This window comes from Lutjanus erythropterus, chromosome 19 (genome assembly GCF_056507025.1).
Source record: "Lutjanus erythropterus isolate fLutEry1 chromosome 19, fLutEry1.hap2, whole genome shotgun sequence".
Taxonomy (NCBI): domain Eukaryota; kingdom Metazoa; phylum Chordata; class Actinopteri; order Lutjaniformes; family Lutjanidae; genus Lutjanus; species Lutjanus erythropterus.
The window spans coordinates 8,455,349-8,743,706 of NC_139335.1; the positions used below are offsets into that span (position 1 = coordinate 8,455,349).

At 40.8% G+C, this 288,358-nt stretch overlaps 8 protein-coding genes across 19 annotated transcripts; 6 read left to right on the forward strand and 2 right to left on the reverse strand.

The window, feature by feature from the left end:
- Nucleotides 1-14,714: 14,714 nt before the first annotated feature.
- arhgap23a (Rho GTPase activating protein 23a) lies at nt 14,715-89,365 on the forward strand. Of its 7 annotated transcripts, XM_084745193.1 has the most exons (26): nt 39,876-40,942; nt 51,385-51,588; nt 55,586-55,610; nt 56,034-56,126; nt 57,551-57,629; nt 58,637-58,690; nt 59,690-59,834; nt 60,805-61,413; nt 62,903-63,926; nt 71,463-71,618; nt 72,753-72,864; nt 72,985-73,024; nt 74,512-74,649; nt 74,734-75,042; nt 75,918-75,979; nt 76,074-76,192; nt 76,508-76,626; nt 76,725-76,877; nt 77,211-77,289; nt 77,400-77,473; nt 77,642-77,731; nt 77,824-77,949; nt 78,438-78,479; nt 81,177-81,270; nt 85,191-85,222; nt 86,596-89,365. In XM_084745193.1, exons 1-26 carry the CDS (start codon nt 40,700-40,702, stop codon nt 88,036-88,038), a joined length of 5,664 nt encoding a protein of 1,887 aa, XP_084601319.1. In that variant the 5' UTR covers nt 39,876-40,699; the 3' UTR covers nt 88,039-89,365. The 7 variants fall into 7 exon arrangements, with proteins under 7 accessions (XP_084601321.1, XP_084601319.1, XP_084601320.1 ...); XM_084745195.1 differs by lacking the exons at nt 39,876-40,942; nt 59,690-59,834 and adding an exon at nt 14,715-14,962 and having other exon boundaries at nt 58,637-58,691; XM_084745194.1 differs by lacking the exon at nt 59,690-59,834 and having other exon boundaries at nt 39,881-40,942; nt 58,637-58,691.
- Nucleotides 89,366-94,025: 4,660 nt separating this feature from the next.
- Nucleotides 94,026-96,001, reverse strand: hexim1 (HEXIM P-TEFb complex subunit 1). The gene has a single exon (XM_084744583.1). It carries the CDS (start codon nt 95,632-95,634, stop codon nt 94,525-94,527), a length of 1,110 nt encoding a protein of 369 aa, XP_084600709.1. The 5' UTR covers nt 95,635-96,001; the 3' UTR covers nt 94,026-94,524.
- Nucleotides 96,002-101,771: 5,770 nt separating this feature from the next.
- Nucleotides 101,772-135,145, forward strand: LOC146309253 (1-phosphatidylinositol 4,5-bisphosphate phosphodiesterase delta-3-A-like). The gene is made up of 15 exons (XM_084743638.1): nt 101,772-102,047; nt 115,329-115,493; nt 121,234-121,462; nt 124,144-124,273; nt 124,764-124,989; nt 126,150-126,351; nt 126,437-126,581; nt 126,871-127,023; nt 127,115-127,267; nt 128,482-128,632; nt 128,783-128,899; nt 129,174-129,352; nt 132,066-132,201; nt 132,533-132,682; nt 134,415-135,145. Exons 1-15 carry the CDS (start codon nt 101,957-101,959, stop codon nt 134,555-134,557), a joined length of 2,370 nt encoding a protein of 789 aa, XP_084599764.1. The 5' UTR covers nt 101,772-101,956; the 3' UTR covers nt 134,558-135,145.
- Nucleotides 135,146-138,519: 3,374 nt separating this feature from the next.
- Nucleotides 138,520-151,199, forward strand: LOC146309254 (glycylpeptide N-tetradecanoyltransferase 1-like). Its single transcript, XM_084744066.1, has 12 exons — nt 138,520-138,658; nt 141,005-141,104; nt 142,159-142,303; nt 142,418-142,536; nt 143,210-143,301; nt 143,468-143,584; nt 145,584-145,754; nt 145,837-145,945; nt 146,364-146,534; nt 146,879-147,043; nt 147,143-147,280; nt 149,460-151,199. The coding sequence occupies exons 1-12, from the start codon at nt 138,555-138,557 to the stop codon at nt 149,478-149,480; spliced, it is 1,452 nt and encodes a 483-aa protein (XP_084600192.1). The 5' UTR covers nt 138,520-138,554; the 3' UTR covers nt 149,481-151,199.
- A 1,096-nt stretch (nt 151,200-152,295) lies between these two features.
- retsat.2 (retinol saturase, tandem duplicate 2) lies at nt 152,296-159,341 on the forward strand. The gene is made up of 11 exons (XM_084744042.1): nt 152,296-152,521; nt 153,544-153,726; nt 154,098-154,339; nt 155,207-155,408; nt 155,497-155,694; nt 155,791-155,910; nt 156,278-156,416; nt 156,578-156,687; nt 156,777-156,946; nt 158,419-158,578; nt 158,686-159,341. The coding sequence occupies exons 1-11, from the start codon at nt 152,362-152,364 to the stop codon at nt 158,832-158,834; spliced, it is 1,833 nt and encodes a 610-aa protein (XP_084600168.1). The 5' UTR covers nt 152,296-152,361; the 3' UTR covers nt 158,835-159,341.
- A 2,168-nt stretch (nt 159,342-161,509) lies between these two features.
- On the forward strand, nt 161,510-165,353 carry cdk21 (cyclin-dependent kinase 21). The gene is made up of 7 exons (XM_084744044.1): nt 161,510-161,829; nt 162,383-162,515; nt 163,444-163,611; nt 163,839-163,948; nt 164,068-164,118; nt 164,290-164,422; nt 164,914-165,353. The coding sequence occupies exons 1-7, from the start codon at nt 161,621-161,623 to the stop codon at nt 164,989-164,991; spliced, it is 882 nt and encodes a 293-aa protein (XP_084600170.1). The 5' UTR covers nt 161,510-161,620; the 3' UTR covers nt 164,992-165,353.
- Nucleotides 165,354-167,761: 2,408 nt separating this feature from the next.
- Nucleotides 167,762-200,270, forward strand: svilc (supervillin c). 6 transcript variants are annotated; one of them, XM_084744981.1, is made up of 32 exons: nt 167,762-168,107; nt 173,127-173,633; nt 176,693-176,848; nt 176,967-177,143; nt 177,612-177,646; nt 180,377-180,438; nt 183,001-183,146; nt 183,652-183,874; nt 184,410-184,996; nt 185,537-185,663; nt 187,393-187,440; nt 187,562-187,624; nt 189,379-189,453; nt 189,534-189,684; nt 189,794-189,992; nt 190,640-190,806; nt 190,897-191,010; nt 191,106-191,242; nt 192,065-192,212; nt 192,367-192,512; nt 192,856-193,031; nt 193,634-193,790; nt 193,885-194,206; nt 194,393-194,535; nt 195,089-195,188; nt 195,282-195,489; nt 195,833-195,966; nt 196,545-196,700; nt 197,587-197,730; nt 197,820-197,932; nt 199,411-199,566; nt 199,772-200,270. In XM_084744981.1, exons 2-32 carry the CDS (start codon nt 173,353-173,355, stop codon nt 199,859-199,861), a joined length of 4,941 nt encoding a protein of 1,646 aa, XP_084601107.1. In that variant the 5' UTR covers nt 167,762-168,107; nt 173,127-173,352; the 3' UTR covers nt 199,862-200,270. The 6 variants fall into 6 exon arrangements, with proteins under 6 accessions (XP_084601107.1, XP_084601109.1, XP_084601106.1 ...); XM_084744980.1 differs by having other exon boundaries at nt 167,764-168,107; nt 183,652-183,883; XM_084744982.1 differs by having other exon boundaries at nt 167,768-168,107; nt 183,652-183,883; nt 193,634-193,778.
- A 1,412-nt stretch (nt 200,271-201,682) lies between these two features.
- Nucleotides 201,683-207,985, reverse strand: tmem98 (transmembrane protein 98). Its single transcript, XM_084744986.1, has 7 exons — nt 207,840-207,985; nt 207,107-207,343; nt 205,991-206,122; nt 205,558-205,591; nt 205,357-205,472; nt 204,537-204,596; nt 201,683-203,221 (listed from the first exon to the last, which is right to left on the reverse strand). Exons 2-7 carry the CDS (start codon nt 207,235-207,237, stop codon nt 203,020-203,022), a joined length of 675 nt encoding a protein of 224 aa, XP_084601112.1. The 5' UTR covers nt 207,238-207,343; nt 207,840-207,985; the 3' UTR covers nt 201,683-203,019.
- Between the last annotated feature and the right edge of the window lie 80,373 nt (nt 207,986-288,358).

Consider the following 288,358-nt stretch of genomic DNA (forward strand, 5'->3'; position numbering starts at 1 on the left):
ATTGTGTTCGATCCATTTGTCCAAAATATAGAAAAAAGAATTTGTATTTGCACAGGACACAATAAAATCCTCCCCTCTGTTTAACGAGGGAAATAGAAAAAAAGTTACACCCTGCTTTACATAATGTCAAGAGCAAGATAAAGATTTTAAAGTGTGTGCCTGTGCATGTGAAGGATGTTAGCACAGGGTTCATGTTCTTGGTTCAGGCTCTGTTGGGTTGTCAGACGGGCGATAACCACTTGGTAGATGCCTGCAGGCAGACAATGGGCAGATTGTCCTGTGAAAGAAACTAGGACACCCATCTCCAGGAAGTAAACAGCTCCTGTTCAGCTCAGGACGACTACTCTGGACCTCAACCTCAATGCACTTGAGTGGCCAGCAATGAATGAATGACTGGAATGAATGCATGCAGATGGCAGGGGTGGTAGGCTGGGGAGTCGGGGGGGGGGGGGGCGTTCTCCCGCGGGGGTCAAAGGTTGTAGCCTGTGTGGTTAAAGCCCATCCTGTCAGCAGCACTTTGCATGAGTCCAGCCAATGACACAGGATGAGAGCAGCTGAGCAGGAGCTAATGGAACAAACCAGAGGGATGAGGTTTATCAGTAGCATGAGGAGGCCATCCAATTAGGAGGCTGTTTTCTACTGAGTTCGTCCAACTTAATCTAATGGGCTTGTTTGGCATGTTTTCTGCTTCACCCCATGACCCTGCAGTCTGTTTCTAACTCTTGGTATTAGTTAACTCCAACCTCCCGCTCCTTTTTTGTCCTCCAGTCTCGACGTCCAGTGGATTAGTGGTGTCTGAGTGGGTATACTCTTAATTTACTATTATATATAGAGTATATTTTTTAAAGCCACCCATCCAGCAAATAATTAACACCCTGCACTTGAAATATAAGCTATTGGATTTTTTAATTTAATGAGTTGCCTGAACTCATTTATTCAATTCCTCATTTTCAAGTTAAAAGACTTCAAGTTCAAGGAACTCATGTTTATGAGTTCTGAAGTGTTCTGTAAATAAATACTAGCAATTTGATCTTAAACTAACTTGAATAAAGAAAACATTTATTTATTTACTGAGCCCCTAAGGGAAACCATCTCGTGCTCAGAAGAAAGTTTCTCAAGTGTACCAGAGACAAAGGCACAGTTTAAAAACTGTTAGAAATAGTTAAGCTGCTGTAGATGTACAAAATTGCAAGAGGTAAAACAATATAATAGCTATAAGCTGTATGCATGTTCAGTAAGTGTGTCTACGTACAGAGGTTAGCACAGTGCAAATAGTGATTGACGGTGTTCGTGGTGGTTGTAGTCTGTTGGAAGTCCTTTTCTGGTCACAACAGCTCAGACTTTGCTGCTCTGTTGTATTTCACTCAGCCAGTCAGAGGTTTTTATTATCAGCCATATTTCACCCACTTCATTTTTCTCTTCATTTGACCACACTTATGTTTCTTTTCAGTGTGTCTCACAGAAAGGGCTTTTTGGTTCTGAAGGAGTTTAATATTCATATCTTTATTTGTTGCTAATGTTGCTAACTGCTACTGCTGGTTAGCTGTGTGCCCCCCCAGTGTTATGAGCTCCCGGTCTGAGCAGAGTCAGCTGCATGCAACTGAAATAACTAGCACTTAGCTAATAAAGTAGCTAACCATTAACAACAAAGTTTTGTCCTTCAAGAAAGTCAATAAATGGATGGAAATTGAGGCAAACAAGCCAAGAGGAGGTCAGAGGAAAAAGTCATAATAATGTCTTCCCATCTCGGGAAGCGGGACCATCCAAGGAGCACGTGAATGCACCATAAGTTGCTCCTAACCTCTGGACGTCAGTGTCCAGGTTTTGTGTGAGGATGTCGGTCTGGAATGAACAGCTGTGCAGCCGATGCCTGCTGTTTAATTACTCTGATCATTAAACAGGCCACAGAGCTGCCCTACTGTTCGTGGGCACCACAGCTGCATATCAATAATGAACTGCACGTTGAATGAGCCACTGACCTCTTGGCCTATTTTCCAAACTACTGAAGATAAAACACTTCAATGAGACAGTGCTGTCTATTTAAACTACATATGAGTTATTTTATCATTTCATCATTACTCCTCTCTGTACCGTCTCCCTCTTTTCCTTTTCATTCAGTGATATTTAACGAATCACATTTCATAGTAAAGGGATAGTTTGGATTATTTGAAGTGGCGCACATCCCCACTTTGAGGAAGCAGCAGGAGCACCAGCATGAAAGCTGAGCAGTTAAGTGCTGTGGATGGAGTCAGCAACAACAGGTAGTCTATTTTAGCCATTTTAAAAAAGGTCCACCTAAAAAAATCACCATCAGTTTAGTGTATGATATATTTAGAATATTTTCACAGCTTTGCCATCAGACAGCCTTTTCCAGCAGGAAACCGCTGTTATATGAGCTGAATATTGTTCTCTCCAAACAACCAAAGGTTGTAGGTGAAATAAGTAATTTTATCTTGTGGAACGAGGGAGTTGCTGGTCTGCTGCTGTCTTGATCTGCTAATTAGTTTGTGTTATTGTGTGACTTTGGTGTTTTACAAGGATAGTTTGGACTCAGCAAAGTCACACAGTAACACAGACTGACAGATTGAGGCAGCAGTAGACCAGCATCTCCTGTGTTCTGCAGGGTAAAATTACTGATTTCCTCTATGGAGTTTGGTTGGTTTGGAGAAAGCCATGCTTCCATGCTGGTACTCCTCTCTGCCTCTACAAACTGAGGGTGCACCTGATGCAGCCCTGGATCAAATAGTCCGAACTATCCCTTTAAGCTGTGGTTGATGAAGCATTGAGGTCCTTTACTTCATCACTTCACCTGATCTGAATCTGAAAAACTGACTGACAGAAGTAGAAATGTAAAGTTGCATGAAATGGAAATTACTCAAGTAAAGTACTTGAGTTCAGTTACTTTCCACCACTGATGTTAATGCAGCCTTGTTGTATTTTGTGGCTGAACAGAACAGACTGTTCCTTTACATGTTGCTCAGTCAGACACATTTTCTCTCCATATTTCATGCTCACGTGGCATCAGTATAATTTTCATTAATCCTGTTAAACCCCGCTGATGAGGATAAATTGAAAAACTCACTGCAGACCCACTGTATCTGAGGACAACTTCAGTTTGTCACGCTCCACCCTCCTCATCCCGCCTCGGCCTGCGAGCTCTGCACTGAGCTGAGCCCTCTTGTGGCCGTCACATGCAACTGTGGCTCATTTTTTTTTTTTTTCAGGGGGGGATTGAGGATTATCTGTTTAGGGAAATCTCTGCAAAGGAACAGATGGTGGTCGTTTTACAGAATTCATCCCAGAATAAGAAGATGTTTTGCTCCTGATGACAGTGCACATTTATGTTAAATCCATAAGGAAAGCGTATGTAATCTTCTCTGGTCTCTCATCCTCATGGATCACAGTAGGAAACATTTTGTGGTCTGTTAAAAATAAAAATCCTCACTCACAGATATATGTTTTTATACTGTCTTGAACTTTTATATAATCTGTATTGATTGAAATAATGTTTCTGAGTGATGAGATTCCTTTTAAATCCAGCATATATCACTAGAATTAAAGCTTTTAGGATGTATGAGCAGAGTGTTTTTGCACTGACGGCTGGCTTGATGAGACCAGGGGACGTCGCTGAAGGTTAAAAATCTGTCATTCCTCTTGTGCGGCCTTCCGTCCTCCATAAAGAGAACACCCTGCTTTAAGGCCATGTCTAGACAAACTTATCTCCGAGTTTTAAGGCCAGGGAAACGCTGGGATTAGGATATGATCCCCACGCACATCCAGGATTATTCAGTTTACTGTATATACTGTAAGAGGTGTGGCTAAAAGCTTTTGTTTTGCCACAAATGCTCAGGAGATCTGCTATTGGCCAGAGGATCCATAATTTAAATCACCAGAAGAAGTTCTTTTAGGATGAAAGAGAGGATGCATGGACATTCAATGACATTTGACTCGTAATACTGAAGCTAAAACTCAAGCCTTAAACTCATAAATTTAGTTGCATTGAAATTAAAAGTCTCCGCAACTTCTGATTGCACAATCTATCTGTTTTTTAAAAGAGGAGATTAATTTTTCATGGACTGTATTTCTTCTGCTGTTTGCCATGACAGGAAAGCACATTAATTACAACCAAAAAGTTGCTGAAGCTTTGAGTAGCTGCAGCATTAAAGCAAAATTCTCTGTTTAAAGGTCCAGTCCAAGATTTTGTGGACTTTCTACTGGCAGAAAATAATTAAATGGAATATAATATTCATATGTATGTTTTCATTAGTGTCCAATCATGTGAAAATATAAGCAAGAATCATTGTGTTTTGTTACTTTAAAGTCAAAAGACAGCATGAACGTGACATGTCACCTACGAGTGGGTGCACCGTTAGAATGAGCTGTTTTAAACTACAGAGGGCGCAGGTTCTCTTCAAAGGAGGCCGCCATGTTTAACTGGTCCTTTAATGGACTTAACGGGAAGTAGCCGCCTTGAAATATTCAGTCACTCGTCAAGTATTAGGATGTGTGATCAAATCATTGCAGAGTTTTCCCAAGAAATAATTCAATTGTCTCCTTCAGGGAACAATAATCCACTCCACTCCAATAATATAGTCGTTCTAATTTTACTTGTTTTATTTTAGGATGTTCCTGACTCAACAGTGACCAGCAGAAAACTCTGATGTAAACAATTTATCTGATATCAGATAAAGCGGTTCCCGAATGTGACTAGAATCAGGTCATTTCCATTGTGACCCCCACTGTGCCGCAGGAAGTCATGCTGGGGGCAGGAAGTGGAGCTGTGAAAGGTAAAGAGGCTGCGAACACATTCAGGCTTTATGAAGTGATGGGCAGCAGGAAGGAAACTCGCCGCGGTGCTACTGGAACTATGAGCGTCTGTTTATTTTCCCTCTCTGTCTCTCAGAAGAGGTGGACGGGAGGGGGGACACACCAGGGATGTCCTTTGAAGAATGTGTGCCAAGCATTTATAGTAACAGCTAACATTTATAGTAACAGCTAACATTTATAGTAACACTGGAATAGCCTGGAAGTGATGCAGTGGTTGTTGTTGTGTGTTTGTCTGGAGCTTTGAGGACTGGACTGATGGAGACAGACTGGAAACTTGTGGGAGTCGGATCAGTGGTCAGTTGTGCAAACTGCGACACCTGGACATCCACGACACTCTTCGCTGGACTCGGGGCATTTCCTTCTCTTTGTTCCTTTATCTCAAACACTCCCACATGGCCCCTCTAATCAGCTCTCGCCATGTTAAGGTGAAAAAGAAAACTGCATGAAGTGGAGACTCAGACGCTCATGTTTGGAGAAGAGATAGTCTATCAGCTTGTGCGGGAAGATAGGACATAAACCGCTTTGAAGCAGTTTTGACAATAGGCTTAGTCACATAAAATCCAGTAAAAGTTAACAATGAGTAGATGCTGATATGAATGCCAGTATCAGAGGTGAAGACCAGTGGAAAAAGGGATAAAATAAAAGTCGAGAAAATTCTGAAATCTCTGTTCTTGGCCTTAGTGAGTCCCTTATCCCACCAAGCCAGGGGCGTAAATATAGACAGCGCAGGCAGTGCTAGTAGGGCTGTGACAATAACTCCATTACAGCGGTCATATGATGCCGACTATGGGGTTGAGCTCATTACCGCCAAATTTAATTTCGAAGGGTCGCTCTCATGGTTTTACATTGAGCGATGTGTTTCAGACACAACAAGTTGACGCTCAGTCCAAGGCATCATGCGATTGCCAGTGAACACCTAACAACATGCTAAGGACAAGACTTTTGTTGGTCTTGAGAAGCTGCAGCGTTTATTAACTGACACACCGTCAACTCTCAGTCTACTGCTTGCTCTCTCTCTCCTTCACTTACATGCAACCCACACTTTATGCACTGCTCCATTCCTCAAAGGAGCTGTGCTCAGCTTATAACAGCATCCTTCGATAAACTCCAATAAAACATACTTATTTTGGCAGTTGCAATAAAACACCCTCCCGTGGGAATACGTTGCTTTTTCACTGCAGACATAAAAAATCCATACCGTCACAGCCCTAAGAATGAGTCCTCTAACACTGCATTGAGCGTTGAACCCTTGCAAGTTAATCAGAATTTCACCTTGGAATAAAGAGGAACTCGAGTTACATGAAAAATGGTGCCATTTGCTTTATATGCCCTCAAAAAGACAAACCTATCTCCATCACGGTTTCCTTTTTTCCTGAAAAATAATCACTACAAACTATAAATATGCACTATAAGAAATATAAAAAAATATATAAAGACAAATGGTACTTTTTAGCATATACAGATATGTCTTTAATGATAGGACAACTGACGATATGACAGAAAGAGAGTGGGGGAATGGCATGTAGCAAAGGACTGTAGGCTAGAGTCAAACCCGTGGCTGCTGCAGAGGACTCAGTGCACAAGGTGAACGCTCCACCAACTGAGCCACCAGTCTCAAGTCTGTATTTGACCATGTGACCACTTTGACCATCAGATCACCGTCCGTGATTCTGACAGCTTTCTCTTTGACCTCTCTACTTTTCAAGTGGAATAGCTTAAGTAACTGTAAAATCCAACATATCGTCTGTACCAAGCTTCTCCACCAGCCAGAGCTCCAACTTCGACCTGTGTGTGCAAACGTACAGCAGCTAGTCGCGTCCATGGGCTCGTGGTTGTTCTCTGTCTGAGTTACTGCAGACTGCAGGAGAATGAATGAGGCAGCTGCAACACAGGAGAGAGATTACAGTGTGGGGTGAGGTGGGGAAAGAAGCCAGGTCAGCAAGTCAGCACAGAAACAGAGATGACAGACAAGACTAAAATCTTTACATTTATTCAGGTGATGGAAACACCAGAATAGTATCTTTTATTGGATCAAACAGGAAAAGAAATTCATTCATTAGAATATGTAGGATCGGTTTGAGAAAAGGCTTAATTTCAGACTCAGTTCTTCACTAATTCATGTGAAAATCTAAACATTTCCACCAAGTTTCAGTTTGCCTGCGCAGTACAGTCACAAAGCCTGTCTGTGGCAGCCAGTCAGCTGTTTCCTCCCCTCGTGCCAGTTGTCCGGCCAGACAAAGAGGACTCCTCCTGTCACGAAGAGAGGGGGAATTTACGGCTCCGTGCGGGCCGGGGTCGCCGCACCCTCCTCCGTCCCCTCAACCTCAAAAGGAGTGCCACGGGAGCCTCTGTGTCAACAGGCAGCCAGCAGCAGATTCACTCACATGTCTGCATATCCAAAACTCTCCACGCTCGTCACTGACATCCATGTCTCAATCACACGCTTACAGTCATGTATGTGTTCATACATGCTTAGCAATAAGCAGCTGAACATTACTTCTTAAGCTTGAGCATATGCGAACATACGTGCAGATATCCCTATAAGCCAGGGGTGCCAAACATATGGAACTGGCCCGCCAAAGGAGCCAATCTGGCCCAGTGGATGACTTTGCAAAATGTACAAAATGCAGAGGAGTCATTAATTACAAATTTTCAGTAAAATGCACTCCTATTCTTGATCTGTTCACCAGAATATGATATGGATGATATTATCGATCCCATGTGCTGACACTACATGACACAACACACTCAAGGGGTGAAAAATGTCTTTGTCTTATAATTTACATGCATCAGAAAATTTGTCATCAACATTTATATTTTATTAATTAACATCTGTTACACGTCTGTCTGTCCTGGGAGAAGGATCCTCCCTCTGTGTCTGTTCCTGGGGTCTTTTTTTCCCACTTTTTCCCTGTTGAAAGAGTTTTTGGGGAGGTTTTCCTTACTTGAATCAGTGGCTTAAGGACACAGGATGTCATTCACTGTACAGATTATAAAGCCCCTCTGAGGAAAATTGTGATTTGCATTTTTTGGGCTATTTGACTGACTGAATGTGAAACAAACTGAGAAATATTGTTGGAATCGCATACGAGATCTCACCTGTTCTTGTCTGTTTTGAAAGTGAATGACTTAACTGTGAAGGTTTTCAGAGCTTAACTGTGTTTTCCGTCACTAATAAAGGATTTGGAAAATTATAGCTTATATACGGATGCACAATATTGGATTTTTGCAGATGCTAATACCGATACATGCTCATATCTTCAATATTAAGTCTGTTCTGGAATTAACATTTTATTCCACCTACTTTTATCATGATTGCCCACTGGCAGATGCAGACATAAAATATCATGCAAAATGAAATACAGTGCTTTTCAAAATAAAACACAGAAATTTTCTAAATAAAATACAATGCTTTTCAAAATAACACTGATTTATACATTGTCTGGGCAAAATAAGGAAACTATTTCTGACAGTTTTTTTGTTTGTTCTTCACAAATTTTTCGCAATGATCAGGATTAAGATGGTAAATTAAATTTGTAGTGTTGAAGGAATGTAATTTGGCTCTTCCTCACATGACCAAAAGTGAGCAATCATTAGAAACAGCAGCTTTTAGACACTTAAAAAAATCCTCCGCACCGCAGACATACTCACATGCAAGTAATTAAAGCTTCATCTTATTGTCAGAAATATAAGAATTTCGTGACAATACCAACATTTCATTTCAAAGCCTTTATCTGCCGATAACGATAGCATGTCAATAATATTGTGCATCCCTACTTGTTAAACAATGGTTGAACCACATTGACTTGAACACCCCTGCTATAAGCTCATAGTCCACATTTCTTTGGCTCCTGACTCGAGCTTAAAGCACTGAGCAGACTCACTTCACTTTATCAGGCCCAGACAGTGATAATCGGCTTCTTATTACATTTGAGATGTGGACAGAAAGAGAGTTCCTCTTTATATTAAATCAACAGAGAGAGAGAAAGCAGGGGATACCATGGCAGGACTTGTACATTGTGTCTTTTTGGCTCTCAGCAGTAGGAAAACCATCCAAGCACCTTCATTAAATGCAACTGTATCAAGCAGAGGGATAGTGGAGTGTTACACGCTCTGTAGAGGCTTAAAGTAAATGATGTTGAAAAGATCTGGCAACTACACCCCTCACACTGAAAGTATGTGTGTGCAGAGCGGGGTGACGGACTTTTACTGCGGGGGCAGACTCAATAACTGGAGGCGAGTGGAGTGAAACAGAGGAGATATGAAAGAATGAGGGGGAAGAAGTTGCCTCGCAGGGGGGTAAAAGTTGGAGTAAATGGAGTGACTGCAATTAAGTGTAGCATACCAGTGTTCACGCTCTGTGAAGTGGCCTAGAATGGTATGAAGGATGGCAGGGGATGCCCACCCACCACTCCCTCGTCTCAGCAGCAGAGTGGGAGTCTCGTTCAGCCCAGGCGGGAGTTGGCGAGCCGAGCCAGCAGAGAAAGGTGGGAGTCTGGGAGGTCAAGCGAGTAAATAGGATGATGGTTGTTTATGGGTTTGTCCTACAAGGCGGCAGGCTGTGTGTGTGATTATGTAATGACCGCGGGGGCAGTCTCTGGATGCTCCCTGCTCGTCCCCATCCGGCCCCGCAGGGAGAGAGATCAGGGTGTGTCACCCCACATCACCGTCAGATGGGGGTTACTCAACCAATCACGGGGATGTACCCAACGCCGGAGGCTGTGTGTCAGTGACTCAGGCTGACCCAGAGACACAGCAGGAGGACGGGGGAGTCCTCAGACATCAAGTGCAGCATGTGAGATAAAAGATGATTTAAACCAAAAAAAAAAAAAAAAAAAAAGACGTATCATCTTTTTCTCAAGGGGCAATATTTTTTGTATATATATGTATATATATATATGTATATATATATATATATATATATATATATATATATATATATATATATATATATATATATATATATATACATATATATATATATATATATATATATATATATATATATATATATATGTATATATATATGTATATATATATGTATATATATATATATATATATATATATGTATGTATATATATATATGTATATATATCAGTCATATATTTTGTACAGTATATCTGTGCAATTATCTTGCAATATATATGTTTACTCTGTAGTGCCATTATATTTACATTAATGTTTAATTATTCTGTGAAGGTCCTGCTAGTATCCTGTGCAATCAGGATAATTAAAGTTAATGCATTTAAAATAAATTGATACCAATGAAATTTCCACCTTATATCTTGATGGAGCCACCTGAGTGTATCTACATTGTGCAGTGGTGTGTAAAAAAAAATACAAGCTGGCATAAATCTGCAGTCTGTTATATAAAACATTGAAGGGGTGAAGATGGGCAAGATGTGGATACAATTACAGCTCCTTCCTGTATTTCAAAATTTTAAAATACCCACCTGCTAAGATGTGACACATGAGAACTCAAACAAATCCTTCTGCTTCTCTCTGCCCCCAGCAGCATCAATAATACAGTAGAAAGACTATTTTGCTCACTCGACAGGCAAATTGATGCGTAGCATGAGCGTGTATCTGCATGCAATCTGGGAAAAGATGTGGACAAACCTCAACACAGGAGGGGTTAACTAACATCGCATCATTCTTCCCACAGAGGAGTGTCAGGCCACAGACTGATTTATCCCCTCGCTCGTCTCCTGCAATAGAAAACACATGGACAGAGAGGCTGCAGAGATATATCCTGATGATTAGAGGTCAGGGAAGATAGAAAAAGTCCAGCTGTGACAGCCCCCCATGCTCCTTGACCCCCCAAAAAGCAAGTTCCACGATGAGCCCCGCTGTCTGCCTCGTCACCCTCCCTTTTCTCAGAGACCATCTGCCCCGCTCTCCCACCTTAAGACCAGGATACCGCTGCTAAGCCTCTCTGGGCTCTCACTCAGCCATGGTGGATTTCCAACTCACAGAAACTCCTTTGGCCGCACTATATGAGCAACCTGGAGGGGGATTTGGGTCACATATGGTAATTATCCGCCTCAAATGGGAGATGAGTGAAGGTCATGACTAGGACTTTGGGAGAGTGTCCTGTGTAAGCCGTTGGTGGGGGTATTGTGTGTCTCAGAGCGGGTCAGAGGCAGAGGTTGGAGAGTGAGCAGACACAGGAGACATGTTGAGATGAAGGCTGCAGTTGGCAGCTGCAGATCTTGGCGTGGGAAGGCTCCTGTAAGCTGCTTTTTCCCCCTATGACTGCAGTCTGTTACCCCATAGGCGGGCAGGCTTTTGAAGTGGCTCTCTGATACTTGCACTCCTCGGAGTAATAGTAGCCACATGGGCCCCCAGCTCAGAGCCAGCACCGTGTCTCCACATTTTTATCTTTATCACGCCTGGGGGAGATCATGCAATAGGTTGAGCGTGTGTTTGCGTGTGTGAGTGACCAGCAGGGTTGGGCACTGTACATATTTGAACCAATACCAAAACCTGGAACTTGTTACCCAGCATACCTTGTTTGGTACTTTACTCTCTCTGTAATTACAAAAATTTAACTACCGTTGTAAAAACGGTACTTAGTACAAGTCAAAACTTACTATTTCAAACATTTTGTTATTTATTTAGAGCAGGGAACCTCAACTTTTGCAAAATCACAGAAGGTCAGGGTCCACTTAACAAACAAACCTTAAGTATTAACATTATTTACAAGATAAAATTATTAGATTTTCTTATGGTTCTACTAAGCTGGGATCCCTGTACTTTGCATACAGCAATTATCATTTGGAAAATCAAACACAGTGGTTTAAGATTGGTATGAGGCGGCAAAATAATGGCAACATCATCCAAGATCGGGGTCCAGATTTGGCGTGTGGGCTGCAAGTTGAATATCTGCATGAAATAAAGTCACTCCTGACCTCCCTCTCTCTCCCAAACTCATCCCTGTAACCTTCAGGTGCCTGTCAGTCTATCATCAGGGCATGTAACACGATTGTTTGTGTCTGTGAGGAAGCAGCTCCTATGTTGTTGTTGTCGTTACCACCACAGTGCTTGCATACTCTAATATTTACCCATCAGTAGTTTGCAGATCACAAGTTTTGGTTACTAAGGTATCAGACATACTACTGTTGTATTATACTAAATTTCATGTTGGTGGCCGCAGCCAGTGGCAGTGAAAACACTTCTGTTATTTCCAACACGAAGATGCTGATGAAGTTTTGATGCCTCTAGTAACAAATGAGAGATGCAGTCATTTATTACTGAACCGATTTTCATTAAATCTAGTTTGTTATAAATGTAAGAAATTTTACTTACTTTTAACTTAAATGAACCCAAGACAATTGGTTACAATACCATGAAGCTACTCTATGCATCTTAAATAAAAGTGAGACTATACCATACATACTTTATTTAAAACTACTACAAATCTCTTTCCTTTGGGGTCACTTTCCTCTCCTACATCTGGGATAAAGCTAATGTTTACACACCTACCATACATAATAGAGAACATACTGTATATACAGTACAATGAAGTGTAACTTCTTGGCAGCAGTCTGAGGTTCCTGTTCTATTGATGAGTAAGCTTCCTCTGACTTTATTCTGGCATCTATTGATTCACATGGACGACATTCATCTGCAGCCAAAGTGGCTAAAAATACAAGTCTGTCAACACTTTTCCGAGAATGTATGTATTTATAGTCTGTTCTGTCTGTGGAAGGAATTCTGGAATTTTTTTCTCAATCAGTTTCAGTCTTTGTTTAGCATTTTTCTGATGTTTCCATCTTTTTATCATGAGTCACACAGTCGGACCTGTGTGCCCTTTGTTTGTAGCAATGATTTATGATTTGACAATGAGAGTTTTCTCTACACCTGAAATTTTATCTGATCTAATGCGTTCCATTTCACAAGGCTGTATTTTACCGCTTCGATGGAAATTCACTGGTTGTTTCTTGCCAAATGTGAATATTTGCTGGGTTTTTTTTAGTCTATAAAAGTAAAGTTGAGATTATTTTCTATTTTCTATTTAGTTGCATGCACATACAATTCAGATAGGCCCATTATGAAAATATGACGTGTCAGCAGAGGTCATAAAGCCACAGGAGACTTCCCCTCCCTAAACAAAAAATAAAAAAATAAATAAAAACTTAGCTAATGCAGTTTAGGAACGTGCAACCAAAAATGAAAACAGGAAACACAATGAGTAGAAAAACTAAGCAATAAGTGGTCAGCATCAGGCACCCCTCCCATCCTGCACACCAGTGTTTTGGCACAGCCAGAGGGAGCCCGCACGCTGTGGTTTGCAGGGAGGAGCTCACACATTTACCAAATGCACCCTTCTCTAATTTGACTCCCCTCAGTTCCCACAGTGTCAAGTTAACCACAATACAAATGTAGTGTTTCCTGCAGAAATGTCCACCATAAAAAGCCTGGATTCACTCTGCAAGAGGAACAGACTATTTGTGTTTATGTTTATTTATGATTTATATCATACAATAATGGAATATACAGACTGGTCCTTTAGCCTTTTATTTCTTCAATTATAAACAGTTACTAAAGCCAACGACGAACAAATTCTCCATTAACTGTTCATAGTTTACAGAAATTTTACAGCATCATGCACATTTAGTCATGAATAATAAAACAAAGCTGTAACACTTTTTTTTTTTTAAAAAAGCAACTTTATTGGTGTATGAAAAGTAAATCACAGAAATAAATGAATTTTATATTAAAAAAAGATAGATAAACAGAAATAAAATAGAAATAAATTTTAAAAAATTTGTAAAAATAAAAGTCCTAAGTATTGGCTGCAAATTTAGATTCTTGTATTAAGTGATATAGTTTCCACCAGTTCTTCTCGTATATTTAAGCAATAACTACTTTTTTTAAAAATTAATATCTTTATCATGTCAGATTATCTTGAACAGATCAGTCAGAATGACAGCTGGAGCAGCTGTAGTGTTTGTCTGTAGGTTTAGTGGGATCCAGACCAACAAAGATTTAAACAATTGAAATGATCTATAACATACAAAATGATCAAGACAGAAAAGAGCATGTGTACATCTGTGCACTTCAGTCTGCCTCAGGTGCATGGAGCAGTTGGATTGAGCTTCCTCTGGGTCGGCTCCCCTCTACTATAGACTGCAACGTCCTTCTCCCGCACTCCTCTCGCTCAGCCAGCGGAGCTGCAAAATAATGATGATTACAATGAGTTATAAAATACAACATAATTTCAAGGTGTTTCATTGTAAAACATATGTTAATGTAAAAAAAAACTCTTTCCACATGAAACTGCTTTGGAGACGTCCTGTTGTCTCCATATATTTCGCGCTCACCTGCTTTAACTTGGCTGTCATGCTGCCACCGCTTGAGCTGAGAGCTGAATTTCTAATTGTTTTTTTGCATGTTGGGCTTGAACTCTCCGGTGAATTAATGATGGCACTTGGGCACAGCTGATAGATGTATCCCACTGTGCACTGCTGGTGCAAGGGGTGGGACAGGGCAGGACACCACAGCACCCCCTGGTGCAAGATGGCAGAGGTGGATTTGGTCACACTTTAAATAAATTATATCCACTGCGCCTCATACTTTCAACAGGGACCACTGATTTAATTTTAAACAAAATGCATGTTATTTCATGAGTGAAATTTAGACAGCAGTGATAAGTACTGACACAATGAAGTATGTTGAAGTTGCTTTGTTGACATTTAGCCACCTTCCTTCATTGGACTTTTACTTTGAAGGTAGGGTCTCCTGACTTCCGGTGTTTCGACGCTGCAGTCAGTCAGTTTCCAGGCAGAGGCTCGCGCACGGAGGGATTTAGTTTTGTACAACTGATGCGGTCTGGCGGAAGAAGAAGAAGAAGACGAGGAGGAGGAGGAGGATGAGGAGGAGGGGGAACGCACTGAAACAACGGGAACAGAGTGGGGCTTTTTTTTTTAAAGGAAGGAAGGAAATAAGTGTCGAAGATATAAGTTTGAGTTTGAGCGGAGTTTTGTGACTCTCAGAGACCAACGTCTGCCTCCGTTGCCGCTCGTGCAGCAACAAATCTGCCTCTCCTGGTTGCAGCCGATCAGTTTCTGCTGTCCAATGAATGGAGTTGCTTTTTGCCTTGTTGGAATACCACCCTACTCTGAGAACCACGTAAGTACACGCGTATTGATCAGCATATTGATACCTGGACGCGGATTGTGTTTGGACAGGCTGAAGTGCAGCGCTGCGTTGGTCAGAGAGCGTGATTTCCTAAGAGGATTAACACTAGTTTACATAGCCACTGTGTACACACACACTCACCGACCTACTGTACAGAAACCAAGTGTTTGATCACTGTTTTTATGCTGCTTTTGTTCACTATTGTGGGCGACAAATGGTGCGCAGCCGAATGGATTCAGCCGCTGCTCCACAGAGTCGCATTTAACGCCCGGGTTGCTGCAGCCTTTTGTCCTCCTCTCGCTGCATCAGGAGGCTGTCAGTCGAGACGGGACGTCCCGAGAAGGGATGGAGCCTGGACACTGTCTTCATCAGGGCTCATTTAGATTATTAATCAGACAACTTCAGTCAATTAGCTTTAATGGAGATCCACAGCTTTTTGACAGGCTTTCACTTCTTTAACATTGAACTTTTCTAGTTTTGTTTTATAGGGGTGCACCATATAGATTTTTTCATACCGGTAACTGATAATTACCTGCTTGTCGTGTCCCATACCAATAACATAACCAATAATTTAGTCCTGACATTTTTGTATTTTAAAAAGAAGTTCATATGACCTGTGGTTTATGCACACATGAGAGTAAGAAAGGATGAGCGAACCCAATCTAACTGACAAGAACAGTTCTGACTCTTCAAATATTTATTCACTTTTTCTAGTGAAGTACATAAAAAAGCATTTTGTTTAAGAATTCAGATTAAATGCTTTGACATAATCTGTCAAGTCAGAAAGAAGTACAGCTGATTTTTTATTGGCTGATAAGGTTGATACTGATTAGGGCTGTTTATTGGCAAGAATCTGGCGATATTATGCGTATCACGATACAGGGTAAAGACTCGCTATATTGCGATACTGTAAAAAGGGATATTTTGCTATTTTTTATCTTATTTAAGGGAAACTGTGATAGTATAAAGAACACGCCACCATATGCATAAAACTTTGGTTACAAAAGTTTACTTCTTTATGTAATCAGAACAGGGAAGAATAGGAAAGAAAACACTGCTGTCTAGCATTTGGATGTTTAGACAGTGAAAATGAACCACTGCAACAAACCTCTGCATGTGTCACAAAATCGCAATAGTGTCTTTATCATGTGTCCATAGGGTTTCAAAGTATGATGCTCGTACAATCCATAGTAAACCACTGTGAAGCTTGTTAACTGGTGATTTAACAGGGAAAAGTGTCACTTTAAGTTTTCACAACCACCTGCAGAAATAACTTGGCTTCACTTTCCTTCATTACTGTGTCACATAACAACAGTTTGATGCATGCAGGTGATAAAGATGATTTCAATCCATAACAGCTGCTTATGTGGAGCTGCAACCAACAGTTGTTGTCATTATTCATTAATTTGCTGATTAGTTTGACGATGAATTGAAAAATCGTTAAAATGTCAAGAAATTTAAAAATGTTCACCACAATTTCCCAAAACCCAAAGCAACATTTTCAGAATGCTTCATTTGTCCTAAAAACAGTCTAAAACCCCAAAACCTCTGCAGTTACTGTCATAAATGACAAAGATGAGCAGCAAATCCTCACATTTAAGAAGATGGAAATTACTGAAACGATTAATCGACTATCACAATAGTTGGCAACTAATTTTCTAAATCATACGCATAAGGTTTCTTGTGTGGTGTTATGACAGTAAATGAAAAGATGGGAAATGTGTGACCTGAAGTCAGTTAGCATCACAAGACTTCACAACCATCAGTGACATCACTGTCCTCTGTAACTTATTAAAACTGCGACTATTTCATCACACAACGACAGTTTGATGCTCATAGATTACAAAGATTGATTCAATCATTAACAGCTGCTTATATTCTGCAAAAAAAGTTCTTCCCTCAACCGCACAAATCCTCCAAAGTGATCAGCTTGTGCAGTTCTTTTGTTGTTTTTCACTAAAATCCTTGTTGAACAGACAGTTGTACATCCAATCCTGCTGGTCTGCCTCCAGGAATGTGTTTATTGAAGCACTGATGTCTCATAGTGAAGTCATGAGGTTAGATATGTCACTCTTGGGCGGTGGTCTGCTGCTTGAAGGAGGCATATGGTTTAGTATCCTGACTTGGTTGTGTGTGTGTGTGTGTGTGTGTGTGTGTGTGTGTGTGTGTGTGTGTGTGTGGATCTGCTTTGATTTAACCTCAGAGGGTCTCTGGCTTCATGTGTGATGTGGTTCTGTCAGAAGAAAGAGAGATGCTGAGATATTTCCTTTGCTTCTTTACTACATAAATCTGAAGTAGCGTTTCTGTATGTGTGTGTGTGTGTGTGTGTGTGTGTGTGTGTGTGTGTGTGTGTGTGTGTGTGTGCGCGTGTGTGTGTGTGTTTTCCACCCTAACTTTGCTCATTTTTTTTTTCTCAGAGCATCTCTTTTTATCTGTTGTCGTGGTTGAGTTTATATCCTCCAGCAAAGAATAACGTTTCCTCCCCTGTGGTCATGCTTTAATTGAACCTCTCTGCTTGTGTAACAGAACTGCTCCTTCAAACAATCCACTTTTATCTTTCCAATTTGGCGCCTGTTATGTACGGTGTTGTAGTAAAACACTTTGTCCACAAACTGTTGCCTTAATGAACAAGAATTCATAAAACTAAAGGCTCTGATATCCTCCAATGTCTCTATGTCTAAAATGGAACAATTTGTCCCAGAATCAAAAATGTATGTTTTTCCTCTTACCTGTAGTGCTGTTTATCCATCTAGACTGTTTTGAAGTGAGTTTCCAAGTTTTGGAGATATCAGCCATGGGGATATCTACCTGCATTCGAATGTAATGCAAGTAGATGCACTTGAACAACTCAACAGTAAAGTCTCTTTAGAGAGATGATGACCTGGTTACTCAAAATAATTCTTGTGACAGTACAGGTGTAATTTGGTAGAATGAAAGTAGTTCCTACATGAAACTGCTCATAACAAGGTTTGTGGCTTATCTTGAATCACTGGGTGTTGATTTCTGTAAAGAGACCTCTGTGCGATTAGCACCAGAAGCCGAGTGCCATTTAGTTCCATTATATTTGACAGAAGGCAGACGTCTCTACAGCCAGTATCTCAAAAACACCAAAACAATCTGTGGATTAACAGCTTCAAACTGTATGTCTCTTTTTACATAAGCTTCCAGGCTGACTCCAACCCTGACCCTGTTTCATACCTGACCTTTGATCCTGCATGTCTCAGCCAACACCCAGCTCTTGTTTAGCTGGGCCTCTCTCTGCACGTTATCTCTGGAGAGGAATTTATCCTCATTTTATTGTGCATTAGCCTCCGTCTCTTTTCGCTGATCCATTTAGATGAAGCTGATAAAGACCAACGGAGAGACGCTAAATTACGCTGTTACCTGATTACATGTTTAATTTGTCAAAATGAGACGTAAAGTAAATCGGGTGCCTTTGTGCGTTGGCTCAGCATCAGGGCGCGGAGAGGAAGGGATGAAAGTGCCCGTTTGATGAGAGCGGTTTTGATGCTCTCCAGTGGGACTAGTTTAATGTTGTTAGCAGGGCTGCGCTAATGTAGCAGTGCAGGGGTTTGTGGGTGAAATCAATAGAGGCAGTGGAGGCAGGGCGGGGCGGGGCAGAGGGCAGGATGAGCACTGCTCTAATGCTGCATTGAGCCACGTGAGGCCGGAGTATACTGATGATGGGAAACATGAGAGCTCTTTTATGAAAATCTTGAGCTGACCTGGTCGATTTTAAAGTCCCTCTCTCTCCCTGCGGCACGTGTAGCAGTTTACCTCTGTTTGTTCTCTGATACACTGCAGATTATCCCGCAGCCTCTTGAGTGACTGTGTCCAGACTCGACTTGATGACAGACTGAGGATCATAAGTATTTTAATTATATAGATCTATATTTTTGGGGCTCACTTTTCTGACAACAACACTGCAGCCGTAGTGTCCTCCTTTGAAATTTCTATCACAGTAACTTGTGTTCTGTTGTTTGCCCGTTTCACTTCAGAGCTCAAATTGATGCTGATTGTTTTGCCAAATGATTAAGTGACTGTTTATGAGTTGTAACAAGTCATGAGTAATCTTTTAGGAGGAGCAGGCATTTGTAACGGTTAAATTAAGCAATATGTTAATGGAGTCTGGCAGGCAGAAGGCCAGCAGTCACTGAACTCAAACTCCAGAGTGTGTATTTTTAGAGCAGTGGGCTTTTGTTTTCTGGATAATGGGCTTAGCATTACACTGACAGACGACTGACAGTTATAAACAGCTGATCAACTTAGAGTGAAGTTCTCCTTATCGCTTGTTATTGTTAAAACCTGATGTTGTGCTTGTCTTGCCTTCCTGCAGTGCACCTCAAGTCGTGGGAGGAGGAGGGGGGGGGGGGGGGGGGGGGCAGTTTTCCCCAGCTATAGATGATATCTTAAATAGGATTTCAACCTATTTGATATACTGTCTCTGGCTCCAGCTTGCTGTTTGGACTGCAGTGCAGAGTTTTTGGTATTGTTACGTCCCTACACTCCCTATGAGTATTTTATTTTTACAGGTCCTTGGCCTTTTTTAGCTGCTCTTTCTCCTGACCTGAGAACCACCATTACACTGCTAATGGCTTCCTCAGGCTCATTTGTAAAAGTCAAGACCCTAACTTCAGACAGAGGCCTTGGCTGATCCACAAACTGTCTCTTTAGTCCTCTCTGAATGCTCGCTAAGCCCGCTGAACACCTCAGAAAGGTTGCAAGCCTCACACCACAGAGGCCCATCCAGTCAGCAGGTCCAAGATCAGCTCCCGGTCACGGCAACGTTAACTGAAAACAGCTGCATGATGCTGCAGAGGAAAGCATTTCTGTGATCATTAGCAGATGCTTTCACCACGTAGTAGGCACACATCACAGACAATATTGCAATGCTGGAAATTTATGTGATTTTTTTTTTTCTTTCATTCCCATCTGTCTCTGTACAGTTTGCAAGCCAGAGATGAAACAGTCTGAAAATATTGGGATTTAAGTGGCAAAAATTATTATTATTATGCTGAAAACCTCTCAACAATTGGGAATTGCATCATTGTGATGTCATTGTTTGTTGAGGAAAACAGCAACAACAACAAAACAATATGTTTTGTAACTTTGGTTGATTCTGGGCAGCATTTACTGTAATCAAACATTTTAACAATAATTACAAATTTAAATGGTAAAAAGGAATTTTATTGTGTAGCAGATAATCATTTCAATCCTATTACCTGCTGTAATTACTGATTTTAACCCATGAAAATTATTCAAGAAAACAAGTCTCTCTTGACATTAAGTGGTCACGTCTCAGAGACATATGCAGCCTGGGATGAGGGTTTGCATGCAGACGTTTGACCTTTTTGCACAGAGATCCTGCAATACTCGTGTAAAGAGGACCCATCATTAGGGCAGCGTCTCTTTTTAACACTATAAAGATGCAGAATTCTGACATTGAACATGCTGTACGAAGGGCTATTACATAATTTTGAATTGTCATAAAACAAAAACTTTAGGATGTATGCACTGCAGTATACTAATACTATAAAGACATAAACTGACCTTACTTCAGAGTACACCATGTAGCAGTTTGATTCTGATTCAGTAATATATTACTGGAAGAGAAAGTGAAGCAGTAGTTAGCATGTTTTCCAGATTTGAAGTTGGGAAACTTTTTTTTAAGTTGTCACCAAAGCTGTCTCACCACTGCCTGCCATTTTCTCACTTTTTTTCAGTGTTATTCCAGCCAGGTATAAGTAATTTCTGTGGAACAGGACTGAGTACTACCCTGGAAAACCAAACGGTGTTAGTACACGCAATGTTTTCATTTCTCCAGGCTAAATGTGCTACATACCTGAAACATGATTGGTATTTGGACCACATACTGTCTGTTACTGTGTCAGTTCAGTGGGTGGAGCTGCACAGAGAGTGTGACAGTAAAATGTGTGTTACAGAGTGCGCTGCATCGGTCCGTTAACGCCATTAAAACGTCTCTCACACCTTAACACCTCCTCCCTCCCACCTCGACACCGTCACCCCTGCTGCATTCCTCAACTGCGGGCCTGCAGACGACAGCTGCACCGCCGCTCACACCTCACATCCAGAATCATTAACCTGGAGAGTGTGTGTGTTGACACACTTTAATCACACACACACACACATATACACACATGGCTGAGCACAGGTGTTCACAAATGCAGACACTCCAGTGTGTTTACATCACACTTAAAGGGTTAGAGTTACACATGTTACACAACTCATAATCTGTGTGCAGGTGCATGAATCATGGTCACGCACTGTATTCAGATGCCTTTTGTTTTGAAGTTGAGGCAAAAAAAAAAACACCTCCATGGAGCATTCTGGTTTGGCCTTCTCCCCTTGTGTTTGCATGAGGAAGTCCTTGATGTTGTACAAATATCGTGCAGCGAGTGTTTAGGTGGGCGAAGGACATCAGTCATCATTGACCTTGTTTACTGTGGTGAGAGGGGAGTGGCTGCTGTAGTGCAGCTCTGCAAAGCAGGCGTGTTTCTGCTGCTAATGGCTCTTTATTGATCTCCTGTTAGTCAGTCAGTATGTTGGTCGTTTTCTCTGCAAGAGTCAAAACTGACGATAAATGATTTCATTAATTTTGTCTTTCCATGCAAATTATTGCATAGGTTTGTGAATTCAATTATTGTAAATCTGTTTATTGTAATTGGATAATTATTTATTTAAAGGAGCCGCGCGCCCAAAAAGTACTGCAGTCCAAATGGTGAGTTGGAGCCATAGATGGTATATTACATAGGTGGAAATCCTTTTTAATATACGGACTTTGGTTGAAGCGAGTTGTTTCCCCTCATCCCCAGACTCGAGGAAGCTCAGGCAGGCTGCAGGAGCGCAAGACGAGCTCAACATTATAGTTTGACAATAACAAGCAATGACATTTCCTACATTGTAAGTTGATTAGTTGTTTATAACTGTCAGTTGTTTATCAATGTAAAGCTAAGCCTGTTATCCTAAAAACAAAAGTCCACAGCTCAAAAAAGTCACTCTCTGGACTTATGAGTTCAGTGTCTGCCTGCCTTCTGCCTGCCCGACTCCATTAACATATTTCTTGATTTAACATTTCTAAACATCTTCTCCTTCTCAAAGATTATTGATGATTTCTTAGGACCCATAAACAGACACTCATTCGGCCAAAGTTTTGCATTCATTTGAACTCTAGTAAATATGAAACAGGCAAGCAAAATCAGTAATTCCAGTCTGGAATGGATAATTCAAAGGAGGACACCACAGCTGTAGCTTTGCTGCCAGAGAGGAAGTATTTCAGCTTGCATGTTTCCTTAATTTCTGATGATTACAGTAAATATTTTACAGATTCCAACTCTTTATTGAAGCTACAAGACTCCATGTTTTTATGGTTGTCCCACTCCAACAAGTAGAAATATTGTCGATGTATGTGCATCTTTTTTTTTTTTTTTTTTAAACACATTTTATGATTTTATTATCATTTTATTATTATTTTATTATCATTTCTGATAATCCAGTCTGGAATATTTTGTATCCAGAGTTCAGACTGATGTCTGTAGGTTTAAACAAAGCTCGGCTGCACATTATGAGTTGGTAATGACAGACCCACTGGTGAGTTGCTCGGTTGGAGAGGTTAATTAGTTTTGTTTGGGTTTGCTGGGAATGTGCACATGATAAGATTACATTGTGTTTCTGTAAGTGCACACAAATGTGGTTGTTGGAGAAGAATGGATGTCAGCTAAGAGTTGGAGTTGAAGGTATATTATATGTGTATGGAAGAGGATATTTTCTAATGCTCTTATCTGAGAAAGGCTCAGAAAGGTTGGTTTTATCTGATGAAAATTGCACGGATCCAACTTTTTCCCTACCGACATGTTAACTGAGATATCTTATCTGCTGATGTGAGCACTGATGCGATGCCATTTTTATGTAAAGTAACTTAAGGCCATAGATTGATGCAGCACTAAAAAAGTGTCCCACTGGGATTGAATCTTATGATTTTGCCCCTAAAGCAGTGTTCGAAATTAAGGATGTCCCGTTGTCCCGGGGACAATAGAAATAACACCCTGGATATAGTGTCTGGGACATTTCTTGGACAATAGAGAAACATATTTGGATAAACTCACCACATATTTGGAATCTCAATAGAATGAAAAAAAAAATTGGGACAAAAGTTGTATAGCCTGGGACAGCTGAAAGCTAGAATTAGAGACAGTTGTGGGGAAAAAAGCCTGCCTTCGAGCCCTGCTCTACACTTTCATTTGTTATTATTTCTCTCTTTTTCCTCTTTTCAGCACATTTACCTGCTAAAGAAAGTGTCAGATCTTTTACACAGTCATCGTCTCCTCATGCAGGGGGCACTTGTCCTCTCTTGCGTCCCAGCTGGATGTGTTTCATGTGGCGTCTGACTTGCAGGCTCTGGGAGGTTTGGTGTGAAACAAAGCCTCTCTCAGAAACAGATGAGACCTAATTAGATTCAGCCTGTTGATGGCCTGGCCTGTGTCAGTGCCTCTTTGTGTTTGTGCCTGCAAAGACGCCGCTGTGTGGATGTGTGTGTTGTTTCTGTGCAGGGAAATATGAGGCTGTCATACAGCACTGTACATGAGGGGCTTCGTGTTGATAAGAGGAATGGAGAACAGGTCGGGTCTTGTTCTGAAATGCAGACTTGACTCCGTCTGTATCTGTCTGCGGGATCGGCCTGAAGGCAGCGAGGTCGAGTTTGAATCAGGGTCAAGGTTCAGAGGTTAGGGGCCCCCCTGGTCACACACTTGGCCCCCCGTATAGAGCTTAAAGAGGCAGGAGGGAACTCCTGTCACACTGTGCAACAAGGGCCACAGGGGTTAAGCAGGGGCTGCTGTTTAGCTGATCTCCATTTATGATGGATCCTGCATCTTGTTTTGTCTTCCTCACGTCTATGCACTTTTTTTTTTGCTTTTTGTTCCCATCTTGTTTTCCTCTTTTTTTAAACTGACGATAAGAACCAGCGGGTTTGCAGAAAGCTGAATGCAGCTCTGTGTCTCGTTCCAATCAGCTGTGGAGGCTTTTTACGAACAGCAGGGATTGCACTGGAATGTGAGAGGGACGGAGAAGGGGGGGGGGGGGTAAGGAGGGGAAAGCGGGGCAGAAGATAACAAAATGGACTGAATCCTGATGAGTCACAGGGGGAGAATGATGCCAGTGTGACAGCCGAAACACAATGAAGCAATGGAGAGTGAAGGCAAGCAAACAGAAAGCAGGACGTCCCGTCATAACCTGCAGAAAAGATGCCAAATTTCACACTGCTCTCGTAAACTACAAGCACAAGGGAGTGCTTGTACGTACATGCTGGTCTTGGATGTTCTTGGTTGTACTGGAAGTGAGTGATAAGGCTAAAATCTTCTATCACAGTGTAAAAATATAAAACTACTACAACTTTCCTTATTACTTAATCAAAAGTAATTAGTTATGATACTCTTTCTATTAGACTGCAGTTACAACTGTGGATCCTGCAGTTAATATGCATAAAAATTAATGTTCTGATTAACAGTGAATGGATTGCAGGTGGGAAAGAGTGTGTGTCTCCCCGGACAGAGAGGCTGTGTGAGCCTTTATGCACAGCGACACAGCAGCACAACTTCTTGGATTATTTAATTCTGTGTCATCTGTAGAGTTTTCTCTGTCCTTTCAAGTTTATAATTAACAGTTTTTAGTTTTGCTGAGGATCCCACATATTTGCTGCAGTGATGTTGCTGCATGCATGGAAACGAAACTGAGGACAGGTTCTCTAATCAATAGTAAATAATTAAAGAGATACAAAAATACAATGCACAATAAAGAAATCACCTGGAAAGCTCACGCTACTTGACATAATTTAAAAGGTAATACAGTCTAAAGAGACAAGTAGAGGTGCAGGTCTCTAAACTGGAGAAAAGTGTTTTTAAAGCATAGTTTGAATTCAGACACAATAGTCACATAATTACACAAATAAACGAACACATCAAGGCAGTGGCAGACCAGCATACACCCTGTTCTGCAAGGTAGAAGGACTGTTTTTGCCTATGGAGTGTGGTTGGTTTGGAGAGAGCGATATTTCATTTTTATAAAGGCAGTATTCCTTCAGAAAAGACTGTCTGACTTACATACATTTTGTTGCTGTCTCTGTCCAGTTCATTGCTTAACTCTGTACTGGTACTCCTTTCAGCTTCTCCAAACCGGGGGCGTGCTGACCAGACTGTCTCTTTTAAGTATGTAATCAACTTGTTATAGCAGAATCACAGCATGTTCTGGTTTTGTGACTCGGCCAGAAAGTAACAAAGCAGAAGAGGAGCTCTGTCTGCTCAGCAGTGTGATGATGTTTGCTCACTGTTCGTAACTTTCTCGGTTCCTCTGGGGATGTCTATATTGTTGGTGGCAGTCAGCCAGTTTAGAGTTGATGAACTGTGAGCCGTACAGTGAATTACAGTCGTTTCATTGGGGTTAGTGAGCTGACTCACTGACCTCTATCTCCACTTCCTAAACAACCTGGGCAACAGGGCTGCAGCGTGAATGCATGTGCAGCAAACGTACACACACACACACACACACACACACAAAAACACACATACTCATACCAGTCATGTCTTTCTTACTATTTGTACACAGTCTCGGAGGGGAGAGGGAGCTTGTTTTGACAATCCGGCAAAATCACGGGGCAGAGATTATCAGGAAGCTAATGAAGAGCTGTGGATGCTGGGAAGAGATAGAGTGCTGTGGTTTTCCTGATGACTGCTGGTCCAGCACAACACCGCCTCTGTTTACATGCTCACTAAGATTCTCTCAGAGGATAATACTGGTGTGTGTTTTTGGTTTTTGTGTTTACTAGTGGTCCAAAATGTCACCCCTCTTCAGCATTGTACAGACATTGTAGTTTTTTTGACATTTACGATACGTTTATGCTATCTGCTTGCATTATATATGCACGTCTGTACACTAAATGTGGTGTTACAGCCAGTATGAGATGACCTTACCTAAGCATAAAGACTTGAAACAAGATGTTATAATTTATTTGTTTTACCGGTGCACAAACAGAAGCATAAAAATTGAATGTTGTGGTTGTACAGGGCATTACTTACTTTCTTGGTCATACACCCCCAACTTATTGGCCACCCTCCAGCCTCATTCAGTATAGAGTGCTGCAGGGAGGATGTACGTTTATAGGCCAACCCGGAAGTTAGCAAAGCTCTGGTTCTGTTGACAAAAAGCCAAATAAAATCTGTGGCAAACAAAAGTTTATGATATTTTTTGTTCAACAGGATAATCTTCACCAACCAACATTTATTTTAGATTATAGATGCATAAATGCAATCGCGAGCATCCAGCTCACAATAATGAACTTACCTGGATAGGGTAGTTTTGATACTCCAGTTTCAGTCAGGGCAACTATAATCCAGTATCGGTCGCTGTCATGGTCTGCTTCAGATCGGTTTGCATAGCGCAGCATCAGGCTCACCCTGTTTGATAAAAACATGCCAGTAAGTCTCACTTCACTCCAGATTATTCCAAATTGATGTGTTTGTGTATTTTGAATAATTGCTGTTGTGCCTAATTGCAGCTGAGCAGGTTTATTATGTGAGTTTACTTGTTCAAAAGTGAGCTATCGCAGATGTAGACTCACCGCTTATCCAGATAACACCTCAGCCAAAATACTACGTGCATGCAAATCCAGTCACTCTGCACACATCAGGCTGTGTTCTCACTCGTATCTCTTACAGCCTCCCTGTTAATGGGGTAGTTTTTTCTTTTTTTCATACCCTAACCTTTCTCAAATTCCAGCTTTCCTATTCTCTCATTTCTCCCGTGACTTTGAGCAATTGCTGTCTGCTCTCCGTTACCTTCTTTGGTCATCTCCTTCTAGGATGCTCCTGTTTTGAGCTGCTGTTGTTGTCGTGTCTGAATGTGTGCAGCCATTAGACATTTTCAATTTGATTCAGCTACGCTTTTTAACAACGCTTCTCCGAGCTGAATGTCCCCCTTAAAGCATTAGGTATTTGCATGTAAGTTTGTGCCATAAAAGGTTTGTTCCAGTGTGATTCTTGTACATCCACCCTCAACTTCTCCGTCTGCTTAGTTTACACAATGAAAACTAACAGGACGGTATGTTTCTATTAGCGTTCCTCTTTGCTCTAAGCAGTGCGAGTGTGAGTGAGAACATATGTGTGTGTCACAGTCCTTTGCTGTCTTCCCACTGGGCAGCCAAAACATGGAGACAAGTGAGACCCCTTGAGGTATGACCTTTTTTTTTCTGGAGTGAAACAAGTCATGACAACCACAGAGGACAGTTCATTTCTGCAGGGTCGACACTCTCAGACTCTTAGTCCCTGTATTAAAAGGCTGCTGCTAACACAGAGTGACAGAGGCTAAAGACACGGGAACATTAGCATCAGCTTGGCATATGGAGCCCATCTTTACGTACAACATACAAAGAGCAGAGCCCCAAGGATCAGCACCAGCAGCATCAGTCTCCTCTAGAGACGTCCCTGTCTGCAGCCTGGTTTTACAGTCTGCAGTGTGTCAACAGGAAGGAGCAGGCAGATCAAACGATAGCGTGTATTCAAAACATGGCACGCAGTATCTGTATACCATCTTTGTGCCACTGTGTAATGACGAAGAGAGGAGGAGGGGTGCAATGGTCTGGATTTGTATCAGTCCACAGGGTGTGAGAAACGAAGCTTGCCTTATACGTTTTGCTCGGCATCTGAATCACATGTGATCGTCTTTACTCTGGGCGTCAGAGTCTGATTGGGAAAAAAATTTGATTTTACAGAGGAGAAGCTTTGATTTGTCAGGCTGAGATTTCATTATGATGTTATGTGAATGTCTGTTGCAGAGTGACAGGTCAAGTCGTTGTCAGTGTGAGCTTGCAGAGAGTCATGAGGGATGGGAAACAGACTGGAATGTGGGACAAACGGTCTCAAAGAATTATTGGAAAATCTTAGTGGATCCTTTTAGATGTTGTGAATTTGTCCAGCTGTCCCTGACCCATGAGTTTGCTATGTTATGTGTGCTATTTGTATGCTACATTCAATAAATTAAAAAAATAAACTCACAGTGTCAAGAAAGGAAATATTCTTCACCAACTATGTCACTGATTTAGGTGAAACTGGATCATATTTTATGGGGAAAATAGTTTCTGGTTTTCCCTCTGATGTCCTCCAGCTGCTCTGCCTCAACTCTCAGTGAGTGTCCTGATGGACAGAAAGCTTGACTTGTTGCTGAAGTAAGCTAACCACTAGCATTAACAGCTGCTAACTGCCTTCAGCACGTTAGTTTAGCTTAGAGCACCAGGGGAGTGTTGGTATTTTTACCACAAGCATGCAAGCTTTGAACCACCGGGAAGGGGTGTTTTCCATTGTGGACATCGCGACAGAGGTGAAGACACTGAAGAGGACGTTGATGTAGGAAGCTAAGAAGAGAAAAAGACAGAGTTACTGAGCAAGTGGCCACCAGATGAGTAAATCTCAGGTTCAGGTCTTTTAGTCACTGGCGAGAGGTTCTTGTTGTTAAACTAGTCAGTCTTATTAGCTGGATTGTTATGTTTTCTGTTGTTGCATTTGAATAAAGTTTGGCTGGCCAGCAAAGTTGTAGACTTGCTAGTTTTTCGTTAAAAGTAATGTAATCATAAAAAAATACACCTCGACGGCAGTCCATATTCACAACAGTGAAGTGTGCTCTGAAACTGGGGAAGCAAAAGGGCAAAAAATAACAAATCTTGCATAATGTTGCTTTAAGCTCCCAGCTTTACGATGTGTTGTCTACTCAACCGATGACGTTTGACCATTTCTCCAATTTGCAAGGGACATTGAAATCTTCCAGGATTTGTGGAATATATACTGGTCGAACCCTAATTTAGGAGTATTTCTCATGAAATTAAACTGTCCCTCGCTGCTCTAAGGGCTCCCTAAATGGCTACTCCACACCCCCGGACTCCACTTTGAGAATCGCTGGACTGTGCGATCCTGTGCGATGGAGGACTTCCTCAGCGTGGTGTGAGCGGTGGTGCATGGCAGGAATGTAAAAACCAGATGACCTCAAATGGAAACTCCAGGGCTGTTGGAGGCAGGCAGGCCATCTCGCTTGCTCTAATAAACACTCAGACTTCACTCTGCAGAGTTCTGCTCTCTTTTATTCACCCCCTCTCCGGCTTAGTTAGCCTCACAACCTGGCTCAGCATCGCCTGCACCACGCCCCAGATGTTGGACCGCTGCCCGGTTTCGGGCCAGTTGGCTGAGATGCACGCTTGGGTCCAGCTCCATCTTTAGCCAAGGAGAACAATGACGTCATTCTCCAGTCCCAAAGTTATAATTTTCATCTGTTAATTACACAGAGGCAGAGATGAGCTAAATATATACATCTGGGCTTGTAGAGGGGGAGGGAAGCAGCCAAAAAGAGGGGGCTCCAAGTATGGCTGTCCTTCACCCAGACGTAGACAGAGAGGGGGGTGGAGAGAGTCGAGAGGCCTGCTGGAGCCCTGTGGTTTTCTGCTGCTCCTGAAAACAACCAGGAAAGAAAGAGAAGAGAGAAGAAGAGGCAGAAAAAAAAGGAAAGAGGGAGGTTGGCTCTTATTGCAACGGAGCTCAGACGTGACGCTCTGATTGCTCCCAGCAGTTGTGGTCAGTACAGAGGAGAGGAGAGGAGGGGAGGGGGGGTACAGTGCAAGAGGAGCAGGGTTAGCTCTTTGCCAGATGTCGTCATTGGCCCTGATGTTGTTACGACCTCATGGTATATCTGATACATACACACATCAGGAGACAGATGTGTCTACTCAAGAGGACGCACAGCTGGGAGTTTACCTGATAAAACACAGCCGCTGCCTCATAGTGGCACCCACAAACAGAAGAATGTGGCAGTTGGAGAGCTGTTTGTGCATGTTTTCAGTAAAGTGTGACTGAACGCAGTATGAAAAGATATCACACCGGAACAGATTTGTTTTGAGTAAAGCTGGATCTACAAGCTTGCACGCTGTTTCGTTTTTGTGGTGCTCACTGGTTGTTCCAGTTATCTATTTCTAATTAAATTCATAACACAGTTTGACTGATGAGCTACCAATTTTCAGGAAGAGTCAAATGTGTATCATCCCAAAGACACCAGTATAAGACGTTTGAGTCCTGAACCTTCGTTCACACTCTGACATAGCTGTGAAAACCAATTTGGAACCCATAATGAGCGTAAATGTCTCTGCCGTCAAACTTGTCTCCCTGCAGGGTTTTTTCTCATGCTCGAACACAGGCACCTTGTTGTTTCCCATGGCAACTGTCAACATGGAGGTGATGGTGATGGGTGACTGATTAGGTTGAAGACAGGTGTCAAAATGAAGTCTGACAACCTGAAAAAAATGGCTGCATTTGTTGTATGAACCCTGAATGACAGGAAAAGAGCCCAAAAAATACAAAAAACAGATTTTTTTTTTCACTCACCTCTAGTGGTATCTGTCCATGAAAAGAGTGTTAGAACTATTATTGTTGAATATTTTTAGTTTATTACAGATTACACAGGGGGGCTGGGTGTCAGTACTGAGTATCTTTAAAGTATCAACTCAAATAACGCAGTACCAACTAGCACCAAAACTTCTACAGTCAAATGATACCTCATTCAATCCTTTTTATACACAGACAGACAAAATGATTATTTGTATGTTTTTGCTTGCAAAAGCACGTTCATTTGATGTGTCAATGAACTGCAGTGTGCAGACCCGCTTTTATGTTTTTATTGCTGTCTTCCATTAGTCCGACTACTGTGCATTTTTCAATTAGTCTGAGCTTTACCTGTCGAGGTGTTTTCTACTGTTTTGCATCTGCATGTTTAATTAGAACCGTAATTCCCCCCTTAAAATCAAGAAAACCTGGGAACCCCAGGTTGGGAACCAGTGACTTAGATCTTGCTGCAAACAGTTGTTACAGGAACTTCCAAAGAACTTTCCAACATTATCTTTATTGGTTTTATAATATAACAGCCCTTGGGCTAAATAACATAGCAACGTACATAAATATAATTACAGAGGTGTAAGAGCAGCCCACCCTCCCTTTGCCCCCCATAACCCACCCCCAGGCTACAACCCACACACAGTCATCCCTATGTACTGTGTTATGTTGCTCATTTGGAATACATGCTGCTAATTCATGTGGGTGGTTGTGCATCTTCCCATTTCACGGCTATACACTTGTAGGCTGTGATAAGAGCAATTCTAATGTTTTTATTTACTTTTATCATAGATGTGCCACCAGTAGAGTTACTCTTGGTTCTGTGGGGATGGTAGTCCCTGTATAGTATGAATTTTAGACATGGGCGGGTCCAGAACATATGTATTACAGGGTTTCCCTCGGCAAAGTTGTTCAACATGGTGGCAAGTATTTTTTGAAGGGGGCCCGGTGTTTGCATGGGCTAGCGACAGACAGATGGCAGCAATAAGTCAGGGCCCTATAGCTTCTGTGATAATGTAATCACAGCCAGAAACGCAGGCTTGAGAATTTAAAAAAAGCAGTAACACAGATTTTATATCAGTTAGTGCTAAAGATTAAATGGAGATGTGAAAATATTCAAATGTACATCTCTTGAAAAGAGAATTCTTATGCTTAGGTCCAGTAGGGGCTCAACTTTGGCCCGGCGGGCCACCAGACTTGTAATACACTGGGTAAAACCCTGCAGGAGTGTTCCTATTCCAGTTTTACGTCTTGCGCACACAAAAGAACTTTCCTATGAAAACAGCAAGATAAAAATATCTATCTCTTATATTGCTTTTGAAAGATACACGTTACTGTTTTGTTCTCTTGAATGTTGTTTTTCAATACTTGGAGTCTCTTTACCTCCGTCAGTACTGAGGTAGCGCCAGATGTTTCAGAGACAGACTGTGTCTTAAAAGCCAAACACATAAAACTGCGACTGGGGGAAATGCAGGTAAAGAGTGAGTAAAACATGTAGCTTTCTCTTCTTTTGAGTCTCAATGTGACTTGAACATAAAGAAGGCTCTCCAACGATGGAGACACTCCCTGCTAATTAGTTTAAAGTGGAGCACCATCTCTCCACTTACTGTGCAGGGAAACATAATGGGTGTGTGTTCTCTATCAATACCACTGCCTCCGTCACACGCACACACATATTTACAGTTTTGATACGGCCTGCTGCGAGTCTCTCGTGACCGTGAAATGCTGCTCAGCTGAGGATAGAACTGCACTTTATGAAACAAGGTCAAAGGCTCATATGCAACGGATCCTCCCTCAACATAGATACACATCTTATAGCATTTAATAATTCATCAACATACCGAGACTCCACTGAACGTGAACTACATGCATGGTAGCAAATGTGTGTTAAATGTGTTCTCATTCAGCCTTCAGTCATGCAGTCTAGCCGCATATCAAAGAATGCCTGATGCTGAAGAGGAGATGTGTGGGAGGGGTCATTAGAGTGTATTTGTGAGTAAATATGTGTCATTGCTATCTCAGCTCTACCGTGTAAGACGTCCTCTCCTCCACCATCTGCTCCCATCAACTTCCTCAGTCTCGTTTCTGCTTTGGATCACTCTCTGCCCTCATTTTTTATTCTCACTAAGTTTTTTTTTTTTTTTTTACCCGGTGTTCACTTTCCAACATCTGTTAACCCCCCCCCCCCCCATTGTGTTCTCCTTCCCACTCTCTCTACTCTATCTGACTTTTTTTTTTTTTGCCTATGTAGATGCTTGGCTGGCTGGCTGGCTGACTCATGTATCCCACGTTCGCTTGTGGCAGATGTAGCATGATCCACACATCCACTCTCCTGAGTCAGCCAATCAGGATTTTGTGTTATAATAAATCCCAAACTTTTTTTTTTTGTCTTTTGGCTGGGTCTGCAGTTTGCTTGAGCCAACATATACTGTTTATGTAGTGACGCATAAAATATGGCTGATTATTTTCATCATCAATATATCTTTTTTTTTAGAGCTGAAACAGATCAGACTGAGGAGAAAGTTACTGAGCAACAATTCTGGAAATCAGTTGATTGTTTAAGTCATTTATCATTAAAAATGGCGCCTCCAGAGTGAGGATTTGCTACTTTGGTCTCTTTTATATGATTGTTAGAGATTAGAGCAGCAGATTATCACATTTATCAAACTGAATAATTTAGAGCTTAAACAAATCAACTTATTTTATTGTCATTGTTTCAGCAGCGGTATAAATTTCACTGATTAATGGCCTGTCATGTGTATCAACAAGTGACGTAAAGGTGAATTAAAAGTTGTTCCAGTGGTTCCACGCTGACGAGACTCACATGGCCTGACCTTACGTAGTTGCACATGTAAAAAATGCATGCATAATGGTCCTCCTGAGGAAGACCACATGGTCAGGTGGGCTGCTTTAACTGCTTTAATCCTCTGGTCTGCAGGAGTAATCTGTGCATTGTTGTTGTTGTTGTATCAGGGAGGGAGGGGGCAGACCACCCAACTCCCCTCAGCTGTGGGTCGATGGGATATCTGACCTTTGTACATTTCGTCTTTTGAGTCCACCTGCTCTCGCCCGCGGACTTCCCGAGACCGTTTCCACCTTAAAGCCCACAACAGGTGTGACCTCCCTGATCTCCAGTCCCCCTGACTCTCATGTTATCCATTAGTAACTGACATAAGAGCACATATAACTGCTCACAGGTCGACTTATTGCACTTAATCACCCTGCACGCACACATCCCTGTGCCAGCCACTGAAGCAAAACCAGTGCAGTTGTATGTTGCTGCATGTTGAGTCCCCACCCTTTGCTCTGTCCCCTGTGTCCCAGTGCCCACTGGGCTCTTCCCCTCCTATCTGCTGTCAGACTCTGTGTTGTAGCTGCCCTCTAGTGGCTGCTGGTTTGTAACTACACTCTGATTGCAGCCAAGCAGGCCTATAGGTTCTGTGGCACGGGGATTTACTGGAGATTAAAGTTAAAATTAACCTGCTTAAAACAGCTGCAGCCTTTTTTCACTTTTTTTTTGGTCCAGAATCCACTTTGACAGATTACTGATAATGTCCGTCTAGACGGAGAGATCGGTTCCATCGCTGTGCATCAGTGGGTATCTTTACTTTTTAAAGACTGAACAACATGTGTTTGTAGAATTGAGTATTGAATAATGTCATTATAATATCTGGTGTTTTTTAGGTTTGTTCACTTATTCTTTGATCAGATAATTCCTGATTTTAAACCAGGAAACTTTTTTTTAATTTTAGACCATATTTTTTGCTGACAGAGTCCTTTATACTGTTGCATTGAACAGTTTTTATATTCAGTAAACTAAGGCTACAACATGTACCAGAACTCAAATGAGTCACAGCCCTGCTCATAACCTTTTTTGGTGCGTGTCTGTGTAAAGGGGTAGTTCTTTTTTTTTTTTTTTTTTTTTTGAAGACAGTTAATACGTTATCCTGCCTGCAAATTGACAGCAACTTTTTTCTGTACCAGTACTGTGTGCAGATTGTTCATAAAGAAAACTCTGGTATTCTTGTGTCATATCAGGATACATGGGTTACAATTCAATATACTGTGAAGTATAGCGATACTGTAAACAATGTGTTGCTTTTTTTAATCGAATTTTAGGAAAACTGAAAAAAGTCTAAAAAAAAAGTTTAAAAAGTCAGTCAAATCAGAACAGTCAAGATAAATAACAACACTGCTGTCTAACAGTCGGGGGTTTAAACACAACACAAATTGAACCACAAATCTTTCCATGTAATGATATCATGATACAGTGTTTATGAGAAATAATACAGCCTTATACAGCAATAACGCTGCCTTCAAATGCAATTCGAATTTAAGACAAGGCAAGTGGTGTACATGATCTGTGAATCCTATAAGTCGTGAGCAGTTCAACACGTGTTTTCCCTTCACAGATTGTTTAATTTTAGTATTTCTACAGGCGTGAAAAGCTAAAACTGTCCACAAGAAAAAATACAGTTTTCAGATAGATAGAACTTTGTGTAGAAACAGTATGATTGTCTTTTGTCCTCTTACTCATCTTGTGACCTCTCAGATTAACCTTGTGAACCCTTTGGGAGGTTGAAAACCACTGCTGAACATCATGCATATTTGTGTGGTTCAGTTTGCATCACTCTTTTTATTTATAGCATCAGAGCGATGACAGATAAATTCATGTGGGCGCTGCTTCAGCACATGAAACCTCTCCTGCCACATGTTGAGTCAGTGCAGTGTTTCTCTCACCAGTAGGGGACAGGATTTACACTCTGAGCAAAGGCAGCGTCTCTTGGCTCCTCTATGGCTTTTAAACCCTCAGATTCTGGTATTACTCTGGAGTCCTTCATCTCTTTCTTGGCACTGCTGTGTCAGTTTTTAGGAGTTTCATGGTGAGCATCAACCTCAGCCTGTCCTTCACTGACCCTTTCTGTACTTTTCCTGAATTGCCACAGCCTGTGTTTAGAGAAAACACCCCATGGTTGTGTCTGCAGCTTGGTTTGTTTGCGACACGCCAACTAAAGGCTCACTCAGCAGTCTGAAACTCTCCAATCTTCTCTTTCCTGTGTATTTCCCATCAAACCTCAGTTTATTCCTCCCTCTCACACCTCTGTGTTTTAATGTGCAGGCGCAGCAGAGAGGAGAAAAACTTTGTTTTGTCTTGGGAGGCAGCCGCAGTGGAAAAAAATGAGGAGGGGGGCCTCTGTGTGTTAATCTTTTGGCCCACGGTCATGTTATGAGTGTTTGGGGGATTAAAACATATCACCAAACTAATCTGTCTGTTACACCAACAACCGTGCTCAGCTCCATCCTGCATTACCTCCCTCCTCCTCCTCCTTTTCACTTCCACACTGATGTGTTTGTTATCAGAAAGCGGAGGGGGCCGGAGCAGGAGGCAACGAGGCATCGCTCCTCTGAGATTAGTAGCGCGTGTCGGCCTTTGATTTCCTGACTTCAGGAGCTTTGTGCATCCAGGTTATGATGAAAAACCACATGAAGTCTGTGTCATCTCCGGCGTGCGGCGTGTTTGCTCAGCAATCAAACAGTTACAAGTCAGATAAGAGAGGTATGCTCCAGTGTTGTACATTAGGCCCACATACAGATATGATGGATGTGTGGCTCTCTGCCTGCTCGGGCATGCTTCAGCCAAACAGTAGACAGTGTGGGTCACTGGTGGGAGGGGTGCTATTGTCACAACTCCTCATGTGTGTCCTCCATGTAAACTGTAACTCAACGCCTTTGTGTCCATTTCTCTTGTTTTTTTCCAATCCTCTTCACACTCGTCCTCCTCTTTTTTTGTAAATGCCTCCATGGTTCATGAGATGGAGAAAAGGAGAAAGAAACAGAGGGAGCTGCACAGACAGAGACCTTTTGTTTCCAAATTAGGTGCTGCTCCCTCCTCGCCAAAACTAACTGTTATGTTGAAAACTGTGATATGAAATCCCCACTCAGCGGTGCCACTGTGAAATGGAGTGCTCGTGTATTTTCAGATCTCAAAGAAGAAATTGGAAATGTATTTTCTGTAAAAATGATATTTCATCAGAGATTAAAGAAACATTCATTCATAATCATCGTTTGCCTGTGTCAGTTCAAATTAATGCCGAATGCTTGCTGAATGAGTAAGTGTCTGTTTATGAGTCATAGGAAATTATTAATAATCTTATAGAAGGAGTAGTAGGAGTTTGTAATGGTTAAATTGAGCAATATGTCAGTGGAGTCTGGTGGGCCGTCACTGAACTCAAACTGAACTCATGTCATGTTGGAACAGTGGGATTTTGTTTTTGGGATAACGGGCTTAGCTTTACATTGATGGAGAACTGACAGTTATAAACAGCTGATCAAATTACAGTGGAGGACATTTTGTCGCCTATTATTCTCAAATTACAATGATGCGCTTGTCTTGAGCTTTTGCAGTGTTCGTGCAGCCTGCCTGAGCCTCCTCAATTCTAGGGAGGAGGGGGCCGGGAGAAACAACTCGCTTTAACTATAGATCTTATATTAAATAGCATTTCAACCTATTTAATATACAGTCTATGGCTCCAACTTGCTATGTAGACTGCTGTGCTCATTTTTGGACAGTCAGTCGCTGCATATTGCTCCTTAAAATCTGGCTTCTACCAGAGATATACGATGTTCTGAATGCTTATGTGGGTGTGGTCTTTTCTCACATCTCTTTCTCCTGGAGAAGAGTCGGACCTCCTCCTGCCGTCCGCCGGTGATCCACTCTCCTGCTCTCGCAGGGCGGTTCCGCCTGGCGGTGCGTCGAATCCAGAGCCCTGGTCTGAACCGCAGAAAGAGAAGAAGAGAAACCCCCCACAGCCACAGCCTTCTGACTTTACAAGGAACCCTAATTATATAGCCTAGTGTATTTATACTCTGCTGTGACTCAGTGGGACATGTGGCGTGTGTTTGCATGTGTGTGTGCGTGCGTGCACGGGAGAAGCAGCCTTTGTGTTCACACATAAATGCTGTGTGTGTGTGTGTGTGTGTGTGTGTGTGTGTGTGTGTGTGTGTCTGTGTGTTTGTGTGTGTTAGTGAAAGTGTGTGCCGACTGTATAAACTATTTAAACCAGGAATTAAGTGGAGTGTAGATCCACCGAAACCTAGTTTGTTATTTTTGCAGAAAATGTTCCTTAAAGTGACACTATGTGAGTTTTAAAAAGAGAAATAACACAATGTTCCTCTTGCAGATGAAAAGAGGAATTTATAAGCAGTAAAATGCAGCATTGCTCAATTCAGTATACTCAGGGGTTTTCCTGCTACAGCCTTACTTGGTCTGGTATGACCAGTAGCTTTAAATTGCTAGCTGATGTTAGCAAACCTGATGTGATATTGTTATGTAACCGACATTACTAAATCAGTATTCTTTTGTTTATCACACACACACAAAAAAAAAGTACTTCACACTTCACACCAGACGTTTTTGTTTTTTCCTGTTGGTGTTTTGCTCAGTCACGTCGGCAAGCGATAACGTCTTTAAAGTCGTGTTTTATAACCTCGAGTAATGTCATTAAGGTTGTTTTGAGTTGGTTTTGAGTGGAAAGTCTGTGTTGGAAAACTGGGGGCATGGAGTTTTAATGACATGGGCGTTTACCAGGCAGGGAGGTCCTCAAAGAAATAGAATATTGAGCTGCATTATGGGAAGTGTAGGATGCAGGTTTTTGACTCCAGGCTAGGGCTGGGAGTAAATTTATATCGGGTTTATTGCACATCAGATTTAATATGTTAAAATATTTATTACGATAATGATGACAGTATCACGAAATGTGCCACCAGCGACGGTGACAAAACCGGTTTACCACCCACCCCTACTTGAGGGCCCAGTGTTCTGCATAAGAACTGCTGTAACTTTTTAGAGACAATGTGACAGTAACACTCACTTTGCACCGCGACCGTCACAAAGTAGCCATGCAGAGGTGAGAACAGGGTTTGAACTTTTCTCTCAGCTCTCGTTCTTATTTCTACACAGCTGTTTCTGTCACTGTCGTACCTTCCAGGAGAGACTGTCTGAAAATGTGTGCTGTTATTCCTATATTTTTAAACAGTTATGCAGTCTCTCCCCTCACTGTCACGACCGGGTTTTCACCCCACCTTAGAGTGTGGCTGGTCAACTAACCATTGTTTTCATTATTGATTAATCTGTGCATTATTTTCACTATTAATCATTTAGTAAGATGTCAATAATTTTGAAAAATGCTCATCAGACCTTAAAGTGACGTCTTCAAATTGCGTCTTTTGTCCAACCAACAATCCAAAACCCATGGACTATTTCATCTACTGTCATAAATTACAAAACACTAACAAATTTGAATAAACTACTTGCATCTTTTCTTAATATTTTTTGTTTATTCCGTGTCTTCTACAACTGTATATGTTGGCAGGGCACAAAACATTTTTCTATAAAATCTCATCTACAAACAACTTTTGCATTGTGTGTTTCTATTCCTATATAAACAGAAGGAAAGGAAAGAAGAAGGACAAATCAAGGCTACTCATAAGATTAGATCCTTAGATCATCTTATAAATGGTCACTCTTTATAACGGTGGATATTTGCATTGTGATGCCTGATATTCTTGAGCCCTTAGATTACCTTTCTTTTCATGTATCGCCTCCTTATTCTGTCCAAACTATTCCAGCCTGCAGTGTGTTTTCTCAAAGGCAAAGCGCAGCATATCCAGAGGGTACAGTCTCTGTGTCTATGACGGCTGATCAAGTTGATACTTGCCCCACTGTGCGGCAGGTGAAACCTGTCTAACCTCATTGGTAACGGATGTGCAGCATGCTAACTCGAGCGTTGGAGGGGAAAGTCAGTCGTCTGCAACAACATGGTCACCTGTGTTCCGCTCTCGCTTGAATCCTGGAAGCCTGGCTGTTTGGTGAGAACTCTGCAGCGCCGGCCTTTCTGACTGATTTAGTGACATGGTGTATGAGTGTCACTGTGCTGTATGGGTGGATCTGGTGAAAAGAAGTGTGTGTGTGTGTGTGAGAGGGAGTAAAGGTTTGATAAAGAGGTCACGTTGACATCCAGGAGCAGCCGTTTTATTTTGAGAGCGCTCTCCTCTTCATCCTTCAGCTTTTTCCATTTTCTCCTCTCATTATCATCTTCCCTTCTCTATATTTTTCCCCCTCAAGCGAAAAAAGAAAGGGAGTGAAACAGTGAACACAGCAGCAAGGCAAATGTTTTCTTTTCTCTTTGTGCTGGAAATTGGCCTCTTTCTCTCTCTGTCTCTCTTTTTTTTGTTTGTCTCCCCTGTGGGTGGAGGGGAGGCGGCGCAGGCAGGGCTGTTGGCTTTTGTGGAGTTTAGCGCCGGGATCACAGCTTTGTCGCTGTGTTTGTGTCGCTCTCACACACACATGCAGCACACGTGCGGCCACCAGGCTTCCTCTGTATGCAGCACAGGAGAGATCTACAGTGGATTTAGCCTATCAGGAGATATCTCCATCTGGTGCAGGACTCCCTCGTCGCCTCCAACGTCAGGCCTCAGTGATGTCCAGTGTTTTTGGATTAAACTGCAGAGTTAACTGTACAGCAGCACAGTTGTTTGTTTGCTGATGATTGTCGGACCGGTTCGTGTGGAGGGAGTGATTGTTTGGATATGGATTGAGTAACAAAAGCAAGGAGGGAAAAGAAAGCAAAAGAGAGAAGGAGGGCCAGAGAGATGCTCGTTGAGATAGAGAGAGTTTGAGACTGAGAGATGAGAGTGAGATGAGGGGATTTGTTTGGCAGTCAAGATAAAGAGGGAAGAAAAAAGAAAGGACAGACAGAGAGGAGAGAGAGGGAGAGAGGGCAGTGGGAGGGAGGAGAGACAGAGGATCCAGCCCTCTGGGACAGCAGTGTGTGTTTTGGGGGTGGACAGAGTGGCTTTGTATGCAGAACATCACCGGACACCAGCGGGAGGGACGCTGTCAGTTGTTCTGTGTGTGTGTCTGTAGTGAAACCAGACCTACCTCTGATCCCTGCACCACACACACTCCTCCATCTGCTGCCCAGGAGTCCGCCTTCTGCCTCCTCTGGCCTGGACCCCTCCGAGAGTGCGTGAATGTGTGTGAGGGAGTCTCGGAGGGCCAATTCCCGGAGGTCAGGAGTGATAGGCTGTGATGTGGAACTTGTGGGATTAAACTTTCTGAAGGCGATGGATTGGAGCCAGGAGACGGGAGGTTCAGACTCTTGACGGACTGGAGGATCCCAGAGGAGCACCACTAAAAGAAAAAATAACACCCATCTTCTCTCCGCTCGATTATATCTTCTGTATTTCTGCATCTGGACCTCGTCCACGACCTCGTGTGTGAGTGTGTGAGCGGCCCATGTGGGCGGTGAGGGATGCGGATCTGAGCAAACTCCACGCCCCGATGCCCGCTGCTATGCTCCCGTGCCCTGCACCGGCCGGGTCTGACTGGAGCTTCCAGAACCCGGTGGGGGTGGACTGCAGCTCCCCCGAACCTCGTTGCATCTGGCTGGCGGTGCTCCGCGGTGCCACGGGTTCAGTGTCGCCACCCACGCCGCCCGCCATGCCCATTGGGCACAGCCAGGGCTCTCATCAGGCCAGGGTAAGGAGAGGACACCCGTCTCCCCGTAGTGGACAGAGTCATTGATTTAAAGCATTAGAAATGACTGGTTGATTCATTCTTATTGATTACAAAGGGGATGTTTTAGTTGGAAACTACAAAAATAATCAGATAAGGACAAAGTAGTGAATGATTGGTTAGTTTTTAGATTAACTGATTAATTGTTTAGCCTGTAAAATGTCAAAAATAAGGACAAATACTCAGTGAAAGTTCTAATTATTTATTTTAGCAGTGAAACGACCAATGTTTAGGATTTACTGACATCTAGTGGTGAGCTTGCAGATTGCAAACATCTGGCATCACCCTCCCCTTCCAAGCATGTAGGAAAACCTATGGTGGTCACAACACCGGTGAAAAACGAGAAAAGATTAATCTAGAGCCAGCGTTCGGTTTGCAAGTTCTGGACTAGCATAGAAACATAGTGATGTTACGTGCCCGTCCCTTCTTTAGATAGAAATGGCTTATTCAAAGATAATGAAAACATAAACTTTCTTATTTTCAGGTGATTTTACACTATGAATATTCAGCTTCTGCCATATTCTGCCAATAGAGTCACCTAAATCTTACATACTGGACCTTTTAATGATTAATTTAGCCCATAAAATGTCAGAAAAGAAGGACAAATCCCCAATGAAAGTTCTAATTATTTATTTTATGAGTTAAAAAACAGTTTAAAAGTGTTTCATGTTATATAAGACAGGAAAAAAAGCATCAAAGCAGCTTTGTTTGTATTTTACATACTGAGATGATGGTGCAAATGTGTAGTTTGGTGCCCATGGGGATTTCTGTGGCTCTCCAGAAATAAGATTACACACACACAGTGATATCAGCAAAATCCTCCCCAGAAACCGCTGTGTGGGATTGTTTCAGTCACACATGTCAACAGAGTATCCTTGTAAACTGTCAGCCCATTGTTTGAAGTCAGTTAACCACTCAGCTGCTGACAGATCTGAGTGTCTCTGGGCAGGTAGACGTGTTGCCTTCAGGCGTTTTATCTGGGGCTCTCGCTGCTTTTTTTAGACTTTCTTGGTATTGGTTTGTGTCGACATATTAAGATGCACAGTTAGATTATTACTGTATGTGCTCAAAATGAGGAATATTGTCTCTTTAAACATTTCCACCAGTCGTCACTTACCCCTGGGCTTCTCAGTTCTGTCCTCAGTGGCCTCACACGTGGCTTTTTTATTCAGATTATTTGAGGTCTGGCAGGTTTTCTGTGTGATGGGAGAGATTTGTGTCTGATTAGCATCTCTGGATTTCATTCAGTGATGTAATGGTAAACAAACGTGTGCAAACAATGTCTAAGTAATCTGTGGTGCCACCAGTACAAGAGGAAATCAGTCATATATTTTTAAATTCAAACACTGAATTATTCATCTTCATATCTATTTCCTCGTGTAGCTTACATTATGTTTAACACACTTACAATAATATATACTATGAATTATGCATTGAAGGTATGCATTACCCTAAAAAAAAAAGACCTCCGCGCCATTTCGATCTTAATTTTCTAGCACTGACGTGTTTTCATTCATGTGAATCTGTTGTGTGGCATAGTGACCCTCTCATTCCTTGGAGCGGTTTCTAATTAGTGGCTAAAAGACAGATGAAGGGGGGCTGCTAAGTGCCACTTTCAGCGAGGTGTTGTGGAAGTCGCTGTGCGATTGAGCGTCCCCAACCCCCCCAACAATGCCCCGAGAATTCAGGGCATCACTTCCGCTCATGGTCTAATTTCAGTGTGGGCATTTATGTGGAATATTACATCCCCCCTTTTCCCCTCGTTTTCCAGGTTGTTACCAACCCCCCTCCTCCTGACTCGGTGACACAGTTAAGAAATGCCAGAATCAGGAATGTGAGTGTCGGGGGAGGAGACACACAGAGAGACTGTAGGGACACAGCTGGGACAAACACACACTGTACACAGTTGTTTTAAAGGAGAGAGGTGTCAGATACAGGCAGGGTTTGTGTGAATATTTGAGATGCAGCAATCCCGTCGTCATATTTGTTTGTGTTTTGTATTTCTGTCTCGCATCAGATCTACACACCCGAGTTACACTGACTGACATGGGTGCTGAAATGATAAGAGGATGTTTGTCTGTTTTTTTCTGTAACACTTCACGATTTAGATGTGATGATAAAAGTCTGGAAATTTTCGGTTTAGATTCCTCGAAAGTACTTGAACTTAACGCTGTATGATTCCTGTACAGAAAGAGTTTGACTGGTAATGAAGAGGAGACACAGTTGCCCTTAGTTGTCACCATCTTGTAGTGATAAAGCCAAGTTGCTCTGTGTTATTGATGCTTTTTTATTTCCTGAGTCTTTTTATTACCTAAGACATTATGCTTGCTGTGCCATTTGTTTGTCATCTGTTAGTCAACAGGATTGCAGCATTTAGTGTCGCTGGAAGTCTGCGCTCTCCTCTAGTTTGGTGTGATCTTAATTTTTAATTTATTTACCAACAGCAGCTCTAACAACCAGGCAAATGTCCTCTCGTTTTAATCTCAAGACAATTAAAATCCATCATCAAGTCAGTTTTGATAAGAATTCACATTATATAGAAAAACATGCAAAAGCAAAACATTAACCATAGGACCATAGTCAGGATAGTTTTTTTCAGTATTATCTGACAAACGTCGTACACCTTAAATACATGTAAATCATAATTTAATGAACTCTTTCTGTGTGTACTTTCCCCTCTTTCAGACAGTAAGAGCAGTAGGGCTGAAAAGTCCCAGGCCACATTTAAACTCTCGTCATCATGGACTAACTACATGTGCCTCTGCCCACTGAGCTACCAAGTCATCCTGTAAAAGTTATTCTAAAACTGCAGCGCCTCCTCCTCTTCCTCCTAGAATCTAAAATGACCATCATGTTTATAAAGAAAACTCCACAGGCAGGCACCACCTGCAGAGATTCAATTTATTGCAATGTATTATTTGTCCCTGTAGGCACTTTGTGATGCGGTGAGTGTAAAAAAACACAAAACATTAAAAAAAACTTGCAGCATAACACAGAAACATACAGCTGTTGACATAAATACTCAGGGTGACTTACAGCTGTGCACGGTGACCGAGGCAGGTTTCAGTTAGACAAAAGGAAAGTACAATATGTTTTGCTGTTCAAGTAGAAAACCCTGTTTAACTGACATTGCATCATCACCCGTCGGCCTAGTTAAACTGACAATGAAGTTGAACTGGTTTTTGAACACACACACTACGTATATTTGTATTGACACACACATGCAGAGCTCATAAAACATCTTGTTATGTAAATGACACAGGGATGTACAGTATTTGAACCTGAGCTGCGTGTGCTGCTCTTTATTTTGGATCCTCGCTGGTTGGGCAGGTTTTGTTCTCTGGTTGGAGTTTAAAGAACACAGCGGGATATTCGCACACTCATCATGCATCTTCATCACCAGACGTAGGATGCATTTAGACCTGCAGAGCTGGTGCGGCGCTCCATCCGTGTGGCCGGTGAGTCCAGCAGGAGCGATCAGGACGGGTCGGACTTTTCGCCGTCCCCTCTCCTGTTCCCTCTTGGCAGGCCGGTGCAGGGCCGCGGCGGGCGCAGACAGCCGTCAGGATTAAAGGCTCGTCAGCATTTGTAACGTCCGTAAAGCTCCCACTTTTCAAACAGGTTGCAGCTCTCAGCTGTTTAAAAGAGCATTATTGTTCTGCCCTGCTGGGGTGTTAGCAGGAGCCGGGCTCCCCGACAGCCGCTGCATTCCTCCGTGCTGCTTTACCTCTGGATGGAGTGAGGAGATGAGTGTGTGTGTGTGTGTGTTTGTGTGTGTGTGTGTGTGTGTGTCATAGCCAACACATACACCATTACTGACGATTATGACAATATCATCATGTCCTAGAAAAGCCTCTTACAAACAGATTTTACCAGATTTTATGAAAGATTATCACTTGTCTCCTCCACCAAGGAGGATATGTAATCGGTTCGGATTGTTTGTTTGTTTGTCTGTTTGTCAGTAGGATTACGGAAAGACAATTGGCCCGATTTTCATGAAATTTGGTGGGAGGGTGTAGCATGGACCAAGAATTTTGGAGTGGTTTGAAATGACAAGGCTGATACACAAATTATTTTTTGCTTTTGTTAACATTGCGAGAGGTTTTGGCCTTGGTGGAATTGACACCATACATCTTAAAATCCAGTCGATGGTAGTTAAGTTCAACAGTGAAAAAACATACCCTATATATATATATATATATATATATATATATATATATATATATATATATACCGATCCAATTCACAGGTACCACTAATCCTTTGGGGTAGTCTATAAGTGCCATGTAGTCGCTCAAACTTAATATTGTTGTTTCAGGTTTCATAGGAGAACCGGTACAATTGCAAAAATGCTTTTTTCACATATTATTCTGTGGCTGTTAGGGGTGAAAATTAAAATGTTTGTTTTTTACACTGACAGTATTATATCTCCCCCTCATGCTCTGTTATACTGCAGGCGAAACATGATTCTATCTCTTTTTACTCTATTGGCAATGTATTTTGTGTTTATTGGCTCCAAATAGGAATGACGGTTATTTTGAAGAGTAGATTTCTCTAATGTAAATTAATTTGCAAATGTAAATTAATTTTGCAATTCTCAGAGGCTAGGATTGGGCATCCCAACAACATTTATATAGCAGAAAACTAAACATAGCCTATATAAATATAAGTACAACAGTTAGTGTGACACAGGTCTGTCAGTACATTTACATAACAGCAGCAACAGACACACACTGTGGTGGATCACACAGCAGAGAGGGCTTTCTGTAACAACAAAACCAGCCGAGCTTGTGTTGCACTATGAAGTTGCACAAAAAGCAACATGAAAAAATGTGAATTTTCCTGCATCGGCCTACTTCTCTGGTTATTTAACTGCCTTCAAATGAGGCTTGACGATCAAATAGTTTCCCTTGACTGTCCGTCAATATTACAACATTAGTACAACATTATCCCAACAGATACTAGTAGAGTTGTTTTAGTACCGATACCATTAGCAAGGTTTTGCACTCGAGTGCCCTTCTAGTTTTTTTTTTAGATTTTACCAAAGCTGATGGAGCTCTAAATTTTGGCACTTGCAGGTTAGAATCTGAGGATGCAGTAGTTTTGTGTTTCTTACGAAACAGAAAGTGTTGCAGCAGGACATCCTCTGGTCTCCTTGGACCATTTACAGTCTGGCTTTTCAGTCATGCATCTTAATGATGTGCTCTAATTGAAATCAGGAGGGGAAATATCCACAGGGAAGAGCTGCTTACTGCTGTGTGTGTGTGTGTGTGTGTGTGTGTGTGTGTGCGTGTGCGTGTGCGTGTGCGTGTGTGTGTGTGTGTGTGTGTGTGTGGCCACCACTTTACCCACTTAACACCTTCTCAAAGCTGTCGTGTGGCATTACAAGCTGCTCTACATATCCAAAAACAGTTGTTTCCAGGGCGGCTTTTTTGTGTCTGTTTTAATGACATCATCTTCAGGTTGTAATCAGATCCCTCAAGGCTCTGTATTATCTGACGTGCACTCAGAGATTATTTGTTATTGTAATTGGAGTCAACAGGTGTGGACATGTCCAGGTTTCAGGGAAACTAAAAGGACTAATTCCCTGTAGGAGAGAAGGAAATACTAAATGTCTTCTGTTCTCAGCATTAACACTAGCAAGGTTTTCCTTGTCTGTGCCCTCAGCCTGCATAGGAAGTCAAGTTTAGACTGAAAACCACAGAAAAAATTTTCCAAGTGCCTTGTTGGTTAAGTGTCCGACTGCCTGGAGGGGCCAGAGCATGTCAGCAAGTTTGGATCGAGTTTTTGCTTTTGGGTGAAAACTTAGCTGAAGAAGACAAAGCGATCAAGGTGACAGAGAGGTTTTATTTCTGGCTTCAGGGGTGAAAGAGGTCGACTGTTGGCTGGACAGAATAGCAACAGAGACACACGTCCCACACAGTCCAGAGCAGCTGAGTGGGAAACAGTGCTGGCTCAGAGACCCAGTCAGACCCTGTGTGTTTTGGGTAATCACAGGGTTTGGTATTCCCAGCGCCGGGAGGGGCCATGCGGTCGAAACCGGCGTGCTGGAGCCTGTCCCTCGATGGGGCCCGATACTCCTCCTCCTCTTCTTCTTCGTCCTCCTCGTCCTTCTCCTCCCGTTCATTCTCTCTCTCTCTTTCTCTGTGCTCCCTCACCTCCTCCTCCACCAGTTACAGTGTGTGTTTCAACATGTCTAAAGCCAAACCGCTCCCTCTGAGGAATTCACTCTGTCTCTTCCTCCGTTCAGCCTTTTGCTCTTTCATTTCCTCTTTTTTTTATCCCTCTCGGCTTTCTCGTTTTCTTTGTCATTTTTATTTGACACCCTGACACTCCTCCTTCCTCACGCACTTCTTTATGCTGCTCTCATGCCACATAATAGGCCTCAATGCTCGCCTTTTTGAGAAAATAGCAGGTGTTACTTTACATTGTTTAGACTGCCAGACTAAAGAGCAGCGCCCGGCTGTGTAAACTACCTGAAGTGTCAAACTTAACATTTGTCCCTTAAAGGTAGAATTACTAGGATTTGTCCAAGCTGTGTGTAAATGCGCCAGAAAGACAGTCAATTGTTGAGCCTCATTCCCAGGACGTCAAATACCAACATTTTGGTTTGGCAAAACCTCCTGAGCAGAATAATGAGAAAATAAGGAAATACAGGCAGAGTGTCTGCAGATACAGACACCACCACACATTTCCAGTCAGTCTTAACTGACGAGTGAAAGGGATTATGCTTATAAAAGTCTATACATTTTTTTAGGAAAAGTTGCACATTATGCCTTTAATCAAAATATTTCCTTAGGCTAAGGGGATCATTTAGGAGTGTAGCATAAAGCCTTGTGTGTTAAGGCTTTCATGCTAGTTACTATCATAATACAACACATGTCCACTTCAGTCACATCATCATCAGGGTTAGCTAGCTTCTCTAAAATGGACAACAAAGCAGGGCTGCATGATTATCAAAATATTTTCAAAATTGCAATATGGCCAAGGACAATATCCAAAGCTGCAGTGTTTTGATGATGTGACAAAACAGCATTATAGTGAAGCACTGTAGCGCTGCAGAGATGCCAGTCTACAAATATTGTTCTGCAGATATAAGAAAACATCCTTGTTTGGGACAGACCCCAGCAAATGTCAGATCCTCATGATTTTAATATTTTTTTCAGTGCAAATTCAAATTGTGATGCAAAAATGATCATTACCGCTAATTGTGATTCAATCGCAGTATCTGTACAAAAACAAAAAGAAAGGTAAATTGGACAGAAGAGGAGAACGTTGTTGTCTTCAAAGAATACAGGAAGCTCAAGCACATAATCCAAAGCCCTAACTTGTAGGGGTTCCTTAAAATTTCCTGAAGAAAATGGTTACTAAGGACTTTTTAGCAACACATAAGGGAATACTTAAGTAGCTAAGAACAAACTCTCAGAGATGAGAAGGTTTTTCTTTACAACATCCAAATTAAATCCTTATGGTGATTTTATGCAACTTCCTTAGATCAAGATTCAAGGGCAACCTTAGCCTAAGTGTTTTTTATGCAACTGAACACAAACTTTGAGTGTATCTCAATCTGTAAAATATAATCTTCAAACATACTTCAGACTAGGTTTTGTGATGCTTTGGAGGAGAAGAGAACATTCCAGTTTTCTTCAACATATGTCTGCAAACTCAGAACACATTCCAAAAAGAAACCTAAATGTCCAAACTTATTTTTGGTCTCTTTTTTTCCTTGGATGGAATGTAAAAGTAGAGAGAGAAAATGTGCGGTAATGTTTGGATTTCCATTACACGAAAGCATGCGGTGAGAGAGGAAGAAGAGGTGGAAGGGAGGAGAGGCGAGTGAAGGAAAATGGAAGGAAGGAGAAAGAGGAGTGAACGGGTGGGAAGAGCCTCCATGATGGAGAGTCAGTGAGATCTCAGAGCGGCTTTTATTTATAGGAGCATCTGGTTATCCCGCCCCGCAACGCTACCACACTTCCTGCTTCCAGCCTGCCACTTCCTGCTGTTGTGTGGCCTCCTAACGGGCCTGCTGGGTCAGTGTGTGTGTTTGTGTATATGTGTTTGGTATGTATCAGTGTGTGTTTGTGTGTAGAAGGGGGACAGGAAGTGAAATGTGGTGTGTGTGTTTAGAGGCGGTTGCAACTTACAGTCTAGACACGAAGTCTTGAGAGTTTGGTAAATGCTTAATGTTTAGCACCCGATCAACATATCCATCAACCAATATTATTGGCCCATGACCTTTATTACACAGTTTTATTAAGACCTCAACCCTGATTGGTCAATTCTAGCATTCTAACGTCTGTTTTTTCTCTAAATAAAAGACTACTGTTATGAAGAACAATAGTCTGATTAATATTTTGTCTCAGATTTTTGATTTTTTTTAGAGTAGGAACTGTGTAAAAAGCAGAATAAAGGATAGTGAGCATAACTGTCATTATCATTATTGCAAAATAAACCCATATATTCACATTTATGCATTTATCGTCATAATTTAGATGTGATGTTAAAAGCTTTGAGAGTCTTTGGTTTGGGTTCCTTGAAAGTGCCTGAAAAGTGCTTCAATTAAAACTGTATGAACAGTATGAATGAACACTGTATGAATTTTAAGGGCGTGTTCACACCCATCTCATGCACTCAGGTTGCTTTGTTTAATCATTACCCTGGAGGGTTCAGATTTACTTTGGATGAATGAAATTGGCAACCGCATCTGCAACGCTGTAAAAGTAGCTGTCTGTCAATATCATGATGGACTTTTGGTGGTTTGGTTAAAATTTACCAGATTTATCCACCGATCTTAGCAAAGTTTTCCTCCACTCCATCACTGTAGCAGTTCAAGGACGGGAGAAATCCAGTAACTGTGTTGACTCATATTAAACCTGTTCCATGTGAGCTGTTGGCAGATTAAACCAAAACAGACGGTACTCACTGTGTTGGAGCGGAGATGAGTGCAACGTGATGTGAGAACCTTGTGTTCTGTGTGACATTTGCAGCTGCTGGTTTGTTTGCAGTTGGGCTGCCTGAGTCCTAAACTTTCAGTGTTAAAAGTGGAACAATTGGTTAATTAAAGAAAATCAACTAAAGCTGGTTTTGAACCACTCATCTTTGAAGCAACTTAAACTGCAACTTAAACAGACTGATATTGTGTTGATAGCTTTTCAAGGTGTTTCAGGAGGATTCTCACCCTAAAATGTTCCAGTTGTCTATTTCCATTGTGCATTGCATTGTGGGACAGTAGAGTCTATTATAATGATAGCACATTTAATGCATGCTGTTAATCTATGACTATATTTTATTTAGGAAACGTCAACATATAGCACACTGCATGCTAAACTGTCAGCACAGTGCAGTGATTGATGGTTTGGGCGACACATTTATGATTATAGTGTCGAGCCGTCTTACAAATTTATGATCGGAGAGAGATGAGTGAGTTCACTTCTGCTGAGAAACGTTTGATTGTGAACATGCAGAACAACATAACTAAAAACCACAGCAGACTCAACTTCTGAGCTGACATGAGGACCCCCCCCCCTCGAGTCCTCCTCCTCCTCGAGTCCTCCTTCTCCTCCTCGCTCCCGCCTGTTTGGTCAGGTGATTGTGTTGACTGACAGATGTGGGTCGTCGGGGCAGCATGAGGGTGATAGTTCTCACGTGTGTCTGTCAGCTGAGCTAGCTGGGCTTATTGACTCGGCCTCAGGAATGAGATATTTAGAGAGCGGGTGGAAATCTGCCTTTATTCTCCGTTTGGAGTCCAGATTCCCCCCGGACCTTCTCTCCCTGTGATAAGACCAAGGTCAGTGCGCAGAACTGGGTGAAGCCCTACATTCCCCCGGTCTTCTGTCCTGTCTAGACGTGGTTCTTCCTGACTGTGGACCCCCCCAGATGACTTTATGGACTGTTGTTCTGAGACTGGGTGGCATGCAGGACTGAGCCAACTCCGAGCTGCATTCAGGACTTTATGAGGAAGCTGTTATTGTAATATTCAGCAGCCAGAGGGTTGATGTCACCGGTCTGTCCGTCTGCAGTCAGAGTAGAGAGTCGCCTTGTGCATCTCCAGGGAATCATAACATGCTCAAAAATTTTAGAAAGCCTTAAGTCAGATGACTGTGTCATGAAATAGCTTTGAATATATTGGACCTTTGTCCTGTTATATATTGACCTTGTTTTAACTTTTGTGCTCCTGACCAAAGAGTATCTTCATTTAGGCCTGGATGATAAAACAATAGTGGTGGTACCAATTATGGGAAAACAGTAGATTCTCATCAGGAGTTAAGGAAAAAAAGGATATTAGATTATTAATCTACAGCTGGGAATACATGTGCACACTCTGGTTTCTAATCTAATCAAATTATGAACACACGCACATAAACTGTCCTGAATCTCACTGAATCTCTATCCGTCTGTGTCCACAGGCTAAGGGGCGGAGGGATGGTCTCTCCTCAGCCGGTGACAACCCTCGGCCGCCGATGGCGACCCGGCCGGGAAGGGAGGGGATCGGCGTGGGCTGGAAGGGTCCCCGGACGCTGGTTCTCCATAAGAACTCCCAGGGTTTCGGCTTCACGTTACGCCACTTCATCGTCTACCCTCCAGAGTCCGCCCTGCACACCAACCTCAAGGTGAGACCACCGACATTTTATAAAGATGGACAACATGAAAGCTCCCAAAAGTGCAGCCAAAACATCTTGATCGCCCCCTGGTGGTTGGCTGCAGTATAGGTCATAAATCTCAAAATCAAATTGGTGCATAATGTTTATTGTGACTGGGATGTCTGTTGACTCAGTCATGCGTACGTGTCACAAAGTGTTGTGTTTGTATTATAATATTTACTCTGAACTTCTTAAATCATACCCATGACAAATACTCCCATAGTATAAAAAAAATAAAACTAATACTGAAACAAATAAAAACTAAACTAAGACGGGAAACTAACTGAAACTAAACTGAATTGAAAACAAAAACTCAAAATGAAATAAAAAGAAATGAAAAGTATGAATCTGTAATAACTGTGGTCCCTTTTACTCACTTCCATGTTTATTTTTACACCACACATGTTCTCCATTTCATCCTAGGTGGCATTTAAAAGGGTTTTTCAAAAGCCATAAGTTTGCTGAACCCAGGACTGAGCCAATTTGAGCTTGGCAGTAAAGCCAATCACACTGCAGTCGAGGGTCAGCGAGGTCGAGCTGAGCTAAATGAAGTCACAGACAAAAGGAGAAATCATGAGACAACAGACTAGGGCAGCAACTAATGATTATTTTCATTATCAATTAATCTGTTGATGATTTTCTGGATTAATCGATTTGTTGAAAATTTCATTATTGCTTCCCAAAATGACATTTGAGACACTTAAGTCAGATAATTTTTTTTTCTAAAAAGATTACTCAATACAATTAATTGATTGTCAAAATAGTTGCTCTACAACAGACTGAACAACAACAACAGGTTTTAGAGGTAACATAAAAACATTAATTGGCGAGAACAAGAAAATTTAACATTTTGAAGGATATAAAGAGCACCTCCACACCCTGCCAGACAGACTAATTGTTTTTCAGTATCACTTCACAGGCCTTGTTTTCAGTCCTTGGTGAATTCAAGATTGTTCTGGTGTTTTTGGAATGAGCCTCGATGTGAGCGAGTGGTTATTTAGCTCTTTGAGGTGTGGGGGCAAACGGCTCCAGATGTGAAATTGAGGGATATGGAGGCTGGGGTGGGGTGAGCCAGCTGAAACAAGGCCTCTATTATTATTCTACCACCCCACCATCCAGCAGCTGCAGATAGGAGCGCAGATTGAATGAGATCTGTTGTCTTATCCTGGTACCACTCTCTGGCAGTCAGGCCGTACCAGGCCGGCCCCGGACAATGGGCCCACTGCTGGCCTTTGGCCCCGGTTCTGTCCTCGTCTCCTCTGCCTCGAGGGTCACATGGTGTTTTGGGACAATCGGACACACAGAGTCACCCGTTCTTAACTGAAGAGCCTTCGTGGAAGTCTCCCAAATTACCCTCATAGTGTCCAATTATCAGAGGCCTACCGGGTGTGTGACCCAATTGTGCGCTCATTTCATGGTGTCTGCAGGTCCTGAAAGTCTTAAAGAGTCATCAGTTATATCATCTAAAACTCTTCTCCTGTGTGATCCCAGTAGAATTCCTCTCTGGCTTTGAAAAAAGCCTAAAGATGCTCATCTTCTGATATTTCCACATGTTTTATGCGCCTTTGTGTTGTCAAAAGTATTGATACTCTGTAACTTTTTCAAAAATATTACCCTGCTAATTAACTTTTCGCAAAGATTTCTATCCAACTGTGACATGTGCAATTCAATTTCTAAATAAAATCATTACTTCAGAATATTTTTTTAAGTTACAGGGATAGTTAAGAATATTTGAAGTGTATTATTTACAGTAGATGGCGGTCAGCATGTCCCCAGATCGGAGAAGCAGAGAGAGGCACTGGTACAGAGGGTCAGTAAACAAAGGTCTTTCAGCCTCTTAAAAAGCTCCACCAAAAATGGCTATACCTTCCTATCAGTCATACTTAAATAACGGGAAAATGCCATTTTACCTCACTGAAGACAGTAGTTGCTGGTTTACTGCTGCTTTTGATCTGTTTGTTTGTTTGTGTTATTGTGTAACTTTGGTGAATCCTACCTGTCCTTCTAAAACACCAGAGTTTGATTTTTTGGAAAGAGCGTCGTTTGGCTCATATAAGACTGGTTTCCTCTCAGAAAAGGCCGTCTGACAGCGAAGTAAAGCAGTGAAAATACAGCGTACACTTAAAATGATATAGCTTGGTTTAGGTGGCCTTTGGCTGCTGACCCTGTCCACAGCAACACATTGCTCAGCTTCAGCGATTGTACTTCTTTCTGCTTCTCCAAACTGGAGGCATGCCGACCGCCACCTGCTGTAGGCAATTGTAGATAATACACTGACTATGGATAAGTACCTCATACAACACCACTTCAAGTGTTCTGAATTATTCCTTCAATGCAGAACTGTCACTTGATAATTCACTGTTAGCGTGAGCTCATGTGCAATAAATTATTTTAGAGTTTATATTACCCTGGCTGAATTTAATGTCATATATACATGGTCACAATTACCATCTTGTATCTTGTACTGTATGTACTGTACTGTATCCTGTACATACTGTACAGGTGTTGACCTACTGTGCACAGTATTTGACCCAGATATACCCAGTCTTGTGCCCACCTCTCACTGTCTCCTCCTCAGTCCTGGATGTGTTCAGACTGGGGCTGGTCGGTTGTTGAGTGTCCCCAAGCTCGGAGCTCTATTCTGGGGTCGGCAGCTCTCCTTTCTCTGCCTCTAAACCCCCCACCATTGTCTGCAGAGCCTGGAATGAGCCCACTCAGCGTAGCATAAAGCCAGGCAGCAGTCAGCCCACCGTGCCCCTAACCCCAAACTGTCCACTCAGCTTAGTATGTGTGTGTGTGCGTGTGTGTGTGTGTGTGTGTGTGTGTGGACATGATCAGACAACCTGCAGCTATCAGATCTCACCAGCGCCATCCTCACTGCTGACAGCTCTGAGTGTGTTTGCTTCACATGACGTCATGAGTACCTGCCAGACTGCCTCACCTGAAAGTCATAAAAACTAACACGTCTGTCTCGGGAGGTTTGGCTTGAGATGCCGGGGAAGTCACCAGGCTTTTGAGGAAACCGGTAAACACTCCCTGCAGGCTAAAATGACACTTATAACTTCTCCTGTAGTCTGAAATTTATGGAGATGTCGTTATCAACTGGGGTAAAGTGTCAGTGTTACAAATTCTGCTGAAAGCGCTTTTTTTTGCCCCTGAAAAGACTCAGATTATTGTGTGTCTAACAACTTTAGGTAGACCTTTTTGTTAAAGAGTAAGATCCTTTTTGTCTAACCTGAGACAGACAATTTTTCGCTCTCGCCAAACCCACCAGACTTTTACCATCGTAAAACACACTTCATTAAAAGCGCTCATTAAAAACTCTGGTTTGGTTGAAATAAATCCTTAATTCACCGCGTTAGATGTGAAAATATCATATAATATTTTCACATCACAATTAGATGGGCTTCAAAGATGATAAATGTATTACCTCTGTCAGGTACTGAGTCTACCTCAGTCTTCCAGTGGAGAAGGATCATAAGATAAATATGTTTTTAATGTTTAAATATCACTGTTAGAGTCAGAACCAAACCAGACAACCAGACGGCGTGTTCGCTTGCTTGCACACAGGCGTCTGTTTTAGAGACAAAGGTGAAGCAAATTAAGTTGTTTGACTCTGGGGTGAAAAGTTCGACTAAACCGTCAACATTACAAACAAATGTGCAAACTGGTTCAACTGACACAGAACCAGATGAACCTGAAAGAAAAAAGGAAATTCGTGAAGTCTTGGGAGGTGAAGTATCTCAGCACCTTTGAGCTGGACAGAAAATTATTCTGCAAAACATCGAGTTGTGATCCAATTAGTTCCCTTAATTATTAATATGACAATAAAATTGTTTAAACTTTGTCTGTTGCAGGTATTTACCTGTTAAATGTCTCTGCAATCACTCTTAAACTTGTTTTCTCTAAATAAATATGACTCGTCTTGAATCTGAGAAGTAATTCTGTCTGTTTCTGTCTTTTGCAGGATGAGGAGAACGGTAACGGAAAGGGTAAGTGTCCATCTCTCTGCCTCTCTTTCTCATCAGGCAGCAACAAATGAAAACCTTGCACAGTACAGTGGGATAGCTGATGATGTAATGAGCTGGGACCTCCTGTACTCCCTCCTGGAACCTCTGCTCTGCAGCCTGCCTGCGCCCCCTACAGGACACTAAGCAGCATTGCAGCTAAAGTAGTCAACTGCACTTAGAGACTCGCATTAGAGAACAATAACAGTAAAGGGCTAGTATTAAGTATTTATTAATTCCTCAGAGCAGGAAAGACATGAACACAGGTGCTCAAAAGTGTTTATCAAAAAGGTCTCATCTTTAAATACACGTAAAGCTTTATTTGATTTGTTTTCATTGTATATTTTGTTTTATATTCCAGCATGTACAATCCCTATTCTTTGCATTTCTTTGTCTTTTGTGTCCCAGGGTATCAGAAAGGCCGGATGGAGCCGATGGACACCATATTTGTGAAGAGTGTGAGAGAAAAAGGTCCGGCCCACCAGGCGGGCTTGTGCACAGGTAAAGGGAACATATGGTGCAGGAGCATGAACATTTGCATTGGAAATCTGTTGGGGAGAGCTCCGGTCACATGATGCTGCAGACATGAGCACACGCACAGCGATATGAAAGATTTACTCTTTGGGTGATATAACACAAATACCAGTGTGACAAGTCAAATTCTCAAGTGCATTTAAAAGTGACAGAGCTATTGAAGGGTTCCTGTTGTGTCTTGCTGTTCTAGCAGGGCAGCGGTCCACTCCCAGCAGATCAGCTCAGACACACCAAACCAGTACTCCAGTTTAACCCCAAGCTGTCACATCCAGAGCGTCACATGAACATATGTAAAAACACACACACTCTGAGCCATTTGTGTGTGTTTCAGCTTGCATGAAGTCAACATGAAGCCATACAAACTGTGAGGGCGTAGTTATCTAACATCTTCCCTGGAGCCTCAGTTCGGTTGCACAGACACAACTTTACCATTAATGTGGGGACAAATTACTAATAACTTGAAAGATATTTTTATTTAATCGATGTTTTAACTTTTAGAAGATCACTGAAACATACTGCTTTTGAAACATGGAGACAATGAGCCAATGAGTCCCCAAACAAATTGTAAGATGAGAACTATGGCTGCAACTAACGATTTTCTCAAGTAATTGATTAGTTGTTTGGTGTATAAAATGTATGTATGTATAAAATTATGAAAATGTCACCGTTTCCCAAAGCCTAAGGTGTCTTATTTTGTTCACAAGCCAAAGATAATCATTTTACTGTCAAAGAGGGCTAAATAACCCATAAATATTCAAATTCAGGAAGCTGAAATTAGAGATTTAGAACTTTTTTCCTTAAGAAATGACTGCAAACAATTAATCCATTATCAGAATAGTTGGCAATTAATTCAGTAGTCGATTAATAATCGAGTAATCATTGTTGCTCTAATGACAACTGTTCTTTATAGAGGTTCTTCTGCCTGGAATATGCTCCCACCGTTTCTATTATAGATTGCTGCTATTTACTGTTTCATGTATAGAGACACTCCACTTATTTTCAGATTTTTGTATTTGGCTTTTATTACATTTTCTCGTGGTTTTATTCTCTTTTTTTTATTGTTTTGTTTTTGTGTTTTCCCCATGAAGATTACACTTTGTGGAAGCTAATGGGGATCCAAATACAGAATGAGCCTTGCTTTTTATAAAAATTATTAAATTTAAAAACTAAATTTCAACTGGCTCAGGCTGAAGTACTTTGCATGCACGGTTCAACAATAAGGATTGCCCGCTCGCCTTGGGCAAGTAAAATGCCAATTTTGGGCTAGTTGGTCAGGCTAAGGATGGCAGGAAATGCTGTTCAACTTACCATCTGCACCTGCTTGAGACATTAGAGGTCAGCTTACAGGGCTGTATGTTATATGTGATATGTCTGGTGTGGTTTTTTTGCAGGGGATCGGCTGGTGAAAGTGAACGGAGAGAGCGTTCTAGGGAAGACATACTCACAGGTGATAGCCCTCATTCAGAACAGGTAAGACCTCCTACCTGTCAGCGCTGTGAGCCTTCAGCGGTGTTGATTTAGTGAACCAACTGTTTACTTTTTCTTTGCAAGCTTGCCACGAAGATGACATACATTAAGTCTCTAGTATTAGTTTTTTATGCTTTAAAAAAATTAGCCCAAAGCAGTGAACTCTACACATTCGAATGCTTTACATGGTCCTAAAACCTGATTCTGTATTTCTACAGAGGAAACTAGGTGCTTGAAAAAGTGACACGTACCATACATGTTTTAAGACCAGTGAGTTTTTTTCTGGTCGCTGATTTTGAATTTTATGAAAGGAACTATTGTCTTTCCATCCAAATAAAGAGGTGAAGTCCCTCCCCCTCCAGTGAACCACAATGGGAGAAAGAAAATCATTTTTTGTCCCATGTGAATTGTGCCATGTATTGCACGTACGGTGTGTGTAAATTTAAAAGAAAAGTTTGCAAGTCAAGAAAATCGCAGTTTGTCATAAAACTGTTGAAATATAAAACTATAAAATTACATAATTAGAAAGACTACACACCAAAAAGTAATTTCAGTCAAAAGTCACTCCATTATTTTTCTTGTTTTCTTGATTGTATCTTGATTCTGTCTAGTTTAAGGTTGTAACTTTTTTATTTTGTTGTTTTTTTGCTGTTTAGTTTGTTGTTTGTTTGGTTGTTTGCTTGCTGTTGTTTTTGTCATTGTTGTGTTATATATCTTTATCTTTTACTATTCTGTTTTGCACTTTTGAGTGGGAACCCCTTGAAAAGTAGACGCTACATTTGAAGGGGTTTATCTTGCGATGATAACATTTCTGAGATAATCAGTGAGATTAATACAGAATTTCTTGATAGATCTTTTTCTATCTCTGTGTCTCACACTTTGTATCATGCACGAGGTCAGGATATTGAATCTGAACTCACTATCTTTTTGTGCAAGAGTTTGTTTTTCACATTTATCTCTTTATTCATCCTGTCCTCCCCTCATCCTCCCCTCTTGTTCGTGTCTTGCAGTGAGAGTGTGTTGGAGCTCTCCATTATGCCAAAAGACGAAGATGTGCTTCAGTTGGTAAGTGTGAGGATGGGACTCTTCACGCACCCTAACCTACCAAAACAACAAACTAACACTGCAGCCGTGTTGTCTGATGTCTATTCTGGGCTGATTTCATGTTCTTTTAGAGGTCAAATTAATGACAAATGTTCACTGAAATGTGCAAGTGTCTGTTTTTGAGTCATAAGAAGTCATTAATAAACTTTTAGAAGGTTAATTTTAGCAATATGTTAATGGAGTCTGGCAGGCAGAGACTGAACTCAAACTCCACAGTGTGTTTTCAGATCAGTGATGAGCTTCTCTTGCGCTCCTGCAGCCTGCCTGACCTTCCTTGAGTCTGGGAAGGAGAGGTCAGGGGGAAACAACTCGCTTCTACCATAGATGGTATATCAAATAGGATTTCAACCTATTTGGACTGCAGTTCTCATATTTGGACATGCAGCTGTTACATATTGCTCCTTTATATACATGTTTTTGCACATTATTTCAGGACCATGGAGGAAACTGAATATTCTGCAATTCTCCCTTGCAGAGTTCAACTTAGATTCACCCCGTCATTGTCGAAGAATGTAGAGATTTTCTTAGAATGGCTGCAGAGTGACTCAGAGGCTCTCTGCTCTGTGTTTAGATTACAACACGCATTCATTAAAAGCCACTGGTATCCTGACTGTTGAAGCTTACGTTGGGAGAAAAAAAAAATAGCCCCATGCTCATTCACACACCCATGTACTGTATAACACATATTTGTCGCTCCACAGGTTGCTCCATGCTCGCTCACATGATCAGACATGCATCATCCCTCGCCCCTCCCATTAACCTGGAGCAACTTGTCAACACACAGATCGCCAGATTTAACTGATCCTCCTCGTACATGCAGAAACTTCAGTGTTCCTGCCAAAAAAGCCCAAAACCAGCTTTTCTATTTAAGTATACTGCCATGCTTTAACATTATAAACCCACTCCTCTGTCCTCACACTCCTCCCCTCGCTGCTACGCCTGTATCTGCTGCATTCCTCGCATGACATCACCAGTGCTGCGCCTCCTTCCACACTCCCACAGGGTGGAGTGAGGCAGAGAATGAGAGGGAGGAGAGAGGGAGTTTGGAAGGACCCGACAGAGGAGACAACAAGGAGATCAACAGATAGAAAACTCACGAAAAAAGTAATAGAAAACAAGCAAAGTGTCTCTGGGAGAAGGAGGGTGTGAGATTCTGGAGGACGGCAGGTTTTAGCAGCAGGGGTGTTTTGTCAGAGGCGTTCTGCCTCGTCCTCTGTGTCTGTTTGTGGTGACTACAAGCTTAACATGCAGGCTGAGGAAAGGTTCGGGCTTCTGTGGGACGGTCTAGGTAAAGCCTGAAAAACTTGTCTAAAGGTCGGTGTGATTTAGCTTCATTTAATCATGAGAGTGGAAAAGTGATTGTTAGTGAGTGTGTTTTTGTTCCTCTGGTGTTTTGAAATGGAGTAAAAGTTGTTGGTTATGCTTCAAATGTGACTAATTGAACTAGTCAGTTAATTATACATGTATTACTTTAAGTGGCAACATTTCCTAAAAGGATATATAAACATAATCTCTTCCCAATTATGATCCACTAGAGGTGTGTTGTGGTGGCTGTATCTGCAGAGACCCTGCCCTCTGCCTTTATTTTACTTATTCTGTCATTGTTTTGCTTTGCTCAGGAAACTTATTCAACCCAAAACATTGGTATTTGACATCCTGGGAATGAGATTCAACAGTCATCTATATTTTTAGTGTGTTAAAGCAAACAGCTTGGACAAAACCTGCTGTTTCTACATTAAAAGCAGCACACTGTGTGTGTGTATATATATATGTACACAACATTGATGGGGGCACACTGTATGTATTTGCAGCTAGTGGCTGTGCAGTGAGTGTTGTGGCTTTTGCTTAAGGCAGTTCATACTAGTTAGCATGTGTTTGTGTCGAGAGTCGAGTCCCTGGGGACAAACTGTGGCTAAGAGGACATTGTGAAACGTAAAGAATGTAGGCATGGAGTTGTCTTATAGAGTTATGGTTCTGTTGTTGTCGGACTTGTTTACAGTAAGAGCACACTTTGATTTAAAGTCTGGACACACCTTTTCTTTTCTTATCTTCTTATCTTCCCTCCCTTTCCCAGGCGTACTCCCAGGATGCCTACCTGACAGGCAACGAACCCTACTCAGGGGGAGCTGAAAACCTCCCACCACCGCCTCCCCTCTGTTACCCACGCTCCAAGACCACGCCCCCTGCTGGAGTCCCCGCGCCTGCCCCTATGGGCCAGAACCAGCTGGATAACTGGAGTCGCTGGCCAGGGTCTTCCAGCCCCTCTTCACCCCTGGACAACCGCTCTGCCGTGGGCAGCCCCGCCAGCTGGCAGGAAGGGCGTTCAGGAGAGCCAGGCGGCGTGGGTCACAGCAGCCCGGCCCACCGCACAGAGGAGATCCAGTACGGTATGACCAGCCAGCAGCCTCAGGGACAGACCAGGGGGCGCTCCTACTCTTCGTCCTCCTCATCGGGAGGCCTTTTGTCCAGCCCGCTGCAAGTCCACTACCCCAACCACCACGCTGCCAGCTCCTCGCAGGCTCAGCCACGCAAGTCCAGCTCAGCCTGGACCAGTCCCCCCCTGCCTCAGCTCAGCCACGGCCGCAATGAGCGCTGCCAGCAGGCCCTCTCTGACTGGTACTACAACCAGATGCCTGAGCGCTCAGGACGCAGCATGCAGACCCGCCACCGCAGCTACTCTCAGGTAGGGACTCCCCACTAGCACCAGTACCACTTACACCTGGTCGTAAGCTAAGTCGGTACGGGAAGCCTGGCTTAATAGTTACAGTGGTTTCACAATCAAGACTTAAGCTTTCTTCTTGCTAAGACTGGTTGTAAATCTTCTGCCTGGTCAGGAGCAGAAGTCAAAATCTAGGCTGATAAGAACAGTTAACAGCCTGTCTGTTTGTGCCATTAATGCTGAAAAAAAGATGTGTTATTTAACAGAACCTTATGGAAAATTAAAGCAAACAGGTGGGAAATTAATGATATTCAGTCTGTGCAACAGTGTGCGCTGCACTCATGCACCAGGCTTATTGAAGAGCTGTCAGTGAAACCCACTCTTCATGATTAGTATTAGCATTTCAAATTTTAGTTATCATTAAAAGCATGTTTGATTTGGATTACTGTCAGCATCAACCAAATCAGCATCGGTCTCCCAGACGTAGGCCTAAGATGCAACCTGGGTTTGTTTTGCATCAATGAAAACAGTGACATGGCAAAGGACATGATGATACCAAATCATTGAGAGGCTTTCAATATAAAAATTTGTGAGATGATTTCAGTGTGTGTATCAGTACTTTGTGATCATTTTCAGCATATTTTAACAATACCATGATAAACACTGATAACCATGAAAATACAGATATGATACTATATATACATATATATATATATATAGTAAAACAGGTACAAACCAAGGCAGGACAGTTATTGATCATGGAATTGAATTTGCCTAAGAATACCAGAATATTTTTAGGGTGCTTTGTAAAGAGCTTCAGATGGAAGGAGAACATAAGCTAAAAACAGACCTTCCCTACTCATTAATAACTTTTTAGGTAGTTGTAGGGAAAGTAAGTCACTGGGTCTGAGTTTGATGCTGGAAGCTAACATACATGAAATGCGTGGTAGCATTTTCCCAATGATAGCTTTGTAAATAACCAAATACATATGTTTATCCTGAATCTGACACAGAGAGGACCATCCAACTTTATTTTACAGTAATACAGTACTAGTAATAAACCCCAGATCAAAATGATAAACAGCATCCAGGGATTCAAGAGGCCAAGCAGAGACATGCCTATAAATCACTTCACCATAATCCAAAACAGGAAGAAAATCTTCAATTTAGCTTTTTCCTACAAAACATTGGGAAGCTCTCTTTCTAAATAGATAAGCAATTTTTGTTTTACAAGTTTTTCATCAATCAAAACACCAAGGTATGTATATTCTGTGACTCTTGCAATGTTGGTTCCATGCATTGTGGAAATGCAGAAGTTACAAGGAACAAAGTACATGCACTTGATCTCAAATCAAGATGACTGAAAACATGTAAAAGCAAGAAATGATCAGCAGTATCAAATGCCAACGACAGCAGCATGTTTTTTCATGTCCAAGGCCTGAACAATGTCATTCACTCCCAAAGTATAGAATCATAATGTGAAATTTACTTACTTTGTCATCTGTACTCTCAGGACCGGCTCAGTGAAACCAGGAGGCAGCAGCAGCGGGCGGGCGGCTGGCCGCACAGCGCCTCCCAGGACACTTTGCTGTTACTACAGCAGTCAGGACCAGGACCACATGGAGAGCCCTACTGGTCCTACGGAGACTGGGAGGGGGGTCCAGGAAGGGGCCAGCCAGCCTCTAACTACACGCGAACACGCTCTGAAAACCTGCTGGCCCAGTACGATCGCCACGGCCGCTCGTTAGAGATGCTGGACCGAGCAGCAGCTGGACTGGTCTCGCCTCGGTTTGAGAGGCCCTCGTGGCTCCAGCAGGCTCCCCAGCCGCCCCCCAGGACTGACGCCTACTCGAGGCAGCAAGGGGGGCATTACGGTGCAGCACAAGCTCCTCCAATGACGAGACAGTCACATTCTAAACACCTCCCCCAGACCCACAACCAGGCCCACTCCCAGCCACAGCCCCAGCAGGCCGCCCCCCAGAGCAGGCGGCTTCCCCCAGGGCAGAGCATGGACGACCAGCCGGTGGGCTACCGCAGCTACAGCCCCTCTTTTTACCGCAAGACGGGCCGCATCATGCAGCAAGCCCACTCTTTCAGGGACCCGTCGTACTCTGGCCCCCACTTGAACTGGAACCCAACCCCTAAAAGCCCCCCGGAGGGCACAGCAGCACCCCTCACCGCCTCTACCGGGTCGCCCCTCGCCTCCGCCTCTCCCGACTCCCAGGACAGAGCGTACAGGCCGACAAACCACGAGAGGGAACAGGGGTCGGTGGAGGGGCAGGCAGAGGTGGTGGCGCAGACCCAGGAAGTGGTGCTGAGGCAGAAACCTCCCACCGGGCGGAGGAACGCCTACGGCATGCGTCACCCCCACTACGCGCTGCCCATTGAAGGGCTAGAACCCTCTTTGTTTTCTCCTGATCCCCAAGACTCAGCACCTGCCCCAGGTTCCACAGGAGATGTAGCCCGACGGAAACCAAACGGCAACCTCGCCCCCCTCCCCATAGAGGACGACTCCCTGGCCTCCATCCCCTTCATAGGTAAGCAAGTGAACTTCATCCTGTGTCTCTTCTTACACCTTAACCACCTCACAAAACCTCTAACTGACCCTGAGATTTCATCGCTTCCCTCTAAAATGTGATCCGCGCTGAGTGTTTATTGAATGTTAGTGAAAGCTTAACTGAGAGGAAATGCAAAGCTATAATTCAGACAAAATTATGAGTTTGGGGGAATGTGTGTGTTTCCTTAATTTCCTTCTTGTCTGTCTGTTCAGGCTCCAGGCTCAGTTTCCATTCTCTCATTGAGATTCTGCTGGTGTGTGTGTGTGTGTGTGTGTACGTGTGTGTGTGTGTGTGTGTGTCTGTGAATGTTTGCGTTGGGTAAGGCTGGCACTTCCCTTTGTCTTACAGACTATTACAGACAGTATTAGTAGTTTCATTGACTCATATCTGATGGGAGTTCAGTAATCCTGCCCCTGGTCTCTAAGGTCACCTCACTATGCTGAGAAAATGAGTCTCAGCTTCCTGAATGTGTGTGTGTGTGCTTTTGTTTGTGTGGTTTGTAGGTGCTGGATGTTTGTTATAATTCCTGTAGTATGAAGTGAGCCTGTCATCATTTTCCTTTTTTGAATTTCTTTTTGTCTTTTAATGAGTTATAGTGTTCATTTTTAGCCATGCAACCAGCATAATGGATTGGATGGATCCCCATAAACATTCATAGTCATTCGTGGTCCCCAGAGTATGAATTTAAAATTACTTTGATCATTCCTTAAAGGAGAAATCTGCAATATATTTATGGTAATAAATCATAAATTGACCATGATATCAGAAAATAAGGAAACATCCTAAGTTGAAATACAGTGTCCTCCTGTTAATAAAGTGGATAATATGGATTAAATTATTCTAATGAAATGAAATAATATGTTAAGCTTCTGTGTATGCAGAGTTTGGAAGTAATGAAGTACAAATATTTTGTTATTGTACTTAAAGGCCCAGGGTGTAAGATTTATTCCTCTTTATTTGCAGAATTTAGCAGAAATAAATCTAATATTCATATGTATGTTTTAATTAGTGTATAATGACCAGAAAATAAGAATTGTTGTGTTTTCGTTACCTTAGAACGAGCTGTTTATATCCACAGAGGGTGCAGGTTCTCTGTCACGGAGGCCACCATGTTGCACCGCCGTGTGTCACACTGGTCCTTTAAGCAGAGTTTTCAGGTATCTTGGTGTATTCATCAGTGCAAATCATGCATGACAGATGTAACAAGACAAAAACAGCGTAAAGACGTAACAAGATAAAACAGACAAGAGGGAGACTCAGTTGAGGCTCAGTTAGTTTGCACAGACTCAGTCAGTAAATATGTCCTTAAGACAGCTACTTTTTAATGTTATTCTTTAAGTGCATGTCAGAGCCTGTACTTTTACTTGAGAAAAGAAGCTGGATCAGTACTTATGTAGTAAAGAATCTGTGTACTTTCACTATCTCTGATGCAGGATATGCAGTTCTGTGTCTATATGAGGCTGTTTGCATGGATATATACTGTACAGTTATGGCGTACATATGTTGGTGTTAGTGGAGGAGGCGACTGTGGTCATGTCTCAGCTTGTTCTCTGCTCTGAAAAGACTCAAAGAAAAGGGGCTCCGCAGGCTTCATACTGGCTTGTATCACTTGACACGTACAGCAGCCATTAAATCAAACCATACGCAAATGAAGTTAGTCGGTCAGACCAGCCGTGCCTCCATCACCCTGTCACAGCCCGGAGAAAACAGCCGCTGCTTACCCTAATGCTGAAAAGATTCAAATCAGCTGACTTGGAAGCTTTGACCCAACGTGGAATGGCCGCTGATATTTGAGCCAAGCCACGGTCGGCCAGAGAAAGTCATTTAAAGGGAGAAAATCCAGTGGATCAGCAAAACCATGAGGCATCTCCTCTCTGCCTCAGTCTGTCAGAGCACATTCTTGCCTCGTACCTTCAGAAAGCAGCCAGTCGGAGCTGCAGGCCGGGACACGTTTAATGGCCATAAACTGAAACTAGGCTAGTTTCTCCCCGTAGACAAGGACTAGCTCTTCTCTTCTCTTTCTTTCTCCATGTCTTTATCTTTCTGACAGGGACGCTGATATGATCTGGGCCTGTTTGGGAACATGTGATTTAATTGGCTGTTATCGCTGTTGTCTGCAAAGCACAGATGTCTGTGAGGTAGCGAGCACAAAGGCAGGCTGTGTCTGACGGCAAATATGTTTTCATGACGTCTTGTGAAGAGATACGGAAGATCTCCAAACTTTGATGAAGTATTTAGTGTTTTTCTACATTTGCAGCTCCTACAGTGTGAATAAAACAGGAAGAGGCATGTCAACAGATGCAGCTTTTCACTCTGTACCCACTTGGAGTCTTTCAACATGAATCTAAGCTGTAAATTACGGGGAGGTTTTTGTGGCGGTCCTTGTGGGGAACAGTAGGGGCCCATACACTCAGCTCCCGCCCGCCCTCAATGCTGCTTTTGTGCTGCTCTGGAAGATGAAGGGGTTTGTGTGTCTGTGTGGGTATGTGGGGGTTCAGTCTATGACTATCTTTACTAGCTGGACACAACAGACCAGGACCAAAACCTTCTGTCCTGGCCTCCCACCCGTCTGTCTTGTCTTACAGGCACCAGCCTCCCTTTTTTCCTCTCTCTTTTAGTTTCTTAATCTCATTCTTTAACTTTTTTTCCCCCTAATTTTCTTCACTCTATTAAACTCAGTCTGGCCATTGAATCTTATGTGGTACCAACCAGGGTTGTCAAAATACCAGAATTTTTAACCTGTAGTCACTGAAAACTTTCTGGTTTTGCTGCTGCAACCCAAATTTCAGGCAGGATGATTAAGTCTTGATCAAGTGCTTTCAAAACTATCAAATGTTTGTATTGAATTTGTTTTAACAAGTGTGGTATTGAAAAGTAGCATAGCATCACATAGCATTGAGTATAGAAAGTTTCTAAGTACCACAGATTGCTGTCTAGTCCTTGGTCAGATTTATAGTCTTGTTTATGAAGCTGAAACATTTTGTTGGTTAATCAATAATCTGCAACAGGCATTACAACAGTCAGTAATCATTTTTCAAGCAAAACTGGCAAATATTAACTGATCTCAGTTGCTCAGTTATGAGGATTTGCAAAAACATGCAATTTAAAGTCGTCACCTTAGGCTTTTCAGGAAATTATCATTTGCATTTTCACTATTTTCTGACATTTTTTTGTCAATCGATTTATATAAAAATTAAACAACTTCTCTTAGAAGTAGCAGGAGCTGCAAGGAAACAGGCTAGGAACCACTGGGGTAGAGAGATATAGCAAACTAAGAATTTAATTGCATTGATAACTTGTTTATCTCTGCATAAGACAATAAAGCATTTGAATCCCTGAATAAGCCAACTCTAAAATATTGATTTTCAGCCTTGTTATATGTTTGGTAACAATGAATTTTCAAGAAATCCAGTGAGTTTTGAAGGAATTTTAAAAGGCAGGAGAATTTACTCAACTCTAATTTCCATAAAAACCTGCAGATGCAGTGTGGCTTGTACGTATGTGAGTTTTTAAAGGCTAAGCTCACCCAAAAATCAAAAATACATATTGTTCCTCTGGCCTTCAGTGCTGTGTATCCTTCTAGGTTGTTTTGGTGTGAGCTGCTGAGTTTTGTCTGCCCTCTCTCATATATGTGCAGTTTCATGTGGGAACTACCTTCTTGTTACCACAGAAAGAAACAAGTTTCTACATAAAACTGCTCACAACAAGGTCTGTGGATAAACTTGAGTATCTGGGTCACGATTTCTGGAAAGGGACAATCTAGATGGCTAAAAAGCACTGCAGGCAAGATTTTGATTTAGTGGATTTTGGGGTTTATTTTAGAGACTTTTCATCTCTTGACTCTTTTCTACTTCTACTCCTGCTCTCTCATTTTTCTTCACCTCTCCTCCTTCATGTAATCTCTCAGTGCTGAGCTCCATACATGTTGTGGGACCTACAGTGGAGTTGTGACAGAGTGTGTGAGCTGTAGTATGTTGCTCCCCTCTGCTGGTCTGTCTCTGTCTCGTGGCTCTGAGCTCACTCTCTGGCTGCCCGTTAATGACGGCCTTTGTTAAACCCACAGCCCGGCTATTTCTGGGCAGCGCTGTAAACAGGCAGATTCCTCATCCTAGATTGGAAATGTTTTCCGCCTTATGTCGGCCCCTTGTATGCACAGGAGTGAAGAACAGACTAGAAAGGGTGGGAGATGGAAGAGAGCCAGGATGAAGGGACGGACAGAAAAGAGAAGGTGAAAGACGAGAATGGTAGCGAAGGTGAGAGGCGTTTGCAGGGAGAGAGGCAAGAAAGAAGGAAATCATGGCTGCAATGAGAAAGAATTTCCAAAAAGACTATGTGGTGATCTGTGGGGTTGGACCTCAGACTGAGTCCTTCCAGTCTGCAGAGCTGTGTGAGGCTGTGCTGCCCCCTGTTGTCCCTACAGAGAACACACACCTGAAGCCTTACAGCAAGTCAATCCTGACAGGTTCAAACAGAGCCGCCCAATTTGGGGCCCGCAGGCCACGTTTGGCACAAACTCGCTTTGTTTTTGCCCATTATTTGACAAGCTCATGCTTTTATTTTACTTATTTTGAGAATGCTGTAATTTCCTAACTATAATGACAATGAAACATACATTTTAACAACTAATATTGCAAGTGAGAAATGATTATACAAGACATGTAGATCAAGGTCTGCAATATGCGATATTACTTAATATCCAATATAGTTTTGTTTGTCAGCGTCACTATGATGCTTAACTTTTAATTTTTCAAGCTGAAGTCAGATTTCTAGTCTTGATTACAAAGGTAGACAATACAATTTACTTAATTTAAAGCACCTTGAGTTGCATGCGCTTTCTGTCAGAAGTGTGTCTTTCCTTTTAATCTTATGTTCCCAAAACAAAACATATGGATGGATTTTTGACAAGTGTTTCTGCAGATGAATTAAGTTATTGTTAAGGTGATTAAAAATTAGTGTTTTAACAGTTTTGAAAGTTTATTTTAGATTTGGAGTGTACATTTTCTATAAAATATGAAATGTTTTTATTTGATGTAAAAGCTGCAACAGCTAATTATTTAATCAATTATTAAATTTATGAGCAACTATTTTAATAATCGATTAAGAGGTCTGAGTAATTTTTAAAGGAAAAATATTCAAAATTCTCTGGTTCCTGCTTCTTAAATGTGAATATTTTCTGATTTATATAGCTCCTTTGTGACAGTAAACTAAATATCTTTAAATTGTGGACAAGAGAAGACATCTGAGGACGTCATCCTGGGCTTTGGGAAACACTGACCAACATATTTTTCACCGTTTTCTGACATTTTATGGACCAAACAACTAATCGAATGATAGAGAAAATAATCAGCAGATAAATGACCAATAGAAATAATTGGTAGTTGCAACCCAGTGTAATTTTACATAACAAACGTCAGCATTTATTTTTGGCCATGGCCCTTCATAGGAAAGAGTTTTGACACCTCTGGTTCAAAATGTCACCAACAAACCCATCTTCTTTTCACTCAATGCAAATACAGGGCCGGTCTCTGATCCTCTCTGTCAGTCAGGAAGTGTGAGCTTCTGTCAGTGTGTTTTTGTGTGTGTGTTGTGGTTTCATATCCCTTTGCATCAGCCTGATTTGTAGCCTCTGTGACCCATAAAGCCCCTTTATGCCCTTGTCTCCTTGAACACTGAGGCGTTCATTCATGCCATAAAAACAACTACACATCTACACTCAGTCCTCCACAGTATTCTCTTATGTCCGTGTTGGACTGTGACACTTTGTCTTACATGTATTTTCACATATATCAGGCCATGCACTCCTGTAGATCTCATAATGAACTGAAACCTGTAGCCAGAGAGTCCCTGTACAAAACCCCCTTCTGTTAGCAGCAGAGTAGCTCTTCTTCCCATGGCAACAGGAGACACAGGTACTGCATTATCTGTAATCTGTTTTTCTTTTTAAATATGTGCCTGTATAATTTTTGGTCTCTTTCTTCAAGATGCATTTTGTGTGTGTTCAACCGCACAGGTTCCAGATGCTTTAGCTTCTTTTGTGGATTTATAAATAAATAAATCATGTTTGTAGTTTGTCTTTTGTGTTTCACTGGAATCTAGAAAATGCCTCACGTTCGAGTACAATTGTTGCATGTGTTGATTTTGCAGTTGAAAGGATGAAATTTAAAAGGACCGTTCACCCCCAAATCAAAACTACATATTTGTCTTTGGCTTGTAGTGCTGTTTAACGGCTTGAGGTGTTCAAAGCACCAAAAACTCAACAGCAGTGTCTCTTTCCAGAAATCCTGACCTGGTTAGTCAAGATAATCCAACTTAGATAAACAACTTTCTTTCTACGGCAGAATCTACAGGGACTACTTTCTTCCTGCAGGAGAAACGGCCGGAAGAAAATAGGTCCAACATCAGACTGCTCATCGCCTGCGAATTATCTTGAGTAATCAGTTCATGATTTCTGGAAAGACACACTGGTGTTGAATTTATCAAATGTATTTTTTGGCATTTTCTGCATCAGAAGCTGAGTGCTATTTAGTCCCATTACACAGATCCTCCAGGATTTCACTGGCTTTTTTGGGATTGTTGTGGCCTAAAATGATTTCACTGCAGCTTTTCTAAGAACTTGTGATGTGTGTTACAATGTTTTAGGCATTTTTTTTTTTTTTTTTGCAATGAAATTGTGGGAGCAAGTGAAAATTTCAAAGAAAAGTTGTGCCTTTTTTCTATAATTAATTAAAAATCAAAGGCAACTTGTTCCAGGGAGAATAATCTGTTTCATACCTCACTGAAAGGCTCAGGGTTACAAAATTCCACCAAAATGTGCTTCATTTGCACATTATGGAGTGCACCTGGGGGTATTCTTCAAAGAAGAAAAATCATTTTGGTGCTCAAACTCAGTCAAAACAGCAAGCATACATTTATAAAATATAAAAGTGCATTGATAAATGTCAATAACAACAACAAACTTTGCATCTTTTTTAGGACTTGTGACAAAATTATGTCTGTACGCTCAGAACACTGCTGTGATTGGTGGAACTTGCTGTAAGCTATGATGATTGGTCAAATCTTTGGAAAAGTTGCAGTGATTGGACAAAATTGCAAGGTTGTGCAGAATTCACAGAAATTGATTGCATTTGCTTTAATTGTTGTGATCACAACATCACAACTTCCTGGAGGGACTGATGATACTGGAGGCAGACATCTCTACTGCCGATATCTCAGGAACTCTGCCGCTCACAACAGGAAAAATATGTATTTTGATTGTGAGGTGAACTGTCCCTTTAAAGATAAAGTGAAAGAAATGGAAATGAACGATCTTGTTTCATATCTCCCTGTGGTTCCTCGCCATTCCTCTCCCTTTAAAACCTCTCCTCTTCCTTGCCTTCTGCTAATCTAACCCCTTTTACTTTCCTTCTTTTTCCCTTCTGACCTTCTTCTCTAACACCTAATCCTCCCCCCTCTTCCTTTCTCTTCCTTCTCCTCCTCTCCTCTTGCCTCCCCCTCCTTCCCTCCACCCTCCCACAGATGAGCCGACCAGCCCCGGTGCTGATTTGCGTGCCCGCCACGTGCCGGCGTCCTCCGTGGTGTCCAGCGGCATGAATTCGGCGCCCGCCGTGGTCACCAGCCCCGCCTCCCCCACCTTCACCTTCCCCCTCACTAGGCTCTTCTCACACGACTGCAGTGAGTGCCCCCTCCTGCCCCTTCTTGCCTTCCTTCCTCCCCACTGCATGCAGCAGAAAAGTATCTTATTTGTGGTGATACTTCATTTTTAAACTTCAGAGAGGGATTGATGATGCATGCATGAGATTGATTATCAGTCCTCTGTAATTTCCATCTTATCAAGCATTTTTTGCCTTTTATTGATTCTTAAAAGTCTTATTTTCTCACATCAGAGGGATAATTTGGGTATTTGAAGTGGGATTGTGTTTGGTGCATATACATAGTCAGTTTATTACTTGGCGGTCAACATGCCTACAGTTTGAAGAAGCAGCAGGAGTTGCTCGTCTGCTTCCAAATTGGGGTCTTGTCAACCACCATCTACTGTAGGCAATACACTGACTATGGATAAGTACATCATATGACCCCACTTCAAATAATTTGCACTGTCCCTTTAAGAGGAAAAATTGGCCAGTTTCTAATAAAATTTTTTTCAATTTTTTCCAAAATAAAGTATAATTTTATCATGTGTCCAGCAGAGCAGTTTGCGTAATAATGCTGTTGAACTGCACTTCAAAACAAGACTTTCAGAGCTCAATAATAGGACAAAAATACTTGCGAAGATGAGGTTTTTAGCAACGCTCTAGTATTTTTGCATGCTGAATTTGTGGATTGGATGTTTGGCATAAAACAAATGGTCCAAACATATTAATTTAGAATGTGTTTTGTTGTTTTTGTAGCTGTGCATGAAGCCCAGAAGTCAAATTCTTTTGACTCCCAGTTAATCTGGACCTGGATTTGACTTGCATGATTCAGTTTTGTAAGCAAGTGGCTCAGATGCATGTCAAAGTCTGTGTTTACAGAGAATACACCTGCATGCCAGTGGTGAGAATTTAATCTAACCCACTGTTCCAGCTCACCTCCCCACCGCTCATCCTCACCACGCCACCCGGTTCACTCAAACCCTGCACCTCCTCCACCACCTCCTGCTCCTCCCTCCTTCCCTCATTATCCCCATCTGCTAATCCAACACCGTCCACGCGGGTGATTGGTATTACATCAACACTCTGTCTTTCTCTCTGTCTCTTCCTCTTTGTTTCTCTTTTCTCCTCTCTCTCTCTCTCTGTCTCTCTGATCATTCATCCTCCCATCGAGCAGGCAGTATTAAATCCAGTCGCCGTTCCTCCTATCTTCTAGCCATCACCACCGAGCGCTCCAAGTCGTGTGACGAAGGACTAAACACGTTCAGAGAGGAGGGCCGAGTCTTCTCGTGAGTACTGTTGAACTGAGACAGCTGGCTGTTTGTTGCTGTAAAGCGACATCTATTAAAGGACACGTGTGGGCCGACATTTTGGCAGTTAACTCTGACTTGTGTTGTTGTACTTCGCAGGAGGCTACCAAAGAGAGTCAAGAGTTTCTTCACAGACGGGGTGAGTTCTTCACCTTTGATTAACACACATGAAGCAACAAGTTCTTCTGACTGTGCATCATCTAAATATCTTTTTTTTTTTTAATAAATCCTGTCCTTCGTTCTCACTACTTTGCTCGTGCAAAATCTTTTACCTGGGTCAGATCCACTGCTGCAGCATTCATGTCTTCTTTGTCAGAAAGTCAAACAGAGAAACAAACTATAAACAAAAATGGACTTCCATTCACAGTTCACCAGAAATCATAAATACATATTCCCCTTTTTTTATCCTCCATCCTAGATTATCTTGGTGTGAGTGGCCATAAGTTCTGTGAGGTGATATGGTTGTGATATGATTCAAATTTTTGTTTTTGGCACTTTGAGATGGATAAAAAAGCGCTACATGTAAGAGAAAAAATATGCATTTCTGATTTTGGGTGAGCTGTGACAGCTCTCTTACCTTGCACCACCTTCCCTTCACCAAGGAAATCTGAGTCACAATTCTTGTTTAACTTTTGTCATAAAACCGTTGAAGTATTTACCTGTGACATGCTGGAATGTAGTGTGACAGCAGCACAACTGCTATAGAGTCATGAAGTCGGTGAGATGACTCAGTAACGTGTTTTTAACTGTTAAATTGAGCAAAATATTAATGGAGTTTTGCAGGCAGTTAGACAGACAGCCACTCATTGTCCAGAGTGTGGATTTTTAGAGCAGTGGGCTTTTGCTTTCAGGATAACATTTAATTTTCCATTGACAGACAATTGGCAGTTATAAACAGCTGATCAGCTTACAGTGGAGGACTAGTCTTCGCTTGTTATTGTCAATTTACAAGGTTGTGTGCGTCCTGCGCTCCTGTGTAGCTCCGGCAGCAACTTATGTTCATCTTTTGGTCTCTCTCTCTGTGCCTTTGGTGATTTCTGCACGTCAGGAGGTGTAAAGGATTTTTTCATTTTTGCAGTTAAGGTGCTTCAAACTTCAAACCAATTTAGCCACTCAAGTGAGTCATATTCCGTGTGTGTCAGCTTTAATAAACGTGTGTCAGTGAGTTTTAGAGGCAGCATTTGGCAACCTGCAGTACAGGAGCACTAAGGGGCCTGAAAGTTGCTGCCTCAACTACTGCTGTAATATAACTCTACTCACCACACTGCAAGGCGAGAGGAGATGTCTGAAATTAATGACAAAATATGCCAAACACTAAAAAAACTCATGAGACAAAAGGGTCACCTCTAAACCCTCACCGGCACTGACTGAAGGCCTTAAATATTAACATCACGATGACACCTAAGCAAAAACAGTATAAGCATTACAAAAATGGATGTTATTTACATTATATTATGTTATTATATTTTTTATTTTATCATAATGCACTGTCAGAAATGGGCAGCTTTCTGTTAACATACATTTCCATTATCATACTGATATGAAAGTGAAATATTCAGATTTAATGGCTTTTAATAGGCTGACATGTCAAAAGATGTTGTGAACGTGTCCTTGTTTGTGTTTCAGTCTCTGGACAACCTGGGGACGGCAGAGGAGGTTCGATCTAAACGCCACTCCACCTCAGAGCTGGGTAACATCACCTACAGCGACGTACGGAGAGAAGGATGGCTGCATTACAAACAAATCCTCACAGAGAAGGGCAAGGTGGGCTGATGAGAGAGTAATTGAAGGCGGGAAAGCATTAAAAGCATTTAAAGACTCACATAGCATCTCATCTGTCCTCCACAGAAGGTGGGCAGCGGCATGCGTCCGTGGAAGCGAGTCTTTTCGGTGCTTCGCTCCCATTCGCTCTTCCTCTACAAGGATAAGAGGGAGGCGGTGCTTCGCGGGGCCACGATCGGAGGCGCGGCTGAGGACGAGCAGCCAATCAGCATCCGGGGCTGCCTGGTGGACATAGCGTACAGTGAAACCAAACGAAAGCACGCCCTGCGGTTGACCACCCAGGACTTCTGCGAGTACCTGCTGCAGGCGGAGGACCGCGAGGACATGCTGGACTGGATAAAGGTCATCAGGGAGAACAGCAAGACAGACAACGAGGTCAGCGAACGCACATTTACTTGTCAGATGGTGAAGTGGGATTGAACGAGGCACTGAGTCAGTGTATTACGTACAGTAGATGACAGTCGACACGCCCCCAGTTTGGAGAAGCTGCAGGAATCCCAGTGTAGGAAGCTAAGCAATGAACTGCTGTGGACAGGGTCAGCAGCAAAACATATTTCAGCCACCCCCAAAAAATCATCATCATAAGTGTATGCTGTATTTAGAATATTGTCACATTTTATTCACATTTTATAAGTCAAATATCACTCTCTCTGAACCAACCAAACTCCACAGGGAAAAATGGCTATTTTACCCTGCTGAGCATGGGAATTGCTGGTCTACCACAGTGTTGACTGGTTAGTTTGTTTGTGTTATTGTGTGACTTTGGTGAATCCAAACTAACCCTCGAAAACCCCAAAGTCACACAACAACACAGACAAACTAACAGATCGAGGCAGCTGTAGACTAGCAGCTCCTGGGTCCTGCAAGGTAAAATGACTGATTTTTACAAAGGAGTCTGGTGGCTTTGGAGAGAGTGCTATTTCAAAAATATCAGTTTCCCAATGGAAGGGCTTTCTGATGGCAATATAAAGCACTGAAAATATTCTAACTTATACTAATGCTTTTTAGGAGGACCTTTTTTAGGTGACTGAAATATGTTTTCTTACACTGATCTGCTTCCTACATCGGTGCTTCTGCTGCTTCTCCTTACTGAAAATCATATACTGTAGATAATACACTGAATATAGATGAGAACCACATACAACCCCACGTAAAAAAAAAAAAAAACTATCCCTTTAACCTCTTCTGCTATTGCACCTGTAGTCTGTTTTTATTAAAAGTCATAATTCTGATGTATTTGTTTGTCGCAGGAACTCGGCTTTTCCAGACAGGCCCTTATTAATAAGAAGCTGAATGATTACAGAAAACAGAGGTGAGTCACCTGATGACAGACTGAAGCTGCTGCCTTTAACGCTGCACTCAGCAGACACCTCGAATCAAACCCGTCTCTCTGTCTCCTCCTGCAGTCCAACAGGCAACAAGCCCGACTCCTCGCCCAGGCTGCCCCGCATGAAGCCTCCCTTCCTGCTCGCCAAGACAGAAAACGCTGCGGGGGCGCCACGCTCCCCCAAACCAGAGAGCAAAGGTCAGTGTCAGGGAAAGAACTTCCCAAATAAGTTAGTCTTATAAAGGCACATCCCCTCTTCAAAAGCCAAAAGAAGTTCATTCCCCATGGCTCATCACCAAAATGAACAAAATAATAAAACTGAACAGTCTTTTGGACGCTTATCTGTTTTAATTGTACTATTTGTAATATTTAGTATATTTAAAGAAAGATGTCCACATCTATTTTCAATTTAAATCTATTTCGGCCTTTTCTGATGAAAATGATTCTGGGTAACCATGAAGCAAATACTGAGGCTCTGTGTGAAGTCTAAGTTTTTGTTTGATCTGTCTGTAGATGAGAGCGGCCCTCCGAAGTCTCCGTGGGGAATCAATATCATGAAGAAAACAAAGAAGGCGGGGCCCAAAGCTTTCGGTGTGAGGCTGGAGGATTGTCAGCCGGGCGTAAACAACAAGGTTCGCCTCCACATCCTCTGTCTTACCTGGATGCAGTGAAACAAGATTTTCTACTGAATGTTTCATTTGTGATTAAACCCCCTCTGTGTCCATCTCAGTTCATCCCATTGATCGTGGAGATCTGCTGCGGTCTGGTGGAGGACATGGGTCTGGAGTACACCGGGATCTACAGAGTCCCCGGGAACAACGCCATGGTGTCGATGCTTCAGGATCAGCTTAACAAGGGCGTCGACATCAACCCTGCAGAGGAGGTGAGGAAATCACCACAGAAGAATTAACTTATTGTGTGACTTTGGTGAATCCGATCTATCCCTTGAAAACACCAAAGTCACACAATAACACGAACAAACTAACACAGACGCAGCGGTAGACCCCAACTTGTGCCTTCAAAGCACTTTCAGGCGCCCCCTGCTGGTTGTTTTCAGAAGAACATCAGCTGGCAAAAACGCCCCGGCCCTAACTGACAGATAATAAACAGATTTTGTTCATTCTCCTTCACTCAACAAAACTGAATCATTAGATTCAGATGTAAAAATACTGTGTCAACTTCGCTGACTGCTCTGTGTGTCTTCTTCGGTCAACAGAAGTGGCAGGACCTCAATGTTGTCAGCAGTTTACTCAAGTCCTTCTTCAGAAAACTTCCAGAGCCACTCTTCACCAACGGTGAGTCCAAACATGTTGTGACAAGTCACCACACACACCATGCAGCCTCACGCCACGATGCATTCCTGTCAAACCGTCTCAGTATTTTAATTTTTCTAATATTTTTACAGACAAGTACAACGACTTCATCGACGCCAATCGGATGGAAAACGCATCAGAAAGACTAAAGACCATGAAGAAACTGGTGTGTTTGTATTTATCAATTAATTTGAACAGAATAATTTCCCTACTTGGCCGAGGTGTGTGTGTAGTATGTGTGTGTGTGTGTTTGTGTAGTGTGTATGTGTGTGGCAGAAGTTGGGCAGGTTCAACAGGTTTCTCAGTGTTGTCATTCCTCTTTTATTTTTTTCAGATCCGAGATCTCCCAGATCATTATTACCACACTCTGAAGTTCCTGGTGGGTCACCTGAAGACTGTAGCCGACAACTCAGATAAAAACAAGGTGTGTGTGTTTGTAATTACAGTATAATCCTGCATTGCATTGCACCGCTGTGGTATCTTTGGTGTTCATGTGTGTTTTGTCTCTATGTGTAGATGGAGCCTCGTAACCTGGCTCTGGTGTTCGGGCCGACGCTGGTCCGGACGTCTGAGGACAACATGAAAGACATGGTCACACACATGCCCGACCGCTACAAGATAGTCGAGACACTCATCCAACATGTGAGTGAGAGAAAAAAAAAAAAAACACACACACACACAAATTACTAGTGCATTGCATTTTCAGTCAGCCTTGTCTCAGACTCAGAAAATGGTCACTCAGGATTTTATTTCAAGACCCTAATTGCAAGGGTGTCATTGATTTTGCCTGGTTTATTTATTTTAACTGCTGTATATGACATTTATCATCGAGGCTGCAGTAGAGCAGCAGCATCCCAGACCAAAACAACAGACAAAGAACATACTGAAACATATTCATCCCATATAGATTCAATATCAATATTTTCTAAGTGAAGAAATTATTATTATTATTATCACCAAGAATACGGATTAATTAATAATAGTAAGATCTACTTGCTCTACCACCAAAGAGGAGAGGGAAAGGGAACAATCACAACTGCAAGTACTAATACATATTTTATTAATCACATTAACGCTACAATTTACTAATGATGCTTTCCATGCTAAATATTTCTTTGTCATTCTTGTAGGGCATCTGGTTTTTTACTGACGAGCTGGACAAAGATGAAAAGGTATGTTTCCCATATATTGTTGTTTTATAGCAGAGCTTATTGTACTACAGAGACAGTAAAGACTCAGCTGAGGATGTTGACTGTGTCTTTATTTGTCATTACAACCCTATACGGCTGGTACATAGTGGAATGAAACAGTGTTCTTCAGGGTCCGAGGTGCCACAAAGAACTACAAAAGAGAGTACACAGAACCAACTAAGATTATACAAAACCCTAACAACAACAACAACAACTATGTAACATGCATGGGCTACACAGGACTACATTAAGTGCATTTAGTGTGCAGCAGAAGTGTGTTAACATAAATTTAAGTTTACTGTCTATTTAGCATATTTTGTCTGCTTTACTTTGCGGTCAGACAACCTTTTCCAACGGGAAACTGCCGTTATATAAGCTAAATATCTCTCTCTCCAAACCAACCAAACTCCACTGGCGACATCCGTCATTTCACCTTGCAGAACATGTTAGTTCCTGGTCCACTATCTCCTTCATCTGTTAGTTTGTTTGTATTATTGTGTGACTTCGGTGAATCGGAACTGTCCTTTTAAAACACTGAAGTCGACACACATGTAAAGGCCAGTCCATCCTCCACCCCTGACACAGCGCTGTGGAGAAGCTCTGGATATGTGAGACTAACCAGAAGTAACAGACAGTATGTTGTGTGTGACTTCATTATCTGAGAATCTTTCCAAGCTGGTGTGAAATAACTCGCAGTAAAAGCTCAGGATCCATATTTGAAGACACTGTTACAAGTTGTTTTTTTCTTTCTTTCAGTGTTTATTTGATGGGGACAGATATGGAAAAAGAAAAAAAAAGAAAAGCATAATAATCCAATGCAGTGTTTCACAGCATTTATAGCTGCTTTTATTTTGTAATGTGTGTCCCTGGAAGGGCTTTTAAAATAACAGACATAAAACATGTTCCCTGACAGCAAGGTTAAACTGTGTGGTTCAGTTTGTTGGCATTACAGACACACACACATACAGACACAGACACATGTATAGACATACTGTATACATATATAAATATACACATTCACAAATACCTACCCCACCACCACCACCACCCCTACTCATGATTTAAAGGCTTTTAAACATACCTTCTGTTTAATTTTGAGATGTTTTGCTCTGTTTTGAGTTCAGTAGGCAGTGTCTTCCGTATATAAAATAATATTTTCTGGAAAAAAAATTGACACAGGAAATCATTTAACCTTTTTCAACAAGTAAGCTTGTGTCAAGAATTTACATTAACTATAAAGCTGAATCTGCACTGGTAAAAAATGGCTTTTGTCTTGTTTTTCCTTGAAACACATCAAAAACTCTCCTTGAAATCTTCATTCATCTAAAGAAAAATGAAGCATGAATCTGTGATGAATATGGAATATGAATATAATTATTCAGCTGTTAATAGTTCGAGTAGAAGATGAATTGAACATTTGCGATCTTTCTTTTGATCATACAATGGAGCGATTATGCTGTTTTATAAAACCAGTGAGTCATTCTGCTGTTTGCAAGGTCACAGGTAATCAGAGCAACTTTAACTTTGATCTTTGTGATTGAGAGTGCAGATAACAGAAGCCGTATCTGTAGAGAAATCACATCAGTTGAACATTAAAGACAAAAGGTCCCTGCATACTGTAGGAATCTGGTGCATTAGCTTGTTGTTAATACATCAGAAGTCCACTTAATTTCTACACATTTCTGTATCTTTATAACAGATACACCAACGTGGGGATACTTCAGTTTTCTTGGTTTTGCCTGATGAAGGTCTAGTTCTACCAAAATGTCACAAATAAATGATATATTACAAGTTAGACAGTGTGCGGGAGTCCTTTTGCAACTTTTTGATCTACTCTCTCCAATGCACCTGTCTTATTTAATAGATGTGCCAAGTGTTTCTTTTGTTCTTAAAGGGATAATTCAGACTTTTTTAAAATAGGCTTGTATAATGTACTTGTCCAAAGTCAGTGTATTACTAACAGGAGATGGCGGATGGAGCTTTTTTTTTTCAAGTAAAAATTTTACCTTGTAGAAAACAGGAGTTGCTGGTCTAATATTGCCTCCGTCATTTAGTTTGTTTGTGTTATTGTGCGACTTCAGTGAATCTGAACTAACTTTTTTTACCAAAGTCAGACAATATCACAGACAAATCAGGACAGATCAGGGCAGTGGTAGACCAGCTACTAGCTGCAAGGTAAATTACTTTTTTTCCCAGAGGAGTTCGGTGACTTTGGAGAGGACGATATTTGACCTATATAACACTGGTTTCATTGTGGAAAAGGTAAAGCTGTGAAAATATTCTAAATATAGTGGATGTTTAAAGTGATATTAAATTTATTGAATCGATAACCGGCTGCAAAATGTTCAAAAAGTGTGGGCTCACTTTACTAAATTTAATAAAAATGTTAAATACAATGACTCATGTAACAATTTAAATTTATGTCAGTTGTCATTTGAACTTTAATTTCTGCAAAAACAGTCTTTCTTACCAAATTATGGTGAGTAGTATCAAGAAGAGTATCATTAAGTAGTGCAATAATGAGTAATACATAGGTAATACACTGACTATGGATAAGTATCTCATACAACTGCACTTCAAAAAATCTGAACTTTCCCTTTAATATGAGTAAAGTCTCAGTAAACCACAGCCTCTTGCTGTCACACTGAATGCCGTTGCTCTTGTGTCTGATCCATCCAGACGCCGGTGGACACGGAGGACGTGCAGCCCGCCCCCAACATCGACCACCTGCTGTCCAACATCGGCAGGACGGGTCTGCTCGGAGAGGCCTCAGGTGAGAACACTCAGCCAATCACCGCTAGCTCTGACCGAGCCAACCAATAGCATTCGTGTAGCTGCAGTTGGCAACCCAAAAATTAATGCTGCTTTCCGTTTTGAAACTGGAAGCAGGAAATTCCCCGTCAGTGTGTCATAATACGATCTGTGTGTTCCAGTGAAACAGGTTTTTATTAGAAGAAGAGAATCACTCAAGATGTTTTTAGTTGTCTTAAGTCCCAAGAAAAGACATTCTTTATCTTGTTCCAGTGAAAATATCTAAAAGAGCTTTTTGAGAACATGTCACATCAGATCTCTTGTTTGATTGAGATTCCTCCCTGGAAGTTTGTCCCAGTTGAAAGCCAGAATTCCCTACTTTCCTACAGAACTGGAACGCAGCATAAGAAATGACATCTGTTAGCACTTGGAGTGTTTCTGTGTTTGATAGCGTGCCTATACTTCTCTCCTCTCTGCTGACCTCTTTTTTTCCCTCCACGTTGTTGCTCATCTTTCACTTTCTCTGTACGTTTCTGCATTTCCTTCTCATAGCTGAGCCTGTGGAGCAGCCACTGCGGTAGGATGGGAACTCCCCTGGCAATACGTGTGTGTGTGTGTGCGTGTGTGTGTTTGTGCAACCCAGTAAGTGCATCATATTGTGAAAGTGAAATAATGGCCCAATTCCAAATACGGCAACTCCCACTCCATGACCGAGTGTGACTCTGTGTGGAGTCACACTCGGCTGTGGAGGGTCTCTTAAATAAGGGTGAGGGTATAAATAAATACACCTGCAAGCTTTGGGACCACCTCGACTTTCTCTGACGGAAACAGGAACATTCGTCACGATGGCTACTGTAATAATTAAAGCTACTACAAGGAGTCTTGTTGATTGTGGAGGCCCCCTGTGGGCAAAAGCAGTAGTTTTTCCACCATTATAACCACAAAATTAATGTCAAAAATGAAATGATCTAAATCTAAATCCTCTCCTGCTTCTTTTTTAACTCACTATATGCTATTCACTGTAACTCTGTCTGTGAAAATGTAAACAAAGGTCTGTTTAATCTAATTACACAGAGAATCCAACCTGGTGGCATCAAGACATCAAGAATAACTACATGATTTCAGAGGTCATAAACAGTCATCATTACTAAATTGAGACTGATGCATAACCACTTAAAAACTCCTTGTAGTAGCTTTATTAGCAATGATTGACATACTCATTACATTCATGGCACAGTGAAAGGAAAATTATTAATTAATTAAATAAATAAAAACTCGCTTCCATGCTTCTTTGGACCCATTTTTTTATTCAACATATTTTCATTTGCTACTTTTAATCTGATTAGGTATTTGTTTTTTGTCTGCAGTCCCTAAAAGCAAAGAAAAAGAAGAAGGCATACTTTATTTATCCCTCTTAGAGAAAAATAATAATAATATAATAGTTTATGTATTGGTAGCAGAATCCAAAATATGAGTGGGTTAAAGGTAGAATCAGTCTGATCTGTCTGAGCTGTTCATAAACGCACCACAAAGACAGTTTATTGTTGAGTCCCACCATGTCAAATACCAATCTTTGGGTTGATAACACGTCCCAAGCACAGAAAAAAACATTAAGAAAATAAAAAAAAGTACAGGAAGAGGACAGGATCTCTGCAGACACAGACATAAGTGATGATTGAAAGGTTGTTGTTGATATAACTCTATACATTGCTTTTAGGAAAATGTTATATATTATGCCTTTAAATCTATTACATGCAGTTTGAATGTGTGTTAAAATAAAATATTTGCTAAATTCAAGTACTTCATGCATAATTATTATTTAGGGCTTTAAATCCATACTGATTTTCCATTACATCTTTAAACTTGTGCAGGCATGGCTGTCAAGTTGCCATTTAATTTCATCCTAAGTGTTATGTAAAAGCTGTTAAAAAGTCTTAAATTTATCCTGGAGGTACGCTGCTGAGAGGAGTGTGGTAAACTGGTTCGTAATTGGAATCGGGCCATCGTGTGTGTGTGTGAGTGCGTGTGTGTGGGTGAGAGAGTGTGTGTGTGTATTAGTGGTGGTGATGGTTTTGTGTCCCCATGGTCTCCATTACCCTCCTGAAAGTCAGCGTGTCCCTCTGAGTGTCAGACGGAGGTCTCTCTGTAAGAACATGTCACTTCAGTGTCGTCGCTCCAGTCTGACTAATGAATTAATGGATGGCTGGTCGCTCCACGGCTGTTAGAGCTGCTGTATGTGACACTGGAGTGTAAACTGTGCTCTGCCACTGAGAGACGACTCCCTCACTCCACGGCCTGTCAGCACTCATCCTACGGGTAATTTCAGTCAGTGTAGTCCGATCATCAGGCTCCTAACTCCGCTCTTAGCTCCAAAGGGACTCTAGGTGGCGCCGTTTCTGACCAGCCCCAATGACAAATGAGGTGCATTTCTTTTCATCCGTTTTATATGTGCGAGGCTTAGTGGTAGTTTAAAAAAAAGCATTAGTTTCCCAAAATGGTCCACGCTAACAACTCTGTGCACGAAGATTATATTGGATTGATTTGATTTTATTATTGTGTCCTTCACAAATAATGTGCTCAGTCCAAACAGGCTTACAAGACACCATTATTTAGAAAAAGTAGTAACATAAATTACAAGTAGTTTTGAACAAATGAACTATCCTGATGTCCAAGCTTTAGAAACAAAGTACTTTTATAAGCATTAGAATTAAACAATCGTTCTCATTAAAAAATGCAGTACAGAAGAAAATGTGATTCAGTCTCAGTTTCTCCTAATTCGCAGCCTGTTAAATCCAAACCTGTTGTCCTCCTGGATGCTTTTAATCTGCCGTCTTCAAGGTTCACAGGAAGCTCAGCTGTGCAACTAAACGCCTTTGACTCCTTGTTAGTTTTTCTGTAATATAAGACTCAAGGTCATAACTATGATTGATTTGAATATATGCTCATAATTTTGGCTTTAATAACATATCATCTAACCATTTTCACATTTTTGCGTTATTGATCCAGGAATCCAACCCTGATCACCCTGAACAGTCAAAATGGGAGCAAACTTATGAACGCCTAAAAAAAAGAAGTCAAGTCTTAAACTCATTACACATACGTGAATGCATCCAAAGTTTCTAGTGAGGCGTCGATGTATGTCGTCATATCTCACATTGCAAATTGGTCTGGCCCTCTGACACTCAGCCCAAATACAGGAATGAATTACAGGCTGTAATTGGTCCACATCTGGTAGCCACATCGCCACCTGTGTTACATTAAAATGACTATTAATTAAAGTTTAATTAGCTTTTAGTTTACCATTTATTAATGATTGTTATTACAAAGTGTTACCCTTAAGGCGCCTCTGAACGACAAAAACAGGTCATGCATCGTGTGTTTGTGTTTGTGAGGGAATGTGTTTTCTTCATTATCTCTAAATTATTTCTGCCTTCACGCCTCCAAATGCTTCTATCACTGATTGATGTCATCAGTGCTTTTCGGTGATGTCATCGGTGTGTGCCGTGGTTTCCCTGCTTCCCCAATCATTGTTTCTCCTCCTCCACATACTCCAGTGTGTAAATCAGTGTCTTTTGTGCAGGTCAAAGGTCGGAGGACACAGAGGAAGACAAGCTTCTTAAAATTAACTAGAGGACTTTGCCTCGTAATAAAGAAATTTTCAGGACATAAAGCTGCTACTCACTACAGAGAGAAACTTTCAAACCGTCACTGATGTCCCTGCAGGTGTTTTCCCTTTTACAGCCGATGGAAAGCACCAGCTGTGACATTAAAGTGTGGTTCATCACATCCAGAGCATTGCAGTAGCAGTTTCCTGTGATTTATTGTGGGTTTGTCCTTTAAAAGAGCGACGATCATGCCTCAGTGTCCTCCACCATGACTGTCCTGGCCTTTTGTTAATGGCAATGGTTCTGACCTGCTGATGTTTTATTCTCTTTTCCCCAGACTCAACCAACAGTGACTCAGCTAAATCAAAGGTAACAGTTCAAAGTTATTCTTGTTCTTCATAGACACAGAGATACTGTCAAAAAAAAAAAATCTAACATCCAGCTGTAGTTCATCATTTACTAGCACAGGAAACATAGACTGGGCTGCACCAACAATGATTCATTTAATCTAAGATAAATTCTTATCAGAGTTTAACAAAACTAGGTTCAAAATGAGTACATCCAGATTTAAAGTTAAGCAGAGCTCTGTTGTGAGAGTTTAATATGTATAGACATTACCCACTGAGTGCTGTTGGGACCTAGTAAGTACAAAAGAGAGGGGAAACCATTAACTTTTGGCTGCTCTGTATTCTTCAACAAAATGCTACACTGTATGTTAGCTTGCTAAAAAGTTAATAAAATGATGCTCTGATTGATAGCTAGCTAAAGAGTTAATACAGCATTACATTGTTTGCTAGCTAACTAAAAAGTTAAAATGTTAAATTATTTCCCAGTCTGATAAAAAGTTAACAAAACTTTACACTGTTTGCTACCTTGCTAAAAAGTTAAAGCATGAGTTTGTTTGCTTGCTAAAAAGTTAACAAAAAGTTATATTGTTTGCTAGGTAGCAAAAAAGTTACTAAAATGTTACATTGGTTGCTAGTTCACTAAAAGGTTAACAAAACATTACACTGTTTGCTAGCCAGCTAAAAAGTAAGTAAGCCCACCAGTGATGGCTCGGCAGAGAAGCTCTAATTTATCTTCCTTTGAGAAGAACTTGTTGGCAAAATTAATGAAGCAATATGGCCAAATATAAATATAAAATATAAATATATAATATAAAATGTTTTAACAAATCAATTGCAGTGAAAGAAAGAAGAGATGCATTATAAAACTCAACTGGCTTGAATTTGTCCCTTAACTATCCATGAACTAGATTATTATGCACAGTTTTGCTCAACTTTAACAATGCAGCTAGTATGTGTAAGTTTAAAGCTAGATTGATTGCTCATTCTCATTCCCATGTCATCAAATGCTGATGATTGTCGGTGGCTCAGAGTGAGTTAATCAACAAAACAATCAGACTTGGCAGTCAGTCCAACCCAAAGTGTCAGTAGTTGACTCAACAATCAACGATCGTTCTCCAGAATTGGCCACTTCACCTTTATTACTGGATCACATTTTGAATTGGAATTTAAAGTTTTGGTAGCCTAAAAAGCAGATGAATCTGCCAAGCTCAGGTATTCATTTGCTTGGTTTATAGTAAAAATTAAACAGGTTTAAAGAGAGGTTTAAACTTAATGTTTCTTAATTCTTAAGACAGTTTGGAGCATCTTCATTTCAAGTTAAACCAAGGTGGTGCAACCCAGCCTTAAAGTGTCATGTCTGGCAGTGTTACAGTAATGTTTGTTTTCCTGTTTTAGGGGTCGTGGGGGTCAAAGAAAGACCTCTCACCAAAGGAGTTCCTGGCTCTGTCCATCATGTCAGCTGTTACGGGCCGCAAACGCAGAAAGCGTCATAACGCCCGCCGCGTGGGCAGCAGCACCGATGATGACTCGGAGCACGAGCCAATCAAAGCTGGACATCTGGGCGCAGAGGAGGAAGAGGAGGCAGAGTCGCCTGAGGGAGACACTGCTCCTCGAGCAGAGGGAGAGGAGGACGACGATGAGGAAGAAGAGGAAGAGGAGGAGGAAGAGGAAGACGAGGAAGTTGTTGAAAGCGGAGTGAAAGAGGAGGTAGAAGAGGAGGCGGTGGCGGTTATTCCCAGTCGGCCGCGCTGTGAAGAGGAAGAGGAGGCGGGAGAAAGGCAGGCAGCCATGTTGTTGCAGGAGGAGGAGGCACGGGCAGAGGTGAAAGGGCCAACGTGGAGAGCTCCAGAGGATGCTCGCTCTATTGTTTCTGGTTACTCCACCCTCTCCACATTAGGGAGGAGCCTGGGGTCAGAGGGGAGGGGGGATGACGCTGATGATGAGCATAGCGAGCTGGTGAGCGAGACAGACAATGAGAGCGGTTTCGCGTCACGCTCCCTCACACAAGAGAGACCCGACAAACACCCAACTACACCCGTGAATACGCAGCCGCCAGCAGCCCCACGCAGCTTCCTCTACACACACTACAAACCACACATTCTGTCACCCACAAACCTGCTGGCCCCGCCCACAGCCCTCACACACACACCAGACTCTGCGGACAGGAGCGAAGGAGGGGCACGCTCTACCACGCCCTCATCCTCCTCCTTCTCCTCCTCCTCAACAACACACAAACTGCACTCGCGGCCTTCCTTCAACTCCCACAAGCTGATCCAGTGCGACACTCTGGCCAGGAAGAAGCTGAAGTCGGAGAAGACCAAAGCTCGCTCTCTGGACCTGTTGGAGCTGTCTGGTGCCGCAGCTCAAGGCGACAGCGCCAGCTCTGGTCCAGACAGTGCACCCAGAGTGAGGAGGGACACTTCCAGAACCAACCCCTCCTCGGGCAGCAGCCAGGAGAGCCTACGCCCGGCCCGGCCCAAGCCTGCAGTGCCACCCAGCGAGGCCGCCTCCTTCACCCCGACCGGCCCGGGCGGCAGGTCTCTGGCAGAGCATGTCCGTGCCCGTCTGATGGGCTCGGCCGACGACCTGCGCAGCGTGGGACTGCGAAAACCACTGTCGCCTGAGACGCGGAGGAAGAGACGGGCCTGGCGCAGACACACCGTGGTGGCCTCCCCGACTGAGACGTCCGACAAGAGACCCCCACTGACTGTTAATGAATTCCCCCTGTCTCCTATCGCTCAAAACCAGGTCAAAACACCAGGGCTGCCTCGGGATGCGGACGGGCTCGACCAAGGACCACGTCAAGCACCCACCTCTAGATTCCACCAGTACCTGTGAGCCCTGACGACTGACCCCACCCTTCACTCAGAGGAAAACAGGCTCAGCTGCTGATTCTGAGCTGCTGACTCCCTGCAGGTCAGTAGACTGGCAGCAGCATGATCAGGGCTGTGGTTAGTCGCCAGGAGCAACACAGTGTGCAAATGAACAGGTCTTTTAAAAGCAGCCCACACTTTTCTTTTCGATAAGCTCCGTTTGCATGGCGAGGGGCGTTCCAGTGTTGCCAAAGCTTTTGTTTTATTTCCTATATGTGTGCTTTTATAGAAATAACACCGAAACAGGACAGAGACACAAACAGACCTCATCACAATCAATGTTACAGCCAAGAATTCTCATTCGACCAATAACCGAACATCCTTCCTGTCTTCTCTACCCTCCTGACTGGCTCACAGACAACAAAAATTAAAGGGTTAAATCCCTTCAAGTGACCAGAGCCTCCCTCTGGTTCTTGAGTGAATGGTGCTTCTTATCAAAGTGGGGTTTATCTATTTCAAAAATTTCTCTAAACCTACTTCATTGAGCCAGAGGAGACACAAACACATACTCATGGACAAGTTATCGGTCAGTTTCAGTTTTAAGGGATAATCTGGATTATTTAAAGTGAGGTTTTATGAGATACTTATCTACAATCAGTGTATCGCCTACAGTAGATGGTGGTTGACACACCTTTCAGATTGAAGAAGCAGAGAGGAGAACCAGCACGGAAGTTTAGCAGTGTACTGCTGTCGACGGGGCCAGCAGGATATCAGAATTCCATATATAGAATATTTTCACTTCTTAATCTTAACCAGACAGCCTTTTCTGTAGAGGCATTGTTGCCATGTAAGACAAATGTCACTCTGTCATTTTACCTTGCAGAACACAGAAGTTGCTCGTCTAATGCTGCCTCAGTCACTTAGTTTGTTTTGGTCATTTTGAACAAACCTTTTAAAACAGAAACAGAAGCCAGACAATAACACAAAGTAGCAGAGCAAAGTAGGTGTAGGCGAAACTAAGTTGCAGTTGAGTTGCATAATGTGAAGTCCCCTGCAACACACTCGAAACTTGTCTGAAACTCAGCAGCAACAGTTGCACATCTCTCAGTGTTGTGAGACTAGTTTCATGGAACAGCCAGTCAAAACACTGATAACCTGACACGACATCAGACATTCCAAACATACCGACCAATTTCACCTGGTTGATTTCAACTTGTCACCAAAATGGGCACCTAAATAAAGCTGAAGATGGTATTATTGGTATTTTCAGAATGAAAATAATTGTCATAGACTTCATGCAAGGTTGGCAGTGAAAATATTCTAAATATAGTGTACATTCAAACTGATATTGATTTTTTTGAGGTGGACCTTTTTTTTTTTGAGGTGGCTAAAATACATTTTGTTGCTGACCATGTCCACAACAGTACATTTATTAGCCTCCATGCTGGTACTCCTGCTGCTTCTCTAAACTGGGGACTCACTGACCACCATCTACTGTAGCTAATGCACTGACTATTAACAAGTACCTCATAAAATCCCACTTCAAACAATCCGAACTCTCCCTTTAAAGAGGGATCTCAACTGATTTTCTTATCAGTCTTCCTAATCTGTTACTCCTCAGACTACAGTAACTGTAACACTCCAAACATCACATCCAGTCGGTTACAAACACAACACACAGTCGTCTCTCTCTACTTGTTAATAATGTTTATGTGTTTGCGCAACAATATTTGTGATCATGTCTGAGCGTGCAGGTGTTTGTGTTGAACAATTTTGTAACATTTGTACAAAGCCTTGTTAAGTTAACCTTGTAAATATAAATATTATGTTTATCACATTTGTTTTTACTTTTTTAGTTCCTTTTTTTATGGTTTACAAAAGTGCGTACAAAGTGCACAGTCATTTCTTTCAAGATGTTACTTGAAATGTTTCCCTTAATATATTCTTTTTTTGTTTTATATTCAATATATATATTATATATATTTTGTATTAAAGTAAAAAAAAAGTACTTTTATTGTGATTTCACCTCTTTGGTGTACCTGTTCAAAGGAGACAAGATATACATGACTAAACCTGTTCCTTATTTCCTCATGGATGGCCTTTCTCTATGATTCTCAGCACTGTGCAGAAAACCTTTATCTCTTGAGATCAAGTCGTATCAATGAGTTTCTCTGGTGACTTAACTTTCAACGATGTTGCATCGACATGTACACAAACTATCTGGTGACTACATGTAGCAAGAGAAGAAATGTAATCTGGTAATTCTGACATGATATTGGACAGTTTGCGGGCAGCTCAGCGCCACATTGTGATGGCTGACCTCATTTGTTTTGTTATTCATGTCCAGGATTACAAAGCATTGCCTCCACAGATCTGCTCATATTTACTGAGCTCAAGACGAAGTATGTTCCTCCTTGTCGAAGAGACGGAGGAGAAGCCTGACAGTGTTTTACAGACTGTTAAAATATTGTGTAGGGCTCACAAACAGCGGTGATATATGTGTTTTCTTCACATCCCTCTCCGAGGGTTCATCTGTCTACAAGTTTAATTACCTTGGGGTGAACATGACGAGGAGTTTTCCATAAGGTCAGGCTCTAATAAATCCTCCCTGACCGTCTGGGGAAATGGTACATTAGAGGAAATGAATACAGAATGCCGACGTGAATCTATTGTTTTCATCTTTCGTCTTGGCCGTGAAATTTGCCATCATTAAATAACACAAACAGGGGGTGCAACTTCCAAAGTCATGTTGTTTTCATCTGACCAAATAACCCAGTGAATGATAATAATATTAATAATAATAATAATAATAAATGATGAGTTATAGTCTTGTCTTACCTCAAGATTTTTTCTACAAGTGCCTGATTTCTGGAATGTGTTTTTGTTCTGCAGTGCCATGGTCGGTTCTTATCTTTCCGTTTCCTTCTGTTGTTTCTGGGTCTCCTCCTGTGGAAGCCCGTTTCTGTCAGTGTGATGACAAAAAAGATCCTGGAAGTCACTATAATGAGAAACTTTCTCTGAATAATGAGTTAGTTTCCCAAAATAATGAGTTAGTTTCCCAAAATAATGAGAAACCCTCTCAAAACAAGAAACTTTCTCAACATTATGACTTAGTTTCTTAAAATAATGACTTAATTTATCATTATTTCAATAAAGTTCCTCATTATTTTGTTAAAGTTTCTCATCATTTTAATAATGTTTCTCATAATTTTGAAATAATTTCGTTAGATTTTCTCATTATTTTGAGAAAGTTTCTTATTATTTTAAGATATTAAGTCATTAATCAACTTGTGATGAAGTTTCTCATTATTTTGATAAAGTTAATGATTATTTTGAGATGTTGCATCATTATTTCCATTAAGTTTCTGATTTTTGAGATTCTAAGTCATTATTTTGAGAAAGTCTCATTATTTTTAAGATATTAAGTCACTGTGATGAAGTTTCTCATTATTTTGAGAAAGTTTTTAATTATTTTGAGTTATGAAGTCACTATTTTGAGATAAGTCATCCATTATTAATGAAAGTTTCTCATTACCTTGAGACATTAACTTTTTAATTTCAGATATTAAATTATTTTTTTTGCGAAAGTTTGTCATTATGGTGACTTGCAGGATCTTTTTTTCCCTCACATTGGTAGAAATGGGCTTCCATATCCTCCCTCCTGTCTGGTGGTTAATGGTGAAACTACGGCACTGACCCAAAGATGTGTACATTAACTATAAGCGGTCTAAATGAGAGGCTGTAAAAAGAAAAAAAAAGCACACTTCAAGCCAAGGACACGTCTATGCACTCTCTTTGCCTCGAACACAGGCATTAACAGCTATTACCGACGCTGCTCAGAGGGAAGAGGCATAGTATTCTCTCAGCTGCTTTTTTCTTAACAAACTGAGGTCATCTCTCTCTCTGCCTAGTGATCCACAGTGCGTGAATATGGTACACCTAACAAGCCCTACCCCGAGACGGCATTAGGTCATGTCAGACAACATTCAGTCTCCTAAAGGTGAACAAACAGCCTGTGACTTCATCAACAGTTGGTGTGTGTTGTCTGAAATGTGATCCACCTAATGTCTCATTGTTGTATTTTAAAAAAAACATTTTTTTGTACATACTATCTTAATATGTAACATATTGTATTGTGTACATTTGGAATTGCTTTTTGAGTATAACTAATATGAAAATGACTGGACTTTAAAAGGTTGTCCGCCTGAAACTATTTCCCTCATGGCTGTGTGCTTTAAAGCAAGGTTATATGATGTAAATAAACAGAACTATGTTTAAAGAAAAATGCTCACATGGTGTGTTTGTTCTGTGAGATCACACACACACACATTTGCACAAGGAAAATGAGGCTTTTGCAACTTAAAGGGACAGTTCACCCCCAAAAAAAATCCAAAAAAATGCAGGGCTGCAACTAATTGTTTTCATTGTCAATTATTACACTGATTATTTTCTGGATTAATCGATTAGTTGTTTGGTCCATATAATGTCAGAAAATGGTGGAAAAAAAAGTTTGAGTGTTTCAGATGACATCCTCTAATGTCTTTTATTCACAACTCAGAGATTTTTTTATTTTACTGTCAGACAGAAGTAAAGAAACGAGAACGTTCAAATTGAAGAGGCTGAAATCAGAGAATTCATTGGTTCATCGACTGGGTGATTTATTTAATAATCCATTATTAATCTATGAATCATTGCAGCTCTAATATATATCATATTTATTCCATATAGGAACTATTTTCTTTATACGCTTGCAACAATTCTTTTCCTTACTTTTAAAGCAGCAAATGGTTCAGCACTTTCATACCTGTCCAACTCAGTGAGTGAATATGTCCCTAAATGTTCCCTTGGGTCCTTTAACACTGGTGTGCTTAATGTACCAAAAATGACCTTCAAAACAATAAAGTAAAGCAGTTTCCTGTTGTTATGGACCAAAGATTTGAAACAAACTCCCACCACATATAAGACAATAAATATCTGTTAATAGTTTGAAGAAACAGCTCAAAACGGTCTTTCTGAACTTGCTCTTAACCAATTTTACCTTTTTTATTTTTATTATTTTACAGTTTTATATCTTAGGAAACTGTTTTTTATTCATAATTATCATCCAAATTTTTTATCTCTCATATTTTAACTCATCTCATGTTTTTAATTTTCTTAGCCTGTGTTGAGGATTGAGTTTGTTTTTTCTCTCATGTGGCACTTTGAACTGCATTCTATCTTATGAATGGAAATATATAGTTTAATATTATTATTAAAATAGTTCCTTGATGAAACTGCTCACAGCAAGGTTTGTGAGTGATTTAAGAGACTTTGCTGTTGAGTATTTGAAAAATGTCTATCTCCAAAACAATCTAGATGGATAAACCGCACGACAGGCTAAAGGAAATATATGGATTTTTGATTTCGAGGTGAACTGTCCCTTTAAACTAGGAGCTGAATGATGCCCTCTAGAGGCTGCAGATGAATAAGGTCTCTCCAGGCCAAGTGGCACAGATTGCCTCTGCACTTGAAGGAAACTTCACCTGAACTACTGAAGCTCTGCTGTTTAACCCATGAATAGTTTAATGTTTCTACATCCTGTGTAAACTCGCTGCAACACCGAGAGTCTATTGAAACTCGTGATCATTTTATCTCAATATCAAGCTTTAGTCAACACTATCTGCAGCAAATCCTTTGGCTTAAAGTACTATGTGTTTCAACACAGGTGAATAAACCCGTTTCACATCCTTTCTTGCAAAACATCATTGATAAATAGATGTAACTCCCAGTGGATTAACCTTCATAAAGAGCATCTCAATCATATCCCATCCCCCCCTTCTGCTCTGGCTGCTACAGTCTGTGTATTCTTCCTATTCAGAGCCCACTGATGTCGTCTGTCTGGCCCATTTCAGGATCCTCACAAGAAAAGCTTTGTGATTATTTGTATGCTGACAAATAAAGCCGCACACATACATACAGTAGTTTCCACTCTGCAGCTTCCTGTGTGTCACAGAGCAGCCTTTACAACACATGACAGCAGAATTTCAAATTTTTTTTTTATTTGAACTTATGTTAACACACAACTGTTAAAACTGTCACTCTGGAATTTATTTCTGCAAAACAGTGTTTGTAAGCTGGCCCAATTAGCTGGCGTTTTGTTGTCCATTTTGAGGGGGGAAATGCAACATTTTTAAATTGCAAAATGGAACAATTTTAAATGTCAATGGAAACCTACGAAGTTGACCCGGGAAACAAACAAAATATTCTCGTGTTGTCAGATACAATCTCTTTATAAAAAGAATCTTTTTTTGAAATATTTACATTTCTTCTTGGGAAAAAAATCAACAGGACACCCTCACAGTCCAAATAGAAAAGAAACGTCAAGTATTGCATTGCAATTTGAGGACTTCATCGTCCAGATGACAAACTGATTACAGAAAACTGATGACAATTTTTTAAAAAATGCAGCAGTCCCATGTTTTTTTTTTTTTTTTACCTTTTGAAAGGGCTTTCCCCACTTTAAATGTGTCCTTTAATTGATGGCGACCTGGCCCCTGTCCTTGCTTGGCTGGTTCTGCAGAAGGAGCTCCGTGTTTTGGGCCCTCAGTCTCTCCAGCTCCTTCTCCAGCTCTCCGAGCCGCACCAGGGAGCTCTCCACGGTCAGACCCCCGGGCTCCACGGCGCGCCTCAGCCGGTTGTTCTCCTCCTCCAGCCGGGACATGCACTTCTCCAGCTCGAGGTACTCCTGCACCAGCTCCTGCTTGGTCATGTTCTGCAGGCTCTCGACGTGGTACATCTCGTAGGTCTCGGAAAAGTCTCTCTGGAGAAACTCCCCACCTGCGTTCCCGGGCCGCCCGATGCCGTCGCTGCCCCCGCCGCTGCCGTCATCATCGTCCTCCTCGTTGTTGTCGAAAAAGTCCTCCTCGCTGCCCGTGTCCTCCATGCGGACACCGACCCCCGAGGGCCGCCTGACCCCGGTCTCGGTGTTGAGGTCGGGCTCCTCTCGGTCGTGCTCGTCCATCAGGAATTGGGTGGTATTGTAGGGGGCCACTGGGAACCCTTTGGCGAACATCTCCTCTCTCACCCGGGAAGCCCTGGCTGTCTCCTTCTCCTCCAGGGCTTTCCTCTCCTCCCAGGAAAGTTTGTTATAAGGCTTCCAGTTGCGCTTCTTCCTGCAGGTCCTGCGCCTGTGTCTCTTCTTGCCCAGCCGCGCATCTAAGCCAGTGTCAGAGTCGATGAGTGAACTCTCCTCCTGCAGCTGTCTGTCTTCACCGTTTTGCCCCTGTCCGCTGTGATTACCGTTCCCCGATGCATCAACATCGGGTTTCTGGCGAGGCTGAGCTGCAATCGGGCACTTTGGGAGCTCGTTTCCGGCTGCTAAGGCAGGGCACACCCCCCTCTGTCCGCCTTTCATTTGCCATAACTTGTCTGTGTTGATATCCTCGCAGTTCTCCGCCCGCCGCTGCTGCTGCTGCTGCTGCTGCTTCTGCTCTCTCTGTCGCCCCCTGTCGCCGTTCTGTGGTGCACCACGGTTGCTGGCCGGGAGATGCTCCATAGCGTCTCCGCTGCTCCCACCTGATGGGCTGCCTGAAGTTTTCAGGTGATGGGTCTGCTGCTGCTGCTGCTCCGCTGGCTCTGTCATCCTGATGATCCGCTCTGATGGCTCCGCTTTAGCGCATTTCAGATCATGTTCACGCTCTCAAAAAAAAAAAAAAAAAAAAAAGAACTCGGCTTTAAAGTTCGTTAAAAGGCGTTAAACTTAAAATGAACAAAAATATACCAATTCCAAAATGACTCGATCCCACTAAAGAAAGTTTTGACGTTTGAAAGCAAAGTCTCGCAAGCTAAAAGTAAACTTCCGAACAGTAAACACTTGTTACTCCTCCAAGGGTTTGTCAGAGCAACTGTCGCTAACTACCATTAACTGTTTCGATGCTGTCAGAGCTCTCGTTTACTCAGAGACGACGTTCCGCCGTCACAACAGTGTCCAGTGTGCTACTCAAGAAGAGGGAGCTCGTGTTTATATAGCAGCTCCGCCTCTAGCCCTGCGCATGCTGCTGCTTGTAAGCCCTAATGGATTGTGGGACATGTGGTTTCACTTTTCCGTGGAGCGCTAGTCGAGGCCGCCATACCAACTACATAGCCCACAAGGCTACCATAACTGACGAGCATTTCAACCAATCAGATGGTAGAATCTTGAGCGCGATAAAGCCCACACCTCTCTTTGTTGATTGGATAAGAGGAGAACTTTGCTGTTGCTAAGCTTAAAGTATTTTCTGATTGGACAATCCACTTGTCAATCACAAGTACGTAATCCACACCAAGAAAGCAGTCCGGGGCATTTTTATGGGCGCTACTACCTACAAATAAGGGGTTGCTGTTAAACGTAACGACATATAAGTTAATTTAAATGCTTTCAGATTACATTGTATCATATGTGGGATAAATTAACTTATTTTACACGTAAGAATAATAGGTTTATTTTTATTTGCTGACCACAGCGTTCAACGGTGAATTAATAATACGATGAAAACCCTCCTGTATTTCTAGCAAAATGAAGAAAACCTCTAATGGAAACTAGTCCGTTTTGAATGTTCATGTAAGAATATGAGTAAAAAGAGCTAATTTTCAACATTAATTTATTTTTCGTCTTTAGTGGTATAAAAAGGCGTGGTTTTGGTGCCAGTTGGATCATTAAACGTTTCAGAATGACTACTCTGTGTGTTGTGCGGAGTGATACGTTGTGGGGCAGGGGCGAGGGGGAACTCTGGAATCAGCGTAAACAAACGACATTTATTGTCAAGCTGCCGCTACGAGCACAGCTCCGAGCCCCTCGTTGTTGAAGGGTGGGTCAGGCGATCTCACACTTGCTCAATAATCATGTTACCAGTGGACGGAGTGGTGTAGATCAGTTTTGAGTTTTATGCGCAGCCCATGTTCTGATACGCAGTGTTAGTTTTACACGGTTGTGTCGTGTTAACAGCTAAGGATAAGCTAGCTAGCTAACGTTAGCCATCTGTTAACGTTAGTTAGCGAATGAGCGCTACGTCGTGTCGCTCCCAAACTAAACACTGCATCAATGTATAAAGTGTGAAGCCATACGCACTACAATTAAAATAAACGTGAAGTTTGAGTACATTTCAAAGTTAACAATTACAGTGCAGCTGAAAAACGCCACACTGTGGGCAACATAAAGGCTAGCTAGTGCTAACGCTAGCTTGACTGGTTAATATCGTCAAACTATGAGCGGTCGATCAAATTAAAACAAGATACGTCCTTTATTATTATCTCATGTTTGCTGTTTGTCGAAGAAACTGCAGCGAATTAGCAGCAAAGTAAATAACAATAGAACTAGCTGCAGAATTTGCTAACGCTAGCCATCTGCTAACTAGGCCAATGTGTTAATACTGGGTCAGCGTAATTGCTGGAACGTAATGTTTCCCGTGAGAGTCACCCCACTAAAGAATTACGATTAATTTAAACATTTACATTATGACATTAGGTGTGAACGATATAGACCACAGCCTGTTAAAATACGTAAACCGGTTGAAAAACAGCTCTTGTTCGTGTTCATTCGCCACATGGAACCCTCGATGAACTATTTTAGTTTCAGGAAGTAGACAGTACCTGATCCTGCAAGGCAGCACTGAAGCTTTATTTTACAGATGGTTAAGCAAGCTGTAGTTGGGTTTAGACACTCTACTAATTGTCCATAACTTTTATTTATAACTGTTGTCCGTCTCTGCAAATTAAATGTTTGTAAAGAATAGTTGTTTGATTAAAATATGGCAACCTTCATGTGGAGTATAAATATCTTATTGTTCTGCTCTAGTGCATATCCTTTGCATTCAGATAGTTTTTTGAAGAAGTGTTTGAACAATTAATGTCCCACCGCTCCCTGTGAAAGAGTCAGTGCACTGACTTCATCTTTAACTGTGCATGTTGCACAACACAATGCAAAAACACACAGTTTCTAGTTTCCACAAAGCATTTTACTTCTATTAATGGAAGAAATGGGTTATCCAGTCTGTGACCTCTTATGGTGGGTGTCTGGTCTCTCTTAGCACTGCCTGTAAAGACTGGAAGCCCAGTGGCTACAAACAACACAGGCCTACTGTTTCTACTAATAGAAGCAGGCAGAGTTTCAGCTCTGGCAAATAAGCAAGCTGAGCTGGGAATCCTGTGAGGAAGAGGTGATACGTTCCAGTTAATATGAAACCTAATGACCACAGAGATTGAGAAATCATACTAAGGGTTCCCATATTCTCAAATCAAGGAGCGGTGAAGCTAGTACAGAACCAAAGCTGCTCCTGCATAGATCACAGCTTGTGAGGATTAGTAGGCATGACTTAATCTCTCACCCTGTCTAACATGGTTGTTGCTGCAATTGAGAGAAGATGAAAGATAGAAATTGTTAAAGGCCTACATGTGGCCTTGGAGTGTAAATTTAAGGAATGGCTGATACCAAACTAAGCAGAGGAGGGGCTGTGCTTTTTAGATTTTTATGAAGACAGCAGATCTGTGGGTTTTTTTTTTGTTTTTTTTTTTGGGATATATCAGCTGCATTAAATGACTGAATGAGTGGAAGAAACATATCACTCTAAGTGCCTTCCCACCCACCCCGCCAAACCTGCTTGTTTATATGAGCTTGTGGATCAGAGAAGATCACATTTTATGCTCTTCCTGACACAGCAGCAGTTTCAGACGGCCCAGCTGTCCCTTTCTGCTCTCTGTTATAACTCCATTACAAAAGACTTAATTAAGTTTCCAGCCAGTGCTCTGCTGCTGTGGGTTACCTCTCAATTCACTCACCACTGAACATATAAGTCCAGCTGTTCTCTGTCATGCAGCGTGTCACCATTTAGGTCCATCACAGACATCTGGCCATAGAGGATGAATTTTACTTCAACAGAATTGATTGTTGTTGTTGAGATGTTTGCAGTTTCTGCCGATGACCAGCAGGGGGCGATGTACTCTAACGGATTGGTGTAGAGACTTTCATAGGGAATATTTTTGTGCCTGTTTTCCCTTTGAGAAAACATTTTTTATGATATTACAGTTTGTCTTTTTCTCCCTTCAGTTGTCTGAGGCATGTGTTGTCACGAACCACACCTGGAAAATATGAAAGGCTTTCATTTGTTAGATACTATGGCATACAAAAAAAGGGCAAATATGACACTCAGGCAGCGGTCATCATACACAGACAACCATCTATACACAAGTAAGTGTCCTTTTATCACATTTGAGCACAATTTCAATATTGTTTTTGTTTCTAAAAGAGTGTTTTAAAGCCCAACTTTTGGCAAATGGCCTTTTATATCAGTTTGAATAGTTTGTTAAACACAAGGAAACTAAAAAGAAGAAGGAGGTGTTACATCACCACAAAACATTATATGCTGCAGATTAAAGTGCCAGTTCTGTTGAAGCTTATGGGAGATAAAATGTCGGTCTTGCTATTTGGAGACCAACAGCAAATAAACAAATGCACACATTCTGAAATATCAGTCAATATCCTCTTCTCTGATGTGTGTTCTTTTCTTTTCATTCTTTTTTTTTTCTTTAAAAGAATTTCTGTTGGGTTTTAGTGTGTTTCTCCCATATTATCCCAGAAGCTTTAAAGGATACGTGTCGTCATGGACGTCACTTGGAAAATTTGAGAGGATTTCAGTTGTTAGATGACCAGAGATGCTGTGGCATACAAAAAGCTGGCAAATATGACGGTCAGGCATTGGTCATCAATACACAGACAACAACCCACACACAAGTAAGGGCACATTTATCATATTTTAACAAGATTTAAACACTGTCTTTCCTCTGAAAAGAGTGCTTTAAAGCCCAAAATGATGGTAAATGGCCCGAATAGTTGGGTAAACAGGTCTGTGCACATTAAAGATTAGTACACAAAGTTTATACTGTATGTGTTCTTACCTCAGTAATGAGGAGAATTAAACATTAAGCATCCATTATGTATTCTTTTGTTATGCTAACTTGTACTTAACCCTCTTCTGGACTTTTATTTATGGGCCATTCCACCAAATCAGTGCTAGTTCCATCCCCAGGACAATACGTGCATAAATATGCATGAAAAGTTTCCATATAATACAGTATTTTATCAAGCAAATTGTCCTGTGCTTTGTCCTAATTGCAATTTGAAGATACATTATGTAAAACCTGAATAAAAACTATCTAGAACACTGAAAATATATGATTTTAACCCTTCCCCACTTTTTAATGCTACACTTTACCATGAAATAAAATTATTTGAATCCTTAAGAAATCTTTTTTGTATTGTGTGACTCTACCTTGAATTTATTTCAATGCATTTTACTGATCAGAAATTCATAAAATATTGGTTAAAATGCAGATTTAAGTTGTATCCTCTGATTATCACTCAGTTCCATTACCATGACGTGCTGTGACTATGCACAAGTTACATGATCAACAAGAGAAGCATCTTCTGAACCAAAAATAAGTTTTTTTTCTCCCTCATTTTTCTGTATTTTTGATGAAATTATAACTATGTCTGGGAATGCATCTCAATGCTCAGTCCTGTCACCTAAATTGTTTCTTACACATTATGTGTGGTGGTTTTTTGGGGTTTCCCTGGATGTTTTTGAGACGGAGCTGACAGTTTCTGGAGAACATGCGTGGCAAGTGACCATGGGAATTTAAATTGTCTACCAAGATGAAACAAACAGACAAAAACAAATAACAAGCAACTAATATTGCAACAAATGACACAAGAATAAACTGAAAACACTGAGCTGCAGATTGTGCAATCTTTCTATGCATGTATTACTCTGGTCTGATAAAAGACAAGTCAAGTCATGATGAAGGAAAACACCTTTCCAGTGAACCAGTGAACAGGTACCAACAGGTGGGTCAAAAATGCTGAAATGAAATTAAAAAATCATAGAAGAAGCACTAAAATCCAATAAAAAGAGGTGTGTCTTATTTGTCCAGTGTACTAATAGTGTTTAGTATTAAAATAAACCTTTAATTGTGGTCTATTCAAATATTTGTACAACATCAATTACTTACACATTAGCCATTAAAATAGAAGTGTCACATGAGCCCAATTTAGTATAATTGTTTATTCATAACTTTCAGTAATATGGGAAAGTTAGTACAAAAGAAAAAGAAAGAAAGAAAGAAAGAAAGAAAGAAAGAAAGAAAGAAAGAAAGAAAGAAAGAAAGAAAGAAAAGCCTTTGCATTTTTTGTGCTGATGCTCTGCAAAAAAGTCTTCTTTTTACTTCTGTGTTGAAAAATGCTCAATTATTCATTTAGAAACCTTGTAAAAATGAATAAAATGGCCTGAGATCGACTATTACACATTTTGAATTCTTAAATATGTGTGCTATTAGAGACTTACAGAAAAAAGATGTATAATTTAGTTTATATTTTAAAAGTTAAAACATGCCAGTGGCACCGATTCGGGGGAATGGCCCTTTATTAATTTTTGCTTTCACCACTCTCACTGTGTTTGAACATGTTGAGATAAAAAACAAAAAAACAAAACCATAAAGCCTTATTTAACGACATCTGAAGCAGGTATATGACACAGTCTCGTGATGCATGAGTCTGATTTCCGTCAGAGAAGTTTAAAAAGTTAAAAAAGTTTCGGTGATCATCCCTGGTTCATGCGTCCGTGTTGGTTGAGGCAGGAGGAGGAGGTGGAGGTGGTGGGGGTGCGGGTGCGTAAAGTGTGCGCCTTGTTGGAGTCATATTCGCGCAGGCATGGAGAGGAGCGCCTGGGAGGGACTTTATTTTACATGTGGAAAAGGAATAACTGTGGCGCTCGGCTGTCCGTCTCTCTGCTCGGGGTCTTTCTGGAGCAGCAGCACAAATCTGCGCTCGTTTGGAGACACCTGCACCCCCAGACTCACCGACACTAGAGCTAACGGACAGAAAGCCTCGAGTTTTGAAGCTGCAGCCTGCAGTCACTTTCGCCGAACTTGTGATCATGTTAGGAAGCGGCAAGTCACCGACCACCAGTCCCAGAGAGGAGAGGAGCAAAGTGGCCGAGAAGACGATGGACCTCAGCAGGAGGCTCGGTAAGAAAACCTCCAAACTTTAACATCTTTCCTCTGTTGCCACGATTTTAACTGTCTGCTGCAGCCTGAGGGGGAAAAACAGCATGATGTCAACATGAGGACTCTATCACTTTATAGTGAAGATAGTTTTTCTCCTGCGGTGTCATTATAAACTAACTGCAGTGATTCATCTGATCTCAAAAACATTTCAGCAGCAATGATTTGGAGCTGTATTTTAGAAGAATTTATCATGACATCTTCTGTCATGTGTTATCAATACCACTGCTGTAATAGTTATTTAGTCCACAAGGGTTGTGATGGTAGGATTACTTACTTTCATTGCTGTTCACTAACTTACCTACTCTATCTGATGGTTATTTGGTATACTTTATGGGCTAAAAATAGAATTAAAGGCTCATGAACACTTTCAGTTTCTTGTATACAGGTTCGTGGGAGGAAACTTCATAGGCAAGAGAGGAGTGGCTCCCTCTCCTTTACTTTATTTTGGTCCTGAGACCTTCATTAGTTTAAACAGAGGAACAAAAATGCTCGAGGCGAATCTCAGAAATTTGGGAGGAGATAGAAACAAGTCATAGAAAGTTGTAGAGAGCAGAAAAAAATCAAGTCACAGAGACATTAAAAAAGTAGAAAAATGTTTTTAAAAACTCATTCAAACGTGGGAAAAATATTAAATCTCATATAAGGGGGAAAAAGAAAAAATATTTAGATCTCATAGAAACTTCCAATGGAAATGTGTAAACATGGGGACAATGTTTATAAAGAACAGAAGTATGACAAAAATATGTCTCGAGTACCTGGGCAGTAGAAGAAAGGTCACCATTAGTGGATCAGCCAGTAGATCCAGTAACAATGGAAAAGTACTTGGCTGAAACCATTAAACACTGAGGTTTACAGCATCATATTCAATCAGTATCAGTAATAAAGCTACATGCAAATAGTGGACAGTGTGTGTTAGTGCTCTCTTCTCTCGCCCATAAAACCTGAAAACATCTGTTTGCTTATTGAGCACTGTAATTACCAGAGATTTAACAATACATTGAATGCAACGCTAAAAATGTCTCATAACAGGACTGTGGTGATATCTACTGTTATTTTTACGTTATTTTATTGTTTTTAATTTTTAAAAAGACTGCAACTGTCTGCTGCATTGTTTTTGTTTTTGTTTTGCCAAAGACAGCTCATGTCATTAAGATTCATTTCCTATTTTATTTCTTTGCGATATATTCGAAATAAATGTGTTTTATTCTTTAATATTACAGGCAATATTAAATATCTTGTTTCTGATTACCACAAATCTTTAGTTTTATGGCAGATGCTAGTTGCACCCAGAGTGGAGTAGCCAGTGTGGCTACTTACAACATCCCATGTTGTGCATCAGACAGGTAGTGATACAAAAAATGGAAAAATAAGAAAGGAAAGAAGAAAATAAACATTTGTGATGACCAAAACATTTAATTGAGGAGTACTGAATACTGATTAAATGTATTTTTTGCAATGATTTAGAAAATAAATACTTCATGGGGTTACTTTTGACCCATGTTGTGTATCAAAGGAACAGCTAAAGTGTTTAAAATTACATGGAGAAACTAGTTTTATACAATAAAAAATGAATAAATAAATTCAAATGTCAAGTTTTACTATTTATTTGTTTTGTAATATTGTGATAAATATCATATCATGGACAGTTTGTCATGGTATTGTTGTAGCTTGAGTTATTGGTGTCATAACATCCCTGGTATTTACGGTCTGGCCATGTGCTTGTGACCTACTTACCTGGTTCTACCCCAAGTTCAAAAACCAGGTCAGGCATTGGCATCAACACTGATATTAGGGAGTAAAAAAAAAAAAAAAAAAAAAATCAGATATCGATATATAAGTAGATATTTATACAGAATATAGAAAATAAACATAAACACACACAATCCACAAAAACTGGTAATGAAATAGTAAACTTTCATTGGTATTTTTTCTAAATAACTATAATAATAATAAAAAAAAACACAAATAGAGCAGAATATATGTGTATATTAACGTGAATTAAGAAAAAAATGATCAAACATACACAGAATGCTAAAAAAAAAAAAAAAAAGCTGCGATAGGTCAGTATATGGTTGATAATATGCGTCCATCAATGTATCGGTCATGCTTTAGTCATTTTATTAGAGAAAACAGTGTAAGACAGTTTTCTAATGTTGTAATTCTGACAGCTCACTGACACATCAAACACAGCTGAAATCGACTGTGTGTGCGTCTGCATGTGTGTGTGTGTGTCTGACTGCGTGTGTGTGGGTGTGAAGTTGAAGTGATCATGTGCTCAGTAGCCTACTGGCGTGATTCAGGCTCCTCACCGTGTCCATCCCAGCCTACTCCCTCTCAGTCCAACAACACTGACACTTCACACGAGCCCTCCTCTCAGCTCATGGTCACACCTCGGCCTAAAATAGACACCTGCTGAGCAGCGACAGAGCACCTGTCAGAACCGCAGAAAAGAATCTGGACCACCTCTGATGCTCCGCGTGCCATTTGACCTATTTATACTGTGCAAATCCATAAATTCACAGTCTTTGTGGGGTTCATACAGAGAATGGAAACGTATTGAATTTGAGTTATTTCCAGGTCTGGATAAGTATGGAAAAATAGTTCTGTTTCCAGACTATTGGCCCTCTTCTGGTTTTTAAAATCTAAAAGTCAGAATTTCTAAAAATAACTCAACCATACCAAGCAGAGTGTCTTTCTGAAGCATCTGAAGTGGACAGCCAAAATGTTTAGCACTGTGTGAGAGGACATGGGCCAGAGTGAGCCTGATGGCACTGAAAGCAGCGCACCTTTAGTAAACATGTACGGGTTATGCCGTGGTGTGTTTATCTGAAAAGTGAAAACATCCATCGACTCTGAATAAACAAGGTTACACAGACGCCGTGAAAATTAAGTTATTAAAATTTTTTCAACTCATTTACAGCTGTTATTTATAAAAGAAACTAAAAATATGGGGGAACAACAATAATATTTATTCACTGTGTTAAATAATATTAAGAGTCACATCGGTTAGTTTACTTACTCACTTTGGGCAGAGATATGTGACATTTGGACATTATAATATCATACATACATGTTACCAGTTTGATTTTAAATCCATTTATTTATTAAGTTAAAAACGTCTGAAAATTCTACCGAGAAATCTGGAATAATATGGAATTTTGAAGTGGAAAATTTGTAGGAATCTTGTCTTTGGCAATTTTCTTTCCCCCCAGAATCCCAAGTTGATGTTCCCACTGTCATAGAGGACGGAAGAAACTACAAAAATATTCACATTTGGAAAAAAAAAAGGACTCAAAACGATTATCAAAGCAGTTGGTGATTCATTTCATAGTTGGCATCTAATTGAGTAATCTAATATTTCAAACGTTCAAACTGTCGGTAACAAAAATCCTTTCGGTCTAGTAATTGTTTAATTGTTGCAGCTCTACTTACAAGAGCTTTTCTGTTCTTGTAACACATGACCAGCATTTATTTTGGCCTTCAGATAACTGAAAATCCTGAACACTGAACGACAGCAGTGTGTGCGTGTGTGTCTGTGTGTGTGTGTGTGTGTGTCAGTGCAGGGATCCAGGCTGTGGCTTTGACACAACAGACGATGTTGAAACTCTGACACTATGTAGACACTTGTTTAAGCATTACTGATGTTTGAGTTATGAAACCGTATCTCTGTGCCTGAAAATGTAACACGCAACCAGCAACGCTATTTTTGAATGTACCGCTAATGCTGAATAATGAAGCCAGTGAGGTCACCCCCACCCCCACACAAGCCCGACCCCTTACCGCCATGTGTCGACATAAATCAGTCAGGTGGCTTCAGCCCACCATGTCCTAGCGGCTTTTTAATCCGTCCTTACATCAGATGGAAAGCAGCACATAGTTTTGTCATTTACAGGAGGGAATGAAGTGACTTCAGAGGGTTTGTGTCATGTGGTGTCACAAGACGTCTTAAGGAGGTCCATTTTCATCAGTGTGATGAAGACAAGATCAGTCATTGTAATGAGAAACCTTCTCTTAATCATGACTTAGTATCTTAAAACAAGAAGAAACTTTACTGCACTTTGCTTGTTCACATTCTGTGAGCCTGTCTCTAGAGATAAAGTGGTAAATGTGACCTGTCAGCCTGAGATTTGTTAGTTTTCTTACATAATGTTTGAAACAGACAACTGCACATATGGATAAATATACTCATTGACACAGACGTCCCTGGCGGTGGATTTGATTTCAGAAAGACTCCGAGGTTGTCAGCGGTGTTGTTAACTCTGCAGCTCTATGACAGAGAGAGACAGCAGTCAGCTCCTTGTGTGAACAAACAGTTTTCCTGTGCTCAGGTTCTACACAAACAAAATCCACGACTTGACTTCACAGATTTGGACTGGAGCTGTGACCCACAGCTGCACCTATTGGCTGAGTGTACCTGCGGACATTGCAAACAGTTAATATCAGTTTTCATGGTAAAAAAAAAAAAGTAGAATACATGGATTAATTTTAGGCACATGCTTCTTGCACCCAGTTGTCAGTGGCCAACAATGCAATTTGCACCCGTGACAGAATAGCCACTGTGGCTGTTCAAACTTGTGGTATATATAGCCTAGCATAGCAGAAACAAGCACTCAGGTGTCAATAAATTGCTCTCAGGGTATAAATAGCCAATGTGGCTGCAGCATGTTTCAAAAAGTTGGGACAGGAGCAACAAAATACTAGAAAAGTTGTACAATGCGCAAAAAAAAAACACCGGCGTGGAACATTCAAAGAGGTTAGGAGCATCCTTGAGAGGCTCAGTCGTTCATAAGCATGGGTGGGGTGAGGTCACCACTTTTTGTTAAAAACTGTGTTGGCACATAGTCCAACAGTTTCAGAACATTTCTCAACACAAAATCGTCACCATTTAAAATCTAATGAAATCTCTGCACATAAAGGGCCATGGCTGAAAACTAATTTTGAATGCATGTGACCTTTGACCTCTCTGCTTTGACTGCATTAAAAACCCACATAATTGCATAAAGGATACTACATGGCCTTCACGGCTCGTCCGAGATGGACTGACAGAAAGTGGAAAAATGTGCTGTGGCCTGACGAGTCCACATTTCAGACTGTTTCAGGAAATCATGGACGTCAGGGCCAGGCTGGGAGGAAAAGAACCATCCAGATTGTTCCCAGTGCAAACTCAAAAGCAGCTGTGATGGTATGGGGGTGGCATCTTGGGTAACTGTCACATCTGTCACATCTGTGAAGGCCCCATCAGTACATACAGGTTTTGGAGCACCACATGCTGCCATTCAGACGATATCTTTTTCAGAGACGTCCCTGTTTTTTTCAGCAAGACGAAGCCAAGACACACTGTGCACGTGTTAAAGCAGCGTGGCTTCACAGTAAAAGAGTTCAGATACTAGACTGACCTGCCTGCAGGTCAGACTTGTCTCCCACTGAGAAAGTGTGGAGCAGTATGAAACAATTTCACTTTCAAAACTTCACCAATTAGTGTCCTCAGTTCCCAAACATTTCTCAACTTTTTTGGAATTGGGGTTGTAGGTTTGTTGCCTAAACCTAATCAAGTACTTCTGTTGGCTGTTGGTTGTAATGTGGTCTACTAAAAAAAATGGTTGAGTTGATTTCGCAATTGTAATTAGCATTTTTACACACACAGGAGTGGGTTTGTGGGATCCCAAACAATAAGGCAGTAAAGCGAAGGTCAAATCAGCATTATACGACTACAACTAAATTCATAAATCATTGACAAAACATAAACTGCATGGTTACAAGCCTGCCTTCTTGTCCGGGCTTGTGAGAAAGTTAACAAACTTAAACACATCAAAAACTTTCCTGATTGTTGATCAGTCATCCAAACACAGCAACAATCCAGAAGAAAAATGTGACTCACTTTCCACGATGTGGTTTCCTCCTGAATGTCTGCCCTGAATTAACTTCGGTAGTCAGAGGAGAAACTCCAACAACTAAAGATCTTTTAGTTTTAGTTTAGTTTTTTGACAAATTATTTAACCATTTTCTTCAAACATGAGTGAAGAAGGTAAAAGTGAAATCTTATCTTATTCAAAAAATGGTAATTATTTCACCATCCAGATATTAAAGTAGAAATCTGAAATATTTTTACTGTAATAAATCAGAAAATTTGAAATCCTTGCTTCTCTGTCCACCTTTGAAATTTTTATTCCAGCCCGTAACTTGTGTTACTGTTTGCCCGTTTCATGTTAAGCAGAGGTCAAATTAATGCCAAATGTTTGCCAAATGAGTAAATGTCTGTATATTTTAATGCCGTCACGGCAGGGCACTAAACTCCAAAGTCTTTATCTTCTTAGAGCAGTGGGCTTTTATTTTCAGGATAACGGTCTTAACTTTACATTGACAGACAGTGTAGGACTCGTCTTGTGCTCCTGCAGTCTTCCTGCAGCCTGCCTGAGCTTCCTCAGATCTGGGGAGGAGAGGGCAGGTGAAAACAACTTGCTTCAACTACAGACTGCATATTAAATAGGATTCCAACCAATTTAATATGCCGTCTATGGCTCCTCGCTATTTGGACTGTGTTACTCATTTTTGGACACACAGTTGTTGCTCCTTTAAAGTTGTGATAGCTGATTAGAATTAATCTGCTGGACTCCTCACTGTGTGACCATCTCTCGCTTATTAATGAGTAAATGAATGATGTATCCCTCATTATGAAAGACAAAGAGAATGCGAGAACTGAACGCTGCTTATTTTCAGCTGAATACAAAGAGGCTGCTTCGCTTTCATGTTCTGCTGCGCTGCCGTCCAAAAACCATTGGCAGTAATTCTTTATTTGAAAATAATACTCAGTTTGTTTCTAATCCTTTTTCTGTGGAATCTGTTCTCATATCAGACGACGCCACTGAGAGTCACAACCCCAAAGTCCAGACTTTTTTTTTTCTAGCTTTCCCCCGATCATCTTTCGAGTCTGAGGCTGTGCTTTCTTAATTTTAATTAAAGATTGGACCTCGGACTGAGACATACAGGGACGACTGCCTTATTTGCTGCCTGGCCTGTCTCGTGGGGACAGCTGTGAGACAGAACCGAGAAAATTTAATTGACCCTCCACCCATATCATATCAACAACACCCTGACTCGTCTATCTTTAAGTGTAGAACCCTTGCTAGCTGGCTCTCGTGACAGTTGTTATGCTGAGAGAAATGTGAACCGTGTCCCAGGAGGAGCTGGTATGTGGGCCTGAGTGAAGAGGACTCATGCAGACACAATCTATTACTGACCGGCTGATATGGTTATTTTCTTTATGATCCTCCTCTCAGTTTGGAGATGGCGCCCCCGCTGCTCACAGAGTCGATGCACCCTCAGGGAAAATATTCCTTATGGGATTGATTTGACTGTTTATTGTTCTCTCACTGCTGAGACAGCTGCAGAAGCCCTACTCTTCTTTTTGCTTTTAGCCGACGCATGAAGCTGTTACTTATTCAACAATTTCGTATTTTTTAAGGGATGGCAATGTTGTTCCTAATGAATGAATTCTAATGACTTTGCAGGTCCTCTGACATTTCTTCGAGTGCCACAATGAGTTTCACGTTTGTGCTTTTAGGCAAAATATTTCATGGATTGTCATTAAATTTGGGACACAGATTCATGCCCCTCGCAGGATGGATTGTAATCACTTTGTGGATCCCTTAACTTTCCATATGGCATCATCATTAGGGTCGAAATTTTAATCTGTCCAACACTTCACTATTTTATCGCCAAAATACCTGAAAAACTAATCATATTACAAATCTTTTCTGCAGTTCTTTGTGTTTATAATTAAATAGCAAATGTTAGCATGCTAACATGTGAAACATCAGTGTGTTAACATTGTCACTATGAGCACAAATGCATGCTCAAGTTACCATTTAGTTCAAAACACTGTTGTGCAAATACACAGACCTGCTGGTGTGGTAAACATTTCTTGTAATACAACCATCAGGTGAAATTTTTCCAATATTTTGGGTTGCAACCAAATACAACTGACATTGCCTTCACCCTAGCTTTGTGTTTAGTGCTAATTAGCATGCTAATGCACTGAACATCAGCATGCTATGATTGTCATTGTGAGCATTTTAGCATGCTGATGTTAGCATTTAGTATAAAGCTCTGCTGTTGCTAGCCTCACAGAGCTGCTAGCTTTGTAGCCTCAGAGAAAGCAACAAAAATATCACAGTTTAACTACAAAATACCTAAGAGAAATTATGATTTCTCTATGCCACTAAAGGGCTATAGGGTGGTCAGATGCTAACAAACCAAATGTGGGGAAAAGAGTGTGTTTGTGTAGGACACAAAAGTAGAAAATAAACATTTCTATCCTGCCCTGGAGCTTGTAGCATCTTACTGCTTTTCCCTCTGGTTGATTCAGTAGCACACAATCAACAATACACCAGTAGTTTCCTGGTCTTTGTTGCAGTGGCATTTCCTTTTCTTTGTCATAGTTCCCATCATATGACACCTAAATCTGCGTAGCTTGTGACTTTTGTGGTAACTTGCAATTTTCCCCAATGGGCATTGAATGCACCTGACGCAGCTTTCCCTGCTTTCTTCACATCCACTGGATAAAAAGTCAGATTTTAGAAAAGCATCTTTCCTGCAGAGGTTTGACTTTTTAAAAACTAGACCCAATCAAAATGAGGGACATGGTCTCAATAGGGTGGGTGTGGGCGAAGGCATAAATATGGACAGCTTTTCACCCTGTAAGAAGTGGCAAATGTTGCAATTGTACTGAGATGGTAAATATCATTAATATAGGTTGCCATCATGAGTATGTTAGCATACTGATGTTAGCATTTAGCTCAAAGCACTGCTGCGCTCAGGTAGAGCTACACAGAGCATTTAAGCATGATTGTAGACTCTTGCTTTAACCTTCTTGCCTTTCCAACATTGCTAATTCTGCTGCTTTTCTTATTTGTCTTCTGCACCGTGTTGAAATCCTTGCAGAGTAACATCAGCATGGTTGCTAACCAGCCGGCATGCAGGGCTTTGACCGTCTGATAAAGTGGATGTCAACCAGATTTTCAGCAGGAGACTATGAAAACAAAACACGATTCAGCTCTCAGGCCTGAAGAGTCGTGCCCATCCCTCCATTTACACTCTTATGAATAGGCTTTCAGGAGCGTGGGCTGTTGTGTATCAAAATGTGAATGTGCATTGTAAACTGTGGATTGGCCCACACTCACAGGCTTGTGCTCGCTTGTCCTGTCGCAGTTAGATATTAAAACGAAGCAGGTAGGAGAGCGTCAGTGTGGTTATGGCTGGAGAGACAGCGATAAAAGGTGAAGCAGTGGGGTGAGACAGAGGCATTTAAGGCTGTTTGGGCAGCTTAGCGTGGTCAATGACCTGCAGTTAATCAGGTCCATGTGCTCTGCTTGTGGGAATGCCTTGCATGTGGTAACAGCTTGGAAAAACAGGCTTGTTGTGGATGAAGGGCGGTTAGGGGGATTTCTTTGTGTTCGACCCTGATGGGGAAGAATCCACGGCTCGAGTTTGTTTCTAGTCGGGGGGGGAGAGGGCCGAGAGCAGTTTCTCTTGTGCTGCAGCTTTGGGGGCCCTTTGAGGAGCTTCAGCCATTTGGCATTGACAGTCTGAGGGCTGTGATTTAAAGGAGAGAGAAAGACAGTATGCCAACTGTGTCTGGACAAATCGTCAGGGGTGAGCAGAAGAGACTAAGCCATGAAGAGTAATTTGACAAGAGAGAGAGTTTGTTTGGACTTCTCCTTTGAGCAGTCCTGAAAGAGAAAAGAGCTCTGTGAGAGGTCCCAGTCATTCATCCCCGCAAAAGAAGCAACGAGGCATAGCTGAATGTCCTTTATTAGCACTTGTACTGTAAAGCTGTAGCTGCATTATTTTGTCATGATAAGTTATAAAGCACTTTGCTATAACCACCTTCTTAGTAGCCCTTTAAAAACAAACTTGACATTTGATTTCAGCTGTATATTTTGTGATGCATTTTACACTTGTTTTGCAAAATGTAAATTTGTGTTAAACAGAACCTTAAACAGACACAGTTGGAGCTTAAATGTCTGAACATTTTCATATAAGTTATTTTTTAAATATTTGTCCACATCATCCCCACTCTCTCTCCAGTGATTTCTTGATTTCTACTCCTTAAACTCTATACCTAAAGTCCCACTATAGCTAAAGTCAAGGAAAAAGAGAGTTTTGTTGCTGAAAATAGTTGATGAACACGTGAAAACACTGAGAACTATGTTGTACTGAATTGTGGAGTTGAACCATGTTGTTCATGATTTCTGTGTTTAGGATTTTTTGGGTGGACCAGTGCCATGGTCGCCCAACATGCAAGCTCCACAAACTGACACACAAACGACGCCGCCTCCCCTCACCTTTCCTAACAGTCAGTTATGACCATACCTCAGCATCTCTCTCGGTCCAAATCAGCCCAGCAGTTCATGTCAGCTCACTTCAGTTCCAACAACCGTTAATGCAATTTTGTTAAAATCTGAATATTTTGACAGAATTTAATTACATCTGGCACAAACGTCCACTTGGACTCGAGGATAAACTGATTAGATTTAGAGGCTCAAAGGACGTCGAGGCCCCACAAAACATGTTTTTGCTCATAATTCAAGAATTCATACACTGATTAAGGCAAAATTTCACACAAATGTCTGATAAGATAAAATGATGACATGATGACAGTTTATGTCCAAAAGCTGAAAGGTCAATTTCACTGTGACATCATCTGTCACATGTTCAGCTCTCTATCAGTCCTCTGTCCTCCTCTGTAAAAATAGTATCCAAGAAAAGACAGCATGTAGTTATAAATAATACACCTTTTAGTAAGTCAATTCAAAGTCTTCACTACATATATCATACAGACATGAATGTAAACAGGAACTTCTCTTGTTGACTGAGGCTGTAATTCTGGTTCTTGCAAAAATGTCCACTCCACAGTATTGGATTCCACCCTGCGTCATGTTTGAACTTGTGGAATGGGAGTAAGGGTCAAACTACTGTTTAAACTGTCTTTGCATGTCCTTTCAGCTTCAACCCTGAAGTCCAAAAATCATGAGGCTTAAACTAAAGCTGCGACTATCAGTTTTGTTCAGTGTCAAATATTGTGCCAGTTATTATTTTTTGATTAATCATTTTATGTTGAAAAAGTTTGGTCTATAAAATGTCACATTACAGTTTCATCCTTAAATTGCTTTTTGTGCCCAACTAATAGTCCAGATTCCAACTAATGGTATAAATTATACTTAAGACCTTAATTTAATCAAAAACAGCCCATGTGAAAATGTGCAGAAATTAAAAAATAATTATTTGTTGTGCAAATATTTGACTTTGTGATTGATCATAATTTTTTTTATAAGATTAAATCAAACTTAAAGCTTTGTTCACCATATCTGTAGATCCCTCAGGCTTTTACCTTTTATTTTCTCCTACAACAGCACATCCCTCACCTTCAGTTCTCACAGCAAATAATAATCCGTTCTGAGGCTCTGAATTTGTTTTAGCATCTTGATTACATTTCCATAGTGAGGGAGATGAACAGTAAAGCAGTGCATGGACCTTAAAACTTTCCTTTGTGCTGTCTGTTGGCCTGCAACTGCCCCGAGAGAGAAATAAATCTACAAATGATCATGACTGATTCACAACTCAGCATTCGATTTCTCTCAGCTTTACTCTGAACTTAAAGTATGTGGTTTATTTTTAGAAGAAAGTCTAGACTGGAAGAAAACATCTCTTTGATAAAACATGAAGTCGCTTTTCAGGACAATCCATGCAGCTTCACTAAGGATGAACTTCTGGTCATTTCCTCCATGGTTTGTATATAAAACACAAGCTTGGGTTTAGAGTATAAGCAGCAAAGTGTTGACTATATTTGTGAGGGCAGCCTGACAACAAGGTCCTTTTTCAGGGAACTATTACTGCAGTATGAGAGTTAGTCATTTTTAAAAGCAGCATCCGCAGTCGAGCTCAATTATCTATTTTGGTCAAGTGTCATTTAGTGAAAGCGGCCACGTCACTCTCTGCCCCTGATGTTTTTAACCTGACAGTCAGGAACAGTTAGTTTCTGTAAAACCACAGAACCCCTAAAGGACCTTAAAATGTTTATATTGTAGTGTATGTACTGAGATCATTAATAATAATATTGTACTTCACAGTATTTTTGAGAGAGACTTTTGACTACTGACTTTGGTGATCTCCTGCCATTTTCTGCAGCACCATGAAGTTCTTTGGTGTGGTTTTGGGTGAAATTTCTCAACAACTGTTTGATGAAATTTAATCAACATTATACCTGCAAAACACCTAGCATTGTCATCGTCATTGACAGCATGTTAGCATGCTGACATTAGCATTTAGCTTAAATCACTGCTGCTGCTGCTGCTAATCACAGCCTCACAGTTTCTTAGTCTTGTTACCTTTGCAGATAGTACCAGACGAATCAGATTTGGCACTTACTACCAAATTAGTCTTTCTGTGGTACTAAGAGAGAAGTTTTTAGAACCCCAATATACAAACCCCAAGTTTGAACTGGCTCAGGAACACTTGGAAAAACTTTTGTTAGGCAACAGAGGAAGGTGTTCATGGCATCATGGGTAACTATCACATCCAATATTGAAAGGTACATGCAAGTTTTGGAGCAACATATGCTGCCATCCAGATGTTTTTTTATCAGAGACACCCCTGCTTATTTCAGGAAGACATTGCCAAGACACATTCTGTATGTATTAAAGCAACATGACTTCATAGTACAAGATCACAATCACAAGAGTACAATCAGGTACTAGACTGACCTGCCTGCAGTCCAGACTGTCTCCTATTGAAAATGTGTGTTTATCAGTTTGCACATTAAATATCTTGTCTTTGTGCAGTATTAATTTGAATATGGGTCAAAAAACTCTTGCAAACATTGCACTCTGTTTTTTTATGCTTCACACAACATCCCAACCTTTTTGGAACCGGGGCTCGTACTATTTTTTTTTTGGCTTTCTCGTGACTTTTTCATGAACATCTCTACTCTTTGAATTTGCCAACATTGTGAAAAGGATCAGGGGAGATGAGTGTGTGAACAGCAGACAGCGTGAACTTCTGATGAACCTCATTGGACTCATTACATTAAGTCTGTATGTCATCACAATAACACATCACCAAACCCAGTCCAGCTCCACCTGCTGATGACACAGTGACTCAGTGTCAGGCTGAATCACAGTTTATTTTCATATTAAAACTTCCTGTTGTGTTTTGTGTGTATTTATGTGTGTATGTGTGTTCCAGGACTGGACAATGAGGACATACGTGTGATGATGGAGGGCTCCAACATGGTGAAAGTTCGCTCTCCGAGGTGGCAGAAGAGCCGAAGCCTGCGGCTGCTGGAGGACGGACTCACCGTGTGGTGCGAGTCCACCAAGAGCTCCCGCAAAGCCAAAGCCCGCCAGACATGTGAGTGTTGCTGAATCTTGGCTTTATGAGAGGGAGAGCAGTAAGGAGAGCACAATGTGTGTGTGTGTGTGTGTGTGTGTGTGTGTGTGTGTGTGTGTGTGTGTGGGTTGGTTTGAGCAAACCAGTCATCAGGAGGGAGAGTTTAAGGTGGAAAAGAGGCAAAGGACCAAGTGGACAAGGGAGATAGGGAGGGTTAAGGAGGAAAAGGAGCTCTGAAAGTGAGAGTGCTCATGAATAGGAATTGGTCTTCTCTGATATAAAGAGAGGAAACTTAAGCGATATCAGATTAGGAAAGAGCTTTGCCTGAGGGGAGGCTTATCTACAGGGGGGTAATGTAGAAACAGACCAGCAGGCCTTCCACCAGTCCCGTACAGACTGGGATGTGAGTCAGCCAGCTTATTGTTCAGAGTTGTTGAGCTGTTGTGTCTTGGCTTTATCTCATGCCCTCTCCTCCACTTTGCCTTATTGAAGGGGGTTACTCGTTTCTTTGGTGAGTGAGGAGACTAACAGTGAGATCTGCAGCATGCATGAATGTTTTCTTACTTTTCTCTTATATTTGTTCTTAAATAAAGCGGTATGAAAATCCTTGTGGGATTTGTGAAATTTGTGCTGAGAGCCGATCTCTTCTTACCCACCTGAGTGTGTTGGCGAATCATGTTTGATCTTAAATTGGATGCACGTGCCAGGTAACCTAATCTTTAAATGTAAACACTTAAAAGTATTACATGAATAAATAGTTATCTAACATTTTTCTTCTGTGTTTTCATTAAGTCAACTAAGTTTTCTTCATCGTTAATATTTCAAAGCACCAAGCATTAAGTGCCTTTTGTGCATACTGAAGCCCTCGTAAATTTCCTTCTTCCATAACAACAAACAGGAAATACAACAGTATTAATGAATGCCACAAAAGTTCTTGAACTGTTCACACGCACAATTTAAGATCAAATCTGTGTGTGCGCATGATTCATGCATGAGACCCAATAATTGTGTACCACAGTGGTGAACAAACTTTTTAGACCATGTATTCCCTTCTGCATCCCAATCAGAGTGACACACCCTTTGTCCCTCACATGTTCAAACAAAAAACAAAAAAAAACAAAACAAAAAAAAAACCCAACATCGTCAGGGCGAAGGCTGATACTGCAACAATCTGAGTTAAACTGCAATCTGCCACATGAAGAACAAAAAGAATGACACATCCATGGACACAGATACAGTAAGCCAGGGCTGTTCAACTTCAAAAGCAAGTCGGCCATACAGAAAATGTCATCAATTAATGGCTACAAATAACCCTTACAGTATAAAGTTAATAGATTTGTTCCTCCAAACCTTCAGGAAAATGATTTGACTTGTAGTGCCTCTTTTCGTTGTAGTCTTTTCATCACAGGAATGCATTTGTTGCACAATAAACACCCCGGTTTATTACTTGTTGTGACTGGCAAAGACAATAAATACTTGTCAGTCCATTTTCTCTGGAATTAGCCATTTTCACAATCAACCTTTTGTCTCTTTAACTGTCTTTAAAGACAACAAGACTCTGAAAACATTATTGTCACAGTCTCTGATGCTACCAAATTTTTCCCAATGCCTGACTTGGTCATTAATGATGTATTGTCCAAAATTTGGTACTCTCCACTGGCTATTTTTTACCTTTATCTACCTTTATCTATCAAGTATTACCTAGTAGATGAAGGGTGGTGGAGGACCTCCACTTAATATGCGTCAAATGAAACCTGTGCCCTTGTTGTGAAATGTCCTTGTAGTGGCAGAAGTCTCTCCAGACGTAAACTCAAAAGTAAAAATATCTGCATGGTTAGATAGGACTGAGTGAGAAATAAAGATTTTTTGTAATTTGGGTGGACTGACCCTTTAAACTTCCATACTGGTTGACTGGGGCGCCTGTGTGAAGCTGGACCACACCTGGTAGTGAAGTCCCTTCTTAGATGAAAACGTATATCTGATAATAAGATTGTGAAGAAACCTTACTGTGCCGAGAGTCTGAGTTAGCAGTGACCTTTGCAAATGAAAAGAATAAAGGTTAAACAATTCAAAACAAAAGACAAAGTGAGCTGAATGGTTTCTATTGCAGCAGATAACAGGAAACAGGAAAAAAATAAGGTCGAAACCAAGACCTGGCACGTAGGGTTTAAATACAATTTACTTTGCCAGCAGTGCAGCTTGAGGTTGGCTGAAAGCAGACTGTAAAATACCATTCCCTCTTCACCTTCATTCAGATCTCAGCAAGCCATCTTTCTCATTTACAGGAAATGATTTACAAGGTGAAAAACAAGACCAGTCTTAAATTTACAAGCTGTTTAAATGCTATTTTGTAAAATGTTTGTAAAAGGATTTAATACTGTCCCTCCTGGAGTATTTAAGGCATCATACGTGAGAACTATAACAATTAATCTCAGTAAGGAAGTAAAGGAGAACTTTGTGCCCATAATGCAACCATTGTTTTACCAGTCCTGTATTAGGGACGTTGTGTCCAAACTTGCCTGGTCTTTGATGAAGTTATTCAGGAAATTAAATTGGGGATGTCAGTATGTAGGACACATGTCCCTATCACAGCATCTCAGTTACACCGGTGGCCTAAATTACAGGCAGAGACTTTACATCTGACTGGGGTGTTAATCGTAAAAAGAATATAAAAGCTGAGAAGATGAGGGTTTTTTTTGTTTTGAAGGACAACATTAGCTCTTTTAACCTCAGCAGAGGTGTTGCACCAGCCTCATTTTTTCCATATTGACACAGAGAAGGTATTTAAACACAAGAGATTAAACTCTGAGGAGAAAGTCAAAGTGCAGGGCATTTAGTCTTAAAGGGATAATGCAGATTTTTTGAAGTTGGGTTGTATGAGCTACTTTCCATAGTCAGTACATTAACAACAGTAGATGGTGGTCGACATGCTCCCAGTTTGGAGATGCAGTGGGTGTGCCAGTGTAAAAAGTTAAGCAATGGACTGCTGTGGACAGGGTCAGCAGCAAAATGTGTTTTAGCCACAAAAAAAAAATCAATATCAGTAGAATATTTTCACCGTTTTACCTCGCGGTCAGACAGCCTTTTCTGATAGAAAACCACCATTATCAGCTAAACATCCAGTAATTTTACCTCACAGAACACAAGAAAACATGGTGAAAATATTCTAGATATAGCCTACACTTACACTGACATTGATTTTTTTAAGGGACACATTTTTTGGTGGGTGTCAACTTCACTTCAAAAAATCCAAACTGTCCCTTAAAGTTCTTTACATTAAGTTTTTTTTTAGAGCAGATTCTTCTCTCTTGGAGAAGGGAACTCCTGTGAAGGTGTCAGCTGACATGCATGAGATCAATCTCCCTCATCCTCTCTTATTTTCTTCCATGTTGCTTGACCTTTAGCCCTCCCACCTCCCCTCTGTTTGTGCTCTCCCTCCTGATGTTGGAATGCAGTTCAATTCGAACCCCCGCTAGCCTCACAGAGGAGTGGGTCGGCGGGTGGGTGGGTGAGTCGGTTTGTGGGTCAGCGGGTGGTGAAGGCCGCCTTGATTGTGCTGTGGCCGCTGCAGCCAGAAATAGACGGCGAGTGGTCGAGTTGCAGTGCGTAACACTCTGTACAATGATGACAACAAGCAGTGGGAGGGCAGATACTGATAATGTCACGCTGGCAGGCGGCTGAGGACCATATCTGTGTGTGTTAAGTGTGTGTTTGTGCAAACTGAGGATGAAGGCTTGGCTGGGTTCCTCTTTTCTGAGCTCCAGGCGCTTCTCCAGGTCCAGTATGATCTGACGCCTGCAGATCAGTGCTGCGTCTTCTGCTGAAAAGCACTTGGCATGGAATATAACACTTAACACTTGTGCTGTTCCTCTCTACAGCACACACGCACAAGCACACACACACACACATGCATGTCACTTTTGCCATGTCTCTGGGATAACCGCAAAGCAGGAATGTGGAGTAATTTTGAAGAGGTGGACAGCAGAGGCTTTATGACCTCCAGCAAGAGAATGAGGCTATTGTCAGTGCAGACACTGCTTATTACTCAACTGAGTGATCACCACTCTGCAGTAGAGCAGAAATAGATGAGCTCCCGTGTTGAATAAAGTTACCATCCACTTGTAGCCAGTGAGTGTTTGGCCATCTTTTCTGGACAGTGAGTGTTGCCCAGACTCAGCAGAGCTCAAGTATGAGATAAACAGATCGCATTAACTTGTAAATCTCAACCTTTTTGGCCCGTGAATCCTCACTAACAACAAAAAAAAGGAGTATGGAGAAGAAATGTTGCTGCGAATACCTTGGAATCCCCAGGAGGAGCTGGAAAGGGTTGCTGGCGAGAGGATCATCTTGAATATCCTGCTCAGCCTGCTGCCAGTAGGGATGTTAATAATTAATCATTAATCGTCGTCAAGAATATAACCGATTAAAATGTATTAATCAGTACACTGACTATAAAAACAGCCAGCAAAGCCTGACATTTGAGAAGCTTGAACCAGCAAATATTTCGCATTTTTGCTTTTAATTAGCGGAACAATACATTTATTAGGAAAGTTGTCACCAATTAATTTTCTTTCAGTTAACTAATCAATTAATTGACAAGTCATTGCAGCTCTACTTTGGTTTATGCATAAACATACACAAGCTGAAGTAATGGCATTCCCATCAGCCTCAGCTGTACTTTGTGTTTAGTGCTAATTAGCACATGTTAGCATGCTAACATGTTCACCTTAGATGGCAATCATGCTTAACATCTGCATGTGAGCACTGTCACTGTTAGCATGTTAGCATGCTAATATTAAAGCTACTTAAAGGAGTTTCTTTTTTGGTATAAACTTTTTTATTCATATAATATGGAAAACAAATAACAGAAACAAATACAAAAAAAGAAAAGAAAAAATACATCATGGCTGAATTTACACAACAATAATCAAATATGATATATGAATCCAAAAGCTCTTTCAGTTTGTCAATAAATTACTGCAAGGAGTTTTTACCTGATTATGAAGCAGCCTCTATTTAATACTTGTACTTCTATATAACCTACGTAAGTAAACAAGAACATCAGAGAGAAGATCGGATATTTTTAGATAGTTGTTCTTAAGTCCTGCCACTGGGATGAATTCTCCTTAAAATCGAATGAAGTACGCCTTTGTTTAAACTATTACAGGCAAAGTCACAGTGAGTTAGTCAGTTCAAAAGAAACAGGAAAAGATTTTTTGTCCATAATTTTATTTTTGACGCTACATTTTATGGTTGTGGTGGTCGAAAACACTGCCTCTTTTGTCCACGGGTGCCTCAAAAATAAACAAAATATGAAAGCTCCTTGTAGCTGATTTAAGAATTAGCAAACACAGCCTCACACAGCCGCTAGCGTGGCTTTACCATATATTCTCTATATTCTCTCTCTCTCCCATTGAGTTAGTAACTGCAGTAAAGTTCAGTAGAAGACCTTGCTCTTTGACTGCACCACCTACAGGTCCAGCTTTCACTTGTGTTCCAGTTTGTGCGTGTGAAGTGTCATAAAGTTGCAGGTTAAAATTATCCTCTTGAGACGCCTGTAAACTCTATGTTATATTTTACAATCCTGTTGCTATGTCACGCTTCTCGATGGGATTTATGAACGCTTAAAACATATGACATTTGACCTTTCAGCTGCTTTGCTCCATGTGTTGTTGTGATGTCCTGCCAAAGCTGTGTTTGCTTGACGACACAAGTGCTTCTTTTGGGCCTGAACCCTTCTTCTTCTTCTCCTCTCCCTCAGTCGCAGTGACAGAAGTGGAGTGCGTGCGTGAAGGCTGCCAGTCTGAGGCGCTGAAGCGGCTGTCGGGGTCGGTGTCGGACAGCCAGTGCTTCACAGTGGTCTTCAGGGGAACCAGGAAGAGCCTGGACCTGCTGTGCTCATGCGAGGACGAGGCCAAGCGCTGGGTGCGAGGGCTCCGCGCCTTGAAGGAGCACGTAGCCAGCATGACTCAGAAGGAAAAGCTGGACCAATATCCTGCCCAATTTCCAATATGCTAGAATAAATATAGTGTGGCTGAGGCAGCACTGCTATGGTGACTGACTCTGCTGTCACATGTGCCATCCCACACCCACAGCATAACTAAGGTGAGCAGTAATGACTAGATAAAAAAGCCCTGTCTAAATATAGTCCAACTATCACGGCTAATTACAATCCCTTATAGCCAGAGGATAATATGAGGGTAGGTATCGGGTAGTGGATAATGCTTCTCTGTTATTATATATCATCAGGGAAATTATCTTGTTTATGCACGTATTGTTTATCATGTTTCATACTGTAGATGTTTAGTAGTCTAGGTGATATTTATCTGGTGCATGTGTGGGCTTCCTCTTGAAGGCAGGTGACAACAAACTAAAATAAGGCTTTTGTTGCTATCGACTCTTTTATGTTGTCACATTACATTCATCTGACAGACGCTCTTTTCTCAAAAACAACTAAAAGTTAATGTTTAAATGGTGTTCATAATTTAAAGGGACAACTCACCCAGGCAAAATCATCTATCTGTGTAGATTGTTTTGGTGTGAATTGTAGAGTTTTGGAGATATCGGCCCTAGAGATGTCTGCCTCCTCTCGAATATAATCAGGCTAAATGGCACTGAGCTTATGGTGCTTAAAGGGCCCAAACAATACATTAGAAAATCTCAACAGAAAAGACTCTTTTCAGATATTGTGACCTGGTTACTCAAGATAATCCACAGACCTTGTTGCGAGCTGTTCAATGTAGGAACTGCTTTCTGTCTACGGTAAAATTTAGCATCGGTGGTTGATGCGTCATTTGACGCTTCTTCTGCACAAAGTGGACCGTTCATGTGCTGCCTACCTCACTCACAAAGAATAAGTTGTTACAATGAGGAACTATACAAAACAAAAAATAGATTACATCAAAAAGCAGCACTGTTGCTTTAAATAAGGTAAGAGGAATGACGGCAGAGGATTGTTAATCGACTCAGTGTGCTCTTGCCTGCCATTTATTTCTAACTTGACAACTGCATGTTAAACAATTAAACTTAAAGCTACTACAGGGAGTTTTTAACTGGTTACAAAAGTTATGAAACAAGCCTTGTTGACTTTTTCCAGACAAAGTTACAGTGAGTAGTCTGTTAAAGCAGTTAAAAAGAAGCAGGAGGATTTTTTTATTGGGATAATTGGATTTTTGATGTTATATTGTGTGGTTATTATAGTGTGGAAACTACTGTTCCTTGTGGTGGCTTTAATATAGCATATTTAAACATGATACTGGGTCTGAAACTGTCCCACAGTGAAGAAGTGAAGTGGAAATCACTTCAGTTTTTGCTCAAATCAAAGTGAGTTTGATCTTATTTATTAAATATTTTCTGTGATGAATAGGATAGACTTACCAATTTATCTAATCGGTGTTCTGAGCTGCAACATCAGCAGTGTAAAACAGACTTGGCAGCAAATCAGGGCCAAGTATAAAAACATCAACAGTCATCCAAAGTGTCTGTAGCTGCTTCTTCATTCTGTTCGTGTACGGATAATCTGCTGCGTGACATTTAAAGTGTTAATATGACCTGAAGGAAACATTCAAAAAATGATTTTCTGCATCACCAACTGAGGTTTTCATGACAACGTGATGCACACAGTTTGCAGCTCTGCTCATGTAACACCTCTCCTCAGCTAAGAATCTATATCACTCATAAAGAACATCATCAGGAAAATAATTAATTAAAAAGAGACACTTTTTACAGCCGATTTAAGATCCGATCAGACGGGGTACATCTGTCAGATTGCAAAAACAGCAGTGCGGTGCCTTTTTTTATTATTGTTGCTAGACAACCACTGACTCAGCTATCCAGCCTTTTCTCTTCTGCATTTGCCGTGCAGTAAACTCAGATCCGTACCTTTATATTTTGGTTAGCAGGAGGTAGTTTCAAACAGTGTGTGACACCGTCAGAAAGAAGAGAAATTACAGGCAGCTTGGCCAAGACGGTGAAAGTGAGCCAGCGTGACACAAACCGTGAGCTGTATGTTTTCAGTTATTAGTGCAGTTTATATGAATGATAACAACTTACCTGAGGGAGGACACTAATTTGTCTCCTGGCTGCTGTTTTCTGTTAAATTCAATGTAACTGCATTTGGTAAAGTTGCACAGCTCTGACTATCCAGCAACAGCCACCACTTATCTGTTCTGCATGATTATTATTTACTAGCATCTGTAAACTTTCCGACATTAAGTACAAAAATGAAGATGTGTGGGTCCATTACATTTTCAATACGGACAAAAACATTCTTCTGTCAGTTGAAGTTTTAAAGCGAGGTGTTCAGAGTGCTCCTGCAAGAAAACAATGTGCTCCAAGCATCCAAAATGTGCACCTGAAGTGCATTAGCAGCGCACGAAATGCTTCCTACTTATAGAAAACAACTGGAAAAAAAGATGCCTCTCACTGTCAAACTTGTACGGTCTGATCATGGCTTTAATCCGAAACTTTTACCATATCCTGCTCTGGACCAGGTTATGAGTTCAGCATAAGTGATCTAACCCATTGATTGTGCTTCGTAGTACACCCCTCCTTCACAACAACATCCACATCAGGAAGCAGAATCCAATCTAAAGTGTCACATTATGAATCCAAAGACTGTGGTAAACTGTTTGACTCTAGTCTTTAGGTTTTATTCCTTAACTCTCTACACTTGGATCCGAGGCTACCTGCGACGAGCAGATCAGAACCAGGACGGCAAGATGACCTACGACGAGGTCAAACGGCTGCTCCAGATGATCAACATTGACCTGAGTGAGCAGTACGCCCGCTCATTATTCAAGGTCAGGGGCGACACGTGTACAGTTTGTGTGTTTTTTTAAGCACCTGTAAAATAACCTCTGGTTACGGTCAGCAGATGTGATTCATAGCTCTCAGTTTACTGTGACAGCCCAGAGTCTGTGTTCAATTACCAAGCCAGCAGCAAGTCCCTCCACATCTTTATCCCCTCCCACAACAAATCAAGAGCCAGTTATTTCTTTATTGGGGGGGATTACTGCCTGCTATATCCCTCAGCTCTCTATTACAGCTGAATTGTTGGGTTTTATGCTCCTTCCTGATGCAATTTCCAATACTGACCCTCCTCAGAGAACCGTATTTTTAATGTGAGCTTGCACAGCTGGCTTGAATTATTATGAAGATGCTTTCCCCACAGGGAATGTGAAGCACTCCCAAAATAAAAGCATGCTGTGTTTGATGTGTGTCTGTCTTTCTCAGCGTGTGTTTGATTGTTTGTGTTCTTTTTTTAACTCATCCCTATCCCCTGCACTCCAGAGGTGCGACCGATCCGGTGATAGCCGGCTGGATCACAAAGAGATCGAGGAGTTCTGCAGGGAGCTGCTGCGGCGGCCTGAGCTGGACGCCGTGTTCAGACACTATTCCAGTAATGGGTGTGTGCTCGCCACCGCTGAGCTGCGAGACTTCCTGGGAGACCAAGCAGAGGACGCCTCGCTGAATCACGCTCAGAGCCTCATACTCACCTATGAGCTCAATGACTGGGGTAGGTCCTGAAAGCACTCATTAAAGGCTTTGAAGGAAGAACCCAAAACATTTTCATATAAACACTGTGAATGTTCCTTTTGATGCTGTCTGCTGCCTGACAAAATAATGATTTTGATTTAGTCTATGCCTATGAACAGTGTTGCCAGGTTGGGTGGTTTTCTGCCCAGTTGGTCTCGTTGGGCTGCATTGTGTGGGTTAAAATGGGCTTGGGTGTGTGGACAGAATTTGGGCTGGTTTAAAATGAGTTGACTGTACTTTCATTATAACAGGAACTACTTGCAACATCATTATTTATTTGGCTTTTTGATTGCATGCGATTGCATGTTGTTCTCTCGCTCCCTGTTCATGCAAGTGTGCGTGTGGGAGGGCATACTCTCAAGACTTTGGTGCAGTTGGCCAAGTTAAATAAAATGTCAAAAAGGCAGAGGGCAAAAATTAAAAAAAGTTTTATAGTTCTGTTGTAGCCTCCTATTTGCATTACATCCCACTTGTGAGCACTTAAATTGTTGTTTTATGAATTCATCTTTATTGTTTATTATTAATAATATTTTGGCGGTTTTGTTAATCGGTTTAGGTGGATTTGGAGCAATTCTTGGGCTGGAAAACATCAAACCAATCTGGCAACACTGCATGTGAAAGCATGTGCTATTCTAAACACTGAGGGAAAGTCATCTGCTGCACAATAATATGGTGCACTTTAAAGCTCTAATATGTAATATTTCCCCAACGAAAAGTCTAAAAATGCTAGACATACAATGTTATATTTTTTTTAAGTTGTGCACTTGAAAGAACAAATATATACATACATTTACATTTTAAAAATTCATAAATAAAAGAATAATTAAAAAGAAAATTATACATAGAAAAAAAACATTTTTAACAATATATCAGGAGTTACAGTGCTTTTCAATAGTGCTGCTGTTCCATTTATCAGTTTTACTCATTAATTTTAGCCTGATCATGTTACAGGAATTCCATAAAAATGTCCCATATTTTTCTAAATTTATTTGATTATCCCTTGACTACATCTGTTAAATTCTCCAGAGCAAGGCAGGACATAATGTCTCGTAACCATATTGTAATATATGTTATTTAAACCCTTTAATTAAACACTCAACAGTTTTGCTTTTGTGGAAACACTTTTGTCGTTTGTTACAGCTCAGAAGAACCAGTTCATGACCCAGAACGGTTTCACCATGTACATGCTGTCCCAGGAAAACGATGTGGTTATCCCCGAGCACGCCAGAGTCTACCAGGACATGACCCGCCCTTTGTCTCACTACTTCATCTCATCGTCACACAACACGTACCTTACCAAGGACCAAGTCACCAGCGCCAGCAGCACTGAGCCGTACATCAGGTATTCAGATGCAGATATCGAGCTTTCCTTCGCTCGCTGTGACCGTCCTGAGGTGTGATATTAAGCGTGCGTCTCTCACTGACAGAGCTCTGTGTCAGGGCTGTCGCTGCGTGGAGCTCGACTGCTGGGATGGAGATAAAGGAGAACCTGTCATCTACCACGGCCACACTCTCACCTCCAAAGTTCCTTTCAAGGAGGTCATTGAAACCATCAACCAGTATGCCTTCAGGGTAAGAGGAACTTGATTTGATGGTGTAAATCCTCAGCTATGACAGTGTGCACGCTGCTCTGTGTTACCGCTAATGAAATAAGTGAGCACTCAGTCAGTAAACAAATCCAGATTCCTGACTTCACGGCCTGCTGCACTTCTTGCATACTTGGCTCTGAGGCAGCCCTGCGGTATTTTTCTTTTGACATACTATAGCACTACAGTGTGCCACAGCTCCTGCGTTGCTATTATGTGATTTAATTGCATTTTAATGAATTGGCATATGAGTTTTCCTTTGATTCTCCCTGCAGGCATCCCCATACCCTCTAATCCTGTCCTTGGAGAACCACTGTTCTGTGGAGCAGCAGGCTGTCATGGCCAAACACCTCCGCAGCATCCTGGGCAGCAAACTGCTCACCAGGCCGCTCAGCAGCCAGCCGCTGAAAGATCTGCCATCTCCCGAGGTACAACACACACAGCTGGACCCTCTTCTCAAAGACCGCTGGCTGTCTGGTTTTCTAATGAAGTAATTTGTTCCAATGACCTTCGCTGCAGGAGCTGAAGGGGCGGATTCTGGTTAAAGGGAAGAAGCAGATTCCTCATCTGAGCCAGCTGGGCAAGAATGGCAGCTGTGCCAGCTTCTCCTCGAGCTCTGACGATGAACTAGCGAGCAGCAATAAGAACACACCCAGGAAGGATCCTACAAAGGTCAGTTCAGGAGGAGCTGTCATTAAAGGGGTAGTTTGAAGTGGGGTTGCATGAGGCACTTATTCATCGTCAGCGTATCACCTGCAGTATATTGCAGCTGACAGGGCCTCAGTTTGCAGCAGGAGTTGCAGCATGGAAGCTAAGCAATGTACTGCTGTGGAAAACGTATTTTAGCAATCTGAAAGAAGGCCCACCTAAAAAACTCAACATTAGTTTAAATGTATGCTACATTTTGAATATTTTCACTGCTTTACCTTGCTGCGCTGGATGATCATAAACACCTTTATCTAAATATCCCATGAATAGGGACCTCACAGATACTATACTTCAGGTCATAATCTATATTTAATTCATGAGGTGACAGGGTTTTCAGCCAGTGAATCCAGTAGTGTTCCCTTCTAGAAAGTAATACCTCCAAGTCACCTCCTCTTGCGGGGAGACATACCCTGTCAATTCCAATATATCTTAGAGGAAATTGGGTGATTGAAGTCAACAAAATGTGCTGCTACTGGATAATTCATGTTTCTGCATCTAATAGTGTTTCTGTGCTGAGCTCTGTGGTATTTTACTCGTCTTGACAACTAATGACATACTGCATAAACAAGTGATAAGACAGATGGCTAAGTTAGTGTGACGTGTGTGAAATCAGTAATATTTACTTTGCAGAACTCCGTGCCTTGCTGGTCTACTGCTGCCTTGATGTGTTAGTTAGTTTGTTATTATTATCATGTGACTAAAGTGTTTTAGAGGTTAGTTCCAGTTCACCAAAGTCACATAATTATGCAAAAAACTCACCGGCCGAGGCAGCTGCAGACCAGCAACTCCTGTGTTCTGCAAGGTAAAATGACTGATTTCTCCAGTGGAGTCTGACTGAGCAAGATAGACTGACATTTTATGGTGATTTCCAGTGGGAGAAGGATGTCTGACAGCAAGGTAATATTTTTGGATGGGCCTCTTTTTAGGTGGCTAAAATTTGTTTTGCTGCTGACCCTAGGGCTGGACTGGTAGTTTAGCATTTCTAAGCTTGTCTGCCTCTCCAAAGTGGGGGCATGTCGACCGCCATTTACTGTAGGTAATACACTGACCATGGATAAATACCTCATACTTCACACACTTCAAATAATCCAAACTGTCCCTTTAAGCCTGAGACGCTGTTGAAGAACTTTGCAGATAATCAACCAATTTTCTTTTATGTTCCCCTTTGTCCTTCCCAGGTCTCTGCTAAGCTGAGCCCAGAGCTATCAGAGCTGGTGGTGTACTGCAGAAGTGTCTCCTTCTGTGGGTTTGAAAACATATCTGAAAAACCTCCAAATGAAATGTCCTCCTTCTCTGAAAGTGACGCCCTCAGGCTCATCAAAGACTCGGGTACAACAGTGGAAATAATTGCATCTTGACATGATAGAGAGAAAGTCAAAAAGGATTTTGTGACATCGCATTGCTGCAGTTGATTCTACAGAAAATATAATCAGCCTCCAGTGTATCATGGCATGTGGTTTTCTATCTTTTCATTTGCAGGGAAGCTTTTTGTGAGACACAACAGCAGGCAGCTGAGCCGGATCTACCCCTCCGGCCAGCGCCTCCAATCATCCAACTATGATCCTCAGGAAATGTGGAACGGCGGCTGCCAGATGGGTTAGTGCTCCAGACTAGAAGCTAGGATGCTGTTCTGACTGCAGCAAATTAAAGCAATTCATTTGAGAAACATTATGTGGTCAGTAAGTGCCAAAGAGATGTTACACTGACTCTCATTTCTGCAAATTGCTGCTACACCATAACACACTGATGTCACAGCTTTTACTGATTCATCGACTGTAATCCAGCGTTCACTGACGCTGAAATGTTTTCTGTTGGCACGTGTGCGATCGGGCTTTGCTGCGTTACTGACTCCGCTCTCTGTGCTGCGCAGTGGCTCTGAACTTCCAGACACCCGGGGAGCAGATGGACCTGAACCAGGGTCGTTTCCTCCCCAACGGTCGCTGCGGATACGTCCTCAAACCGAGCTTCCTGTGCAGCCCCACGTCCAACTTTAACCCTGAGAACACGGGAGGAGGCCCTGGTCACGTCCCCACCCAGCTGACCATACGGGTGAGTGGTGACCTGAGAAAATTTTTGCACATTATGCCTTTAAACATGTCATTACAAAAATATCACAAGAAAACCGACACACTTGGTTATTTTGACCCACTTATGCATCTAAGGGTTCAGAATTTCCTTTTGCCCGTGCACTGTGCTGCATGTAAAATGCAGTATCTTGGTGACTGTGGACAGCACTGAACCCTTTGTGTGGACATCAGACAAGACACCCTGGTATCAAATTTTTAACATGGGTGGCGATGGGAAATTGAGACATTATTGATTTCAGTATGTTTCAATATTTTCCCTAATTTGAATCTCTTGAGACTTTTGATATGTTAGAAATGACAATTTTATGAGACTAGAACAGCTGAAAGAGTTTCTGTTGTTATGTGGAGTCATGTGATATATGCTTGTACTACACTGTGACTATTAATCCTGCACACTGTATATACTGTATAGACATGTATACATGCACATACTGTACATAATCATCCATTACATGTAAATACATTCAATATCTATCTACTGTGCACGACTCATGTGTTCAGTCTGCTCTTTACATTTATGTCTTGAGCCTCGTTGTCCTTGTTCTTACACCTCATGTATATTTTATTTTATACACTGAGAGCAACGAAAAAACTAATTCCTTCAAATGTGCACACATGTCACAAGCAGGGTGAATGTGGCACGTAGTTGAGTGGTTGAAGATATTTTATTTCTTTCTATTTTATTCTTGTTTGGTACGGTTCTTTGTATATTCTGAATCTGAGTGTCTTTGCTGAGAGTCATCCTTTACTTTCATTAACATTCCTCTGTGAATGAACCTTTTGTTGTATTGTGAGGAGAGCCCAGTTGTCACCTGACATCACACCTTACCTACACCCAACTGCTCTCCCCTTTTAGTCTGTGTCCTTCTTTATCACAAAAACCCATTGCTGTATGTAATTACAGACTTTCACTTTGGGTTTCTCAGATACACTCTCACCGGAATTCACATTTGAGTTGAGGAAGCTTGTTTCCTGAACCTTCTGATGAAATTTGTGCTCTAAACTTCCTGTGATTTCCTGTAAAACTGTATATAACCTGTCAAACAACCTGACTCCAGCAGACGGCACCATGTCACCGCGTTGTGAGGCCGTCTCCGCTGCGCAGTGAATAAAACACATCTGGAACCAGCCAAAGATCTTGGACCTGAAAGAATCTTTTCTTCAACACCATCTATTTGGCTACTGAAGACAATTCAGATTCCAATACAACAAGTTTTGATTGGTTGATTCATATCCATCTCAGATGAGTCATAGGCCCTGTTCAGATCTGGTGTTAACATACGTCCTTCGTGATCCAATCACAAGCGGACAGCTCTTAGTTCACACCTGGCACTGCGATGCATCTCCAGATGTGTCTCAAGTGACCACAGAATAAACTGTTGGGCTGTTTTGTCAGTTGAATGTCCATTACTGTTCACTTGACCATTTATTTATTCCTTTTTTGAGTTCACTGCCACACTTAACTGCTCTATCAGCCTACAGGAGTCTCATTTTACTTACCTTACCTATATTATCTGCGCCGTCAGCAGCCTGTGGATTTTATAACTGAACTATAAGCATGACGCACACTTTTACTTTCTCTATGTGTAAATCTGATATTTTCACATCACAAATGTGAAAAGGGAGAGTAAAAGTGTGTGTCCCTGTACACAGGAGCCTTTCTCCTGCATGCTCTTCGCTGCAATACAATATTTTTGAGAAGGAAAAAAAATACCTTAATGTGTTGCATTTAATGGCAAACTTACAAGAAGGTACGAATGATTAAGAATTTGCCATAATTGTTTTACTAAGCTCTGTATGCAAAATGCATCATTGGTTTTAACCTTAGCCTGCTGGGATAAAGAGACACAATGTTTTTTTTCCACAAAGGGAGAAATAAATTAATGTATAACATTTGCCAAATTCACAAGAAGGTCTAAATGATTAAGAATTTGCTGTAGACAGCCTCACACAAAATTAATACTTTTTTTTCTCGCTCAAAAACTCTCAAAATAGTGTGATTTTTTAAAAGGGAGTCTGGGGCTACTAGTGTGCTCATGTAGAGCAGTTCAGGTAGACGGTCCTCTCAGTGTGGCCCGGGTCACATTTGTGTTCACTCTGCTGAAAGAATGAGGTCACATGCAGCCCAGACCATCTCTGAATGTGGTCTGAAAGATCGGATCTCAAATGTGTCCTGAGTGCGTTCACACCTGCACTCAGAGCTGTCCACTTGTGATGTGATCACCCAGGATGCATGTTAATACAACATCTGAACAATTTGATATGATATGTGAGAGTCTGACAGAGTTTTTAATTTTTTTTACATACTTTATTTATTTAGATCAATATATTTCACATATGTTTACACTGGTTGTATTTTTTGTTTCTCCATGTCATTTTATTATGGTTGTGTCTGCTGTACATTCATCTATTAGCCTGTTTGTCCTGCAAGAGGGGTCCCTCCTCTGTTGCTCTTCCTGACATTTCTTCTGCCGTTTCATCTGGAATATAAAGAGGTTTTTCTTTGTATGCTTTCCCTAAAGTCGAGGCTGTTGAATGCTGTACACATTGCGAGGCCCTTGGAGGCGCATGTGTGATTTGAGGCTGCACAAATGAAATTGACTAGAATATAATTTTGATAGATTTCCCATCAGAATTTGATGCGAAAATGTGACCGACTGCATTTTGCCTTTCAGATCATATCCGCGCAGCAGCTGCCAAAAATCAACACAGAGAAGGCCAGCTCCATCGTGGACCCACAAGTGTGGGTGGAAATTCATGGGGTGGCGATTGATAACGCAAGAGACAAAACACACCGCATCGACAACAACGGTAACACTGAGACGTCATTATTCAGCGTAAAACATAAACACAAAAAGCCTCAACTTTGTGTTATTAACAGCATGACTATTTTAAGCAGATAATACTGTGTTTTTATTCAAACCTGTAATTGCTGCAAAATAATGTGATGATGTAATGCTGTTTTTCATTATTGCCTTATTTTGTTATGATGTAAATAGAGGAGGCAATAGATGGCAGCATTAAGCAGTACAGATCTCTGACATGTTTTTGTAGGAGCCTTTCCTGTCCAACGCCATGATTAGTTTGTTTGAAAGGTTTAGGACTGGATGATGCATTTACAGCTCTTGCGCGCCCTCTACAGGCTTTAACCCACGATGGGACTGCACCCTGAGCTTCCACCTGCAGGTCCCTGAGCTGGCCCTGGTGCGGTTTGTAGTGGAGGACCACGACCACACGGCCAAAAATGACTTTGTGGGACAGTTCACTTTACCGTTCACGAGCCTGCGAACAGGTACTCATCAAGATCCCCCTCCTCTGTACACAGCGTGTCGACACAGTGTGGAAAAGTGTAGAGTTTGATTTTTTAGTTTGGAAAAGAGAAAGGAGTATGGAAAAATATTTGTGTTTCCAGACAATCGCCCCTATTCTGTTTCCTAAAAGTAAAATAAAATAAAATAAATTGATTATATAAACAGAATGATTTTTATGACATTTGGAGGAGGCAGTCGGCGCTGGCAGTGTTGTCAAAGTAACAAGTCTACACTCTCATGTGAAGATTATCTCTTAATCTGTCAGAGTGAAGATGTGTTATTTTGTCCTTTTTGCATTTTTGATTTGAGAAATATTTGAACGTTTTTACAGTATTTGGCTTAAACTTAAAGAAGGATTATAGTTTAACAAAACTTGCTGTCATATAATGAAAATCTCCCTCAGCCAACATTGTAATTTTATACTTTTTTTTTTACACTTTTGTATATTTTGACCATTTATGCAAACTAATGTCAGATGCCTAAAATCATGTTTTAATGACTGTTTAATTACAAAACTTCTGATCAGTCTGGAATAGACCTGGTTTTAAATATTTTTTGTTTGGAGACAAAAAGCCAAATTCTCATTTACAATAATTCACCATGTTTTTACAATCAGGTAGGTAAAATATGCAGTAATTCAGTGTATATGAGAAGCCTGGTAGCTCTGTTGGTAGAGCATTTGCCCCACATACTGAGGTTGTTAGTCCTCTGCAGCAGCCATGGGTTTGACTCCTGCCTGTGGCCCTTTGCTGCACGTCATCCTCATCATCATGAGTTATGCAGAATTATGACAAAAGTAAGCATACTATCTTTTCTACAGGAAGGAAATCATAACATTATAGCAGTGAATAAATAATCAGGCTCTCCAGGATTTTGTGGGCTTTTTTATGGATCGTTAAGGTCTAAAACACCTGATTTCACAGCAGCTTTTCTAAAATAAAACTGTGATGCGTGCTGCAATGTTTTAGGTGTTTTTGCAGTGAAACTCAGCAAGAAAACTGTGGATTGAAAATAAAAAGCCAGCTTGTTCCAGGGAGAATAACACTGCACTCTGTTCTGAGTGCTCTAAGTAACCTTCCCAAAAAGGCTTGGCAATACAAAAATTCTAACAAACTATGCTTATTTGTAAATGAAGAAGTGCACCTGGGTGGTTTTCCACAAAGATGCAAAATCCCTTTGAAGCCCAGACTCAGTCGAGTATACAAAAGTACAAAGAGCACTGATAAATGTCAATAATGATGGCAAACCTTGTGTTATTTTCAGCATCCGTGACATTGGTCAAAAATGCAAGGTTGTGCAGAATTCAATTAAAATGAATATTCTCTTAATTCTCTTATAATTATCTTAACTAAATATTAAGAGACAATAATGCTAGTATAGGAAGCACTGGTTAGTTTACTCCATCTTTGGGCAGAAATGTTTGTGGATCATTGTCCAGTGTTTACAAGGAGGAAAACTTGGGTAAATACAAGTTTTCAGAGAGCTGTCCTAACATCTCAGATATAAAGCCTGGTGGGAAATGATTCCAAAAGGGAAAAGAAAACCAGAAATGTGGCCTGAAAAATCTACTAAGTGCTCCAGAGTTTTCAGTCTGGAAAAGTATGGAATGAAAGGAAGAATGAATAGGAAGCATGTGCATATTATAATAACATCAGTCATCACTGTGCCATGCTGTTTGCAATGTGTGAAATGCGCTCTTTTCTTTCTTCTCAGGCTATCGACATGTTCATTTACTGAAGGCGGATGGTTCCAGTCTGTCTCCCGCCACACTCTTCGTCCACATCAAAGTGGCCCGCAGAGGAGTTCCCGTCAAAACTGTGTCCGAGCGTATGGCCAAGGCCAAAGGCAAAGCATGACGCGCATCCGAGCTCGACGGAAAGCTGCATTTTCCTGACAAACAAAGGGCTTTGGAAGAAGGAGAGAGACTGTCTCCCAGTCCAGACTTCAAGTGGTCCAATTTTCACTGAGCCACTTCCCAGAGCAGGGAGAAAGATGTCATTTATCAGAGATGAAGAAGAAGAAGCTCGTTGGCTCTTAGCAAATGAATCGCCTCAGGCTGGATAATGAATCCATGATACTATGCGAGTGTGTGAGTGATCTGGAAACAAGGCACTGAGGGTCGTGGTTCATTAACACACTGATATCACATTTGTTACAAAATTCATTTTAGTGTTATAACTATCTTAATTTGTCAGATAGAATGAGGTTGTGTTATTTCGTCCTTTTGTATTTTTGATTTGATCATTTTCACACGAGTATTTGGCTTAAACTTAAAGAATGGCGATAGTTTCTTACTTGCTTAACTGAGGCTTTCTCACAAGTGCTACCCAAGCATGACTGGTTGTGATTTTAAAAAAAAAGATGAATATTTTTTAACAATTTATGGTCACACTTTATTTTACAGAATTAAGACTAATAAGACAATGAAGAATAAGACTTAACAAGCCGTTCTTCGCGTCAAATTAGACAAAAACTAGAAATTAGACCCTTTTACAAGACTTCTATTGGACTTTATTAGATAGTAATGTAGGACACATAACAGCAGAACTGTGCTGTGAGCTAAAAAGTCTGAAAGAGTCTGACTGTGGAAAATAATATGCTTTTGTTTACAGTACAATTTTGTTGAAATGTGTCTGTAATTACCCTCTTATAAAACCTCATAAAGGGTCTAATACAGTCTAATAAGGAAGACATTAGTTCTAATGTTTGTCTAATCTGATGAATATGGCTTGTTACATTTTATAACTGTGCTGTAGAATAAAGTGCAACCCAGTTTGTTTCAGCATTAATTGTGATGTAATACAGATGCAATAATGTTTTTGTGATTGTCACCATGACTGGACTGATTGTCCATAATGGTTGAACAAAAGTGTATTCAGTTAGTCTTACGTGATACTACAGATACAATGGCACTTTAAATGACTATATATTTACACAACTTATGAACAAACTTGAAATATAAACAGTATTAACTTACGGATAGATGTTTACTTATGCTCTTAAACATTTCTGTTGTTGTATTCGCCTCAGCAGTCAGTCAAAAAATGTGTTTTTGTGACTTTTGAGGATATTTGCTTCTTGGCTCGCTGACAGCTGCCTGCATAATTATTTTTATCAGCTGTTCTTGTTCTTACATTCAGATAGGGTTGCAATGATATGAAGTTTTCATGTTACAATAACTGTCTCAGAAAATGTCATGGTTCTACAGTATCATGGTGTTACACATTTATCAGATAATGGGTCTTAAAAGAATGGAAACAGAAGGTTTTTTGTTTGAACAAACAATGTATTATGATTTCACAAAATATTATTATTTTCTAATAACACTAATGCATTTTTTAAAATAACAGTAACTCGGTAGAAGCAGTATTGTTCAATTTTATAAATGTAGGCTAGGGGAATACTGTTATATATTATAATATTAAATTTAATTCCATTTCAGAGAGAAACGATGCAAATTACTCAAACAAAAACTCTCTAGGAACAAAAAAGTTGAGAAAACACAAATTTCAAGGCAACTAACATCAGTTGATTTTTTGGGGTTTTGAGCCCAACGCAAACTCTTAGGTTTTCAAAGTTCTACCAACTAATATTTGTTGAGATAATTCACTTTTCTTCTTTGGTATTTGGTACCTCTCTGGTATTTTAAAATTACTGAGTAAACTCATTGAAGTAAAAGTGAATAATGTTTAATAATTTAATATTTTCAATGCAACCATTTCATTTTCAAGCACCCAAATAATGACAAATCAGGTTAACAGCTCACTGAACAATTTTTGTGGGGTAGTAAATTATCTCAACAAAGGATTTTGGGGTTTGTTTATTTTATTTCACATCTTGAGAGTTTTATTCAAAACTCAAGAATCTAGTGAAGGCAGTTGCCTTGAAATTATGAGTTTTCTCAGCTTTTTCTTTCTTTGACAATGAAGGAGTATCCTAGCTCAGAACATAAACACGATGCACATGTCCCATGCCCATCTTGTTACCAGTGATCATAATGCTGAGAACTGAGTTTTAAATTTCTGATTAACTTTTCTCCATGGACTCATAATCTTTCTAGACAGAATTGTGATGCATCAACAATCAATTATTTCCCCTACCCAACATGTACATGGTACGATAACCACAGTATACAGTGAAACACTGTAGGCCTGCTGCTGCAACCCTAAATTCAGATCTAAAAAATGTGGTTAAACACTAATTGCAACAATCTAATACAACCAACAATCACCGTAAGCTGCAGTGAATCATTTAATACTCTTATAAGAAGGTTCCCTGATAGTAAAATGGTGAAGTAATGAAAGGTGCTGCACACGGATTACTGTAATTACAGTATATATGATCAGGATGGCTTTAGTAGCATGTAACAAATGGTGAATGTAAAGTATGACTTTGCAGTTTTAAAGCTTATAGACTGTGTTGTGTGAATGGCAGTTGGTATTATGTGTGCAGGAGAAAATACTGTTTTCATAAAAGCACTAATAACACATCGCTGTGTGAGCCCTTTTGTTGTTGTTTTGTATAAGCTATCAAAAGAAGGACAGACAGAGTGTGTGTGCGTCTGTGTGTGTGTGTGTGTGCGTGTGTGAAAGGGGGGATGGGGGTTGCACACGGTACATACTATATGGAGGAATATGCCCACATTTGGTTTGCATTTAACTCTTGTTTACCTTGTGAGCAGCTGAACCATTTGCAAGCCAATAAGCTGCAGGAGATCCAGCGGAGCAGTGAACCGCATGAGGGCCAAGACCAAAATCATGCTGGAGGTTATTTATAATGATGCTGGTACCACTTCATAATAAAATTAAAACATGCTGCAGCACAACAGACTTTATTCACCAAACATTTTCAGCTATCTTGCCTTAATTGGGGCTGTATTTTTCTATCTATCTATCTATCTATCTATCTATCTATCTATCTATCTATCTATCTATCTATCTGTCTATCTGTCTGTCTGTCTGTCTGTCTGTCTTTATTCGCACAAAGGGTACAGATCAGTGTGTCCATCAAAGCCCTTTTATTCATTTTCACTGTAGACAAAAGTTAAGAAAACTCATAATTTCAAGGCAAAATGTTTTGAAATCAACCAAAACAAGTTTTGCAACCTAGAATATTTATTGAGATAATTTACTTTTATTCTATAAATAAACTTTAATCTTTTTCAAACCCCCCAAAAATCTGTATGTAAAGAATAATTCACAGTGAGGTGTGAACCCATTTTTTTTCATTATCTGGGTGTTTGAAAATTAAATGTTTGCTGATGAAAATATACATTTTTAACCGTTATTCACTTTAACTTTAATGAATTTGCTTAACAATTTAAGATGAAAGATGAAGATGAAAGATGAAAAATGAGATAGGACGTAAAGTCCTATCGCATTTTTCATCTTGTTGCAGTTTTTCATTCAGGAATGGTATTTTTTGTGTTATGGTCCCATTTAGGTCATATATACATATATACACACACGCACACACATATGTATATACACACAATGCAAATGTCATAAACGTCACTACTTTAATTTGCCTTTTAGGACTAATGCAGATCACGTGCTGGTTTGAAGTCTGCCAGTACAACCAAAAAAGGATGCATATGACTTGGGTCGTTGTTTGACTGTGTGAGACTGACATGTGTGTGACTTCTTGTCCTGTTCATGAGAAATTTGAGAATTTAGGAGCCTCAAACTCACACTACGCACACTCCATGTTGAGCATGTGTTTATTCTAAGTTTTCGGAAGCAGCCACTAGAAGACAACAGTGAAGACATTTCCATCACCGCTCTCAGCCAATAGCATCGAGGGAGGTTTAAAGCCGTCGATGGCACGCGGTGGCTCCTCACTTCCTGGTTGAAGATGGCGGATGAGAATGAGACAGCACCGATGCCGGAGAAAGAAGATGTAGAGGACCACGGACACTGCAGCGACTGTGAAAATGAAGAGCACCACTTTGGCGATGGGTAAGAAGGCAGGCTGTGCAGCATGGTGGTGTAAAACATGTCACGTCGCTGTACGTTTCAGCAAAGCGAGCTCAAGCTAAAGCCTCGGCGAGCAGTCGGGTAGACAGCCATCGTTGGAGCTTGTCCCGCCCACCTGTGTTTATCCTATTGGTTAAAGGCGGCATTTGCTTGCCAGTTCTTTGACGTGATTGGCTGAAAGTGCACTCTGTTCCTTATGTGGGCGGGCTTTAGCGTCGCTCTCCTTCAGCTAGCAAGGCGTAGTATGGGGGTAGAAAAACCAAAGTGCGCTGGAAAGCTAGTCATATAACAAAACACTTCATTTACTGTCACTTGTACAATGTAAAAGAAAATGCCCAATCTTTTTATTAAGTTGACAGCTTGTTTTGTAATTCGCACGCCGGTGTTGACGGCCTGTAACTGATGCAATTCATGGCAACCCCAGTTGACATTTAGCGAGTTAGCTTGGATGCTAACATAGCTGTCAAACCCCTATTGTCTGTAAGTGGATCTGGGTGCAGACAGTCGCCAAATCAAAAGTGAAACAAGCAAAATCTGCTTGTTGTTACACATGCAGCGTGGTACAGATACATGTCTGGGTTGGCTTGTATCTCCCCCGTTAATCACATAAATATGAAAGATCCTAAATTAGCCTAGATCTGAGTAGCTCTTCCCTTCAAACTGGCTTTGATGGAAATCCTAGTTTGCTTGGCATTGGCTTCTGTTAATGTTTACCGAGCGGTGACACACATGAAAGACGCGTAAGGGTGCTGATATCAAGGTGTGTCCTGCTCACAGCACATGCCAAATTAAGAGAGAAAGTGCAGTTGCAAAGCAGTGGTCCTCAACCTTTTTGTGGTTTGTGACCTCAAAGAAATCAGTGTCTTTTTGCGACCCTTCACCACAGGTTATAGCCTTATTGGGGTCATATGCTGTGAAGTAGTTTAACCACATAATACATTTTCCTTCTCAGAGTCTCATAATGAGGGCTGCAATCATATGGTTAAAAAATCATGCTGGGATTATTTAGACAGATATTGCAAGTGCAGTGTGATTCAAAATCATTGGAAATGATAATTTAAGCAACAGCATTTTCATTTTCACTGAGTAAAAGCTTTAAAATCCTGATAATGTGACATTTATGATGTTTTCTTACATCAGGAGAATAAGATTTGTAGTCAAGGGCATCTCTGCAGCACTACAGTACTCCATTCTATAACTGTTTTGCCAGTTTATTACTTTTTATAAAAGAAACACTTCTGTGCAGCCCTATTGCACATAGTTTTAATTGAAAGATTTGTAGCGGCCGGAAGCATTGCGTGTTTCACAAGGAAAAAATTAAAAGTTTGAGGAAAAAATATACAAAATTTAGTGTGACAAAACAAACAGAAATGACACAACTGTGAGCTTCACCGTTGTTCTTTTAGAGCAACACTTGTAACTCCCAACAAACACACTAACAAACAAAGAATAGTTCTGGCTGTTAGCTGGTCTACTCTGTTTAAATGGAAGCCTGTGGAACAAACTATTGAATGTTTTGTTGTCCATTGTCTCAGCCAGTTACTGACCCCTGGTACATACATACGTCCACACGCATAGATACCATACACTCTTCTTCCAGAGGTCATGTGATTCACCATCTGTGCTGGTGTTACAAATACAGGCCAGTGCTTGGCCTCTCTCCTCTCTTGGACACTAATGAGATTATCCTCTGTAAGTATGTGGTCTCTGTCCGGCCAGAAAATGGGATCGCTGGGTGGGGGTGTGTGGTTCCTCAAGGTTTTAAATGATCAGACTATGACACACAGGCTGTGGAAGGAGGTTGACTACCTGTGTATGGTGATTTATACTGCCTGGTGTCCCTTTGTTTCTCTCTGGCGTTAACTGATACAGGTGATGGAGAGGAACACAGTCCATGTTTCTAGTACTCTACCTTATGTGTCCTGCCAGTGTCTTGCTGATAGACTGGTGTGGCTGTTTACTTACCTTTCCTTTAGCTACACTTGAAACTGCCAGGCTAAACAAACAATTGTGTTTGTCTGTCATAGAGAAATGGTTCTCAGACTAAGTCAAGATAAACCTTTACCAGCTAAAAGTGACTTAGTCTCACTACTGAACAATGAAATAATGTAAATAAACATCACTGCAAATAACTTAGGCTTAGGCTGAAGAGATGGCTGTATATATAGTATTTTGATACAAAAGTGTGTATACTGTAGTGTTAATCATCCTAGCTAATGTGTTTTAAATTTATTAATTTAAAATGAAACATTTTGACAGGACCTGGCGCTCCTCAGGGATAGTAGACTAATAGGAATGCCTTCTATTTCTGTCCTTTTTCTGTGACAGGGGTTTGGGTGACGACACTGGTGCCAAGAAGAAGAAAAAGAAGCAGAAAAAGAAGAAGAAATCTGGTGCCACAGAAGCAGCTCAGGACCCCCTTGCCAAGGCATGAATTCACATCATATATATATATATATATATATATATATATATATATATATATATGTATATGTATATGTATATATATATATATATATATATGTATATATATATATATATATATATATGTATATGTATGTATATGTATATGTATATATATATATATATATATATATATATATATATATGTATGTATGTATCTATATATATATATATATATATATATGTATATATATGTATATATATGTATATATATATATATATATATATATATATATATATATATATATATATATATATATATATGTAATGTATATATAACATGATATAAATTAAATGGTCAGAACAACAAATATTCAATAGAAGAAAGAATCTTCTTCAGGTATGATCTACCAAAGTTTGGAGTAAAAAACACCCAGAAATTATGAGAGTTTCTTAAATAATAGTAATCCATAGACCTAACTGTGTCTATCTTCCCTTAGTTTAATTTTCTGCTTATGTATGGTTGTGTACTGTAATACTCACAGCTGTGCAAAGCAAACATACTGTTGCATACTGATTGCAGCATGGATGAGAGCAGCCCATCTAGGTACTTTGGTCCTGCGTCATGCCCCTGCCCCTTTTTGGGTGAAAACAGCAACTCTAATTTGACTGGCAGTAAATACAAAGTCTGAAATCTTTTGCAGGAGGATTTGGTCTCTTAATAGCTAAAAAGCAATATGGTTTTCTTATTTTATGCGTTTAAACTGGCAGTCGGGTAAATTAAATCTATGCTGTGTCTTTGCTGATCAATGATTGGTGTTGTTGCTTAGAAAATTAAAGAAGTAGGAGTCCTCTCAGCCTGACTCCATCAAATTGGATGAACATGACATGTACAACTACCTTATTAGGTTCCAGGCTATCAAAGTGCAGCACTCCGCTGATTAGACAAAAGTCGTATTTACCATGGCCCTCAAACTAAAACTGTTCAGGTAGAAAATAATGATATAATTCGTTGTATTGAACCATTTTAACACGGTTGTTTTGTGTCGAAATTTAATTAATGTTTACTTTCCGAATAGGTGAATTCATTGCCAGCTGATAAGCTACAGGAGATCCAAAAGGCCATTGAACTGTTCTCTGTAGGCCAAGGCCCTGCCAAAACCATGGAGGAGGCAACTCGGAGGAGTTACCAGTTCTGGGACACGCAGCCTGTTCCCAAGCTCGGTATGACATTTGGGGGTTTTCACTTCTCCTCTAAGACTTGGAACAATCACAGTAAACGTCATGTGTCGTAGGTTTCTGTGCTTCATGTCAGAAACTGTTTTCCTTTTCCTTCAGGGGAGACCGTGACATCACATGGCTCCATTGAACCTGACAAAGACAACATTCGTGAGGAGCCTTACAGCCTCCCACAGGGCTTCAGCTGGGACACCCTTGACTTGGGGAACCCTGCCGTGGTAAGAGGGTGTATAAACACACACACACACTTGTAGCAGGAATTCATTCTTTTGTAACAGTAAAATGTCAGTTTCTTTTGTATTTCAATGCCAATCTGAACACGTTCTTCATCCATTGTTGTCATCTCTTCACTTGTATGAATGATTATTATAATAAAGTGCAGCTGAGAGCTACAAACCTCCTTTACAATGAAAACTATTGTACAAAAGGAAACAAAGATTTAGCTCATGTACAAAAAGTAACCACAGTTAATGCCTCATTTTGGCAAGATTCTTAAAACCAAGAGGATAAGATAACTGAATCTGCAATTATATTTTTCTTTACAAATTTTATTTTGAATTTGAGATGTGCCTGTGTATGATATAATTTGTATTTACAGAAAGGTTTAAAAAGTAGAATAATTTCCCGGAATTGATGTAGAACAGGTTGGGGTTGGCAGAGCATTAGCATGTAGGTTAAATGCATTAGTAATAGGCACATATGCACAGAGACATAAAAATGAAAAAATCATATGTGTACTGAAAGGTTTTTGTGTTTATTTGCCTTTGATGCCATTTAAAAGAATTCAACCTTTTTCAATGTGTTTTTTGAACATGTTTTTTCTATGTAACTCTCCTGTGTTTATCACGGTTGTCACTTGGTGTCTAACACTGTCATTTTCTTTAAAACCAGCTCAAGGAGCTTTACACGCTTCTCAATGAGAATTATGTTGAAGATGACGACAACATGTTCCGATTTGACTACTCCCCCGAGTTCCTGCTCTGGTAATTCTCCTCAGAACTGATATTATTCCAATTTGGAAAGGATCCTAAATATTAAACATTATATCAGGACGTAAAATCCTTTCTTTTTCATTCAGATCAATATTAGTACACATGAAGGCATTGCTGCAATCTGTTGCATTTAATGACTGTATTGTCTCTTTCTCAGGGCCCTGCGGCCCCCTGGCTGGTTGCCCCAGTGGCATTGTGGAGTGAGAGTTAACTCAAACCAGAAGCTAGTCGGCTTCATCAGTGCCATTCCTGCTACCATCCGTATCTACGACATGTAAGTGAACGCAACTGTGCAGCATAAAAATATTATTTGAATATCTCACTTACGCCTGCAGCATATGCAATGAGTGGCCAGTTTATTAGGAACAGTCTAATGCAATCCAGTACTGCTTTTCTGCCATAAAATTGACTTAAATGTTGCATTATAATCATCTGTCCGAAAAACCTTAATTCTAGTTAACAATGTCATAAAGGTGTTATTTAATGCAGTTTTCATATTGTGTTAATTTTGAGGTCCAAATAGTAGACAAAAGTGTTTTCGGCACCATAATTACAACATATAATGTAAGAATAAAATGATCTAAAGAAAAATCTCTTCCTGTTTTTTTCCCAGCTGGCTAACATACACGTTACACTGGGAAAGTGTAACCTTAAGTCAGGTTGACACCAGCCTTATTTAATCCCACTGAACCAAATCCTTGAAGGGATGGTCTTGGACTGCTGTGCAACGTCACCTTTAACTATGATTTAAGTAATAAACATAATTGAATTTACACATTTACAATATCACCAAAAACTGAACATAACTTTTAAAGGTGTTCATGGCAGAGCTGTTGTATTGGATAGCAGCAGACAGTTTATTAGAATCTTAGTGTTCAATTGTAAAGCTCAGTTCAGACCAAAGATTCACAACGAGATGCAACCGTTTTTTCAAGTTGCAGGCAGAAGTTTCACTGGTGTGAAATGGCCTGTCTGAGCTTGACTCAAGCCAACTGATGGCTTCGCCTGCAACTCACTTGTCAAGGTGCCAGTGGCGAGTAATGGAGTTTTGGACAGAGGATCACCTCATTTGTTTGAGGAACAGCCATGTCTGTATGACACAAGCCTTAAGATTTAAATTTCTTGATAAACTGACAGCTTCATAGCTGATCTTTTCCTCTGCTCTGCTCGCACCCACGTCACTCTCTGTCGCTTGCTCTCTCTGCTCAATCACACCCTTCCTGTGCAAACACCTTTTACGTTTTCGCCAGTTCATCAACACCAGAAGTACAACTGTAGCTCATTTGTATTTTAAGATGCCACAGATTATATCCAGCTACAAAAAAAGCTTGAGCAGCCAGCAGTTAGAATGGAAGCACAGAGGGTCGTTGCTAAGGAGATAAAACATTTGTGTAAACTGGCATGTTTTGAGTAGCTTGTAAACTAGCACATAACAAGTAGCTGCAAGTTTTAACTCATCTTGTTTCGACTCTTTGGTCTGAACTGGTCTTAAAAGTGCAACATGTGAGAGGCTGGCAATTCTAATGTAAATACTATTTGATAACATCATATACAGGGTTTTCTCCAGTGTATTGCAGGCACAGTGGCCCACTGGGCCTAAGCATGGGGAATTTTATTTTCAGGGGATGTATTTTAAAGGTGTTTTCTCAGGTGCTCAGTTGGAAACACAGATATAATAGTTGGAAAGCTCACCAGCAACATCTGTTGGTTAAAACATGAATGAACTGTAGAGAGGTGTAGTCCTTCCCCTTCTAGTGTCCCCCATCGGATCTTATTTTGGGAAAAATATGCATGTCATTCAACAGCGAGAGACAAATATCTTGAGGCACTTCAAACTGTGTGTGTGTTACACATCTGACAATGTTTTACAGGTCAAGAAAGTCTCAGTTTCATTTCTTGCATTGTTGAAAACACTGCATTCTAAGAACGTGCATTGTCAGATTCTTCGTACAATTCCTTGTAAAACTATAGTTGTTGTTTTTTTTATTTAAATGTGTTAAATAAATGACTTATTTATAGAAAGACATTGCATCATATTTTCAAATCTCCAGTCAGCTTTTAGTACTTACTTAATGTAGTGCCCTAAGAAATCTATGTTGTTGTTATTGTATTTTTTAATTCTCAATTCTGCAAACCCAGCTATGATTATGTTGTCACAGAAAGTGTAGGACCTTGTTACTGGGCTAACAACTTTGCAGGTGGAAACCCTGTATGTTTTTTTTTTGTTTGTTGCAGAGTTTCTCACATAATCAACTGTTCTGCTTGATTTTTAGAGAAAAGAAAATGGTTGAGATCAATTTCCTCTGCGTCCACAAGAAGCTTCGCTCCAAACGAGTTGCACCGGTTCTGATCAGAGAAATCACCAGACGGGTCAACCTGCAGGGTATCTTTCAGGCGGTCTACACTGCTGGAGTGGTACTTCCCAAACCTGTGGGCACGTGCAGGTGGGTCTGAAGAGTGTACTGTATCCACACAAGCTTCTGTCTGTCTGTCCGTGTCACAGAGCACTGACAAATCCAATTACAGGTACTGGCATCGCTCGTTGAACCCACGCAAACTAATCGAGGTGAAGTTCTCCCACCTGAGCAGGAACATGACTATGCAGCGCACCATGAAGTTGTACCGCCTGCCTGAGGTTAGTGAAAACACACAAAAGATGTGACAAACACATTCTAGATTCAAGGTGCTGGAAATCCCTAAACACTTGAATTTTAATGTAGTGTTTTCAAGGTTTGAAAAGTGTTTGGGTTTTTGATGGATATTTTGTTTGTCAGGTGTTTTAGATTAGCTCAGTCTGGTTATATAGGATGCCAAGAATATTTGCAGACAGCTGACACATTTTGAAAAATGAAACTTCATCGTTAATTCGTCACCTGTCTGTAGAATGCTGCAGTTCATTTTGAGCATTTATTTGTGTATAAATATTTAATTTGCCACAGCTGCAAGGTGCGGAAAAAGCTTGAAAAAGCTTAAATTTGGAAAAGGCAAGGAACCTTGTGGATTAATATGTCCTGTCAGACCTTCATTTTCTCCCTCTCTGCTCTCTTCTTCAGGCTCCTAAGACTCAAGGTCTGCGGCCAATGACCAAGAAGGACGTGCCGGTGGTTCATCGCCTCCTCCGTGAGTACCTGAGCCAGTTCCACCTGGTGCCCGCCATGAATCAGGAGGAGGTAGAACACTGGCTGCTGCCCCGGGAGAATATTATTGACACTTACCTGGTGGAGGTAAAAAAACAAAGAGAGACATTTTTTTTTCTTTAAAGTAGAATCAATAGGATTTGTCCAAGCTGTTTGTAAATGCACCAGCAAGATAGTTGATTGGTCAAATACCAACATTTTATGTTTGTAAAGCATTCAGCAAAATAATGAGGGAAATAAAGAAATGAAGGCAGACACTATAGACACTGCCACACTTTTCTAGTGGGTCATCAGTGATGATTGAGAGGGATTATGTGTATATGAGTCAGTACATTGTTTTATCTTAATTTTTTATACCTTTTAAATAATTCAGTCTTAAAACCATCCTTGAGAGGCTTTCTAAAGATGTATGTTCACTGTCCTCTTGACAGAACGACGGCAAGGTCACAGATTTCCTGAGTTTCTACACACTGCCCTCTACCATTATGAATCACCCTGTGCACCGCAGCTTAAAAGCAGCATACTCCTTCTACAACGTGCACACCACCACCCCTCTGCTCGACCTGATGTCCGATGCCCTCATCCTGGCCAAATCGGTGCGTGTTCCTCTTCAAGCCGTGTGTGTGTTCACTGACATGTTTACTTCTGGGGAACTAATGAGCTTGTTTGCTTTTTCTTCTCATCTTCTTATACAGAAAGGGTTTGATGTCTTCAATGCACTGGATCTAATGGAAAACAAGACTTTCTTGGAGAAGCTTAAGTTTGGCATCGGTGATGGGAATCTACAGTATTATCTGTACAATTGGAAGTGTCCCAGCATGGGGTCAGAAAAGGTACATTTTCTGGGAGAACTTCTGTTTATAATGGCAGTAGCAAAACCTCAGAGTACCTGTAGGTCAGCACTGAGTTTAGTTTCCCTAAAAAAGGCCTTCAAACGTATTAAAGTCTTTTATTTTAGGGACGTCTCTCTTTTCCTTTTGCCTGCAGCAGGCAGTAACCTTAGTTGGGGAAAAAAATGTTATCAGATTGTGGACTATCAGGAGATGTTGCACATAAAGTTTGCATTGTTTCAGCAGTGGATTGTGCTGCAGGTGTGTCGCCACCATCAGATCTGGAGCAAGCACTCTCAGTAGTGTTGGTCACAGCAGCTAGAATCTCAGTGTATCATACAGGCCAAGTACCAATTTCATTTTAAAAAATGCAAAACTTAAAGGAACTAATGAATAATTAATCATTTTAACACCCCCCCCTCCCCTTTCTATTAATTTTCTGACACTTATCCAGGCCTGAGGTACATTAATTTAATCAAAGAAAGGCAATGCAGGCACTCCAAAAAATAAATGGTAGCGATGAGGAAAGGAAAAATTAAAAAGGCTTTATTATATGGCTGAATAATTTCAAATGCCAACATGTCCTGATAAAGACCTGAAGTGGTTGAAACATGTTGACATTTAAAATGATTTAGCCACTATAATCAAGATTTTTTAATATTTCCTTCCTCGTCCTCCTGCCATTTATATTTTGGAGTGCCTGTATTGCCTTTCTTTGATTATCCCCCCCCCCCCGTTTTCCAAGAGCACCCGACACATTGTTCATCTGCAGTTGAGTATAAAGACCAGCCAGTCATCTCTTTTTCCCCATTAATTTAATGAATTATATCATTAGAGGTTACTGTTATAAACTGCTGGGGAATGCTGGAAAAAAATGTCTCCACTGGTTTTCAACATTCCACTGGGCAAGGCTCTATGGCATTGTGTCTGTAACATGGTGGTTCTCTGTTCTCTACACTGTTCTATGATGGTTAATTACTGCAGGCTAAGTAGTCAAATGGTTTCTTGATTGAGTCTTTTTCAACTGCGAGTCTGAACAAGGGGTTTTGATTTGAAATTTGACTGGATGTCGTTTCTGTCTGACCTCCTGCCTGACTCGATCTGCTCTGTGCACCATGACACAGCTTCTGTCAAAAAAAGAAAAGAGGGAAATAAAAGACTAGAATAGACTGCATATTTGAAGCAGAGCAGAGTGGAGAGCCTCTTCTGACGTGCACTGCAGCACTTCCTAATGGAATTACAAGCATGGCCTCAAATGAATAGTTAGGGTTATTTGAAGTGGGGTTGTATGATGTTCTCATTGATGGTCATGTAGGTGCCGGACAGCACACCCCACAGTTAAGAGAAGCAGAGAGCAGAGCCCGCACTGAAACTCTGCAACAAACTGCTGTGGGCACGAGGAAAAGGAAAAGGTCCACTTTAAAAAATCAATATCAGTTTAAGTGTATACTATATTTGCAATATTTTCACTGCTTGACTTTGCCATCAGACAGCCTTTTCCTGTGGGAAACCACTGGCATATAAGCCAAATATCACTCTCTCTAAACCAACCAAAAGCCATAGCCGAAATTAGCAATTTTACCTTGCAGAACATGGGAGTTGCTGGTCTACAACTGCCTTAATCTGTTGGTTTGTTTGCTCTATCGCGTGACTTCAGTGAATCTGAACTATCCCTAAAAACACCAAAGTCACATAATAACACAAACAAACTAACAGATTGAAGCAGCAGTAGGTCAGTAACTGGAGTTTGGTTGGTTTGGAGAGAGTGAGCGATATTTTGCTTATATAGCAGTGGTTTCCTGTCAGAAAAAGCTGTCTGATGGCAAAGTGACAGTGTGAAAATATTCTAAATATAGCATGCACTTAAAAAATAGTGTCTTTTTTTAGATGGACCTTTATTTTGGTGGGTAAAATATGTTTTGCCACTGACACAGCAGTTATTGTTTAGCTTCTGCGCTGGTCCCCCTCTCTGCTTCTCCAGTCTGGGGGCGTGCCGACTGGCATCTATTGTAGGTATTCATCAATTATTGATAATTGTCACAGCCAGAATGCACTACAGCTGTGGAATCAACTAGTACAAAAAAACAATTTAAATTCAACTTTGTGAACTCTGCAGAAACTCTGTGGCCTCAAGATTCCCCCAAAACTGCTTTCCTAATAGCTCCACTGTTTTCTGTCTCAGGTTGGGTTGGTGCTGCAGTGACATCCCTTTACGCCATAAACGAGTTGTCACCAACAGGCCAGGAGAGACTGCACCATCGCACTGACCACCTGATAGATGGACTGATGACTTCCTGCTTCAGGAACGGAAAACCCACCGCCCATTTTTACTTTTTGACCTTTTGAACTTTGACCTGCACTACCGCTGCCAGGCAGGGAGGCAGGGAGAGTCTTCCTACTCTTCCTCCTCCCTCGATCACATGGACCTTAAGCCATTGTAGTTACCATCCCAAAACAACTGTATTTCATCTGAGAGCTGTCTTGATTGTACCAAACACACAAACACACACACACACACACTCACACACACAAGAACAGTGTGCACAGATTACTGTATACCAAACACTCATGGTTGGCATACCTACAGAACGTACAATACGTGTAAATAATATCAAACATTACTGCGGATTATGCCCTAACACATACAGACTAAAATCTACTGTTTTATTTTATTCATAAATGTTGGAAGTGCTTTTGCAATTAAAATAAATCTGTCATCCTTCAGTTTTAGAGATAAAAAAAAATCAAAATGATCAAAAAATATTTTAAAGAGGAAAAGGCTCAAAAAGGTGAGGTAATAAATACCAAAAGTGGACACCAGATAAGGGCTTCTGTTTAAGATTTCTCTTGTCATGCTTGATCCTGTCTGCTTTTCTTATTTTTCTCATCAAACCCTCTGTTCTGACATTCGTTATGGAGTCGTTTCAGCACTGCTTGAAGAAAATGTTCATGCCACAGCTGGTGTTCGTCTTCTGGAGGTCTTCTCATCTGTATTAACTTTCATGACCCTCCTCTTCCTCCTCCAGCTTGCTGCACTAACAGAAGAAGCCCTGAAATACAGACTGCTAACAAAGGACCGGCTCAGTTGGAGAAAAAATAAATCAGAGTTGTTGTGGACGAGGTTGGACTGCCACACAGAGGTTGAAGGCATTCTGAGGGGGTTTACTCAACACATTTATCAGCAGGGAGCAGATTTGTAATGACACCTCTTGATTAAATTGTGCCCCAGTTTCAATGTCTACCCTGCTTGAAAAGTCTGCTGGGGGTGGGCTTTGGTCGAAATCAGATGTGCTCAAGGGCACTTTTGAAGACTTTTTGGGCTCATTGTGCAGACTTTTGTTGAAGGAATCACACAAGAAGTCTTAAAAATAGTCATTAATATTATAAAATACACCAACAAAAAAGCTGAAACGTCTGTCGACAAGTTTACATGCGAATAGCACATGCTGTGTTTCGTTCTTTGCTGTATAAAGGCATGGTCATGATTTGTTTTTGTCTCATTTCATGAAGTAACATAACTAATATTCTGCATTTACAAGCTTTATTTAGAAACTGGCAACAAACACAGTAGTATTAACCTACATGATACGGAATATGAGCGTTGCAGGTAGCATTTCACTTCAATACAGCATTTGGAGCTCTACACTGAACATGCAGGTGGTATCTTTTAAAGTCCGAGGATTCAGGGTGGATGTTGGAACTGGGCCCGTGAACAACAGTCTGACATTGTGCAGGGCAGGTGGTGATGATGATGACGGGGAAAATGTCCCGCTTAAAGTGTTTCTTATGTAAAATGTTTTTTTTGCAAACAGATGTAAAAGAATTAGTGGGTCTCATGGTGTTATGATGCAGGAAAAAGACTGTGAAGATGCAGGTGATTTTTTTTGAGCAAAAAAAAAATAAATTCTAGAAGTTGCTGTGAGGTTTTTGCATGTTTTTCTTTCTGAAGAGGATTTTCACCTTCATGTTTACACAGAATATCAAATTAAACAGTCCTTCAACTCCCAAGGTTGCAAACTGGTAAATTAAAGAGAAGTAAAACTCCCCAATCAGACCTCAGTGGATGATGTTTCTGCTGAGGAGCGCTATGAGAAAAGATAGTAACTCCAGCAGCAACTATTTTATAATGGCATGGGGCATGTGATACATTGTGCTTCAGGTTGACTGACACAAGTAATTTTTGAGCATTTATTATTCCTGAAAATTTGCATCTTAACTTGAAAGTTTTGTTGACATTATTGCTGCAGATTATCAGCTGACAGGGTGTTTGGAAAGGCAGACAAGCGGGGGAATTATGTTATCAGCTGCATCAAATTGCTGGTTTGTAGTTACTATATAGATAAAGACATTTCAGGACTTTAAATATAATTGGGCAGGAAAAAGAAATGTAATGAAATAAAGCTTAAAAAGTTTAAGAATTCTGAAGGTTTCTGATAATAATAGTAGTTACAATAATTCAAATTATTTATACATAAATATATATTTTTAGTTTTACTCAGACACAACAAACAGGTATTGCTGGTTTGTATATTACACATGACAGACTACTAGTACACATTTTTTTTAAAAGTTGCTGAAATAACTATTGAAATAAAAATCAACAAATGTATATTGCACATTAGAAAGAGTTAAATAAAATAAAACAGATTGAACGTTTAAGATTTATATTTAAAAAAGTAAAAGGTTTAGTTTTTAAAAGTTTTTAAAAGGATTCTGATGGCCTTGGATAAAAAATAAATAAACTCGCATTATTTATATATATTTTGATATTTGATTATAATAATAGATTTTGTTGTCGCTGAAGTTCATTTTTATTCTTGACAACGGACACCAAAGGTCAATAAGACCTTTGTTTCCAATTATGAAACACTGCTGGGACGTGATTTCCGTGTTTTCCAAAACGAGGCGTTGCTCTCGCGCTGAACTTGACGTTGATTGGGCGACACTGCCAGAGGCGTGTTCTGATTGGCCGGCATCATCCGCTGTCAGTTATATAGGCAGTAGTTACAGCGAGTCGAATGCGGAAGTGTGCACCCAGTGAACGTGTGGTCAACATCCACCTGCCTGATCGATAGACTGCAACTATGTGGTTCAGTGTGGCGATAATTAGTGTAGCTTTGGTCATATTTATAGTAAAATATGTCTTCAGCGGCTCCGGGCCCAACCCGTTTGAGACGGACACCCGTGAACCGTTAAAGAAGATGGTTCACGACCGAAAAGAGAAAAACAAAGTTCTGAAGCAAGGTAGGTTAAATGACCATGGTCGTTAAATGTCCTGCAAAACTGAACTGAAATTAATGAAAATAATAATGTTTTTTTTATTGATATTTGCTTTAAGTGGATTTCTCCGCAGAGAACTGCTGTTGAAGTAAATTATTTACTGTATCTGTCAGTCTGTCTTCACTCACACTGTTTATTATGTAACATACAGCATGGTCCTGTCCTCATGTGACCGAAGATTGTTTAAAAAATGATTAGTTATTTAAATTTTTCCAATTTAATCCAAAAACCTGAACGTATTTAGTTCACAGTCATAAAACATGGAGAATCAGTAAATTCTCACGTTTGCATGCAGTATTTGATGCATTTAAAATAGGTGCATATTTGAAGCAGATTGTTACTTCTTCACTCAGAGGATGTAGTTAAAGATAAGTTGCAAGTGAAATATAAAAACATTTGGTTCCAGCTTCTCAGAGGTGTTTTTTTGCTTTTTTTGTTTTATGTTGTTGTAAATTATTTATGTATTTGATTTTTTTTTTTTTTGAAAATCTTAATGGCCATCTCTCATAGTTTTCCAGCATCTTATTTATTAAATAGATTGACCGATGAATCAATAAAGTGATTGAAAGATGATTAATACCAAATTAAGCATTAGTGGCAGCCCTAACTGATTTCATGCACTCCTTCATTCAAATATATTTTAAAAACTAAATTAAGTCAAATCTCTAGGGTTGAAAAAATGTAAAATCATTGTTAAAATATTATTAATTACTTACTTTGTCTTCCAAGTAATTATTCTAAAATATCAAAATTAACAAAAGCCTATTAGCAATTTGGTGAGAATCCACATTTCTAATTTGCTAATTTAATCCAAAAAACCCAGACATATTTAGTTCACAAAGCAAAACAAAGAAAGGCAATAAATTCTCACCTTTTTAAAGTTGGAACTGAGTAATTTTAAGTCACATTCCTCAGATTTATTATCGTTGTGCCATTTGTGCTCTTGTTGTACTGGTGTTTCAATGTTTTTTTTGCTCGTTCTTTAGGTTTTCTGGCCAGTAAAGTACCTGAAAACCTGGACGCCATCGTCATTGGCAGTGGGATCGGTGGTCTTGGGCTTGCGGTGCTGCTGGCCAAAGTCGGAAAGAAAGTGCTGGTTCTAGAGCAGCATGACCGGGCTGGAGGATGCTGCCACACGTTCACTGAGAAGGGCTTTGAGTTTGATGTTGGTGAGAATGATGGCACTTTTCTTTATCTGAATCTGTCACTTTTAAAAATAAGAAAACGCTGTGAAGGTGTCGTTTAGTTTGTCATTTGACACTTTGTGTAAAGATGTTCCACCCAACAACAAAATTAAAGGAGAATTTTGTAATAAATTTACTGTAGTAAATCATAAAATGACCATAATATGTCATCAGAGATTAAAGAAACATGCTAAGTTGAAGTACTTGCTTGAATTAGGTTTTATTGCAAGTCTTTAACATATTAATTAACATTCCATTAACATATTGCTCACTTTAACATATAATAGGAAAAGTTATAATAGGAAAGAAAAGGAAAAATATCCCCCACACTTAAATATCCCTCCTGTTTCTCTTAGGAATCCACTACATCGGTGACCTGCTGGACCACAAGCCGTTCCGCTGCATGCTGGACCAGATGACCAACGGACAACTGCAGTGGGAACCTCTGGAGAATCCCTTCGACCAAGTGGTGCTTGGACCTCCAGAGAACCGCCGCCAGTATCCCATCTACAGCGGCAGGACCCGCTTCCCCGAGGAGCTGAAGAAATGCTTCCCTGGAGAGGAGAAGGCCATCGATGAGTACTTGAGGCTGGTCAAGGTGAGGTCTGCTTGTTATCAAGAATCGGGACAAAATATCGACTAGTCAGTACAGAAACTTGTTTTGAAATTCAGGGTTTAGAGCAGAGTATTTTGTCTTTGATACCCTAAAAATGTGTTTTCCTTCTCTACTTATTTAAATGTGCAGCAAATTGTCCTTTCTCCCAGTAAACTGTGTGTTTCTAAACTGCACTTTAGCACAAAGTGGCTTCATTATCCAGATTTCTGATGCTGTTGTCACTGATATTGGTTAAGGGCTCAAAGGCTGGTAAATCAAAGGTCAGATGAGGCCTCTCATTAGCTGAGATGTTGCATCATTTTACTTGCAACAGCGTTTTGCTTTGACACAGATAAAGAAATGTCACGTTCTGTATCTTTGGAGTCAATTAAAGGCATCTATTCATTTCTTTTACCTTATTTATTTCTTAAGTCCTAAGTTAAGTTAAATTCTTTGAAATAGCAGTTTGCAAAACTCAACTTGCAGATGCAGCTTCAGGGAAACAAAAAACAAGCCAAAAAGGAGAAATTAAGTTTGGAAAGACATATAAAAGGAGAGTAAATAATAAGAGTAAATGGATTCATAATAACAGAGTTTTATGTCACAACAGAAACACTGTTTACTTTCACGTTTCTGTTTCACTTTTTGTTTCGTGCACTTAAGAATTTATAATTTGTAATTTCGTCCACACTGTCAGACTGTAGGCAGACTTCCTTTTGTCTGCTTGCCCATTTCCTTTTGTGGAAAAGATTCAATACTATTACTATTATTACTATTCAATACTGGGTTATTTTCACTGATAATTTAAAGATATTTAGCACTGATACTCAGTCCTAATCATCTTTGTGTCTTGTTGTATTCTGTCTTCAGAAAGCCGGGCGGGGCATTTGGCTCCTCGCTCTGCTGAAGCTCTGTCCCGTCCCCGTGGCCAAGTTCCTGGCCTACACCGGCCTCGCCAAACGTCTGTCCTTCTTCTTCGAAATGGCTCCCCGCAGCCTGACTGAGGTGGTCAATGGACTGACGGAGAACGAGGACCTGAGGGCTGTCTTCACCTACATCTTTGGCACCTATGGTAGGACGAAGCAGCTGCTCTGTTGGTGTGATCAGTTTATTTCTTTAGAGTTCTGCTCATAGTTCTTGTTTCCTTTTCTGATCTGCAGGTAACATGCCAAAAGACGCCAGTTTCTCTATGCACAGCTTGCTGGTCACTCACTATCTGAACGGGGCCTGGTACCCGAAAGGTGGAGCCACAGAAATTGCCTACCACATGATCCCCATCATCGAAAAGGCAGGTGGTGCCGTTCTAGTACGAGCTCCAGTGAACCGCATCTTGTTCAATGAGGCCAAGGAAGCTTATGGTGGGTGTGATTTCCTCAGTTTTTCTAAACACATCATGCAGCTCCCTCAGAGAGAAGATTCACTGTGTTTTTTTGTTTTTGTTCATATGGTTTCAGGTGTTAGCGTCATGAAAGGACAAGAGGAAGTGCACATCCGTGCCCCTATGGTCATCTCTAACGCTGGCATCTTCAACACCTACCAGAAGCTGCTGCCCAAAGAGCTCCAGGCCATGCCGGGTAAGAAATAAGTGCTGCAGCCACAGACAATATAAATAGTGGACGGAATGAAATTAATGAGTAGACATTGTTTGGGGGGAAATCCGAGAAGTTGAAACTCTAGTAGGGGAGCAGGGAGAGTGGCAGAAAAATGAAAAGTTTGTTAAGTATGGAGACATATTTAATAATTTATTAGAATCATAATAAAAACCATAAATGATAATAAAAATAAAATCATAATAAAATCATATAGAGGCATCAGTATAAAATTAAAATGGTTTCATAACCAGTTAAAAGCTACTTGCAGTAACTTTAATATTGCTAACTGAGGGCAATGACTCATGTCATGTTGCTTTTATCTCTGATCTGTGACACTCCTGTCACGCAGCTATCCAGAATCAGCTGAGTATGATGAAGAACGGTGAAGGTGGTCTGAGTATTTTTGTGGGTGTGACTGGAACCAAGGAGGAACTGGGCCTGAAAGCGGACAACTACTGGATCTTTTCCGAGAACAATTTCGACGAACTGTACGTCGCAACACCCATCTTGTATCTGTTGCTTCCTGTTACGTGACGTTTGAATTCTACTAAACTAAAAAATGCTGTTTTTTGTCTTGTTTTAGTCCTGAATGCATGTCACTTTTAGCCCAGTGTTTTTAATAGAAAGAGGTACCTGTTTGCCTTTACAGAGTGGTGCAATACCTGAACGGACCGAGGGAAGAATCTGCTAAAAAGATCCCTCTCCTGTTTGTTGCTTCTCCATCAGCTAAAGATCCGACCTGGGAGGAGAGATCACCAGGTACAGAAACATATGATGGGATACAGCATCACGCACAAGTCGTAACAAGTGTCAGAACAACATATTGTCTTTTTTTTTCTTCACACTAGGGAAGTCCACCCTGAGTCTGGTCAGTTTTGCCAACTACGAGTGGTTCGAGGAGTGGAAGGACGGTAAAGTTACAAACAGAGGGCTTGACTACAAAGAGCTGAAACAGGCGTTCATTGACACTGCGCTGGAGGTGGTTATGGACATCTTCCCCAAGATAACCAGAGACAAGGTAACATTTCTGACAGTATATTCACAGTATATTTAGAATAATTTCCCTGTGTAAATTTGCCATCAGACAGCCTTTTCTGATGCAAATCCACTGTTATATAAGCCACACACCAGTCTCTCCAATCCAAACAAACAAACTAACTAACTAATCGAGGCAGTGGTAGACCAGCAGCTCCTGTCTTCTCGGGGTAAAATGACTGATTTTGCCTGTGGAGTTTGGTTAGTTTGAAGAGAGCAATATTTGGCTTATGTAACAGCGTTTTCCCGACGGAAAAGGCTGTCTGACGGCAAAGTAAAGTAGTGAAAATTGCAGTTCAGTAGTTAGCTTCTATGCTGGTTCTCCTCCCCGCTAGGGATGTGCCAACCACCATCTATGCAACTCTATGCAACCCCACTTGACATAATCCAAAGTCTCTCTTTAAGTCCCTTTGACACGTGCACTGAAACCCTGAGCTTATCTTAAGTGATAATGCAAATGTCCGAACCAGTTGTACTGGACATTAAATGGACTTTACCCAGCCAGCACCCTCGTACAAAGTCTGTCAGAGTCCAATAGAAAAGAGCAGGTCACTGTCTGGAAGAGTCACAGCAAGCGCCAAGGCGTGTTGATGACATGTTGATGGTGCACACAGTGTGGCTGCTTCATACTGTTTTCTATTTATCTGTATGATGCTTTCCAGTTTTTCCTTGATATTGTGGATTAGACCAAATAAATGTAGAACTGATATCAACACAAAAACATCATCATCATTATAGATGAGTTGGTAGCCTCGTCGTGTCCCGCCTCCTGCAAGTTCTGCCCATGACCTCTTGTCTAAACTAAACAGAGTATTTCCAGTAGGTGAGAATTAAAGATGTCATGACACCAGAATTTTAAAGTTTGATCCAATACTTGCATGTTGGAAAATAAAGACTGAACTGGAATGAGGTAATTGGATGCTAAAATTAAGGGATGTTGCTGTCACTGCCTTAAACCTGCAGCAAAATTTAAAACTGCAAAATGTGGCTCTTCTCTGTGACTTTAAATCAGTGCTGCAGAAAATCTGCTCTCCAAATGGTTGCTGATGTTCGGGGTTATTTTACAAGATTAGGCAATTGTTTAACTGTATTATTGTATTGGCCTTTATTTAATGGGTTAATTTTGGACTGTTTCTATGAATCTATGAAAGTCTTATTATCAATGTTTTTCCCTCTGTTGATCATTTTTTCGATGAATTGATTAGTTGTTTGGTCCTTAAAATGTTGATCACCATTTCCCAAAGCACAAGATAATGACATCATGTCTAGTTTTATCTACAACCCAAAGATATTCTGTCTGATACACTGTTAGACGACCGAAAACACCAGAAACAATTCACATTTTGTTCTTTAAAAGTGATTCAAAATGATTCATAAAACCAGGCTGGCTTTCCTGGTTTCATAAAAATCTATATATTCACATGCTTGTTTTTTTGTGTGTGTGTATTTGTGTAGATTGAGTACATCGATGCTGGAACCCCCATCACAAACACACACTATATCGGAGCCCCCAAAGGTGAAATCTACGGAGCGGATCACGGCATCGCTCGCTTCAGCCCTGAACTCAATGCCACAGTGAGACCTCAGACTCCACTGAAGAACCTCTACCTGACAGGTGAGTCCGTCTGTGCGGCGTAACATCATCCGGAGATCTCATTTAACTCCTGACAGGACTTTGCAGGATGATCTGAATGAAACACATTTTGTGTTTTTGTGTTGCAGGTCAGGACGTGTTTCTGTGTGGCTTTGCCGGCGCTCTCGCCGGAGCTCTCTCCTGCGGCTCGGTCCTCCTCAACCGCAACCTGCATCTGGATGCCATCACCTTGGCAAAGAAAACAAAATATATGAATGAAAAACTGAAAGGGGAGTAACTGCCTGGCAACAATAAGCTGACTGATGGTTATATACTGTAATTAATCAGTAGTAAACCCACAAAAACCCTGTGTGAAGTGGCTCAAAGCTCTGCAGCACGGACTCCCAGATTTCATCTAACCAAGGAGTCAGTATTGCTAAAATAAAAAGGAAATGTGAATTTTCCTTAACAACTCACAGCAGCTCTGATTGTATTTTAAAATATGCAAACCTACACTAATTCATGCTTGAATGCATCAGTTTTGTGAGTAATGTCAGACGTGGGATGTTAAACGTCTGAGTAATGAGGCTGCTGAGTTCTCAACAGTGAACCTGCACTAATAAAAGTAAACATGGCTTCAGCTCTTGGGGCATATGCTTTTATAAACCATTCGTAATGTTGAAATTCATATGCAACTTGCAGTGTACTGTTTTTACTGTAACTCTGTGATGTGTTTGGTTTGCAGTTTGTAACAGATTTACAAAATTTTACTCCCCTTTGAATAATAAAGGGTACAAACAATAAATTGGTTGTAGTCTTTTATCTTCTCTTCATTTAAAGGGACAATTCACCCTTAAATCAAAAATATGCATTTTTCTCTTATCTGAAGAGCTATTTATCCATCTATATTGTTAAATATCAGTCGTAGAGATGTCTGCCTTCTTTCAAGTATCATGGCACCAAAAAATACATTTGAAAAATGTGCAGAACGTGTGCACTGGTCACCGATTAAATCTGGGCTGCACTGCCCTGACAAAATGTTTATTGAAACAAATGCACACACACACATTACTGCTGATTGGGTAACACCTGTGGCACAATTGCCAAATGAGAGAAGCCGTATCTCAAAGCCTGTTGCACAGTGTTGTGAGGAAACGTGCTGTTCAATCCGGAAACCACAGCAAAATCATGCACACCATTTTCAGATCGAACGCGCCCCTGAAGTGCCACCCATTATCCTAAAGTATGATTTGCTAACTGCCAAGAGAGAGGCGGGACCTTAGTTTCAACCTTAACTAACTAATGTGCATTTTTTGAAAAATATGTAGCCTACTTTTAATTTTATTGTTAATTTACTGTATTGATCATTTTACGCACAGCCAACGGGAGACTGAATAATAAATCACAATAATAAAACTATTTTTCATGGTGGAGCCTGAGGAAAGGGGTAAATTGAGGTAAAATTTGTTTTGGGATTTCAAGAATAACGTATGGAAACTTTATATTATATTGGTATGTTGCCACCCTGTTGTGACTTGTGGAATATTTATCTTTTATACATATATAAAAAAATAAGCACAGGGATGTAAGAAACTAATAGCACATACTTCATGCCATCCCTGGATAAGTCAGTGCCCTACTTGGGCCACCCGTCCAAAAAAAGTCTGGACACGCCTGTGGTGCCTGATGGATAAACAGCACTACAAGTACAATAAAAAAACAATCATTTTTGGGTGAAGTATCCCTTTAATAACCTGCTTTTAGCACTTGAATGTCACACCTCTGCAACTCAGGCATGTTTACAGTATGAGCAATAATAACGCATATTGTTTATTCTTAAAACATCCCTATCTGAATGTAAACTGAGGAGACTTTGACCCTCTTCCCAAACGACTTTTATGTGTATTTGTTTATTTAAATTGTTTATACGAAGTCAATTGGCTGCACTTGAACACCGCATGTGTTTAAGGGACACGTGCACAAGAAGTGGCCTCGCCAAAATGTCAAGTTTGAGCTTTCTGATTAGTTGGCGAACAAAAGGGGTGTGATTTAGTCACAATTTTGGTGATGCTGCCTGCATTAATGCAGCAGTGACTTTTTTTTTCTGCAGGCACCAGAGGAGGCATGGAGGGGACAGTGTGCGCAGGAGTCTGAGGTAAAGTAGAACCGCACAACAAACCAAATATCAGCAGGACAAGAGGACATTCAACTCGGTGACTGATTGAAAACATGAGCACAGGTGGTGTCTGTCACTCCTGCTAGCTAAACTGCAAACCTCAGCTGCACAGACACCTGATAACTCTAGAGGCCACATTTACCGCTTCGGCTGGATCCTGCGTAACGCCAACCTCGCCACCATGTTGGACAGGAGAAGACTGAGCTGTGGACAAACACGTCCACAGTGGGGGAGCTGCTGGATAAAATGCACTAAAACTAAACCGACTCTAAGAGTTGGCTTCATATTCTGTATGGAAAAAGTTATAAAAGCAGCAACAACAAAACTTTTTCTTGCTCCATGGAGATTATGAACCCTGAATTATCGATATTGGATATTGAACGTCATCATTTAAAGGGGTAGTTCACCAAAAATGAAAATTCAGTCATTATCTACTCACCCTCTCCTGAACAATTTAACTGAATGGTGAGCAGTTTTCAAGCTGAAAAAAAAAACAACTGAGAAAAGAAAAAAAAGACCAAAAAGCCCAGACATGCTGTTGATTTGTGTGCACTATAGATATATTATAATGAACTAGATAGTGTATGCAAAGATGGCTCCCATTCAGTCCAATGAAAGTTGAGAAAAAGAGGAGAGAGAGCTGAAAAAGTTTTCTAGCTTTACTACCTGGTTATACAGTCATCTGAATGCACAGTAGTCTTGGCCTGTCCAATCGACCTGTGAGGTTGACTTATAAGGCCATTGCAGCATCTGTGTATTAAATGTGTTATTATTAAATGTCTATGATCTAGCTATCTGAAACTTTGGCTTAAAATGAGTGATGAAAGCAAGTAAAAATGACTTTTAACTATTGTTATCCTAAAATAAACGTTTGTCTGGAAAGTGCAGGTTAATTCATCTGGAACACCATGGAATACGAGATCCTGGCAGAGGTGGGAGAGGGCTCCTACGGTAAGGTGTACAAAGCCAGAGAGGTCGGGGAGAGGCGGCGCTTCTTGGCTGTGAAGAAGTTCACCATCCGCGGAGACTCGCCGAACGCCGGCATCCCTGCTGTCATGATCCGCGAGGTGGCTCTGCTGCGCAAAATGGAGTACTTCAACCATCCTAACATAGTCAAGTAAGTTTACTCAGCACTGGTAAAAGTACACACCTTCTTTACTCAAGTAGAAGTACAGGTTTATCGTTGTAGTCAACTTTTCCAGAAACATTAGAAACTTTTAGGAACTCCTCACACTTCTCTGCTTTGCTCTGCATGATCAATATGTTTCACACATGATAGAAACATGCAGATCTCTAGATTACACTGTAGCCCATTTTGTGGCTGACTGCTGCAGCAATACTGGATCCGTTTCAGAAATTATACACAAAATAAGCTCCAGGTTTAAAAATAATGAAGATACCCTTTAAGTACAGCAGCTACATTTCACCATTTACAGTGTAGGAGGGGGATCAGTGGGTTGGTGTCACCCCAGGGGCCGTTATTTTTGGACTTCTCTATTTTCACATATATGTATGTGTATATATATATATATATATATATATATATATATATATATATATATATATATATATATGTATATACACACAGTCTCACTTTAAGTAATACTTATTTAAAGTACACTAATTTTCTTTCTGGTATTTTCTAATCCCATGCTGATTTTAACATCCAGGCTGTTGGATGCGTCTGCTGTACCTGTGGGCAGGAGCTTGGACCTCACTCTGGTGTTGGAGTACATTGACCAGGACTTGTCTGCCTACCTGTCCAAGGCTCCTCCGTCTGGCCTGAGCCGTGACTGTATTAAGGTCTGAGCTCAACACCTGGTTTATCATATTGTAGCTGCATGTATTTGAAAATACTTGAAAAGGAACTAAAACAAACAGCAGACCAAGACAACACTCACAATTTAGACACGCACAGGTTCCTTTTGCATGATTATACCACACTCACATACCATACAAGTCACTAACTCTTATCAGGAATTATCCTCCATCTTGCAGTCTGAAATTCTGCTGAGGGCCCTCGTACTCTGTTCCTCATCATAGGGATGAAGGTGTGTCCATTGTCTGCACAGGATCTGTCTTAGTAAAAATGTAATTTCACAACCCTTACCTTGGGGACCAAAGCAAGGGTTGGTTTCATGTGTTCGTTGTTAACTTGTAAAGCTGGAATTTCCAGTTTTACCAGAGTCACGTTGTCCTCCAACCAGTGGTGGTAATGACTTTTGTTCAAGTGCTGTACTGAAAAGGGTAGTGTGTTATTTTTTAGGTGGAGTTATACACTCCTGCTGCTGGATTGTCCAGCTCTGACACACCTGTACTTTACTTGAGTCCATTTTACATCTACATCACTACATCTCAGAGGAAAATGGAGCACTTTTTACTCAGATACATTTATTTGATACTAGTTTTCACATAAGAAACGTGATTAATCTACCAGTCGTATATAAAATATTTAAAATTGGCTCTACACTGATAAACTACAACATTTGTCCATAGATAATTTATGTGCATCTTCACAAATCATGTTCCAGTCCTTTGTTATTTCCTCATTCAAATCAAACCTTTACTGTAAAGCACAAATTCAGGAAAATAAAGCACTACAGCACTTTTCGACACCTTTTCACTCAACCAGTTCCAACGTATTCAGTTTAAAAATGCAACCTTTTAAGGAGTCCGGTCGCTGGTTTTGGACAGGGAGTAGAACAAGAAATTCTCCTTTCTGTCTGTGCAGGATGTGATGCAGCAGCTGCTGCGAGGACTGGACTTCCTGCACACAAACATGGTGCTGCACCGTGACCTGAAACCAGAAAACATCCTTGTCAGCAGCCACGGAGAAGTCAAGATCGCAGACTTTGGACTGGCACGCATCTACACCTTCAATATCGCCCTCACTCCAGGTGTAAGTGAAGCAGCACGTGACTTCCTTCTGGTGTAGCTCGATAAAGTTGCTGCAGTGATTCTCTATCTGAGACACTTCGGAGCCTGTTTTTTTTTCCTATATATAGCCCTGGTTTCTGTCTGTTCTTTGGCCCGTGGTGAAAAATGTTCTTTTGTTCTTTCTCCCACCCCCCGGCTGTGTGTCTTCATGTCTTAAATTCTCTCCTCATGCCTCCTCATCTCTCTCAGGTGGTGACCCTGTGGTACAGAGCTCCGGAGGTGCTGCTGAACTCTGGTTACACGTCCTCGGTGGACATGTGGAGCGCCGGCTGCATCTTCGCCGAGCTCTTCCTCTTGAGGTAAGGAGAGCTGAGTCTGTGTCTGGCTGGAGGAGATATGTGGCTCTAGAGAGCGAACGCACTCCACGGTCGTCTAAATAGAGATAAAGTTGCCACGTATGACATTTGTTCTCCCACAGACCACTGTTCCAGGGATACACGGAGGTACAGCAGCTGCAAAAAATCTTTGAGTGAGTAGTGTTTTTCTTTCTTGCTAAATTCAGAAGTTGCTAAACAACCATGGAAAGTTATCAACCTCAAAAAATTGGGAAAATTTCACTGACGTTATTCCTTGAAAAAGGCAGGTGCAGCGTTGCCAGTTGCTGTGGCTCACTTCTTTTCTTGACCTGTATGTTTTTCAGGGTGATTGGTTTGCCCAGTGAGGACGACTGGCCCAAAGACAGCCCGATCTCATACTCAGTCAGCTGGGGATCAAATGGCTCCTGGATCAAGCTGCTGCACAAACTGGACCCCGACGAGAACGACCTCCTATCTGTGAGCAGATATTCTCTTTTCATAATAACATCTTGCCACTTATTAAACCAGCATGTTGGATTTGGTGGCATCCATTGGGAGTTTGCAGACAAACAACTGCAAACAACTCGTCTCACCCTTCCCTCCCAAGCATGTAGGAGAACCAACAGTAGGTGCAAAACTCTCTAGAGCCACTATTTAGTTTGTCCATTCTGGGCTACTGTAGAAACCTTGCAGTGCAAGAGGTGGAAGAGATATAAAGTGTTCATTTTAAGATAACAAAAACTCAACAGTTCTTATTTTCAGAATGATTTTACACATTTCTGCCATATTCTCCCAGTAGATCCCAGTAAATCTCACACAACGGGTCTTTAATGCTTGAACAATTGAATCATGATATTTAACTATTTGATTAAATGTGTTTAAAACCAAAAGGATCATAGCAGCGTCACTGAGACGAAATGTACTTTTCTCCAAGTCCTTTGTAAGGTGTGTAATCTCTTTACCTGCAGCAATGTTTGGCATTCAGACCGAGCAGCCGCATCTCTGCCGCCAAAGCCCTGGCTCATCCGTTCTTCATGAAGCACTGAAGATTTCAATCGAACGCCGAAGAGGGAAGGAGGAAAAAAACTTCAGCTCCTTCTGCTTCTTTCTCTGCTCTGCTGTCGGCTTTACTAACTAGTCTTGTGCCATAAAAGCCATCGTACACACCTGCATCATGAGAAAGTCTGGTTAGGTTTGAGGGAACTACTTTACACCTTTTGAACATCATTAAATAAAAAATACTCTGCCTGACTTGTAGAACGTGGCTCTGATGGCACAAAATCCATAGCCTTAGGTTCCAAAATATGTAGTTTGTAAACAAAATATGAGACATTTTTGAAGGATTTTTGAAGTAAAATTTGGCCTGCCTTCTTTTGAACAGAGTAAAAGTATGTTGTTCCTTGATTTGATAGTACAAGTACAAGTTGATGTGTTGGTTCATGCTGTTTCATCAAAGCTTTTTTTGTTCTAGACTTGTGCACATTTGTGGAAATGATGTATTTTTGTTTTATTTTTGTAAAGATATTTATGGTGTAATCACTGAAACAGATTACACCTGTATTTATGTTTGTATTGACAGATTATACAAGATATTTTTCTACATGAGTTCCACTGTTCATTAAATAAATCTTTCTATAAATAACTGTCCCCCAAACCCATCTGTGCATTTGAATGCAACACCATCATTTACCATAATGTTAATGTTTGATTTAGGTGAATTAGAATAGGAAAAAAGGCACAATTCTCTGATTTCAGCTTCTTAAATGTGAATATTTCCTGGTTTCTCTACTCCTCTATGACAGTAAACAGAATATTTTGGGTTGTGGACAAAACGAGACATTTAAGGAAAAACATTGATCAGCATTTTCTTCAACAACAATTAATCTATTAATTGAGAAAATAATCGACTGGTTAATCGACTATGAAACTAATAGTTACACTTCTAGAACAGTTACATTAGCAGAACATATGTTCTTTCCTTGCAACTCCACAGTCTGAACAGAAGGGGGCAGTGCTGCAACAGGGAAGAACGAGTACCAGTAGTGAATCTCATAGATGTAATATAGAAACCATTTATTATAAATCATTAGAATACATCTATGAAGGATCCTCACATTGTCTCGCCCAGACCTCAACTGTAAATGTTTAAACACAACAGAGGAAATATTATTTCAATCACAGATCTTTCGCTCCCAACTTAAAACTAGATGTAATACCGTCTAACACTGCTGAGCAGACAGTCTCTCTCTCTCTCTCTCTCTCTCTCTCTCTCTCTCTCTCTCTCTCTCTCTCTCTCTCTCTCTCTCTCTCTCTCTCTCTCTCTCTCTCTCTCTCTCTCTCTCTCTCTCTCTCTCTCTCTCTCTCTCTCTCTCTCTCTCTCTTTGTGATTGTCTGAGTGGAGACAGGTGTGCCAGAGGTGCAGCAGAGCTTCACCAGCTGCAGCCCATCCTTAATCAAGGCCTCTACAAAGACCCAGCCCTGCCACATGCACCTCGCGCCTGGCTCAGTCAGGCTGCGTTTCCAGCCTTTTTCACAAATTTTGCTCTTTACCAGCTTCGTTCATTTACCCTGTTTTTGTTCGGCCTGCTGTTCCATCTGCTCCCCCTCGGCTCTTTGTCTCTAGCCTTCATGCCTTGGTTCCTACACCTTTTCACCCACTCTCCGGACCTGCTTGCCACCCGACACTCAGCCCAGTCTTCAGTTCCAGTTCCAGCTCCAGCAAACCCTCCTCCGCAGCTCAGCCCAGCTACCCATCCAAGCCCCAGCCAACCCTACCGTTGACCTGCGCCAGCCACAGCCCAGATCCTCCACTATCCAGCCTCTGTTCAGCCTGAACACTAGGAAACATTTTCCTACTAATCTCTCTTGGGTTTTGTCTGTGTAGGCAGTTCATGTGGTTTTACTGTATGAGCTGTGGTTTTGAATTTGAATTTAAGATGTGAAAATATTGAAGCAGGAGACAAAATAATACAGTTACATAACTTTGTTGTCCGTTTTAAAAGTTCAGTTGTTAAACCAGGTGGAAAAAAAGTAGTACACTGTGGTGTATTAGAAATATAATTTAAGAATACAAAAGTAATTTTAAGGTATACTTTTTGAAAAAGAATATTTTATTTTCAACCCTTTGTAATGCAATTATCTGTATTCTTTAATAAAGTGTACTTTAGTTTAAATCAATTAGTCTATATAAGTGTATAAGTTTATTTAAAGTTGTACTTCAGTGTCCTTTGAAGAAGTAGTATAAAAGTAAACTTCGATTTCATTAATTAAGCATGTATATTTGTACAAACACAGACATCTACTGAAGTTGTTCCACTTTATTGCTTAAAAGTACACTAATACTTTTAAAATTGTGCTGTTCTACAATTTAATTACAACTGAAATAGACTTGGTACAAATATTTGGAGCATACTGATGATTAGTCTGACTGAAGGTACACTCAAGAATACTAAAATTTAATATATTTAACATTTATTTTTCTACCAGGGAATTTATTCGTTATAGACAGAATATGTAGTAAGTATAATTATTGGCATACGAATATTAAGCATTTTTATGTTTTACTTTAGGTTTTACGCACCAACTAAATGTAACTGCAATTATTTTATGGTAGCACACAATGTACACAGCAGGTTATATTATGTGTATTATGTCAGCTGCATCAAATGCACAGAGATCCAGAAACCAACCGGAGCTCCAGTGCTAAAACGAACTGGCCACAGGTTTCTCTGTTACCTTGTGGTAATTGAATTAAATACAACTTATGCATGCGAGTAAATTGTGAAGTTACATAAAGACTTCAGCCTGCACAAGGCTACGCGTTTAGGTCATGGCTTTAGGTCTTCTATTGGATATTTTGCTTTAGTGGTACAGATTAACTAACAAGCGGACCTGCTGCTCTCTGTAAAGCCGCTACAACAGCTCATGAGACAGCAGCTCGTCTCTGCTGCTGCTTCCCGGACAGAAGAAGGGGCGTCCCACGAGTTGTCCATCTATTTATACTCCCCTCCCTTAATACGGACAACTCCACAGCTGCGAGTGTGACTACATTTGGAGCGACAGTCCGGGCAGTGAAGGGGCCAATGGGGAGGGACCGCCGGGCTGAGGAGGACGGGCAGCGGCAGCCACCACTCATGCCCACTTCAAACGGCGCGCAGTGCATGTAAGTACATACTTAAGTTTCCATTCATTGTCTCTTACAACGAAATTACACAAGGAAATCTAACGAGGCGAAAATGTGAAGTTTTGAATATTTAATTACATTGTTAGACTCGCTCATCTGTTGGTGTTTGTTCTGTCTGACCTGCTGAAGTTCAGCTGTGCATTGGACATGGAAGTGATGGTGTTAAGTTACTTTTATGAGACTTGCATGTAAAAAGTTCGATGTAGTTTTGACTGAAAATGATCTAAAGGCGGTGACGATTTGGCAGTTCGATGTTTTTGGGTGTCAGAGCATGTTTTACGCACCATTTACGCACGAATTACGCATGAATGAAACTGCGAGAAATTTAAATTTTAATATGCTAAGTTTTTGGTGGAGTGTTAGTCTTATTACCAACTATCTTATCTTACTGTTATTATTTCCCTGCTGACTGATTTGTGAGTAGGGGTTGCAATGTATTGACATATCTATATTGTGATATGAAACTAGATATCGAATTGGATTTTGGATGTTGTTATATTGTGTAATGCCATAAGTGTTGTCTTTTCCTGGTTTTAAAGGCTGCATTACAGTCAAGTGATGTAATTTTTCTTCTAATTTCTCAGTCTTATCAAATTGTTTTGCGCTGTTCAATTTTTACTACACTATTGTGTATTATTTTTCTACATTATTGTGGCCAAAATAATTTACAATAATGATATTATCATGATATTGCTAGAAAGTTTGAAGAAAAAAAACAGTCAAATTCATCTATAACTTTGTTTATTGCGCATTTTGTCTCTTTTGGGGTGAATGAATTGTACTCAAAATATGAATATAGAGGTGAAAAGAGTCTGTAACCATAACTGTAAAAAAGTGTACAAAAACTGGAATTATGTGTGTGTGTGAAGGAGTGTGGTGAGGGCAAAAATGGAAATAAACAGAATCAATTTAAGACCACAGTATGTTTAGAGAAGTTGGGTTAATTACGTGATATTATCACATGTGTATTATTGACATGATATCACAGTTATTGTCAATACCAGTAAATCGTGACACCCCTAGTTTTGACATTAATATTACAGAATTTAAAAGGTTTTTACCATCTATCTTTGCCCAACCCATTTGAAATATTATCAGCTTGACATTTTCTGAAGATATTTGTTGGGCAATTTAATCTAAATTATAAGTGTAATGGAAAAACTGCCATCAGAGCAACAACTGTTAATGCGCTACACCCTGCTGGGAGCCAACAAGTGGATTATGGTGTTTGCATGAAGAGAAAGCTGTTCTCTACTCTCTGCCCTGCAGCCACATGCCTCTAATGTAGAGATCAAGCAAAGACATAACAGTGAGTGCAGCTGCTTGTGTCAGTTACCCTCCCTGTCTTACTCCTGAACAATACATGACAGTGTAAACCCACTCATATTCATCATGCCACTTACACCCACATATTCAGGGGAGGCAAGACAGAAAAGCCTGTGAGAATTTGCCCTTGAATTACGGTGCTCTGTCGGGGGCTTTCGTGCAGGTAGTCCAGCCAGGACAGTACAGGTGTAATTGGTCAAAGGCTTATTCTTGGCCAGCCTTTTTATCTGGTTTACTGAGCTGCTGCTGCTTGACACTGAGGTCCTGTTGTTATGTAACGTCTGACATGTCTGCGCAAGAAAACCGTTAGTTTGTAAAAATACACCTAACATATACTGAAAGTGATATAGCAGTTTTTGAGAATATCATTTGTTAAAATATGTGGAAGATTCTAATTTATATATTTAGCTCAACATTAATGGCCTTTTCATTTAAGGGCAAGTTCATCCTCAACACCGGAAATACATATTTTTCTTCTTACCCGTAGTACTATTTGTCTGTCTAGATAGTTTTGGTGTGAGTTGCAGAGTTTTGGAAATATTGCCCAGAGAGATGTCTGCCTTCTCTCAAACATAATGAAACCAGATGGAACTCGGCTCGTGGTGAGCAGGGCTGTGACAAAATAGATTTTTTTTCTAACTGTGGTGAAAAAGCAACATTTTCCTGTGGGATGGCAGTTTACCGCATCTCCCCAAATAATTGTAAACATGAAACCTTTTACTGGACTTTATTGAAGGACACAACTATAAGAGCAGCATTGCTCATTTAAGAAATAGGGCAGTATGTAGCAGGTGTGTCCAGTGTAAAAGCGAGGAAGAGCCAGTGTCCTGCTGAGTGACAAAAATTAAAGGCAAGTTGTAAATTTGGCAGTAAATGTACAGCGTATGTCAAATTGTGTCAGTTAATAAACACTTCAGACTCTCAAGACCAACAAAAGTCCCGAAGTAAGCTGAGAAGGAAAGGCTAACATTAAGCTAATGCTAACACTAATGCAAACATTACAATGCTGGCTCAGGTGTGCTTTGTAATCCAGCTTTAAACAACAGTGTCTTTTTTTGAGACATGGTAAAATAAACCCATAATGGGAAGTCCAGCACTGCTGTTAGCATGTTGCTAGCCATCCACTGGCAATCCCATCTGTCGCACTGAGCTCAAATGCATTTCACAATAGAATAACATAGATTGACCCTTCAAAATAAAATTTGTGGTGATGATGGAAATGAGCTAAACCCATGACAGGCGTCACATGACCGTGGTATTGTGGTAATGCAGTTATCATCACAGCCCCAGTTGTGAGCACTTTCACATAAGATCTATTTTCTTTCTCTTAAACGACACACACCAGCTTATCACAGGCACACAAGGTAATGTGCATCTACTCATGGACAAGAGGCTACAGCTCAGCCAAGGAGGACGCCATTAATGTTCAGATCCTGATGAGCATGAGCCTCTTGTCCATGAGCAGATGCAGGTTTCATTCTGTGCAGTGATACGGTTGCTGGATGTAGTTCAGTGTAGTATATTGAAGAGAAGGTAGACATCTCTACAGTTAATGCCTCCAAAATTAAAAGCAATGACACAACAAAACACAAAGCGCTAGAGGCCAGAGGAAAATGTTTTTTTTAACCCTCTGGACATTTTCATTTGAATATCATACACTGTTGAAGTTTCCCTGTCTGAGTCGGCAGAGTATGGGTCCCATGTGTTCATCCACCCACTGGCTTTATTTCACAGCTAGTGTCAACTACTGTTGCTGGATTAGAAGGCCGTGATCCCTGTTGAGCCTCGATGGCTTTCCCCCCTCCAATCGACAATCGTTGCGGTCGTCACATGACTTCTGCTCTTTAAACAAGCGTGGCCACTCTCAACTCTTACTCATGTTCTGCCAGTGAAAACATAAAGGAGCGTGGCGTCAGTGAGACTGGGGATGCTTGTGGCTGGCTTGCTCCCTCTGGGTCTGGACACAGGGAGGTGAGTTCTCCTGTTCCGGTTGGCTGAATGTTTTCCTTCAAAGCACATGTACACGTGTGTTGAGGTGCCGACACAGCCCTATAGAACAGTGATCCATGAGCTTGTTGTCTCATTTGAGGGATCACTGAATGTTACAGTTAAGCTCATTAAAGCTTTCTACGGCATGGTCTGGATCTACTCTCTCCTGCTGACAGCGTCTGCAAATGTGGCCTTCAGTTTATTCAGTATGACTTAAAAATCTGTATATTTTGGGTGTTTCTAACAGACGAAAAGCTGATCTGACCTGTTGTTGTTGCAGACTTTGACATTCTGGCTCTGTAGCGGCAGCTATTAGTAGTTTAGTCAATTAGTCGATTAAAGCTCCTGGGTGGTCTCGCTTACGTAGTTCATGTGGAGGCATCAGTATTAAACTGAGATGCCTTCATAACCATAAAGACTCCTTGCAGTAGTTTTAAAACAAAATTAGTTGACAACTAATTTTATAAATGATAACTGTTTAAGTTGTAAAGCAAAAATGTCAAACACATGCTGGTTCTGGCTTATTAAATGTGAGGATTTTCTACTTTTCTTTGTCATTTCTGACAGTAAATGAAGAGTCTTTGGGTTTTGGATTGTTGCTTGGACAAATGAAGCAATTTGAACATGTTGCTTTGGGCTCTTGGAAATTGTGATTAGCATTTTTCGCACTTTTTGGGGACATTTTACCATTAATTGCCAAAAATAATCAGCAGATTAAATGAAAACAATGGTCACTTGCAGCCCTAGTAATATACCTGTCCTTTGTCTGTTCTCTCCAGCAGTCTGAGAGGAGCAGCCAACGTGTTAAAATAAACTTTAAAGTTGCTTCTTTAACTTTGTGAACTCTGCTGCCACCAGAAGCATTCAGCCCTGCTGGAGATCTATCTGGTGCACTAAGTCCGTGGCTCACGTCTCTTTGTTCTGGCTCCATTGTGCTTCCTGCATCAGGAATGCTGACAGCCACAGTTTTGGAAAGCACACGGACACATATGCAAACACACATTTATGTTTGTACATATTTGTGAGCACACATTTTGTCACTCGTTCTTGAACCCAGCTGATGTTAGCTGCTGTCTTTAAATGCAAATTAAGTCATAGCAGTACTATTTATTTGTGGTTTACAGCCTCAGGCTTTGTCCGTTTTGTTTATTCACTTCCAGGCAACCACGCTGCCAACTGGGACTTTTTTGGCTCATCTGTGTGTGAACGTTGCCTGGGAAAGTCATAATTCAGATCATCATATTTAAATTTGAACTAATTTGAAACCATATCTAATCTGTTATTGACAGCTAACATTGCTCTGTATTGACATACAACAGAAATACTGGCTCTGTAGTTTGTTAGGTAACATTGGAGCAAGAAAACAGTGACTTGTTCAGCTTAAGTTACATCCAGGGTGGTAGACTCAGTGCCACGGAGGCCTGGACCCAGAGTGGAGCTGGGCTGCTGAGGTGTTGAGTTTCAGTGCAAGGGGAGATTCCTGCATGGCACTGCAGGCTGGTACAGGTCATCTTACATGGACTCAAACAGGAGGAGAGAATTAAATGAAGGATGCACTTTAAGAAAAATGCACCTTTCTAGGAAGACGTGTGCAGACTGATGAAGGCCACATAAGTCATCTGTATGTGCTTTGTTAACGACAAATGCAAGTTTCTTATCTGTTGTCGCTTATTCCTCTTTCAGGAGCAATGTCTCACCCACCAAGGAACAGACTGTTCTGCAACCCCTGACTGGTGGACTCTAAGCAAAGAAATCTTTAGGTTCAATGGAATCTGAATTTTCCTGGAGGAAAGTTTGGCTCCTGTGTTTTGCCTTAGCTGAAAACTGGAGAAAGTACAACCTGTCTGCTTTCTGTCCCTAAATGCTTTGCAACTATTTGAGGAGAATCAACTGAATCCTTCCGAGGGACATGGATGCCATGGAGAACCCAGTCCTGGAGCCCAGGTCAGAGCGGATCGCTCGTTACAAAGCTGAGAGGAGGCGAGAACTGGCCGAACGCTATGGCAACATGGAGGAACTGCCTACCAAGTGGGTGAGGAGGGACGGGAAAGAGGTGCATGACCCGTCAACCCAAACCCACAGGGCGACAGTGAACTCAGATGGCCTTGGTGAGAGAGTTAACGGCAGGACGCGAGGGGTTACAAATGGATTAGAGACAGACGCTCCTGCGGAGTCCAACTGCTTAAGAAGGTGAGTCATGTCAGGAGTGAAGGATGACTTGACTGAGTGAGTAAAGTAATGCAAAAATCAGAGTCTTCACTTAGGGCTAATTTTTCTATAAAATCAGAGGCAGATTTTATTAAAAACTTATTGATAGTGATCAGTGCATCTTTCCAGTTGGAAACACTAAAAATTGTGGGTCACATTTTACAATGCAGTACACAGAAATGTACTATTTCTATTAAGAAATGAGTGAGGAATTAATCAGGAACAACCTGATAATAAATGAACGCTCTGAGTTTGAATCCCCCTAGTCAGGGTAGTTTGTGGTTGGAGTTTGTAGAGTTTGCATGTTCTTCCCATGTCTGCATGGGTTCTCTGCAGGTGCTCCAGCTTCCTTTTGTAGACATGCAGATTAATAGGCAAATTGGTGACTGTAAATTGCCTGTAGGTGTGAATGGGAGTGTGAATGGTTGTTTCTCTCTATGTGTGATGAAGTGGCGACCTGTCCAGGGTGTACCCACTACTAATATTCGGCCGATGTCAGCTGGACTAGGCTCTATCCCCACCTCGACCCTTCAAGGAGCAGGTACAGATAATGAATGACTGGGTAATTATTAGTTCATAAATATCTGTGAATCAACATGACACCATTTTCTGACCACATTCTTCATGAGTCAGTCCTGATTATGAACTATGAACCAGCTGGTGAGTGGCACAAACTAGTGACGACTCCTTAATTACTAATTACATTAGTCAGTCTTTTTGTGCCCCCTTAAGTAAAGTGATAAAAGTAGGTTCCTAAAGCAGCATTATGCAAGAACTGTAGTCACACCGCTAGCCGTGCAGCTACAACTCTGGGTATTGGTACTCAGTGCCTTTTAAGGTATCAACCAAAATAACCCAGTACCAAATAATATCAAAACTTACCCAGTCAAACAATAAATGCATTCAGTCTTTTTGTACCCAGATCTAGACAAAATATACAATTCATATAGTTTTCCTTGCAGACGAGTGATCTATAAGCACCAACACTCCCCTGGTGCTAAGAGCTCCAATCTGAGTTAGCTAATCGGAGTACTAGCTGTATGGCTAACTGAGCTAACTAGCTAATGACTGGTATTGTCAGCAGCAGTTAATGTTTGCTTTTGCAGTAAGTAAAGCTATCTGTCCATCAGGAAACAGAGAGTTGAGGCAGAGCAGCTGGAGGAGTGTGTTGTATAGATAATGCACATGTTTGTGTGTCTGTATATTTTCCTGGTCCTGAGCCTGGATGTTGAGGGGAGCAGGTGTTTTGGGCTTAATTTATCTAAACACAAATAAAGCAACATGCCCGCTTCCTAACCCCAATGACACGTGCCATCTGTTTCAACCTTTTCCACCTTGACATCAATACACACTGTAGGTACAATATACAATGGAGAACATAACCAGAGAAAAAAAGGATCCCACGTGGCTGTGCATTACTATAGCGTACTGTCTCTATACAAGATGCATGTGGGACATAAATACATTATGGTTTGTATGTAATGTATGGGTTGCTCTCTTTTTTCAGAAGCATGAAAACTCTGATCCACTTTGTTTTAGTCACTGCTATTGAACAGCTTTCTATTTTATTCTTTAGATTCACATCAGACCCGAGTTCAAATAAGTCTTAAATTTAGTTAGAGAGGGAATGAGTTATATTTAATATACAGGATATATGTACTTTTCTAAAGATTACAAAGTAAATCCCACTCATTCAGTAGTCCAAGGTTATTCTAACAGTTTTAAACTTGGTCTGGTTATTACCAGTGACCTTCTTTGACTTCACCAGTTGCTATGCGGCCTTTGTCACTAATTAAAACCGAGAGGTCTAAATCAGTTGGTCCCAGCAGGGAGTTTTAAAGCCAGCCTGATTCTTCTTATGCATTTGCTTGGTAGTCTTCCAGCCTGAAACTTCTTCCATAATGCGGTCTGGGAGCTTTTTGTTGGAGCCGGCATTATGAAACAGACACTGGCAATCAAGAGGGAGTTGTGCTTTCTGGTGAATTTTTATGCACCAATTTTTGCCTTTGGCATCAGTTCATGGTGGAAATGTTTTTTTTATGTAGAGGAAAACAAATTCTATGTAAATTTCAATTGATGGCATTCAAATTCAGATGTCCCACGCTGTCAAAGACGTAACATGCTGCTGTTCTTTTAAATGTCTTTGGACAGCTGCTGCATAGCTAATGGTTAATAAGCTTGTCTGCTGCTAGCTTAGCTCATTAGCATGCTTTAATTTTGGGCAGGCAACATTACCTTAAAGTTAGCATCAAGTGAAAATCAATGTTTAAGTGTTTTTATGTATTGCACCATACTTCACCCCTCTCGGAGGCCATTTTCAGCATCTGCCAAACAGCATCCGCGACAAATCCCTCCCGAGCTGCAAGTTTTTACAGGAAATGATATGCAATATGCATAAGCAATAAGCCCTCCACTAGCCATTTCATGGAACTTTAAGATTAGTCAGCATACTAGCAAACAACACTTCTAGAAGTAAACTCAGAAAACTTTACCCAGTAGCTCAGTGGCTGCCATCACAACTCAAAACTTACTTGGTTTTGAGATTTCTGGAGAAATAATATCCTAATATTGGACCTCCTCCTCCTTTACCTTTCTGGGTCGTCCATTGTTATCACCTGTAAATAGTTGCTTCTTCTAGTTTCTGCTTTAAGGGAGCTTGCAACCATTGCTTTTGAGGTTGCATACTGCGACTGTACCACCTGAGGTATTGTGGCATCTATGATAGGGGTTTGTCAAGATACAAGTCTTCTGCCACTGTTACACTTTTATTGGGTTTGGTGACATGGTCCATGTTCTAAACATTGAGGGGGACGTTTCCCCTGCGTTCCTCCCAAAATCTACTTCTATGCTGCCAACGTCTTTCCTCTCATAAACAAAGATACAATGCTGTACTTCTCTGCAATCAGAGGGAGCTACATGTTCTTTTGGCAGCTCTTAGTGGAAAGGGTCAGCATTGTACTTTTGTTACTGAGATCGTTCCTCTCCCCACGTTCCCCACTCCTGCATCCTCACCTCCTTCCCCTCACTCCCGCCCCCTCCAGGCAGGGTTCCCAGGACTCTGCCAGCATGCTGAGTGGGGAGGGGTACCTCGTCCCTCTTGGACTCGATGCCCCGCAGCTCCACACTCGGGTGTCGGTTGGCCAGTTGAGAAATGCCCTTCTGCAGCAGACGGGGAACGGAGCGCAGCCCGAGAAAGTGTATGCTCTTCTGCATGCGTGTGATCCAGACTCACACTATCAGCCTGTGTACCTCTGTGGAAATGCTTTCCTCATCATTATCCTTCTGTGTCCTCCTCCCTTGTTGTATGGATACCAGTTGCCCTGATGCTGGGCGAGCCACGTCCTCTCTGGATCTGGCTGTGAAGCCGGGCTCTGAGGGGGTCCGGCGACGTACCCGGCGTTACCTTCCGGGCGGTTCAGGTGGCGGTCGAAAGACCAGCGAACGCTTCAGGACACAGCCGATCACAGCCAATGAGATGGAGGAGAGCAGCGGGTAGGGGCTGTGTGCTGTAGTCATCGTAAAAGAAGCACATGGTTTGGTTTTTCACAGAGAAGATACTGTTTGCAGTGACGTATTTGCAGTGTTTTTGCTGTGTGACATTTGACATGACCTTCTTAAAGTTAGTCATTTTGAATGTGAGTGGCCTCAAATGTGCTCCTCACTAATAAAAATGTTCTCACACTTTGGCTGACGTATGGCAGGTGCAGCACCTTTACATAAGCGCCCATGGCTGGTGTAGTTTGCATGTGTTCGTCCTCCTTTGTGCCCTCCATAGTGCTTCTTCACCAAGCATGCAAATGTGACGCAGTATCTTGATGTTGCTGCATTCTGAAACACAAAGACATGTATTCTGAGCTTGAAGCAGGACCTGAGAGAGAGTGCGCGGGAGCTGGAGATTTAAGTTTACATCACCTGCATGTTTATCTTTCACCTGGTGACCTCATGTTTTCACTCTTCTAGGCTGATGGATGCAGAAGAAGACGAGAAAAGTAAAGGTAAAGCTGAGTTCCCGTCTGGCTAGAGACAAATAACTCAACAACCACTGAAAACATAATAATGTAGACACATTGAGAGTGGTGTCAAAATATCTTATTTAAAGGGATAGTTTGGATTTTGAGAAGTGGGGTTGTATGAAGTTCTCATCTGTAGTTGGTGTATTACCTACAGCAGCTGCCCTTTTGGCCTCTATTTGCAAGACATAAAAAAAAAATCCTTTTCAACGTTATTCTTTATTTTAGTTTTTAAATGTGGCCCATGGCAACAATTATTCTCTTCAGCATGTAAATCCAGAACACCCTGCAGAGCAGCATGATGCACGTCTGCCTGACCTGCAGCCTTCGTTGTGTTTCCCCTGAGCTTCTGCAGTTTTAGTCGCTGTTATGAGATTAAAACACTATTAAAAACATCTCAATACAGCCAATTTTATAAATAATTGAGAAAAGTGACCTTTTTCCCTTGAGCACCTGCTCCAACATGTCTGCGCACATCCTTGGTGCTGCTGACCGTGACCTTTACCTCTTGTCTCGACCACAAGTGAGTCAGATGTGTTTTTCACAGAAAAAGTCTCATTTTTATCAGTGCAACTGTGTGTACATGTTCTGTGTGACTCGTGTCCTGGCTGCATCTGGCAGGCTGAAACAGGAGCTGAAGTGTTTATTTAGACTTCAGATCAATTTTTTTGATAACACGTGCATAACCGTGAGGCTGGTGCTCAGTAGAAAGGCGTTGAAAATGCATTTTATCCACATTTTGTAACCTAGGCGGACAGAGCCAGAGAGTGGCCCCCTCTGCCCCATTTTAATCCCACAGACTCTCCCTTGAGTTTACCCAGCAGCTAGAAAACAAGACACTGGAACTTCTTGGACAATTGCTGCAGTGTTTTCGTGGGCGAACTGCTTATTTACTGCCACTGCACAACTTTTCTGCTAAGTTTTTCATCCCTCTGCTCCGATTGCCAATTATCCACACACACTGCAGTGCTAATGGAAAATATGGAAAATGAAAAATCAGGAATATTCACACATATCAAAGGAAAACTGCACAGAAGGTTTGGCTGCTCATTTGTTGCTGGACGCTTTGAAATGCGTGGACAATATGGAGTCAATATAAACAAACGCTTCAGTTTGGCATGAACGCTGTTGTGAGCGTGATGCTGACGTGATGTTTGGAGTATTCCTGCTGCTTCTCCAAAACTCGGGGCGTGCTGACTGTCATCTGTTGTAGGTAATACACTGAACCTTACTTCAAAAAAAAAAAAAAACTATCCTTTTAAGGGGGCAACAGAGAGAACTTTCATCAGAAAAATATATGACATTCTCTCCACACACTGCTTACTAAACAGGTATCTGGAGTGTGCATCCAACTTGCGCAGTTGCCTCCATGAACTAATTTAATAGCTCATGAAATAAATCAGGTTATATTTTTAGGTTTCACAATAGTTACTCTCCTCAGCGATGACAGATTTATATCTCACAAAACCATGTGAGCCCCACTCTTCATGACCCCCACCATAAAAAGTTTACAAGCAAGTTCACAGCGACAGAAACAAGAAGTACATGTAAATCAATTTTTTTATTGCTGGTCAGACTAATTTTAGACCGTCTGTCATAACATTTTTTGTTTTTATTTTTTTCTGTGCCCTCTGCGTCTGTAGATGAATACCACAAACAAATTCAACAAAACAAGTTCCCTTCAGCTCAGACAGAAATTTGATTGAATTTCCTGTAAGAGCTATTTTGGTTTCATTTTCTTTTTTGGTAACTTTTTAGATTATAGCCCACAAATTTCTGTGGATATAGTACAGGATAGTACCAGTGAACAAGACAAAAGGGTGTGGAATAAGGAAGTAACGAGGGATTTATTAGGGAGTATTTCTTTTAAAGGGACTGTTCACTCCAAAATGCAAATTTTTCCTTTGGCCTGTTCTGCTATTTATCCATCTAAATTGTTTTGGTGCGAGTTGCCGAGTGTTGGAGAGATGTCTGCGTTCTCTCGAATATACTGGAACTAGATGGCACTCAGCTTGTGGCTCTCAAACCGCCAAAAACTCAACAGCAGTGTCTCTTTCCAGAAATCATGAGCGGGTTACTGAAGATAATCCACAGACCTTGTTGTGAGCATTTTCATGTAGGAGCTAATTTCTCTCTACCCAACAACTCTGTCATCACACAGAAGGAAGTGTGCATCTACACTGCTTTCGCATAATCTTTAACCATGTATTATTGTATTTTATAAGATCATAATGCGTCTTATTATGTGAAATATTAAAGCAACATTATGCAATACTGTGTACTGTGCCGCACTGTCCGGTCCGGCTCCCAGTCCGGTCTGGACAGAGGCAGTTAGCTGCAAGGCTAAATGAGCTCCTTTAATCACAATAGAAAGATGAGGCAGAGCAGCTGGAGGACATCAGAGGGAAAAATTATGATCCAGTTTCACCAAAGTCAGTGGCATAGTTGGTAATGTGTGCTGTAAAGTGTTATGAACAGGGCGTAAAGTGGGAATGACAGTTACATAATGTTGCTTTAATAAGTAATGGAGTCATTCACTATAGTTGTCAGATAAATATGACATTACATTCACTGTTGTCTCATCACTTGCTCCTTTCTCCTCTGTTGATATCTGTCAGATAGCATTTGAAGTGCGTGATGAGTCACAAAATGTCGCTCATGTTTATTTGCAAATCTTAATGACATTATGATTTATGTCCTTTGTTTTCCTCGCAGCTGATGTGAAAACAGACGACAGGGCCAAGATGAGCGTGGCAGCCAAGATGTCTTTGTTTAAAGTGAGTCTATGTTTGTCTCTGAAGCACTGAAACAGGATCCTTATTGCTGCTCATGACCTGCTGATTTTCTCTGTCCTAAAGTCTGCAGCTAAAAATGCATCTGTGTGGAGATTGTGCAGGAAGTGTTGTTGCCTGGTTTCCCATCTAATGGATGGAGGTGGAGACATTTATGTACAATCACAGCTGAGTTTTAGTCAAGACAGTTAAGCTGTTGCTGCTGATCTTAGATCAAATCAGAACTGCTACCAAACTAAATTTATCCAGAGGTGGAGGATGTATTCAGATCCTTTACTTAAGTAAAAATATGTAGTATTATCAGCCCAGGACTTCCCTCAACTTAAGATCTTTCTGGTTGACTAGTCGTCATTAGTTGACCAGTCAACACGTCTTTATGATATTAATTTGATTATTTAAATCCATGTTTTGGGGGCACAAAGAAAGCTGCCTGTTAAATGCTCGATTAATGCATTTCCAGTTGGTTGAATTTGTAACAGTGATTAATCATTAACGTTCCTGGTTCAGTTGTTGGCACCGTTGCCTCACAGTAAGAACGTTGTGCTTTGAAACCTGGCTACAGCAGGAGCCGGGATTTCTGTGGATGCTTCAAGATACCAAGTTTTAGATCCTGTGAGGGTTTTGTAAAACTTCCTGTAATGTCACCAAAGGTTCTGTGTACGTCACCGGCGCATAATGTAGAGACCTAGTGGGAACGTTCTATATTAATGGTCCCCTAAATGTCCTGAATGTTCTGTGACAGTCTGCCAAATAACGTCGCCCTACTGGGGATGAAACGATTACCAGTTTCATGGTGAAAAAACTGTCGCTGACTTTGGTTGATGCTGGACCGTCTCCCAGATGTGGCAGAAATGTGGGTTTGTTTTGCATCAATAATAATAAAAAAAAAATTAACTTTAAGCACATTTGAACAACACCACGAAAATGATAAGCATGATCATTAGTTGTCACTATAAGTTTGATCTCACTTCCCTAACCTTAAAAGAGCTCTACATCATTCAAGGAACGTGACAAGACAGCGTCCTTTACATCCGCAGGGACGTTCTAAGACTGTTCAATATGTACAGTTTCTAGGAACTGTAGCTGGGAATGCATCTTCCAGCTGATCCAATATGGTTTTTAAATTGTTTATTTATCTAAAGAAGTTAGAAATTTTTCTCAACCCATGAAGGAACACTTCATCCTGCATTTTATTAACATTCAAAATATGAAAAACTTTAATCTGAAAAGTAACTAAAGCTGTCAGACAAATGTAGTGCAGTAAAGAGTACTATATTTTCCTCTGAGTAGAGTAGAATAGAACTATAAAGCAGCATAAAATGGAAATAGTACAAGCTAGTGTTGATCATATTGAACAGCTTAAGAGAAAGTGTTGCCCGTCATCGACTCGCCTGCTCACCTTACAGTCTGAGTCAGTGCTGAGCACGCAGAACACAACCTGATCATGTCGAGGGATATGAACGGGCAAACAGGTGCTGTGTTTAGTTTAATGCTATGGTCCGTGTTTATTAAAAGAAAGACCAAATATATAGAGAGGCATAAACACACATCCAGAACATTCAGGAAGTTTACATTGTCTCTGTGCAGAAGATGATGTGGATTTTCCTGATCTCCGTTCCTACATTTCACCTCCTGCACAGTTTTAGTTTTGAAGCACCAGGTGAAAATGTGGCAGACACTGTACAACCGTTAACAACCACAGCAGCGGTGTTATAATTAGCCCGCTTCTCTGTGGAGGCAGGCCGGGAGGTAACCGAAGCCGGCACAGCTCCGGTTACACTGTGACCTGTTGGGCTGGCATTCTATCCATGTAGCCAAGACGCTCCACCTTACAGCGAGCAGCTTTATTCACCAGCTATCCGAGCCTGCCTCCCCTCCCTCCATCTGTCCATACAAATAGAACAGGAGACATCAGGAGAGGGAGTTTTCACTGCCATTTTTGTGGTCACCCTGATTACTTATTTAGCAGGTGGAGGCTGTTGATTGAGGCTGCTATTTGACCTGTTTCTGTTGGGGTCCACCTGTCGGAGGAAAAGGCTCCGTTGAACTAAATGTCATGTGTTGATCTCAAAGGAGAAATCTGTAATATATTTACTGTAATAAATCATAAAATGACCATAATATGTTGTCAAAGTTTAATAACTGTTTTTGTTTGCCTGTTAAACGTTAATTAGAGTTCAAATTAATGCAGAATATTTACCAAATGAGTATGTGTCTGTTTTGAGTTTAAGAAATCACTAATCTTGTGGAGGCCATAGCTGTTTATAACGGCTAAATTGAGCAATATGTTAATGGAGTCTGGCAGGCAGTGAGATAGACATGGCACAGTTGCTTGTTATTGTCAATTTACAGTGTTGCACGTGTCTTGCACTCCTGCAGTGTCCCTGTGGCCTGCCTGAGCTTCCTTGAGTCTGGAGGGGGACTTGCTTTAACCATAGATTGTATATTAAACAGGATTTCATTTTCTCAGTATTGCTTCTGTCCTCATCTTTGCACGTGCAATTGCTACATATTCCTCCTTCAACATGTTCCCTGCTTCCTCTGTAGGAACTGGAGAAGTCTGCTGCTCCTGAGGCCTCTACCTTCTTGAAGCCTCGCTCAGGGAGCGTCTGCCACGAGCGCAGGGTGCGCCGTGGCAACGACCATCGCTTTCTTACTCAGCCAATCACCTGTGAGGAAATAGTGGCGATCAGGTGGGAAAGCCTTGTGTAAAAAAGAAGAGATTTTAGCTTCAGTGCCAGAGTACATATGAGCATGTTTCATGGGCTTTTAGTAGCTTCCTTAACAGTTATATGCTAACTATTTTTAGCATGAAACCAGTTAAAGGGATAGTTCGGGTTATTTGAAGTGGGGCAGTATGAAGTACTTATGGATAGTCAGTGTATTACGTAAAGTAGATGACTGTCAGGACACAGGCCAAAACTGACATGAATCTTTAAAAACAAACAGGTTGCAAATATACCTTATAGTTTCATATTTTTTTTTCCACAACAGCTGGGTTTTGTAGTTTTAACATAAGTAATTCAAACTGGAACAAAAAGACAGTTGTGGGGTTCATCAGATGGTATACAGGATAAGAAACAAGAAAATGACATACCAAATAACTAACCAAATTGCTCTTGGACTTTATTTTATTGTTTTAATGACCATTATAAAAATAGCCTGTTTTATATCATGTGCACTCATATCTTCCTACAGCGCCCCCAAACCAGCACCACCAGTGGAGTCCCAGTGTGTGCAGGCCGAGCCGGTGGAGGATGACGATGAGAGCTGCAAGCTGAGCATGAGTGAGAAGCTGGCCCTCTTCAACAAACTGTCCCTGCCGGGGAGGCAGGGAGGAGACGGCCCCACTGACGGGCCCCCAGAGCGACGGAGGCAAAAGGGGGCTCGGTACCGCACGCAGCCCATCACTGTGGAGGAGGTCAGCCTGGTGAGAAGACGCAACAACATAGTTCAAACGATATTTTTATTACATGTTCATACACTAAAAACCTCAGAACAGAAAAGAAAGAAAACTAAATACACACCGTCTCTGAAAAGTCCCCCTGACTTAACTTTACATTGACAGACAGCTGACGGTTATAAACAGCTGATCAGCTTTCAGTGTAGGACTCCTCGTCACTTGTCATTGTCAAAGTACAATCTTGCACTCCTGCAGTGTTGCTGCAGCCTGCCTGAGCTTCCTCGACTCTGCAGAGGTGGGGGCGGAGGAAACAACTTGTTTCAACCATCGGCTGTATATTAAATAGGATTTCAACCTACAATATTTAATATATAATCTATGGCTTCAACTTAATTTACTTTAGATAATCCAAAACTTGACTAATTTTCTTTGATAAATGGACAAACAACATTCAGAATTTGTAGATATTTGTCAGTTTGCCTGTATTGATAGGTGTTTAGTGTTTGATTGTTTTATATTTTGAATAAACTCCTTTTTCCTTATCTGTGTTCAGCTCCAGAAAGGCCCCGTACAGCTTCCTGCCTTCTCTTTGTCCCCTCATCTGTCCGACAGACAGCAGGCCTCGTCTGTCAACTTAAAACCCAGTGAGGTACGCCTTTCCCAGCCAAGACCTGATACCGGCCCTGTGCCTGGGGAACCTAGCGGCCCTACCCAGCAGGGTCTGCAGCGCCACGACTCCGAGCCAGCCTTGAGAGGAATCCTGAAGAAGAGCTGCTCTGGAGGCTCAGAGTGGAGCAGGACTGAGGGCAGCCAGACGGACGCGCCACTCAGCCATGAACAGAATGGCGGAGGCTGTGAAGAAGCAGGGACAAGAGAAAGGAGGGACAGCACGGAGGGGCAGGATATTCCTGTACCACCACGGAGAGAAAGGCGTAAGGCCTCAGGTGGGGAGGGAGGCTCGCTGAGTGCTGCTCCCTGGAGGCAGAGAGCTCGAACCAGGAGGGAAACCATCGCCTGTACACCAATAAGAGCCCCATCAGAGCAGGACGCTCCTCTGGAGGAAAGGCCCTGCCAGACCAAACCACAGGAACAGCTGGTTTCCACTTCAGAGCACAGCTCAGATACTACAGGGAGAGATCAGTAAGTATCTGATGGGCTGATACGAAACTGAGCGTCTTCCTCTGATTATTATGTGACATTTTGAACTAAGATGATATGGAAGTTTATTGCATTCACTTGACAGAAAAAAATCTCTTTTTGAGATAATTTTTTATCTTTAAAAATTGTCTCTGTTTTTCTGAATTAATGAGATACATCCAGCAGGCTCTCTATGGCCAGGACCAGGTCTCAGCCCCTTCAAAGACTGTCCCAAAGCATATAACAGCCCCAGTTAGATCTGCACCTGCCAGATGTTCGTGCCCCTGGGACTCCATTTAACATTTCATGCGGCACTGGCTCTCCAGAAAAACAAGGCCATTTTTTTCCATGAAAGTTATCTCATAAATTCAGAAAATCTGAGAAAATTAAGATTCATTTTTCTCAAATGAATGCAATAATCTTCCATGTGATGATGATAATTTGACTACATTGAATACTTAAGACATTAAGGGCGGCGAAAAATGATCAAATTTACAGATATCACCAGTACAAGCAATTTTAGGTTTGTGATCTGTCCAAAAGGCAACAGTATGAGGAAGAGAGCGTGAGGAAGATGACTGAAGAAACCCCGGCCTTGGGACATGTCCAGGTCACACTGGTAGATGACAGCATTAAACTGCCAGAGACGACCAACAACAGCAGAAGCAAGGTAAGAATCCGAGCTGCCAGAACTGCCTTTCGGGTCATCCTTGTGTTTTTTTCTTGTAGAGATCCATGTCTGCCTTTAACTCAGTTTTTCCTCTGACCTTTTATGTAAGAGCGTAAATGTTTTGTCCTCCTCACGTTTTCATTACGTTAGAATGAGCTTTTCATGTGTAGCACCCATCTGTTCCCCCAGAGGTTTGTTGATCTTAAAATGTAGTGTGGTCAGGTGCATTGCTATCTTGACTCAGCAAAAAGTGATTGCACCCTTGACCAGCAAATCCTGGTCTAAAGTCAATGGCGTAGCATATTCCTGCTGTTTAAAGGACACATTATTCAGTACAGTAAGATGAAACTACATAGGCAGGTTCACAACGAGCGTAGAGTCTGCATCCAGGGCACTGCAGTTAATACACAGTTAATTAATGTTAAGTAATGTCCAAAAGGTCTCACACACAGTCGTAATTCATACAGTAAAATTGTTTCAGTTTAAAATCCTGACTTCCATCAGAGCTTTCTAAAAAATGATTTCTTCTGGGTTTTTTTCCGGAGAGTTTCCTCTGTCCTGTCAAGTTTATAACTCCTGATTTAAGTTTTGTTGGATATACTGAATTATATTTGCTGCAGTGACATTACTTTGTCGTGTATTGACATCTGATTTCCGTGCATGCTGTGATGACACAGCAGTCATGCAGCTGTGCATCAATTCGCACAGAAAGACACTTACTCTCATTTCACCCACCTGCACCCCATGTGGTGCTAATCAGAGTGTTAATTATTATGACCCGGCCCACCCGACCCGCAGATTAACCATGCTATAAGTGGATCATCTCAGCATCTCCATTCACTTCTCTAACTCGCTGATTCTGTCATTTAAATAGCAACTTGCCAGAGGAGGGAGTGCTTGGCTTTTGAAGAGAATGGGAGATAACTGTCTGATTTAAATTTATATTATAAACCTAAAAACAAACCCCTAGTGCCTTGCACATTACTTTGGGACCAAATTTTGTGTTGTTTAAATAGCAAAGTGGAGTTGGACATGCCCTAAATGCCCTGTGCCATGCATTTCAGACTGTTTTATAGATTGTCTACATGCTTTATAATGTGTGTGTTTGATTGTGTGAACATTATGAGTATTTACAAGTTTTTATAACTATAATTATACATCGCTATAAACAAATTCTGGTGCATTACATGTATATTTATAATGCTTTTATAGACTTGGGTGCCACAGAAAGTGAAATCTTAACAAAGGGTCCCAGATTTTTGCAGCCTGAGCCCAATGCGTGTGGAGGTTATTAGGTTCACTCTTCCTGAAGTGGGTGGTGGTCAGATCGGCGCGTGTATCTGTCATTCCATTGAAACCAGATATAGCATCTCTTAGCAACAGCCCTCTGGATTTGGGAGGCGCTAAATGTCTTGAGATCAGACTGAAGTTACTGGGAAATATATCCTGACCAGTTAGTGTGTATGTACAGAGATGGTTTTGAATATCTCTGAACAGGACGAGGAATGTAAACAGACCGATTATTCTCGTTGTTAATGTAAATGTCGGCCGCTTTATGACCTTATGATCTCAGCTGCACCATGGTGACACTATGTGTGCATGTATTAATTTGAATCTTCTTTTCCTGTTCTGTAGATATCTATTTTAATGTACCTTCCAGCAACATTTTAATTAGTCATCTTTTGTTTGTTTTATTATCTACCCCCTTGTTTCCTCTCATGCTCTGTAGGAAGAGACAGAAAACCTTCATGTGGAGCATGTCAACCCTCAGTGCTGGGTAAGTCTTCAACTAATGCTTTGACATGCACATATCCTTCTAAACCTTCACTATAATCTCCATTACTAATTTTACAATAGCTTTAGCCTGCCCCTGTCTTCTAATTCCTCTTCTCTCCCAGGAACCCGTCTTTGCCTCTGTCTATTCTAGCAGTACGCCCCAATATATCATGTGTTTCAATCAGGTAATTGTTTGAGCATGAGCAGATGAATCGCCGCGTTTTGGTTTGCAGTGGTTTTGGTATGCAGTGAAAGGTTTTGCCATCGCACTGTTCCAGGTGGTTGTGATTTTTACAGATGATGTGTGAAGTTTCACTCACACTAACGAGTCAACTCTGTCACCTGAAGAGTGTTTTTGTGTGTGAAAATTATCCTTTTTCTGAAGTGATACATCACAGGTCTCACCTCAACAACTGTCTCGGTTTATTCTGTGCTGCTGTTCTTATACTTATCTTATACTTCAAGTTTCTAACCTTTTTAGAAATGTTTGTTAAGAAATGTTTACATTAAGTAGCCTTAAAGGCTGGCTTCATACTGGTGTCGCAAGCCTCGAACAAAATTTTAAATATATTCTAGCTAAATTTGTGGAAATGACTCTAAGATGTTTTCACAACCTTCAAAGACCCGATTTACAAAAAAAGAGCCAAGTTTTGTTCGATTATCTTCAAGAACAATAAATTAATGCTTCTCATTCGGTTCTGTAGCTCAAATGAAACATGCAAGTGAAACTTTTAGACACATGTACATATTTTGTCATATTTTGTCTTGTCGGATGTGTTTCCTTGTTGAGCATCACGTTTTCCTTCTGCATTAAAACGTCTAAAAATGCAAGACATATGATATATATTTTGTTAAGCTGTGTACTTGCATCATCCAAAATGATTCCACCAGAGCTCAAATGCAGAGAAATCTGTAATTTATTCAAGGTACCTGCACGTGCTAGTTGCTATAATTTTTTAGGAACACATGGGATACACTGGATGTGTCAGAGAGTGAGGAGATATTAGATATTGTGCCTTTAATTTTCCTCTGTCTATAAGAATGATGCATACTGAAGTGCAACTGCAGCCTCAAGTCTGAGTCTAACTCAGTGAGCGTGGTTGTGACTAGCAGTCAGAGCTAAACCAACCATGAGCAGCTGCTGTCCGACTCTCCATGTCTACAGAGAAAGACTCGAGTCTGCTCGAGCTTTGACACTCACTCAAAGCACATTTGTGGCCCTTTTTTTCAAAAAGTTTCTGTGTTGTAGCTCGCCAGGCTAATGCTAATGGCTCAGAGACGAGAGGCTCTCTGGTGTGTGTCTGTCTGTGGGAGAGTGTCAGTACAGCTGCAGCACTGCTGTTGCTTCTAAATTGCGAAAGGTAAATAATCTTAAGTAGATGCCGATGTACCCTGGTAAGAAGTGAAGCACCATCATAGGACTGAAAACCCAGGGTTAATCCTGAAGATACCTCGCAACCCCAAATCTTGCTTTGTAGTAAAGGCCCGGGGTTTACTGCTTTGTGACTTTTTTATTTTAAAGTTTATTTCCAGATTAATTCCCTTCACAGATGTGAGCTTGAGATCTATTTTTAACTAGTCATCTTCAGATAACTTTGTTAGTTTCTTTCTCCTATGTTGATTTAACATACGCTGTTGTTTCTGAAAAGACCTCTTTCTAGTTGTAAAGATAAATAAATCCTAGAAATTAGTTTAAGATAAGATTATTATTAACATAATGATAATAGCAACCTTTTATTTGTGTGAAAAATCTGTACATCTTGTACGTACGTGTTGTTTTGCCACCTGCTATGTTCTGAGCACTCTTGTTTATTTTTCCAAATGGATCAGATAATTCAACTTTTGTTCTGTTTATTCCCCTGCATTCTGCCCTCAGTCTTACACTAAAGAACTCACCGGCTACCTTATGGTCCATGTTATTCTGTTTTTCTTTCCTCAGACAAATCTGTCCTTTGAGGCACAAGAAGTCTCCTCTCCTACCAAGAACCAGATTCAGCCTCAGTGGAGACAGAAGGTGACGGCATGTCTTTGAATCTTTAAATATTTTTGATGCTTAAATCGTTGATTAACATGTCTGCTTCTCTGGCTGTGTAGACGAAGGAGGTTGAGGATGAGCTTCAGACGGATGAAGGGAAAATGAGCATGCAGCAGGAGAAAAACCAACAAGAATCTTCAGAATCAGACAGAAACTACGCCTCTCATGACAGGAGACACTCCACAGAAGCTCCAACATGTGCAAATGAAGGTTAGAGCAGAGTTTTGTCTTGTTTCTTTAATATGAGATCATGTAAAGGCTCACTGATATAAAGTCTCAAGTACGTGAAGTTTACGTTTGCTGTCCCGTTCCCCGGCAGCTCCACAGAGCTGTCCGCTGTCAGTGGCTCCACATGAGGAGAAAGAGGAGACACATGTGGATGAATCAAACACGTTTGATGGAGATTTCTCTGGAGATCAGTCACCTCCCTCCGCACGCGTGCCGCCACCCTGTGGAGACGTAGCTGCCACAGAGAGCGAGCAGGACCTGGACGTCCTCTGCCAAACCAACACACCCATGTGAGCCTGGTTTTTTACCACAGATTGTAAGATTATTGGTTGATTTTACTCTATTATGAACATCTTAAATATTTAGGGATGTGGTGGAGGGAAGTTGCGCCCTTCTGTTTTCACTTCAGGTTATTTCCTTTGAGATAAATTCATAGTTAGTTACTAAAAGTTGGTACTAAGCAGGATACAAACCCCAATTCCAAAAAAGTTGGGATGCTGAACAGAATGCTGATTATGTGAGTGGGGTCCTGAGTGAAATGTCCCAAAGTCCTGTGTGCTTAAATGGGGCCTACTGGGTGCCGCTGTCTACCAAAGTGGTCACTTCGTGTCAAGTTTCTGTACTTTTTTTTTTTTTTTTTATCATTTTGTTGTCATATATTTCCAAGATATTTTGTCTTTGTTGGAAAGGGAAATGCAGCCATCTGCTGGTGACTCCTAACAGGGTTAGGAAACCTCTGGAGCTTGTTTAAATAATTGCCTCACAAATAATAAAGTTAAGTAAAAGTAAAAGTACTGCAGTCTTTGCACTAAAGAAAATTTGCTCTCAGCTTTATACTTTCTACAAATTGGCCCTGACCACAGTGATGAGTAATTTATATGATTTAAGGAGACTGTGTGGACTGGGTGTGTGAAGCTGTTTTTCATGTGTGGTGCAGGCTGACCTCAGCAGTAGCGGAGCACAGGCGTTCAGTGCGTCCGTCCCGTCGGACTCAGGGATCCAGAAACCCTCTGAGGGCTCTGGCTGCCAGGGAGGACATCAGACAAGACTACATGGGAGACAGAGTGAACACAGCTTCAGAGGAAAGGATCCAAGCAGAGAAGAGTGAGTGGGAATATTTTCTCTTTTTTTATTCCCTTTCATTTTACTTTGTCCGCCTTATTCATCTTCTTTTATTGTGTGTTTTTCCCACAGAGTCCAAGAACTCCTCTGAGTCACATTTGATCAGATCAGAAGACTTCAGCTCTTCCTCAGATGCTGTGAAGTCTTATCCTCCCTTCACCAGCCTGATGCTCATTCACATCAAAGGTCAGAAAAGACTTGGTTCATCTGAGTGCACGAGCGTCCTCAGGATGATGTCTTTGTGTTCAGGTTTTTATATTAACGAGTGCCTGTGGTGACAGGTAGGCGGCATGTCCAGGTGCGTCTGGTGGAGCCCTCGGTGTGGTCGCTCAACAGCGGAGACTGCTTCCTGCTGGTCGCTCCAGAGCACTGCATCCTGTGGAGCGGAGAGTTCGCCAATGAACAGGAGAAAGCCAAGGTACCGCAAGGAGGATGCTAACATACAGTAATGTTTTTATTTTCCAAAACTGTGTGTTGTTAGCTTAAAAATACTTATTAAACACTTATTACTGTTCCACTTTAGCACATAAAAGTTTACTAAATACTCTGTTATTTTGGAACAACTAATTTTGTACCAAGAATATTTTAAACTATCAGTTAACTAATCATTAACACAATTGAAGCGTACTGATGATTAGTCTGACACTCAAGTATGCTAACATTTAATATACCAGGGGCAGGTGGTAATAGGTGCATAAACTATATGACAATTTGTGCCATGAAATGTAAATTTGGTGAGAATGTGTGAAAATGTCACTTCTCTCAAAAACCTTATCACATGCCCAGAAATATCACTCCATATCATTCTGGGCGTTACCAATGAACATGATATCAGATCTCATTTCATGCCACAAAATGCATAAAATGTCATTAAAAACTGAACTGGATGCTCCAGAAAGCACTTTGTGCATTAAATACATTTTGAGCAGCCCACAGAGGCAGTAAAATAAAACTGTTTCTGGGGGTAAAGCTGGCAGTGCTGAATGTTTCATGTTGCTTTCTGCTCTCAGGTTACATAACAAACAGCATCAATGTTCTCTTTCATTATGCATTAAACACACAGAGTCAGTGAGTTTACAGGGATTTATTAATTAATTCCACAGCATGTGTGTTTTGACTAGTTTGGTTTACTTGCTGCTCTCATCCATTGTTTGCAGCACCTGTTGCAAAACTCTACAAGATTCTTTGATGACTGTTCTGCTGTGGTTTTAGAAAGGCATCGTTTTGTTTTTTTTTTCAGGCCTCTGAGCTGGCGTCATCCATCCAGAGTCAGAGGGATCTCGGCTGTCAGGCCTCCCAGATCGTCCACCTAGAGGAGGGGTTGAACTGTGACAGCAGTCTGGCTGCAGACTTCTGGAGCCTTCTGGGAGGAAGGACACAATACAGAGGTTAGACGTCAAAGTAGTGCAGTAGATTTTTGCTCCTTTTCTTTATATATTTATCTGGCTTTACTAACTGGAAAAATAAAGATCAACCTGTGTGTTGGGTCCGTGTATATGTTGACTGTACAGCATGTTTTTTTGTGTTTGCTTCTCCCAACAGGAGCCAGTGCAGAGGAGGAGGATGAGTTCTATGAACAAGGGGTGGTGGAGTCCAACTGTGTATACAGGCTGGTGGAGAACAGACTGGTACCTCATGAACAGGCCTGGGCCTCCATCCCCAGTGTCTCCCTGCTGGGCTCCACAGAGGTCTGAGCTCTCTTCTTGACTCCCCTGGCGCCAGTATTTTAAAACCTTAGATCTAGATCAGAATAATCCGGATTGAATTAAATCTCAGGATTGGATATTTTTTTTTAACATTTGATCTGAGTTCTACCAGAATCACAGGTACAGTTAATAATGCATATACAGGGAATACAGGAAGATCAGTTTTATGTGGGATAGCAAAAAAATCTGGATAATTCTGATTTAGCTTAAAGGTTTCTGGCCCCTGATGCTCATCATTTGTTGTGTATTGTTTCTAGTTTTTTTCAGGTCTTCACAAGTCCATTTTGATATCTGATTGTGTGTGTGTTTGTGTGTGTGTGTCCAGGCTCTGGTGTTTGATTTTGGCAGCGAGGTGTACCTGTGGCATGGACAGGATGTTTCCCTCAGCAGGAGGACTGTTGCTCTCCAGCTGACTCACCAGGTGTGGGTTGGAGCTTATGACTACAGCAACTGTCGAGTCAATCCGCTGGATCCCACACAGTGTAACCCGGGCACACCGCTGTAAGTTCACACCGCAGGCAGCGAAGCTTTCAGTCCAAACTTCCCAACGAAAAATAAGAGCATATCAGTATCACACATCACACATTACATAATGCAGCGGAGTGCAGCTGTGAGTATTTACTACACAATCAAAGTGGCGGATGTCATTCCACACTACATACAGCATTAAGTTTACAGTGCGTGCATTAACACCCCCAGAGGGCTGCAGCAGGTCTTTAGTGCACGCGGTAAAACCAAAGCAAATGGCTTGTAATTCGGCTTTGCACACAGAGAAGCGCCATCGCACAGCATTGTGACTACAGGACATGCTGTAAATTCCCAGCATGCTGTTGTAAGCACACACCACACACTGACACGCTGCAGCTGGGAGAAAACAGTTGTTTGGACATTCAAACAAGTGGACACAAGTCCCAGTTTACAGCAGCCAGTGTTCACTTCTCAAAAGTATAGAACTTTAATGTGATAAAGTCTGACTCAGACGACTTCCACTTCATCCCAAAAGTGTCAGATGTGCTCGAGGTCATGACTTGTCAAATCTGAGTCTTTTAGAAGTTTTTTCAAAGTCTTCCAGTGGATGGTTAAGTCTCTAATTGTGTCCTCAGGAGGGGAGAGGGGCGTCCCAGCTGGGCGTTGTTCGGCTGTGTCTCTGAGCACAACGAGACGGCACTCTTCAGAGAGAAGTTCCTGGACTGGACAGGCAGGACTGGAGGCGAGGAGGAGACTGCTCTGCTGAACCAGGAGACACAGGTTCATCTCACAGTTTGACATTTAAAACTCATCCTGCAGCACACACAAAACTCAGAAATCACTTTTAACTTCATCTCACCTTCATCTGTCTTCCATCTCTACACAGCCCGTCCCAGTTCAGTCCTCCCAGTCCGTGTCCCCGCCATCATCAGACCTCCTGAGCGCCTGCGACGCCAAGGCTCTGGTGTCGGGTCCGTCTCAGGAAGGAGACGGCCTGGTCCACAACGTGTTGGCCGGCGTTGACGTCCAGAGGGGTCATGGGGTCATCACGCTGGAGGATGGGGGTCAGATGGCGCTGAAAACAGTCGCTGTGGACACCTGGCACGTCCAAGAGTTCGATGACAGCGAGGTTCCCCTGGAGAGCACCGGACAGCTTCACGAGGGAGACTCCTACGTCATCCGCTGGACGTACAGCATCAACACTGTTGGTCAGTTACATTCATCGTCTAAAACATGACCTTCACTCTTCATGTTTTTCTTGTACTTTTTACAGGAAGCAGTAGAAACTTTTAGCTGCTTAGACAAACATCAGCTACAAAAATGCCTTAAATTCAGATGTAAAAAGATTTTTCTTCATGCAGTCTTACAATAATCCATGTTTTTCTCTACTGTAGATGAGATAAACAGCCCTGATGAGCGCAGCAGACAAAAAGAAAACACAGCGTTGTTCCTGTGGAGGGGCCGTCACTCCAGTGTCAGTGGGCGGGACACCGCTGCTTTTCTGTCCATTGGGATGAACAACCAGGAAGATTCACAGGTAAGGCCTTCAGAATAAATCATGCACTCTTATATATTACTACATCCTAAAGTAATAACACTGTAAGAACATTTTTTGTGCGGCTCTATACGAGGGGTGTTGAGATATACCAGTGTTGACAATAACCTTGATATTTGTGTAACTGCACCTCAGGCCTGAGCCTAACTCCACCCACTGCATCATTTGGGGGTGGGCTGGGCTTGCATGGGGTTAGGTGATTTGATTAGTAGATATTAAATAACATAAAACAATAAAAATAAGAGAGTGACCAAAAGCACATTTGTGGCCGTTTTCGAAAAGGTTTCGGTGTTGTTGTTAGCTGAGCTGCAACCATTTTCATCCCATGAAATGCAGATTTTTATAAATTTAAGAAATGTAAGAACTGACGTTTAACATGTTTAAGTGTGCAGCAGCTTTTTAAAAACTGCAAAATTGATATCATACTACTGAAGTAAATTAAATAAATTCAGTGCTTTTAACAGTATTAAGTTATGAAAGTTAGAACTATATGCAGACATTTTCACTGTTTGTGTTTGTTGTGTTGTTTGTGCAGGTGGTGGTACCTCAGGGAAAAGAGCCGCCCTGTTTCCTGCAGCTTTTCCAAGGAGGCCTGGTCATTCACAAGGGCAAGCGAGAGGAGGCCACTGATCCAGGTACAGTGAGGAAATGTTTATGTCTTCTCTGATTTGTTACGTGATTTTATGTTTTCTGTCATGTGATTTAAAAGAAACTCTTCTCTGTTTCAGCCGAGTGGCGTCTGTTCTGCGTGCGCGGGGAGCTGCCGGAGGAGGGCTCTCTGGTAGAAGTGGACTGCTGCTGTGCAGGTCTGAGGTCCAGGGGCTCTGTTGTCCTCCTCAACAGCCAGCAGGGGGCGCTGTATCTGTGGACCGGCTATAAAGCTCACAGCAGCTCCAGAGAGGTCAGCAAGAGGACGGTGGAGCGTCTCACTCAGATGTAAGCCACACACACTGGGTGGGCTTTTTTTTTCCTCAAAATTTTATTGAATTTTAAACAAACAAACAAAATAGGCATGAATTTGTATGCTGTAAAAAACTGAGAAAACTATTAATTTCAAGGCAACTATCCTCACTAAATCTAAAGAGCACATACATAATAAAGGAGCACATCATGCAATCTTGTCCCACTCATCCACGACCACCACTACAACAAGCTGGAATACATATGAGGATACTTTGTCCTTGAATAAATAAAAAAAAAAAAAGAGGTTTGGTGTTGATGTTTTTAACTCTGAAGGTTGAATTCAATTTCTGGCCTGTCAATCTTGTGTGTTCGTCAGGTGTCCACCAGAGTTGGGTCTGAGCCAAAGCAGCCCTGTGAGGGTGCAGGCAGTGGAGGAAGGTTCAGAGCCTGCAGACTTCTGGACAGCACTGGGACAGATGGACAGAAAGGCCTACGACTGCATGCTGCAAGGTAGAAAACAACACCTACTTTGGTTCTCTCCACTCGGGACATTTCTCTCAGCTCTGTAAACTTAAACCTGTAGACCCCAGTAGAAGTTTATAATGTTGTTGCAGTTCAGTGAGAGTCCTCGCATTTCCCTACTCAATCAGCTCTATTTCAAAAACAGAAAGGAACCGTCTCTGACAAGTTGTTTTCATTTTATAAAAAACATTTTCCTCTTTAATTTGGTACCAAATATGTGGCATGTTTACTTTTTTAGACCGAGTTTGATTTAAAAAAACACAGACAACACAACACATAGCACTAAACCTGCTGTAATTAACTATGATGAAATGAATCTCAGTTGCCTAAAAGATGAGAAACTTTTATTATATTTAATTTTCTATCAAATATGTTAACATTCAGAATCTGACAACAACAGATCATTCAGAACAAACAACACTAATGTGGCAAAAGATGAAAATCCTAGTGAAATTTACATGAAGTGAAATAATGAATGGGTGCTATAGTGAAATATAGAACAGGCGCTTTGGAGTCTAGTGGGTGAAAATCAAAGTAAAAAACTTTGCATGTTGGTCTTCTGTCAGATCCAGGAAAGTACAACTTCACACCTCGCCTCTTCCACCTGAGTGCCGCTTCAGGGAGTTTCCGGGCCGAAGAGCTGCAGAGTCCAACGCGGCTGCCGGGGCTCGTGATGGCGATGCCCTTCGTCCAGGAGAGTCTGTACGCTGCACCGCCGCCAGGTGAGAGAAAACACTCAACACTTTCACACAATACACACACAAAAACCCTGTTCCGATTCTCTTTGATTCATCCGTTTAATTTGTAAAGTACGTGTTTTAAAATCAAGATTCAGAAGTGGCTTAAAAGGCTGAAGGTGTTTTTATGTATTTTCACTGAACATTTTTATTTACATATCCAGTTACTTTCCTCATTTTTGAGATGCAAAAAAATTAATATTGACTTTGTCTACGAAGTGCCATGACAAAGAATGAAAATGATGAATAAGAAGAAATGACATTATACAAAAAAATCTAAATGAATACATAATAATTAATAATACAGCTGTAAAAATAATAATAAAATATTTTAAAAAAATAAAGATTTTCACATTATTAATATTCTTATTTGACTTGTCCACATCTCTTTATTATTTTTAAAAATTCTCTTCATATTTCCACACTTATTTTCTTATTCTATGATAGATTCAGTCTTTTTTATGGCATTCCCTGGACTCTATACCTAAAGGTTCGTTATTTGTCTTGAATATAGCAACCTCAAAAAAAAAAAAAAAATTGTTAGGACAAACACCAGGTTTCTTAATGAATCAGTTCCTTACCAGAAACTTTCCAGAGCTTTTAACCACATTCTTATGGCCTTCATCAGTAGAAAGATGGATGAAGATCAGGTTCAGGTATAAACTAATAAAATAATTTAAAAAATATTCAACACTTTGCTGTGAAAAATGTCCTTAATTACACATTTATTTAGCTTTTTCTTTGCTGTATCCTTTTTTCTTGTTGCCAAAACCCAAACATCCAAAAGTCGAACCTAATTTAATATCAATCTAATCTAATTCCACTTTATTGTCTAATATATAACCCTTATCTTTTTTTGTCTGTCCTCCAGCTTTGTTCCTGCTGGACAACCGTCTGGAGGTCTACCTGTGGCAGAGAGGTCAGCCCGAGCAAACCGAGAGCTCGGCGTCGGCCTGGAGCTGCTGGCACAACGAGAGGAAGTGCGCCATGCAGACGGCGCTGCAGTACTGCAAAGGTAGGAGGAAGCTGTTTGACAGAAGCCGCTGGTTGTTGATGTATTTAAAAACCATGAGATGATTTTTTTTTTTTCTCTCTGTATTCCAGAGATGAACCCGAGACGCCCACCGCAGGCCTACCTCATCTTTGAGGGGTCAGAACCTCTCACCTTCACTAACGTGTTCCCCCGCTGGGAGAGGAGCCCGGGAGCCCACACACAGGTACAAGCACCACGCAGTCATGTGATCAGGCGATAATGTACAAAGTCGATGAGATGTGTAGTGTTGTCAGGGTGATGTATAGTAAGATTCACAGCTTCACTTTTAGAAATGCATATAGGCTGAATAAACAGGTTTTATTTCGTTTCATCAGGAAAATCTACTTCTTAAATGAAACAAAATGTGCATTTAGGTGGAATTTCCTCTCATCATAAAACAATATACACGTTTAAAATGCTTTATAAAAGGTGTATTGCAGATATAAATCTTAGTTTGCATTTTTTTTTCCAGAGTCATTCATTTATTTGGCACCCAAATAAAATCTCTTGTTACCCAGTTTCTGGGAATGACTGGTCTAGTGTTAGAAAAAGCAAACAAAATCACAATAAATTATAACATGGAATCGCAGCATTTGTAGAATCACAACACATAAAAATAGCAATATATATAAGATCTACACCCAAGTATCTTGACACTAAGTGTATCGTAAGTGTATCGTCCCAGCCCTGTTGGTCATACTGTAATCTCAAGGTGAAGGTCAACTTCTCCATACTACTTATTTTGTTTGACAAAAAAATGCAGTCATCCTTAGTTGAAGAGTTTGGCTGCAGCCATTTTCTTGTGATGACTTTTAGCTCAGAAGATGTGTTCATCGTGAATGAATTTCTCTGGGATTGCGGCCACATATAATGTGACAAAAGAGCAATTTCTAGTCCAATCATTTTTATTATTTCTTTAGCAATCTCCTGGCAATGTGAAAAAAATTACAGCCCCCCCCCCCCCCCCCCACACACAAAAAAAATATTTTCTTACCACTCTGCCTCCAACATTCATCCTGTCCCAGATAACCCCCTATGAATAAATTTCAATTTCACACAAAATATTGCATTATCTTTTTCTAACAGAACTCTCTCCAGGACCTGGAGTTGGTCTGAGCCTGACTTTCTCCAGGCCTGATTATTTCTCTCATTTAATTTTTTTTCTACAAACTTTGTTTATTGATTTTTGCCACGAAGTGACAGAGCAAAGTCCAAACACACAATATAAAATTTTAAAATTGCAATATTTTTAGGACACAGACTGATCAAAATCTTTTGTTCATCTTTTTTCAAATATGGGCTGTCAAGCATTATAATTACTTCTTTTTTGTAATCGGATTACATGGATTACATGATTATATAATCAATTACTACCAAAACCATATTTAACTTAGAATCTTTCTCTCGACATATTAAAAAATGACTAAAAATGTTTTTTGACAGGGTAATGTCATTGCTTTTAGTAAGTGCCATCATTCTTGTATGTTTTACAAATGTTTGTTGTCTGTACTTTTATATGAAACCTTTTTTGTTGCCCATCTTGACCAGGACTCCCTGGTGGCGATATTGTGTGTCAGCAGGACCTTTCTGGTTGAATAATGGATAAAAAAAAAAAAATCAGTGGCCCTGTTGCTCATAGTTTGGTTGTGTTTGATGTGTCAGGGTGACGCAGGGCGGGTGAAGCTGACCTTGGTGCAGGACGCCCTGGCCCAGCTCATGAAGACCCAGTATCCTCTGGAGGAGCTGCTGCGGAGCCCCTTACCTGAAGGAGTGGACCCCCAGCACCTGGAGGTCTACCTGTCTGATCAAGACTTCCAGGTAAGCTGATGGAGCAGCATGCAGTGACGTACTTCAACCAGCAGGCTGCAGTGTTCACTATATTTTAAAAAATTCAAATAGACAATCATGTTTATAATCTCATGATAAATCCTGAGAGGAACCTTAGTTTAAACTTAAACATTTATATTTGATTTAATTTTTACACATTGCCCTCCATAAATAAATCACCACAATTATGTTTCAGACAATTTTGGAAATGAAGAGGGATGAATATGCGTCCCTCCCGAGCTGGAAGCAAATTGATCTGAAGAAAAGCAAAGGGCTGCTTTGCTAGTGGAGGCTGACAGACGCTCCTGCAGCAGGGACTTCCTCCTCCACTGAGAAAACACCCGGATATTTGCACCATGTTGCTGCACAAAGGACTGCTCACAACGTAATAAAAAGAGGAAAGAAATTCACTTTTATTTATGTCAAATTAGTATGAGTGTGTGGACTTTTTATCAGACATGGATTTCTCTGTAGCTACTGTTCAGAGCAAAAACAAAACACATTTTCCTATGAAACTTAATTTTATCTGTACAAATCAATGAAAGATAACAAGAAAAGGTGTGTGGGAGTGAGGGCATCAGTAACAAACTGTGGGATAAGGATGAGAAAATAAATGGAGTGCTTACAAAAAAAGATCAATGCTAATAAACAATGTAAACGAGAAAAAAAAAATAAAAGGCTAACCACTTTCTAAATGTTTCCTCCTCGATCGTTCCATCTGCATGCTCAGTTTTCGCTTAATTTCACTCAGAGCTGCTGCTTTCCTTCCTGATTGTCACCAGAATCTTAAAATAAGTGTAATTAACTCAATGATCTATTCTGCGTCTTGCATGCGATGTCCTGTTGCGTTCATTCGTCTGCCAGCCTTGCAAAGGTTTGTGCCATGTGTATCGTAGCCCATGTGTTCATTGTGGCTGTGGGTAATGCCTTATTAGGACTCTCTGGGGAGTCACTATTAGCTATGCATGGAAGAGCAGGTAGACATGCTCCAATAACATCCCTCTGGCCCAAAACAACACGCTAATTCTGCTTCACCTCAATCAACACACTGTGCAAACCATCCTCATGACATGGCAACACATAAAGACATACTGTCTCAAAAGAGCAATATTTCTGACACGAATAACAGTAACACTTAACAGGTAATGATGTACTTAACATGTCTTGGTCTACTTTGATATTTGTGTAATATCCCTATTCCTGGCCACATGTAGGTAGAAGCAGCTGCTACAGTTGAATTTGATAGCATTTTAACTAAAAACAAAAAAGTTGTCATGATTAAAAGCGTTCCTTTACTCGCTGTCTTGAACTGACTTAGTACAAGGGGAAAAACAAGACTTTTACAGCTGCTCTGTGAGGCTGTACTTAGGCAAGCGGTGCTTTGAGCTTAATGCTAACATTAGCGTGCTAACATGCCCATAAAGACAACAGAGCACTGCAGGAATGGTGCAGTTTTGTAGGACGACCCAGACGTTAGCATTGCTCTGGGTGTCTCGACAAAAACCCAATGGGATTTTTCCTTTGAGTTAACGCAAAAATAGTCTAAACACACGTTTCCACTGAGATGCAGTTTCTCACTTTTTGCAGTGTGATCATTATTTTCATGACTGTGTCATGGCTAAATGTGGTCCAAAAGAGACATTCAAAACTGGGTAAAATTTGGACCTAATCCGACAAATCGCAGCCAAAATTTCAAGGCTACAACGCGACAACCACATTCAGCCAAAAAGACAATGGTGAAATGACGCTGGGTGCTTGGTGGGTAAGCTCTGTGGCAAAAAGATTATATCAACACATTGAGACACCTGAGAACATAGATATGCTTTGTTAAACATTGCCTCTTTGTGTAGTGTGTTTACATGCTAACACATACTAATTGACACCAAACACAAGCTAATGGGACTGTTACTAGCTTTGCAGGTATTTGAAAAACCAAAATATTGCACAATATGAAAATTGATAGCAAAGTAACTATGACTTATCCTGTGGGTGCATGAATAAGCCGCACTAAATTTCATGGCAATCCACAGTTTTTGAGACAATCAAAACCACAAATATGAACCTGCCGGTTCAGGGAAAATTTGAGTGAAAGAGACACGCTGCTGCCATAGCTAAAAACGTTCAGTACCACGACTCCCATAAAACTTGGTATTTTGCTCAAAGCTGTGTCTTTTTGTCCTGCATCACACAAAGTGTTGTGTGTCTGATGCATGTTTTTGTCAGCTCGCTTTGGGTCGTCTCGTCACTTTCTGGACAAACTAGCACGGCTGCAATCACTGACTTCTCTCCAGATTTTAAAATTAGCATTATAGTGTTATACTGGAAAATATAACTAAATAGTGCTGATAAGATGGACTAAATTATGTCCAACCACAAAAATATACAAAGATGTGGGGTCTGGGCAAGATACCACACTGATATCAGAATACAAACAGGCTTACAAACATCAAATAAACTTAGCTTATTTGCCACTCAGTACAACTGTTTTTGTGGACTCTGAGCATGAGCTGTGATGGACACAGTGCTCGCTGAAGTGTGCACCGCCAGGCCCTGCAAAACCACGCCGGTCCACATGAAATACCAGGTTTTTAGGGAGTCCCAACAGATACAAGCTCCTCCATTGATAACAGACTCAATTAATCACAATACGCTGCAGCAATGGGGTCAAAAGGCCGTTACAAAACTGGGAAAACTTTGACTCTGCTGCCGATGTGGCCGAAACTACAGCTGGTGGTTTCTGAAGACTCACAGACCGCGGATTTCTAACAGCGTAAGAGCATCTGAGGGATGTTCCACAAGTCACCCTGACCCCACAGATTGTAAAAAAAAAAGAAAAAGAAAAAAAAGTCAGGCTGCTCTTCCATTGGTCCACTGAGTTGGAGCCCCTTTGGGTTCACTGGCTAACTGGGTGTTATTTTCCTCAGAATGGATTAGCTGACTAAGCCTCCATGTGACTGTGGAGTGCTGGTGAGATTGGATTTAGGCCCACTGCTGGGTGATGGCGCACTCAAGAAGAAATTTCCAAAGGCCTCTTTCACTTCCAGGCAGCTTACACCTTAAAAAGACTGACTCTCAAAAGATTTGCTACAGGGCTGTATACAAAAAAACCCTACCTGAATCTGAATCTGTAATATCTACCTTAGAGATATTTCTATGAAGCTGTAGCACTTTTTGTTGGAAATATGATAAAGAAAATGTTTCTGATGTCTTTTTTTAACATGAGATGTCTCTGCATCAGTCAGCACAGCCTGTTCATTAGGAGTGGATGTTGAGTTTGGGACGTGTGACTTTTCAATAATGCCTGGCAGAATATGTGCCTGTTAAGTATCAAATAAGTGCAGAATTTGTAAAAAAAACGAAAAAAAGAAGCAGCTCAAGGATGAAACGGACGTGTGTTCATGTCCTGCTGCTGTTTGTTTCTTTGTGTGAGGATGTGTGTTCGCTCTAGATGGCCTGTTCTCTCTGTGCGTCAACTCCAGGTATGCATCGTTCCGGTTCAGAGGCCAGCGCCGCCTCACGCAAAACCACCATGTGATCTTCGGCTGCATGGAGCGACTGGTCGATCCAGTCCATACTGCCGGACATGTGACAGGCATTGCGGGTGACCAGCACCAGGTGGCTGACAGAAAGCAGGAGAGCGGTGGCCCTGAAACGAAAGAAAAGGACAAATTGATTTTCTTTTTTAATGGCTTTTTTGGTTTCTGCTGGATGAAAAGCATTGAATTTCAAAGACAGCTGTTTAAAATGAGAGGGACAATTCACCCTGAAATCAAAAATGTATATTTTTTCCTTACCTGTAGTTTATCCTTCTAGATTGTTTTGTGTGAGTTAGTTTTGGAGATATCAGCACTCAGCTTGTGGTGCTCAAAATACCTTTGAAAACCTCAACATCACCGTCTCTTTCCAGAAATCATGACCTTGTTACTCACAATGATATCTTGCTAAAAAAAACCACTCCAATTACAATGCTTTCACAAAAATGTATTCTTATACATACATGTCATTTGTTAATGTTGTGGTCTGCTTTTTTAAATTTCTAAACTTGCTCTATGACAGAAACCACCCTCGTTCCAGACAAGAATTAATTTAAAAAAAAAAAAAAAAAAAAAAATCAAAAACCAAAGTCCTCAGCCACATAAAAATGACATTTAATCACAAGGACTTTTAATCTTCATTTATACTGGGAAAATATTTAAAAAGATCAAAGTCAGAACCCCTCAAAATACAGTTTTGTCCCAATTTTCAAGAATGAGTGAAGTTTACATCCCATGCCGTCATGAGCACAAGCCTCTCCTCCGTGAGTAGATAGACACTTCATTTTGCACTGTGATACATATTTGGTGAATGTAGTTTGATAGAAAGAAAGCAGTTCCTACATGAAACTGTTCACAACAATTTTTGTGGATTATCTTGTGTAACTGGGTCATGATTTCTGGAAAGACACACTGGTGTTGAACTTTCAAATGTATTTTTTGGTGCCTTAAGCGCCACAAGCTGAGAGGCATCTAGTCCCATTATATTCAAGAGACCAAAGACATCTCCAAAACAATCTAGATGGACAAATAGCACTTTTGTTAAGTGGAGAAATGTGTATTTTTGTTTTCGTGAACTCTCTGTTTAAGCTAAAAACAGGATTCAAATGAGTCTGATGGCCTGAGCAGGCATGGAAAGCACATGAATGATTGCATAAAATTCAATCTGATTAAATTATGAAAAACAACATTTTGAGGTATAATATTTTCCTGATAGCATCAATTTGCTGTGACACTTGTGCATTTGTATTAATGTCTCTGTCTCTTAATAAATGAACGGTTATTACATTACAGATAAATCAAGTCTGGTGGCCGGTCTTCTCCAGCTCTAACAGACGCCTGATCAATCACATCAGTACGTCTTTGCATGAAGCTATCAAAGTCATGCAAAAAGGTGCTTTTAAATGATGAGACAAGAAATGCGATTACCTGGCGTCCAGGAGGATTGGATCCAGAGGAGGGTACATGGACCGGACCACGTCGTCTACCCTGTGAGACAGGACAGTGAGAATATGAGGTCCAGTGTAGAGTAGCATTATTTTAATTTTTTTTTTGTTATTTTGATAAGGCAGCTGAAATGTGTGCAGGAAAGGGGGAGAGAGAGTGAGGGGATGAGGGCTGCAGGCAGGAGTCAAATCCACAGGGCTCCAGATATTCTAACTTCAGTTTTGTACAGTGGGAGGAAGTGGAGACGCAGTGTCCATCTTTATGTCAATGATCTATCCTCTTTCTCAAATGCAAAAACGTCACACTCCTCCGGGGACAGGTGGAGGGAGCCATAATTCCCTCCGTGAGCAGAAATCTGGCCCCAGACAGGGTGCTGGGTGGCTCTCTAACCATGTCATGTCTAACTGCCATTTTGCAAAAGTGGCCCCCAGGCAAAGCAAGTAGAGTATCCCTGGCACAGAGGCTCAAGTCCTTAATCATCAAGCCCAGGTTTGATTCCAGCCCTTTGCTGCATGTCATCTCCTCTCTCTGCTTTTCTCTCTCCCCCTTTACTGCCTCTCTTCAGCTTCACTATGAAATAAAGCCAAAAACCCTTGAAAACATGACATTAAAAAAGAAAAGGTAACTAAATATCTGAGTACTTGAATTCCAAAACTAGCAGGCTACATTATTTGTTATAAGAAAGAAGTAATCTGAGTACTCTAAGTTACTTTGTAGCATGTTACCTCCATTGCAGATGAACAGACAGTAACGTGTTAACACTTATGATGGAGATGGTGGTGAACTGAATACAGTGTGTTACCTCGGGCTGATGCGTTTGGCCACGGTGATGATGTCACTCAGGCTGGCTGGTGCTTTGACCTTTGCCCCTGAACCCATTGTCATGGCAACCAGCTTTTCAGTCAACGTGTGGCAGATCTGTAGGTGGAAGCATTATTATGTGTCAGTGAATAAAAATAAAGATTAGAAATGGAGTGGTGGAGAAGGTAAGACACTCAGTTACCTTTAGGATAGAGATGCAGTGAGAGACCAAACCTCTGTTAGAAAAAAAATATCACAATTAGTTGTATGACACTAAGAAAGTACAGTAGTAACACAGAGACATAACTTTTTAACTTAAACTTTTTAGCAAGCTAGTATTTTATTATTTATTATGTACCTCATTTTACTAATGATTTTTTTAATGTCATGAACTTTAATTTTTAGCTGGTTAGCAAAAGATGTTATATTGGTTGCTAGGTGACAAAAAACTTATCTTTCTTTAATCTTTACTGGTGCTACAGAGCTTCCATTAATTTTAAATCTGGATTAACTCAGTTAAAAACTGGTTTTGCTCAACTCTGATTTAGAATTTATCTCAAATTAAATTCATCTTTATTGGTGCAACCTAGTCTAAAACTTGTATGTCATGCCACAGTGTCACCAGTAGGACGTACGAGGCGTCCTCTATCCAGTCCTCATTCTCCAGGATGGCCTCGATGTGAGGATTGGTGATGACCACATCGTCCAGCTCCAGCTCTGACGGCTCACTCTGGGTCTCCATGGCTCCAATCAGATCCACAGTGGGCCTGTAGAACAGGAACAGAAAAATCAGAGGAAGCACGGCAGGACTGCCAACCAGACCCCAAGGGGACCCCGCGGTCTCAGTTTCATTACATCAGATAGTCTGGGGTGAACTGAGTAATTTGGAGCAGTTTTAGTGGTGATAGCTTGAGTTGTTGCATAAAGAGGTGCTCTGGTCTCCGAGCACACGGCGGAGGAGTCATGTCGCCTGCTGTACTGTGAATTTGGAGGCAGGTTACAAACACAGTTCACATTGGGTGGGAGGTGGGAGCATCGACTGGGAGCCAATAGCAAATGTTTTTTGTTTGTCCCCCAGGGATTTCTGCAGGTTGTTAAGATCATTCAAGAGAATATTTAAGATGATTTGCAACATTTTATTTTGCTACCTAGAAGTGATCAGACATATACTAACTAATCAAAGTGTCAAAGCCTTCAACTGGAGAAAGATACAGTGTAAAAACAGCAAACAGCTGAGGTAAACTGAGTGCAACTGAGATTAAAAAGTACATAAATGGAGGGTTAGAACGCCAACCACAAACGTCGTCTCTAAGTACTGAAGTAGTTGAGCTCGGCCTTGGTCTCAGGACCACTTTTGGAAGGTCTCAGTCGAAGAACAGACTGCATTCCACTCTCAGACAAAGAGGACTCTGCATTTTATTTGAGTTATTATTGTATTTTTATTCCATTTAAGACCTTCAATTCTGATTAAACTACATTTCAGAAGGAAATATTGTAGCTTTTGTCCATTTACGATCCTTAAAGTCTGATAATATTGTACTTTTATTCAATTTCAGACCTTAAATTCTGATGAAACTGCATTTCAGAGGAAAATACTGTACTTTTACTTCATGTTATGGTTCCAAATTCTGATGATATTGTACTTTTGCCCCATATAAGACCTTAAATTCTGACAAAAGTTAAGACTCTGAAACAGAGTTTTAAAAAAGTATGTGATATAGACTTGGAGGATTTTGCATCGGTTCACTGACTTGGAGTCGAAGTGGTGCAGCAGGTCGTGAGGGTGGCAGTAGCGGTGTCTGCACACCACCACCAGGGCAATGAAGGAGGCCAGGAAAATGGTGGCCAACACCCCAATGGCCACGATCACCACTGTCTCCATGGCGACTCCGGCTCCCACGGCGGCTGCAGGCAGCAACTCGTTTCCAGAGGAAGAGTCCAATCAGGGTCGGCTGATTGTCCGAGCTCGATTACGGACGGGCGCTCATCTGTTGAGGGGAGAATAATTGGTGGTTTCAGTCTGATTGGGTGACATCAAACCGGAGAGGAGAACATTATCACAACACTTGAAGATATTCCTGCAAGAAAATTCCCTTTTTGTTGAAACACAATGAACCTCAGAGCCAATATAGAGGAGAATACAATCAGCAGTGTTTGCTCTGTTTCTAAATGTGGAACACCTACAACGCACACATAAAACTGATCTTTATCTGAGTACATAAGGAGCTGAAGTGCACTCGCCCTTTGTTTGCGCTTCATACAGCGTCATGAAAACAGCGTTTGCTGTACAGAGACTTCTTGCTGAATTGGGGCAACCACAACAAACAATAAATATTAGATTTATTCTATGAAGCAGCCACAAAGTCGACAACTTCAAAAACTGCGAGAAGATATCCTGTTTGGATTCACTTTCATTAGCAGCTCCAGCAGTAAACGCATCGAAACAACTCAAGAACAAAACTCTCAAGAACTTTGACCTCTTACCTTCTGATGTTTTCAGTCCCGGCTGAAGTATTTTTGGGATTAGTTGCAGCTTAATTTGGGAGACATGCTCCCATATTTAGTGTCTCTCTGAAAGTGTAAAGTATACCTGCCCTTCTGCCCGGTCTAGCCACTCATTAACCCGACCTGCCCCGCCTGATTACTTGTGTGTAAACTCTCTGGAGGAAAGCTATCATTGGCTGCCCAGACAGCTCTCTAGGCAGAGCATAATTGATTTGTAATGATGTGTGACATTTATAAAGCAAAGAGATGCGGTTTTGTATGCAGTTACGAGCACAAATGACCACCGGGCAGCTGAACTTTCAACATTACAACATTGTGAACCTGCATTTTTGCCTGGATGATTATGTGAGATTCTGCCATGGAATGCTGTAATTCTTTAATCAGATTAATTTGTGTTACACTCGCCGTATCATACAGAGCTTTCTCCTGTCTCTCTCTGCCCCAAAGAGTTTCTGACTCCTTCTCTTTTCACAGGCTCATGTTTGAGAAAAGCCTTAAAACCCCTCTGCTAAAAGGAGCCACATAAAAAAGGTAAATGGGGTGATTGGAGGTATTTATAGGATGAAGTAAAAAATGTTTCTCCCACACTCTTCAGTGCCATCTGTGATGATTAAAAGCAACAGCTCAGCTATCTAATAAGTAATTCCTTTAAGTCAGTGCTGCTCTTTCACATTTAAACCCACCTTTAGTAAATTATATTGAAAAATAAAAAACTGATTGCTTTGATGGAGGACCAGCGTTTCCCCTAGAACCCAACCAAAATTATTTTTACTGCAAACTGAGAACAAACTTTGTTGTGTGCTTAAGTGCAGCTTTGAGGTACCTGTAAGTACAAGTATGTGTATGTCAAGTTTCTGCTACTGTATACTTATTTCAGAGGGATATGTTATAGTTTTATTTCATTTAAACTCCATGAAATGTGGTAATATTGTACTTTTACTCCATTTAAGACCTTAAACTCCCACCAAATTAAATTTTAGAGGGAAATATTATAGTTTTAGTCAATTTAAGACCTTAAATTCTGATACTTTTACTCCATTTAAGACCTTAAATTCTGATAGAACTACATTTCAGAGGGAAATATTGTAACCGTCTTTTACTTTATTTGAGAGTTTAGTAACTTTTCTAATAGGGCTGTATCTAATGATTATTTTTATTCTTGATTAACCTGACAATTATTTTCCTTATTAATCATTTAGTCCACAATATGTCAAAAAAAAAAGTGAAAAATGCTCATCACAATTTCCCAGAGCACAACGTGACGAGAGGATTCTGTCCAAAGGAATCCCCTCTGAGTAATTTATTTTTTAATTTTTAGATTAAAACATGTGTTAAAAGTTAAAATATTCTATTCCCCAACATGAAAACCACTACTACACAGTAACAGTGTATAAAAGTAGTAAAAATATTTTTACTTACTATAAGTTAAATTGAGAGTTGACTCATAAGACAGTATTTCTGTACTAGTATTGGTGTGACCAGACTTTTACTGAAGGATCTGAATATTTTTTCCACCACTGCAAACACAATTAAACATTGAAAAGTCTGAGTATTTTTTAAGAAAAAAGGCAAAATTCTCAGATTCCAGTTTCTTTAATGTGAATATTTTCTTGTTTCTTCAGTCCTCTATGACACTAAACTGAACATTTTTCAGTTGTGGACAAAACAAGACATTTGAGGACTTCATCTTGGACTTTGATCAACATTCTACAACATTTTCTGACATTTAATGGACCAAGCAACTAATCAAGAGAGTAATCCACAGATTTATCGCCAATGAAAATCTTTAGTCCTACACTTGGGCACACAAAAGCTCATTAAAAGGGCGTCTCAATTTGAGTATCATGGAAAATATTAAAAAGTCCCTGTTGTGTTGAATTGCTGAAATTACGAGAAAACAAAACATCAAATAAATAACATATATTTCACCATGTGAGTTATTTCTCCTCAATCGGACTGGATCGATAAGAACGCACACACAGGCGCGCTCACGGTAACGCACACAGGCAAACAGTAAAGTTTATCGACACTTTAACATCACAATCATGAAATATATCACTTTACTAAAGCCTACCAAACATTTCTAAAGTTACGTTTAAACTCACAACAGCTGCGACTTTGTCTGGAACAAACAAACAGGTGATTTCCAGGCACTTACCTTAACATTTTGTCTGTTTTTTAAGTTGGATTCCTTTATGGAGACAAAACACTTTTCTCGCCGCCACCGGACGCGCGGAGACGGCACCAACATCTCCAAACCTGCCGCGTGAACGCGCACGAAAAGCAGTCCAGGAGCCTCGTGAACGAGCTGAGATGAAGCGGTCGCTGAGTGAGTGATGAACAAACTTTTTTTTTTCCTCCTCGAAATCTTTATTCAGTCAGAAGAAGTTATACAAACACACGAGGAACAGAGGTAAGAGAAGAAGAAAGAAAGAAAAAGTTCTGTTTGTGGGTGACCTGCCTCTTTAAAACACACTTCACTAACTTTATTACTGACAAAATACTTGTTACAATAGAAACAAGTCAGATTCAAATTAATATTCTCATATTTTCTCCCAATTTCTCCAAAAACTGCTTATCAAATGTTTTTCAATCGACTATTGCATTTTTTTTATCCTCTGTGTTGATGCCTTTTAACAAAATGTGTACTAAATATTGTGTGTTCATTAGACACATTACAGCCCTGTCTCACAAAACATGCAGACACTGCATCAAATACTATGGTACATTATCGTACAGGTGTTAAATATGCCACATTTTCCTTAAAAAAAACAATGTATAGACTCAGAAACATAATCCCATTCACTCATCACTCATTACTAGCAGTGTGTGTTGCTGTCTGTCTGCAGAAATCCTGCCCTCCGCTTGTATTTCTTCATTATTTTTGCTGTGTTCAGTTAGTACACTTTACCAAAACGTCGGCATTTGACGTCATGGGAATGCGACTTATCAATCGATCTTTCTGGTGCGTTCAAGAACTGCTCGGACAAATCCAGCCTTGACCTTTCTCATCGATCTGTTGTTTAATCAACAAAATATTGTCTTGGACCAATTTGTCATAAAATTTGGACTTATGTTCTGCTTTATATCTGAATTATTGGATGAGCTGATGGATGAGTTTAAATTTATTTTCCTGGTGAACCTTAAGGCCAGCGCGCTCTCTCTGCGCGTGGGTAGTTGATTCAGGCCACGCGCTTCCCGAGGTTGTTGGAGTTGTGTGTGTGTGTGTGTGTGTGTGTGTGTGTGTGTGTGTGTGTGTGTGTGTGTGTGTGTGTGTGTGTGTGTAAAGGAAAAGCTTTAGTGTGAATATGAGAGAGTGCGGTCCAGTTAGCGCTAGGTGGCGTACGTTACCCGCTGTACTGCGGTGTTCTCATCATCACATATTAGTGGAGGTGAGGTCACATCTGTCTGTCAATCGTCGGTGTTTCAGTTGCGAGTTGAAGCTGAGCTGTAGTCGTTTGTAAAGAAAGAATTATTTTGATTATTGAATCGTTAAAAAAATAGTTTTTCATGCAAAAATGGCAGAAAATGCTGTTGACAGCCTCTCAAATATGGAGATATCCTACTTTTGTAAGTTCATTATCAGATAAAACTGAATATCTTTGGTTATAGACTGACAAAACAAATCAATTAAAGCTTTCATCTTGGACTCTGGGACTGGGAGGGACATTTTCACTGTTTTGTGACCCCCATTTTTATAAATATTGCAGCTCTAGATTAAATATGACAATTAAGTTTAGTTTTTGTTATGATTTGATAAATTCTGACCCACTTGCCCAACCCAGCAAAACATTAATGTTGAACCCTTTTTGATCCTGTAGCCAAGGGCTTGGCAATATATTGATATTATATTGTAGCATGATATGAAACAAGGTATCATGATAGATTCTGCATATTGTTATATCATGATATGGCATAAGTGTTTTCTTTTCTTGGTTTTAAAGGCTGCATACAGTATCTGCCTTCACCCACTTAGTCATTATATCCACATTAATGATGATTATTTATCAAAAAATCTCATCAGGTTAATATTTTTTGAAAGCACCGATAGTCATCCCTGCAATATGATATACTGATATATGATCTCTGTTTTATATATTTTTACTTTCATTTACAGAAGCTCCCCTTAGGAGGCCCATGTTAGGTCCTCATGTAATGGAGTTTCCCATGCTCAAATAGTCAATTTACACAGAAGTTATGGTCAGTCACACAGTTGTAGTAACTACAACTTTTAGACAAATGTAGTGGAGTAAAACATACAATTTGCAGAAGTACAAAGTTGCATGAAATGGAAAGTTAGTGGAGTACAAGTAGCTCCCCAGTACATAAAGGGACAGTCCACTTACAAATCAATAATACATATTTTTCCTCTTACCTGTAGTGCTATTTATTGGTCATAATTGTTTTGGTGTGAGTCACAGAGTTTTGGAGATATTAGTCATAGAGATGTCTGCCTTCTCTCAAATATAATGGAACTAAACAGCACTCAGCTTGTGGTGCTCAAAGCACCCAAAAAAAATTGTGAAAAACTCAACAGCAGCAGTGTCTGTGTCCAGAAACCATCACCCGGTTACTCAGCATGATCCACTTTGTCAGCGGTTTCATTTAAGAACTACTTTCTCTATACCTTAGAAACAAAGTAGTTCATCATTGACCCTGGGAAACAGCAGTTGAGAAAAAAGACAGCTGCTGCAGAGCTTTCAGTTATATCACATGATCCTCAACAGCAGATGTCGTTTGATCAGATCAGATGAAATAGTTCAAATGTTCAAATTCCACAAGTAGGCTCAGAATTTACGAGTGACCTTTGAAAAAGATCCTGTGACATCTGCTTTGAAACCTGCAGAGCAGCTACAAAATGGACCTTGAGGTGAGGATGCTGTTTCTAAGCTCAAGAAATGACTTTGAAATTCAACTTTTAAACCAACATGTAGGTACTTAAAGTGCTCAGAAGTCTTACGTCTACAGTTCCCTGACACCAGGACAAATTAAGCCTACACTGAATTTTGTTTAGTTTATTTAGGCCATTTTTCAACCTACGAGTAAATAAAACAAATCCTACATAAAGTGTGATGTCAGGGCAAAATGCATTGACCACAAAAGTGTAATCTGAAGCCTCAGATGATACTTCCATTTTATATTTACATATATTTAAAAACAATCTATTCAATGTTTTACATATGTTCATGTACCTCTTAGTTCAGACTCACTATTCTTTGAAACAACCTCTGGATGCGGTCTTGAAGCATCTGATGTTTTACTTTACACAATAATTGCACATTTCTAAAGTCCACCAAGTCTCTAAATTTGAGAGCCTGTGAGTTCATAAATAATTTGTTGGTCAGTTCATGATAATCATCCCTTGTTTACAATTCTTATTTCTCTTTTCTGTAGTATGAAGATTGGATTTGTGATCGAAAGCTCATTAAATGTACTGTAAGGTAAGACTGTTTTGCCCTAAGAAATATTTTCAGACCAACTGGAGGTATTTCTTCAAGAATTTGAATTGTTAAAAGTTCAGTCCCCAACAAAAAACTACTTTTCAGGAGTAAATATGAAAAGAATCGAATGTGATTTGGATGCCATACAAGTGTTGTTTCAGTAAATCCTATCAGCCTGGTGTTAATATGATGTTCCTTCTACTGTGCACAGCTTTAAGCTCCTAGTCCACACATGGATGAGCTACTGAGAGCTGCTTCCCATCCCAAACCTGGAGGGTAATTTACAGAATACAACTTTAAAGAGGTATGATCAGCTTTTTACCCTGCACACAAACACTGTTAACTCATTCAACATTAAACCACGTGAGAATGTAAATCTGTAACATCCTCTCATAGTTGATCCATCTCTGTAAAACCACAGTCTGGTGCTTTTTTCCTCATACATTAATGCCCTACATCCACTTTTCCCTGCGTGTTCCACTTTGCTGGAGCAGATCCACACCACCAGCAGAGATAATTAGATCCTCTTCAACTGAATCCAGAATCCAGAATAAAAGCAGGGTACCTCAGCACAGAGTGAAAGCTGGTTAATGTTTGAGCATTCCTGTCAATCACAGCGATGCATCATTAGGTGTGTCTGTGCAGCGCTCTGGTACAGGCACACGTCTTTGAAGTTTTACTCAGCACAAGAAGGGAAGAACAGTCTGGGCCGATGCTGAGTTTAAAAATATATATATTTATTCAACAACTTCAGTTTCAATTGAGAGCAGAAATGTAGATTTCACGCAAACACCTTTTCATCTCAACTTCATGACCACTCTGATAATGAAATAATAATAAATAACTTTTGCTCTTTTATGGATGAGGATAGTTTTTTCTTTCCTCGCGTTTAAGTGCAGTGTTCCAGTCTGTATCTTAAAGGCACTATGTGAATCACTGTACAGGTATTAATCACTATGCTGTACTGTAAGCTAAAAAATAAGAATCTCCCCAACTTTCTGTGGACTGACTCTGTGTAAAGGACTTAGGATGAGTTTTCCTGGAAAATCCAAACAATGCGACATATATGTGGACTTCTAAGAACCTCCTACTCCTTTCACAGCTGTGCCTAAATGGTAACCCTAGATTTCCGAAACACTGCACAAACTAATTATGTTGTATAATGTAACAGTGCTGTGGTTATGTTGTGGAGGAAGCACATACGATATCCCTCCTGTTATGTTGTAACATTCTGCAGTTCACAAATACTGGTTTCAAATTAACTCTTGGAACATACATCCAAATCTCACACACTGTTTCATGTTGGTGAGGAGTTTAAGATGCAGCCAGTGGCTGAGTGTCGGCTCTGCTAGTGGAATCGCTAAGCTAGCGTCAGCCTGTGTCAAGTTTTGAAAAAGTTTAATCATACTTTTGGCTGCTTTCTGCTTTCTTTTACTTCCCAGATTCACTCACTCTGCACTGTGACTGAACAAGCTGCTACTTGCTCTATTGTCGCTCTCTGTCCGATTGATTTGATGTGAATTGGTACCCAGTAGTACCGATGTAGTTGGGATGACAACGGGTTGAAGATTACAGTTGGGGTTACAGTGATCGCTCTTGCAAAATCATTCAAAGGTCTCTTCAGCTCCCCTACAGCCACAGCAGTGTGCAACACTAGTTAACGTTAGCTTTAAAATGCAGTGTAACATCCAACAAATAACCGGCATCCATAACACAAGCTTAACTTTACTTACCTCACCTACCAGCACAGTACCAGTCAGTTACATCACATCACGCCCAGTCTCGTGTACGCCACGTCACTGTTTTGGCCGACGTCCAAGAAGTTCACCTGCGCCTACGGAGTGTGAGCACGAGCACGAACAGCAGGATGCTGTAGTAGCTGCAGTTCACTTACTGTAACAGGCACCTGTGTTATTAATAACAAGGATTTTCTGAAAATTCTACATAGTGCCTTTAAAAGAAACCTTTACTGAGTCTCTTCTTCAGGTCTGTGTTCACCCCTGTAGCTCTTATTGTTCATCATCGGCCCACGAGCTTTGCACTGGTGCCAGTTAACAAGCAGGTGAGTGTTCCAGTAGCTGTATTGAGCCGCAGCAGAGCTAATCAGCTGGTAACAGCCGATTCCTCTTGAGACAAACCTGCCAAGCTGTAATTGAACTATTAACTGTCCTCGATGCTGCTGAGGTGGCTGTGGGGAGTCCAGAACCTGCACAGGAACATTTAACACTGAGTTTACAGGGAAAAAAAAAACTTAATTCATAGTAGACTGGTTAAACCACTGCATTCCATGACTTGCTTCGACATATGAGCCTGCATTTTCTTTCATTGTTGAGGTCCTAGAAGCTGTAGAAACAAAATCAGCTTTTAGTTTTGCATGGTGATTATTTTCTTTGCAAAAGTCGACTGACATAAAGGAAGTGATGCGTTAAAAATGTCTGACAGCAGCAATTGTTTGCACAAGCAACTGTAAGAGTTTGATAATTAGCATGAATGAACAGCTAAACTGCTGGGATTTGCAGTGGAGGAACATCAAAACAATACATGTTAAGGGTTATATGTCTCATTAAAACCTAGTATGCACAGTATATAACCAACAGAGAGGCAGAATAATAAAAAAAAAAAATAAATAAATAAATGCAAATGTTTGGGGTTGCTTTCTCCTTAAGACAGCAAATTTAATAAATCAGTGTCAGCAGATTTGTGCAACTTCAACAAAAGTTTTTAGTAAATTAATTGATTTGTCAATTGGATTTTTATGTAAATTGAATTTTATATGATAGGGAAAATGCAATTTAATGGCAATTTAATTCCAATACAAAGCATGAAAGTGATTTGCTGCACAGAGAGCACATAATATTACCATCTGTCAACTCTTGTCCCTCGTTGGGTTTTTACATGTACAGTGTAATTAAAATATACAGCTTTCAATATCCTACAGTACATTACAGATATAGAAATGCAATAAAATACACATACACTATATACCAATACACTTTAGTAGTTCAGATTACAATAAGCTGAAAGTGGTTGCAGCCAGCACCTTTGGTGTAAAAGATTTTATATCCTAAATGAATTTGATTTCTGTTGGGAGACAATTAATCAGCAGCTCATTTTATCATCTTGTAAATACAGAAGTCATTTTTCAAGCATCAGTCCCTAATTTCATCTTCTCAATAATCATGTATTGCTGTTTTTCTTCATATGATAGTAAACAGAATAGTCTTGGATCTTTGGAGATGTCACCATCACTATTTTCTGACTGAGGCTGCCTATTTACGCCTGGTATAAACATGTGTCTTGGGTAATCCAATCACAAGTCTACAACTCTCAGTATGTGAGACCTGGCTTTAGAAGAAAATCTCCACACGTTTCTCGAGACGACCACTTCAGGGCTCAACAGTAAGGATTGCACGCGAGTAAAATGCTGATTCAGGCAAGTAAATCTAGCAACTCACTGGTAAAAAAACACAGCTGATACTGCAAGTAGCTAAGGCGTAACCGTCTTGTTTCCTTTTCCTGTAGGTTAAGAGTAGCACATGTGCAGTACCGGGTAGTATCAGGCATGTCCCTAATGTAAATGGTGAGACAGAAAGTGGTTTATGAGCTAAAGCATCTTCCTCCTCCAGGGCCTCACTGGTGGTCTTGGTTCCATTCACACATGTACTTTCAATCAGATCCGAGACACATGTTAATACCAGAGCTAAACAGCCACTTACAGTCCAAAATTGATTAGCAGGATAATCAATAATGGTGATAATTAATACTTGCAGTTGTAGTTGTGCACATAAAATTAATAATCTAGTACTAGATTTTTTTGTAAATGAAGAAGAAGATGTTTCCTTGAGAGCTGGAAAGAGATTTAGAGTTTTCTGAAGGTACCCTCTGAATCATTGATGTTTTCCCATCATGCAGATGTGTGCTGCAGGTTTGCGGAAGCAGCCATCACTCTGCTGTTAAAATGTTGCAGGGTTTACCCACCGTCTATAATTAGAGCCAATGGATTGTATCGGAACAAAAATCTCCTCCTGTTGTCTCCTCCAGAAGTTGCGATGGACAAACTGGTTTGCCAGCTGCTGAGCTCTGCAGTCGACAGGAGGTGGTAAATGATGCATGGTTTCCCTACAACTCCGCTTTATTTCATTTCTCATTATCCCAGACAAGCTCCTCACAGCATTGATGGATTCATGATGAGGGAGACAGACCAAGTTAGTCCGTCTCTCTGGTTTTGTTCTTGAACAGTAGACAGAAATGCATTTACTCCACGCTGATTATTTTACTAAAAGTCACTGAGACAGAGTTTCATCAGTAGACTGTCTGCCTTTAACTGATCAATGTGACAGGAGGAAGTGGGTTTGTTTACAGTCCCTGTGGCCTTTCATGACATCTGTAGCCTCGTGCAGCTCTGCAGGCAACAAGGGAAGGGCATTAAGTGTGTGTGTGTGTGAAGGGGAGGGGGGGTCTTTCTTTAACAGATGGCTGAGGGTGGCCTTTGAGAAGCTGTGGATTTGGAGCAGCAGCACTCTGATGATTTATCTATTGCTTTCGGTCCCTTAATCAGAAATGGTGGGAAACTGTCTTCACTGTCAGCGCTTGACAACAGTCTTTGTGTTTGATGCCTGCTGTTGACAGAGTGGCAGGCTACTCAAATATATTTCCCCCAGCTTCACTGGCAGGTGTGGTCGTTTAAGTGGAAAATCAATCAACTTTGGCAATTTCTTGCTGTGTTATTTCACATTATTTTGATGGCTGGGATCCTGATTAAATTCGATGCCTTCATAAACAGCTATATATTAAAGCAATGTTTTCAACTCTCAGATGTAATCAAGATTTTTTCCTATTTTTTTCACCTTGGTCAACTTCATTTTCTCTTTTATATTTTCCTGCATGCATTAAGGCTTTACCTCATCAGAGTTGAGACTGAAAAATGAGGTGCATGCTTGAAAATAAAGATGAAGAAATTGTTGCCATCTCCTCCAACAATATCTTGGAAAATATTACTGGCCAGTCTGCAGGGAGAATTGTTGTTGAAGCCCATATACCCCCTATTGTATTCTGTATGCCTATCTTATGTGTTTTGCGGGGGTGGTAATGCTTCCCAGATTTAAAAAAAAAAGAAAAAAAAAGAAAAGATGTTTTGTTTTCTCTGTTTTATCAGCACTCTAAAGCTGGAGGCAAACCATGACAACACCATCTGTATCAGAAATGCAGGAGAAGCACAGAGTTGGTAAAGAGGCTTTACTCCAAAAGAACGGAAATCGTTTCATTTGGTGCATATGTTCGGTTCTCGGTCAGGTTTGTTTTAGATCTTAACTCAGACACCGTCATCACAAACCTTAAGATGCCAGTGAGTGGTTTGCCTGCGGCTTGTGACAAAGCGTCCCCTGTTTGATTTGTGTTTTACATGCAGAGTTTTACACCTTCAGGTTTGGCGTGCATCAATATTCTGCAGCTGCATGAAGCCTGAATGAGCACACATGGCTAGAAACCAACATCAGCATGACTGCCACAGATGGCTGCGCTATTATTAATCAATTTCTTAATAATCCAATATAGTGTAGTGTGGGTTTAATGGTGTGTGGTGAAGGCGATAAGCGGCATGCAATTGCATCAGTGCTGAAGTTGGCCAGATAGATAGCTTTTATAAGTCCAGCTCTACATCAACACAAAGAGGGTTTAAGTGTGTTTGCACCTGTTTAAATTTTTTGAACTTCAATTGCTGTGACACTGATTTTCAGTCTAAAGTTGAGGTCAGGGCAGTTGGTGGCAGTAGGGGTCTGTTGAGTTGGAGATTCTGGGCCTAAAGCCTGGATTATACTACCAAATGGAAACATACACAGACTACTCTTATCATGACACCGGAATTTCTTATTTTGATGCTTTACCAATATCAATAACTGGAGTATCGATACTGCTTTGCACACGGTCATTTACCATGAACTCCACCACATTATAGAGGAAAATGTTTTAACTTTTACACCACAACAAGTATTTCACAGCTATAATTACTAGTTACTTTTCACATCAGTACTTTATATGTAAAAATCTTTAGCATACACCTCTAAAATAGCATTGTTATCTATTAGACTATGTTTACTTTGATAACATTTTGCTGCAATATCTATGTACTTTTTCTCAAGTAAGATTTTGAATGCAGGACTTGTATTGCTTCTTACAGTAAAAGATAGTACTTTTCTGCCACATGGACAACACAGTGCCTACCAGTAAATTTCTAGGTAATGTGACGTTATTTCTGCGGTGTGGTTACTCACTTTTTTTCATTAATCATGTAATGTTAGGCTAATGTAATTTCCCAAGGTTGGCAGGTCTTTCCAATTTTTACAAAAAAAGAGTTGCAGAAAAGTGATCAAATTAAATACCTGGCTAGACCAAGCCTTTCTGGGACCCTAAAAATGGTTCGGTTAGCTTAAATTTGGTAAAGTCCCCATTAAAATTACGTGTTCTAAACACAAATCTTGCAACAGTGCTTTCCAAATTCCCAAATTTGTTTTGTTAATCTCCATATTTGGCATGGCAGCCATATTTTGTCAGTTTTCATAATCCCCAAATTTGCTAAAGAGCTACTGAGGGACCAAACTCACGAAATGTTGTCCCAGCTGACGTGCTGGGCGCTCTTTGTCACTACAAGAAAATAAGTCTCTTTTCAAATAATTAAAAAATGTCAAAATGGTAGCTTAGGAGGCATCAGGAGACCTGTGATCCTGTTGTGCTCACAGGGGATTTGCAGCTTTTGATAGAAAATGAACGAGAGGCAGCAGTTCTGCCTCACTCAACACATTTAGCTGGGGTGTACCCCGAGACTATTTGCCACTAAAAGGATTGGGGAATAGAAGCAAAGAGGACGAATAAGAAGACTGGTATTACAATTGGAGGATCCATTGAATGACAGTCTCTGTATGTACTGTGTATTCCCTTGACAAAACAATGCATTAGCCTACAAAGCTTTCCTGGGTGCAGAGAGGAGGTGAAGACCCTGTTATGCATCGTATATCTGATGGCCATGGTTGAAAGAGCCTCTCATACGAGGAACATGAATAGATTCAATGATCTGTTTATTGCCAGTTTCCTATATATGGCAACAATACAGCAAGCAGAACTGTTCTGTATGATAATTTCTTCAAGAATGTTTGAGCTCATGACGTAAACTAAGACTGAATCACCAACATATTTCATAAATTGATGCATCTGAATAGATCAGCCAAAGAATACACTTCGTGACACCCTCTATAAATGCAGAAAATTTCCATTTCTAAGTGCCACTTATGATATAGTTTGCTTTTAATGACCCTGTTTTGTCAGACCTGTATGGCTCACAATATTCTCTGGCCTTTCAACTTTTGGAAAAGCCAATTTTCTGTGAAGAGCGACTTCAAAATCTCTTGACTTTCAGAATGAAGCCCAGGGAAAAAAAAACAGTCCAAAAGCAAAACTAGAGAGTTTTTCTGAATGTTCCCAGCTTTTACCCCAGGGATCTCCAATCCCCGTGGCTCCAAGGGCTTACATGGCTTCCTATTTTATAAGCAGCTGAGTTGGAATTGCGGGAAGCTCTCTGCGACTGAGAGCATACAATGGGGCTGGGTGGGGTGTGGGACTCAGTGGAGGATAGGACATAGAAATGTCCTTGAGTATCAAAGAAGCCAGCAGGCTTTTAGCCAAACAGCTCTGCTTCTTTATTTTGCACGTCCTAGTCTCTTCAGTGAAATCCCTTTTTCTTGGCAGGCAAACAGAGAAAAGCCGCAAACATTTTTCTTTTGCTGCCTTTGCTGCAGATTACTGTATGGTGCAGGATGGTACACCATACGAGCATGTGTGCTAGTATTTGCATGTTATGTGTACAGTTGATTTAGAAATGCATTCATCTGAGTCGACCTTTAAAGAAAATCTCAAACATGGCCACAATGTGGAAAATTAGTTGTCATCTCTTATATGATTACCAATCACATCTTTAGAAATCAAGTTCATGCAAGTATTTGGAATGACAGTCTGTGTTTGTGATATTTTTTTTTTTGCACCATTTGCTGTATTTTTTTTTTCCATCGTTGACGACTTGAAGAAATACACTGAAACTAAATTAAAGCTGGTAGATTTCTACTGAAGTGGCACATGAACATGCCCATAGGGAAACATCACGATGGATGATAATATCATTTTTAGATACTCTCTTATGTATTTTTATATGTTCATCCTGGTGAACAGATCTATGCTCCACGCTGTCATGAGCTGAAAAGCTTTTCATTGGACGCAAAGTTAGAAATGCTCCCAAGTGCAGGATGAGTCATCAAGAGTTTTAAATCATTTTGCAGAAAAAAAGAAATTCTGAAATACCATTAAAAATACCCAGGAATACCTGCAAAAGGACTTTTTTTTATTAATGTTGGGCAAGATACTAGTGTTTAAGTGACATGCAGTGCAAAAGACGTGATAAAAACACGTAAACCTCCATTTTGACGTCATGGGAACTCTTCTATACGTCTCTTCCATGTTTTGATGATACTTAACTTTTGAGGACCAGATCAGTAATGTTACTTAAAAAACTGTAACTGTCGAACAGCAGATACTATTTTGCTTGGGTCTCATTTCCTCTGCAGTGGATTTGTATTTTAATGACATACTTGTGTTTGATCCCACACGAGGCTTTAAAGATTATACCATTTTGGAAGCATAAATGCATTTGAGCATCTGTGTGATTACAGTCCTCTGCTCTCCAGTGGGAAAAATATACTTTAAAGCCGCATCACTTGAATCCTTGGACAAACTGAAAACACACAGACATATTATTACCTTACAGTTCCCTAATTTCCAGCTGGAGTGCTCCACTATGTTCACCAGCTACTCGCCAACTGTGTTTTTCTGTCTTTTAGTGCTAAGCAGGTAGTATGTAGTGGGTTTTCTGAGATTTTTTTTTTTTTACTGAAAACAGCTGCCTGTTGGCACTGAAAACATCACAATGACAGCAGTGAGAGTAAACTGAAACGGTGAAGTCATGGTCGGAGAGCTAAACAATGAGCCGAATCTCACTATAAAGCTTCATAAAGCTGAAGGGAACTGCAGATTGAGATGATGATTCCCTGTAGAGCCATCACTATGAATGAGACCTTTCACATTGTTTTTACGTGCTCATACAATAAATGTTTAAAATAAAAACAGAGATTATAGCTGCTTTTTAGGTAATTTCAGTAGTGGTATATTTATGAAAGCACTTGTGTGGTTATGATGCATCTATTTCTCTATGGAGGCAATTAAGCACAAAAGTCTCCCCATAAATAGCTGCTATGTTCAGATCTGCCACACAGTATCCCTGTTTTTACTTGAATAGAGAATTAAACTAATAATTTTATGTTATTTGATCATGATTATCATTGAGTGACTCAACATACCCAACAGAAAATTCACTTCATATCAATACAGCTTATGTACAAGAACATTACTTTGTCAGAGTAGGTTTCTGTGGGTCTTCTGTGGGATTCACTGAAGCTTCCCTGCAACAATTTCTGTGAGCCAGAGGCAAGACTGTCAACATTTGGTTTTTACAATCAGCATCCAAATCAAGAGATCACATCCCTGGAATATACTACCTTTTATTATTATTATTTTTTACAAAAGGCAGACAAATTATAAAGTGAAGTCACCCAGAAAATCAACTTTTGTTCAGCGTCATACAGAGGTGCGCCTCTGGCTGTTTTGAGCCATCCATGTTCTCCACCCCTGTCCTTGGTTCCTGCTGATTTCACATGAGCATGCATGCTGTTTTTTTTTACGATTCTTCGGTAGATTCTGCATGTTTCACCTCCTCAAGAAGTTTTCTTTTACCTGGGAACCTCCACATATGACAAATGAATATTCCCCACTTCCATCCGAGTACAAGAGGCATTTCTTTTTGCCTTCTAACTGTTTCTCCATCCACTTATCATTGCTGATGATATTGCCCCATTTTGTATTCCTCCCAACATTTCTAACCTAATGTAATTGAATCAAATTTGATTTAAGGGATTACTCCCCTCTCGATTTCTTATCACTGCGCCATAGAGCTGAGAAATTGCTTCCTCCTTAGATCCTGTGCCTAATCTTTAAGCAATTTCTTGCTTCCCAAAAGCCGAAGGGAGAGTGAGAAGATGTGAGAAAGCCGGCAATTTTTATCTTTGTCGCAGGTAAATTGATAGATCCACTGCTGCTGTGAAGTTATTCAAATTGCAGGGTGGAGTGGATGGCCCTCTCACACAAATGGCTGAAATAGACTAAATTAACTTAAGACTTAACCCGTGCCTGGCACCTTGCTTTTCAAAAGAGATTTCCAGACTGGAGGTTTTAATAGTACAGATATTTCTTGAGGGCAGTGCGGAGAGTAATAATAACCACGATTTTTCCTGACTGAGTAGTAAAGCGTTGTGTAAGGTCGAGGGCTCAGAAGGGAGAAAACTAACTGAAAAATGCAAAATCAGGTGTAATAAGAAAGTTAAGCTGGCCAGTCTGCTTCTTTAGAAGTGCTTGTCAGAGGGTCCGGTAGCTTTAGAAATCCCCTCCTCCCACTTCGGATTAATGTGACCGAAAATTTCGCACCGAATCGGACAGCTCCGTCCTGAGAGACTGTCTGCAAATGTGTGCAATTATGTCCACATTTAAATGATAATGAATCTCTATTGTAACTAACTAGCTCTCTTCTGTCCTTACGTGGCATTTCACATTCGACTTAACAGCATTACCCCACGCCTGATATTAAGTTAGTTACAGAGCCTCCTGACATTTTGGGATGTCATATGTGATAAATTAATTAAATAAGTCAGTGACTTTTATGTTTTTTATTTATGTTTGAACAGTTCCTTCTTCGCCATTCAAATTGAAAGTTAAAAAAACAGAACTGTAGCTCTGTCACCTTGAGATTTACCTCAAACTTTAGAGGAAGTTATTTCTCCATCCACTAATAGAAAGATCAGCGGTTTGATCCCCAGCTCCTCCAGTCCCCATGTCCTTGGGCAAGATGCTGAACCAAAGTGCTATAAAGGCTGTGCCATCGGTGTGTGGATGAGCATCAGAAAGTCCTTCTGATGAGCAGGTTGGCACTACCAAAATGCAGTGCCAATACGGCACCGGTTCCTATACAACCAGTACCTACTAAACAGAATAACAAGGCAACATTACAGCAACACTCTGTCTACATGGCTCTGGCAGCAGGTTCTGTCCCGTAGCTAGTAGCAATCAAAAACATGGTTAAAATGCCTAAAACTAAATGGTCTAAAGTATGGCTGTATCTCACTCAAAAGGATTCCAACACCATGCTGGATGTGCAACAGGTGTTGGGTGTAGATGGAGTGAAGCATTTGACGCAGCACAGGGACACACTTGTAAGCAGAGGGATGCATCATGTTCGACTGCCATGATGAGCACATCAGCTGGCAGTGTGGGCGCCCGTGGCCCCAGACGTGGAGCACATGGATATAAAACACTATATGCAACGTATCATAACAACATAATGAACTTGTGTGAAGTACAAGCAAAAAGAAATCTGGACAAGAGCCACACTGTATTCAAGTCCTGCCTGAACTAATTATGGATCATTATGAATACACTGTGTTTTATGTTTTTAAGTAACAACTCTGCATAAAAATCCCCCAAAAACTGATGCATCAAGTTGCATCGGTAATAATTTTGTAATTTCACAATAGCCCTCTGAATTGGCATGAAATTGTTGAGGTGCCAAGAGATTCCCACTCCTGGTGTGTGAATGGGTGGGAATACGTTGGCATATAGTGTAAAACAGAGTGGTTGGAGGACCAGTACAGCACTATATAAATGCAGTCCATTTACTGTTTAATTCTGTGTGAATACTTGTGCAAACAAAACTACAATCTGCCATCTGTCAAGTGAGAAAAGACGGTGCTGATAATGTGTGTACGTGTGTCCTGGTGGCTCAGTTGGCACCGTGTACCCAAACCGGCTTTTGTCGCATGGCAACTTCCCCCTCCTCCTCCCACATGTATCTTTCTACCTTTTTTGTCTTTCTTGGAAAAACTAGTGTAACATTGTTGTGTAATATCCACTGGTAGTCAGTTGGAGTCAACTGATGAGGATTAATGTCCCGCAGTGACCTCGCTGTTTTGTAAAACTGTTTTGTTCAAATCAATGATGGTCCATGACCACTGTGGTGATGCTCTGACTGACTGGCCAGTAAACGTCCTAATCAACCGTGTTGGGTCAGTCAGTCCTGTGTAGAGGACACGCTGCCATCATAAACGCTCCCTAATCTCTTTAATCAGATTCGATTACTGGACAGACCTGCCTTCGTGTTTCGCTGCCCTGCTCCTGGTCCACTGCCCCGGCTTTAACCAAAGCCAACGTGAGGCTCGGAAGAAATGAAAGGCCGCTTGACATGACGCCTGGGTGGAAGCGATGTGTGTACCAAAACCTCACTCCGCGGCACTGATGAAATCCACTCTGTGGTCTATTGATCTGGCCTGCGGTTTGATTGATGCCGTCTTTAAAAATTCATTAGTTTGAGGCATGGGGGAGCTGCAGGGCGGCAGGCGCTCCTGTAGGGCACATTTGTCTATGTTTACAGAACCAGGAGCATTCAGTCAGCACGGAGAAAAGAGGCCTGACGGGGGCCACCCAGGTCCCAATGAGTCACATTGTCACTCTGTACCAGACATGTACACACAGTCCCACAAGGAGAGTAAAGAAGCTAATATTCTGCGATTTCTTTCACACCTACGTATCTATCTGTGGTTATTATCGATTGCCTGGTGTAAAGCATCTCATCCTTTTCTGTGGGTTTATTGCAGACTGCCTCTGTGCAGGCTGTACCAAGGCCCGTTCTGCACAAATCCTTCATCTTAACAGAAGAAACATACATGCAATTTATTTAGAGGCTGTGGTTGTTCAATTATCTTCCTGAGATCTGGGTCATAAATCAGCTGTAGGGGGATTTCGCTTTTAATAATGTATTACGGTGAAAATGTCACTGTTTATATTTAACATTTTTCATATATTCAAATAATCCCAGGCTGTTTTCAAAAAGGTGAAAATCAAAAAGCATTTTGTGTTTCATCTTCATCTTTTATCTTAACTTTGTTGTGGCAAAACTTTTCTAATTAGCTCTGGGATGTGACAAACACTCTCAAAGGCTATAGAGCAGAGGCTGTTTCTGCAGTCTGCGTCTTCTCAATTTGGAGACTGTGTTGTGTGCTGCCAGAGCATTATTACGCCCTGTTTTTTCCTCCGTACTCGTGTTTCCCTGCATTGTCTTTATGCCTTCACAAATTAGCAAGCAACGAATTTGTGCCGAGCAATCACACCTCATTTTCTTCACTAAAAGGGTCACGACAGTCTGCTTGATCTAGAAAATTGAAAGGAATCACAGCCGACTGACAGTGAGATGGTTCATTACACCACAGCAGTGATTAGCGACGTGTGGCCGCAGCAATTATGAGAGATTAGTTAATTGAAAAACAAAAGTAAACACCATTTAAACGTACAATATGTAAAATGACGAGAATCAGGCAGAAATCATGGTCATAGATGAGGGAATGAATTAAAAGTTTATTCACGTTACGTTTAGTTACGTTCGTCAACTTCCTTCCTCGCTCTCTTTATGTGCCCCATGTTTTCCCGAAAGTTAAAGCAGCTAGCAGCTAGTAAGAAACACACCTTAATAATAAATCTACGTTGGAACATTGTTGGCAACATTTGGGATAATATAAGTACACAACTCAACAAAATAACAAAATATATAACAAATGTTGGCCGTTTTTAGACTACTTTTAGATTTTAATATGGAAGTCTTACATATTTAAATAAATAAATTTACTTATCCCTCTTTAAAAACTGTACTGATGAATGGATATCAATTGTTTATGTATTATTTTACCTCTTAATTGATCTAGTTTGTAATTTTAAAATCTTCAATTCTTTTTTATTATCCAAGTAAATATCCATTTATGGATTGCTCTATTAAAATTTTCAGGTATCTTTAATGCAGCTTATATGGAGTTAGGTATAGATGTGAACTGTTGGTGTTTACCTTTGTCAAGCTCCACACTTAATTATCTTAAATATAATAAATAAATATATAATAAAGGGGCTATAAATAACTATGGACTGACTATACGGCTGAGCAGATCTAGAGTGAATAAAGCAGCTAGCTTAAGAATCATCATTATTTTAAAGGCTGTTTGTTTCAGTTTGGAGCATGTAAATAGTTATTAGATGAGGTTTATCTCTTATTGTACTGAGCACTGAACCATTTATTATTTATTTTTATTGTCTACACTTGCATGTTGCTGACTTGGGAAAGTTATAAAATAGTAATTCAAAATGTAGATGTAGAGCAATTGTGAGATTAGTCAAAATATTGACTTATGTGAGTATATTCATGCTTTCGCACACAAAATGCATCATGTCTTTTGGGTTGTCTGTCCCATTTTAATGAGCTCGACGTCTCAAGAACTTGAAGCCTTGACAGAGTTCCTTCACACTTGGCACAAATGTCCACTCAAATGTAAGTGTAAATATTGAGGAAACTTTAATTCCTTGAGATGGATGTAAACCACAACTTGACTGGTTCTCAGAGGCATACAGCCACAAGGTGGTAATTCTAAATATTTTTGTAATTATTAACATTTCACCATTTTTTTCCATCCCTGGCAGAAATTGGCTTCTATAGTCATCGCCATTTCTACTCATGTACACGTTCTTTTTCATTTCTCTTCAAAAGTAAAATTCACGGATCAGAAAGGCCAGATATGCTGCGTATTGTAAACATTAGTCTCTGACCCTATACGTCCCAAATGTCTCTAATGTGATCACTGTGAGCATGTGGAGTATCGATCCTCGGTGTCCTTTCTGAGCTCATAACTATGACCAGCCACTATGGGGGATTTACTCCAATCAATGTATCCCCGCGTGGGTGGTGACGGCAGCGGTGAAAAGGCGCATCAAGAGTTAATCACCTGAAGAACATCACATGCTGTGGAAAATACCCTGACTTGATAAGCAGGGTCATTAAGATGTGCCAATTAGGGGTCGTTGTTAATTATAGCTGTGTTCTTCAATTAGTGCTGATTGGACACAGGTCCAGTCCTTAATGGTGAGCAATAGGTCAGCGGGATGAGGCGCTTATAGTGATGACAAGTGAGGTGAGGAGGGTAAAGGAGTCTACATAGCTGTGAGGAAGAAAGGAATTAATGCCAACAGAGAGAATAAAAAGGAATGAAACAGGCAGAGGGAAGGAAAATGGGAAGGAAAAGGCTTTTGTCAGCTTAATCATCGTGCTGCTGTAATTGTACTTGTAGCGAGTATCACATTGAAACCCTACACCCACTCAGCTACTGCTACAGACAAATGCCCACAACGCTCTCACTTCCACATGAAAGCAGAGACTGAACAGAAGGCGATCCCCGCAGTCTGCGCTCGCAGCTCCCCCGCAGTGGATTCTGGGTCAGGTCGTATTCACCAGCAGAGCAGAGGGAAAGCCTCGGCTGCCAGGACATCAAACACCGCAGAGCTGCCGGCTTTTTGAAGCAGGGAAATGAGAATTTGCCTCTGCCTGAGCTTGCATCACCCGTGCTCCTCGCCCACTCCGGCGATGGAGTGGGGGAAAAGTTCAGACACACCGTTCCACTCAGGCTTTGTCAGCACAGACCAGAGCCCACGCTTTGTTCTCCATTTGTGTGTGGATGTGTTAGTGATAGACCGTGGAGGATGTACGGTTTATTTATTTGTATGTTGCTCCGCTGACATACTATATGCAGCACGTGTGCTTGTTTAGGTGATGAATATGCAGGCATTTGCATACGTTATGTGTGAGAGGATGCCCTCGGCCAACATCATCACAGTGCTGCGCTCTTCCTCATGACTCAGTTGAATAAAAAGGCACCCCTGGGTACGAGCTGTTACACAAGAGGCTTGTGTGAGAACATAGGATAGTAATGACTTTTTTTCTTCTGCAAATATAAACATGCATATCATGTTCTCAAAGGTAACACAGGCATTTTCAGGGGGGATGAATTTTTATGATGTACATGTATAAACAAAGATTAGGTATTTGTGAACAGCAGGGAGGATCTGCGGCAGTGTCATGTCACACAGGTCTAGGTTAGAATAATGAGATCTGAGAAGGACTGCAGTCTTGACTAAAATCTAACTTTATGTGACAGTGAGTGCATTTTACTGTCATGGAAATTAGATAGACGACTGGGCATCTAGTTGCTTCCCGTCATATCTACATTATGCACTACTACTTGGATCCTTTACTTAATACTGTACTGGAAGTTTGTTGCCAGTTCAATTCAAGTCTTCTCTCTTTCGCCCTCTTGAAAAATAACTGAAAAGTGTGAGTTTTTTTCCAACTGGCTTTGTCTAAAGCCAACTAAATATTTTCCTAGTCAACCAGTGGTCATCAGTTTAAGCTAATAATCAACTGGTTGTTGCATGTTTATGATCATTTCATTATTTAAATATATATTTTTGAGGCATGAAGCAAGTCGCCTGTTAAATACTACCATGTGAATGTCCGAACAACCAGCAAGGATAATGAACATTTAGTTAATTTATTTCAAGACAGTATAACCTCACACAGCTCTTGTTGTTTACAAGGCAGGAATAACTTCAAACGTTACAAACTGGCTCCTCGATTGCTTCGTGCCTCCCGTCTCCGCCTGAATCCACCGTGTCTTCATCGTCCCTGGAGTCAGAGTCCGGCCGCTGTAATGTTAAATCACCTCAGGTGCTGTATTCCCCGTCAAACCCGTATTCAGCTACAGCCCAGTTAGCAGCAGTGTGCCATAAAAAAGGTCCATGTTGCAACAAAACCCCCAGGCGTAATGGCAAAGTGCAGTTCCCGAATGGGATTTGAATTGTTGTTTTTTTTCTGCGACTAACAAATAAATGAAATTGTGGTTGACTAAAACTCTTTGCATCACAAACTGTTGACTAAATTGACTATTAGGTGGCAGCCAATCTTCATCAAACCAAATGTCAATTAAACATTTGGTCTCCTTCTCTCCCCATGTAAAACCGTAGCTCATTTTGTTTTGTTGTGTTGTTTTTCCGTTTTGGTAGTTAGTCCTAAGGTCCAAACCATCCAAAACACTTTTTCAGTGCAGAAACATACAGAACCATACTACAATTTGATTCGGACCGAGACCGCCACTTTCAGACTGAGGTTTGGCTGTTTGGTCTGGATTATGGTCTGGGGTACGTTCTCGTACCTTTAATAGTGGTTCAGATTAAAGTGAAAAGTCTGAAAGTCCTGACAAAAAGAGGTAGGTGTGAAAGACAGTTATTTGACTTGTGTACTTGTGTTTAATTTTTTTTATGCAGTGATAGTTCCCCATACAATAGTGTTTTCTAAAGCTAGGTAAATTTTTGTTTCTACTGTTGGTACTGGCAATTCAGTAGAGTGAAAACATCTTATCTGCTCACTGTACACAACCAGTACTACTGTGTAGGAGTAGTAGTAGTAGTAGTAGTAGTAGTAGTTAGTAAAAGAAAAAACTGCCCATTGCTCTGAAAGCCCATTATTCCAAAATCCCAATAGTCCAAAAAATGTCCCATTGGACAGGAAGCCCATTCTGACAGCCAGCTATCCTGAAAACGTTACAACACTGTGTATTTTTCAGGTTTATGGGAACATGTGACACGCCAGGTTGTCGTATTCTAGCCACTTAAATTCCTGCTTCCCTTCACTGCTAAATTTTTGTTGCCATTTCATTTTTTCTAAGTCCGTCTTTTGTGTTTTCTTCTGTAAGCATCGTGTTGGACAAATGGGCTTTCAGTCTAATGGGATGTCGGGGTTGTGGAATAATGGGCCGTTGGAACAATGGCTTGACACCACTGAGACACCACAGAAGATGACTGAGTGTCTCAGAGAAAAGGCTGTGAGGAACGTCCACCCAGAGCCTCGGTGCTTAGACGCTGTTTTTACAATCATGTTGAAAATTATTATTTTTTTGCCTTTGTCTTTTGAAAAAAAAAAAAAAAAACCACAATAGCTGCTACGGGTGTAATGCTACACAGAGATCATGGGTCGTATCTTTTCATTAATTTTTCCTTCACTCTCTAGAAATCTGTTGGAAAGGAAAATTGTTTATGAAGCATTCACCTGAAGGTTATACTTCTCTGACACTGAACCTTCAGTCAGAATCATTGCTTTTTGTTTCCCTTCATTCTTTGCCTAGTTGTATGTAACCAATGACGCAAAACCATTTCCATCTTTGATCTCTGTTTTCACCCTGTGGCTTTGTGTTCTCTATAAGACACATTCACCACAGTAGTCTTAGTAGCTTGGTGATGCATGTAAACAAGATACTTGGCCACATGTAGATGGGGACGGAGGTTTCATTTGGTTGGAGCTTTTCGCTCATTGATTCCCAGAGAAACTAATGAAGGCTGCAGCACAAGGACGATTACCTCACAGCATCACAGGAGCCTTAGATCGGTGTTGTAAAGAGTAAAATAAAATTATTTAAATCACTCTCTGTAGCTTTTTAGCTTTTCTATCCAGTGTTTATTCACATATTCATTCTGTCAGCATTTCAAGCACCTTTACTAGATATTTGGAAGAGCTAGACGTTTTGACAGTGCGCAGTGTTTGTCTTTTACTCAACCTTTTTATTTAAACAAATGCACTAAATCCTTGACAGATTGGACCGTTTGTGTGATTATTCCCTAAAGGTTGAGAACAGACACCAAAATGAATCAAATGCTTTGCAAGACAGCTGAAGAATCCATCTTGCAAGGCTTCAAGCTGTCCATTTGTGTCTGCACGAAAAGTGCTGCATCCAATCAGCATCCTAGGAGGGTCTGCTGACAGCTGTGGGCGTGTTTTTTAGGTGTGACAACAGCGAGAAGCTTCCATCTCAAACAATCAGTGGTGGCTCCTGAAGATGTTAGCATGCTATCAGCTGCCAAGGTGAGGTTAGCTGAAACTAGGGATGTAACAATACATCAATCTTAGGTGCAGTACTTGAGTAAATCTACTTGGTTACATTGAACTACATTGCATACTACACTGCCTGACCAAAAACACAGTCTAAAATTTCTTTGGATTGAGCTTTGATGACAGCACACATTCTCCATGGTATCATGTTTGATGAGCTCGTGCAGTGTCACAACATTTATTTCTGTCCACAGTTGCATTAATTTTTTGCCCAGATCTTGTATTGATGATGGGAGAGTTGGACCACTTCCAGCACATCCCAAAGATTCTCAGTGGGGTCAAGGTCCGGAGTCTGTGGTGGTCAGTCCATGTGTGAAAATGATGTCTCATGCTCCCTGAACCACTCTTTCACAGTTTGAGCCAGATGAATCCTGGCACTGTCATCTTGGAATATGCCCGTGCCATCAGGGAAGAAAAAACAAAACATTGATGGAAAAACCTGCTCATTCAGTATATTCAGGTGAGTGAGCTGACCTCGATTTTTGGGCACATGCTGAACTGAAGCAACCCCAGATCATAACACTGCCCCCATAGGCTTGTTTGGTAGGCACTAGGCATGATGGGTGCATCACTTCATCCGTCTTTCTTCTTACCCTGATGCCCCCATCACTCTGGAACAAGGTAAATCTGAGGTTAAAATGACCTTTTTTTCTATTGCTCCTGAGTCCAATGTTTATGCTCCCTGGCAAATTGAAGTCCTTTTTTCTGATTAGCCTCACTGATAAGTGGTTTTCTTAAGGCTGCACAGTTGTTTAGTCCCAATCCATTGACTTCTCTTTACATTGTGTGTGGAAATGCTCTCACTTCCACTGTTAACCATAGCCGTGAGTTCTACTTAATTTTGTGGTTTGTGGTGATTTAGAAAAATCTTGTGCTTAAAACTTAAACTAAGACAACAGATGCTTTTCATTGCCACAGTGGCGTCTTAACAAAACACTGGTTGCATAACAAAAACAAATGAAACAAAATATGTTGTGCTTTTGCAAAGTTTATAATAACTATTGTATTAAACGATGTTTCCTTGTGTGATACTTGGTTAGAGGTTCGTTGTGGTTGTGAACATGGAACCCCAGAAGTGAGGCTCAGACAGAGGTGCTGCTGTGGGAGGACAGAGGCGGGTGGGCTGCTGGAGAGACGTGCACTGATAAATCACATCTGTTCTGGAGACGTGAGCCTGATGCCTGAACTGAAGCATGACCAAGAGGTATGGGAGAAAAGCCCTGATAAAAGAGGAGAGAAGAGAGGTGGAAAATTGAGACTTAGACTCCCAGCTCCTCCTCTTCTTCCTCTTCTCTCTGTCTCTTTGTGTCCATTTGCCTCTTTACCGGCAGGAAGCTACTGTAGCTACCTTTAAGGTGTACGCATGAGTAAATTCATCTCTTTGTACAGAAGAGTAGCTGAGGTGAACAGATGGAGCATCAGAGAGGGTTACATAACCGCTGCTCTGATATTAACAATCACCCGATTATGGGTGTAGAAAAATGAAAGAAACTCTGGGATGCTGGGAGTGCTTTTCACCTTTTTCAACATGTAATCTCTCAAATATAGACATGGTGTGAACTTTGCGATTCACAATATATGCATTAGACACCTCATGAAGTCATTCACAGCTGAGACACTTTCTGATTCAATCTAACACCTGCTCAATGATGCTTAATATCACCTCTGAAGATGGCACCGGGGTTTCAGGTGAGGTTTCCTGGGATGTTGTGGCTCTCCAGTCCCTTTGTTGCTGATCTGGATGTGGCAGTGGCTGGTGTTGAAGCCATGGTTTAATTACCATACTGCGGGGCTCCCTGGGCCAGAACGCCTCAATTACCGGAATTACCCGCCTGTGGTGTCACATTAATTGTGAAGCAAACACTTGTCACTATAAAAGATAATTTAAAAAAATAATCTTTTTGAAAGATAAAGAGAGTGGGAGGGAGGGTATGGATGCAAGAGGGGGCACTGTGCCTGAGGCTTTTGCAGGCCCATGAGAGTTAAATGTGCCTGAACTCTCTAATGGTGCCGCCGTGCATCGAATTTCTAATCAGGCTGCCGACAAAGAGCCTGTGCTGTTTGTGATTCATTCTGCTCCTTTTATAAATTTTGTACAGGGACAATGCACGCGGACCAACATCACTGCAAATATGCCAATGTTATTCATGTGGTTGGTTTTCAGCTGTTGACACTTGATGTTAAATTACCCATTAAAATAACAACACGGGAGGTATAATGTAAAGTCAGGGTAGGACAGGCAGGAGAAAAATAAGGCAGCCAAATATCAGATGAAAACCTAAAAAAAATAAAGACAAGCATTTAGGGCTGTAATTAAATATTATCTCCTCAGGTAATGGATTAATCATTTTGGTCTATTAAGGCAACATTATGTAACCTTAAAATAATAGCTTCAAAATTATTTTGATGACACACTGATATGTAACAGGGATAATGGTGCATCTTTCATTCTGTTCTCACACTATTTAGCTTTTCAGATGCTGTGATGTCTTTAAGGTACCATGTGACACACCATCAACTATGTCACTGATTCTGGTGAAACTGGATCATTTTCTCTACCTCAACTTTTTATTATGATTAATGGAGCTTCCTGATGGACAGATAGCTTTACTTGTTGCTAAAGTAATCGCTAACTGCTGTTAACTCTAGATGCCGTTAGTTAGCTCAGTTAGCTGTGCAGCTCGCTGACAGAAGCATTATAATGAACTAGATACAAAATGCAGAGATGGCGCCCATTCAGTCCGATGAGAGTTGCTCCCCCGGCACATAAGCCAAAAACGTTTTCTAGCTTACGGGTTTACTTCCTGCTTATACGGCCCGATGAATATGTGCGCTTGTGTTTCCCTTCAGAAAATAGACTTTACAATGTGATGTCACAGATTTTTAAATTGCTTGTCTCAGCTCTAGGAACGTTTTACAAATATGAAATCTCCATGGATCAAAAATTCATTAAAGAAGAGGCATAATGAGCTTGTTTACAGTTTGTGTCCTGCCAACACTTTTACAGAAATCTCTTTTATTATGGTGGCTTATGGGGGAAATGCTTTTTGGGCCATAGCAGTATTTTTTCTCTACTGCAAGTGGCTACTGGGAAATGTTGGAGGCAAGGCTGAGTGGCATTGACCAATCCAGGTTTATATACTACATCTGCTGACTCTGTCCAGACCACGTTGGAAGCTCGGTGTATTGGAAAGTGTTGGTGTTTACAGCACATGAGCTTTGGAGGAGGAGGTTTTCAGGTCCTGGGCCCAATGGGGAATGCTGTCGGGGAACAGCGTCAGAATGGGCACCAAGGACGGTCGAGCAGGCAATGGACTCAGAACTGAGCTCAGAAGCCTCTAAGGAAATCATAGCAGAGACTGAAGAGACTGAAGAGGATGTTGATGGGGGGGGGAGCTAATAAAAGACTGACCAAGCAAGAGGCCACTGGACAAGAGTAAATGTCAGACTGGCTTTTAGTCGTTGGCAAGAACTTTGTGAAATAAAAAGCTGCAAGACAGACAGCAAGCTGGTCTGATGGCTGTCAGACTGCTAAGTAATATTAGCTGACTGCTATCTTGTGTAGCTGCATCTTCTTGAGTTTTGGCTGTGTTAGCAAAGATGTCAACTCTCTAGTTTTTGATAAGCAATGTAATACATACAAGAAGCATATGCAGAGAGCTGTCTAAGTTTTATAATGGCGCCCAAGACAATTGTGACTGTTTAGAGAAATACAAACAAGATAGAGTTGTTTCTTCCCCTGCAGCAGAATGATTATTTGAGGAGCCACACCTTTCTCCAGTGCTGAGCATGGTGGAGAGAGGTATGGCAATGCAAGACTAATTTTCTGTTGATCAACTATTCAATTAATCGATTGTTTCAACTCTGTAAGCAACACACATAGGTGGATCTACGTGCAATGCAAACAAGTGTGAGAAAAACAAAGGACTCAATCTGACAAACGGCAAGCGAAGCAGTTGAGAACAGACGAGGAAGCATGCAGTGAGAAGGTGCAATGACAAATCCTGCTGCTTTCTAATGAAATCAAAAGATTTTATACAGAAAATGTGATCTAGGTCTGTGTAGCCCCTGCTGTAAATGCTGTGTAGGCATAAAGCAGAATATACAGCCGTGGAGGCAGCAAAGATGTTCAGTATAAGATGTGGAGTGTGTTGCATCCTTCATGGTGACTGTGTAGTGCTGTTGTTTGTGCTGCGCGCTCAGCCGTGATAATTAAAAGACTCCCTCCCCTCGTCCCCCAGAGTGCCCACTGTTTCCTACACAACTGAAAGAACAACTTCTCTGCATTACCTAACATCCAGAGTCAGCCATGGAGGAGCTGAACGCTGTAAAATCCTATTGCAAAGCAATGAAATCCACTTTAATTAAAATCTGAATTATTACTATTATAGTACACCCACGTCTGCAGCGGGGTGCTCCTCTGGTCAGTGTTTGGTAATTTCATCTCGCAAATGCTAGTTATAATCTTCAGAATTTATAATCATGAATCGGCGACTCGTGACTTACAAATATGACTAGAAGGAACATCTCACCAGGATTTTATTAAACTGTTCATACTGATGTTTGTGTATTTATTATTAAGAAACATTTCTGGCATGATTTGAATTTTTTCCTCATGAAGTTACCAATAAAAGGCTTGTTATGTACTCATCTTGGATAAAAGTGAAATGAAATGATAATCTTAGTGAAAATTTGACTTCTCCACAGCTCATTGAAAAAAACAAATACCAAGGTTTGAAAGGTTGTTCCCACGCAGATGGGGCAACTATTTTCCATCTGTTGCAGTTGCATAAAGGCAGTCTCAAGCTGCATATTTTTGCTGTGATGTCTTATAATATTTGGGACACAGACAGCCACTGTAACTCCAAAAACCTCTTTATATTTGTTCATTTAATAGATTAAACGAATAATGTCACTTAGACAGACTATATTCAACTTTTAACTTTTGTTAAAGTCAGAGATTGACTTGACTTAAATTATCAAAAGATCCTGTTCTTCCTTTGCTCCTTCCTAGTCAAATGCCACATAAACAAAACATCACAATCTCTGGTTCTCCATCTTTTTTCGAAAGGAAAGGGATCCCCAGAAGAGAGCAGTAAGAATGTCTGAGCCTCCAGAGAACAGTAATTATATATCTATTTTATTTTGGCAGCAGGGTTAATTCCTTTTTGTTGAATATAAATGTGAATTAGCTCATTTATGCTGAATAACACATCAGAAACAACTGTTTTAATAACCAAGGCTTTCACACTGAGATTTGAGGCACAGCACTGGCTTAACAGTTTTCTATTGTAGTGCTGTCATGATACTGGAATTTCTCATTTCAACACAATACCTTGAAAAATGTCAATATTCAATACCATTTTTGATACTACATGGTGTAGAATGTTAGCCTTCTGTTAAAAATTGAATTGATAAGGCTTTAACATGAAAATGGATATTTGTGTGCAGCTAATGAGATGAGTGACCAAAAGAAGACAGCACTGTGAGTAAGTGAGAGGAGGCGGGACTATGTGGGCACTGCAGTGATACGTGTCAACTCGCTGTCTAAGAGAAGAAAGAGCAAGAAAGTGCAGCTCAGACTGGAGTATCGATACTGAGAAAGATGAGTCTTGAAAGCATTTAAAATATTCAGTATCAGTATTTATCAATATATCGATGATTGTGACACTAGCTGACGGACAGGTTTTGTTATTTACAGACAACACAGCCTAACTATGCCTGGTAATTCAATATTAGCAGAGTCTGGTCACTGTTGGTTCATTGATCCACAGGGGAAGACTGATGGAGCATGACGGCTGACTGATCAAACTTACTTTATTACAGTATCAGGAATGAAAAACTCACATAATAATTATTAGACATGTCTAGTGGCTGCAAATGTGCATTTATGTAACACATAAGAGAGTGATTACATCAAATCCAGGGAATAATGTCAATAAATTTGAGTTAAAATACAGTCTTTCTAAATCTAAATGAGAATCATTGAACAGGTTTAAGAAACAATATTTTAATAAGCACAATGTTTGTCCTAACATTTTGAAAAAGAACACACGGGTACATGATGTGATCTAGGATGTTGTCCCCTCGTGCATTCAGCTTGACTCTAACTGATGTTCTTGTCTATTTTCCACATCTGGGGCCTCAACTGCGGCTGTTTCCAAATAAGAATTCATTTATTCATCCTTCCTGGAAACACAGCCGATACTGGACAAAATCTGACCTTGTGCTGCCACAGAGTAGTGGCTGAATATTATTTACTCTATAGGAACCACTACAAGCTCCCTCATACAATGCACTGAATTAGTTAGGTAACAAACAGTATGGCACGAATTCAGAAAATCTATTTCCTGTTATGGAAATGTGGTTCTGCTTGTGTAAGCGTAAACCAGTAGTGTCTTTTGGGACATAAAACCTGGTAGAGTTCGTATTAATCTCAACAGAAATAAACAAATAGGAGGATAAGGATGTTTCTGAGTGAGTTTGAGACGGTGAAGGTAACGGTTAGTGACAGAAAGGCGGGTGAGGAAAGACGTAACAGGCTGCAGGATTTCCTCTGAGGGAAGGCGCTAATCCGGACGTTTATCTCCATGCGGCTTAAACCCATCTGATGTCGTTTGCATGTGCACACGTTCTCATGTCAATTATCAGGCATCTGACAGCACCGCACACATGTCGACTGTAGTTTACATCTGCGGCTCTGTGTGGAGAGAGACAGGAGAGCAGGAGGTGTCCACAGAAACAGTGTACTCTATGTACAAACGTGTGCCTCATCATTGTATTAAAAATTCAACCCGGTGTCGCTTGTTTTCCATTTATCTGCCTTTCAAAGTCTCCTGTTGGCTTTGAATATGGACCTAGTGCCCGCACTTGCAAGGCTTTTTGAAAATGAAGGAACAGTTGAAACAGTACAAATAGCTGCATTCATTATTCATGATGGATTATATACATGTCAGATTTCATGGTTACATAGTGGTTTATACTAGGGATGCTTCTTCCAAAGGACATTTCCCTGTTGATTAAATGGACATTTTAAGTCTTTTTTTAGTCTAAAAGCGAGAAAACACTCAGAAACAGTCAGAATTTTGCACTTTTTATTATTGTATGAAAAACTATTGCATGTACAAGGTATTGAGGAGCCATTTGCAACAATCCAACCAAACTGTGACCGTTTCACAGCATTAACCACGTGTTAAAAATGCTGTCTGGTTGCATCAGATGTAGCCGCTAAAGGGAACCTAGCGCTTTAGAATCAGACACTGAGGGGCAGTGACAAATCAACGCTATATGACAAGTTGGGATGAGACTGTGTTAGTAAAACACAGCAATTGTTTCTACAACAGTGTCATAACCGATAAATAAATATCACAGGCAAATTTTCAAATCGCAGGACTCGCAATATTTGTAATTGCAATTGCAAGACTAGTCAAAATAATTGCAATTAGATATTTCTTCAAAGTTGTTCAGCCCTAGCACCTACATTACCCAGAATACAGCACAGCCTACAGCTGTTTGGTCAGAGATTCATGTGTGTTATGTTGTGTGTTAAGATTTTTTTCATTTTCAGACTTGGAGTCTTCAGGCCCAATCAATTTATCTGATTTCGCACAGCTCCCTCTGGAGCCGCATAAGGCTTTATACATCTTTTATACAGACCCAAAACAGACTTTGATGTGTAAAAGCAGAGTTCGTCTTAGCTCAAGGTTCACTTACTAGCTTTTTTTTTTTTTTTAAAGAACTTACAGCCATATCTCATGATCTTTCTCAGTAGAAGGAGATTGCTAGCTGAGTTGTCAGCAGAAGACAATGACACATGACATCTGACGCTGAGGGCCCTCTGTTTTATTTAATGTACCCTGTGGAGTTTTTGTGTCAAGAGAGATATTTTTACACTTGCTGTTTCTCACCAAATTCCTGTTGTGTGTTTCCTTCAGGCCGAACAATGTTGAATTCCTGCCTCATAAAACATTAGCAGTGCCAAGTTTTGGAAGAATATGTAACCTACATTGTTTATGTCCATGTTTCATCTTCTTTTTTTTCTTTCCCTGCTACATTTCTTTGTGTCTTACCTCCATCAACTCTCTGTGAAATCCATGGTGGGACTTTTTATTGGCATGCACCAAATGGTTCACATGTAGACCTCATTAAAGTTTGGGTGGATGCTGACATCCTGCTGGCTGGCAGCAAAACCAGTTCACCATCACAAACAGTTCCTGTGTGTTATGCATTCTGTCCAGGTCCCAGGGGTGGCTGGCATGGAGAAGCAAACACACATATTGATGAGTACAAAATGATTTTTTTTTTCATAAAGACTTTTCTAGTTTATTCTTGCAGTATGATTCAGATCTCCCAAAGAAAAATCAATATACATCAGCAGCCTTCCTCCATTCATATTATTGCAATTTATCTTCAATAAATACACACACGTTTAATAGACAAATACATAATGTAGTGCTTATTCCCACAATGATTCGAGCTTTTCATGGTGACTCATGCTCGCCACAGTAATGAGTGAGACGCCACATAAACAGGAAGAGAAAAGCGTGCGGGCCTCTCAGCCGTCCTCAGGCTCATCCTCTGCTCCACATTCTGCTCAGCACGGATATTTCAGCCCTCCAACTTAATGCTTTTGTTGGTGGGAGCTGAGTGGCTGTGACACACACACACACACACACACACACACACCTGAAGATACAGACCAGCAGTCGTATTAGATGTCAGGACAGGAGAAGGGGTTTAAGCGCGCACTGCTGTGCTGTTCCTTTAATCTGCATCACTTCTGCCATCCTCACAGTCCTTTGATCTGCTCAGATCATCAGTGATGTCTCCCTGTTAGCGTGTGCATCAAAAAACAGCTTGTCCATTGTGATCTGACTGCAATGCACGGTTGAGAGGAGGCCTCCAGGAGAGCAGTGTTTGAGTTTTGGATGAGAGCCTGCGTGACAGGGTCGCTGTTTCTTGTGTGCTGTTGTCTGTAGGTGGGCAGTGTTACAGAGGTAATAAAAAGTAGATCAGACCTACTTCCCCCCTCGGAGGGATGAGTGATCTGATTTTGCTGCAGCTTTTTCCTGGAAGATCCATCTCTCCACCGGAGCATCCAGGCGAGAGACCAGAGACTCAGGTGCACAGCAGCCAGTGAAGCAGAGAGCAGCTCTGCCTGTGTGTCACTTTGACAGGAATTTTCTTTTTCTGCTTGTGTGTGTTTGAATCAATGTGTGGCTACGTGTGTAGTTTTCAACTGCCCCCCCCCCAAACTGTACTGTTTACTGCAGAGCAATTCTGCTTTTAATGTTGTAAATGACAGCACCTGCACCATTTACTGTCAGTCACAAGTGTTTTCTTTGTTGTCACGCTTTATAAAAGCTCATACGTGTTCACTTTGATGCTGGAGAGTTCACTCGCGATTAAACTGTCCCAGAATGAGGCTTTTTCTCAGGGGATTCCTGTTCTGACAGGGGGCTGCTCTTGCAAGCTGAGCCCAGAGGCTCATGGGATATGGAGAGGGTTTTATGAAGTCTCCCAAAGGTCCATCACATGAAAGAGAAGTGAGGACTGATCCTAAAGTTATGGTTCATGGATAAAAAAAGAAGGAGGATTCCCAGTACGCAGTAGGGATGCTCCCGGTTACTAATTTTGCTTCAGATCGAATGGAAATTTTAATTTAGACTAGCTGTCTGGTTGAGGAAAAATATTGTGTGCATTAAGGGTTATTTGAAGACATAATTCACACTCTTCAATAACTAAATCGTATAATAAATGCTGCTGAAATGTGTTGCACATGGCGCTGTGCACTAAGAACATAGCAGATTATCCCACAAAACATGGCAACTCACTAAACGCGTTAACTATCAGACAGTTTCTGAAACAACCAGCCTGCTTTCCTTGCAGGATAACTGCACCTATCTGTGCTGAATGTGGCTGCACGTTGCTCCGGTTGAGTGGTTATATGCTAGTTTATTCTGACACAGCGTGATTTTTATTTTCTGGATTAAATTCTTCCAAACCGCACTGTTTACAAGCTGTCATCTCTTCCATTTTGCTGATAACAACTTTCAGGCCATTGAGTCCTCTCAAGGGGAGAGACGGGCTGTTGCCTGACTTTGCACCAGAACCTCCTATTGGTGGGCAGCTGCGTAACAACTTCGAGGCAACGGTTAACTGGTGTTGTACTTTAAAAACTGTATCTGCGAAAAGGTTTTGGTTCTCCTAAACCTTTTATCATTACTTACTTTTATCAGCAGAGGCGTCTCATTTCACTGTCCCACTGTCGCTGGTTTAAAATAACAAACACCACTGGAGGCAGACTCAATCAGCTGTGGCTAATTTAGGTTAATTCCAAAACAGGAACATCACTCTGTAACAAAACTGTACGACCACGAGTCGACTGAGTGTTTCTAGTTGAGTGGTGTGTGTTTTGTTTAGTCTCGCAGTTAAAGCTGAATGAATCAGGATCTTCATTATTTGGAGTGAGTAACTGGTGAAGTACAGAGAGCTACAGCTTGATGTGTCAAACATTTTTTATATTCCACTCATTTCATTGTTAGGGTTGAGAAGATGAATAAGGATTCTGCTAAAAACTGTCAGTGTTTCTGTCTTTGCAGGCAAAAAAAGGTAATTTAATATTATAGTTATAGTTATTCTATCCAGGAATGTGATCATATAATATAAGCATCACGCAATATCATAGTCATTTGATGCTTAGTGTGGGTTTGCTGTCATCGTTGTATTTTTTTGTAGGGCCACTCTCATGTTATTTTGTTGTACAGTGCTTTTGGAGATCAGAGCTGTCACACATGGCCAGTCAGGAACGCAGCCTCTGATTGGTTAGAAACTGTGGCAGTTTGGTTAGGTTTAGGCACGAAACATAAACCAAGACCATGTTTGGGGTTTCCAAAACTATGTCAATTCCGGTGCATCACAAGATGAAGCGATGCACGTAACATCATGTGCCCTAGCAAATAGATATATTCACAACTTCATGTTCTACAAAAGTGTCGGGGAGGACGTGTCCTCTGCGAGACACTGTGCGGTCCAAACTGTCTGCTCATTGTAGCTTAAAGCTTAGCTGCAAATCACAGTCTCAGATCTGTGTGCCGTATAAATCCTCTGATGATCGCACATTTGGATGTCTGCTGCACAAAACCACTCTGCTCTGCCAACCCTGCCACTCTGTTTAAATTTGGATGCTGTTCATGAGGAAGAGCTGTTCACCACGCTCCAGGACTAATTGGACCCGGACATGTGTGTACTGGTGGACAGCTTTGTTGACTGGTGAACTATAAATACTGCATTGAGTAGAATCAATCCAGACGGCGGGTACTGGTGGTTGCTGTCATGACACCTCAGGCCAGGACGGGATGAGGGATTCATCCCGTCCAACTGTGGCACAAATGACTCTCTGTGGGACGGTGCCACTGTAGTTAGTCAAAATGAGATTTGCAAATGTTTCATACAAAACAGTACGGAGACGCTGACTGAGCTGGCAGTACAGACAAGCATCAGCTTGCTGTTTCAATTTTTACAGCAATTATCTGATTTTCTTCCAAGAGTCTGAGCCAGGTTTACACAACACTGAATCTTCACAGGCTGAGGATTCACTCACGTCTGTATAAACACAAACACAAACAGCTCAGTGTTAAGCTCCACTTAGATACAGTTAAAGTATGCAGACAGATAGTATGTCACTTCCATACATTTGTCTCTGTGTTGTCAGTTCATCCGTGTAGATTTACAAGCTTCAAATACCATATATTTTCATATTTCTCTGCCTCACTAGACATTTTTTTTTAGGCATCTGGGTAATATATCACAATTATATAACTCCGCTTTGCTTCTTCTCATCAAGAGTGAAATGCATTTCTTCCTCCTAAACCCCATCTGACAAACGGTGCTCATCATGGTGTGACATTTAAAAATTATTGCAAAGTGACAAACTTTACTCTAAACAAATATTTCAAGCCTGACCTGCCAGTTTTCTTGCTTTCTAAGGACTGTAATTGACAGCGTACACAAACATTTCTGTAACTTTTCTTCAATGGCAAAAAAAATTGTTTGCTCATAATGAAACAACTTTTACATTTTCTCCGACCTTTCCAGCCTCTCTTCTCCCGTCTTCTCTCCTATGGCTTTGCCACATGTTTTCTTGCCCTCTCTACTCATGTCTTTTCCTCTATTTTGCCTTCTCTTCTTTCCCTAACTCTTCCCTTTATCTTGTTCTTGGAGTCTATCGATCCCTGTAACACAGATGACATTCTAGCATGTGTGTGTCTGTGACCAGCACTGCTAAATTTGGCTGTGACATTACTATTATAGGGGTCAGTGATGCAGGAGTGCACCAGAACAACACTGCACCACTTTTTTTTCTGTGAGGAAATATAATATTTGCAGATCACATTACACATTTTTTTAAGCACTTAAAGATCCAACAGGCTGGTTCAGTTCACCGGCCTTTACATTGGTGCATCTTTCTTTAACAGGGAACTCTTATATTTTTTTTACCATTTACACTGTAGATTAAGAGTGTACATCTAGAATGCGCAATCAGTTAATAAAGTAAGATTCTCACTTATATTAAACCAACAAACACTATATAAACTGGATAATAGTGTAAAAGTTTATTTGGTAATATATTAAGCACTATATTAAGGTGCTTGTAATAATTCAATAATTAATATATGGTAATATAACACTCTGAAATGGACCATTAATGTACTTTTTCAAGCACATTTTACTGATAATACTTTTACCTCAGTAGTTTATTTCTAATTCTCCTCTCATTTTTGTGTTTCTTCTTTTCCTTCACAAACGAATCTCAGAACTTCTCCCTTCACTGATTCCAATAAACAGTTTAAAATTGAAGCTGTTTATTGTTTTGCTGGCTCACTCGAAGCTTTGCAAATTAAAATTAATCTTTGCCACACAATTGTGCAATAAACAAGCTCGTCCTCTATCTTATCTCTGTGTCTTGAACGGTAATTCTTTATCTTGTCATTGATGGATGACGATGGAATCTATTCATGATGTAACATTTAAATGGTATTCATATTTTCTTATTCTAATTATTAGCATGAGAATGGAAGCAGTCCTCATGGTGTCATCTGGCTGCTGCCTCAAGACAAAGCTCCCTCAGAGGATGTCACAGTGTGATGGGTCAGAGATGAGCTGTGGCCTTGCTCTGCGGTGAGACAGAGAAAAATGGAGGAGGCGAGCGTCTGCGGCAGATGCTGGGCTGCCTCACATCGTCACATGGGACTTAACACATTTAGGACCCAGTGGGACTTAACAAACAAACAACACCTTCCATACAAACACACAGACACATCCCTCAGCTGCTAAGCAGCGCTCTTATTTTTCAGTTTTTGTATTTGGGATATTTTAAGATGGATCCCTGCCATGCCCTCGCGGTGCCACCTGAGGCTGACTGTGCACCGCCAAACGCTTCCTGCTGGCTCTCTGGACACAGCGAGCCTGCTAGAGCCTGCGAGCGGTGCCTGTTCCGGTCTTTTCCATCCTGCCGTCTCTTCTCCCGCTCCACCATGAAGCTGCCCCGACCAGCTGGTGGAGCTGGGTAGCTGCGGGCTGCCTTGGACCCTGATCAAGTATTGATGTCTGGCTGTCCATGCTGGCTGACTCACCAAAGAAGAGCTCTGTACGAGACAGAGATAGAGAGGAGCTCCAGAGAAGATGATGGTTTCAAAGAAAGCTTGCATAAAAACTGAGGAACTAATTGCACTTTCTGACGCCAAGATGCATTCTTACATGCATATTTAAAGAGAAATGTTATCTAACTTTCTAAACCACTTTCAAATCCTTGTGAGCCCCTTACCATTCATTTGCTTCACATCTGACATTCACCATATTTACTGCCAACAAGGGATCAATTCTGTCTGGTTATGGAAGATTTAACAGTAGATGAAAAACAGCTTTATGCCTCTGTGTGCAGACTAATATGTCCAGCCTCATCAGTGGCAGGTGCTTTGGCAAAGAAGTGTGAGAAACTAATCATAGTTGCTGACCTTTTCCAGTCCCATCATGCTGTGCATGGATAATCCCCATCCATGCAGGCTGTTGTCAGTATGCATGGGTCAGACAAGGCAGCCAAAGGTCCACAACTCTGTCTGATGGGGTTGCTTTCTTCTGTGTGAAGTGAAGCAATGCTGCTGACTTGTTCTCAGGTCCACTGCCTCTCAAAACTCCTTACAAGCTCGGTGCTATAATCAGTCCATGCTCACTGGTTTGTACAGTTGGCTGAACACACGAGGCCAAATCTGCTATCTAATTACGTAAATTTGATGTTTTGTCGTTATGAAGCAAATAGCTTCCTCTCTTCTGTGTGTATGCATGTGTGCAAAGTCAGGGAAAACAGCAGATTCTGAGTGGTTTCAATAAGTTAGAGCAGGTTAATGTCTTTGTTGTTATTTTGTATAGTTAAATATCATGAAACATTTGTCTTTACAGCTTCCAGCACTTTTTAAAAAATATTTTTGGTGGCTTTTATGCCTTCAATTCATAGGACAGCTGACGATATGACAGGAAAGGGGGGAAAGAGAGTGGGAGAATGGCATGCAGCAAAGGGCCACAGGTGGGAATGCAACCCACGGCCGCTGCAGAGGACTTTCTGTGCTTTCAGTGCTCTACCTACTGACCTACCAGGCCACCCAGCCTCCAGGACTTTTAAATTTGTCAGGTATCTGAGAACAAAACCAACGGTCGACAACAGCGCAGCAACTGCCCCCCTCCAACGTCGGACAGATCAGTAGTTGAAGATGTGCTCAGATCTTTTACTTAAGTAAAAGTATCAACATTCTAACATAGAAATACTGTTTCTAGGTTCAAAATCAGCAGCAGCTCAATCTGTCATTTGCAGCCTTACTCTAAAATTGTTTCTTAAAGTATTACAGGAAAGAAATAGGCAATGCAGTAACACAATCTTGAGTCATATTTGTTCAGCAGTGCCTAGTCTGACAGTTTGATCTGAGTTTCCTGAGCCTGGTGAGTTGGCTGGCAGGCTCATGTGCATAAAGTTGAGGTTGAGTTGCGATTATGCAAATTTAGCGCAGGGATTGGTCCGTCAGCTTGCTGTGCCTCATCTATCATGCACCATGAGGCTGGATCTGCCACTCTCCGTTGAAAATGAACAGTATTCGATGCGGTACATCTGCACCATGAGCGTGAAGCTGCACTAAATGTTAATGCAAGCAAATTTTGACCTGATGATGGTGCTAGATGAAAAATCAGATAATCGCCAAAGTTATTATGATTCCCCCAGTTGCTGAGATATTTCACTTTGGACCACAGTGATGCTCAGACAGACAGTCTGACTGACCGACAGAACAATACTGTCATCCATACAGTCATACAGCTAGTAAAATGTGTACTTTTTCATTTGTTTTGTTTTGGAAAACATTACATTTCTTCGTGGTCTGTTTTTAGTAATTATTTCCTTACATAAGCTTATATTTCTGGCTTGTTTTGTACACGTACTCTCTTTTTATTTGAAATTCATGTATTACATATAGCTTGGTTTGTTTTTTATTTGCTCCAGTATCAAAGATGTTCCTTTACTTTCTTCAGAAATGTTATGAATATTTTCCAGACCTATGGTAGATTTTAATATCATTAATATTTTCATCCTGTTTGGTGTCTTATCATGTTGTACTGCTGTTATTTTTGCACTCGCAGTGCATTTAAATTACATTTTATTTTCATCATTTTCACCCCCATTCACTCAATTCTAATTTACACCATATATTTTCTTTTCTGCTATCATTGGCTGCAGCAACAGCCTGGTTTCCTCCGGGGAATCATTAAATTTTCATCTAAGTGTGCCACATAAAAAAACTATTTCTCTGAGACGTATCTCAGGTCTTTCACAATCATCTAAACGAAATAAATGAATTATTTGGGTCCAAATTTGTTTGGCTAGTCATACAAAGGGCTCTCGCAACATGTTTCCAACTAATTAAAATAAACTCATTTAAATTATTCAGGGTTTATTACTTCAGTAGCGTTCTGTTAACAGTCAGTGAACATGGCAGATGATTGTTTTGCTTTAGATGTATTGAATCAGATTAACTGTCAGATTGTATTTACTCTGAAATCGTGCTTGGTGTTGGCTGCCAGGTATTTTGTATGTTGTCTGTCCCTGATGCATGCTGGGATATCCTCCAGCCTAGAGCAAATCTTGGGCTTAGACTTAGACAAGAGGTTTTTTGCGGCACTGATGCATCCTTGGATATGTGTTTTATGTACTTTAAAAAGACAAACATATAGTGTTTACTGCTACAATGAATAATAGTAGGGTAGTTTCCTTATGAAAGTGACAAGCTGGAAGCAAAAGGCGGCCTTTGACAGACCTGACTCGGGAAGAAAATATGATCTAACCAGAGGATAGAGACAGATAGATGAAACAATGAAAAACAGACAGACAGAGAAAAAGTAAGGGAGATGGATGCGACGAGTGAGGAATAAAAGATTTGATCAAGTTCTCAGCAAAATGACAAGGTTGACAAATGAAGACAAGGCTTAAAAGCTTAACCGCCGCTTCATTGTTCTCAGCTCTATTCATATTGTTGCATAAATTAAATGCTCTTGCTTTCAGTGGCTGGGAATGTATGTGGGCGCGTGTGTGCGTGTGTTTGTGTGTTTGTGTGTTTGTGTGTGTGTGTCTTGAACCCTCCAGGTGATAGAAGACAGGCACTAAAAGGCATGATTAGGCAGAGATAATGTATGCACAATCACTTCTTAGCCACCGTGCACCCTTCACCTCCTGAGGTGCTAAGTGACACACACACACACACACACACACACACACAGACACAAAACAGGATGCCATGCTGAAACTGTGTGACAGGGTGTTTTCCACTTTTCTGTACGCTGGTAACTTAAAGTTTAGTTTTTTGTTGTTAAAGAAATTTGGCTTGAAATAGTAAAAGATGCATATATAATAAACTTGAGCGTCTCAATAAGCATCCAAGAAATCTGAGTGAAAATAAACATTCACATTTTAGATATTGTGAGTATTTTGTTCAAACTCATATCACAGAAGTGTGATCAGTCCGTGACTTTTGCACATATAAGCCAAAAAAAAAAAAAAACTGAGTGTGATTTGAGACTCGTAGCAGAGGGAGGATGTGAGTATAACCAAAGAGTCAAGGTGATATAAAAACTATCTTTGATCATGCAGCATGACGTGTATGTTATTGTGAGCTACACTGCAGACTGGAGTCTCTGTTACAGTGAGAAACAGACAGATAGATCCACACATCTCTTCTGTCTCATCTCCCTCTTCTCTTCTCATGCGTTACGATGCATTCAATTTGAACTGGAAAATCGTAATTCCTGGTTGGAAATTTCAATATATGTTGATGTTCAGGTTTGCTGTGGTGGAAAACATTCTCAAGTTGTTGTTAATAACTACTAGGGGTGTTACAATTTCAATATAAATTTGAAAATTGATTGAAACTTTGCAGTTTCAGTAATTGAACTGAAAGGCAGAAACAGCGATTCTACTTACAGCATCCTGTGCATGTTCAAAGATAAAAACAACACTTCAAAGATGACACTGCGTAGTTTCCTGGCCATTATGTTGCACTTTCTCATCTTTTTAAAGAAGATTTGAAAATGATCTGTTGATTTTTACAAATTAAGACTCACCAATTTAACAATGTCATAACCATCAGTGCAAGAAAAAAAAAGTTAAAATCAAAAGTAATAACAAATCATCACCCCTAATAAAACCTTGTGAAAGGTGTACTTGTTCCACACTCTACTGTAAGCACTACCTCACTTTACAGTCACTGTGAATTAATGAACATCCTCAAAGATGTTGGTCTTACGTTTTCTCGGATGGTTTGAATGTCGCCTCATCGACATCTGTAGATGAAACGCCTTCGGGGATGTTCATGCTAATACGGGAAGAGCTGTGAGTGTACACAGCGCCAAGTGTCTGAACCTTTACGTCAACACTAGAATCTCTTTCATGTGGCCTGGTGGCAGAAGACGAATGTGTTTTAATGGCCTTCACATGTTTGAAGCCTGGATAATGCTCCATGTGATGACAGCAGAGAAAACGTCTTAAGCAGTCTTGACATGTCATGTATTTGAAGGGGACACTCATCATTCCCTCTATACTCGAGGTGGTGAGTCATCCTCTGCAAAATGATCACAAAAGTTCATTACATGGCATCCAGGGTGGATGCATCAGGCTGATTTTGGGGAACTCTGTCAGGGTTTAATCTTGTTCAAATTCCCTGCTGAGTGTAAATTTTTCCACTCCCACACAAATAATCCTTTGGGTTGCAATAATTAAACCAGCAGGAGTGAGAGAGAGAGAAAATCAGTGAGACCTCATTCACCGTGGATGAGTGTTACGTGGTAGTTTTACCTACGTGGCAACAGAAGCCTGCCCTCTCATCTCACACTGGCTGACCGCAGCAGTCAACAGCTTATTAGCTACATTCATGGAGGTCTATGGAGACACTTAATACTGGATTAATACTTCAGTGTCATGTAGTTTCCAGGCAACACTCAAGTTTTTTGTGCATCTACCTCTAATGTCCTTTACTCAAATCCACATAATTTTATTTTCTAGTGAAAATCCTAAATTTCCAAATGTTGAATTCAGTGTAAACATTATATAGTTCAATGAAACACTGTAACTAGAATATTATGTATTATGTGTAGATGATTTAAAACCGTACATCTGAATTAATGGATTTTGGTCACTTGGCGGCAGCACGTCAAGTTGAAAACACAGCATTGACATATCACCTGAAAAAGTTGATTTGGCAAACCTATTAGCAAACTATTTTCATGTTTATATTAAAACTAATGTAGAACAGAAATATATGTTTAGAAGAAAACATGACGCCAATGTTTATAATGTTTTCTGTTACACATCCAGTAGATCTGGAGCCGAGTGACTTATATGTCCGACATTGTGATTGGAATTTACACCGAGTGCACCAAGCCTGACTGACAGCGGTCGTAGCTGCGCCTGGTTTTACAATGCGTGTCGATGACTGTTGCCAAGCAACACACTTCCACGCAAAGCATTAACATGCATTTATCATGTCTCCCATTGCATTTTGAAAGGCTCTGTTGACATAAAACTGAGCACAATCAGCACCTGCAGGGTGGAGGACAGCAGCACATTTCTGTCCGACAGATGCTGCAGTTGAGGGGAGAGCACTTTAATTACCTCAAACAGCGCTTGTCTGCTAAAATGGAACTTTTCTATGACTTTCTGAATACATATGGAGCAGATTTGTCCTGTCATGGATGACTCTTTCTCTTCTGAATGCCCTCTTGTCAATCATCCAAACAAGATGCGCTGCTATCCTTGTTTCTCTTTTCTGGCTGTGTGATTTCATTATAACCGTGGACACAAGTCTGAGTTTCCAACTTACGCCTGCTCCACACTAGGCATAAAAGTTACACCCAGGCAGAACACACACAGGGCTTAAGTCTAACTGGTGCACTTGTCTCAACCTTAAACTGGTTGTAACTTTCCATTTGGACGTAATGTTACATCCAGGCGTACGCCCAGCTGGTGCACTCGACTCCTGGAGTACAACATTAGTACAAACTCCCCAGAGAAATATTTAGCTCTTCAGCTGTGAAACTCTTAAGTTCTGCGCTCCTCTATTCACCAGCTAGTTACCAACTTTGTTTGTCTGCTGTTTGTTGCTGCATGGTGGCGTACGGTGGATTTATCAAAGCTTTTGTACACTGAAAACAGCTGCCTGCTGCTGCTGAGAATAACTTGTCTACAAGCAACCGATCTACTAATTGCTTCTGATGTGAAAGATGTTCATGGAAGAATATTCATTAATGCACCTTTAAAGTGGAAACAAAAGGGAAAAACAGTGTGTGTTAAAGTATTGACTTCAAAGAAGTTGTCTCACTGGGGTTTCCTCCTCAATTAAATTCAGATTATTTTTGTGAGTGATCCAAGAGTATTGAGACATTATGTTAAGGGATATTATTACATTTGATTCCTTTTTTTTGTATGGCTGACAAAAAAGGAAATCCTTCCCATTTCTTCTGGGGTTTCCGGAGCCCTTGACAAAGGATTCACCTCACAGAGAACAAAGTGCAAATATCTTGTGGCTCAAAAGACGGAGTTGAACTTTAAATGTAACCCACCGCAGCTGAACTCTGCTGATGAGGGTTGCTCTGATAACACTAAGCTCTGCTCTCACTTTACTGTCTTATAATTTCTGTTTTTTTCTGCTCCCCTCAATTATTGGCTTTGACTCGATCCTGCTGGATTTGTGTGGAGGTGTGTATATGGTTGCGTGTGTGTATGTTACAATAACCAAAAAATACACATTTAATATTCAGGCATGGATTCGTCATATCGGTTGAAACACATTTGGGAATATGCTCTAAGTGCTCAATGCAAATGAGCTGTTTTAAAATACTACACACACCTTAATATTTCTGAGTTTTTATTGGCTTGTCTGTTTGTTTTTATTGACATTTGGATCAAACAGCTGGATAAATTATTTAAAGGTCGACTTTACTTATTTGACTCCTTCTCAGTTTCATGCACTTCACTAAAATGATCTTTCTTAGTTTTAAAATCGCGCTAAATTGTCATTTTGTTCTGTGACATTATGTTCATGACTGCTGTTTTCTGTCTCGGGGAACCATTTTTTTCCTTAAGCAATAAGTAGAAAGTGATGTATTCTTCCAACATATTTCATTTTCAGTTGTCAGGCTATGATAGATGCTATAAGGCACTTACTTTTTTCACATCAGTCTGATGCTTGCAAGTTGTCTTATTTGTGGCACTTTTGTCACCATTTTTATGAATCTCGGCTCTGGAAATTTTGTTTATTCATCCATTAATTCCACCTCCAAAGCTCTGGTTGGCTTTAATGTTCATCAGCCATCAATGACCTGTGTCCTAGAACTGAAGAGGCTGGCAAAGTAAATAACCATTACCTCAGCGTTCCTGAGATGTTGCCTGAACAAGAACAGGATGGACATGAGGTCACAGTACATTGATTTTTACCACCAAAATTTAATCAGTTTGTCTTTGATTCCGGATGAACATTGTGTCAAGTTTGAAGAAATTCCCTCAAAGCAATTTAGCATTCTGAAGGATGGGTTGACCTGAAAGCATAATGCCTCCAGCCATAAAAACATAAAATCATTTAAAAAAAATGTTTTTCAAGGTTTTTTTTTTTTAATTGTAAATCACAGAGGTCCTTCAGCATTTAGTCATGAATGTGCACAAAAAATTAGGCTGATCAGTCTGGTAGTATTCAATATTAGCTGCGGACAAGCCACCAAGATACTTAAACTCCTTGCTTGGGGCAGCAACTCGCTCCCAACCCAGATGGAGTAATGTACTGTTTTCTAGGAGAGAGCCATAGCATCAGTCTTGGAGATGCTAACTCTAATCCCGGTCGCTTCACACTTGGCTGCAAGCCCTTGTATAACCCAAGTGAGAGCAGTGTACTGTATTCTCGGGCACAGTCAGTCAAGCTGTATCATGGTGGAGTTTAATCCAGGTTCCCAAAGATTGCAGACAAGCAGGAAGCTAACAAGGCTGGCAGACAAAATAAGAAGCAGAGAGAAGGACGCAGAAAGGCAGCCATATCTGGCAGTCATGTTGATGTCATAACAAAACAGAGCTTTCATTTTGATGGGTTTATGAAACTGCCACAGGTATGTGTCAGCCTCTTTTTCATCTATACGAAGGGTTATACCTGCTCGGTGTTGTCATCAAGCTGACAACCAGAAATTAACTTTGATATAAGATTTGAAAGAGAGGCTTTCTGAAACCTACATGTGCCACAAATGACACAAAATCACCATCAAAAACTTTGCCTCCCTCCACAAAAAGAAACCATGGTCTGTGCCAGACCATAAGCTTATATTTCATTGAGTCAAATCTTGCATTTATGTCATTGTGCTGTCAATCCAGCAGGCTCTGGTGTGACTCACAGGACTTCAGATGTCAGAGTGAAACCTTGTCACGGAAAGGAGAGACAGAGTAAAGGGTTTAATCACACAGCCCGAAGTTACAACCATGAAAACTACACACACATAAACACACGCGCACACACTTTACTGTAGCCTTAAAAGGTGTTATGATGACGGCGATGCAGAATCAGGCGGTGAATGAGTGACTGTGTGATCTGTAAAAGTCAGCAGGGTCCAAGGGGGAGGTGACTGAGCCCTCCTGCTAAATCTGGTCCTCCATTAACCTGTTTGCCTGCGACTTCATTTCTCCTTGTCATCCCGTCGCCGCCGTCCTGACGTGCTGTGCAACCCCAGAGCCGGTGGGAAGCCTAGGAAGGGCTCTGAGTGATTGACAGAGGGCCATCCCCTGCACGTACCCAACATCCGACTTCTCTTCCCCCCACCTCCATTTCCTCTTACCCCCCAGGATCCACATTCGGGCTGCTGAATCACAGATGAACAGCATCTGATGGGAGTTGACAGCCTGTCTGACTGCCTGCCTGCCTGACTGCCTGTGGACATGCTAAATGTACTGACTTTCACATACTAACGTTGAGGTCAGGGGTCATAGGAAAGCATGCAACACGTGACTGCTGGGGTGAGCAGGCAAGCGGGGAAGGAGTATGTGCAAGTGTGCATGAATATATTCTCCTTGTATACAAGACATGCATAATTCAGCCCATTGTCCCCTGGAAACATGTTCATATTGGACAAACAAACAAAAGAATTGGGTGGTGGGAGCTAACCGAGTATATGTAGTGTGGTTTAAGGTCCAGTGTGTAGGACGGACAGGGATCTACTTGCAGAGTATAGCAGGAATGATAAAGATTAGAGCATTTGTAAGTAAGTACTGCAGTTGCTTGAGTTGCCACTTGTGGTAGGCTCTAAAAGCGAGTAAGTTCCCCTAAATCCCCATATTAAAATGGCCAAGACATTTTTAAAATAATCCTCCCGCCCCTGACCTGATATCCTGAAATGTATATCTTTATTTATTTGTGGTTCAGAAGGCCTCACATCTTCTTATATTGCTTATACTATACAGTGTGTATGACAGGGACAGTTTATTGTCACATATTTTATTCCTCCTCATGTGCATTGCGTGCAAACTTCCTTGCTGTCTGACTGGCTTTCCTCAAGATTCCTCCTCGATGTGACCTTGAAGTGAGTTATGTTGGTCTGCTGTCATTTTGAGTCAGATTCAGGCCCTCTGCAACCAACAGACATCATTTCTCCTAAACCTTAATTGTAAATATAGATGAATTTGTTTCCTCTGGTTTTGTTTAAACACTTGGAAACAGTGAGGAGCACCCTGCAGTGTGTTTTGGATGGTGCTTTGGATGAAAGCTTAAAAAGCAATAAAGCGAGAAGACGCCTGAATACAAAACCCTCAGTATGAAGGAGAGATGAGCAAATTCTTAGAGAAAAGATGTTAAGTGCTGCTTTAATGCCAGAAACATAGAGTTTTTCTCTTGTTGACACCTGCAGCATACCTGTAATGTTAGTTCAAAAATGCAAAATGAGGCTCATGACATGCAAGTTGATTTGCAAAGTTTTACATTACTTGATAGAACATTTTCTCCTCTATTGATGGTAGGCTAATGTGCATTTTATCGTGTCGAGTCCCCAGCACAAACTTTACAAGAACTTGTCTCTGGAGAGGCAAGAAGTTGGGGTGTGATGGCTAGGAATCTGGAAGGCATACTTCTTATTACATTTTGAGTGAGTATCTCCTTTTATTTAAAACATTTGTGCAAATTTTCTGGTCATTTTATAACAAAACCACATCCATGCAACAGAAGTAGCTCCTCTTTTAGGTACTAGCTCCTAGTTTTGTCAGGTCGTTGTCTTTTTGTTCAGAATTACCCCGTTCTGTGTCTTGTTCACTTTCTTATGCACTCTCATGTTTATTTTTGTTGCTTTCATGCAAATTTCCTGCCTGCATCCATGCCATGATAAAGAACATAAAGTGCAAAGTCTAAATGATGAAAAATGTTGCCATTAAAGATTGTGTTTGCAACACAATAAAATAAGCAGTCGAGCATAATATATAAACGTAAAGAGTTTTTGATTTATATGGTGTCATGTTGCACAGCAATACCTCACACACAACTATATTTTGTTACTGTTTCAAAAATTGCAAATATCAGATAAACCTTTTGCTAACCTGAAACCAAGTTTTCCAAACTTAAAATAAACGTTAATCATAGAATATTTGCTCTGATCTCTCCCTAACTTTATGCATGCAGTGGTTAGCATGTGCAGACGTTGTAACCTGAGTGTTTAAACACTGAAGGAATGGCAGGAAAAGCCTCATGTGGAGAAGAAGATGTAATACGTGATGTCGAGTGACTTGTAGTTTTTATGTGATGGTGCTGCAGTGGCAGCGCCCATCGGTGAGCCTGACACCCTGCTGAACATCAGATGCCTCGTTTAAGGGACTGGAACTGGGCTGGCGGAGGAAGAAGATGAGGGCTTGTCACGGCCATCATCGTCACACAGCTACCCTGAAAAGTGTTATCTTGTTATAAAATTTAGCCATCAGATACCCTAACATCATTTCTGACTGTCACTTTGTTCATCTGTCCATTCGTACCATGTGGTTCAGTAGAAAGCAGGCCAACAACTGGTTAGATATTTGCAGTTTCTTTTCTCTTTTAGGAGTCAAAGATTTTCATTTATAAATCTTGAACCTTAAATTGTTTCTTCATTCTTCTTAAAATAAAAAGTTCCACTTTATCAAACAATAACAAATACATTAAGATGTATTTTGCATCATTTTCTTCTATCAAGCCCCAAAACTGACAAAATGTGGTAAAAGTTAAGAAAAGATGTAACTGAATACATAAATACATAAATTAAAAGTAAGTGTAAAAAGAGATGTAAAGCTCATTTGCTCATTTTATTCATTTTAGAAGCACACATTTAATCATTTATTTATTCCATCTCTTGACAAGATGCACATAAAACTCACATATCTGACATCTTTGGAAACTTTTAGATCTTGAGTAGAACATTGACTAAATGCCTTAATAAGAGTTTTTCAAATTAATGCATGATCCTATTTTAATAGGATAGAATAGCAGTGAGTGAAACTTTATACAACAGGTTATTTGACAGATTCATTAGGTTTCACTCATTGCTGCTTTATTATTCTACTAAAATTTTATAAGAAATTTGACATGCATACAATTTGTGACGTACAATTTATGCTCATAGATATTAACAAAGTTAATTAAAACTTAACTTTGCTTGACAGTATTTCAGCTTATATGAGTTGGAAAAGGGTGAGTTTAACTCCTTTAAAGTGCAGGTACAATTTTTTTTTTCTTTTTCTGAGATTTTTATTATCACTTGTGGTTATCCATGCACATGTGCACCGAAGCAGTCAATTGGTGATGCACTGTAGTTTGTAGAGTTAAACTTAAAGTACACAGAGCTTTCAGCAGAATTTCTTGGAAAGTTAAATGAGAAGAACAAAATAGCTCCACAAAGTCTTATAAAGTAAATTTAAATGAAAGTACTGCAGCTCATTTGTATTGAGATTTGAGTCCTTGTCCTCTGCTCGTCCTCGATCAGCGGCAGCAGGTTGTGGTTCAGAGAGCAGAGCTGCAGCAGCTCCAGCGAGACGACATCTGTACATCTTATAAATTGCAGTGACCTAACTGAAGACACGCTCACTCAGACAGACAGCGGCCATTATAATTAACATATATCACTGTAACAAAGTGGATTATTCAGGGAAGAGTGACTAAAAAGCAGTTGCTTTTCACTTCCATTGAGTGAAATCCTATATACTCTGTGAAACTAACTAGAACCATAAAGGGTTCTTTGGCTTCTCTCAACTTGGAGCTCTTTCAGAGAGTTCTACCCAGAACCTAACATAATGGGCTATATCTAGAACCATGTGTGAAAGATTTCATCCAGAGCCTCCTATGATAGGCCTTTTCAATCAGCCCCCACTCTGGTTCCTGCACCAAACTTTGAGCCGTTCTGAGCATTTCCACCAAAAGAAAATCAGTTCAGTTGTCACAGAAATAAATCATAAGATTGTGATGTTTATTGCAGCTTCAATGATATCAGCTGGGTCTGCTCAGCTCACCGGAGCAGCCTCACGACCTGCCTGGTTGTTACACAGCAGCCTGCAGTGATGATAAGCTGTTAATCGTGACATATAACCAATCAGATAGTGTTGTGGGCGGGACATTGGTGGTGACTACAGACAGAGAGAGGGAGCTGTATGAGTAGTGCGTTTTTAAAGCTACTGCAAGGAACTTAAATATTTTGTAGACTGTGGAGGCCCCTGTGCACAAACATGGTAGTGTTTCAAATGTAATAACCACAAAATATTATGTCAAAAATAAAATGATCTAAGTAAAAATCTCCTCCTGTTTAATTTTAAGTAACATACGACACTCTCTAACTTTGTCTGGAAATATGTAAACACAGATTCATTTTAACTATAATTACCAGTCTCCCTGTGGACAGTCTTTTTTGCATTTGTAAGTCATACAGAGGTATCAGTATTAAATTGAGACTGTTTCACAACCAGTTAAAAACTCCTTTAAATCAATTTGTTTTATTATCCCTATTAGTTTAACCGCCACAGTGGCTGGTAGGTCGACTAAAGTCACCTCTTCAAAAATTCACCCACATTTGATCAGTCGTGGCTGCTAATTTCCAGCCCTGGCTACATCGCAGCTGAGTGGGAGTTTTCACTTGAAAACCCCTGAAAAGAGCGCAGATGGAGTCTTTAAAGTTTAAAAGAACAGATACTGCATGTCTGCTCTTTCTCACATTAAACACATGGATAGAGAGGAGTTTAGCATCATTAGCTGATATTCTGTACTGAATTAAAGTTCTCTCAGTCAGACATTTGATTACTTTATTTTAACTGCTGCGAGTCAGTCGTGTTTTTGACATTTTCCTTCAAATTGTTTGTTATTTAGCGACAGCACACTGTGTAGAAAAGTCTGAATGAGCTCCTCGTGGCTCTTTTCATGCTCACATTTGTTTTGTTTTGATGACGACATTAAGGCTGATAGCCGGTGGTGGCAGCAATCTAAATTGCATATAAAAGCTGTTGAACTTTGAATGGCAGCAAAAATTGCAAGCGGCTCTCCTAAACGCTCCTGCTGTCGCTGCGACGGTGACGGGAAATGTTAAATGTGAAATCCAAATGTCTCTCCTTAACTGTGGCTCTGTCAGAACGCTTGTCACACGTTTCTTATTGGTCTCCAACAGTGAGGTCTGTTGTCTGAAGGGAGTGCTGAAGGTCAACTTTGTTTCTGTTTTAGTTTGAGTGTGTTTGTGATCTATTTTCAGAAACTCATGTCCTTTTTCCTAAGTGCACCGCCAATGTCTGTCTCTCCTTCTCCACTAAGAGGGTCTCCCGCTGTGACTTCACCGCTAATCAATTTGTCAAAAACATTTCAGAGTCTTCTGTTAAAAGGTCAGATTAAAAAAGTTCAAAAAACAAAGATTATCTTCTTCAACTGCTTTAACAAACGATGAGAGCAAGTGTCTGTGGAGCTTTTCCTGTATTATTAACATTAACTGTAGCACATACATGCTCATTCTCCCCTGTGATGCCCTACTTTTTCCACCCTGCACATGTAAAACACACACACACACACACAGAAATAGACTCATTTGTGGCAGCCCTTGTATATGAACAGATGCTCACTTTCCACAGCATGTCCGCTGACTAGAAAAATCACCCGTCAGAGCAATTTACCTCGCTGCCTTTCAGCCCGATGGCTCGTTGTTGTCGTGTTGTAATTAAAAATGACACCTGGCACAGATTTTCGCACATGCTGGTGATCTGGTTTTGGTTGCTTGTCGGCCACCTGTGCTAAATACGGAGACGCGTTAAGTCTCGGCCGGTGCTGGGACGCTAATTTGCATGAGCCTCCAGGTTGCTTTTAGTGGCCACATGAGTGAAAATCCCATTGGGCATACTGATTCTATTTTAACAATCCACAGCAGCAGCAACACCCAACCAAGAACTGATTCTGTCTCTCACACCGCGGTGAAGGAAATACTCAATATTCAGTATTCCTTTACTTTAAGGGTAATTCTAATATTTTTAAACCTGATACCTAAATTCACATACTTTGGTGTTTTAACCAAACTTGTGGAATAGGCCAGCAAAAGTATTTTAAAAGGGACCACGTAAAATAATCAATATAGGTTTAAGTGTTTGCTATCTGCTTTACTTTGCTGAGTTTTTTGTCTTATTGTGTGACTTTGGTGTTTTGACACATTAGGTCAGATACAAACGACTTGCTGCGGATCGAGGCAGTGACCAGACCAGCAACTCCCGTGTCCTGCAAGATAAAAAGGTAAAATTACAGATTTTATAAAGGAGGCTTGGTGGCATTGAAAAGGGGATAGGTGACACCTTCAGTCATCCTGTCGGAAAGGGCCAAGCAGCAGCAGGAGCAGATAAGTTTTGTTACATCCACCTAGCAGATGACATTATTTTTTAATGATTGGTTCGTGGAATTAACTGCGTTGTTTTCATAGTGAATGTCTGAGCAGAAGCGTACCCAATTAAAACCCAATAAAGGAATATGTACATAAACTTTTAAACTATTTTTTAATTCTTTTAAGTTACTAATATGAGTATGAGACCTTAAATTAGGTTGTTAGAAGGCTATTGCGGATTGCATTTTCCAGAGGCTTTAACACATGCAAACCTCAAAGTGATTAAAGATAAATTAAAATTATTTCTGAGTCTTCTCTCCATGAACCATGAAATGTTTTTACATGAAAAATCATTCATCAAAATAATTGGAAATCAGTTTTCTGTCAGTTGACTAACTGATTAATTGACTAATTGTTTCAGGTAAACTTGCACAAACATCTCTCTCTTATTTTTATTTCAAAAGCTCTTTCTATGTTTTGTATGCAAAAATACATTGCAACTGCAGCTGTCAAATAACGATGCAATGAATAAAAGAACAATACTGCCCTCTGAAATGTAATGGAAAAGGAGTAAATAGTGGCATAAAAACAAAAGACTCAAGTCAAGTATTTGAGTAAATGCCCTTAGTTACATTCAACCTCTGCTCTCAGACGTGTCCAAACTGAAAAATGGTCTCCAACGGCCAGAAAAGGTTCTAATACTGTGAAAGGAGAGGTAGTAAATCAATGATTTATATGTGTAATGATGTCAGTAAAGCTGTGGAGATGAGATCTGACCTCCACAGTAATGATGGAGGTGACCAGGTGGATCAAAGTATCGCTGATTCCGAAGCTGTGATGGAGAGCAGATTGATGGCTCAGCCTCAGGATGGAGGTGTGTGAAACTGACGTCTCACCATTATCAGAGTGTAATGAACAAAGTGGGACCGTATGAGTGATGAGTTGTACATGGGCTATTGTCTCTGTGTGGGATGTATTGCTGCAGAAGGTGACTGATGGAATGGTTAAATAGAAACTCATTACTTTACCATTTAATGATACCTAAAAAAAAAAAAGATGCAAAACAATTAAAAACAAAGAATTTCAAAACCATTTTTACTTGCTGAGAGCAACTCAAGATGTCCCTGACTATGATTTATTGATTTGGCTGTTTAATACAAAGGAATATGGATATTAATGTTAATCCATTCTTCTCTCAGTTCAGTGTGCCACGCTAAACTCCTACATCAGCCTACATGATTACCAGTAAGACATGATTTATGCTTATCCTCGTCATCTGTGATGTGAAAACTTCATATTTTCATACAGCGAGAGAAAGTGAAGTTACCTCCAGTAATTCAGTTATAAAATCAGCGCACTGCAACCAAAGAAGAGTTGGTGATTATTGGAAGAGCAGAAAGACGTGTGTTCTCTGTTGAGGTGGCATCTGCACTCTGTTTCTTTCACTGTTCTCCCATCAGTTTTTTTTATTATTATATTTTTTGGCAGCTGAAGAAATTGGGAGAGAGTTGGGGGATGACATGCAGCAAATGGGCTGCAGGCAGGAGGCGAACCTTTGGCCGCTGCAGAGGATTCAGATTCATAGCCTCTGCACATGGGGTGCATGCACTACCAACTGAGTGACCTGGCCGCTGCATCACAGTTAGTTTTGTGGTTTGGGGTGATTTAGTGACTTGGTTTGAAAACTTTTACAGCCTGTCATGCTGTTGCATTGCTCTGTGTACAGTGACACAGCTAAAAAAACGTCTGCAGCTTGTTTACCAAGCACTTGTTTCCGTAATTCTTCATTTCAATCTTATTCCAATGTATTATTTTTATTGCATTTTTGTAAGCCTCTATCTGTTTTATCCTGTTGTTGTTATGTGCACTGACTGAAAAAATACTGCTCAACTGGAAGACTCTCAGTCAACACAGAGATCTTTGATGATTTGAATTCTTCTTTCTGTTGCTGTTTTCCTGGCTCTGCACACAAACATGACATGCTGATTTTTGATCCAGCCTACAAAGCTCTGATCGGCTCTGCAGTTGCAGTCGCTTGACCATACTCAGCAGTGGTTTGACCGTTCCATTGACCCATCCATCCCCTTGCAGGCTTTATCACTCTTTATACTGCTCCTGTCATAATAGCTACAGCCACTAGAGGTCACATCCTAACAGTAAACCTAAAAAAACTGCTTGCACAGATGACCTATATGGCCATTTTTCCAGTGAGGCCGGGCTGAAACAACCCAACATGCACCCCTGAATTTGCAGAATAGATATTCTGATTGTCTGACTGTTAAAATACTTTTTCCATGCTTTTTCTTTAATGCATTTGATTAGCAATTACTTGTAATTTGTAACACAACACTTTTTGATGTATTTGTGCCCATATCTGATTACCTGTTGCTAGCTTTGGATACGCCAGCTGTTTCTTGTTCTGTGTGTGTGGGAGTTACTGAGGTCGTCCTCAGGCTGTGAGCAGGGGGATGTGGGGCTGCATGCTCACTGCATGGCTTTGGAGGGTCTTTTTGATGGACTAGAGCTGGACTGTGGCTCACAGTGAACTGAAGCACGAGGAACAACAAAGACAAGAGTTTATGTAAGCAGGCGAATCATGACATGAATGAAAACACTTTTCCTGCTCTGCCATCAGCGAACAATCCTGGGTGAAAATTGCGATCATTTTAATCTGGAGAGACGGTTGAATGAGCGGCCTTCATCGCATCGGGACAATTTAGATTGGAGAGATAAGATTGCAGAGACAGAAACTGCAACCTGCTGACATCTGTGGAGCCACAACCCAGACCTGTAAAATGCTTTCCTGTTTACGATGTGGTCTGTATCACAGGTTCATTCATTTGAACTTTATTTTGACACTTTTTCATTATCCTCCATGAGATTGAAGTAAAGGGATTCTGTGCAGCTGGGGAAGTTTTTATGAGTTTCGTTGTGACGCTCCTGGTCGGGACAGCTGCTTTAATAACACTTTATCAGCAAATGCTGATGTGGAAACCCATAAAGCACAATGTGAGATAGGCCTACAGTCACACATCTTCCTGTCAGTGTTTCCAAGGATGATAGTGAAATATCGACTAGCCGGCCACACAATCAACACCGCAGGCAACTAGATAGACAGACAGATAGTGTTACTTATATATGAGTTGTATTAAAGTGAGTGTGTTGCTTGCTCGGTTTGTCTTGAAGCATTTACAGTGTATAGGTGAATTTAATGGGACCGAGCTGATGTGCCCATTATACTCATATCAGCACGTACCTTTTCCTACACATTGTTCTGTTTTTTTGTCATTCTCCGCTGCTCTTACTGGTTGCCAGGGAACAGTATCAGATGAACGCTGGGTCTTATCTTGTCACACTCCTAATTTCCTGTGGACCGGCTCTCCCCTGTGGCTGCTGTTCCCGTGACGATGGAGATGAAGAAAAAGGGGAGGGGGTGGAGTGACGGCGCGGCTCCCGCTAAGACAACAGTGCAGTCTCACAGGCTGGAGAGGCCTGTAATGACTGAGTAAACAAATGCGGAACATATGGAGCCCTCCATTGCCAGGGACACCACCTCATCAACAAATAAAATCTCAGATTTCACATGGAGATTCAGCAGGACAAAGGATGTGTTTTGATGTCTGCATTCAAAAGGCCTCAGCAGAAAATACAGGTTTCACAGAGCCATGACTACTCATGCACAGCGCTGAATGGTCCCGTTGCTCTCATCAGTGCAGCTAACGCAGCGGGTGTTTTGTTGTTGTCAGGGATTTTACAATGGGCGGGTGAGGACCGTTTTACTCTGTCTCACTGGAGCCGCACAGTGAATACTATTTACGCCTCAGTGTAAGATAGATAGCACAGGCAATTTTAAATCTAGCCAGAGATGGATGGATAGCAGAGGCTGTTTTCAGAGCAGGCAGAGGCCAGAGTGAGTGAGGAGTTTGGTGATAAAAGCAGAGTAATGGTGTTCCTGCTGCGGTGCCTCCTCTGGATCAGCAGCAGGGAGGCCAGAATTGAACCAAATCCATCCGGTTCTGTCGGATATTCTCCTGCTTTCCTGTGAAAATTGATTAAAAAAAAAAAAAACCTTGGAAAGCTGCTTTTTTACTCCACTACATTTTAGAGGGAAATATTCTACTTCTTATTCCACTGTAAATGTTTTACATCCAAGGTTCAAAATTAGAGGGGAACTAAAGGGAGGTCGGGTCCCCTAAAAGGGACGGGAACTATCCTGAGAGCCTACTTTGGGACATTTATGGGGAACTCTAAAACACGATGTTCCTGAACTGTCTGTGGTTTGGACACAGAGAACAACAGGCAGTCAGAGAGACAGATCATGTCATGTACTTGGGCTCCTGCTTGCTTTTTCATGTTTGTAAATAAACTTCTGATACAATGTCTTTCTCTAGAATAAATGATTAAAAAAATAAATAATGTAAAATTTCCACCTCACCCTGCTACAGCATTACATTCAAAACATAATATAGCACTCTAAAGGGCCCTGAATGAACACTTTTATTATGAATCTATATGTAAATTTTACTGAATATTTACCATAAATTCTTAAGTAAATGTCTAAATCTAAGTAGTGGTTGAGCCTCAAGTAGCCCAAAGTTATTTCCATTTCCACAGCACTCACTCCATCAGTGCAGCGACAAGTCATGTCATACTCACCAATCTGCCACTTTTCTATTGTTTTCATCCGCCAGTTATTTCTGAACTGATTATTATCTATCAGCAAACACTTCATCCTGTGGCTGTGCTCTGCCTGTGTGTGTGCAGAACAGCTCCTCCCTCGTTCAAACAAACACACAGACCTGCAGCTCTCACACACAGCAAGCAGAGGCAGCGATGGTCGGAAACATCTCGAAAACAGCCAACTATGAGAAAATAAGCCTCTAGTCTATACATTGTTTTCCTGCATAGTATACCTTTAAGTTGGGGGTCCTTGCACACCACCCTTCTCTCTGGCCCACTACATGATGTCACAACTATAAGATTTGCAAAATTATTAATTGATTATTATTAATACAACTGCACTGAAACAAAATTCTGTTGTAAAAAAATGTAATGCATGTATGTATTTCTGAAGGATTGCAGGCTGCAATTTGCTGATATTTCTGGGTCTGGATGGGGAGGTAACTTGCTAATATTACATTAAATAGGATTTCAACCTATTTAATATACTGTGTATGGCTCCAACTCACTATTTGGACTGCAGTACTCATTTTTGGACATGCAATTGTAACATATTGCATCTTCATATGAGATAAAAAAATATACTTGTGGTGGAAACAAAAAGTAAGTTTCCAGAATCTTTACGCTTCCCTGCAGCACTTGAATACTGAAGTGGCTCCCCTCTGATGACAATACCATCAGTGGCCCCAAACCACACTGAGTTTTAGACACCTGCTTTAAATTCAGCATCTGAATATTTATTGCACCACTGATAACTACAGAGACGCTGAATTACATCTTTCATGAATCCTCACACATTATGCACATGCATGCTCAAGCATCGGCCCTCAGCACGACCGTCCTTGTGATTTGACTGTTAGTGTGCTCTTTGTTAAATAACTTTCGTATGCAGTCTATCCCCCTGAAGTGTTCCTGAGTATCATACAAACACTCAACTCTTGTTTTTCTTGAAAGGCGCCTCCTCCTGATTGCGGAGGACCTGAATAACCCCCTCAAACCCTCATTGGCTTATTTAGCTTGCAAATGAGCAGGAAACAAGAAATCCTAGAAGCTAAGAGAGCGTCGATAATCTTAACAGCTACGTGTTTTTTTACCAACTGAACCGGCGCCGCAGTCCAGTGCATCGTTTTATAATTGTTCCTCCAGCGATCAGATGTCAGGCCTGGAGATGTATGAGCCTGCCGTCTGTGTGCCGACGCTCTTGCCTGATTAAGATCTGTTACAGCACACAACACAGCAATTCAATTAGTCAAGCCCTATTCCCATGTTAACCAGTGAACTGTACATGAAAGCAGGCCGGCCCGTGCACTGCCAAGCACCATGTACGGTGATTAAAAATGAACAATCAATCCTTCCTTCAAAAAGACTAATTGCTAGTTTTTACCTCTTGCTTTCTCCTTATGCTGGAAAAATTACCCCAAATGAATGGAAATTTAGGAAAATAAGGCGTGATCCAGCATGTAAATCTGTGTGTGTGTGTGTGTGTGTGTGTGTGTGTGTGTCGTCTTTATTTATGGTGTGTGAGTCTGTGTTTGCAGAAGCATGTTAATAGCTCTCTCAGTTAAAATGTAAATAACTGCTGGGTAATGTTCCATCCTTTACCCCTCCTCAACACCTCAGTGCTGATTTAACAATCACTCAATGTTTGTCCCATATGTGAGGAAACACCGTTCGTCTGTAAAGGGGTTTATTAAATTATGGCAGAGCTTGTGTGGAATTAGCAAATAGCCTGTTTGACTTTGTGCTCACTTGCTGCTGCTTCCGATGCACACAGGCATTATTGGCGGAGTTTCTGTGTGTGTGTGTGTGTGTGTGTGTGTGTGTTTGTGTTTGTGTGTTGCCCCCGTCACGAACCCTATTGTCTTTTCCCCTTATAGCTCCCTTTGGGATGATTGTGTGTGTTAGGGAAGATTTGCCCTGGGAAATGTTCTGTAAAGCTAAAGCTATGGTTCATTTTTAAGGCAGAAAACCCTCACTTGATTATTATCTTGTGGAAGCTGATCTGTATTCAGAGTGGAACGCTGGCTTCATTTTGTGATTTCAGTTGAAGAATAGCCTGTTATGTCATTTCTGTGGGCTGCGAGTGCAATTCCAGGGGACAATTCAGATAAAGGAACGATTAAATTTCCTTGAAAAAATTGCTTGTAGTCTGAATGTTAAACATAATGATCTAAACCTCCTATGGAATATAACTGCTGTTTTTCATATTTTTTCAGCAAAGACGCAAAAGGTGAAACAAGACATATATACTGATGCACAAATGAACAAAATCAATTTATCTCACTGGAAGATGCTCAAATTGAATATATGGTGTCTGTATTCTTTATTTCAAGAGTTTAAATTTAGTTTAAATTTTAGTTTTTTTTTTATGTTTGTGAAGTAGAAACTTGCTTCAGTTGGTCTCAAAGTACTGCATAAAGCATCCCCATATTTTTGCAACGTCTGCAGATGGCCTTTAGTGGCATATGTCGATTTTTCCAGCTTGCAGCTTGAGCGGCTCTTCTGAATGATTGACCCGTTCTCTCTCTCTCTCTCTCTCTCTCTCTCTCTCTCTCTCTCTCTCTCTCTCTCTCTCATTCTCTCTCTCTCTCTCTCTCTCTCTCTCTCTGTCTCTCTCTGCCCCTTTTTGCTCTGTGCTCCAGTAATAGATGGGATGGGAATAGATGGGTAAAAGGGCGGGACTTAGGAAAGGGTCAGGTGGCTCAGAGGTTTCCATTAAACAGATACACAGGTGAACAGTTTCACTTTAGATTTTAATCATTTTATATTGTCAGAAAAGACACCAATGATGCAAATGTGGCATGTGATGTTACAAAAATAATTCTGTTTTAATTTCAGTGTCTCCCACACTTAGACTTTACTTGCAGAGAAACAGAGAGACAGAAACAGAGAGAGTCTCCTGTTTAATGTAGACATACTGCCATTGTTAAGTAGAAGCTTGTAAGTGCACCTGGATGGTGCCATTGTCATTCATTAGCACACTGGTTTTGATTGTTTTGAGACGGGAAAAGCAAGATGAGTGGATGTAAGTAGTTTGTGGGTGAAGATTAAAATAAGGCGAAGAATGAAGTAAAATTAAAATGGTGAAAAAAGATATATGCTACAAAAAACAGGGTTACACAGCCAGCCTGGGAGAAACACACACATTTTTACCCCCTTTCTCTGTATGTATTTGGTATTTTATAACTATAGCCAGGCCATACAACAATGATAGCAATCATTTTTGTCATATTTTTTTTGGTATTTGCAGATACATAAAGTTCAGGTGTCGGTAGTGGGAAGGAAGAAATGGTATCTAGATCTAGATCTCTAACCTAAATTGGTTGTATTGGAGACATTGCCTCTGTGAAGACACATCAAATAATTTCACAGAAAGATAATGCTAACCAGTTTGCTCAGATATTGTGTAAAATATTGATACGGACATGTCTCTGCTGTCTAGATGCAAACCTACGCCCTTGTCAGTCCCCAATATTTAAGTCGCTGCTCCAAGCTAATCTTTTCCGTGCTGAGAATTTCTTTGCCTTGTCCATAATCAGTTGATACAAATAAGATGTCTGACAGACAACCTGCCAGCAACATTATCAGGCTGACATTATGAAGATGTCAGTTCAAACCGGATTGTCATTATCACATGCAAATCGCTCTGGATCTTTAATTTTCCCATAAAAATTCTTGGTACATTGAAACAAGATTTAAATGCCAGCACACCTCCGTCCAGTTGAAGAAGGGCCTTAAATGGAGAAGAGTGATTCCTCAGATGTCATCTCCCTCCGCCTCCGGAAACAGTGAGCCCTCCTCCTCCTCCTCGTCTTTCTCCTCCTGCAGCCAGAGTGACAGGCCTTTTAATTGTCTCATTCAAAATAACATGTCATCGCAGGCCTGAGACGGTGCTGTGACATCTGCTAATCATCTGTCCAGCTCCTGTTCACACATCCGTTCATTCAGTCCGGGGATCTGATTGCCTCTTGGTGCCCTCTGTCTGGCCCTGATTCATTCTCACCTTCTATCTGTATCCATGTCTCTCATTCACGCCCACTTTTCACACTCTCGCGCTCCTCCGGTGGCCCCTCGCACACACTCCCACCTATTTCAATTTCAATCTCGACATCGCTTTTCATCTCTGCTCCGTGTCCACCATGTTTGTGTATCTCTGCAGCCTCTTTTCACCGTCCTCACTCTCGCTGCCCACCCTCTGATCGCTCAGAGTGATTCTGTATCATTGCTGTGATCAACACAGTCAACAATCACACTCCAGGTTATTCTAAATTGGTTCTCATTTTTATCGTTTGTCGTTTATGACTGCACTGTACACACAAAGTTGTTGACCCTTAAGCCCTGCCTCCAAACACCAAAAGTCTAATCATAGATTAGCAAACATAACTAAGACACCAGTCAAGCTTTGCATTTATCTACATATTGAAGCGGTGTGCATGGGGCTGTAAAAGAGCAAGTCTTTGTGTTTCATGAGTTTGGAGGGTGGCATCTTTTTGTAGTTTTTTAAAAAACATCCAACACAACAAGCTAACTAGCACCAGCTTACTACTTAGGCAATATATTGATTATATTCGTTATGTTTGAGTATGAATTCATGTGTGAGAAAGCAGATGACCACAATGTCATATTCAAACTCCTCCAGGCCTTCGTCACACAGGTTACCCACAAGCCCCCTTTCCTTAAAGGGGAAGTCTTGGTTTGTGACACACAGGTGCAGTAGGTGTGTAACTCCCATCCTAACCCTACAGACTTAAAAGTATGTCAGTATCCTAGGAAAATTTACTGAAAGTGTCAAAAGCAAATGTAGTATTACTCATTGATCAGTAACATATTACCTGTCAGTTTTTTACTATTATATCTGATGTTTTTGGATTAATATTAATACTGCATTTATGTATATGTTGCATTTTACTGCTGTAGATGTTAAAAGTTTAGCTAATTTTAGCTACTTTACACACTGTCGGGTAGTTTACTCTACAGTGATGCATCATATTCTGTAAGATCATTTGAGAATTAATATTTTAGAGAAAATGTATATGTCAAGATATTGTTTATTGTGGACTAGCCTAAAAATATTGATATTTTATTTTTCTACTGGCTGCAGTAATGTTACCTCCAGCCAAACTTGTGTTAGACACCACTGCATTTGTCAAACTTATGACTTATTTAAAGTGATAAATAAGTCATGAGTTTGGTTTAAATTGATATTTTTATATGGGGGGTGAAAGGGTGCTGAGGGTATTATGTTTTTCACAGGTTGTCAGCTGTTACCTGTCTCACTTGAGTCTCTAGTTTTTAATGCACTTGGACAACCAAACTATTTTCCCCTGTGCAGATTAATAAAATAAGGACGCTGTTGATAGACAGTGTTTCACAATAAATCTGCAAAACAAAAAAATATACTCTCTTTGTTAACCTTTCAGATTTTAGGCTACATCAGCATCATTTTCCCACTTTAACTGACATCCTTCTGCTCACAGCTCAGAACATATTCTGCGTAGTTCTGCCAGTAAAGTACATGAATTTCTTGAATATTAACAGCCAAAACAGTGTAAGATTGAGTGCAGATTTGGGGCACAGCTTTGTTTTGTTTGTCTATCAGAAATCTGCTATCCAAAAGTGAAAAGTTTTCTCGATGGATAATGTTTCCATCTATCTAAACCACCCTCATTACTCTTTCTGGGGCTGTTTCCTTTTCATTTTGTTGGATGGGAAAGGAAAAAAGTGATGATGGTGGTGACTGAAGCATTGCCTTCCTGTCTACATAAATGTATCAGCTTTGCATCTGAACTGAGTCTGAGGGTTTGTGCGTCTATATTATGTAGTGTGCAGTGATGCATGCAGATATGAACTGTAAAGGCTAGTGGATGGATACTGTGATAGTTGGGGGATGAACTGCTGTAGCTGTTTAGTGCACTGAGCCCAGCAGAGAGATAAAAAGAGAGTCCATGGGAGCTTTGCTTGATAACACTGGTGAGACTCAGTGAAGTGGTTGGAAAACATTGCACTCCAGGCTCATTGCCCGGAGAGTTGTGCTGCTCTTTCCTCAGGGATGTCCTCCGCTCCTCTACAGTATATTGCAAAGCTCCATATGGCGCCGCAGCAGAACAGAATGGATTTATTATTTATTTGTCATGTCACATACGGCTCAAACGAGGTCAGACAACTGAATTGGCAAAGCAAGAGAGAGAACAAAACTGTGCATTTCATGGAGCAGTATATATGCTGTAGTAGCTGTACCCCATTGCTCACTTTTTCCATGAATACAGAGAAGGTGAGTTGGCACAGAAGTGCAGTACAGACCGGTATATTTCCTCCGGGTCAGGGACACCGAGTGGCTCCTTTCTCTCCTCGGATCTCTAATCTTTTCATTGTGCTGTCTCCCCTCACCTCCATTTATCAGTGGGGCCTCTTCTGCTCTGCCCACCGACACATCCGGTGATAAATTACGCTGCCCACAGTGGATCATTCTGCATGAATCACTGCTACTGTACTCTAACATGGCACTGAACAGGCAGGGGGTGAGTGTGTGGCCTTGCCAACTTTGCAGGGAGTTTTTGTTACTGCCAAAGCTGATCTGTTGCCATGGTTTATGTAACTGTAAGTTGTAATAGCATAACATATGATGTACGAGTAGGTGATATGACAGTGTATATGGTGAAATCCTGTAAAGTTGTCAACTTTCAGAGACTCTTTTATATCTTTTATATTGTGGTACTTATCCCTTAAATATCTCTTGGTGTATTTGACCATTGTGGCCGATGCTGCAAATCAATTAGCAGGATTGATGCATGGGAATATTGAAGTATAAAAATATTTTTGTATGTGATAATATGTTGAGTTGACATGTACTTTGTCTGGTTATTTCATCCATTAACAATTTCACAATTGATTTTTCAGAAAGTTTATTATGTCTCTAGATGTAATGGTGAGTCACTGTAACATCCAGTCTACCCTCAGTACAACAACACTGAGGTGGTTGTTTTCTTGGCAGGTTTGGCTCTCTGGCTGACCTGGCTGTAACCCCTGCTGCCTCCGGAGGTGGGTGCTGACTGGTGCCTGACCTCCCTCTTGTTCCTCTCCCGCTTCATGCTTCTCCTGTCCCTGCCTGAACCCATTCCTGGATTCGCTGTCCCGGAGTCAGAGTCTTGACTGAGGCAACTGCAAGTCATCTTGGTACTATATTCCCTGTCATCAAACTGGCTTTTGTTGGTCTTGCTGGAGGTTGGGCTCCGTCCCAGTCCGAGGGAGGCTGCTGAGCCCAGTTCCATTGCCTGCTTGCAAGCATTCCCTGCTGGGTCCCCCCAGTCCTGAGACTAAAGGCTTTCTCTTCCTGGCAGTTCATAGTCCTGTGCTAGTGGTTTAAACACCAATATGCCCCTGGTACTCCAGACTGCTAGTTGCATGGCTAACTAGGCTAGCAAACTAATGGCAGCCACAGTTAACAGCAGTTAGCAGTTATTCTGATAATATGCTGCTCCCTGTTTATTTGGAGTATGAATTCAGCACGTTGTCAAGAGTGTTTTTTCCCCATTTTATTTAAATAAGATTTAGAGCCCTGAAGAGTTCAGTTATCCAGTAATGCACAAGAAAAAAAATGATGAGAGCAAATGATGAGAAGAATCTTCTTGTTTCTGGTTTCCTGTTATTTGTCTTGTGGCTTCTCCAGTTTTTCTTTGAACACTTCGGGGGGCCCAGACCCCGAAGCAGAGAATCACTGGCCTCATCTAAACTCTGACTTTATTATTTCACATTTTATTTAGTCATCAGGCAAGTCTAGAAACTTCCACCAGAAGTTTACATGTTTACTTTTGGTTGCTTATTCCACTGACAACCTCTGAATAGGTTTGAATGCATATTTGCTGAGTCACAATTTATTTGAGATTGTGCATCTTTCTTGCTTGTTTTGTCCACTTTTGTCCTCCCAGTTTCCTGCTACTGTGTGTTTTTGCAGAAACAGATTCCTGTCTCTCATTAGCATGGGCTGACAGTTCATGGTTTATTCATCATGTCCCCGATAAGTAACAACGCCGCCCAGGCCCTCAACTAATCACGATCCCGGTGGGAAGAGTCTTTTCCATCATTAGCTTCACCTGTGGCTGGGCTCTCCTCAGCTACAGATGCTAATGTGGCAGTGAGGAGGTTAGCTATACACAACAGCCCTGCCTGCATCTGTAACTCAGGGTAGAAGGATGAGACCTAATCATCAAATCACGTCTGTCATCTTCTCCCTGCTCTTGCTGGAAGCGCGGAAGCATCAGGAGTCTCTAATTGCCAATCAGGGATAACTGGAGAGCTGTGGCGAGGGCTCGCTGATGTAAGACAAGAAAGCACTACAAAGCAAACTGGAACCTGGCTCAGACAAATGCTGGAATCCAGGCTGCACTGAGGAGAATAAAGTCTCAGAGAGGTGTTTTTGTTCTCTGTGTTTTTCTGTGTAAGACCGTGCTGCGTCCCTTTGAACACTGCTGGCAGAGACCCTGACAGGGGCAGTGAAGTTCCCTCCTGTAACCACCAGACTACATTTGATGTCTTTTTGTGCTGCAGCCTCTGAACTATTTTAAGTGTGATGCAATCCTTACAAACAGATTGTATTTTCTCTCTGTATTTATGTCTGGGTGTTACATCATTACAGTGAATTACAGTGAAAGCCGACCTGAAATAAACACTTTAATTATGCCTGCTAGGCATAACCCCAGAGGGGATCGTATGATCACTTGCATGTGTGCATGTGTGCGTGTGTCCAATGGACCCGGAGCTTGTCTTGCATACTGTTGGACCCATCAGCCTAACTGTTTTTGTGCACATTCAAGACTGTACGCTGAAGGATCTCTGTGATTCAAAATCTTTGAAAAACCTATTTTTGGAGTCATCCTATTCTTGTGAATTTGAAATTGAAGCGTTACCAGGGGTGGTGTCCAAATATTCTTTTTGGGTTGCCTGGTGGAGATCTGCACTCTATCATTTTCACTCTTCTAGTTATGTGCATCTTTTTATATTCACTGTTTTGACCATTGCTCCTGCTGGTTATGTTTACACTCAGCTGGGAAAACATCTGAGAGCTGCTGCTGAAGAAAACCTTATATTCCTGGTCAGACTTCACTTTGATGAATTGAAGAATAAATCTGAGGAGCCTCGGTTGTTCTTACTTGTATATGTAAGTTTAATACAACACGTATCTGTTGACTTTAGTCAGTGTGTACTCATGGGCACAATTTATACCAAAAGCTTAAAGATACAGCAGAAACACTACAGTATATCATACAAAATCATCTGTATCATCAGTGCACTGGACAGGAGGACGCTACACTACACAAGCAACAATATTTACATGTCACAAAAGCTGTTAGGACTTTTTCCATATCAAGATATCTGTGTAGCAGACAGGCTGACACTGAAGCCACTGAGGCTTCTCAGGTCAACACATGTCAGGCTTAATTACATATGAGGCACTTATCAAAGTTATTAAAAGTAGTCTCTACTCATTAACTCTCTGACAGCTGCTCTTCCTCCAGTCTGTTTGCTCTGCTTGCTGTTATCTCTGATTTGGCACATCATGGCCGCTCTGAGTGCTCCTGTCTGTTTGTGGTCACCGACACGCCCTCCTGACTGTTGGCTCGACGTGCAGACTTTGTTGTTGGTGACGAGCTCTGTTTTCCTCCGCTGCCAAGCAGGTGTCCCTCGCTCGCTTATTTTTCTGTGCAGCTGCATTTCCTGTAAAGCACTTCGCAAAGTCTGTTTGAGATGAGTGCTGTTCTGTTTATTATTATTAGACACAACACTAGAACCACGTCCTGTGGGACGAGCACCACAATAGTTCAGATGATCAGACAAGTTGTTAACAAATTCACACTTCATCCGCATTTTGTAAACGAAATTATTTGGAAGGGATGTCTGCAGCATTGGCTGCATCCCCAGATCTCAGCATTTAAGTTGGCAAGCAAAATATGTCATTAACAGGAATGATGTGAAACCCACAAAAACAAGACTCAAGTGGAATAAAGACCAGATTTGTCTTTAAAGGTGCAATATGTGAGAATGTGAAGCAGTTTACATGTATTCATGATATGAAACACGTATGATAAGTGTTTCCTGCTTTACTTTGAAGTTCCTGCCTTACCACTTGTTTCTGGTTTCACTTCCTGTCTTTGTCTTTCTCCCTGCTTCTTTGCCACTTATTGTTTTCATCTGCCCCTGATTAGTAGATTAGTTGCCTCCTGTATTCATCCTTGTGTCTTTCCCTTTTTAGCAACTAGTTCATCTTCATCTGTACATCGAGCAATCTCGTCCTTTTTGGATTTTAGCCTGTCTGGACTTTGATATTCCTGCCTTCCCTTTTAGATTTGTTTGTTTTTGGACTTCTCTGTGGCTTTTATTTTCCTGCCTGACATATGCACAAGTCCTTTTTTGCTCCTCTGTTTTTTTAAACCTTTGAACTGCACTAACTCTTGTTACTAGTCATCATTTGGATCCTTTTGCCTGGTTATCCCCACCTGACATACAACAATATGTAAAAGACTCAGGACGTTTTTTTTCGGAGAAAATCCGAAGAATGTGATGTTCATGCGTGCTCCCAAGTGCATTACCTCTTTTCCGCTCCCCTACGGTGCCAACAGTGTGCAACACAAGCTAACATTAGCTTAGTACTTGAGTCTGCTAAACCACCACCCACCACTACACAGAAAGTCACACAAGTCAAATCTAATATTCCTGCAAAGCATGTGAAAAATATTGTGATATTGTGGATTTAGTTTGCAGTCACACAGAGGAATAAGAGATATCAGGTTTTGGCAGACAAGGATTCTTGGTAGGATCAATTTATTTTTGGAGTTTTGTGCTTTCCTGGCATTTCTCCACAATATTCCTTCTAGCAACACCCTTGCCTGGTAAAACTAAAACCAGTGCAACATTCTTCTGCTAAAACGTGCCCATCTCATGGCATATAACATAAATTACAACAACCTATTCCTACTTACTGACAGTCAGGATTTACAATTTCTACAGTAGCTGTCAGCACAACATGAAGTGACAGAGAGAGTTGAGAACAAACTCCAAACAGTCTCCAAAACAGAAATTAATGAGCACTCGGTCCAGAGAAAGCTGGAGTCTGCAAACTTAGATCTTTTAACTCACTCACTGTTTGGTTTTCTTAATAAACCAAACATAGACTGGAATACAAACCTGCTGAATGTATGTGCAGTTTACTGGAGGCCTTACAGTTACATATATAACCTATAGAACCTGAGATCAGTATGATCCACAGTGAGGTATAATGTCACTCGGAAAAGGTATGAAAACAGATCTTTATAGAAACAAAGGAGATTACAGAAAGCAGTGAATTCAACAGAGCTTATTTGTGCGAGTTGTCTCCTCTCTGAAAATCACATTGTGTTCCCCTCCTGATACTCTAGATGAGGCTAATATCAGTGAGGGATTAATATCCAAGTCTCCTATTAAACAAGAAATAGCGAGTGGGTGGATGGAGTTCGTGAAACAACTGCCATGTTGATGGTTAACTGTATTTAGTCTTATTGGGCACTGGGATTATGGGAATTATGGGTATCCACGTACTGCCCGGAAAATCCTATTAAGTGCTCATTATCTATTCTATTAAGCAGGAGAGATGCACAAAGAGCTTTTTTCCTCTCCACCTTTTACTCTCATTTATACACACCAAAACTCTAACTCATACCAATGTTTTATTAGAGCCTGATTCTTTCTTTGTAAGGGAAACATTTGGGTTATTAACCTCACAGTAGCTGAAAGCATTTTCTTTGTATCTACAACACAAGTTAAAGAAGAAATTGCCTTTGTTGATTAGAAGAGTCTCTGAAAGGTTTTTGGTCCATGTTGTCATGCATGAATCCTCCAATGAAACTAATGCTGATGACTTTTAGACATGCTAGCAGCATGCAGCTCTTTTATGGAAGAATCGGTCGGTCCAACTCTTTGGTTCAGACTGAAATAAAAAGAATTGATGCATTGCGATCATTGTTATTATACTATTACAGATGACTGTAGCTTGATGCACACTTCTGTAACAAATCTTACATCCATTCTCGTATTTCTATTCTTTTATTTTCCATATATTGCACCTTTAGATTTATATATTGCTGTCACATATTGTAGATAAGGCACATGCACCTTTACACACTCTAATAATGTCTGTAGCACACTTCAGTTCAAGCTCTGTAAAAAACAAAAGATCCAAATACAAGGATTTGTGCAGACAGGGTGCTCAGCGTCTTTACTTAGCACTCTCAGCTTGCACTCCAAGCACAATAGCACTTTTCTGGCTTCTATTCTAATTCCTGTCAACGCAGTAACCACTGCATTTACTCTTTACAAAACCTGGTATCTCAAATCATGGCTAATTATCCTCCTTGGCTACCACAGGTGCTCACAAAACCCGATCCTGCTGACAACTCTGTTTTTTTTGTAAGAAGGGAAATGGAGGAAGGAGGAGGGAAAGGAAAGGTTGGATTTTCAAAGAGGAAAAAGGAAAAGGGTTCTGTTTTTTGTTTTGGTAGGCAGGTCGACCGCATGCACATTTGAGCTATGAGCTACTGAGCTGCTAAAGGTCACCAACTTGACTCAGAGCTGGCTTTTCTTCTTCTTTGTGGGTAAGAAAAATTGATGAGTACATAATGTTAGATGATGCCCCCTACAGTTTAGTCAAGCCCCCTTTAATGACTTGTGAAAGGTTTGTTGTCAAGTCTTTTGAGAGGCATCATTGGTCTCAACGGAGAGTTAGTAGTTCAATGATGCGAGTTAGCTTCACTCCCTGTACTGTAGCCTCACCCCTTTCATACTCATCATCTGTTTATTTTAGGTACTTACTTTAGGGGCTCGCTTACACCATTTCATTAGCAAAAATAAAATGACAAATATTGCCCCAAATATCTATCTATCTATCTATCTATGTATATTCAAGCTTGTGTATTTATAGCTCCCAGCCGCTCCCTGTTTCCCTTTCAAAGTTCATCCTTTTTGAGGATATCCCTATAAAAGAGGGTGCTGTGAGTCATAAGACGTGCCGCTTCCCAGCCTTGCAAATTAGTCTCTTCTCATCCGCTGTGCCGAGCGCTGACCGGAGAAACAAGCTGCAGGGTGAAGCAAAAACTTTGCCCGCTGCAGGTTAGGACATCTTTTGACATCAACTAAAACAATCTGATGTTCACTCACTCACGTTGCTTCCTGTTTACACAGCAGTGTAATACACACCCCGAAGACTTTTGCTCTGACACCACCTTCAGAGCAATTATTATTTTTTCTTCACCATGTCTGCCAAAGATCAAAAACATTTTAAAAAAAATCTAACAATCTAGTTTTCTTTACAGTTGGTGCAACGGTCTCACAGAGCTGGTAGCATGGCTATTATTAATCTTGTTTGTTTTCACTGACTCGCTGATGTCCAATTTTACTTGCTGGACAAAACCAGACCAATATGTCTGCACTTTCACTCTTGGGTTTATCATTCCCTATGGCTGCAAATGAGTTCTGTGTTAATATAAATGTGTTGTCAATATGGACCTTGTGATAAATCAATTCCTGACCGTGAGATCTCAAGGCTTTTTCCCCCTCCAATGTAGTCAATATTGAATTGGTAACACTAGGCTGTGCCCGTATCAACAGAAACATTTGACCGTAATTGAACATCCCAGAGCTCTGGTGCTTAACACTTCAAAAGCGTCCATAGATTGGCTGTCACTCAACTGACAGCCGGCAGCTGAGAGCCACTTCAGCCCGTCTGTGACGGCCTATAAGACAGCCAAGCAGCGCCGTCTTTGGCAGGATTTTACACAACTCGCCCCAAAATAAATCCTCAATGAAAAGCAGATGATTTAATGTGTGTCTGTGCTTTTTTTTCCCATCTTAACGGTTCTTGAACTGTGAATTACAAGCAGAAAGCAAGCTGTGACGCCAGCATGCTGAAAACATACAGCTGTGATATCAGTACATCAAGCCTCCATTATTTCAAGGACCAATAAATTAGGAGGGCCGGGTCACTTTTTCCGCTGTTAATTAAAGCCTATAACATAATGCTATGGCCCAGCTCGCGGTAATTGAGTTAATTATGGCTGGTAGCTTGACTGTTCACATGCCTCCCACACAATCACAGAGGGGTTGAGAGGTCAAACACACCTACACTGCCGTCAGGGAGCGCTCCCTCGAGAGGGCTGCTTAGGTGTCACTTTGGCTGAATGTATTGAATACCGTTGAGTCTTTGTGGGTGGGAATAAATCAGCCAGTCTCGCATTTATCATACAGGCTACAGTGTAACATAATTAAGGCAAAAATTGTATCGACCGTGTAGAATTGACCTTAAAGTCACGTCGAAACAATCGCTAAGATACACCGAATATTCAAGGCTTTGTTTATCAAAAGTTCCCGTGATACAGCAATGGAGACAAACAAGATAAGAAGTCTTCTTTTCTCTCTCATGCTTTGTAATTTTTAGCCCATAAGTTTTTGTCTTTGCTCTTCTTCTTCCATTACCCCCCTTTTTTCTCTCCTCTCTTCACTTGGGACTCACAGAGCTCCAGGATTAGATTAGCTATCATTTATAGCAGGCCTGGGAGGCTGTGAAGAGCAGACTCCATCAGATGGAGAGATAATGGTGCTTTATGATAGATCCTGGCTAATGAAATGCCACTGTCTGTAATGAGATCAGTGAAAAGTGAGCTTTTGACCTCCTGAAAAGGGCAGGCAGCATGTTGAGGATGTCTACTGAGGATGTTCTTGACGTTGGAAGGTTTTCTGCCCTCTTGCTCCGTTCCTCCTGTTCAGGACATGCTTTTTCTAAATTGATGACGGTGAGAGGTTTTTCGGGGGGTGAATTAACACTGTGAAAAACGTCTCTACGGTAATGCAGAGCCTGGCCACGCACTCGAGCTGAAGCACAACACAAATCACACATGCTAAAAGCACAAACAGTGGAAATGCCAAAATGCTAATGCCAACATTTACCAGAGGCTGCGAGGTGGGGCTGTTCAAACAGTGGGAGGTGTGTAAGGTCAAGAAGGGGATTACTCATTCTCAATGTGCCTCGGAGGTCCACACATCTGTATATCCACAAAAACACACTATCATTCCTGACAGCGGCATGAAGAGTGAAAAATACTGAGTTTGTAAGGGCTACTAACAGGGGAACTTTTAATATCAGGTCCACATAGCTAATAAAAATCTATTTTCTAACATTAAGATGGAATACAATGCTCATAAGAATTTTTCCATTAGTGTTTAATCACCTGAAAATAAGAATCATTGTGTTTTCGTTAGCTTAGAATGAACTGTTTATATCTATTCCAGGGATGCCACCATGTTGCACTGTTTCTACCGGAGCCTAGAACAGACAAACACTGGCTGTAGATACAGATTTCAGTGTTTTTTTGTGAGTTTCGCTTCCACCATAGGTTCTTTTGCATGTTTAGAAGTGAAGAGTGAGACGAAGTGCTCGAACTCTGCAAGCTTGCTGCTTTGGGGGCCACTAAATCCTACATATTGGTAATAATACTCTACTGATTTAGCATTGCACTTCTGTAACTTTTATTCCAGCCGTTCATTTTCTTTATCAAAACCTCCTTCCATCCTCTCAGTCTCAGCTAGGAGACATGTGCAAACAAAAACTCTCAAAGTGTCAAGAAATTAAATATTCTCACACCTATTTCCTTTCAAAACAGAGAAATACAACAGTTCACTTTCTAAATTCAAGTTTCCCTTTTTGACTGAACTAAGATGAACTTAACTCCTTGTAAAACTTCATTCAAACTTGACATAAAAACAAAAAACTCAACAAAAGTATCTGTTAGTCTGTCCACTCTTCCAACAATCACCAACTCTAGTTTCCTCTCACTCCTCACTCAGCTCAGAGGACTCATGGTCCGGCTGAGTGGGTGTGTCTTGTGTTGCTGGATGAGGGCGCAGCACAGCGCGGTGCAGCGGATCTCAGTCTGCAGACCATCACATTAGCAGAATCACAAATACTGCCCCCAAAATCGGCCAAAAACCCCCAACATCCAGTGATCAACAGACGATTATCTGTCCCCTTCTGCTAACTAAGCCAGCCATCAGTGTGAAATGTGTCATTAAAATAGAAATAACCTAAGATTAACATACAAAGCAAACATGCAGTATTTGTGTATTTTGTCTTTAATTTTGTCCGTATTCATACCTATTTCTTCTAACTTTAGTTCATGTATTTCAGAAAATATGGAATAAATTGTATAATTATGCGTATATGCATCATATACTGATATGTATTATTATAAAGAGTACACATGTTGTTAAATGTTGCAAGAATCCTTGTCCTCTGTTACTGGATTTGTGATCTTTTGTCAGTCATGAGCAGCTCATATCAGATCAAGCAGCAGCAAGAACCTATGAATAAGAAACCAGCACAGCCGTTGTATTTTCTTGGTTGCTTTCGATTTTTTTTATTCCTTCTCTCACCTCTTAAAATATTCCTCCCCTTCACTCTGTGTTCTTCCTTTATACTTCACAGGTCATCAACCTCCTCTGTCCACTCTTATTTCCGTCCATTTTTCTTCTTGCTCTCGGTAAGTCGAGCAGTTGTGTGACAGCAAAACCCATCTGAAAGCCGCTATCTTCCCCTCTACTCATCATCCCACGGAGCTCAGCCTCACGTTTGAGTCTCTGAAGAGGGGGTCAGGGGTCGCGCGAAGTCATCTATGGCTTCGGGAGAATTCAGAGAGGGCTTATACGCGACTGACTGACAAGTTTTCATTTACACCTTCTGTCCTCTCCTCACTCAACTTCATTTTTCATCTCTGCTGTCACTCCCTGGGGAACAGAAGGCACTTGCTTCCCCTTGAAAATATGTGTTTTGCATCTCAGGAGGAGACCGTTAACAAAGAATAAATTGGTCTCATTTCCCCCTCATGCATTTTTTTTTTTATTAAAGCACCAAACAGATTTACTATATACACTTTGCCTGTGGCTATTTAATTAAACCGTTTACAGCAGGTGCTTTGTTGCAGACGGATATTTTAGAATCCAACTGGCTGTCAATAGACAATCTCATTAAATAATAATAGTACGTTAAGTCTGTAACCACACACACTGAATTAATTTGAAACATCTTTTCAACTTTCACAGTCTGTCTGTCACTGACAAGAAACTCACCCACTGCCAGCAGAGGAAAGACCAAAATGTCCTGAATCGTCTCTCCTCTCTTTTTTAATAACATTTCTATTATTGTCAAGAAGTCATTTCCGTGGCTAATCTCCTTTTGAAAAGGATAGAGAGAAGTCACAGAGAGTAATATACGTTTTTAGAGTTTTCTTTAATTGAGGAGTCATGGCAGGATTAAATTTTATTTGGTCCACGGGAGCAGCCGGTCCTGGTGAGGCGACAAAGGAAATTGATTTTGTGCCCCACATCCTTTCCTGCAGCTCCTGGCCTGCGTTCGGAGGCCACGGCACGGTGCCATGTTAAGATGAGCGGGGATGCAATATAGTGTCACGCATTTCTTTATCTCTCAGTGTGGAAGGTGGCTGACCGTCTGGTTGTTTGGAGGCGTGAAACATGGAAGCGGAGTGAGTGAGAACAGTGGGTAAAAAAAGAAATCTCAGTTTTAATGGATTTCTTGTGTGTGGGTACAGTTTATAGGCTAATCTAGTGTCTGCTGGAGGTCAGTGCACACTGGGGAAACATCTACAAATGCATTATGTGGATATGATATGATAACACACTCTGTCCCAAAAGTGCATTAAAAGGCCAAGAGAGCATTTCATATTTTTGTAGCTTTCTCGTGTTTTTTTTTTTATATATACTTTTACTGTAATTTTTGAATTTCTTTCCATTAAAACACAACCTCCTAGCCTGGGAACAGACAAATCTGTTTCATTTGTTCTCCGTCTGACCACCCACCTGTTGACACAGCTGTTTATTTAATATGGTGCAGGTTTGATACAATGACAACTCCACATGAAGCAAAGGTGCAAATGTGAGGCCAGGCTAACAACCTCTATTATCCAAAAAAAAAAATTGCAATATGACCAAATACATTTTGTGACTTGTCAAAACCTTCTGTTCTACTTTCACCTAGACAGTTTTCAACATAACATTTACATACAAAGAATGCTTTAAAAAGAAATACATCCAAGCCACTCCTCTTGCAAAAAGTTAAAAAGCCTTTATTTAGCCTTCTTCAGGGTCAAACAGTTTCTCCTTTAGTAGAAGTTGATTGCAAACACCTGGTAATTGCAAACACCTGAACCTGAAGCCAGTGAGCTCACAAGTAACAAATGCAAAGTGAGGCCACTGGCTGTATACCAGGAAAAATAAATAAATGTGCAAAAAAGATTTTAGCAAAAAGGTCATTTGGATTGCCCTCTGACCAAGCATTTTTATAATGCAGAAGACTGCCCAGGATCTTTTTTTTTTCTTTTTGAACTTTTCTGCTCCTTACAAATAAACACCTTCATTGTTTGAACTTCTGAGCACTTCAGACTTATTTCTTTTTTAAAAGCCAAATCATGTTTTAATCAAGATTAGAGATAAATATTGAAGATCTTTGCAGACATGTTTTAAGATATCCAAAACCACTATGTCTAATTAAAAATTGTGTCAGATGTGGTTTGCTTAAAATGAATAAGGATTACCTCCAGTCTAAAATGTTTTTTCTTATGTATATATGCCCTAAAATGTCTACAGAGAGGGAAAGTTAGCATTGTGGCCTTTACAAATCTCTGTCACACTGAATATACTTTACAAACAAACAAAGCTCATAATCACCCCTGCTGCTCTGCAAGTTTTTCCATATTCATTTGGCCAGAGGGTCGGCTTTGAATTTTAACTATGTCATACCTCTGAGGAAACCCTTTTAGACCCACTGAGCCTGAGGGGACACTGGCCTGAGTGGACACCTCTGGGCAACTTGGCATGCTCGTAATATCATGGCCAGCAGTCACTGGGGGCGATGCTGACAGGCCAAAATGTGCTAAACTGACCTTTCGCTTCTCATTAAAGTGCATTTCGTGTGGCCAGATGTGGCAAAGTGGCCTGTGTTCTGTCTGTGGAGAGAGGGCCCGATGTCCTGAAGCTCTTGTCCCTGTAGCAGCACATCACATTAACTCATATGCCTCACTGTCACCTCCTTCACATGATGTTTGCTACTTTACAAATGTGTGAAGTCCCAACACCCCGCTGAGTGCTGCATGGGCCGCTGTCCGGGAGGAACGTTAAGTGCACCAGTAACAGCGATCCAATGTGTCCTTGAACACGGAGCTGAGTGGAAACTACACACAGGTTCCATGTGCAAACACACTTACAGTATACACATTCATATACACATGTTGGCACTCAGGGATCACTGAGGAGATGCTCAGCTTGTCTTTCCATTTACTTTTCTTCACATCATGGGAAGCTGTGAAGTGGAAAAGTGGACCATTTCTCACAAGAGACATCTGCGTCCTTCAAAATAGTTCTCTTTGGGAACGATCTGTGAGTTTGGCGCTAAACCTGCACCTGATGACAGCACTTTGCAATTAATTTGGACGTCATCACAAACAAAAGACAGGCAGAATTACAGAAATAGAAAGCAAAGAAAGGAAGAAAATGACCCTTTCTCATTACGAATATGTCGAAACATGAAGAACCACTGAAGCAGGAAAACACTTGTCAAATGACTTTGATTCAAATTAATGCAGCGGGTCTTTTTAGTTTGCTGTGAACGTAGATCAAAAGTGGCCTCTTCATTATTTCCTTATAATGAAGAAACACTCGCTAGGCCCACGGGAGCTAATGTGAATTGCCTTTTTCTATTAATGGTTAAAGAATCTCATGATTGAGTCAGCATTTGTCAGTGTGAGAAACAGTACAGCAAAAGTTTGTGGTGGTTATAATTAACTCTGAATGGAAAACATCTACTGCACTTCTCCCCTCTCCGATCAGAGATATTTGCAAAGACAGCAAACATCTCTTTGAATTGCAAGTATTGTATTTTACATGACTTTTGACTTGTTAGGAGTCAAGTTTCAAACTATAGTTTTTTAGTTTAGCTGCTCAAATAGCTCCTCTAAATGTCGCTTTTATCCATTAATCTGTTATTTTCTGCTTTATTGCTGAAACACATATCACCTATGGCGGAAAAACACTCGCAGGCATTGTAAAAGGAAGATGTGTTGTTTGTATCGGACAGCAGTGGCCCTTAAGACGATCACACAGGTGATCGCCCCAGGAGGAGAAGAGTTGAGCAGGAGGAGGGAGGATGACTCCGTGTTTTTTTACATCGGTGACGGTTCATGCGCAAACACAATCAAAGTTGATGGACAAAGTCTCTCAGATGTTGAACTTGTAATGTGAAGATGTCAACCATATTATCATCACCATCTTACTGCTGCTGTTTACATTCAACCTGACGCAAAGTCAGAAAATGCTCTACAGAATTATTTCCTGAGTGTATACGTGAATTTATTGATTTAATTTAATCATTTGTGTCGTATTTCTTGTGTATAATGAAGGAACTACAACACTTATTTTGTTGTACAACCCTCTGTTGTATAATGATAATAAATGTCCTTGAATCCTTAAATATTAACGATATTGCCTATAGTGACTGTCCTGCAAACACGGAAACGTTAAAAATTGCAGCAGTCTCTCTAATCAATAAAACATCTTTTAAATTATGTTGAACTGCAAAAAGCTTTCCAGTTGATTACTTTATTGTGTGTCGTATTGACGTATGAGTGGTTTCTTTACTGATTTATTGAACAGCCAAATCCAATTCAAGTGACAATATTGTGAGTTGGGTGCAGCCCTAATTGGGCTACAAGATATTCAGTTGTGAGATCCAGTCTTGGAATAATGGGCCTTCTACAGTTTTCCACTTTCTCATTATTGTCTTTCTAACAAGCTGCAAACTGTCATTATCCTTGTTTTTATACTGAACGATAGCAAACACTTGTTGCTGTGAACATTAAACAAAAGAAAATCACTAATTATTTAAAACATTGACATATTTGTAAAAAATTAAAAAAAGAAAATGTAAAAAATAGTCTGAGCAGACTACTTTTAAAAGTTCAGTGTGTAAGGCTTATGGAGGCTTATTGGCAGAATATGGCAGAAATTAAATATAAAAATTATAAGTATTTTTCCTTTAGCTTGAACTTCAACAATAAAATTCAGCCTGCGTTGTTTTTCTTTGCCATCTGAAATAATTCTTCTGAGCTTCTAGGACAGTGAACAGAGGGTGATATTTACTGAGCCTGACACAAATTACTGTCAGGGGAGCGTGTTGCCATGTCTGGCCAATAATGGAGTGAAAAAGTTGTTTCTCCTGCTGAAGTTTGAATGTAAGTTGAAGTCAGAGTGCAGCAGTAGTTTAAATGTGCTCCTTTAGGACACTTTAAAAACAGTATTTTTTCATTAAGCCTCGTTTTTAGTAAAATCCGACAGACTGTAAACCACCGATCTGCTCTGCAAACACAGTGTTGAAATGATTCCTTCTTGGAGCTGTGAGCATGTGATTTAGTAAAACCACCTTATCGTCTTGTTTGCAGGAGAGCAGGAGGCCTCTGGTCAGTGCTGTCTGATAGGGGAACTATCTCATGCTTCTGACGGCGGTCGCGCTATTTGTTGGCTCTCGAAGGCGTCCGGGGACAGAGATTGCTTTTAAGAGTCCTCACACATATTACAAAGCTGTCACTGGCGGGAGCGTTGACAGCTGATCGCTCTGTGGGAGTGTGACGCTCGGAGAAGCAGAGGCTGCCAAGATAGCGGCTGTCAGGGAGGTTAAGGGTGGACAGACTTTCCCAGCATATGATTTTACTGGTTCCTCCGGCTGTCCTCTTCCAGCAGTGTCTGAAATGGACAATGTGCCGTGACACCACCTACCGTTAATATCCATCCTGTATGATTGGATTATAATTGCATAATTCCATGCAGCATCTAAGGTTCTGGCATAAAATCACCAAGAAGCACTGAAAATGTGATTATCCATCATGTCCAGGGGTGGTCAGAGACACATCCCGCCAATTTAACGGACATGGACACATCAGTGGGTCCATCACTGCAATTACAATCGTATGTTAATACCCACTGTTAACATGGACATTTGGGCTTTATATTGCAAATGTTCTGTCAAAAACTGATCTATTTCAGAAGTGTGGGATGTTACTTAATCTCTGCTCATTGAAGGCGACTTCAAAAGTTAAGTTTTGTAAGTTGTGGAAATGTTTTATTTTTAATTTAGACAGCACATCCATCAGTCAAGCACAGTCATAATCACATCCATGCTATCTGTGTTAACCCTTACAGCTCCAGTCACCCACTTGAATTTATCCTACACTCACACTTCTCATAGCTTTGAATATGAGTGTGCTATAACCAGGATTATTTGTAGACCAGCGGTCTGAAACTTAAATTGGCTTGAGGCCACTGATGCTGTTGTCATCTCATAGGGGGAGCACTTCAAAATTCAAGTACTGCAAGAAAGCACAATATTTCTGAAAAATGTACTTTTTTGTTTCCATTACTAACATTAAACAGTAACCATTCGTTTTAATTTTCAATCTGAATAATGGTAGGTTGCCAAATTTTCTGAAAGAGTCCCTGTCTGTTTGACATAATGAGGCTAATTTTCTCTAAATGTAAGACTTTTCCTAATTCCTTCAGCTACATATCAAACGCTGGTGGCTTCTCAGTGGCAAGTAGTGTGGGCTGAGTGATGACCTGCGCTTCATACCTATCCCATCATACCCTGATGCGGTCAAATCTGAAAGCTCTGTATAGAGCTACAGTGGCTCTAAGAGCTCAATGTAATGTTCTGCAACATAAGACACATGCTCATAAGGACCAGAACTATTTATACGTTGACATTACACTGATAAATTCACGAGACTTATAAGGTAAGAACTGACACTGGGTTATTCTCAGTGGGTAGTTTTCTCTAAAACATATAATGTTTCATATAATATCTAATGGAAATGTGGATCCACTGCTTATCTCAGTGATATGTGTCTGCTGGAAATCACCATAAAAAGCAAAAACTATTTTACAAATGA

Bases quoted from the DNA above. Each gene is read 5' to 3' on its own strand.
- arhgap23a (XM_084745193.1), top strand. From the start codon at position 40,700: ATGTGGGCGGTGAGGGATGCGGATCTGAGCAAACTCCACGCCCCGATG. The intron at 56,127-57,550 runs GTAAAGGGAACA...GTTTTTTTGCAG, and splicing joins CCAGGCGGGCTTGTGCACAG to GGGATCGGCTGGTGAAAGTG. The intron at 73,025-74,511 runs GTGAGTTCTTCA...TTTGTGTTTCAG, and splicing joins AGAGTTTCTTCACAGACGGG to TCTCTGGACAACCTGGGGAC.
- hexim1 (XM_084744583.1), bottom strand. From the start codon at position 95,634: ATGACAGAGCCAGCGGAGCAGCAGCAGCAGCAGACCCATCACCTGAAA.
- LOC146309253 (XM_084743638.1), top strand. From the start codon at position 101,957: ATGTTAGGAAGCGGCAAGTCACCGACCACCAGTCCCAGAGAGGAGAGG. The intron at 126,582-126,870 runs GTAAGAGGAACT...TTCTCCCTGCAG, and splicing joins TCAACCAGTATGCCTTCAGG to GCATCCCCATACCCTCTAAT. The intron at 128,900-129,173 runs GTTAGTGCTCCA...TGTGCTGCGCAG, and splicing joins GAACGGCGGCTGCCAGATGG to TGGCTCTGAACTTCCAGACA.
- LOC146309254 (XM_084744066.1), top strand. From the start codon at position 138,555: ATGGCGGATGAGAATGAGACAGCACCGATGCCGGAGAAAGAAGATGTA. The intron at 145,755-145,836 runs GTGGGTCTGAAG...ATCCAATTACAG, and splicing joins AAACCTGTGGGCACGTGCAG to GTACTGGCATCGCTCGTTGA. The intron at 145,946-146,363 runs GTTAGTGAAAAC...TCTCTTCTTCAG, and splicing joins AGTTGTACCGCCTGCCTGAG to GCTCCTAAGACTCAAGGTCT.
- retsat.2 (XM_084744042.1), top strand. From the start codon at position 152,362: ATGTGGTTCAGTGTGGCGATAATTAGTGTAGCTTTGGTCATATTTATA. The intron at 154,340-155,206 runs GTGAGGTCTGCT...TTCTGTCTTCAG, and splicing joins AGTACTTGAGGCTGGTCAAG to AAAGCCGGGCGGGGCATTTG. The intron at 156,417-156,577 runs GTACGTCGCAAC...TTGCCTTTACAG, and splicing joins GAGAACAATTTCGACGAACT to AGTGGTGCAATACCTGAACG.
- cdk21 (XM_084744044.1), top strand. From the start codon at position 161,621: ATGGAATACGAGATCCTGGCAGAGGTGGGAGAGGGCTCCTACGGTAAG. The intron at 161,830-162,382 runs GTAAGTTTACTC...TTTAACATCCAG, and splicing joins AACCATCCTAACATAGTCAA to GCTGTTGGATGCGTCTGCTG. The intron at 163,612-163,838 runs GTAAGTGAAGCA...CATCTCTCTCAG, and splicing joins ATATCGCCCTCACTCCAGGT to GTGGTGACCCTGTGGTACAG.
- svilc (XM_084744980.1), top strand. From the start codon at position 173,353: ATGGATGCCATGGAGAACCCAGTCCTGGAGCCCAGGTCAGAGCGGATC. The intron at 184,997-185,536 runs GTAAGTATCTGA...TCTGTCCAAAAG, and splicing joins GATACTACAGGGAGAGATCA to GCAACAGTATGAGGAAGAGA. The intron at 195,967-196,544 runs GTAGAAAACAAC...GTCTTCTGTCAG, and splicing joins CTACGACTGCATGCTGCAAG to ATCCAGGAAAGTACAACTTC.
- tmem98 (XM_084744986.1), bottom strand. From the start codon at position 207,237: ATGGAGACAGTGGTGATCGTGGCCATTGGGGTGTTGGCCACCATTTTC. The intron at 205,473-205,557 runs GTAACTGAGTGT...TTCCACCTACAG, and splicing joins ACTGCATCTCTATCCTAAAG to ATCTGCCACACGTTGACTGA. The intron at 204,597-205,356 runs GTAACACACTGT...CCTGTCTCACAG, and splicing joins GCCAAACGCATCAGCCCGAG to GGTAGACGACGTGGTCCGGT.